The sequence below is a fragment of the Vulpes vulpes genome, chromosome 15, assembly GCF_048418805.1.
Source record: "Vulpes vulpes isolate BD-2025 chromosome 15, VulVul3, whole genome shotgun sequence".
NCBI classification, from domain to species: Eukaryota; Metazoa; Chordata; class Mammalia; order Carnivora; family Canidae; genus Vulpes; species Vulpes vulpes.
In genome coordinates, this window is record NC_132794.1 from 69,011,713 (window position 1) to 69,294,763 (window position 283,051).

The following is a 283,051-nucleotide window of genomic DNA, read 5'->3' on the forward strand; positions in this document are numbered from 1 at the left end:
TGAACAGACGTAGATTCAAGCCCCAGATTACTAACCATGTGGCTTAGAGCCTGCTACTGTTCACCTGTATAATTATCATAGTGGCAGCCAATTCTTCCTGGACTTTGTGAGCTATACAGTTACATCCGTGTTGCAAATCTGCCCTTGTAGCCATAGTGGGAAAGCAACCATAGATAATACAAAACCAAAGGTGTCACTGTGTTCCAAAAAAACTTTATTTGCGAAACCAGACTGTGAGCCAACCCATACTTTAAAGAGTGCTTAAAATGTACCAGGTACAGCTGTAAGACCCTTACATATATTAACACCTGTATGAGGAGCTCAAGAGTCACAGTAAGTTGTTCTGTATCTCATTTGGGTCTTGGACACCAGTGAGATTCAGGTGGTGTCTCTGGATGTTCACTGCGGAAATCCTTTTTTTTTTTTTTAAGATTTTTTTTTAATTTTTTTTTTTTTTAATGATAGTCACACAGAGAGAAGAGAGAGAGGCAGAGACACAGGCAGAGGGAGAAGCAGGCTCCATGCACCGGGAGCCTGACACGGGACTCGATCCCGGGTCTCCAGGATCATGCCCTGGGCCAAAGTCAGGCACCAAACCGCTGCGCCACCCAGGGATCCTACTGCGGAAATCTACACACACACACACACACACAGTTGTGCACACAGCTCAGAGGCTAAGGACCTTCTGAGGCTTTTGTGGGTGCCCTAGATGCGTAATCCTGAAGGCCCTTTCTGCCTCTGACAGTATCAGGCGGTAGTGCTAGGAGTTGTGGAATGGCAGTGGGAGGGCTCTGAGAGAGTGGGAACCAACCTTCCAGAGCGGATGGCATGTCTGGGACAGTGCTGGAGTTCCTAGCTGAGAAGTCTGAACTCTGGAGGGTTGTCTTCCCAGGGAACCATGGCCCCTGGAGGGCTTCCTTCCCAAAGTGAATGGCAGAAAAATCCTAGCCTGGGAAGGAGCCCTGCAGGAGCCCCACCTTAGTCCTTTCTCCTGGTAGCAGAATGAAGGAATTGGGTTAGACTCATTCTTCCCAGCTACAGATGTTTATGGGCACCTACTGTGTACCAAAGACCACCTTGGGCCCCACCAGTGATGAAGCAGCCTCAAGAATGAAGAACTATGCCCAAACAGAATGAGAAGCCACTTGTGGCCTCCAGCCAGATGGGGAGCGGAGGTGCCTAGGAGATCATGGCCCTAGAGCCAGTCCCTGAAGATGGGTAGTTGGGGGCATTCCAGGCAGAGGAAAGGACATGCATGTAGGAAGACTCAGAGTGTGGAGGGCCTGGTTTGGCTGACGTGTTAGGTGAACAGAGAAGAATTCTCAGGAGGAAGACAAGAATGACAATTGGGTCCACGGTGGTTAGGCCCCAATGGGAACTAGACCAAGGTTCATCAAGAGGTAACAACTGGGGACCCTGGGTGGCTCAGCAGTTGAGCATCTGCCTTGGGCTCAGGGTGTGATCCCAGAGTCCTGGGATCAAGTCCCGCATAATACTCCCCGCAGGGAGCCTGCTTCTCCCTCTGCCTGTGTCTCTGCCTCTCTCTGTGTGTCTCTCATGAATAAATAAATAAAATCTTAAAAAAAAAAAAAAAAGAGGTGACAACTGTTGGGGCACCTGGGTCAGTAAAATATCTGCCTTCAGCTCATATCATGATCTCGGGGTCCTGGGATTGAGCCCCACTTCAGGCTCCCTGCTCAGCAGGAGTCTGCTTCTTCCTCTCCCTCTGCCTCTGTACTCTCCCTCTCTCTCTCAAATAAATAAATAAATAAATAAATAAATAAATAAATAAATAAATAAAATCTTTTTTTTCCCAAGATTTTATTTATTTATTCGTGAGAGACACAGAGCGAGAGAGGCAGAGGGAGAAGCAGGCTCCATGCGGGGAGCCCGACTTGGCACTCGATCCCAGGTCTCCAGGATCACGCTCTAAGCTGAAGGCACACGTTTTAACCACTGAGCCACCCAGGTGTCCCAAAATCTTCAAAAAAGTAAATACTTGGGTGGCTCAGCCGTTTGGTGCCTGCCTTTGGCCCAGGGCACAATCCTGGAGTCCCGGGATCAAGTCCCACGTCAGGATCCCGGCATGGAGCCTGCCTCTCCCTCTGCCCCTCTCTCTCTCTCTCTCTCTCTCTCTCTCTCTATCATGAATAAATAAATAAATAAATCTTTAAAAAAAAAGTAAATAAAGAGGTAACAACTGTAGGGCCTTAGGGGAAGAGAGAGACAAGCACTGGGCCTCACAGAGCATTGCAGGAGGGAAGTAGGAGAGAGTAGGAGGCCTGGATGGAGGCACCAGGGCAAGGGAGGACAGAGAAGAAAGCCAGGTTTGATAGGACATATTTGTCTCTCCACTGGAAATGGGAGGCTGGAGCTGGGGACAGATTAAGGGAAAGCCTACCGAGTGTGAATGGTAGGCGGTGGCTGCCTTCTCAGAGAGAAGATGTTGGTAGATGCAGGAAGCAAGTTTGGGGGTTTCCATTGCTCTCCTTCCACCCCTTAATCCTCCTGGGGGGGCCCACAAGGTACGTTAGCATGTGAAAAGCTCACAGGGGGGACATGAGACCCTGGTTTAGCTGTTTCTACAGGCTGTTCTCTGGGCCTGGGGGCTCATTGAAGCTCCCATGTGGACTTACTGGAAGAACATTTCAGGCAAAGTAAATAAACCTAAGCAGGCATCAAAAAGATTTAACCGTCAGGGCGCCTGGCTGGCTTAGTTGGTGGAGTGTTCAACTCTTGACCTCAGGATCGAGAGTTAGAGCCCAAAGTCGGGTGTAGAGATTGCTGGAAAAGATTGAACTGTCTGACAAAGTTGAGGATATTTTTTAAATGTTGTGAAGTAGGGGGATCCCTGGGTGGCTCAGCGGTTTAGCGCCCGCCTTCGGCCCAGGGCGTGATCCTGGAGTCCCAGGATCGAGTCCCACATCAGGCTCCTCTGCCTGTGTCTCTCTGCCTCTCTCTCTCTCTCTCTCTCTCTCTCTCTCTCTCTCTTTGTGTCTCATGAATACATAAATAAAATCTTTTAAAAAAATAAAATAAATGTTGTGAAGTAGCTTCAGTTGGAGAGGTGGATGGAGTCCGTGTTGTGTTGCTCAGAGAAACCTGAGCCATGTCCATCTCTAGTGGAACCCATCTCCCCTCCACATCCAAACCCAAGAGGTTGGGGGGGTGTTATCCCTGTTCCAGATGAGGGAGCTGTGGCTCAGAGAGGTTTAGAAGCTGCCCCAAGATCACACAGCAGGAGAGTAGGGAAGCCAGAACAGGACCAGAACCCTCTAATTTCTTTCTCTTAAACTCTAGGACATACAACCTGGCAAATAATTTAACTCTTAAAAAGTTGGGATTATGGGCAGCCCAGGTGGCTTAACGGTTAAGCACCTGCCTTCAGCCCAGGGCGTGATCCTGGAGACCCAGGATCGAGTCCCACATTGGGTTCCCGGCATGGAGCCTGCTTCTCTCCCTGCCTGTGTCTCTGCCTCTCTCTGTGTCTCTCATGATTAAATATCTCATGATATTTTATCTCATGATAAAATAAAAATATTTTATTTATTTATCCATGAGAGACACACACACAGAGAGAGGCAGAGACACAGGCAGGGAGAGAAGCAGGCTCCATGCCGGGAACCCAATGTGGGACTCGATCCTGGGTCTCCAGGATCACGCCCTGGGCTGAAGGCAGGTGCTTAACCGTTAAGCCACCCAGGCATCCCAAATAAAATCTTATAAAAAAAAAAGTTGGGATTAGGGGCGCCTGGGTGGCTCAGTCCGTTAAGCATCTGCCTCTGGCTCAGGTCATGATCCCAGGATCCTGGGATCAAGCCCCACTTTGGGCTCCCTGCTCAGCAGGAACCCTGCTTCTCCCTCTCCCTCTGCCTGTTGTTCTGCCCACTTGTGCACTCTTTCTCTCTCTCTGTGAAATAAATAAATAAAATCTTTAAAAAATAAAATCTTAAAGTAGTAAATTGAATTAAATCCAAGGTTGGCAGAAAAAGCAGTCAGGTCTCCCCTGGTCTCCCACCATACCAGTGCAGATGGCTTATTGGCCACCTATCCTCAGCTCCCAGCTCCTTCAGAGTGGCTGGCTGTCCTCAGACACTGAAGCCAGGAGAAATGGCAGGGTTTCAGGCTTGGTGCCGCTGGTAGAAACAGGCAAACTGAGAAGAGGAAATCATTTAGCAGGACGATTTTAGTTCACTTGCCATCAGACAGACTTGGATCTATCCCTTATCAGGTGTGTGACCTGGGACAATGAATAAACCATTGTGTAAGTAAGCCTCAGTTTCCCACAATGGTAAAATGGGGAGAGTAGGGTACCTACCCCACAACATACATGAAAATGAAATCAGGACCCTGTGTGTATGGCAGCAGCTTTTGATTGTTCACGTTGATTATCCTCAGGTGGTTGGGATGGGTCCTGGGGTTTCTTTGGTATTCTGCAGGACTCTAATGAGTTCACAGTTTGAGCCTAAACTCCCCCAAGCTGTTGGAGCTGCAGGATGAGAGATCAGGAGAGTGGGGTGGAAACTGGCCTGAGTCTGCAACACAGCTCAAAGGTGGTCTCTGGGTCTCTGGAGCCAGGGCAGGGGGCGGGGCATCTTCTGCAGAGGAGCTCAGAGATGCTACCTGAGTTTTTTTCCCTTTTCAATCCCTGCTAGGCACTCACCGACCAAGCCCCTCTCCCCACACTCTGTTTGAAGTCACACTTGGAGAGGGAGGAAGCCAGGCTCTGGAGTCAAAACTCTAGAGATCACACCTTGTTGTGTCAAGCTATGTGAACTCGGGCAGGTCAGTCAATGGCTCTCATTGGCTGTTTCCCTCATTGGCTGTTTCCTATCTGTGCAGTGGGATATGTAATAATGCTAATCCCGGGAGAGAGGTTGAGAAGGTAGGTCTACATTGTTGTTGTTGTTGTTTTTTAAGATTTTATTTATGTATTCATGAGAGACACACAGAGAGAGACAGAGACACAGGCAGAGGGAGAAGCAGGCTCCTCACAGGGAGCCCGATGTGGGACTCCATCCCAGAACTCCGGGATTACACCCTGAGCTGAAGGCAGATGCTCAACCGCTGAGCCACCCAGGTGTCCCAGGTAGGTCTTCATTGTAAAGAAAAGATATGAAAGCGCCTATTAAACTTTAAAGTTTACACAAATGCCGAGCATAAATTTTCTTACAGAGCTGAAATCATTGGCACCCCTTCCATGAAGTCTTCCTAGACTGCCCAGTTGGAAGTGATTTCTTCCTCCACTGATTTCCCATTGCTGCTCACCTGAACACTACATATACAGATGCTGCCCCCATCAAGAGGCACAAATCTGAGTACAGAACAGGCCAGGTCTCCTGAGTTCCATCTAGTATCTTGGTAGTTTCTTCTGGCAGTCCTCTCGTGGCCTGTCCGCCAAGCACTTTCCTAACTCTGTCTTATTCTCCTTCTGCAGGATGTAAGACCAGTCAAGTTCATCCTATGTGGCTCTGCCCCCGACCACATACCTTTACCTTGGGGCACGGTGGAGTCCTTAACCCAAGTGGGCCAATAGGGTCCTTCCCTGAGAATTTACATTTGGCCCTGCGATTGACAGGGAGTCAATTCAGCATCTGAGTAACTAGACCTTCCACACACAAAACTCAGAAGCTGGTAACTTTCCTTTTCCACCACGTAGATGGGGAAACAGGGAAGGCTGTGATCAGACAAGCAAAGACAAGGGATAGGAAGAGGTCTTCCTGGGACTCCGTGGGGCTCCGTCACTTTTTGAGGCTTCCTTCCAATAAATTCCCCTTTTTGGCTTAAACCAGCACTTACTGGTAGGTTCTATTACTTCTTGACCTTTACATAAAAGGAAACTGAGTCTCAGAAAGGCTTATCAGCATGGCTGGGGCCACATAGCAAATTAGCTGCAGAGACACCACATCACAAAATCGTATTTTAAAATTAATTGAGAAAAATAAAATAAAATTAAATTAATTGAGGTGTAATTGACCTACAATAAACTGCACATAGGTAAAGCATACAATTTGATAAGCTTTGCCATAGGTATACATTTATGAAACCATCATCACATTCAAGATGATGAACATATCCATCCCCCACAAAAGTTTCCACCTGCACCTCCTTAACTTCTGCTAGACCGTTTTCCAAAGTGGTTTATATACTGTTTTACATTCCCACCTGCAGTGTATGGAAATTCTATTTGCTTCAGATCGTCACCAAACCCTTAGTTTCTGTCATTTTAATTTTATAAATTCTAATAATTGCCTGTAGTTTTAAGTTTAGATCTGTCATCTATTTTGAGTTATTTTTGGCATATATATGAAGTCAAATTTCTTTATTTTCATGTGGGTATGAATGTCCAATTGTCCCAGCATCATTTGTTGAAAAGATTATCCTTTTTTTTTTTTTTTCTCAATGAATTGACTTTTTAAAATAGATATAGGGCAGCCGGGTGGCTCAGCGGTTTAGCGCAGCCTTCGGCCCAGGGCGTGGTCCTGGAGTCCCAGGATCAAGTCCCACGAGTCCCACGTTGGGCTCCCTGCATGGAGCCTGCGTCTCTCTGCCTATGTCTCTGCCTCTCTCTCTCTCTCTCTCTCTCTCTCTCTCATGAATAAATAAATAAATCTTAAAAAAAAATAAAATAAAATAGATATAGGGCTATTTCAATTATTTATTTCTTCTTGAGTTAGCTTTCATGCTCTGTGTCTTTTATTAAAGAACTTGTCCACGGGTACCTGGGTGGCTCAGTGTTTGAGCATCTGCCTTCGGCTTAGGTCCTGATTCCAGGGTCCCAGGATTGAATTCTGCATCGGGTTCCCCGAAGGGGCCTGCTTCTCCCTCTGCTGTGTCTCTGCCTCTCTCTTTCTCTGTTTCTCTCATAAATAAATAAATAAAATCTTAAAAAAAAAAAAAAGGAATTTGTCCATTTCATCAAAGTTATCAAATTTACTGGCCTAAAGTTTTTATGAATGATGTCAAGCATCTTTTCATGTGCTTATTAGCCATTTGTGTATCTTCCCTGGAGGAATGTCTATTCAGATCCATTGCTCAATTTGTAATTGGTTTGACCTTTTATTATTGCATTGTAGGAATTCTTTATTTATTCTCTCTATAAGTCCCTTATCAGATACATAATTTGCAAACATTTTCTCCCATTCTGTGGACTTTTTCTCTTCACAAAAGTTTACATTTTGATAAAATCCATTTTATCTCATTTTTCTTTTGCTACTTGTGCTTTTGCCATCATATTCAGGAATCCAAAGCCGAATTTGGGATTTACTCCTATGTTTTTTTCTATGAGTTTTATCATTTTAGCTCTTTTTTTTTTTTTTAAGGAATTGTGTTTTGTTTTTTTTTTAATTTATTTATGACAGGCACAGAGAGAGAGAGAGAGAGAGAAGCAGAGGCACAGGCAGAGGGAGAAGCAGGCTCCATGCACCGGGAGCCCGATGTGGGATTCGATCCTGGGTCTCCAGGATCGCGCCCTGGGCCAAAGGCAGGCGCTAAACCGCTGCGCCACCCAGGGATCCCCATTTTAGCTCTTAATTTAGGTATTTGATCTGTTTTGAGTTACTTTTTGTACGTGTATGAGATAAGCGTTCCAATTTCTTCTTCTTCTTCTTCTTCTTCTTCTTCTTCTTCTTCTTCTTCTTCTTTCTTCTTCTTCTTCCTTCTCCTCCTCCTCCTCCTCCTTCTTCTTTTTGCACATGAGTATCCAGTTGTCCCGGCACTATTTCCTGCAAAAACTATTCTTTCACAATTAAATGGTCTTTGCACCCCTGTTGAAAATCAATTGACCGTAGACACATGGCTTTGTTTCTGGACTCTCAATTCTAGTCCATTAATTGATATGTCTATCATTATGCCAGTACCACACTGTCTTAAATTTTTGTTGGCTGCTTTGTAGTAAGTTTTAAAACAAGGAAGTATAGATTCCCCCAACTTTGCTCTTTATTTTCAAGATTATTTTGGCTATTCTGGGTCCCTTGTAATTCAAATATGAATTTTAGCACCAGCTTGTCAATTTCTACAAAGATGCAGCTGGAATTCTAATAGGGGTTGTGTTAATTTGTAGATCAAATGGGGAGGATTGTTATCCTAACAATACTAAGTCTCCTGGTTCATGAACATAGAATGTTTTTCCATTTATTTTGATCTTTAATTGCTTTCAACAATGTTTTTTGAGTGTAAGTTTTTCATTTCCTTTTTAAAAAATTATTTATTTATTTGAGAGAGAGAGCACATGCACACAGAGGGAGGGGGGAAGCAGACTCCTCACTGAGCAGGGAGTCTGACTCGGAGCTTGATCCCAGAACCCTGAGATTATAACCTGAGCCAAAGGCAGATGCCTAACTGACTGAGCCACCCAGATGCCCCTTCATGAGCATATTTTATTAAATCTCTTCTGAAGCATTTTGGTGCTCACTTTGGCAACACATAAACTATTCCTAAATATTTTATTCTTTTTGATGCTATTAAGAATGGAATTGTTTTCTTAATTTTATTTTCAGATTCTTACATGTAGAAATACAATAGATTTGGGGGGCACTGGGTGTATCAGTGGTTGAGTGACTGCCTTTGGCTCAGGTCATGATCCTGGGGTCCTGGAATTAAGTCTTACATCAGGCTTCCTGAAAGGAGCATGACTTCCCTTCTGCCTATGTCTCTGCCTCTCTCTCTCTCTCTCTCTCATAAATAAATAAATAAATAAATAAATAAATAAATAAATAAATAAATTCTTAAAAAATAAAATCGATATTTATATACTAGTCTTTTATCTTACAACCTTGCTGAATTTTGATTATTAGTTCTAATAGTATTTTTGTGTGGCTTCCTTAGGACTTTCTCTACACAAAATTATGTCATCTACAAATATAGCTGTACTTCTTCCTTTTCAACCTTGATTTTTAAAATTTCTATTTCTTGCCTAATTGCCCTGACTAGAACCTCTAATACAATGTTGAATAAAAGTAGTGTCTTGTTTTGTTTCTGAACTTAGTGGGAAAGCATCAAGTCTTTTTTTTTATTTGAGATTTTTATTTATTTGAGACGGAGCGTGAGAGAGAGAGAGCACAAGTAGGGGGTAGGGGCAGAGGGAGAGGGAGAAGCAGACTCCTTACTGAGCAGGGAGCCAGATGTGGAGCTTGATCCCAGAACCCTGGGATTATGACCCGAGCCAAAGGCAGACTCTTAACTGACTGAGCCACCCAGGTGCCCCAAGTCTTTTACTATTAAGTATCATGTTAATTGTGAAGTTTTTGTAGATGCCCTTTACCACATGGAGGAAATTCCCTTCTATTTTTTTTCTTTCACCTTTTGAGACAATCATGTGCTTTTTGGTTTTTATTCTATTGATAAAGTGTATTACAGTAGTAGATCTTTTTTGAAGATTTATTTATTTGAGAGAGAGAGCATGAACAGGGAGAGGGAAAAGCAGACTCATAGCTGAGCAGGAAGCCCGACATGGAGCTGGATGCCAGGACCTTGAGATCATGACCCGAGCCAAAGGCAGATGCTTAACCATCTGAGCCACCCAGGCACCCCCAGTAATAGATTTTTGGAGGTTAAACTAATCTTGCATTCCCAGGATATATCCCACTTGGTCATGGTGTATTTCTTTTATATGTTGTAATTCTTTTTAGTTTGCTAGTATTTTGTCAAGGATTTTTGTCTCTATGTTGGTAAAAGAGATTGGTCTGTGGTTTTCTTGTGATCTCTGGTTTTGGTATCAGACATAATAAAATGAATTGAGAATTGTTTCCCTTTCTTCTATTTCCTGGAAGAGTTTGTGAAGAATTGATATTAATTATTCTTAAATATTTTGTAGAATTCATCAGTAAAACTATCTGAGGCTGTGGGTAATTTCTTAAATTAATATTTCAATCTCAGGGTATCTGGATGGCTCAGTCAGTGGGATATGCAACTCTTAATCTTGGGATTGTAAGTTTGAGCCCCACATTGAGTATAGGGATAACTTAAAAATAAAATCTTTTAAAAAAATACTTCAATCCCTTTACTTATTATAGGTCTATATAGATTACCTATTACTTCTTTTTTAAAAAAATATATATTTTATTTATTTATTCATGAGAGACACACACAGAGAGAGGCAGAGACACAGGCAGAGGGAGAAGCAGGCTCCATGTAGGAGCCCGACCTGGGATTCGATCCAGGGACCCCAAGATCAAGCCTCAGGCGGAAGGCAGGCACTAAACCACTGAGCCACCCAGGGATCCCCTAGATTACCTATTACTTCTTGAATCAGTTTTAGTAGTTTGTTTCTTCTAGGAACTTGTCCATTTCATCTAAGTTATTAAATTTGTTGGCATACAGTTGTTCATAGTATTCCTCATGTTTTTATAAATAATCCTGTCTGTTTCATAAGGTTGGCAGTAATGTTCCTTCTTTCATTTCTGATTCTAGTGATTTGAGCCTTCTTTTTTCTTGGTCATTCTAAGTAAAAGTTTGTCAATTTTGTTGACCTTTTCAAAAAACAGCTTTTGGCTTATTGGATTTTTTTTTCTATTTTTCTATTCTCTATTTCATTAATTTATACTCAAATTTTACTATTTCCTTACCTCTGCTTGCTTTAGATTTGGTTTGCTCTTTCTTTTTTTTTTTTTTTTTTTTAAGATTTTATTTATTTATTCATGAGAGGCAGAGAGAGAAGCAGGCTCCATGCAAGGAACCCAATGTGGGACTCGATCCTGGGACTCCGGGATCATGCCCTGAGCCAAAGGCAGATGCTCAACCACTGAGCCACCCATGTGTCCCTCCTTTTAAAGTATCTTAAGATGGAAAGTTATGTTATTGATTTCAGATTTAATAGCGTACGTATTGACAGCTATGTATTTCCATCTAACTACTTTAGCTGCATCCCATAGTCTTGGCATAGGATTTTAATTTATTTCAAAGTATTTTCAGGATGCCTGGGTGGCTCAGCGGTTGAGCACCTGTCTTTGGCTCAAGGCGTGATCATGGGTCTGGGGATCGAGTTCTGCATCAGGCTCCCTGCATGGAGCCTGCTTCTCTCTCTGCCTATGTCTCTGCCTCTCTCTGTGCATCTCTCATGAATAAATGAATAAAATATTTTTCAAAAAAAGTATTTTTTACTTCCCTTGAGATTTCTTTTTTGGACCATGGCTTATTTCAAACTCATTGCTTAATTTCCATGTCTGAATTTTCCAAATTTCCTTTTGTCATTAATTTCTAATTTCATCCCATGTGGTCTCACTTTCATTTTTGATTTTTTTTTTTTTTTTTTTGGCTAGGTAAACATCTTAGGTTGATGTTGTATTTTTTTCTTTCTGTATTTTTTTATTTATTCATTTATTTAAGTAAACTCTACACCCAACATGGGGCTTAAACTCAAGACCCTGGGACCAAGAGTCACATGCTCTTCTGACTGATCCTGCCAGGCACCTCTCTTCTTATATTTTAAAGATATGCCTCCACTGTCTTTTTGCCTGCATGCTTTCTGACAATAAATAAATAAATAAATAAATAAATAAATAATCTGTTAGCCTTATTTGTCTTTGTATGTAATATGTCTTTTTACTCTGGCTGCATTTATTTATTTATATTTTTATTTTTAAGTTAGTTCCTTGCCCAGCATAGAGCCCAACATGGGGCTTTATTATTATTTTTTTTAATGTTTAAGATTTATTTTTTTAATTTAATTTTTTTTTTTTTTTTATGACAGTCACACACAGAGAGAGAGAGAGAGAGAGAGAGAGGCAGAGACACAGGCAGAGGGAGAAGCAGGCTCCATGCACCGGGAGCCCGATGTGGGATTTGATCCCGGGTCTCCAGGATCGCGCCCTGGGCCAAAGGGAGGCACCAAACCGCTGCGCCACCCAGGGATCCCCAACAGGGGGCTTTAACTTGGGACCCTGAGATCGAGACCTGAGCTGAGATCAAGAGTCAGACGCTTAATTGACTGAGTCACGCATGTGACCCACTCTGGCCTCCTAAGTATTTCTCTTTATCACATTTTAAAAACAACTTATGATACACCTTGGTATAGGTTTTTTGGAGGAGAAGGAGCTGAGTCCAGTGTCCTTTATTGGTGGTACACCACAGGGAGGCCTCCCTAAGCCCGTCCCACTCTTTAGGGATTTGGGGATTGAAACTGTAGAGTCTGCGTATGTTGAGAGATTGAGTTGGGGTAAACACTCTCAAGCAGCTAAAGGCCTCTCTCTTCTTCTTGTGCTCTTGCTGGGGGTGTTGGCCTAGGAAACTCTTACTTCTTGGAGGCCATGTGGGCCATAAGGTCTACCACCCTATTACTGTAATCAAATTCATTGTCATACTAGGAAGTGACTTTGACAAAGTGGTCATTGAGGGCAACACAAGCCCCAGCATCAAAGGTGGAAGAGCGAATATCTCTATTAAAAATGCAGGACAAACCTGGCCCTCAGTGCAGCCCTGGATGCCCTTGAGGGGGCCCTCTGGTGTCTGTTTCACCACCTTCTTGATATCATCAAATATGACAGCTTTCTCCAGGCAGCAGGTCAGATCCTGCTGACACATTGAGAATAGAAACATGGAAGACCGCTCTTTGAGGAAGACGCAGTCACAGCGAGAGGGGAGCCCAGGACGCCCTGCTCCTGCTCCTGACTCCCCGCTGGTCACCAGGAACAAGTCGGTCAGGAAGCTGCACCACAACCATGGCACTTAAAGACACTGGGAAGACCCCCGTGGAACCAGAGGTGGTGAGTCACCGAATTAGAATTACTCTAACCAACCACAACGTAAAATCTTTGGAAAAGGTGTGTGCTGACTTGATCAGAGGTTCGAAGGAAAAGAATCTCAAAGTGAAAGGACCAGTGAGGATGCCTGCCAAGACTCTGAGAATCACTATGAAAAAGACTCCTTGTGGTGAAGGTTCTAAGACTTGGGATCGTTTTCAGATGAGGATCCACAAGCGACTCATTGATCTGCACAATCCTTCCGAGATTGTTAAGCAGATTACCTCCATCAGAATTGAGCCTGGAGTTGAGGTTGAAGTCACCATTGCAGATGGCTTAAATCAACCTTTTTAATAAATTGATTATCTGTTGTTAAAAAAAAAAAAAAAAGAAGAAACATGGAAGACCATGTTGGTGAGCTTCCCATATAGTTCAGAAATTACTTTGCCCTCAGCCTTGGCAGTGCCATTGGAAGCAGGGATGATGTTCTGGGCAGCCCATGGCCGTCATGCCACAGCTTACCAGAGAGGCCATCCAGTCTTCTGGGTGGCAGTGATGGCATGGACTGTGGTCATAAGTCCCTCCATGATGCTAAGGTGGTCACGGATGACATTAGCTGGGGGGGGGGGGGGGCAAGCAGTTGGTGGTGCAGGAAGCATTTGAGGGTCCTGAGGGAGTTGTCATACTTCCTATGGTTCATGTCCATCACATACATGGAGGCATCAACAGAAGGGGCAGAGGTGGTGACCTTTTTGACTCTACCTTCAAATGAGCCCTAGCCTTCTCCAAGGTAAAGACACTAGTAGACTCTACAACATATCCAGCACCAGGATCACCCCACTTGACATTGGTGGGGTCTTACCCCTCAAAGATGGAAATGAGCTTTCCATTGTTGACAAGCTGCCCATTCTTAGCCTTGACCGTGCCATTGAACTTGCCACATGTGGACTCTTACTAGAATATGTAGACCATGTGGTTTTGAGATCAATGAAGGTGTCATTGATGGCAACAGTATCCCCCTTGGGGCACCTGGCTGGCTTAGCTAGTACAGTATGCAACTCTTGATCTTGGGGTTGTAAATTTGAGTTCCACATGAGTATAGAGATTACTTAAAAATAAAATCTTAAAAAAAAAAAAAAAAGGCCTGGTAACCAGATCCAGATATCCAATATGGCCAAATCCATTTACTCCAACTTCTACCATTGTGTCTTAGGGACCCAGCTGGCATTACACAAGATGTAGCTGTCTGTTGAGTTGGGAGGAGCAGAGAGCCTGGTATAGTTTCTTTATGTGGATTGTGCTTGGTGTTCATTAAGTGTCTTAGATCTATGGATTTATCAAAAAATTTTAAAAGATTTTATTTATTCATGAGAGACACAGAGAGAGGCAGAGACACAGGCAGAGGGAGAAGCAGGCTCCCTGCGGGAAGCCCAATGCGGGACTCGATCCCAGGACCTCAGGATCACACCCTGAGCCAAAGGCAGACGCTCAACCACTGAGCCACCCAGGCATCCTGGATTTATCAAATCTTCATCAAAGTTTTCATCAAACTTAGAAGTTTTTCAGTTATTTTTTTTCTTTTCCTTCAAGTATTTCTTTTTTCTTATCCTCCTCCCTCTTTGGGAGACTCTAATTACACATATATACTTGGCACTGGAAGGCATGTCACAGGTTGCCAAGGCCACATTGTTATTATTTTGATATCTTTTTCCTTTGTGTATTTTATTTGGGATAGTTTCTGTCTCTGTATTCAAGTTTACTAGTCTGTGACATCTAAGGTTCCATTCATCCATCTAGTGTATTTTTTATCTCAGACATTATAGTTTACATTTTTAGAATTTCAATTTGGGTCTATTAAAAAGTTATATTTCTCTACTTAACATGGTCAGTCTTTGCTTTATCTTCTTACGCATATGGAACATAGTTATAACTGTTTTAATGTCTGTGTCTCCTAATGCTATCATCTGGGTAATTTCTGGGTAGGGGTTTTTTAATTGATCGTTTGTTTTTTTTTTTTTTCTTTGCATTCTGGGTCATACTTTCCAGGTTCTTTGTGTACGTGCTAATTTTTATCAGTTGCCAGACGTGGTGAATCTTATTTTCTTGGGTGCTCGATTTTTTGTATTCTCATCAATATTCTTGAATTTTGTTCTGGGGATGCAAAAGCACTTCACAACAGTATGGTCTTTTTTCAGGTCTTGCTTTTGTTAGATGGAGCCAGAGGAGTGTTCCCGTTTTCACCCACTTCGGAGTCAAAAAGTCTTGTGAGTGCTCTACTCAATACCCCCCTAATTGTGAGGTTTCCAGTTTGGTCTGTGGGAGCGAGCACTCCATATGTGTGAGTTCCAGGGATTACTCTAATCATATCAGTTGATTCTAACAGTGCTTCTAGTAGTTTTTTCACATGCAGGTACCAAGCTGAATGAGTGAAGAGGTTACCCTTTGCAGAACTCCAGAGTCGTCTCTTTCCGCAGCTCATTCCTTTTTGGTTCATGGTCTTGGTATCCAGTGTCTTGAGAACCATTCTTTCATATATTTTGTTGGGTATTTTAATCATCTTAGGTGGGGATGTAAATCCAGTCCTGGTTACCCCACCTCAGCTGGACCCAGAGATCCTCGTGATGGTTTGTTCATTTGTCCAGTGGGCACTTACTTTGGAGAGCTTGCTGGGGCCGCCTCGCAGTGGTCTGTGGCTCTCCAGACACCCCAGATTTTCCTATCTCAGGGCCTTTGTGCAGGCCCTCTCCTCTGTCTGGAATGCTCTTTCTAGCTGTACTTCCCTCTCTCAGCTCAGAGGCCTTCTCTGACTACTCTGTGTAAAGTGAATTGCTCTCTTTTTTTTTATTTCCCATCACACTTCTGCTTTCCTTTACAACTTCTTTTACTAGAATGTAGGCAGGAATTTCTGTCAGATTCCCTGGAACCAGCTCAGGACTAGGCACACTATAGGTGTTCAATAAATATTTATTGAATGACTGAGGTCTCTATATTTCATGGTACCTGTTCATATAACAGAGCTCCGTTAAACTGGGGGTGCTTGGCTGATGGGAGCACAGCTCCCTGCCCTAGGTCCCCAACAGGGAAGGGATGCAGAACCCCTGGTCGGAGGCCACACTCTCCTTAGTGATAACTGAAGGCCCCCGGGTGCTGGCCAGGGGAGGGCTGACAGGTGGGGCTGATGAGTTCCAGACCCAGGCCTCTGGGCCCCGGCACAGCCCGACAGAACCGGACGCTGGGCAGGAGCCAGAGCCAAGCTTCCATGACGTCGCTGCCTTCAAGGGCCATGGTCCCCCCTAGCCCCTTGGTGGGGCTTCGGGTCTCAAAGCTGTGTGCCTGGTTTGAGTCCCAGATCTGGTTGTGTGACCAGTGACAACTATCAGAACACTCACAGAGTAGGCTTTATAAAGTAAAAAGTTACTTTAAAAACCTCTGTAGGGATCCCTGGGTGGTGCAGCGGTTTAGCACCTGCCTTTGGCCCAGGGCGCGATCCTGGAGACCCGGGATCGAATCCCACATCGGGCTCCCAGTGCATGGAGCCTGCTTCTCCCTCTGCCTGTGTCTCTGCCTCTCTCTGTCTCTGTGTGACTATCATAAATAAATTTAAAAAAAATTAAAAAAAAAAAAAAGAAAACCTCTGTAAACCAAAGACAGGTGCTCCCTGAACTGGCAAGGCCTTAGGGAGCTTCTGTCCTGAACCCCTGCTTTTGACGAAGGGAGAGCCTCAGGTTTAACTGAAATAATGTATGTAGACTGCTTAGCACGAGGCTTGGGACTTTGTGTTTTTATTCTATCTACTAACCACCTGCCTACCGCTGGCTAAGCAACCTGTGCCTCAGTGCCTCCTGGCTTCCCAGCCCTTCCTGCCTCAGCTGGAGACCTTGGTCCATCTCTCTCTCTCTCTTTTTTTTTTTTTTTTTTTTTTTTTTTTGAGAGAGAGAACACGGCCTGAGCTGGCGGGAGGAGCAAATGGAGAGAGAGCAATAAATTCCCTGCTGAGCAGGGAGCCCAATTCAGAGCTTGATCTTGGGACCCTGGGATTATGACCTGAGCTGAAGACAGATGCTTAACCGACTGAGCCATCCAGGTGCTCCCATCTGTCTTCAATAGGATTATAGTTACTATTTTTTTGAGCGTTTATGAGGTACCAGGCCATGAGCTAAGCACTCTGTATACATTGCTTAATTCTTTTGTCGTGGGATGAGATAGTATTATTGTCCTCATTTTACTGATGAGGAAGCTGAGGCTCAGAGACATTAGGTAATCTCCCCAAGGCCCTACAATTAGCAAGGGGCTGAAAGTGTTTAGACCCCAAAATAGGAAGTCTCCAAGCATATTGGTTCTGGCTTCTTTTCCTTTAGATATCTCTTCTAATAACTTATATTTGCTGCCAGCTACTCCTTCCTGGGGCTTTGGGAAGTTTTCTGAGAATCCACTTGGTCAGCCACCAGAAGAGGGCAAGACAGGGTCTTAAACCTCCATCTGAAAGCCTCCCCTATGGCCCAGTGAGGAGCTTTTTTGGAGTTGGCAGTGACGAGGTCTCTGAGGGTCAAAAACACAGCCCTGGGGAAAGAGATAGGGTGTGGGCAGGAGCCCACAGACCCAGTCATGGCCTCAGCGAGCATCCTGCCAGCTTTTTCTCTACGAGTCCAGTTATATATACATTGCCCACGGGATGGCGGGAGCTGCAGATGGAGGCAGGCAGATAGAATCCAGCCCTGTAGGAGCTCCATATGGGCGAGGTCACCTCTGATGGGGACCCTGGAGGGCCAGCCTCTCTAGGAGGGGCTGGGACTAGAACCAGCTTTGAAGACCTTGCCAGCTTGGTTAAAGGAGAGTGGTGGTGGGATGGGCAGCCTTTCCAGCCCAGAGACACCAGTGTTCGTCAGGCTATCCAGCACATGTTCCAGTGTGTCCATACCACAGCCCTACCAGTGGGAGGTTATTATGCCACTTGGCAAATGAGGAAACTGAGTCCAGGATTCAAGACTCCAGGCAAGATGTGCTGAATGCCAGGTGATGAGGTGTATGATTTTTTAAATAAAATATTTATTTATTCATGAGACACACACAGAGAGAGGCAGGGACACAGGCAGAGGGAGAAGCAGGCTCCCCACAGGGAGCCCAATGCAGGACTCAATCCCAGATCCCTGGATCATGCACTGAGCCGAAGGCAGATGCTCAACCGCTGAGCCAGCCAGGTGTCCCAAGGTGGATCATTCTAAGGGAGGCCAAGGGGGACCACAGGAGGTTCCTCAGGATGTTACCTGGGCAATGTGTGGGGTGGAGGAAAAGAATAGAGGCCAGAGACATGCAGAGATTGTTGGAACAATCTCAGTAGGTGATGAAGGAGATCTAGACCAGTGCAAGAGCCAGGAAGAAGACGCCTGGTGATGGGGCTGGGCTGATGGAAGGTGCAGGAGGTCCGAGTGGGAAGGGATCTACCCAACCCACCTGTTTTACTCAAGGAAACAGAGGCCCAAGGAGGGAAAGGAGTTTACCTAAGGGCACACAAGAGGTTAACAGTAGAGCCACACTGGGGTGCCCAGCTGGCTCAGACAGTAGAGCATGCCACTCTGGATCTTAGGGTCACGAGTTTGAGCACCACATCGGGTGTGGAGTTTATTTAAAACTTTTTTGGGGGGCACCTGGGTGGCTCAGTGGTTGAACATCTGCCTTCGGCTCAGGTCGTGATCCCGGGGTCCTGGGGTTGAATCCTGCATCAGCCTCTCTGCCGGGAGCCTGCTTCTCCCTCTGCCCGTGTCTCTGCCTCTTTCTCTGTATCTCTCATGAATAAATAAATAAAATCTTTAAAAACATAAATATAGGGGCAGCCTGGGTGGCTCAGCGGTTTAGCGCCACCTTCAGCCCAGGGCGTGATCCTGGGGATCCAGGATCGAGTTCTGCATCGGGCTCCCTGCGTGGAGCCTGCTTCTCCCTCTGCCTCTCTCTCTCTCTGTGTCTCTCATGAATAAATAAATAAAATCTTAAAAAAAAAATTATAGAGCCTCACTAAAAAATCCCTAGAAGTTCAAGAACATTCCTATTAAATATGGGGTCAAGTTTCCTCCTATAATAGACCCCCCGCCCCCAGGGATCAAGTCTTTATCTGGGGTGATCAGGTGTCCCAGTATGATCCAACTCAGCTTCTGTCTCACTGTGGGACCCCAGAGCCTTCCCTCTCATTCCCTGGGCAACAGTTGGCTCATCTGTGACGTGAGCCATTGGACCAGCCGACAACTAAGACCACTTTCTGCTCTAAGTACCTAGAGGTACTAGAGCTTCTTCCTTGTTCTGGCCCCCCAGACCCCAGTCCAGTCGGACACTGACACGGGTTAGGACTGGTCCTGCTGGGGCTCACATGCCTAAGGAGTGAGTGCCTGGTCCCAAGGAGGTAACATGATCTGTAAAGGATCCCTAACCCTCTCCTTTTGAACCCTGAAGAGGGCATCTCAGTCATGTGAGGACCATAGGGACATTAGCCCTGCCAAGATGGGAGATCAGGGTGCCGGCTACCTGGAAAGACGGGAGAGAAGAAAGCAGGACAGAGTGGCCTGAGATCTCAAGGGGAAGAACTGAGCTATGGAAAGGGCCCTGTAGGGGGTTTGCAGTGGGAAAGGTGCCCACCCTGGCTCCTCTGGAGGGGGGTGGGACATGCCACCTTCTGCCTATAATTTTCTCAGTGTATGAACCAAGTTAAGGTGAGCTTTTGCGGGCCAGGCCAGAGGAGGGCCTGGGCCAGGAACCCAGGAGAAGGGGAAGGAGAGGAGTGGTGGGCCTGGAGGAAAGGAGGCAGAAGGAAAGGAGGAATCAGGGCTCCTGACCTGGGAGCTATGCAGACAGAAGGAGGGTGTGTGCAGGGGGCTTTCTATGATGCCTTGCTCCTGATAAGAGTCACTGTCAGGTGTCACATACAGCCCCAGGCACAAGGACACCTGGCATGAAGTGGGGGGAAAGCATTAAATTTGAGCCAGGTCAGGCTTGTATTTCAGACCCTTCCACTCACTAGCTGTGTGGCCCTGGGAAGGTCTCTTGGCCTCTCTGAGCCACAGATTCTAGAGCCAAAGAACAGTTGTGTTTCATCCTTCACAGTGGGCAAGCTGTGGAGATCAGATGTCAGTCCTACCCTAGACCCTCCCACTTCCCTTACTGGTCACCCTGCTTGTGCTACTTCTTCACCCGAGCATGCTCCCGTCACAGGCCCTGGGACTGGCACTATTCCTCATCTCCCCCACCCCCCAGTGCCACGAAGCATTCTGGGAGTGCCCCAGCCCCTCTAAAGGGGTTTGAGCCAATTGAAGGCCCCTTACTAGGGGACCAAAAGAGAGGCTGGGAGTGGGGGTGAGAGTAGGGCAAGAACCTTCCTGTACCTGCTTCACCCCCATATCCCCTTCCCCCCACTCTCTGATGGGCTGTCTGGGTCTCCCCTCCCCTTTCCCTAAGCTCAGGCCTTGCTTGTCTTCTCCACAACAAGAAGCGAAAGTTATTTAAAAGGAGATCAGGAGATTTGCCTTAAATAGGCATGGAGTGCTGTGCCAGGGCCCAGGGTGAGGGGCGGGGGAGGAGGCCACCCTGGGTGGAGAGGGAAAAAAAGAAAGAGAACTTCCTCAGGGGTGTGCAGAGCCCTTCTAGTTTACCGAGCACAATCCCAAGCTTCAGGGCATCAGTCAGACAGGGCTTATTCTCACCCTAACCCCATTCTGACGATAAGGAAACGGAGACCCAGCTCAGGGGACTGAGGCACACTAGCTACCAGATGCCAGATGCTGTGGTCTTTCCATAATAGTCCCAGAGCTCGGAGGACTTCAGGAAGGCATTGAGTCCAGAAGATAGGGTCCCTGTGGCAAGAATTTTGAGGTTCCCCTGATACCTGCTCCAACTGTCAGTTCCCAGACCTTTGGCTCCTGCCCCCAGGTGGCTCCTGCGTGCCCTCCCAGCCCCAGAATGTAACTGGACGCCCTCCTCATTCCACACCTTAACAGGTGAGCTGGGGCTCTGCTTACTGAACCCAACACCGGCAGGGGAGGAAGTGAGGGGGCATTCCTGGCAAGGAGGGAGCCAAGCCAGAGGCAAGGAAGTAAGAGGAGTGGGAGGTGGGCTAGCAGTCAGCCCCCTCCCTGCAGGGCTCCTCTGGCACCTGGAGTTCTCTTCCCCATTCCGGGTCACCAGTCAAGCCCTTCCTCTTCCATCTTGGTCCCTCCCAGCCGTTTCTGTCTCAGCAGGTGATGCTCTTGGAATCTTAAAGAAATGGAGTCTGGAATGTGAGGTTACTGGGACAAAGCTAGGGGCTCAGAAGCACCCGTGCTAGCTCTTTTTTCAAAGGCTCTGAATACCAAGGTGAGGTCTTATGCCCATCCTAGCTCTGCCATTCACAGCTGTGACCGAGCTGCCTGCCTTCTGTGAGCCTGTCTCCTCCCTGATAATCTCAGTCTAAAGATCCCACTCAGGGGTGCCTGGGTGGCTCAGCCGGTTAAGGTTAAGCGTCTGCATTCAGCTCAGGTCATGATCCTAGGGTCCTGGGATCCAGAGTCCTGGGATCGAGCCCTGCCATCAGGCTTCCTGCTTGGTGGAGAGTCTGCCCCCTTCTCCTTCTGTTCACCCCACCCCCTCCCCCATGTTCTCTCTTTCTCTCTCTCCCTTTCACATAAACAAAATCTTAAAAAAAAAATCCCACTCAAAGAGTTGTCAAAGCTGTGTTAAGAGGAGGGATGGAGGGGGTGCTTGGCTGGTTCAGTTGGTAAAGCATGTGACTCTTGATCTCAGGGTTGTGAGTTCAAGCTCATGTTGGGCATGGAGCCTACTTTAAAAAAAATAAAATAAAAAGAAGAGGGACAAAGGAAAGAAGAGGACCAGTTCTGACAAATGCACTCATAGACTAGGGCTGGGACCTCATGTTTGCTGGGGGAAGAGAGGAGGGCCTTCATTCTCCCCTTCCTTGTAGTGGGTGGGCACAGCCTGGGTCCTCTAGGAGGGAAGACTGAAAGGGGACTTTTCATTTATTCTGGATCCTGTAAATTTTCTTTGTGGGGCCACTCTAGACGCAGGGAGGGGAAGAGGGGCACGGTGCAGGGTGGCAGCTTTAAGTGTAACCAAGACCAGAGGAGCTAACCAGGAGGGCTCACCCACGCCTGCCTCCACCCCAACTCCTTACTTGTCCCAACCCCATTGATCGCTCTTAGACTCACTTCACTGATGAAACAAGGGCTGAGGATTTAGGCAGCTTGCTCAAGGTCACATGGGCAGTGGCAGAGCCACTTGGAGCCTCGGGGGCCCTCTGCTGACTTTGCAAAAACCCCAGGACCCTGTAAGCTGGGACGTTCTAGACCCAGATTGCAGCTTAAGTCATCTAACCTCTCAAGAAATTAGTTCTCCCTCTATAAGGTAGGGATAAGGTCTTACTGTCCTCTCAGAGTTATCGTGAAAAATGAACAAGAGGGCTCCTGGACACAAAGCATGAGGTCCTCCACACACAGTGCAAGCTTCTCAACAAGGAACCTCCCTTCCCTACACCTACTGGGCAGCCCAGCTCCCAAGGAGCCCAGGACCCCGGCCCAGGCACAGCAAGGAGACAAAGGACCTGCCAGGTGTCAGGAAAGGGACTAAATGACCCCTTAGTGCCACCTAGTGGTCTTCAGTGTGCGTGTTGCTTGGGGAGCGGGAGTTACTCAGGGATTGGGGATTCTGAGCATCACCACTGGCACAGGGGGTAGAGTGGAGGTAGGCACGGGTTGGGGGGGGGGGGTTAAGGTGCTGGTGGGCCTTCCCTCTCAGCCCCACATTTTACTTCCTCTGGACAGCTCCAGGCAGACGGTGGGGTGGGGGCGGAGGGTTCTAGTTCCAGCTCTGCCACTGCCGGGCCTGGCCTGCCTGGCCTCAGCTACCTCCTCTGTGAAATCAAGAGTAAACATCCCCATTTATCAAACATGTTATGAATTATCTCCCTTCTGAAGTCACCGTGCTGAGTGCTGTGGGGACACAAAGACATGTGAGCCAGGTCTCTCGCTCCCAAGGGCTCCAGCTCATTCCAGGAGACAGACTTGTAAACTGCTAATTACCATCGGAGGCAGGCCACAGCTGGCCTGAGGACAGAGCACTCGGACACAGGAGGCAAGTGGGGGCTAGCAGGAAGTGGGAGCCCCTCTCGCCCAAGAGGGATTCTCACCCCTATGTTGAGCCCCCTTGGCTATATGCCTGACTCCCCCATCTTGCTTTCAAGTCTAATAAAGCAGAATGTTGAGCTCTACCTCTGCACTTTGGCACTGCATTTCCCTCAACGCCTTTCTCCACCCTGTCCACCTGCTAACTTCTCCCTAGCCTTCCTCTGGAGGAATGGGAAGTCCCTGTGACGAGGCAACCAGAGAGGAGACAGAAGGCCAGGGGTCTCTGAGCAGCGGCATAGACCCACCCCATCACCGAGGCTGCATGCTTAGGCAGGTGGGAAAGTGGGAAGCCCTGTGGCCCCCTAACTGCAGGCTCCCTGCGTTCTTTCATTGGGTTATTCATTCCATGCTGTCAGCCTGCCCCAGTCCAGGTGCGGGGCAGGGCGCATGGGTTGCAAGAAGCAGGGACCTCAATCCTGCTCTGAAGAGCTTTCTGGTGGTGTAGGAGGAAAACCCACAGGCAAGGACCCCATGCTGCATATTCTCAGAGACTGGAACCATTCTTCTAGAAAGGGGTAGGTCTAGATCCTGGGCACAGAGATGATGTTTGAGGTTAATTGGGGTACTTCAGGCTAGAAGCATGTAGCCCAAGTCAGGGAGGTGTGCAGGGGAAGGCACCCCCTTCACAGCCCCTTTCTCCCCCTATCCTCTAAGCAAGCTCTCCTCGCCCTATTATTTCATTGTTTAGCTTGTTATTTGCTTGCTTGTTTATAATCCATCTCCCTCTATTCACTTGAAGTATCCCAGGGCCATGTCACTCTGGTTTACTACAAGGTCTCCAGTATCTAATCCAGCATCCTGGAATATTAGAGGCTCTCAATAAATATTTATGGAATGAACCCATTAATGCACACACAGGATGAGCAGGAAGTGTCTTTTATCCCAGAATAATAATGATTACTGGATATCTCTTTTGTCCTGCCCATCCTTAACTGTCCACCCCTGTCCTCATTATTCTAAACAGGGTCACGAGGCCTTTGTGCTTCTTTGCCTCAAATCCAGGGGCTGAGATCACACTCTTCTGGCTTTTGCTTCCAGTTCTTTTAGGGGACTGTGCTAGGGGGTAAGGAGAGGCAAAGAAAGGAGGGTCCCCAAGACTAGGGAGGGTTGAGTGATCAGAGGGTATCCCGGGAGCACCACAAGGAGGTGGTGGGGCTCCAGAGGGCAGAGAGGGAGGCCCCTGCAGAAGCTTGACCTCTCCCCAACCCTTACCTTTCCCTGGACCCTGGGTAGAGTTAAGGCCTATGGATGCTTGTCACTGTAGGTATCTGCAGCCACCATGAGGCCATTGACATGAGAGGCCTACTCTTATCAGCCCTACTCCCTGCCTGTGTGACTTTAGGGGTAGGTGAGGAACCCTTGAATCTGACTGAGATGGTGTTTCCCTACATCCCCAGGGATCAGGTTTGAAGTTAGATTACATTACATGCACAAACCCTGGTCCCTCATGCACCTTAATGGCATATTCAGTCTCTTGCTAGGTAGCTGCAGGACCTGCATGGGAGACCAAGCTCAACCAGTCACATCTCTGCACCTTTAGGTGTGGGCTAAGTGAAGCAGGGAGGCAGAAGAGTACAGGACTCTCCCTGATGGCCGTGCTTGTGTCGTCCAGGGGTGGTGACAGGGCTCCTCCCGGGCAGCTGTTCCCAACTCCACTCCTGTCATTAGTTCTAGCCTCCTTGGTTTCCACTTGGATCCTAGCCTGGGTTTCTGGGCTTCACATCTGTTCTTTGAGCTAGCCTTCCATTCCCTTCCTTTCCTGCTTGTTATCTTGAGTCAGGTTCTTCTGTTTTCATCCAAGAACCCCAAATGGGGCAGAGCTGCTAGAAAGCACAAGACAATGCCACCTGTGCTGAACTGGGTAGTCACCAAAATGTGTTAACAGGAAGGAGTGAAAAAAAGCAAGGTGCAACCAGATTGTAAGGCTCTTGAGGTCAGGTCCCTGGTGAGGTCTGCTCACAGCTGGATCTGCAAGGAGGGCTATGTCATACGGGCGGATGGGAAACACTGACTTTCAAATGGCAAACCATTTAAAGGCCTCCATGATTGCCCACTGTTGGGGCGGGGGGGTCACCCTGAATGACTTGGTTTCTCTTAGGAGGTATCTTCTATTTGGGGCAGAGAAAAGGGTTCAAGCTACAGAAAAATAGCTCCTCAAGATCAAGAAGAGTGGTGACAGGAGCGAGACAGGCAGGGGTTGTCCAGGGGTGAGCCTCCAAGCACCCCTCTGAGCCTCCACATCTTGTCTGCCAAAGGAGTGCAGGAACCAGACAATACTGTGCTCTGCAGACATCATGATGATAATCATTAGTGATCATACATGTTAATGACAGCTCCTGAGTTCCTGCCACGTGGCTGGCCTTTCTCCCAACAACCCTACATGAAAGTCAGTTACAACCTGCACTTTATAGATGAGGACACCCCCAGACATGCCTAGAGTCACACAGCCTGTGCTCCACAGGCTGTAGCCCTGCCTCCTCCACGAAGCCCACAGGGAACATCTGAGGCCGCCTAGCCCTTCTAGCACTGAGCTGTCCTATCCATGGTCTCCCCCACTTAACCAGACACCCCTTGAGGACCTGCTCTGTGCTTGGGCCTCAGCTGGCTTTTGGAAGACAAGGATAAGTGCCTTCAAGTACCCAGATTTCATGTCGTCATGCAACTGGCATGGTTTCACTCCTCCTACCATGGTCGATTTTACATTTAAAATATATTTTACTCATAACTAAGGAACCTTAGTTTTAGAGCCCCTAAACAATTTCCACCAGACTTTTTGATCAACAAGCTAGTTTGTTGATCCTGTTCAAGCTGGAGCCCCACCTAGCCAGGCACAAAGTGAGAAAGTTGCAACAGGCCCATTTCCTGCCATGTGGATTCTCTCCTGTGTCCTTGTCTGACCGCTGGGCAACAGTGATTCACCTTGTCATTTCATTGTGAATCATCAATTTTGGGTAACTCAGCTTTCCAAATAACCAGTGATCCTAACAAAAGCTCACATGAGGGCGCCATGAGCTCAGTCATCATGATGTAAGCAAACACCTCTGTGTGCCCTCCTGGGGAGAGGGCCTCAGCAACAGGTGTAGCCAATGCCTAGAGCAGTGATGCCTTCTTAAAGAGAGCAGAAGACTCAACCTGCAGTTGAGTCACAAGTTTATTTGTCTTAAATAAATATAATCTGAGAACATCCACCTCAATACCCCTAAATACTATTTCTTCTCCAAAAAAGCAGCTTAAGATAGAGGCACATGGTTTGCATTGTATTCTCAGGTTAGGCGCAGGAGGGTGTTCGTCCTGGCTTGTGCTAGCCTGGGTCTAGCTGTGACAGTAACCCCAGGTTCCCTTTTCTGTTTGGGGCCTGTACTTGGCCTGAGTCTCCCAGTCCAGGGCTCCTATAGCCTGTTCCTGCTCCTGGAGTACCTGTTTGCACTGCCTCTCGCTTCTGCAGCCCAAAGAGAACAGCATTCACAACTCTGTGGCCCTGGGCCAGCCCTCACAGAGAGCTTTGTTCTAGAATACCAGGTGCTACCACAGGCCCTGTCCCACTGGCCTGGAAAGGCTTACTTCTTTCTCAGGGCAAGGGGAGAAACAGAGGCTCAGCTGGCAAATGGGTAGGAAGTGCTCACCCTTGTACCCTGGCAGAAGGCTGAGAGCCTTAGTGGAGGGAAAAAGAGACACTGGCTATCCTCCCCCAGTTATCCCCCAGGACCCTGGTCCACTAGGGAGGAGGAAGAAGGGGAGACCACTCTTTGTCTTCTTTTTGAGGCTCAAAGATTTGGGTCCTCATTCTCCTGGTCTGAGGCTGCCTCATCATCATCTGGAGACTTCTGGATCAGAGAGGGAGAAACCCAGTCATGGACTCATGCATTTCCCCCAGGGCCACAGCCAGCATCTTCTTCCCTCTTGACCCTGCTCCCAGCAGAGCCAGAGAGGCTCTACACCACAGGCCCTTGGCCTTCCCTCTGTCTAGCTCCCAGGCTTCCCGCACCATCGAGTGACTCCTTCTTACCAGGCTGGGGCCCCTGCCCCTCTGCAGAGTGGCATAGAAGCTCAGTACACGAGGGTCACAGCGAACCACCATGGGATCAAAGTCCAGCACACGCAGGCCCTCCAGGCTGCGGGCCCGGGAGAGGGCCACATAGGCCTGGCCACTGGCAAACACACGCCCCAGAGAGATCTCCACGCAATCCAGGGACATGCCCTGCGGGAATGGAAGGACAGAGCCAAATCCTGAAATCCCTTGCGCACAAGAGCCTGACCCCAGCTATACTGGCCCAGCTACTGCCCCCAGATCTCTTCATCCAGTCCAGAGAGCCTAAAGGCAGAGAGGCAACAACTGGGTGTCTGAGTAGGAGAAGCACCAAGAGACATAGATTGAGGATTAGAGCAGAAGGATGGGGGGTGAAAGCAAAGAGCTCAGGCCTGGGTCAGACAGGCACGGAAATGCGTCCTGGCTCTGCTTCTCTCTCTCTCTGTGACCCTGGACAACTTACCCAACACTCTGAGCTTCAGTTTCCCCTTATGTTCTGACAGGAATGATGATCACATCTATACCTCATACGGTCATTATAAGGGTTAAATGTAACATCCGGTAGTGGCTCAGAAAACAGCAGGAAAGGAGATGACAGAGGAATGCGTACGGGAAGAGATGAGGAAGCAGGATGGGAAATGCACACGAGAAAGATTACTTCTACCGCTAGTCTGGAACTTTCCATCCAGGGCAAGCTCAGCCTCCATAAAGGCCTTAAGAACCCCCTCAAACATGCCCCAGCCCTATCCTGCCCCCTGCCCTGCCTGCTCACCTGGCTCTTGTGGATGGATATTGCCCAGGCCAGCTGAAGGGGCAGCTGCCGCCGGCTGAGGAGCTGGCCTCCAGTGGCCTGCACCGTCCAGCGGTCAGCCTGGATAACTTTGGTGACTCCGCACAGGAACCGCACCTGGGGCAGCCCTGAGGGAGGTGTAGAAAAGCCCACCTTTTGGCCCAGAAGTGAGGAGCAGGCCTCACCCTTCCACCCTAGCCTCGTCCTCACACACACCCTGGGGCCCTGCTCCCTCATCACTTACCTCTCCCCTCCGTCTCAAACCCCACGACCACCCCTCGGGCGCCATTCACCAGGCCCTGGGACACTGCTAGGTTCTTCACCAGCATCACCTGTGAGGGAAAGAGAACATGAGGTGTGGAGAGAGCAGCCTATTCCCATGCTTGGCCTCAGCCCAGCAGTCATTGCAGCAAGTCCAGGAAGTTGGGGGCACTCATGGAGAGGCACTGAGTCCTGACCCGTAACTCTGTCACCGGCTCATGGTGACTCCTGTGACAAGCTGCCTTGTTTTCTCTGCTCTTGGTTCCCCCTAGCATCAAAGGGGAATGACATTGGCTATGTGCCTCAGGAGGGGGTAAGGAGCAATAAGATAACACGCATCACAGGCTCTGACAATGCTCATGTCTGTCATGGGGTATGTGTTTGGGCCAAAATCGTGAGGGACAGCCCCAGGTCCTGTCACCCCTCTTCCAGCCTTGAAGTGCCCCTCAGAACCTGCAGAAAGTCTCCCACGTGGCCCACCCCACATCATAGAAAGAAGCAGGATGCTCTCACACTACACAGAAGCGGACACGGAGCTCCAGCAAGAGGAAGGGGCTTGATCAAAGCACTGTTGCTGGTGCCCCAGACCGAACACGATGAGGGCAACAGGAGGCTGCAGGCAGGAAGATGAGTGGGAGCAGGATGGAGGGAGTTCACTGGGGTCACAGCCGGGCCCTCTGGCTATGGAGCTGCCTGGGCAGAGGTGCAAGGACCAGGGAGGCTCTGCTTCTCACGCACCTGGGCCCCTAGCTTAAGTTGAAGGATCTGGCTAACAGGACACTGGGCATCCAGGGTCCGGGCTTGCTTGGGGTCACTGTCCATGGCCTTAAAGCTGTGTACCTCACCTAGGAAAAAAGAGTTGGGCCAACAGATTACAAGTCTCTGATTTGTGGCTCAGTTAACAAAAACATATATTATACCAAGTGTAGAGGACAGTAGTGGGGACAGCTCAGGCAAGCTGGCACTTTGGAATCAGGGGCCTGGGTTCAAGTTTTACTTCCAGCATTTACTGGCTCAGTGATCTTGATGCATTCAAGGTCATGCCTTTCAAGGTCACAGTTACATCTGCAAATGCAAGGGCCTTTATAGCCAGAGGTTGGGGGCCTAAGTATGCAAATAACCCCCAGGTGGGGGGTGGGGGACCCACACCAGCCTGAGGGCCCCTCCCAGCTGGTCTTGCCCAGCCCTGGCTCCCTGCTCACCTGGCAGTTCCTGCAGTCGCCTCTCATTGGTGAGGGCCACGTCATCCTGGTGAGTGCAGAGCCTTGTGGCCACAATCCCATCTCGCCCCACCTTGTGGGAGGCTGTGGCCTGGAGCTGGCGGGTCACTTCATCTGAGCACCTGTAGGGGCTGGGCTGTCAGGGCAGGGCCCACCTGAACACCAGGGAAGGTGGGGCACAAGGCTGATATGGCTCAAGCAGTAGGCCATGGGTCAGACTTGAGGATTAGAAAGGGGCACCAGGGCAAAGTGTGCTGGCCCCCCAAGCAGGCCAACTTGCCTTTCCCTACTTGGACCCCAGACATGGGGAGCGATCATGGGCAGGCACCCTTCCCTATAAATAGCCCCAAGTAAGAGCTAGCCACTCTCCCACCCTGGTGCTCCTGAGGAAGTTGGATATGATGAGTGAGCACAGGTCAGAGGTTTAGAGGACCTAAACAAGGCACTGATGTTGACACCCTGTCATACTGGTAGCCTATAATCAGGTCGGCCTCCAGGCTGCAATCTTCTAGCCTCTTGCTTGCTGCCTTGGAGGCAAAAAATCTAGCCTGTGTTTCTTTTCTTTCTTCCTTTCTTTCTTTTTAAAGTATACGTCTTTATTTATTTATTTAATTATATAACTTTTATTAATTTATAATTATAAAATTATATAATTATAATTGTAAGTTATATGTTGTATAAATATATTTGTTTATTATACATGAATGTAGATATAAATATAGAAATACAATAAATATAAAATTTTAATATTTTAGAATTATTTTTAAATTTTAAATTAAAATTATTTTTAAATATTTTACCCACATTCCCAGTGAAGAAAATTAAAATTATTTTTAAATATTTTAAATTAAAACTTTAAATTTTAAATATAAAATTTATAAAAATAAATTTTATTTATTTTATTTAATTAATTATTTAAGTAATCTCTATACCCAACAATGGGGCTCAAACTCTCTACTCCAAGATCAAGACTGGCAAGTTCCCCCAACTGAGCCAGCCAGGTGCCCATAGCTTGTGTCTCTATCCCAAGCCTTCTTCCACTTGGGAGAAGCCTGGGTACCCCAGCAAATCACTGGGGAGGAGGGGGAGCAACTTAGGAACTCCATCTCACTGCTCTGCCACTTGGTGTCCCTCTTGTTCCCCACATTGGCTGGTGTGTGCTGTGCACCTTCCTACCTGCCTCATATGTCGGTGAGAGGGGTCCCTAAGCAGAAAAAGCCCCTCACTACCACCATCTCCTCCCCTCATTCTGTCTCTATCTGGTTTTCATTTTTTTTCTTTCTTTTTTTTTTTTTTTTTTTTTTATTTATGATAGTCACACAGAGAAAGAGAGAGAGGCAGAGACACAGGCAGAGGGAGAAGCAGGCTCCATGCACTGGGAGCCCGACGTGGGATTCGATCCCGGGTCTCCAGGATCGTGCCCTGGGCCAAAGGCAGGCGCTTAACTGCTGCGTCACCCAGGGATCCCCTCTATCTGGTTTTCAAGGCCCCCGCCCTGGCTCATGGCTTCTGCCTTCCTGGCTTCCTGCCTCCTCCCACATTAGAGTTAGTCCTGGCATTTCCACCTTTCCTCTTAGCTGGGACGTAATAGGATCATGTCTGTGACCTCTCTTCTTCACCAGGTGACCCCACAGGATCTACTAATGGAAGGGACTTGGGCTTTTAAGTCAGGCCAGGTTCAAGTCCCGGCCCAGTCCACTTACTGGCTGGAACTTTGGGCAAATCACTTCACCTCTTTGAAGCCACCCCATTTCTGCATCTGTGAAATAGGAGGATTAACATCTCTCATTTCTTCTTCTGTACCCAGGTGCCCATGCTTCCCTAACACCTACTCTGTGCCAGGGCCTGTGCTGGGTGCTAGGGACCCAATCTTGGAGGAGGCAGGATCCCAGTACTCAGAGAGTGACCATATTCTATGGGGCCATGAAGCACTTTTCCCCTTCTCCGGGTCCTTGCGCTCCTTTGTGACCCATGCTTGACTCCTCATCCCATGGTCCCTTCTCTGTTCACCACAGCCCACCTTCCCAGTCTGACAGCCTGTAGCAGAGAGATGAAGGTCTGGTCTGCCTGCCTCCACACCTCAGTCAGCTCCAGGGTCACTGGGACACACCTTTTCCAGCTCTTGGCCTGGTGGGGACAAGGTAGGAGTTTCAGGGAGAAGAGCAGACACTTATGGGGGGCAGGGCCAGGGGGTCAGTGATACCTGAAAGCAGAACTTTGGGGGCTGGGAGCCCTTGGTTACAGGTGGTAGCTGCAGGAAGTCCCCACAGATGATGAGCTGGATCCCTCCAAATGGCTTGTTCTGCTGCCGGACAGTTCTAGAGAGGAGCATGGGGTACTTTAGGAGCTGGGGTAGGCAGGTTCCATATGAAGAACCACCAGAACACAGTCCTTACTGCATATACTGACCTGGCCACAGCTTCCAGCTTGTCAAACAGGTCCGCCTCCACCATGGAGATCTCATCAATGACTAGCCGCTGGCAGTTTAGCCAGCCCTGCTTCACAGCTGGCCGCTGGGCCAGGGCCACACACTGCGCCAGGGGAGCCTGGCCTGAGCCAATGCCTGTAAGTGACACTTCAGCCTGAGACCTTCGCCCTGTCCCAACCCTGACCCTCCCCTTCCTTCTCAAAGGCCGGGTTTGCTTTCAGCTCAAGCTCCAGAAGTCCCCACTTACCTGCAAAGGCGTGGAGGGTGGTACCCCCAATGTGGCAGGCTGCCACCCCAGTGCTGGCAGTAGCCACAGTACCTGTGGGAGGCAGTGAGCCCAGGATACGCTTCAGCAGATAAGATTTCCCTGTCCCTGGGCAGAGGGTAAAGTCAGGGCCACCTGCTCCTCCATCCTACCCCATCAGCGTTCCCCAACCCCTGCCCCTGCCCCCAATTACCCGCACTCCCAGTGAAGAAGACGCTCTGGCCTTTCAGGGCAACCCTCAGCACAGCAGCCTGTTCCTCAGAAAGCTGTGGTTTGGTGGGGGGCAAGCTCAGCCTCTTCACAGGCAAGGGCCACCTTGGGGCTTCCTGTGGGGGCACAGGACTGTCTTAGGGCTTCCTACCACCCCTTAGGCATTTCCTCTCCCTTCTTAGCCTGGGTGCCATGCTAGGCCTACTCTGTGCCTCTGTGGTTTCACTCCTTGAAGCCCTTGCACAGCTTTGGCTCCCCTGGAGATCTTACCAGTTACTCGGGGTCAGGTCTCTCCTTGAGGAATAGATCATAGCCAGGTCTCCACTGATCCCTGGTACCCACACTATGTGGGTCTGGATCCTCCATCAGCTCCCTCTCCTGGTCCCCCTAGATCTCCTGGCTCTCTCACAGGTCCTTCCTCCTCACTTCTCTTTCTGTCACAAACCCGTGTCTCTCACAGCAAAAACCTGCCTGGTCAGGGTCCTTTCTTGCTCCATTTCCATCTTCTCCCCAGCTTAGTCTCAACCCCCTGTGGTCTGTGATCCACCTGCCCCAGTTCACAAACACCGTCAAACCTACCAGACTCTGTCCCCAACTGCTCAGACCTGTTGGCTGCCCCTGACACTGCAGATCACTTCTTTCCAAAAGCTCCTCTCCTTCTCCAGACCAACAGTCTCCTACTTTTACTTCTAAAATCACCTTTCTGGCCTCCTTCTCTACTTTCTCTTTTCATACGACCCGAGCCCTCGTTTCCTATTCTAGCTTGCACTCATGAGAAGCCCATCCCTGTCATACTCAGGTGTCCGATGGGCATCTCCCCAGACAACCTGCAACCCCTCCCATACTGCCACCCCACCCCCTACCCCCGCCCCACACTTGGGCCTCCTTGGTCTCTTCCATCTCAGCGTCCCCCCCACCCCACCCCCCGCCGCGTCCCCGGTTTCCCATCCTCACGGTGCTGGGCTGGGCTCCCGCGCAGGGTTGCAAGGGCCGCTTCACGGGCGTGGCGTGCGGGTCCCGGGTGGCCACCGCGCGCCGCAGCTCCTCGGGCCGCACGGGGCTGATGGTGACGAAGTCGCGGGGCCGCGGGCCAAGCAGCTGTGAACGGGCGGAGGGCGGCGCGGGCCCCGGGGCCGCGGCCAGCTTGAGGCGCAGCGTGCGCAGGAAGCGTCGCAGGCGGTCGGGCGGGCAGTCGGAGAGCAGCAGCTGCACGGCGCCCGCCCCGGGAGCGCCGGCGCCCGGGAGCCGCAGCGTGCTGCGTCCGGCCGCCGCGAAGCGCGTGAAGAGGCGCGCGGCCCGCAGAGGGAAGCAGCGCGGCGGGCCCGGGGGCCCGGGCGCCCGCAGCCGCAGCAGCAGCTCGCGGCGCTCGTTCCGCCCCAGGCTCAGCTCGGCCGTGCGCAGGGCCTGGCGCCTTCGCGGCTGCCCGCCCGGGCTCAGCTCCTCCACCGCCACGCGGCACCGCAGCTCCGCGTCCTCGAACTCCGCCGGCGCCGCCGGGGTGCCCGACGGCATGGCCACAGCCTCCGCAGATCCGCACAAGGCCCGGGGCGCAGGGGTCACGACTCGGTGCGCACGACGGGGAGCCCAGCCGGGGCCGCAGAGGCGGTCACCGGTAACACAGAGGTCACGGCGACGGTAAGGGGGACCTGCGCACAACCGAAATTCCTGCCCTACACCGGAATTACCAGAGCGGTGGATGAGCTGCGCCAAAGCACCCAGGAACGGGGAGCCTCGGCTGCCCCCCTACGCCGCGGAAGCGGGGTCCTGAACAAAAGGGAAGCCTGCTTCCAAGAAGCAGGGCGGGCGAGGGGGTGCTCAGAGTCCGAGGAAGCAGGGGAAGGTCAAGCGGAGAGACGCGAAGGGGACCTTGTCTTCCGGATACCTTCAGTGGGTTAAAAAAAAATTTTTTTTTAATCTTAAAGATTGTATTGATTTACTTGACAGCGCACAAGCAGGGGGATCAGCAAGGAGCGGCAGGGGGAGCCTGATGCGGGGCTCAATCCCAGGACCCGGGGATCATGACCGGAGGTGAAGGCGGACGCTCAACCAGCTGCGCCACCCAGGCGCCCCCCTTCCGTGGTTTATATGCAGCCAGGGCAATCTCCCCATTCCCCCCGTACAAGTGAGAACAGACTAGGAGAAGCTCCAAAGGCTGGTAGGAGGCAGGGTTGGTGTGATTCCCAAGCCCTGACTCTTCCCATCTCCAAGGCGGGCACTGGGTGGAGAAATCGCGGGGGACCCTGGCGCTCGGGAATCCCTGTTTCCTCCGTCTGACCCACTCGTCTGCACCCTCCCGGCAGGGACCCTTTGGAAAATCAGACTGTCGCCCACCTCTGGGATCGCGCGGCCACTCAACTTGCACCGGCCCTCGGGCGAACACGCAGGACACAGCCGGCCAGCCGGTGCAGCTCCAGCACTGGGAACTTTCAAATACTAGTGGTAGAAAATCACCCTATTACCGGCCGGATCTTTAAACACCCAGCCAATCCGAGACAGGGGCGTGACGACGGGCGTGTCTTTCGACGAGTTCAAACTCCTAGAGCTTGGGCTGTACCAATGGCACCCGGGTGGAAGGAGGCTTGTGGTGGGCGAGGGTACCGAATCTCGTGCACCAGTGGGAGAGGGGGGAAGGGGCGGGGTGCCATGTCACCCAGTGACACGGGGTGTCGTGTCACCCAGTGCGGCTCGAAAGTTTGCTTTTAGAGCCGTGCCTCCAACACACTTTTTCTCCTCTCTAGCTCTCACACTGCGGCCGAACTTGGCCTTTGGGAAGAGCTGCTTCTGATCCCTCCCACTGGTGTTTACTTTCACTTAGCGGTTGCCCACTCCTGGACCCACCACCCCGAGGCCTGCCGCTTCCGTTGCCTAGCCCCCCCCCACCCCCCACCCCATCTCCGCTACTCTTTCCGCCCTTCTGTGCCTCTGTGATGGTCATTTTATTTTAGCCTTGTGTCTCCCACTCAGCTGAGACCCATGGGTGAGGAATTCCAAGACCTGGGCCAGGTGCTCAGGGAGTACAAAGGAAGCCCAGAGAATTCATATTGCGCTGGATGCCTGGGTAATTTATTTTTAATTATCTTTCCTCTCCCCCACCCCCCTTGAAGCTTGGAATTACATAGGTGGAAGGGCTCTTACAGGTGAATCACCCTCCTCATTTACTGGATTGCCCTCATTTTTCAAATGAGGAAACCAAGGCTCCAACGGATTTTACCAAAGTCACATAGCTTGCAGACAGCAAAACAAAGCCTTGAACCCAAGTCCAACCTGGTGTGAACATCTGCTGTTTTACTGCCCCACACTGCTCCCAGGTGACTAGTCTAACTTCATGAAGGGAATCCAGGCCGGCAGTGGAACCTCAGCGCCTGACTGCCTCTGCAGTGCCCCAGCCCTGCCAGTTAGATGTTACTTACTCTAAGCGAGTTTCCTTAATGTCTCAAGCCTTTGTTTCCTCATATATATACAATGGTGAGAGATGAAAATATGATTGCATAATTGTGACCATACTAAAAACCACTGAATCATGTGCTTTAAATGGGTAAAACTGTATGGTACATAAATTATATCTCGGGGGGCTTCTGAGTGGCTCCATCCTTTAAGGGTCTGCCTTCAGCTGAAGTTATAATTCCAGGATCCTGGGATCAAGCCATGCATTGGGCTCCCTGCTCAGTGGGGAGCCTGCTTCTCCCTCTTCCTGCTGCTCCCCCTGCTTGTGCGCTCTCTTTCTCTGTCAAATGAATAAAAAAAAAATTTTTTTAAATGTATCTCAATAAAACTTATGAAAAAAATCAGGAGAAATACTGTTCCTCTTCGGTGCTGTCTTGGCATATGAATACCCAGTAGCATAGGGAAATTTTCAACATCACTGTGGCAGGCAGAATAATGATGTCCCTAACCCTCATAATCCCCAGAATTTACGAATATGTTACCTTGCGTGGCAAAAGTGATTTTGCAGATGTGATAAATTAAGGATCTTGAGGTGGAAAGATTATCCTGGATTGTTTGGGTGGGCCCAGTAGAATCACAAGGGTTCTTATAAAGGAAAGGGAGGCAGGAGAGCCAGCAAAGGAGATGTCATAAAGAAGCAGAGGTATGGGATGCCGGTGGCTCAGTGGTTGAGCATCTGCCTTTGCCTCAGGGCGTGATCCTGCAGCTCTGGGATGGAGTCCTGCATCGGCCTTCCTGCAGGGAGCCTGCTTCTCCCTCTGCCCGTATCTCTGCCTCTCTCTGTGTGTTTTTCTCATGAATAAAGAAATAAAATCTTAAAAAAAAAAAAAAACCCCACACACACAAAAAAAAGCAGAGGTGTGTGTGAGAAACAGAAAGATTTGAAGATGTTACTACTGGCTTTGATGATTGAAAGAAAAGAGCCATGACTCAAGCCATAGAATTTGTGGTAATTTCTTAGAGCAGCAATAGCACCAAGAAACTAGTACAGTCACACAGCCAGAAAGTGAAGAACTGGGATTATGAACCCAGGCCTGTTTCCAAAGCCCCTCTGTTCTCTCTTCCCACTACCCTTTGCTTATAATGGGCCCAGCACCATGACAAACAGCCTGCTGCCTTCCCCTTTCCCTCTGTGGAGTACCCCAGACTGCCCCTGGAGAAGGCACCGACACTTCCACATGGATTTTTTCACCAACATTTTTTTTCTTTTGACTTTCAAACTTAAAAAAAATTCAATATATGTAACATAATTTACCATTTTAACTATTTTTAAGTGTATAACTCATTGCCATCAAGTACTTTCAAATGTTGCATAACAATCATCACTATTTCCAGAAAATGTTCATCATCCCAAACTGTATTTGTCCCCATTAGACAATATCTTCCCATTCTTTCTCCTCGCAGCCCTTGGTAACCCCAACATTTTATTCTGAAAATATTCCAACATATACAGAAAGGTTGAAAGAATTTTGCGGTGAACACCCATATGCCCAACACCAAGATTCTACAATTAGTATTTTGTTGTATTCATCACATGTCTAGTCATCTGTCCATCTCAACATTCATGAATCCATCTGCTAATGCATTCTAAAGTTGCAGACAACAGGACACTTCACATCTAAACATTTCAACATTGTTAACTAACATTAGTTTATGCTTTTTTCCCCCTTAAATAGGCTCCATGCCCAAACATGGGGCCTGAACTCATGACCCTGAGGTCAAGAATTTCATGCTCTACCGACTGAGCCAGCCAGGCACCCCTATGCTTATCTATTTATTTATTTTTAAACTTTTTTTTTTTATTAGAGAGAGAGGATGAGAGTGGGGGGAGGGGCAAAGAGAGAGGGACAAGGAGACTCCCACTCTGGGGAACCTGATGTGGGGCTCAATCCCAGACCCTGAGATCATGACCTGAGCCAAAGTCAGATGCTTAAACCAACTGAGCCAGTCAGTTGAAAAAAAAGCCCCTATGCTTTTCTTTTTTATGCTTATCTTAAAAAAAAAAAAAACAAAAAAAACATTTATTTATTCATGAGACAGGGGGGCGGGGGGCGCAGAGACACAGGCAGAGGGAGAAGCAGGCTCCATGCAGGGAACTTTATGTGGGACTCGATCCCGGGTCTCCAGGATCATGCTCTGGGCTGTAGGCAGCACTAAACCGCTGAGCCACCCAGGCTACCCTTTAATTTTAAAAAAGAATTATTTAGGAGAGCAAGCACACGAGCAGAGGGAGTAGCGGTGAGAGGGGGGGCAAGCTCCCAGCTGAGCAGGGACCTGGACATAGGACTCGATCTCAGGACCCTGGGATCATGACCTGACCTGAAGGCAGAGGCTTAACCAACTGAGCCACCCAAATGCCCCTATGCTTTAATTTTGTTTTTTAAATAAATACCTCAGTGAGAAATTACTGGGTCATCGAGGGGTGGCACAGTCAAGGCTCGGACTCTCGGTTCCCGCTCAGGTCGTGATCTCAGGGTGGTGGGATGGAGCCCCAAGCCTGGCCCCATGCTCAGCACGAATCTGCTTAAGTTTCTCTCTTCCTCTCCCTCTGCCCCTCACCCCTGCGCGCTCTCTCTCTAAAATAAAAAAAATCTTTAAAAGAATGCTGGGTCATCGAATAGGTGTACATTTAGTTATGAAACTGCCAGAGGTTTTTCCCAAGTGGTGAGTTTGTAGGAGTAGCAACGACGAGTCCTTGTAGGGAAACGAATCGAACGAGTAACCGGGAGGCAGCTTAGCAGCTGGTGAACGGTGCTCAGGCCCCGCCCCCTCCCCTTCCCGGCGCCGCGGGCCGGACAGTCGGATCCTGATTGGTCCGTGGGGAGGGGGGCGGAGCCAGGGGATTTCGCGTCGAGGGCCGGACTTCCTCCCCCCCCCCGCCCCCCGCCTTTGGCAGCCCGGGCGTCGGCGTCCTCCGCGCTGGGCTCCCTGCAGCGGGAGCCGGAGCGATTCGAGAAGCAGCGCAGCGCTGCTCCCGGGTCTCTCGCCTAACCCCAACCCTGGTTCTAATTTAACGCAAACTCTCCGGAAGAACGAGTTTTCGTCTTTATGAAATTTCCTCAAGAACTCTTTGCATACGTCTCATGCGCTCTCTTTCACAGGCGGCCTCAGTTTTGGTCGCCTCATTAATAAAAATCAACAGTGACATTGATAGCACAGGACTGGGCGGTTTACAGACTGTGTTCTCCTCTGTCATCTCCTCTGATATTTAAAAGAGCCTTTACAGCCCTAAGCTTACAGGGACAGTGTTGTAGAGAGGCTGAAAGGGTGTCACCTGGGATGGCTTCATCACCCGGTAGCTGACATTTCATTGGACCTCTGGTGCAGGTGACCCTCCCTCCTTGAAATCTTCCTTTCTCTTTCCACAACACACTCCCCTTGTTTATTGGCTATTTATATTTATTGGCTGCTTCATCTAGGTCTCCTTGGCTAACTCATTTTCCCCACCCAGACCTCTCAAGGTGGGAGGACTTTTTTTTTTCCTCCTATCTTTTCCAATCCCATGGCTTGATTATCAGCTGCATGCTGATTCCCAATATTATATCTCTAGCCAGCTGTTCTCCCCTGAACTCCAGACTCTGTCTCCATATGTCCTCCTGCTATCACCACACAGATGCATAGCTGGCATGTCAAACTCATTTTCTCAAGAACAGCTTTTAATCTCCTTCTCCAGCACCATATAAACCTGTTTTTCTCCTGTCTTCATCTCAGTAAATGCACCACCTTTTTTCGCTCAAGTTAAAAACCCACATCATATCCTTGGTTCCTTCTTTACTTACCACATCTAATCCACCATTGAAATTTGTTGTTTCTGCCTCTAAAATGTATCGGGGTCCTTTTTGTTGTTGTTGTTTTTAAAGATTTTATTTATTTATTCACGAGAAACAGAGAGGCAGAGACAAAGACAGAGGGAGAAGTAGGCTCCATGCAGGGAGCCGGATGTGGGATTTGATCCCTGGTCTCCAGGATCATGCCCTGGGCGGAAGGCAGGCACTAAACCCACTGAGCCACCCAGGCTGCCCTCTAAAATGTATTTTGGATCTATTCCCTCCATCCCCACTCCACACCCTAGAGCTAGCAGCCTGTCTTCTCATCCTGGATTCCAGCAGTAAGTCTCCTAATGTCACTGGCTTCCTAGCTTCCACTCTAATCCCCCACAATTCAATCCTTTCTCCAAATAGCAGCAGATGGGATCTCCTCAAACATATAAACACATTTTGCTACTTTTAAGCCCTGGATGCCTCTCTAGGCAATTCCTCTTGGAATAAAATCTGTGGTCCTTATCACAGCCTGAGACCTCCCTTCCTTCCACTGTGAATTTAAGTCTACCACTTTCTTTCTTACTCACCGTGTCTGGCACACTAGCCTCCTTGGTGCTCCTTGAACACTCATAAGCCCATTTCTATGCCCAGGTCTTTGCACTAGTATTTTCCTCTGCATGAAATACCTTCCCCCAGGATGCCTGGTTGGCTCAGTCTGGAGAGCATGCGTCTCTTGATCTAGGGGTGGTGAGTTTGAGCCTGAAGTTGGGGGTAGAGTTTACTTTAAAATAGGTAAATAAGAATAGCTGTTTTAAAGGGGGAGAAAAAAAAAGAAATGCCTTCCACCTCACTCTTTTTGTGGCTCTGTCTCGTCTTTCAGGTCTCAGCTGAAATATCCATGTATTTACATATATTGTGAAATGATTACCACCGTAGGTTTAATTAACACCCACCATCTCATATAGACCCAATAAAAACAAAAGAAAACAAATTTCTCCCTGTGATGAGAACTCTTAGGATCTACTCTCTTAATATCTTCTCTATATACCATAAAAGCGGTACTAACTATAGTTATCATTGTTGTACATTATATGCTAGTACTTATTTACCGTATAGCTGGAAGTTTGTACCTTTTAACTACTTTCCCCAACCTCCCTTCTCCCATCCCACCATTACTGTCTCTTGAATCTATATCTGCCCCTACAATCCTCATAACCACTGGCCTGGTTCAGGCTCCATCACCTCCAACCTAGATTTTCTGTAACAACTTCCCACCCAGGGGGCTGCCCCGTCTCTAGTGCTCTTGTCACCATTCTTCACACAGCAGTCATGAAAATGAGGTTTTAAAATAAAAATCGTGTCCACCCTGCTTTGATGCTTCAATGGCCCCCTGCTACTTGCAGGAAGAATTTTACATACCTGAGGTCAGCATTCAAGGTCCATAGTGCTCTAGCTTCTGCGGGCTCCTGGGTAGTACCTTTCTGAGCCTCTCCTGCCTCCCCACCCACCCCCGCTACACACGACTGCACAAATGTGCCTACAGTTCCCCTAGCAAGTCACGCTGTTCTATCAGTTCTGCTTTTGTGAGATGTCCATCCTAATGGAATACAACTCAGTCACTCCAGCCCTTCTTGTGAGGAGCTCTCACCACACGCTGTACACTCATCAGAGCCCTTCTAAAGACTTGTCCGCCTTCCTACTGGCTCTGCAGCCCTCCAAGGCAGGGCCTGGATCCTATGTGCCTGCTCATATAATGCTGCCAAAACATTTAGTAGAGACCACAGCATCTGGAGTCAGGTGAGGTTTGATTCCCTGCACTACCTCTCACCAATCAAGGGACCTGAAACAGGTCTAAGCCTTGGATTCAAGATCTGTTCAATGAAGATAACAATAGTATCTATCTCATGGGTCATTTATCCACTTTTGTGAAGTATTTTATTTTATTTTATTTTATTTTATTTTATTTTATTTTATTTATTCATGAGAGACACAGATTGAGAGGAGAGACAGAGACATAGGCAGAGGGAGAAGCAGGCTCCTCGCAGGGAGCCCGATGCAGGACTCGATCCTGGATCCGGGGACCACGACCTGAGCCAAAGGCAGGCGCCCAACCGCTGAGCCACCCAGGCGTCCCACTTTTGTGAAGTTTAAATGAGATACATGTGAGGAGTTTAGTACAGTGAACAGATGACAGAGGCTCCCTAAATTCTTTTGAGTGAATAGATAAATGCCAGGATAAAGTATTGGAAGGCACCCAACTTCAAAGGCCCTCAATAAGTTTTGTTGATTAAGTGATGTACATGCAAGACAGACTCCATCACCTCCACAACAAATGTTCAATGACTTCCCATTGCTCCAAGGTTAAAATATAGTCCTCTCAACAAAGCCCTCAAGGCCCTGTCTACACTGAACTCTACTTCTCCAGCCTGGCTGCCCTACACTCACACTACTGTTTCATGCCTCTTTGTCATGGCTCATACTCTCCCCTCTGCCTACAATGCCTGTCTTGCCCCTTTGTCCTGGTTTTGGTGCTTTTCCTATGTACATTTACTTCACATTTAATATATGGTTTTCTCATCTGTTTACATGCCTTTCTCTTCTGATAGAGGACAGGGACTCTGGGCCTTGCCATTATCTTTCAGCCATTAGTGTAAAGCCTGACAAACAATTAAGGCGAATAAAATATTTGTGTTGGATGAATGCATGTAGTGTGGAGGCAACAACTAGAGGGCTGGCATGGGCTGGATGGGGAAACTGATGCCAAAGTGGCTATCAGTGGCTTATTCTCAAAAGTGGTGGAACTTGCTGGATATGAAAACTGACCTTACCCCACCCCAACCATGAGCTGCTTCTGTGCCACAACATGAATTCCTCAGGATCTTTGGTCTCCTGTAGATGGAATCTGACTTTCCAGATAAAGGATCTTCTGAGTCCTCAGGCATGAGGTGCCCAGCTCTGGACAGGGAGTAAACCACCAGGGATAAACCACATTGAAGGAATAAAACCTTGTGGTAGCTGCAAGAGGTTGCCACATACATTGACTTTCTCAGATCCCTAGGCTGGATTTTCCTCATCCTTTAAGATGAAGGAACCCAGGCCCAGGCATAAAGAAAAAGTATGCTCCTATCTTCCTCCCCCTTGGGCCAAGGCTACCCTTTTCCATGTAGGGCTGTAAGTGGCTTGGGGACCTGAGGGCTAGTAGAAGGCAATGAAAGGGGAACTTGGTCAACTGTGCAGCTGCTGCTATAGCAGCCAGAGCCAAAGGAGGTCACCATTGATCCCACTTACACTTCTTTCTGCTGAAGCAAGCTTGGGTAGAGTTGGCTAGGCGCGCAGAGGGAAGGGTTGGGGTGGGCAGGAATGGTGCTGGAGGCTGGGATGTAGCCACTTCCTCTCTCTGGGCCTCTGTTTCTCCAAGTGTAAAATGAAGGCGCACGGTGTAACACTCACCCCCAGCAAGACTGTTGAGGCTGGAGGATCACCGCTGGATGGGGATGGGAGGTGAAGGGTGACCCTCCGATATAGGAACCAGGGAGAACAGCTCTGAACAATGTCCAACGAGAGCAAGACAACACTGCATTTTGGGACCCCCGGAGAAGCAGCGGTAGACCGCCCCGCCCCCCCCCAAGGGACCTCGGAAGTCCAGACTCCCAGCCCCAAGTCTTCCCGTTACCCAACTCTCGGGACCAGACGCGAGGTCCAGGCCCGGCCCTTCGAGGAGGTTCCTGGAAGAGGAGGACCAGGTCGTCGCCACTGCCCCGACGTCGGGGAAGAAAGAGGAGGAGCCTCTTGGTGCCCCCATCTCTGGGCCGCCCAGGACTGCGCGGGCTAGTCGGGCAACCTCAGCCCTCCAGGGTCTGCAAACCTCAAAGGCGCAAGCTGCCGGCGCCTCCGGCGCTCGCCGGTCCTGCCGCACCCGGGCCCGCCCCCGGGCCCCGCCCGCGTCCCTCTCGTCCGCCTCTGGCCGGAAGCCCCCTCCCCCTCCCTCCGCCCTGTCCCCGCACCCTCTGTCTCCTCCCAGTCCCTCTCCCCCGGCGGGTCGGGGAAACCTCTCTCCGCCCCGTCCCTCCCCCTTCCTCCGTGCGGGCTCCTGGGTCCAGTCCCCAAACCCACGCCCGGCCCCGCCCCGCCCCCGCAGGCCCCGCCCCTCGTTTCCCGCCCGGGCCCCGCCCAGACTCGCCCCGCCCAGGCCCCGCCCCCACAGGCCCCGCCCCCTCGTTTCCCGCCCCGGCCCCGGGCCTCCGAGCGCCGCTACTCCCCTCCCCGGGCCCCGCCCCTTGGCCCCCGGAAGCCTCTCCCCGCCCCCAACCCCGCCCCCCCGAAGTTTCTTGGGCCCCCGGCGGCCCGCGGGACAGAGCGCAGAGAGCCGCCGCCCGGGCTGCTGTGGATGGAGGTGGCGGATCCCGCGCGGCGCGGGGAGTGAGCGGCGGAGCGGCGGGGCTTGAGCGGACTCGCGATGGAGGAGGAGGTGAGGGCCGGGCCGGGGGGGGGTCCGGGGCTGGGGTCTTCGGGCCCCTCACTTTTGTTGAGGTCGCAGGCTCAGGCCCTTGTTCCAACCAGCCTCCCTCTCTCCGGACTCCGGACACCCACCCCCACCCCCACCCCTCCCCGGGCAGAGCCTAGGCAGGAGGAGCAGGGGCCGGGGTAGGGTTCCGCGGCCCGCACTTCGCAGACCCAGCCTCCTTCGTTCTGTCTTTGGCTTCTCTCACCCATTGTGGGCATCGCGGTGGTTATTGTTCCCATTGGATTGACGGAGACACTGAGGCGCTGGTCAGTTAACGACTTGCTGGAAGTGGCTTGGGTTACTGGGCTCGAACCCGGTTATGGTTCACACCCCGTGCTGGCCAGGTCTGATCCTGGGGGGTAGTCTGTTGGTTTTGGAGTCCCTGTCTCAAGATTCCTTGACCGTATTCAGAAGTTGCCTTTTTCTCCCCTCTGTAAGTACCTGTGACCCTCTTTCCCCTGCTCTTTCCCTTGCCTCGGAGTCAGGCCCACATAGGGGCTGATCCAGGCCCGTGCCTTCCCCACGTCCTTGGGAGCGCCAACTCCCTGGAGCAGCTGGGAGACTGGAGCAGCAGTGAGGCCTCTTGATCTGTTGTCTTCCCCCTCAGGACCCTCTTAGTCTGGAGTAGGGTCAGGCACTCATGACCCCCTTACCCCTTCACTTGGAAACTCAGTTCTCCCAGCAGCCCCATCATGGAAGCACACAATGTGAGCACTTAATGTATACCTGTGGAATGAATAAATTAGAGCCAGGACCTGCGGAGTCTCAAGGACTGCTTCTTGTCCCCTGAGGGGCTCTCAGTTTTTGCCCCTCCCAGCTCTAGGGAAGGGGATATGTAGGCCGGGAAGGGTGGAGAGGAAAGATGAAGCTCTCACTCTTGGGGCAACCCTGGCCGGCTGGGGAGCCCTTGGTGGACCACATTGAATCTCCATCAGTTATACCTCCCCATTCCCCTGGGGCCACTGTTTGTCAGGGTTCCCTCTAGGCCAGGCCCTGCATTTCTGTGGGATGGTAGATAAGTCACTTCCCCTCTCAGCCTGCATTTCCTCTTCTATGAAATATAGGGCTTGGCCTCCTCTCCAGGTCTTGTGTGATTGTGTCCCCTTCTCTCAGAGTGGGTGGAAGTAGGGGGCAAAGTTAGGCCATGATTTGCTGTGGTTTCTTGCTGACAGGGGTGGGGCTGCCCTCCCCCATTCCAGGCCCCTGCTGAGGGTTGGACTGTCTGGTTGTGGCCCCTCCCCTTCTCCCAGAGGATGTGGGACAGGATTACTCCATCTCCTGATCTGTTCTGGCCCCCAATTAAGGGAAGTTCTCCTGGGGCCTCCTGGGCCGATGGTTTGTCTCGTGGTCAGCCCAGCCCAGCCCTGTACTCGCTCTGGTTCTGAGTTTCTAACATTGCCATTTACTGACTCCCAGATGCCAAGAGCTCCCCACATACCTGAGCCATCTAAGGTCTTGCTCACCAACTCCCCTCATAGTCAGGGGCTCCCTATCTCCTACCTCCCCTTAGGCATTCCTAATTCTCTTCCTCCCATTTCTTCTAATCACTTCTTTTTTCTGTAAGTCTCAGTGCCCATCTTTGTTTCTCTAAACCACCTCTTAGATCATAGTCACCTGCTCTGCCCCATGACCTCAGGCTGGCCTCATCACCCTATTCCCATATAGCTGTTTTTACTCTCCCCCTAGCTTAGAGCTTCCTCCTGGTGCCCCAGCTACCCTGGTGCCAAGCCTCTTCAGCGTCAGTTGCCTCCTCTATGCAATAGCTTGGTAGTCCTCGTCAGTCTGAGGTTTACTGAAGAATTGTGGGTCTGGGCACTGGGCATTTGTGCCTTTGAGTTCTCAGGGCCTCAGTTTCCTCATCCATAAAATAAGAGAGGTGGGCAATCCACAAACGTGATGATACACATGCAAAAGTTTTTAAAACTGCAGATATCGTGGGATATTGTTGTTGCCACTGGAGTAAGGTTGAAAAGCCCAAACCAAGGCTTTCTTTCCTGTCTCTGCCCTGGGGTTCTCTCCTTGCCCCCCTTTCCCTCTCACAGTCATGACTTTCCTTGGCTCAGCCTCTAGTGGCTCCGGGCTGCCCATTTGCCCATATCCCTCTAGAGAGAGGCAGGGCAGTGTCCTGTCCCAGCCCTGGTTTTGTGACCTTGAGCTAATCTCTTACCCTTTCTGGGCTATAGTTTCTCATTCGATAGTGAAGGGGTTGAGTATAAGGTCTTTGATAACTTTTGTGGCCTTCCTTTTCCTCTGGGTCACCCCAAGCCCTTACCCCACCAGGGAGCTAGGGCTGAGGTTTCCCTTTGGGTAGGTCCTGTGTTTTCCCCCCAAAAGGCTGGAGCCTGCACAGGCAAGGGATGCCCTCCTCACCTCCAGACTGAGGACTTTTCTTGTGCAGGATCTATCCTGCCCCCCATCAGACTGGAAGTTGCTTCTGGGTAGAGAGTGTATGCTTCCTCTTTGTTTGCCCCATCCCAGCCTTTGACACAGTGGGTTCTTTTTTTTTTTTTTTTTTTTTTTAATTTTTATTTATTTATGATAGTCACACAGAGAGAGAGAGAGAGAGGCAGGCAGAGACATAGGCAGAGGGAGAAGCAGGCTCCATGCACCGGGAGCCCAACGTGGGATTCGATCCCGGTCTCCAGGATCACGCCCTGGGCCAAAGGCAGGCGCTAAACCTCTGCGCCACCCAGGGATCCCGACACAGTGGGTTCTTAGCAGGGTCTGGTCAGTACATCATTGGGTTTAGTTAAAGGGCAAAGGTCCTAAGCTACCTGTGATGTGAGGAGCCAGCAAGGTCTCTTCTACTTGTCTCTACCTCTGTCATGGCCTGTCTTGTGGCTTTCCACCTGTTCCCTTCTGTGCAGAGGATTAGGGTGACTGGCATCTTTTTCTTAAAGGAATGACCCAGAGATCCCCCCCACCTCAGACAAAGTGGAGCCTGGCTGGTATTCAGGGGTGCCTCAGAAGCTGCTCACAGTGGTCAGGGGAAGGTCTGAGTGAGGATGGGTAGGAAGAGAGAGGGTGAAACAGGAAGAGCAGTGGTCAGCTGGTCAATAAGAAGAGAGGAGGCTGAGAAACTGGGCTGAGCAAGACAAAACCTTCCCTGTGAGCCCTGCCAGGGGGAGGGACCACTTATTAAAACTTACTGGGGCATAGCCAGGCCCCCTGGTGCGAGTGTCTGAGGGGCAGAGAGAGGGCCAGGGTAGAGGGTGGCAGGCAAGTGGGATTCTGGCCTTCAGCCAGGCCTCCCTTTTGGGAGGCTGATTCCTGACAAGGAGACCTTGCCCTGGGCTTTGGTTCATGCTACCTCCAGCCCCTCGGTTATCACTCCCCTCTATCCCCCAAGTAACTTCTTGTCTCAGTGCCGTCCTGTTGCCACCCATCCCTAAAGGCCTTGGACTTGCTTCTTTTGCTGACTCAGTCATAGTATTCACTGGGCGCCGCTCTGCTACACCCCATGAGAAGACAGTGGTTAAGGCACAAGCTTCCAGTCTTGCCCCTTGGGAACTTCCAGCTAACAGGAAGTTTTCACAGGTCAGACAGTGGGTGAAGCAGGCAGGGGAGGTCACAAAGGGAGGGAGTTCAGAAAGGGGTGTAAGATCCCATGGGGTGGTGGGTGGGCCTCTGCAAAGCAGGAGGCAGGTTTGGAGCTCAGCAGTGGGAAACCAGGCAGGAGCTTCATGTTCTGCAGTCTCTACTGCTTTGTTCCAGAGAGACTGAGAATCAGCAGACCTAGGAAGTGGCCAACAGCATTGTAGTTGCTGATGGAGGGGTGTGAAGTGTGGCATGGGGTTATACATCTCCCACTTCTTCCTCCTAGCACTGGGCGTGGGCCAGCCTGCAGGGTTCACTGAGGGGGATGAGGCCCTTGCTGGTCATGTAGCTAATGGGGGCTGAACACAGGGTCTCTGGTATTGTGAGTGGTACATGATAGGACGTGAGAGGGTTGAAGCATGCTGAAGTCCCCTCTTTCTCTGGTCAGGGTGGCTCATAACTGGCCTGTAGACAAGTCTCCCACTTCTTCATTCTTCCATCCAGGAAGACCCTTTGAATTTTTTTTTTTTTTTATTTATTTATGATAGTCACACACAGAGAGAGAGAGAGAGAGAGAGAGAGGCAGAGGGAGAAGCAGGCTCCATGCACTGGGAGCCCGACGTGGGATTCGATCCAGGGTCTCCAGGATCGCGCCCTGGGCCAAAGGCAGGCGCCAAACCGCTGCGCCACCCAGGGATCCCCAAGGAAGACCCTTTGGGACCATCTCACTTTGCCATTCCATCTGCCTTCTACAAGTTTCAGAGAGATGATGAGAGGCATGCCACATTCCTGGAGCTCCTGGGGTGATGAAGCCCAGCAGCTAAGCCCAGAAAGGATTTCTCCTGAATTCTGAACCAGGCCCAGGGAAAGGGTCCCTGATTGCCAGAGAGGATGCCAATGACAACAACAGTGATAATGATAGCTACCATTTCCTAAGTTTAGGGTATTCTAGGCACTGCTTTATATGCCATATTTTTATTCAACAAACATTTATTGAGCACCTACTGTATGCCAGATGCTATCAAGGCACTGGGGATAGTGCAATAAACAAAAATCCTTGCCCTCGTGGAGTTAAAATCCTTGCAACTTCTGTTATATCTTCATTTCACAGATGAAGAAACTAAGGCTTAGAGAGGTTAAGTGGCTTGTCTCTGGTCTGTGTGACTGGGGCTTCAAAGCTGACTCAACCACCAGAGTGTGCAGTTCAGAGGGGTGGGGCCATAGTGAGAACCAGGCTGGGGCTCCCCTGCCATGATAGAGAGCAAGGAGGCAGTGCCCTGCCCAGCCCCCAACAGCTCACCACACTTCTGCCCGGGCTTGTCCTTCCAAGGGCAACTGTGGCCACAGGGTATCCCTGGGGAGAGGTGTGCTCCTTTTAACTGGGGCCCCTTTTTTGAACTTTATGTAAATTATAAAGTAGTCAAAATTAGTCAGTGCTAATTTCCTTCTAGCATCCTCTAGATTTGACAGGCTCTTGACCTTCTCTCTTCTACCCTCCCCTTCACACTCACGGCTGTGGGCCCCAGTCACTGAAGCAAAGTGGTTAGCAAATTGGTGTATTTTTATTTTCCTTTCACAGATGTTTCTTGAACATCCATTATGTGTAAAGGAACAGTGCTAGGGGCTGGGGACCAGAGATAAATATGATCCCATCTGATAGGCATGTACCTGACTCCCAGCAGATAAATTGAGGGCCACAAGATGTCAGTGGCTGGCCTGGAGGCTCCAGGGTGGCTGCCCATGTCCAAAAAGAGGGTTCAAATTTATCTCCTATACCAGCCTGAGGTTGAAGGCAGAGTCCTTGGAGCCCTTACTGGATGGATGGCCACCCCCCGAAACCCTGGCCTATAGTGGTGCTAAGAACATAGGGCCTCCTGCTTTGGGCCAGGAAACAGGCTGCAGACAGGGTTCTCTTGAAGGGCAGGGGTGGAGAGACAGATTGCCACCACGTGCCTGCTTCCTCCCATCCTTCTGCTCCTGCCTGAATGTCCTCTCCCCTGGGATGCCTTCCTGGGCCACTCAGACCTGAGCCAGGTCCCCACTGTCCTCTCTCACTCCTTCACGCCCCCTTCATTGTTCCCTTCATAGCATTTCATGCTTGTTAATGTATTTATGCCTGGTGTTTGTTTGGCTCCTTCTTCCCTGCATTGCCAGCTCTATGAGGACAGAGACGCGTTAATTTGATTCTTCTCTGCTTACTCCAGCACCTGTGACGCTGTAGGTGCTCAGTATAGCCTTTCCTTGACTAATTAAATGAATCCATGAGAGACAGAGTGGAGCTGAAAGAACACGGGATTAGAGACCTGGCTTGAGTTTTGGATTTGTCCCTCTCACTGTGTGACTCTGGCAAGTCATCTCCTCTTTGAGCTTCAGCTTGCTGTACCTTGTGGATAACGATGCTACTGCCTCAGAGAGTAGTTATACGGGTTAGGTGGGATGATGTGTGTGCAACGTAATCTGGTAGCTCAGTACTGACGTGCCTGTTGCTGTTATTCTTGTTGCTACCGTTACAACTGTTCTTTCTGATACTGGATTAAGGATCCCTGTTGTGGGGGTTTTGGGGAAACTCATGTGGGAAGATATGAAGAGGTACCCAGCAGAAGGACACATCCCTTGTGTGGCCATTAGACTGTGGGGCCCCATGGCAGCAGCCCTCATGGCATGTCCTGATACTATCTTACAGGGTGTGAAGGAAGGGGGCGAGAAGCCTCGGGGAGCGCGGATGGCAGACAAGGCTGGCTGGATCAAGAAGAGCAGCGGTGGCCTCTTGGGGCTTTGGAAAGACCGGTATCTGCTCCTCTGTCAGGCCCAGCTGCTGGTCTATGAGAATGAGGTAAAGACCCACCCGGCCATGTGGTTGGAGGTGCTGGGGCAGGGGGCAAAGGAATGGCGGCCAGGAGGATCCCAGAACTGGCCCTGGAAGACCTGCTCCACTTTTGACATACTGTGTAACTGGATTTGGTTCCAGACCTGACTCCCTGGGCGATTCCCTGATCTTCTCTGGGTCTCTGTGGTAGGAGGACAATACCTGTAGGTGCAAGTCTAGGGCTCTGGAAGGAGGGGTTCTTTGAAGTGTATGTGTACAGGGATGTGCTTGTCTCCTCAGTGTATGTCTGTTCTGTAACTCCTTGTCACGGGGCTAGATGCCATATAAATGAATGTTTCGGAAAACTAAAGCTTGTCCCATTCAGCAATGAGAGTAGAAATAAAACTGCACTCATGCTTGTCTGGGGCTCTTACATATCTCTCGTATAAGGCTCAGAGTAGTCCCATGAGAGTGTCATCATGTCCCAGAGGAAGATACTGAGGCCCAAGGGGGCTAAATGACTGCATCTCAGTGAATGAAGAAGTTGGGACCAAAACCAAATCCAGTGCTCTTTTCACCCATAGATTCTGGCAAGTAAATTCTAAACCTTATTTTCGGTGGAAATCCTCTAAAACATGTTGAATATTCTCTGCCTTCTTCAAGAGAAGGTGTTGGACTAAAAGTGCATCTTTACCTGGTAGCTCAGAGTCACCTATCATCAGACTATTCCAGACTGCAGACTGTACTTTTCAGCTTTTCTTTATGCTTTCATGTCAAGTGCCAGTTGCCACTTTGGCTGTCCTTGTGCCTGTCCTGGTCCTCACAGCTTCCCACTTCAGTCTTGTGCCCCTTCTCATTTCAGTAGGCTCCGAGCTTGGACAACCAAGGATGTTAAAATTGTGTGTTAAGACTTGAAAGAGCTCTGGGTGAAGATCTGAGGAGGAGAGGTGGCTTTTGCATGTAGATGCTGTTTGTGTTCTGGGATTGAGGCCATCAGAAGGCCCATCTGTGGAAAATGGGCTGTCACTGTGTGCCTTTGACAGATGGAAGAACTGGCCTGGAGGCAGAAGAAGAGGGATCCTTCCTCCTCCCCACCATCCTTTCTCAGCATCCCTCAGGTTATCTTGGCAAACTCCTAACTGTCCCAGGCCAAGAAAGGTGGGGCAACCTGTTCTGACTGTTTAGAGGAACTGCCTTTGAGAAGCACCTTGCCTTTCCTGCCCAAGTCTCCAGGCTCATGGAGTTGGGGGTGTCAGAGAAGCAGCTGGAGTAGGATGAGGCAATGAAATGTGCAAACAGCACCCCCCTCCCCCCGATGTTCTATACTGCTGCTGTCACCAAATTAGGACGTGCTGTAACGGCAGGAGGGGGATTTTTTTTTTTTTTTATAAATAAAGGTAGTTGTCACAGCTTCCTTCGGTCCCAGCTGCTTTAAGAGTTGAGTGACAAGCCCCCAAGCTGTCAGCCTGTCAGGCACTGCCAGACTTGTCCTGGTCCCTCTCTCCACATCTGGCCACAAACTGGGAAGCAGGAAGGATTTCACATCCCATAAACACGAAACATCTAAATCATGCTTTTAAAAAAAAGTCACTATTAAAAACCTCAGTGCAATTTCAAGAACTTCACACTTGGGGGTAGGGAAGGTTGGCCCAGGAGCAGGAATTGAGAAATGCTTATTAGTTCAATTCCTCTTTCTGATGTAAGGAACTAGGCGAGTGCAAATGGCTCTTGGCTGTTTCTTCGCTGTCAGTGAGGCTGACATTCCACAAATGCTGCCCCCGCCCAGTACTGCTGGTTTATCCGTTTTTGTGAGCTGCAGAAGGGCCAGATGATTCAGCCTCTCCGGTGGAGAGGAAACCCAGGTCAGGCAACCCTAGGGAGCCGGGTGGTGGGGGATAGACTGACTTTTCGTTCCCAGACAGAGGAGGGTATGTTTGGGCCAGTAGTTGTCCAGTTGAGGGAGGCCTGTGTGCTTGGCGCAGGTGAACTGCTCTCTCTGGGACCGGGCATCCTTCCCCAGGCAGCTTCCTTTCTCTGGATGCAGGTAGGAGGGGACATCTTGGAGCTTCACACTGGGGTCAGGCCTTCATTCCAGCAAACAAGTCCTATGTGTGCCCCTCTCGAGGGCTACCTTTCCTAGGGCGCTGTAGGGGGACAGAAGGGAGAGCAGACAACATGCAGCACAGGGCAGGGAGAGATGCCTGGTAGGGAGGTAAGACTGTTCTTCCCATGGCAGGATGGCCCCAGTACCTCATATAGTGCCTGTGCCTGGCAGGTGCTTTGTGGATGGGGAACCTCAGAGGAGACCGAGCACCAAGGCTCAGGCTTGGGGGTGTGGCAGGGGAGCTTCTGGGAGCAGGTGATCTTACTAGCCCTTGTGTGGAATGAAGGAACTTGGAAAGGATTGGAGACTAGGGGTTGGAAAAAGATGCTTGGAAGCAAAAGTGGGCACAGACATTTAACTGAACCTGGATGGGAAGGATCAGGCCATCCTGGCCATCCATCTGTTCCCTTCCCCTGAGGGCCCAAACAGAGAGCAGGTTAACGATTATTGCCCTTGGCTATACAGTCATCTCTTTTGAAAAATACTGATGCCTGGGCTCCATCCCACAGAGGTCCTGATGAAACTGGTCTGAGATGTTGCCTGGGCATTGGGGTTTTTAAAGTTCCCAGGTGCTATCAAGGTTGAGAACCTCTGTTCTACAGAACATACATCAGAATAACCTGAAGTGCTTGTTCATTGTCAGATTGTTAGGCCCATTCTCCCTATAGTTATGATTCAGGAGAGATGAGGCCTGAGAATTTGCATTTCTAACAAGTTCTCAGGTGGTGCTACTGCTGGCCCAAGTACCACACTTGGAGGGAGGTCACACTTGGAGGACTGATACAGAGCTACCTGTTGGCTAAGACATTGATCACCAAGCCCCTAACTGTGGCTGGGAGGAGTGTTGTGCGCTAGAAAGAGCTCTGGCCTGGGAGGCAGGAAGTAGGTTTGCATTTGGCCCTGCCCCTTATATTTGTGTCTGTGCCCCTTGGGCAAATCAGTCCACCACCAGGCCTCATTCTCTTCCTGTATACAGTGAAGCGAATACAGAGGCTCTAGGCTTTCAGAGTGATTGAGAGGCTCAGGAGAATCGGAGATGCAAAAGTGCCTGCTAAGTGTCAGGAGATGCAAAAGTGCCTGCTAAGTGTCAGGAGTTCTTAACATATGCAGATTATCATGGAGGGAAATCACGGCATTTCCTCTGCAAACAACTGAGTCACTGCCTCTCAGATATTCCACCAAAAACTGCAGAGCACCAACGTAGTCCCTGGTGGGTGCTCTTGCTGGCTCTTTGAGTGATGTGCAATAGCAAGCATGTCCTTAATTTGTTGGCCAGCCTCTGGGGCAGCTCTCTCCTCCAACCCCCACCTCCAAGGCTTGCTTTTTCTTCCCTGGACACTCAAGAGTGAGAATGTAGCACACTGAGAAGTCGTCCCAGTTGGGTCTCCCCTGGAAGAGGAAGGAATTGACCCAGGCAGCTTGCTAGAAAGGCACCTGGTAGGAAGAGCCCACATGGAGAAGATACTCCAGTGCCAGGGCTGGCGGGCAGGAGAGCAGTTCAGCCAGGGTCCAGGGGTGGCCCAGAAGAGGCTGGCCACTGGTTTTCTTAATGATGGGGCCTCAGGATAGCAGGCTACTCTGCTATCCTGAGGGGATTGCTTTTGAAGGAACCCTTGCCCTCTCCATTTTGCAGGCCAAGGAAAGTGGCTTCTCCACCTAGCCAGGGGTTGGTGGAGGAAGATGCCAAGTCAGTTCAGGATCATTGTGGTAAACGCAGGGCAGGCAGCCCAAGTGTGCCTGGTTCACACTTCCCTCTGTGGCCCTGCCTAGAAAGTCTTTTCTTTGTTTTTCTCATTTTGTGACATCCTGCTCCCTCTTCCAGGCTACCTCTTCCACAAATCTCTGCCTGGCCTCTTGGCCTGCATGGACTCCCAGGTACCCTTTTCCTAAGTCTCTCCAGCTTCCCCTGTGTCCTCCTTTGGCCTTAGGCATTTGAGTCAACCCTGCTACCCACCTCCTGGCTGGGTGCCCCATTTCTCATGTGGATTCTGAGCCTTAAGGGCATCCCTCCAATCAGCATGGACAACACCATCTACTTGCTGGGGGGTCCAAATACCACATCTTTTGGTGATTGATTGGCAGCCCAAGGTTGCCTTCCGACCGAGTGATGCCTTCACTAACTGATATTGGAGTCTGAGGTGGGGCCTGGGTGTTTGAGGGTCTGGGTGTGTCTGGCTCTCACCAATCCATGTCCCCTCTATCTCCCTCCCCAGGACGAGCAGAAGTGTGTGGAGACAGTGGAGTTGGGCAGCTATGAGAAGTGCCAGGACCTTCGTGCCCTCCTCAAGCGGAAACACCGTTTTATCCTGCAGCGATCCCCAGGGAACAAGGTAGGGCTATGCCCACTGTTGTCTGACCTCTCTCCAGGCCTTGGTTGGTTTGGGAAGATCACCCCTTTCTCTAAGGCAGGTCAGGCCCCTGGATATAGCCTCTGGAGGGTCTCTGGAGTGTGGCTGAGGTTCAGACCCAGGGGCTGTCTCAGGTTGGACCTTTTGCTCATTTTGGCCTGGAGTCTCCCCAGCCCCTAGTTGATAGAAGATGCATTTAGGGCTCTGCTGAGAAATCTGGTCCCCTCTTCCCGTCCAGGCTCTGGGGCCTCCTTCCCAGGCTGTAGTTGGGGGTGGGGCCCTTTGCCTGCCCCCACACCCTGGACACATGAGGTGCAGGCCTAAGACAGCAAAGTGGGAGAATGAGCCCTTCTGCCCACCAGGCCTGCAGTAAGTACCCTGATATTATCTGGGGCAGAGGGGAGGCTGTGACCTCCGCTTCATCTCAGGCCTTTGTGGGTGGGCCACCCTTTCTGCCTACATTCTGGACTCAGTGCTCAGACCTGCAGCCCCCACCTTTCCTCCCTTTGTACACTCCCTTCGTGGCTGAAGCTGGAGAAGGTCTCTTGCCTGGGAGGTTCTTCCCCTGGGACATGCTGTGTGTGTGCAGATGATGTTTGCTGTTTGCACCACATTTCTCTGGCAGGGATTCTGGGTGGGTGTTGATGCATGGTATAGTTTCACAGATGTCAGGAAGGAGTTCAGATTTGGGGCTGGCGGGTGCAGCACCTCTTCAGCTCGCTCCCATCTGCAGCTGGGCCCTGCCTCACCCCAACCCCTGCATGTCACACAGAGCCTCACAGAGTGAGTCTGAGTCACAGAGGCTGGGGGTTGGGGAGCATCTGGTCTGGGCCTGCTGGAGACCATTCTGTTCTCCCCCAGCTTTAAGGGCCAGGAGCCTAAGTCTTCTGATCCCCAGGGCTCTGGGCCCCAGAGGAGGCTGTGATGTGTAACTCACTAACCCTTTGTCCAGCTGCACAGCGGGTGGGGCACAGAGGCAACTGGAGCTCTGAGAGTTGGGGGATGAGTCCAGGTTTGTGGTGTTGAGACAGTTCATGGGGCTGGACCCAGGTTCCACTTGACCTCTGCGGCTCAGGGCTCTCCAGAAGAGGAGAGCCATATTTTGTCTTTCAGTCCCGTTAGCCCTCTCCCTGCTCTGGAGACCTACTTTCCTCCCCGAGCAGGCACTGTCCGTTGGGTGTATGTGTGTGTGACATGCAGAGCACGTTATGTGTGGTCTGGCACGGGTGTGAACCTCTTTATATGCAGTTGAGTGTTCACCTGACCGTGGATCTGTCGGGGTCTCTGTGTCTCTGAGTGAGCTTCTGTGATGTGGGGGGATAGGGCTGTGCTGCTCTGTCCTCTGCCAGTGCTGTTCTGTGGGCTGCCCCCTTCCCCAGCTCTGCCGATCAGCTGATGGTGGGCTTGGGTGAGTTGGGCCCAGCTCAGGGTGGGCTCTCACCTTCAGAGAGGTCTGTTTGTGCAGCTGCATTCTTAGCTGCTTTGGCCTACACCCTCCCTCCTTCCACCCTCCTATCTTGCCAAGAGTTGAAGTCCGCTCCCGGTGACTCTGGGAGCAGGATGATAAGTCGGGGAGATGGGGCTATGGAGCAAATAGTGGGGGCTGAGGATGGTGGGGGGACAGCACATCCCGTTCCACTCCCCCTGACTCTCACCACCTGAGGAACTGCTATGGGGAGCACGGCTCTCCAGAAGTCAGATAGCAGACCGCCCAGAGCACCATGGCCCCGCATCCTCTCACCCTCCTTTCCTATCGCCCTGGGTGTTCCCCACCCTCAGGGAGGCCGCCTGCCGGCCAGGAGGTCACATGACCCTGGCTGTCTGGTCCTGAGGCCTTTTTTTTTTCCCCCCTCTAATCAAATAAACAAAGACTCCAGTGTCTTGCATGGCCCTCTCCCCCTGCCTCCCATCCCCACGCCCTTGCCATGAGGTCACAGGCGGACGCTGCCAGGAAGCAGGGTGGCCTAGCTGGGCCTTGCTGCCCTGCTGGTCTCGGCCAGTTTGGCCCGTTCCTCTTTCCTGCCCCCTCTCTCCCCCTCCCACTTTTTTCCTCCCTGCCATCCTGTCCTCCCTCCTTTCCCAGGCCATGTGGGCCTATTCTGTGGCCAGTCCCGTTAGCTGTGAGACTCCTAGCAGCTCCTGTGCCCCTTGGGCTTCTTGGAAGGGCTGGAGAGGGATGTGTGCGGCCTGTGGCTCTTCGGGACACAGGGCTGGGGGAGGAGCAAAAGGAACAACTTCTTGGGGTTCCACTTGAACCCTTCTGGTCCCCCTTGCAGAATGCCTGGCTCATTCAGCCAGGACAACAAGGTTCCTTAGAGTGGGACTGGGTCCCATTTAACTATGTATTCCCTCTCCTGGGGGATCCCTTTGGCTAGTATGTAGGTCTTCCTGAGGCCTTCTCCCTCACAGGGAGCAGAAGAGAACAGAGCCCCAGAGCCTGCCTCAGGAGGGCTGGCCAGTGAGGAAGGACTGCAGCTTGGGTTGGGCTGGGCATTGGGGTTTTTAAAGTTCCCAGGTGCTATCAGAACAGGGGTTCTGATCTTGTCCTGTTGAGGCCCTGGGGAGTGAATAGGCCTGTATGTTGTGGGTTGGTGGGACTAGAACTCTTAGCTTGACTCCCACCCAGGCCAGTGCTCCTTCTCTGCCCTATGCGTGTTTCATCTGTGGCTGAGTTCAAGTGTGTGGCTCTGCAGCTCTCTGGCATGCTAAATCCTGCATTAAGCAGGGGCCCCACCATCTTGAGGCCTGAGAAGGAGCAGCAGCTGGGCTCCAAGGGGCTGGGCCGGGGCCGCCTTTCTGGCAGCCCCATCACAGGGTTGGGTGGGCCCTTGCAGAGCCTGGATGTAGCCACTGGCCCTCCCTGAGCCCCCGATAGCCCTGGTGGCTGGACTAAGAGGCAGTTGCCAAGGTGCCCTGGGGCTTCTGACTTAACTGCAGATCTACTGCCAGGATCGAATTTATCCTAGTCATGCAAATGAGCATTTGGCTGTGCCTGGCATGGGGAGGTGGGTGGGACCCAGGGCCCTGTATGAGGAGGAGGAGGCGGCAGCCAGGAGGAAGTTATATAACGAGGATGCTGCGGGGGCCAGGCGGACTGTGGTGTTACATAACGTTGAGGGTGGCGGGAGGGAAGGCGCTATCTAACACCACAGCAGGGGGATGGGCAGGCTGGCAATCCGCCCAACAAAGAACTAGGGCATCTTGAGGTCAGAGTGGGCAGTGGCCCAAAAACGGGGCAAGGGAGGGAACTGTGGGCCAGTTCATTCATTTTTTTGGCTCATTGATACAGCAACTATTTGCTGAATACCTACTATGTGGCCCTGGCTTTAGTCATGTTTAATTCCCTTGGCATTGCTTTGGGAAGGCATGAGCCCTTTATCCAGATGAGGAAACTGGGACTGTTTTGTCAGAAGGAAGGCAATGGTGATAATTCTTGTTACTGAGCACTTACTCTGTTCCCAGCTCCAGATTCAACACTTTATTTTTATTTATTTTTTTTAAGATTTTATTCATTTGAGACTGAGAGATACAGAGAGAGAGAAAGAAAGAGAGAGAGAGACTATGAGCAGGGGGACATGTAGAGAGAGGGAAAAGCTGAGCTAGGAGCCTGACATGGGGCTCAGTCCCAGGACCCAGAGATCACGACCTGAGCTGATGGCAGATGCTCAACCATCTGAGCCATCCAGGCACCCCGATTCAGTACTTTAGATACACATTTTATCTTCACAGCTCCATGGGGCAGGTTGTAGTGGTCTTGGCCTTTTACAGATGAGGGAACTGAAGCCCAAGGTCAGCCAGCTGTAAGCGACATTCTGCTATTATGTCCACCAAGCAGAGTGGCCCTTCAGTTTATGTGGCCTTGCTACTTCTACCATTTCCTTCCTGACTTGGGGCCTGGCAGGGAGAGGGCTCTCTGAATAGCCTTCTGAACAGCCTTCTGCCCTAGATGCCTTCTGATTCTTTTTTTTTTTTTTAAGATTTAAATTTTTTTTTTTTTTTAATTTTTAAGTAATCTCTATAGCCAATGTGGGCCTCAAACCCACAACCCTGAGATCAAGAGAAAAATGCTCCACCGACTGAGCCAGCCAGATGTCCCTCTCTGATTCTAATGTAGATGCTGGGAGCTCCTGCCTGAGATGAGAACCCTGGTGTGGGGTGGGGTGTAGAGTCAGGTGTCATGGGATTACTTTAGGTCACCTTGGCCAAGTCTCATCCCATCTGTGAGCCTCTGTTTCCTCATCTCTATGATGAGGGAATTGGAATTGACCCCCAGTGCCCTTTCTCTTGTATAGTCTATGATTCAAGGCCAGAAAGGAGACCCTAGGACTTTTTCACTTGGGCAAGGCTGAGTGGGGGACCCCAGGGAAGCTGCATTTGGCCCTGGTTCCATGGGGTCTTCACCGATGAACACCCTCCCTACCTTTCACCTCTGTCATGGTACTAAGCCTGGTGTGCATGTAGACTGGGACAACTCCTATTTTATGGAGAAAACAGGCAGCTCATCTAGGGAAATCACATGGAGTAGACCAGATAGTGGCTTTTTGTACAGGGCAAAGCAGATTCGAATCCAAATCTCTGGTAACATCATGTTGACACCCAACCCCTTCTCTGCTGGATCCATCCCCTCCCCTTCCCTGAAGCCCCATGTCTGTCTGTTGTGGAGGTCATTTCAGTTTGCTCCTGGCCAGATGTGCCAGGGCAGACTTTGGGATCTGGGATAGGAAGCTTCCTTAAGACCCCACATGTGAATTTTGTTAAACATCTGCCATCCATCCCATCCATGCCCCCTGTAGGTCAGCGACATCAAATTTCAAGCAACCAGTGGGGAGGAGAAGGAATCCTGGATCAAAGCCCTCAATGAAGGGATCAACCGAGGCAAGAACAAGGCTTTCGATGAGGTGCGATGCAGTCCTGTGGATGGTTCCATGTCCTTTTTCCCACTATGTGTGATCTCAGAGAGGATCCTGCCCAGCCCACTTCAGATAACTCCTTGATTATGTCACTGCTACAAATACTATTGTTACCTCACCTAATACTTACAACACACCCCTCAGAGCAGATGAGAGTGTACCCATTTTAAGGATGAAGAAACTGAGGTGTCAGGAAATTAAAGAATTTCTTTTAAATTAAAAAATGAGTAAGTAGAATTTAGTGGTAGCCATGCATCCTTTCTAACCCAGCCTCAGCTGAAAACAGCAGGCAGGCCGAGGCTAGAGGTGTCTGGGGGACTGAGCTGAGACCTTTCAGTTTGGCTGTCAAGTTCAGGCCAGGCTGACTCTGGCCCTGGGCCTCCCCGACCAGCAGCTGCCTGTACTGTGGTGTGACCTGTGGCAACAGTGGCTGTGATCAGGCTTGAGGTAGGCAGGGTGTTCCATGGGGCCAGATCTCCTAGGGAGGATTTGTCTTTGACATTATGGATTCGTAGCTATTTGGGCTAAAGTGGACCTAGGGGCCACCTAAGCTGACCCCTTGGATTGCAGAAGACTGAGACCTGAGGGAAAGAATCTTCCCAAGCAAGTCTCTCTTAACACCCAGGTCTCCTGACTCACAGCCATGGTTCCTATAACATGTTTTATGAGACTGTGTTATGCTCAGCTCTTCACTAGCTGGAGAAGATGTCCCCGTTTCGGTGGTGAGGGGTGATGGGACATAGCATGGGTATTAGAGGCCAGTCTTGGTGGAGCAGTCAGGAAGGAAGACTGTTGAACCTCGCCCCTGTCCCCACCCGGGTGGGCCTGACCCTGAGCCTCACCTAAGGGTTAAAGAGTCTTAGCCATACTCTCCATCAAGGACAGGCTGCTCCAGGCTTCAGAGTCTGGATTTCCCATGAGAATCCTACTTACTCTGGCTTCCCAGCTACTCCTACCTGTCTTTCCTTATATCAGAGAGGATATGCTGTCTTCTAGATACCCTAGCCCAGAGGGTTATCTTTCCTGGGCTATCCCAAAGGGACCTGGGAAAGTGATTGGGGCTGTTTTCTGGAAGCCAGGCACCAGGGGATCATGGGCTGCTTCTCCCTGCTCCCCCAGCTAAGCATAACAGCAGCCTTGGGCTGCTTGTGTATATTTGCAGTAGCCTGAAGGGCAAGGGCTCGTAGCCCGTATCCAGGCAGAAAGACTGAGGCAGAGAGGATGGCTCCAGAGAGGGAGAGCCTCAGACTGCAGAGAGATGACAGGCAATGTAGGGACAGGAAGAAAAGCAGAAAAGGTGCCTCCAGGAGAAGACCAGTGGTGGGGCCCTGACCCTCTAATGAAAAGATGTAGGTGTAGACCCAGCCTCTGAGTCGGGTTAATGCCTGGGCATTTCTTCCTCTCCCTGGTGGGCACTGACCTCATTCCTTCTGCCTAGGTAAAAGTGGACAAGAGCTGTGCCCTGGAGCATGTGACACGGGACCGGGTGCGTGGGGGTCAGCGGCGCCGGCCACCTACAAGAGTCCACCTGAAGGAGGTAAGAATTTGCCCCAAGACGTCAGTTGAGCCAGGGATCCCAGCTCCTCAGGGTGGCAGCCAAACTTGGGGCCACCTTTTCCCAAGGACTCAGAGTTGGGCCTTCCTGGGTGGTATACAGGGTGTTTGTGTGTTATATGTGTCTGGGGTGTAGATAGGCCTGCTTTGCTTGTTGAGTCTGCACACTGGCCTTATCCAGAGTTGGCACCTGAAGAAAATGAGACCCTGAGGCTAGCCCCCCTGCCTCTCAGAGCTCAGCTTCCACCTGGAGAAAAGACCTGTCCACAGACTGCTCCAAGCAGAGTGGTGTGTAACTTCTGTACAGGGAGGGGGTCTGAGAGGCCAGGCAGGAGAGACCACAGAAGGGCCATTGGCCCTTGAGCTGGCCCTTGAAGGATGTGGAGGGTTTCCATTGGCAGACTTGATGTGAGGGAGCTCCCTGGTGGAGGGAATGACCTGAGCTGAGGCAGGAGAATTTAGGGTGTATCGAGTCCCTTTGTCCAGGACATGGGTCTGGGAAGGTGGGTTGAGGGGAGGAGACTGGGCAGGCCTTAAATGCTGGAGCTGAGGACAGAATGGATGGGAGGGTGCGACCCAGAGGTCAGTTTGAGCCCCGGGGTATGGTGGGCTGGGTTGAAGGAGGGAAAGGCAGAGAGCCATGAAGAAGAGGGAGGAGGTAGATCCTCCAGACTCTAGGAGGGGACAGTGGGAGAGACACTGGGCTTGTCACAGAATATAGGGCTAGAGGAGATGGACCAGATGGTGGGAGAGGGTTGTCCACAGGTGCCTCCAAGCCTGTTGATTGGGTGAATGGAGTGCCTGGGCACAGGGAATTTGGAAGAAGTTATGGGCAGGGTAGGGGTAAAGGAGGAGCCCTTTTGCAGACCAGTGTTACTGACGGGAGTGGGGGAAAGATTTTGGAGGCCAGGAAAGAAACTCCACAAATGCTACATTTCGGGGAGTGGGGGCCAGGCAGCAGAGAGCCAAAGACGAGGAAGCCACAGAGGCGAGCGGCACATCCAGAGGGAGAGAAGTGCACAGGACATGGGGTTATCAGCCAGGTTGGCAGCCACAAGATACAAAGCCGGAGTGGGGAAAGGGGCAGGTGGTGACATTTACTGCATCAGTTTTCTCAGAGAAGGTTGGCTTAGATTTGTCAAGGGCTGCAGAGCTGGGGGTGCCAGAGGAAAGGGACCAAGGTCACTGGAGAGTTTGTTTTTGAAATGAGACAGCCTGTTTGCGCCTGTCCGCTAAGGGAATAAAGCCTGTAGAAGGAAAGACTGACGTAGCCGGAGAGAAAGGGAATGCCTGAGGGGAGGGCTAGGTGTTGGGGGAGGGCCAGCCTTGGAGGGAGAGACCCTCAGAAGAATTTGGGGAGGGACTCATGTCCCAGTGACTAAGTGAGGATATGTGTTGGTCAGATCACCTGTGTGCATGGTGAAAGGGGGTGGGAGTCCTAGCCAAGACTCCCATCCAGAGGGACCTTGGCAGAGGCCTCCTGCCCAGTCCTGCTCCAGGGCCTCTGAGGCTCACTGGGAGGGTCTCCATGACCATGGGGCTGCTGGGTGTCCCCGTGAGTCCCTGGGAGGGGTGGGGCAGCTGCCTACTTGGTACAGCTGTCCGCCCTTGGCAGTCAGCTGTGGTCTGGGGCCACCTCTGACGGCATGAGGAGAGTAGGAACTGGCCGCGGAGCAGCTGGGCAGCCAAAGACTGCAGAGATCTGGGCAGGAGGGCTGGTGGTGAGGCTGGCAGATCAGACTGCAGTCTCCAGGGGTGTGGGGGGAGGGTTGAGAAGCAGACGTGAGTGGGCTCCAGACAACTCAGGAGACTGTGTTCAAGTCCTGGTCCCACTGGTCCCCTGTGTGGATGGTTGCACAGATGGGATCCTCCCAAGGCCAGACAGCCAGAAAGAGGTCAGAAATGGAGCTGGAGGGCAGCCTGGGTGCCTCAGCAGTTTAGCACCGCCTTCAGCCCAGGGTCTGATCCTAGAGACCCAGGATCGAGTCCCACGTCAGGCTCCCTGCATGGAACCTGCTTCTCCCTCTGCCTATGTTTCTGCCCCCCCCCCTCTCTCTCTCATGAATAAATAAAATATTTTTAAAAAGAAAAAAGAAAAAGAAATGGAGCTGGAACCGTGTCCCCTGCTGCCCAGGCCAATATCATTGCCATTAAAAAGCAGTCTCTTTCACAGGCTGGGACACCAAGAGGACTAGGCTCTGACTTCCAGGCTTGTGACCTCTAAAACAGGGAGTTCTACAGTGAGGGAGAGGAGAGGATTCATCAGAGAACCCCTTTATCTTCTGATCACATGGCCCTGGAAGCCAGGGCCGAGAGTAGGGGGCTGGGGGTGTGGGCAGCCTGGATGGGACGGCTTGAGTACCCTGGTGGGTGGGCACTGACTCAAATGCCAGTCATCCAAGATGACGCCCATATGCTGTCCCCCACCAGGTAGCCAATGCAGCTTCTGATGGGCTTTTGCGCCTGGACCTCGAAGTTCCAGACAGTGGGCCTCCGGTGTTTGTCCCCAGCAATGATGTCAGTGCAGCCCAGCCCCGGGAGACCCTCAGGCCCCCTGTGCCTCCTACCAAGCCTTCCTCAGCACCCGAGACGACCAGCCTTGGTGACAGCATGGAGACCCCTGCTGGGGAGAGAGCCCCATCTCCTGCCTCAGCAAGCTCGGAGTCCTGCTCTGCGAGCCGAGAGGACTCAGAGACTCCAGTGCAGGAGGACAGTGGCTCTGAGCAGCCCCCCAGCAGGGTCCTGCCTGACAAACTGAAAGTTAGCTGGGAGAATGCCAGCCCCAAGGAGCCCCCCAACTTTGAGAGTACAGAACTCCAGGTGCCCCGCTCTGAAACTCCTGAGGCTGTGCCCAAGGAGGGTGGGAAGCCCCCTACACCACCACCCAAGATCTTATCAGAGAAACTGAGAGCTTCCATGAGTGGGATGGGGACTTCTGGGCCAGCCCAGATTCCTGAGGCCTCTGAGACCTCTGCCCCAGCCCCAGCACAGATCTCAGTGAATGGCATGGATGACAGTCCTGAGCCAGTCAAGCCACCTCAGGCCTCGAGCGTCCCAGAAACTCCCTCAAAGGATGTAACAACACCCACAACACTGCCCCACTGGAACCTGCCATCTCATTTCCATCCCCGCTGCTCCTCCCTGGGGGACCTGCTTGGGGAAGGCCCCCGGCGCCCACAGCAGCCTGGAGAACGGCTGTATCGGGCCCAGCTGGAGGTGAAGGTGGCCTCAGAACAGACGGAGAAACTGTTGAACAAGGTGTTGGACAGTGAGCCGGCCTCCGGAGGCACTGAGGCATTGCTCAGCCAGGCTGTGGAGCAGCTGAGGCAGGCCAACCAAGTCCTACAGGAAATGAGAGATCTAGGAGAGCTGAGCCAGGAAGCACCTGGGCTACAGGAGAAGCGGAAGGAGCTGGTGACCCTCTACAGGAGAAGTGCACCCTAGGACCTGCTGGGCCAGGGCACGGTCCCTCCTAGCTGGCCCCGTCCATCATAGCCCAGCCCTGCCAAGAAACATGCTTCTGCTCAGGCTGCAGAAGGGCCATCAGGCATGTTGGGGGTATGGCCAGGGCCTGCAGAGATTCCTGGTATCCTTCCCGCCCCGCCCTGGCCAGTGGTGCCAGGTGCCATCCAAGGCCACTCTCTGGCTGTCTGGCCCAGCCTCTGGGCTTGGACTGGGAGCACAGACTTGGTTGCTTGCATGGTTGTTCTGAACTGCCCCAGGGCTTTAGCACGGCACTTGGGGTTTCTGGGGGTGACATCTCTGCTTTCCACTCCCAGTAGTTTACATTCCTGACTTCTGAATAGAGCACAGCTGAGCCCCCACCCTGCAGCTCCCACGTCCAGATGTTCCCGGGCAGAGAGCCTTATGGCAGAGGCAGCTTCGAGCCATAACAAACCCTCTCCACCCACCTACTACAAGTAGCTGCCAGGGCCTTAGGTCCAAGCTGTAGGTTCTTCCCTCAGCTGAGTGAGACCTGGAATCCAGCTAGGGCCTGTGAAGGCAGGTGGGAGGCAGCTGGGTGAGAAAGCCATTTGATGTGTGGTTCTTCTCTGGGCCTGTTCCCTATTCATCAGGCCTTCCCCCCTGGCGAGCTATGACTGGAGGACCCCAGGGTGAACGAGGAACTCGAATAGTCTCCTAGTAGTCTCTACCCCTGGACAAGCCTATGTCCAGCCTTGCACATTTCCTGTAGAGGTGAACCTGAGAATGGCTCCGATGTCAACATCAGAAAATCCTGTATATACTTCATTATAAATCAACCTTCAGAAGAGAAACCACCTCAAAACTTCTGTGCCTCCCCAGATGGGATTTATATCTGGGCCTCTGGTTCCTCCTCAACCCAAATAGGTCCAATACCCTAATCATTTCTTTGAATGGTGATGGAGGGTATGAAATAACTACCCTTTCCTCTCTTCTCACACCCCTCTGGCTCAGGCCCCAGATGGACTGCTCCTCCTGAACTTCCTAAGGGCATTTTCTTCTGTCCCTTTCCTGGTCCATGCCTGCAGCCTGAGCCTCTCCCTATCCGTCCCGCCCCCCTACAATTGTCCCTGGCTCTCTCCGTCTAGGTGCAGAGGCCCTGAGGGCCACAGCCACCCTCCCTGGGGCCTGTGGGAGTAGGAGCAGCTTCTGACAGGTCTGCTCAGGGGGTTTCTGCATGCGCACTTTTATTTACTGAGAGAGGAGAAGGGAGGTCACAGCTGCATCCCCCGGCCTTTCTGTCCACTGCCCCATCACCAGTCGTGCCCATTGAGACCTGCCAGTGTGGGTCATTGCCTTCTTTACTGTACTTCTACTTTGTTCTTGAGGGTAGTGGCCAGAGGTCAAGAGGGGCAAATATCCATTCTGCAGCCTGTCCTGGGCAGGGTGGAGGTAAACAGTAATGTTCTGACTCATGAGCCCCCACTGACCTCCTCAAACTACACTCTGCAGACAAACTAGGTTCCCATGCCACAGTCTGCCTGTCCGTCTGCCTTCAGTATAAGAGCAAGAATGTCATCAGGTGCTCATGTCACATGGCCCCCTGCAGTGTTTTCTTGGGGAACAGCTTTCCCCCACCAGCAGCCTGGGCTGGCTAGGGCTTTAGCCATGTCACCTGTTTCCAGGGACTAGAGTCTCAGTTTCCTCCTCTGATAAGTGGCCAAAATGAGCAAGTAGCTCTGGGGCCACCTCAGTGATCTAATGCCATTGGTTCCTATGGGGTCCCCATGCCTTGGTGGCCTGTGGCCCACGGGGAAGGATAGAAAGATTGGGAATATGCAGGGGCTGCCTTGCCTGCCTCCTTGAGGAGGTTGGCCTTCCATGTCTTCTGTTATGAAGCGCCTTTCTTGAAGTTTGGCAATAAATCCCTTTTTATGGAACTTTTCTGCTGCAAGCCTGTTTGTTGGTGTGGGGATGGGCTCCCTGGCCTCAAGGAAGCAGAAGGTAGGTGGTGGTTGGTGAGTGGCATCACCAGTCCTTCAAGCTTCATTCTAGGGCTCACCTCCTATAGGCTGGGCCCCATCTTTGCTAAACTCAGCCAGGCTCTCTAATTTTACTCCCTCTCCACCCCCGCATACATTATTTCTACAGGCTGGGAGCTAAGTGTCATAAGAAACAATGCTTTTCAATTTTTAGAGACGATTTGGAAATGATTTAAAACAGAACAATTGCAAGAATAAGAACAGTATGGAAGAACACCCATGCTCTTTCAGACTGACCCACTGGTTTATCTTTTGAGTGCTTTCGGTCTTTAACATGTATAATTTTTTCCCAAATCACTGGGGAGTTCATTTTCATGACCCCTTATCCCTAAATACTTCAAGGAGCATTTCCTAAGAGTAAGTATATTCTTTCATGTAACCATAAAACAGTGATTAACTTGAGAAAATGTAACACTGGTATACTTATTATTGCTCTTATTCCAGTTTTGTCATTTGACCCAATAATCCTATATTTTTCTTCAGGGTAGGCTTCAATATTACATACACATCTCTCTAGTTTCCTTTAATCTGTAATGTTTCCACAGCCTTTATCTTTCATGATGTGGATACATTTGAATACAACCCTTCCTCCCCCCTCCCCTGTTTTTTTTTTAAAGATTTCTATTTTAGAGAAAGAGGGAAAGAGAGAGAGAGAATCTCAAGCAGACTCCTCCCCTGATGTGGGGCTTAATCCGCCCCCCCCCCCCCCCCCCCCCCCCCCCCCCCCGACCCTGAGATCATGACCAGAGTTGAAAGCAAGAGTCAGGCACTCAACTGACTGATTCACCCAGGTGCAACCCCCCCCACCCCCACTTTTTAAAGATCTTATTTATTTATTCATGAGAGACACAGAGAGAGAGGCAGAGACACAGGCAGAGGGAGAGGCAGGCTCCATGCATGGAGCCCAATGCGGGACTCGATGCTGGGACTCCAGGATCAGGCCCTGGGCTGAAGGCGGTGCTAAACCACCGAGCCATAGGGGCTGCCTCCCCTCCCCCCCTTTTTTATGAAGCTAGGAAGCTGCATAGGTAATACTGGGTCCTTAGGGCATCACATCTGGAGACATGACCTTCATCCATCCCTCATTGGTGATATCAATTTTGATCTGGTCAAGGTGTCTGATTTTTCTGTTGTATACTTACGATTTTTTCTCTTAGAACTAATAAACAATCCGGGAGATATTTTAAGACATCACAAATATGTTTCATCTCATCAAAATTTCCCTATTGATTTAGTATTCATTGAGGATTCTTGCCTGAACTGGTGATAGTTCAAAATGATTCCCTGTTATTTTAACTTCAGAGCCTGTCCTGATTAGGGGTGAGCCTGGGCCATGTTCACAGCACCCCAATACATCTCAGCAGGATCCCAGGGCTTCACTGAGTGCTCTTTGGAACCCCCTAGGGCCAGTGTATAGAGCTCTAATTCAAACTGCCAAGGTTCCAGTCCCACCCAGAGACCTTGGTGAATCTTAGCCTTGAGGGCCTCAGTTTACTCACCTATCTAAAGGAGATATACAATGGCCCTACTCCCTGATGTGAAAAAGCACTGATGTGCTCCCCAACACCTGACTCCCTTCCTCCTGTGAGGGCTGCTGGACAGGCCTGGTGGCCAACATAACAGGAAGCACCTGACCCAGGGCCTGTTGACTGGAAATGACCCTTGAGTCCTGCCTGAATTCCCCTGCCACTGGCCTCTATGTCACAGCCATACTGAGTGAGTGCCCTATAGAGCTGGGGGACTGTAGGTGAATCATTTCACCTTCACTGGTCCTGTATCTCTTGAGAGGGAACCAAGGTAAGGGAGACGGACCCCTTTATTGGTAGGGTGTCCCCCAGCCCTGGCCCGAGAATGAAGGCCCCTATGGAAGGGCAGCTGTGAGGAAGGTTTTAGTGGCCAGCCACAGGGCTGAAGGATACAGTGAGAACTTTCTCTCTGGACCCAGGGGCTGGGGGCCTGTGTAGAGAAGGCCTTTTTATTTTTAAATACTGGTCGCAGTATCTCGGTGGTCTGAAGTGCTGTGGGTAGTTACAGTGCAGAGTTTTGCAAACCACAAGGTACCCACATTCTGACAAGACCCAGGTCAGAGGGGGAGGGACTGTTGGGGGTGGGGGTAGTATCTGGATTGCCCCTCCGTCTTCCCCCACCTGAGTCTGGGCCTGGGGAAGCTCTCTGTGTCTTTCTGGAGCCACTGTGTTTTGTCCCACCTCCAAGTCCTATCTTCTTGCCTTCCAACATTTACTCACGTCCCTGACACAAGACATGTTGGAGATATGAGACTTGGCTGTCAGAAAAGGCCACATACACTCAAGTGGAGGTTTCTGTGCTGTTATGAGGAGTCTGTGGAGGAACATGGTAAGGGCAGGGAGAGAGATGATGGTGAATATTCCTCCCTGTTGTCATAGTTTTATTAAAAGAACAAAAATAAAAAAAATAAATAAAAGAACAAAAATCCTAGAGGAAGTAGCAGGGTACAAGTAGAAAAAAACATGACTTTAGATTTAGAGGCAGACACATCTAGATTCAAACTCCAGCCATGAATGAGTGACCTTAGGCAAACTGCCTCAGTTTTTCCTGTCTATAAAATGGACAAATCCTCCCTTCTTCACAGGGTTTCTGTGGAACACTTAGCCCATGGCCTGCCTCATCGACAATGTTTAATAAACCCAGTGGCCTGGCTTCACAGGGCACATCCTATATCCACTGTAGGACAGGCCTACATTGACCACCCATTGTCACCACAGGGGCCTCATGAGGAAGATGTATTTATGTTCACTCCATTACAGATTAGTAAACTGAAGCTTAAAACAACTTGCTCAGGAGACCACAAGTTAGTGCCAGACCTGGGATTTGATCCTCACCATGGCCTTCTTTGGGGCTTTTTCTCTGGAGAATCCGACTTCAGCTGGATGCTGAGCCTAGGGAACCTCTGGCTGACTTGGGACTTGGGACATCCCCACCTTTTCTGGCTCCTGGAAGATACTCCTGGCTGGCCAGGCTCTTCACCAGCCAGCCATGGCCCAAGAGAGAGGCTCAGGAGGCCCTTCCCTTATAAGGACAACAACTCGGCTATGATGAAACTTTTCTTCAGCCTCCCAGTTGGGTGGGCGGAGGAAGGGAAATGACAGGCTCCAACAGCTACAGCTGAGCTTGAGCCTCCTCAGGAACTTGCCCACAGTCTCCCCCTCCCCCTTCCTGTGTTGCTCTGAGGGGCTTTCCAGAGGGTCCCGCTGGCTGGAGTGGGGAGGAAGAGCCAGGGCCTGGGAGGCCTAGCCAGTGACCCAGGGAAGGGAAGATATGCAAACAGGGGCGGGGAGAGAGGACAGGACCCCTGAAAGACCCAACAGGAAGCAAGCACACAGTCTTCAGACTGATTGAGGCCATCTTAGGGCCTGGGAGAGGAGGATGGAGGAGGCTCTTGGCCAAATGCCTCCCTCCCTTTGGGCCCCTCAGATCAAGGGGAGGGGGCTGGTCTGCTTGCAGCACAGCATAACCCTATTCCCCTCCTCCCATTGCTATGTCCTTAGGGTACTACCCTCCCCAACAAAATCACCAGCCAACTCTCCACCTGAGAAGCTAAGTATGGAATCACAGAATATCAGGACTGACAAGGATCTTTGAGACCATCTAGTTCCTGCCACTGATTTTAGAGAGGAGGAAGTAATAGCTCAGAGGAAGGACTTGAGCTTGCCCATGAGTTGTGTTAAAATATATGTGTGTCTATACAGATATATACAGATATATGTATATTGTGTATATCATATATATGTGTGTGTGTGTATATATATATATATTTAAATTGAGAGGAGGGGCTTTCCCTTGGTTTCCTATTAAAAGTTCCTTTTTAAGAAATCCCAAAATGGGACGTCTGGGTGGCTCAGTGGTTGAGTGTCTGCCTTTGGTTCAGGGTGTGATCCTGGATTCCCAGGATGGAGTCCCACATCGGGCTCCTTGAATGGAGCCTGCTTCTCCTCCCTCTGCCTGTGTCTCTGCCTCTCTTTCTGTGTCTCTCATGAATAAATAAAATCTTAAAAAAAAAAAAAAAAAGAAGAAGAAGAAGGGGACGCTTGGGTGGCTCAGCGGTTGAGCGTCTGCCTTGGGCCCAGCGTGTGATCCTGGAGACCAGGGATCGAGTCCCACATCAGGCTCCCTGCATGGAGCCTGCTTCTCCCTCTGCCTGTGTCTCTGCCTCTCTCTCTCTCATAAATAAATAAATAAAATATTTTAAAAAATTAAAAACAAACAAAAGAAGAAATCCCAAAATGTTAGCTGAATTAAAGGACAAAGGACTTGTTCTACAGATCTGGTTAGCTGTGGGGATTGGTGCTTCTCTAGGGACCACATCTGTGGTTGGCAGTAGGGTGAAGCCCTAGGCCAATGGAGAACCAAGGATGGCAGCTGGTGAATCAGTCTCTGACACCACTGCGCACGATTTGTATGACCTGAAGCAGCTGCTCAGCCTCTCTAAATCTCAGTGTCATCTTTCCCAGCAGGGTGATTTTGAGGATAAAATTAGAAAACTTACATAAAGCATCGAGCTCAGGGGTTGGCACATAGTAGGGGCTTAGTAAATGGGTAACAATATTGTCTGCAGGGCACCTACTTTATATTAGGTGCTGTGGATCCAAAAAAAAATGGGATCCCTCCCCAGGTTGCTTACTGCCACCCAGGAGAGGCAGACAGACAGACTGACACCACACGCTTCAGTGAGCACGGTGGGATTAGCTGTGTTAGATGGGCAAGTTCTCAGCAGCACAGAGCAGAGCTCAACAGGCTTCTCTGGCTGAGGGAAATCAGACAAGGCCTCATGGAAGAGGCCTAAAAGGAAGTGTAATACCAAACAGAGGAATTGGGGAGGGCATTTGAGACAGAGGGAATAGGCTACTGGAGCTAAAACAAATTCTCTGTGTAGTATCCTATGGGAGGACATGCTGAGGGAAGGGTGGAGGCCCGGGAGATGGGGTGGCAGAAAGCAGAAGGTTGTGATGTTCACCCAGAAAGCTTGGACTTTGTTTGTCCTAGAGACGAAGGAGAGTCACGGGTGGGTTTTAAAGAGGGGAGACACAGGCTGTAGGGTGGAGATTGGAGGCAGGGAGACCAATTAGGAAGTGGCAATGGACAAGGTGTAGAGGGGGGAGGGCCTGAGCTGGGACAGTGACACTGAGGGTAGAGTGTTGGGGTAGAATTTTTTTAGGATGTAGAATGAGGGGCTTGGGATCTCATGGGTATGGGAGGGCTGGAGAGAGAGAGAGGGAAACTGATGACTCAGAGGATGCTTGGGGTATGGAGATGGGGAGCACTAGGGAAGAGGCAGCTTGGGGAGAGGATGTCAACCATATGAGGAGTCCAGTGAACTACCAGAACTGCGCTGGAGCAAATCTGAAGATCATGAGCATACAGACGGTGGGTGATGGAAGCCACAAGTATGGCGCAGTTACATCTTAGATGTTGTAGGATTAGATTTGAGTGTGACTGACAAGAGGCCATGGAGAGGCCATGGTGTCAGGAGGGTTCATCAAGGCCAAAATCTGGGCCCTGGGGGAGTAAGGCCAAGATAATAGTGATACTGGTTTTCTCTCATGTGAGTCAAGTCCAGCAGTAGAGTCCATCCCCACTACAGCAGCTCCAGAGTCACCTACGACCTCTTCCTCTCTCACTCCTCTGCCATCTTATCACCTGACTCCTACTCATGACCTATAAGCAACTCGGCTACAGCCTCATCACTTGTATTCTAACTGCCAGGAAGGGAGAAGGGGTCACAAGGACACACACCTTCCCTTCAAAGACACTTCCAGGAAGTTGCACTTCTGCCAACCTCTCATTGGCCAGATTTTAGTGAAACGGCCACACCTAGCTGCAAGGGGGATCTTTCCATTTCTTGGTCTTTTTTTCCTGGTGACTGTGTGCCAACTGGAAATTGAAAGTCTTATTACTAAAGAAAAAGGAAAGAATGGCTCTTTAGAGCAGTGGTTCTCAATGGGGGGCCAGGTTGCCCTTCAGGAGACATTTGGCAATATTGGGATGTATTTTTGTCATAACTGGGAGGCGCGTTCCTGGCATCCAGTGGGTGGAGGCCAGGGATCCTGCTAAATGTCCCATAATGCACAGAACAACTTCCACAACATTTGGCCCAAGATATTAGTGGTGCTGAGCTTGAGGAACCCTGACCTACATGGACAATTTCTATTCTCACTGCTGTAATCAGGAGAGCATGCAGAGTGAGTGGACAAGTCACTTGTGGCCATGCAAGACACATGTCCCTGGCAGGCCACAAAATCAGGAGAGTTCAGCAGCTCAGACCTAGGCTTGTTATATCTGCCCCAGCTTGGAGGGGCTCCTGCCTTCACAGAAAAGCAAAGAAGCTTTGCTTTCTTTATTTGTGCCTCTTTGTTTCATTCATTTCTTTCTATTGGGCCCAGAAGTGCAGCGTCCCAAGCTGGACTCTGAGGGAAGGGGCTTATGTAACATATGGGCATTTCTTTGCCCACCAGCCACCAACTTGGCTGCTAGTGGGGGAGAAAGCTCCATAGCCTGGGCCACCACAGCCAGACTCTGGTTCAGTCCCTTATAGACAGTGTGACACAATCAGGACTCTTCCCACAGCCTCTTACCCACAAGCCAGGGCTGGGAGGTCAAGGAGAGGCCCCTGGCCCTGAATCCACAGAGATGCCAGGGCAGCTTTTCTGGCTTTGCCCATAGCACTGGGCTGGGCCTTTCTGTGCTTCTTCCCTCCCAGGCAGCCTTCCAACCAAGTCAGTGTTTCTGGTCCCCTCCCACCTTCATTTCCTTCCCAGCCTGTGGCCTTGGGTCTAAAGGGAAAGCAGACCTGCCTCAGCTGCAGCCAGTGCCAGACCATGCTGAGGCTGAGGCCTGTGGGTCCCCAGAGTCCCCGGGACATGGGATAGCCTAGAGAGTGCCAATCAGTGGGATGGGGATGTGTGTGAATAGCTCTGTCTCTGGGGAGGCCTATGGGAAAGAATAGCCCCCAAGCCATTCTAAACTGTTTGTGGAGTCCTTACCACAGGTGAGCAAAGGTCTCCCCAGGCCAAACAGCCCCCCACCTTTGTCTAACTAGAAAAGGCTTCTTGAGAGGAACTGGTCTGAGAATGGCCCATTGGGCCCGGACGAGGGTCAATCCCCAAGGTGGGTCCTTGGAGGCAGGGTTTCCATGAACTCAGGAAGGTTTAAGCTCCCACCTTCCAACCTGTTTCTGGAAGCCCAGATGGGACTCTGGATTTTCAAATATCTGAGTTCTTCAACAGGACTGGTTATGGATTTGATTGGTGGCACAGACCCTCTGCCCTGTGACCTCTGACAAGTTGCCTGACCTCTCTGCTCCTCAGTCTCCTCATCCGTTCAATGAGGAGAGTAACACCGACCTGAGAGTTGTGTGGATTAATCTGGAGAGAGCCTGGCCCACGGGAGACACTCAGGCAACTGCAGCTGCTCTTCTCATCATTGTATTATCACACTGCTCTCAGGAGAGCTTCGCTACTCCTCATCAGAAAGTCCTCCCCTGGGGGCAGCCCGGGTGGCTCAGCAGTTTAGCGCCACATTTTAGCGACCACATTCGGTCCCCCCCCGCCCCATCCTGGGGCCCCGGGATCGAGTCCCACATCGGGCTCCCTGCATGGAGCCTGCTTCTCCCTCTGCCTGTGTCTCTGCCTCTCTCTCTCTCTCTCTCTCTCTCTCTCTCTCTGTCTCTCAAGAATAAATAAAATCTTAAAAAAAAAAAAAGAAAAAAAGAAAGAAAGAAAGTCCCCCCCTGAACTGTCACTAATTCTTAGCATGCAGAGTCTGCAGTGGGAGCGACCTTAGTGACCTGCATTTTACATATGGAGGAACCAGGGAAGAGACTTGCCCAAGGTCACACAGGAGCCTGTGGCATCAACCAAGCAGAATCCTTGAGCAACATTCTTCTCCCGCTCTCCCAGGGCTCTCTCTCAACTCAGTAAACAGGCCCAGTCCTTTCACGTGCACTCTTTTTGGCAAGAGCCCCAGACACCAAAAGGCTGTTTTCCTTCTGTCCAGTTCAGTGTTGATGGCTGCAATCAGGAAATGGGGTGATGGGATGTCCTTTCCAACATCCTCCTGGTGGGTGGCAACCTCATAGGGCTGGGCTTCCTGAAATATAGCTGTGGCAGCAACTGCAGGAGTTGGCATCACATTAAGCAATCATTTTTAAAAAGTCTGATACTGAGAATGAGGTGAGAAGGGAGGAGAGGTGGGGCAGATGTAAGGAAACGAACTCTTCCAGCAGACAATGAACAGAATTACTCTAGGGTGTATACATCAAGAAACAGAGGCATTGGGGATCCCTGGGTGGCTCAGCAGTTTAGCACCTACCTTGGGCCCAGGGCATGATCCTGGAGACCCAGGATCAAGTCCCACATCGGGATCCCGGTGTGGAGCCTGCTTCTCCCTCTGCCTGTGTCTCTGCCTCTCTCTCTCTCTCTCTGTGTCTCTCATGAATTAATAAATAAAATCTTTAAAAAAGAAAAGAAAGAAACAGAGGCATTAAACATACTGTTGACAGGGAGAGAATTTTTTACCTTTTTACAAAAGGTAAAAATCACTGCTACAGTGGCACCTCTGGGCAGTGGTTCTGGAGTTGGGAGAATTTAACTCTCATTTGATACTTTTCAGTACTATTTGAATTGTTATAATTTGTTTTATTATTTGCCGTATGTGTATGTCATGCCTATCAATAAAATAGTTAATACTGAGCTCAGAAGCAGACAGGTGCTACTTGGGCAAAGATGCAGTGTGGCTTTTTTTGTCTCTAGACTCCTTAGGTGTGACTCCCTCTGGAAGTCCTTGGTCAGGCCTAGAGGGAATTCTGTGTCAGTCAGATTTCAGCTGGGCCCTCCCTCCCTGCACCCCTCAAAATAAGTTAAGATTGGCTCTAGGAAAAGAAAAAGACTGGTTCTAGGACCGTCCAACCTAGAAAATCCAGTTATCCATATGGAAAAGAAAAAACTCCTACTTCACACCTCATACCACATTGGAGCAATGGGATCAGGAACTCCAAAGTTGAACATGAAAACCTTTAGAAAAAAATATGGTATCTTTCCAATATCTCATTGGTTACAGTGAAGAGCTTCTCATCAAAAGACACCTTGAATAAAGTGAAAAGACAAAGCTACAAACTGGGAGAAGAGACATTATTTTGTATAACCAAAGGATCAGTATTAAGAATATATAGGAAGGGGCACCTGGGTAGCTCAGTCATTTAAGCCTCTCGCTCTTGATTTCCGCTCAGGTCATGATATCAAGGTTGTGGGGTTGAGCCTTGTGTCGGGCTCTCTTCTCAGCAAGGAGTCTGCTTGGGATTCTCTCGCTCCCTCTCCCTCTGTCCCTCCTCCCATTTACACATATATACTTTCTCTCTCTCTAAATAAATAAATCTTAAATATATATATATGTATATACACATATACATATATATATATGTGAAAAAACAGAGTGAGAATTCCTACAAATTAGTTAAACAAAAAGGTAAATAATACAAGAGAAAAATGAACAGAAGATGTGAAGAGGCCTTTGACTGAAGGGAAAATATATATGGCTAATAAATATATGAAGGAATACCCAACTTCATTAGCATTCAGAGAGATGCAAATAAGCACCATAATAAAGACAATTTTACATCCATTTGGCTGGCAAATGTTTAAAGTCTGGCAATACAGAGGTAGAAGGGGATATGGACCATGCGATATCTTAGGTAGTTATTGGGGATATAAATTGGCAGGACCCCCTTACAAAACAAATTCGACGTTTCTTATCAAGCTGAATATACATCACCCAGCAGTAGATTGAATTATTATTCCCATTTTACAGAAGAGGAAACTCAGGCACAGAATGGTTAAGTGAGTTGCCCCAGGTTATAGCTAGTAAGTAGAAGAGCTGGGGTTTGAATCAGCCTGGCCCCAAAGAAGGAGAAAGGGCTTTTTTAAAAAAAAAGATTTATTTATTTATTTATTTATGATATATATATAGAGAGAGAGAGAGAGAGAGAAGCAGACTCCACGCAGGGAGCCCAATGTGGGACTCGATTCCGGGACTCCAGGATCGCGCCCTGGGCCAAAGGCAGGCGCCAAACCACTGAGCCACCCCGGGATCTCCCGAGAAAGGTCATTGATAGAGCACTCCCAGACACTGGGGCAGCTGCTGGCAGGGCCTGAGGTTCTCTGTGACCCCAGAAGGGAATGCTAAATGAAACCTCTGAAAATGACACAAATGTAGACATGTGATTTCAGCCTCACAGGGTGGAAGAGGCCTTCCTGGGCATCTGACTCTGCTGCCATGTGAGTTCTGGAATAGTAATCACAGGTGCACTGCCCTCCCTGCCTCCATTCTGCCTGTGTGCACAGTGAAGGTGAGTGTAAGATAAAAAGGTACTGCTCTCTCTCTCTCTCTCTCTCTCTATCTTGCAGGAATCAGCCCAATGAGGAGATAGACATGTAGGAGGCCCAGAAAAGTGCTGTGCTGGCTGGCCGCATTGAGGCTGCAAACACTGAGGCAGGGTGGGTGGGCACCTTTCCCTGCAACCCAACTGTCTTGTGAACCCATGAATACTCAGATAATTCTGTTGATTTGGGGAATATCACAGACCTTGTGCAGACAGGAAATGTAGGCCCAGAGATGACCATAGGCACACAGTTTAGGTGTGGCTTAGCAGGGTCTGGGATCCAGGCTTTCTGAGGCTAACCCCTGCAAGATCCCCTAGCAGGTCACACTCCAGGTCCCCAAGCCAACACACAGGTTTGAAAATGCCTTCCTGTGAGCCACACAGGCTCTTGTACCTCCCCGGCTTTCCTCCTCAGAAACAGATGTTTCATCCTTCCATTGTCTCTCCCTTCAACAATGGTTGAGGCAAACTGGGTGAATCACATCTAAAGCAGAAGCAAGTCTGTATCAACCCTAACACCTACTCACTCAATTTGCTGTCTTGGGTCACTTCTTAGGAGTTTTCAAGCTCCAGCTCGTGTTCCGGACCAGGCTCTGCCTACAAGGGCCTGTGTTGAGATGTGATTTCGGGGCAGGGGTAGGAAGATGTGGCGGGGTCCTCTGGTTAGATGGATCTCCCTACTAACCACCACCACCTGCAACACCAGCACTAAAGCCATTCCTTTGTGTCATTTCTCCAGAAAGACTCTGCTAATTGAACTTGTCAGCCATGCATCCTGTACGATAGCAATGAAAGTGCTTTACAGTTTATAAAGTGATTTCACATCTAAGTGGTTTTCTTAAAGATTTTATTATTTATTCATGACAGACACACACAGAGAGAGGAAAGACATAGGCAGAGGGCGAAGCAGGATCCCTGCAGGGAGCCGATGCAGGACTCGATCCCAAGTCCTCAGGATCATGACCTGGGCCAAAGACAGACACTCAACCACTGAGCCACCCATGTGCTCCACATCTAAAAATGTTTCTGATTCTCATGACATCTATGAACTTAAACATGGGCAACAATTTAAACTTGTCCATCCAATAGAGGAAGACACTGAATGAGGCTCAGGGAGGCAGCAGACTTTGTAGCTAATCAGTACCAATACTTGGATATGGATCTTTAATTCCAAATTCTATGTACCTCATATAACTAGGAGTTGTCCTGCAGAGCAGATGCTGAAGGGACACAAAACAACTGTTTTTTGTTTTGTTTTGTTTTGTTTGTTGTTTGAACAGGTGGGTTTGGACTAGAAAACAGAAAAGAAAGGATGAGGGGAAAATGTTCTGTAGTGGGGGAAGATGGTGGCAGACCTGGACTACAGGGTGGACACAGGTCCCCAGGCACTGACAGTTTGGGCAGGAGGCAAGGTGGCCTGGCAGTGGGCAGGAGGCTGGAAAGGAGAAGTTGGGGCTCAAGCTCTGGCGGGGAGTCAGAGCCTGAGTTCTGGCTGGGCCCCTTCCTGAGGGCTGAGGCACTGAAGTGGACCTCTCCTCTGGGCTGCCCTTTGCCCCCTGGGCTCTGCGGGTCTCCCAGCTCACTGCCAATGTCTGTGGCCTGATTCCCAGCCAAGTGTCTTGTGAGCCTGTCAGCACTGACCTAGTCATGCTGGCTCGTGACTGTGCTCCTCCTGCACACACATGAGTCAATTGGGGAAATAGGCGCCTAAGGGCTTCCGGGGGATTCCCACGATGCAGGCAGCTCTGGGCCCCGGGTGCAGAAGGCAAGACCTTCAGGGGCCCCAGGGTGCCTGGGAGGCTGGAGCTTCCTCAGTGTTGAAGGCCAGTCAAAATAACTCTAGAGCCAACTTGGTTCCTCTCTTGATGGCATGTGTGTGTGAGCAGGTCCACAAAAGCCATTCTGGTGGAGGAAGGCCTAGCTCAGGGCTGAGCAGTCTGCAAGCATCTGGGGCATGGTACTCCAGTGTAGGCCTGGGAGCTCCACTTTCTGGGTGAGCAAACAGAGGCCCCATTTTCCCCAGAAGAATGCTGAATGGAGTAACCACAGCAGAAGCCCCAGGAGACCCTCCTTTACCAAGACCTACTACCTGCCAGCCACTTTGTAAATCTGATCAGATCTTGAAAACTCTGTTAGATACAATTATGTAGACATGATATAAAATAATCAGATAGGGCAGCCCCAGGTGGCTCAGTGGTTTAACGCCTGCCTTCGGCCCAGGGTGTGATCCTGGAGACTGAGGATCAAGTCCCACGTCGGGCTCCCTGCATGGAGCCTGCTTCTCCCTCTACCTGTGTCTCTGCCTCTTTCTCTCTCTCTCTGTGTCTCTCATGAATAAATAAAATCTAAAAAAATAAAATAAAATAATCAGATAAAACTAGACCAGGAGTTCCTAATCTGGGGTCTGTGGGATCCCCAAAGATCTAAGAAGAGAAGTCAAGGAATTTAAAAATTTGGAAGAGAAAAAAAATCCATCTTTATCTTCTCTGACCTCTGAATTTTTTCTCTTTGGTGATGTGGCAACAAACCACAGCAGCGTAGGCAGGACCTGTGATGGTGTTACTGATAGAATTACAGATATTTTCAAATCACCATTACAGCCTTTTCAGATATTTCAAAATATGGTTTACGTTCATCACGATTTCAAAATCATGGTAGTTATTAGACCTATTGCTAGATCTTGATATTATAGGCCTCAATTAGGAAGCACTCTTACTACATCAAAAATTTTTTTTAATTTTTGATAAACACATTTTAACATAATTGGTTTCCTTTATCAGCCTATGCTATTTTATTTTGTGCATTTAACGTTATTATGAGATGGGGTTTATAGGCTTCACCAGATGACAAAGGGGAGATGGCACATTCTCACATAAAGGTTAAGAGACCCTGACTAACGCTTGCCCTGCAATTTTTGGGAGATACTCCCTTTTAAAAAGTGGATCCTGATTTTTTTTTAAGGATTTTATTTGTTTATTTGACAGAGAGAGAAAGAGTACAAATGGGGTAGCAGCAAGCAGAGGGAGAGGGAGAAGCAGGCTCCCTGCTGAGCAGGGAGCTAGGTGTGGGGTTCAACCCCAGGACCCTGGGATTATGACCTGAGGCAAAGGCAGACACTTAACCAATGGAGCCACACAGGTGCCCTAGATCCTGAATTTTTTTTTAAAGATTTTATTTATTTATTCATGAGCGACACAGAGAGAAGCAGAGACATAGGCAGAGGGAGAAGCAAGCTCCATGCAGGGAGCTTGATGTGGGACTCGATCCTGGGACTCCAGGATCATGCTCTGGGCCAAAGGCAGGTACCAAACTGCTGAGGCAGCCAGGCACCCCCTGATTTTTTTTAAAGACTATTTTCCAATTACATTGGAAAGTTGAATGCCAATCTGGTTATTTTACTTAATCAAGTGAAAATGAACTCCCCGTCATCACTGGGTAGTGAGCAAGGCACAGCTCTCCAGTTGAAGGCTTCTAACAGTCTGTTAGCAGAAACATCTTTCCCTCCAAACAGGCATTTACACTGCTTAACCTAAAACTGAAACAGCCCTGAGTCTTCTGCATGTTCTTCTTCCTCTACATGTACACTCACCAATTAGACAATGTCCTGAGAGGAATGGTTAAGGAAGTGGAGGTCTTTTGGCTAGACAATAGGCTGCCAGTGGGAGGAGAGCTGTTGGGGAGAGAACACAGGACGGATATCTTGCTTTCACAAAAGTGGCCCTTACATTCCTACAGGCAGCTCTGGGAGTCTAGCAAGGGCAAGAGGTTTGCAATCAGATTAACCCAAATGTCCAGAGAGTCTCTACTCTCTCCTTACAACCCACTGATCCCCTTCATCACTGTCCCTCTCCAGGCCCTGGTTCCTTCTGCTAGTTCCTCTCCCTACTATCAAAATGTGCTCTGGGAGAAAGGTCCTGAGAGAGAGGGGCTGGTAGTGTGGATGCAGTGGCACACCCAACAGATGGGAGGGTTGTAGTGCTGGCCAGGGCACTGTAGGACCCATCACCAGCCTTCTCTCTGTCTTGGTTTCCTCGGCTATAAAATGGGCATCATATCTGCACTCAATGGCACAGACTAAGTGAGATGGTCAGTGAGAGAACATTTATAGTGGTAAGGTCACAATGGTCATCAACTCACACTCAGGTAGAGGACAGTGATAAAGCTTCAAGGGTGGCTTTTCCCAGTGGGTGGACTTTGTATTTAAATTGGAGATCAAGGGCATCCCAGGTGGCTCAGTGGTTTAGCGCTGCCTTCAGCCCAGGGTGTGAACCTGGAGACCTGGGATCGAGTCCCATGTCAGGCTCCCTGCATGAAGCCTGCTTCTCCCTCTGCCTGTTTCTGTGCCTCTCTCTCTCTCTCTGTGTCTCTCATAAATAAATAAATAAAATCTTTAAAAATAAATAAATAAATCGGAGATCAAGTCTAAGTTGAAGGACTGACTTCTTTTCCAATGCTGAGCTCTCCCTTCACAGGGATGGGATGAGGGAAACCGCACAGGTTCAGAATCAGATTGAATCCTGTCTCTTTCCTGCCCTTTATTAAGCCCTGGGCAAGATAGCTCACTTCTCTGAAACTCAGTTTTCATCTGGGAATAATAACATCATCGCGAAGATTCAGTAAAATCCTTTGTGAAGAACACTTGGCCCAGAGCTTTGCGGAAGAAATACCCTAGAAATGTTTATTGATGAATATGATCATTCCATATTCCAATCCTGAGTGAGTGAATAGGACATTAAGGCAGGCTGGGCAGACCCAAGAGTGAGAATGGTAATAGGCTAAGGGAAAATGGAGCTCCTCCCCGGCACCCCCTAATAGGGCTTCTTCCTGACACAGAAGATGCCGCCCTGTTGCCCCAGAGGGTTCTTCTGTGTCAGCCTTGGAGTGAGAATACTCGACCTCCTTGATGACCTGCCCCTGTGGGACTGACCCCAGACTGCAGGGTCAGCCAGCAGGCTCTCTCTGGGATCTGTATCCTCTCTCAGTCCCCTGGGTCCAGGAGGCTGGCCAGCTGTCAGGCCTGATGTTCAGCTGCATGGAACTGGCTCCCTTGGCCAGGCCCAGGAGGGAGCACCCAGGAATGGAGTCACTTCCTTAGGGAGGCCCAGAATCTCCTTCTTGCCTGGACGGCTCCTCAGACAATGAGCAAGGCTGAAACTGATAGAGACAGAGGAGAGTAGGAACTGGGACCCAAAATGAGGACCTAAAATTGAGGGAGGAAGGGGAACCCACACAGGGCAGGCCAAGTGGAGAGCTTCAGCCTCTCCTCAGAGTTGACTGCAGGTGCCCAATGGCTACTCTCATCTTTTTTCCTGCCTGTCTCCTTCCCCAGAAGCCCAGACCATCCCCTCCTCCATCTTACATCTCCCTGGGACTGGTTTTACCCAGGATGAACTGCCTCCTCCACATACATCTGAGCTGAAGGCTGCACGGCCCAAAGGACTGGACAGGGGGACCACTCAGGAATTTGCCAACCATGGTAGCCAGGCAAAGACCCATATTCACTGCCTCTGACCAGGTGGTTTCAAGCATTGTTTCTAAAGCACCAACTGTTCACTCATTATTTTCCAGATTTTTGGTACTTAAACTATTTTCCATTTAATATTTTTCTTTAAATCTTTAATTCCTTTCAAAATTTAGTGTAGAGAAAGAAGAACAGAGCTGCAGGCAACACACTGATTTTTAAACTCTATTACAAGGCTATGATAATTAAAACAGTATTGGCATACAAACAGACACATAGACAATGGAACAGAATAGAAAGCCCAGAAATAATCCTATACATATATGGTCAATTAATTTTCAACAAAGGAGGCAAGAATATAGAGTGGGGGAAAAGACAGTGTCTTCAACAAATGGTGTCAGGAAAACTGGACAACAGAATACAAAAAAATGAAACTGGACCACTATCTTATCATATAAACAAAAATCAACTCAAGATAGATTAAACACTGGAACCATAAAATTCCTATTAGAAAACATAGGCTGCAAGCCACTTGACATAGGTCTTGGTGTGGTTTTTTTAATCTGACACCAAGAGTAACAAAATGAAAAATAAACAAGTGGGACTATATCAAACTAAAAAGCTTTTTGCACAGCAAAGGAAACTGTCGACAAAATAAAAAAGCAACCTCCTGAAAAGGAGAAAATATTTGCCCCCAATCATTTATCTGGTAAGGGATTAACATCTATATAAAGAACTCAAACAAAGTAGAAAAAAAAAAAAAACTTCAAACAATCTGATGGGAAAACGGGCAGAAGATCTGAATATATATTTTTCCAAAGAAGGCATTTAGATGGGCAACAGGTACATGGAAAGATGCTTAATATCACTAACCATCAGGGAGAGGCAAATCAGAACCACACTGAGATACCACCTCACACTTGTTAGAATGGCTAGTATCATAAAGATAAGAGTAACAAGTGTTGATGAGGATTAGGAGAAAAGGGAAACTTTTTTTTTTGTAAAGATTTTATTTATTTATTCATGAAAGATAGAGAGGCAGAGACACAGGCAGAGGGAGAAGAAGGCTCCTCGCAGGGAGATGGGATGCGGGGCTCAATCCCAGGACTCCAGGATCATGCCCCGGGCCAAAGGCAGACGTTCAACCATTGAGCCAACCAGGCGTCCTGAGAAAAGGGAATCTTTGTGCACTATTGATGGTAATGTAAATTGGCATAATCACTATGGAAAACAGTAGGGTAGTTCCTAAAAAATAAAAAATAGAATTACCATATGATCCAGCAGTTACACTTCTGGGTATTTATCTCAAGAAAATGAAAACACTATTCAGATAGTGCACTCCCATGGGAGTGCACTCCCATGTTCACTGCAGCAATTATTTACAATAGCCAAGATGAAAACAACCTAAGTGTCTATTAATGGATGATGGATAAAGAAATTGTAGTATATATATAGTAGAATATTATTCAGCCACAAAAGGAATTGAAATCGGCAAAGATATACTCATCTTGGGCAGCCCGGTGCCTCAGTGGTTGGGTGCTGCCTTCGCCCAGGGCCTGATCTTGGAGACCCGGGATCGAGTCCCACTTCAGGCTCCCTGCATGGAGCCTACTTCTCCCTCTGCCTGTGTCTCCACCTCTCTCTGTGTGTCTCTCATGAATAAATAAATAAAATCTTAAAAAAAAAAAAAAAAGATATACTCATCTTGCTGCCATCTATGACCCACTTCTCTAAGTCTTCTTGATAAACTACTGCTTGTCAAGCTGGGGGGAAAAAAAAAAGAAAGGAATGAAATCTTGCCATTTGCAACAACATGGATGGACCTCAAGGACATTATGCTAAGTGAAGTAAGTCAGACAGAGAAAGATGAATACCATATGACTTCTCCTACATGTGGAATCGAAAAAACAAAAACAAAAATAAAAAACTCCAAGCTCCCAGAAACAGAGAATAGATTGATGGTTGCCAGAATAGGGGGTGGGTGGTATGGGGAAATGGGTGAAGGACATCAAGAGGTAAGCAAAAAACTTCTTTTCAGTCTATTTCAAAGCAATAATAGCTGTGAAATCCTGAGTTTGATGCGCTTATTTTTTCTGATTTACATTTTGATCAATATATTATTAAAAGAAAAAAAGAGTTCACACACATATCACCTAAATGCATCTAAGGAACCATATTTTTAAGTTCTTCTTGTGGTCCATGTTTTGGGAAATCATTTAGTGGAAAGGACAAAGATTTTGGGGTCATATCACATAGGTCCTACTATAGCAGACCCTTGAACAACATGGGTTTGAATCGTGCGGGTCCACTTATACGCAGATTTTTTATATATATATCAGTACAGTACTGTAAATGCATTTTCTCTTATTATTTTCTTTTTTCTTTTTTTAGATTGTATTTATTTGAGAGAGAGAGAGAGAGCAGAGGAAGAGAGAGCACATGAATAAGGAGGAGGGGCAAAGGGAGAGGGAGAAGCAGGCTCTTTGCTTGAGTAGGGAGCCCAACGCAGGGCTAGATCCTGGGACCCCAAGGATTGTAACTTGGGCCAAAGGCAGATGCTTAACGGACTGAGCCACCCAGGCGCCCCTCCGTATGATTTTCTTAAGAACATTCTAGCTTACTTTATTGTAAGAATACAGTACATAATATATACAACATACAAAATACATGTTAACCAACTGTTAATGGTATCAGCAAGGATTCATTCAGGTCAACAGTACACTGTCAGTAGTTAAGTTTCAGGAGAATCAAAAGTTACACTTAGATTTTCAACTATGCAGGGGTAGTCAGTACCCCTAACCCTTGCATTGTTCAAGGATCAACTGTACTTTCTAATTCTATGACCTTGAGAAAGTCATTGAACTTCTCTGAGCTTCAGTTTCCTGATCTATAAAATAGGGATCCTCTCTCTTACAGCTGTCATGGGCATAGGGGTGAGTACTGAACATGGGGCCTGGCCAGAGTAACTTTCTTTCTCCTTCTGAAATCTTGCCCCTCTTTCCTGCAATATATAACTTAGGTAGGAAACCTGGTCTCTCCAGCCATTTTCCTAACCACAGGGAGCTACTGCATTCCAGGGTATCTTACTCCAAAGGCATGCCTGGGAGGAGGTGTGACTTTGGCACCCATCCAGGTCTACCAATTCTAGGTAGAGAAGTGTTTCCTGGCATCAACTCTAAGTCCCTATGCTGCAATGCCAGCTCCTGTTCTTGTGCTCTAACTCAGGGGAAATGATTATTAGTTAGGGAGCCTCCTTCATGGAGGAGCAGCCTGGTGGTATGGAAAGGCTTGTGGCAAGTTGGGTTCAATTCTGGCACTGCCATCATCTCACCTGTGTGCCCCATGCCAGTCACTGACCCTCTCTGTGTATGGGTTCTCTCATCTGTAAAATGAGGGGGCCAGCTTTGACTGTGAAACCTGACTCTTCCCCATGTATTCTCACCCACTGTAGATGGGGTGGGTGGAAGGGGCAGGGACTCCTGCCTTTTCCTACTGAGGAACTAATTTGTTTCTCTTCTGGTTGAGAATGTGAGAACTAGGAGGGAGCAGGGTAGGGTGGGGATGGGGGCGGAGAGGAAATCACTAATGAGGACGTAAGACTGGCTGCCACTAAGCCCTTCCCACTGGAAACTTCCTGTTTCCTCCCCTATACAACCACAAGGAAGAGTCTAGGTGTTTCCAAGGATAGCCTGGGGAGGTTTAGATCAACAGACTAAGTCTGAGTCCCAACAGACTAAGGGATATTCTCCGTGGGATATCTGGATTGTGAGTGGTATCTCCCTCTGAAGAGTACTCTGGATGCTAATCTAGGTCTCCAAAACTGGGGGAGTAGGAGGGTTCAGAGATCACCTAGTCTAATCCCTCATCCTTTCACAGAAAGGGAAACTGAGGCCCAGAGAGGTACAGTGACTTGTTTATGGTCATGCAATGACTTGGCAGCAGAATGGGACAAGAACCTAGGAGCCCTGCCCCCTGCTCCCATCTTCCTGCCCTGCTTTCCCATCTCTCTTCCTGTAACTCTGATGACACTTCCGGGTAGAAGTGGGGCTTCTCTAAAAAAAAATGCTCTAATTGATTCTTAACAGGAAGCGTGGGCTTATTAACAACCACAGCAGCTAAATACACACAGACAAGCACACGTGTTCCCACATATACACACTCACACACACACCCAAATTTGTACACAGCTGTGTGTACACAGAGCCACCTGCTTGTACTTGTCAGCATTTAGGCATAGAGATGGGGCACACTTATGCACTTCTCGCTAGGTGCCATGGGATGCCCAATTGAAGACTCCCATTTTGTCCCCCTCTGATCTGTTTCATGCTTCCAAAGTGGAAAGAGGATTTGAAAGTGGGGGAGCTGAGACGTGGAGACCAGAGAGGGCTTCAGTGGGTAGCAAAGGCCTCGGTGCCCCAGACAATCTTGGGCGTGAGGGGGCTGCTCATAGTCCACAGGTAGACCAACATGGAAACCCCTAATTTGTCATGGGGGCCCAATGAGCTGAAGAAATGGGGGCACTGGAGAGCTTAATTGACTTGCCCACAATGGCCCAGCATGTAAATGCCAAAGCCCAGATTTGAACCTGGAGAACCAAGAACCCAGGTTCTTGGTTCCACAGACATAGTTTTCTTCACATCAAAGGACCTAATCCAGGCAGTAGTGACTCGTGTACCTACAAAATGCTGCAGAATTTCTCCTCGACAAAATAAAGGAATCAATACTTGTACGGATGAGTTGGCATTTGAAGAGGCTTTAAGAATGAATGAGATTTTCCTGCAAAGAAGAGTAAGAGGGGATGGGGAAGGGCATTGCTAGTGGAAGGAACAGCACAAGCAAAAGCAGTGCAAGAAAGTACAAGGGGCAGCGCAGAGCACAGCGGGAGGAGGGATGACTGGACAGAGAGGTATGGGGCCAGACTTCTGGGATGCGGCTGGAGGACTGACGTGTGTAGTTGGGGGGTTAGGGGCCTTGAGTGCCAGGCATGGTATTTGTGGCAGGTGTGGCATCCTGGCAGGTGCTTAAGGAAAGGTGTGACTCCATCAGTCCGTCTTGTGTCCCAGAGGCTCACCCTGACTCCAGAATGAAGGATGGTGATGAGTAGATGCAAGGACACAAAGCTGAGGCAGGGGTACCAAGGAAGAGTGGTCACAGGGGTCCATGCAGAGGTCAAGGGTCTAGAACCAGGCCTGGATCAGTGGGATGGCGAGAAGGGTGGGTGGGGGAAAAGAGACAGCCCGAGAACAGACAGAGACTCTCCAGGGATTCAGGCAAGGATGATTATGCAGCCATAAGGTGGAGGCTTCTGAGACCACTCAGTGCCCACCTCTACCCCAGCCCAGGCCCCTGGACTCAGGCTGGAAGGCCTCAGAGCAAGTCTCACCCCCACCCTAGACTCCCTGCCATTTCTAGGTTTATCCACCCTATCCACTTGCTCTGGGGGGAAGCACCTGCAAGCAGGGCAGGATTTTCTCCTTTCTCCACTCACTCCAACATTCAATCTTTCCACACGGCTGGAGGGATGACACTACCTGCTACTTCTGGGCATAGACCCTGGCTCCACCAGCAGTGAATGAGGGACTCTGCCACTGTGAATGACTGTTGTTGCCTCTGGAAACCAGATGGGGCTCCTGTTGTCCTTAACTGACTGCCATGACGGATCCGTACAGTTACTGCCTTAACACAGAGTCTGGGGGTGGGGGTTGTGCTAACTGGCCGGGTTTGGTCACATACCTAGCCTCAAGCTGCCTGGGAGGCTGGAAAACAGAGCATCTGTCACACTTAATCTCAGTGGTGGAAGCTAGATTCTTCCTCTTAAGAGTGAAGAATACCTCACACATAGGAAGGAATTTCAGATGCTGAGTGGCCAACACAAATGACAAATGTCCAATATGCTATCTAATGGTAGGGACGCTGCTGAGAATTAAATTATATGTTCCATGTAAAAGTGCTTTGTGGGCAGCCCGGGTCGCCCAGCAGTTTAGCACCGCCTTCAGCCCAGGGCGTGATCCTGGAGACCCGGGATTGAGTCCCACATCGGGCTCCCTGCATGGGGCCTGCTTCTCCCTCTGCCTGTGTCTCTGCCCACACCCCCCCACACACACATAGTAGGAGCTGGACAAATGTTTGCTGCATGTATGTCTTGCTCCTCAAACCTGTGCTCTGTCCAACCTCGCTCTCCTCTCCTTTCTCTTTCTGCCTTGGTTGTGACCACAGCATTTTCCGAGGAGGAGACATGTGCGGGAGCAGAAATAACACTGTAGGAAGAGTCAGGTGCCCACACCTCAGCTCCACAACCAACTCACTACGTGATCTTGGGCAACTCATGTCCCCTCCCTTGGTCTGGGGTTCTGCATCTGCAAAATGGGTACAAGAACCTCTGCTACTCTGCCCCATATCTCTGACATAAAGGACAAATGAGAGCATGCAAGAAGCTGATTGCAAAGCAGCAAAAAGCCTCCTGCATCAAAGCTGGGGGGAGGATGCAGCTGCTGAAGCCATACACAAAGTATTAGGACTCCACCCCCCAAAGGATCTGCTTTTGGAGAGGGGCTGAGGGGGAATGCACGGGGGAAACAGCCTTCCTCTCCCCTGAGTGAAAAGGCCTGCTCTTCATGTAGTATCTGAACTGAAGCTATTTTTAGGTAGCACAACTGCTATTATGACAGGGCCTCTTCCTGAAGGGGAAGGGTGGGGAGTAGACCTGAGTCATCAGTGGGGTGGTCAGGCTGCACAGGCTGACCCAAGGCTACTCAGGGAAGTCAGACCTATCCCCCTCAAATAACTCTTGGCTTCTGCCTTCCTCAGATAGAGGCCCCAAAGAGGGCAATGGGGCGGGCCACCTGCCCCAGGAGGGATTAGGTCAATCATTGGGTTTGGAGCCTGTCAATCATTCTTGGTCTCCAATGAGCGGTGGGCTAGCAGGTCCCTGGGCGGGAACTGAGGACCTATTGAAAAGAGCTGGAATAAATAGATGGAAAGGATGCCTGACCCACCCTTCCTGCTCCCTGCAGGGTTGGCTGACTGAAATTGAGGGTTCAGCTAGGGTTTACTGGGCATGGACTGCATGCGCACTGTGCTTAGGGGCTTCATGTGTCCCCTTTTATTGAAGTCCTCCAATACTGTCCCCCTTGGGAATAGGGGATTTGCCTCCATTTCAGAGCCAAGGGCATCGAGGCTACGAGGCTCTGTAGGGACGTGACTGACCCAGCCCCTCGGCATTCCTGACTGAGTCCTGAGCTGATGGACCCAACAGGAAGGGTGATTATTTTCTTTACTGGAAGACAGGGAAAGGCTTCCCAATGAAGGTGACATTTGAGCTGGCCTCTAAACAATGAGTGGGATTTAGCTCTCTTGTGAGGCAGGGAGAGGGGAGAAGGCAGGCATGTGACACAGAAGGGAGAGAGCATGGGCAAAGGCATGGGGATGTGACAATGCATGGCTTGTTTGGAGGTATCAGGTCATGCAGCAGGAGTGGTAGTGCAGAGGGTGGGGCTTGCAGGCCAGGCTAAGAGGTTTGGGCTTTTTGGGGTTCCTGCAGAGTTATGCAGTCCCTAAGCATACAGCCGGAAGTGTGGTCATGCAAGGGGCGGGTGGGGTAGCCCACAGCAGAGGAAGGATAGGGGGTGGCCTATCAGGCCCAAAGGAAACCAGGTAGGTTTCCTGCCCTGGAGCATGAGCTCAGACAGTGGCCAGGCCTGGTGGTCCTGCTGTCCCCCACCGGCCCAGCCTCAGTCAGGGCTCCGGGGCCTGGCTCCTTGATCCTGCAGGGTCCCTCTCCTCTGCCCTCTGAGCGCTTTCTCTGTGCCAGCACTGCTGCCTACATTATTCCCTTAATTCCTAACAGCTACTTGCAAGGTGATTGGCCTGCCTCTCTTGAACCAGTCTCTTTCTGGAGCTCTAGCCCAGCCAAGAAGCCGAGCAGCGAGGGACAAGTGGGGGTGCAAAGACTTGGGGGTGGGGGATGCTTATGGGACAGGTGATAGCTTGGGGCTTCTGGGGCAATCAGAGCCAAAATACATTCAGCCCTTTCATCTCACTTGAAACACTTCAGACAATTCAGGGCGAAGAAATATGCCTCTTCTCAGGACACTTTATGTGATCTTTCTGAAAAATGTACTGATTATGCAAACTTTGGTGGCATTGAGGTGACTGGCGCCCCCTTGAGTTGTACAGTGCACAACTTGCACAACTGTGAGCAGCCCTGAAAATAGAGCGAGTTCTCTGGTAATTCTCTTCACTTCTCTGTCCCCTCCCCTCTTTTCCTTATCGTTTTTCACAGAGCCAGGGACCAGTGGGCCATTTCTCACCAGGCAGAGAAAGGGAAGGAAGGGCAGAGACAGAGGAGGAGGAGAGTGTGAGGGGCAGCAGAGGGAAAGGGCAGGACTTGTTTCGGCTCTTACAAACTGAAACCAAAAGTCCTGGCAGGTCTGCAGCAAAACGCTAAGGTTGCAAAGCTGTGCTGAGGGAGCAAAGTCACTGTATCTGGGCAGCAGCCCTGGTCAGAGACACTCTGGCCAAAACCTTTTGTTGCTATACCAGGCCTTGCCCCTCATCCTGACAAGAAGTACAACACAAGGCAGGAGTCTGTTTTCTCTGAGAATTCAATCAGCCCCGCCAGACATTACAGCGCCCAGCACTGTGGTTAGGATCATTGCCGCAGCAGGGAGTGGGTGCCTACTCAAGCCAGTGAGTCACTTAATGGCCCGAGAGTGGGTGACCCTTAGCTTTGGCTGGAGTTTGTATTTTTGTGGACGTACACACACTCATGACGCTGGGGCAGGTGGCATCTTATATGTCTGGCCCTATTTCCCCAAGTTATGCCTTTAAAAAAAAAAAGATTTATGTATTTATTCATGACAGACACAGGGGGGGTGCAGAGGGAGAAGCAGGCCCCACGCAGGGAACCTGATGCAGGACTCGATCCAGGGTCTCCAGGATCACACCCTGGGCCAAAGGCGGTGCTAAACCGCTGGGCCACTGGGGCTGCCCCCAAGTTATACTTAAGACATATGAAGTAACATGGATTTTTGTGTCCCACCTGATTGTGAGAGTTCATTGAGGTACCATCATATTGAATTCTTTGGGGCGCTTGATGCTTTATCCAACAATAAGATAGAATGGTTAAAATTTGGACTGTCTTTAAAAATTCAGTTTCTCGAACTAGGGGTGGTGGAAGGGGAGGAGGGCAGGGGGTGGGGGTGACTGGGTGGCTGGCACTGAGGGGAGCACTTGACGGGATGAGCACTGGGTGTTATTCTGTATGTTGGCAAATTGAACACCAATAAAAAATAAATTTATTATTAAAAAAATAATAATAAAATAAAAATAAAAATTCAGTTTTTATTTTCTAGGGGGATCCCTGGGTGGCTCAGAGGTTTAACGCCTGCCTTTGGCCCAGGGTGTGATCCTGGAGACCCGGGATCAAGTCCCACATCGGGCTCCCTGCATGGAGCCTGCTTCTCCCTCTGCCTGTGTCTCTGCCTCTCTCTCTCTGTATTTCTCATGAATAAACAAAATCTTTAAAAAAAAAATTCAGTTTCTGTGGTTACCATTTCTTGTGGCCTGTATGACTCAACAAGCCAGCTGGATCTCTAAAACTCAGGTGTCACCCCTCCCTGGAGGTTTCCTGGATCCTCTATGTAGGGAAGGATGCTGCTCCCGGAGCATGGTGGCTCCCACCTCCAGACTGGGCAGCCCTTGTGTGCTGAGACTGTTTACTTATCTTTGTACTTCTCATGAAGACAGGTGCCTCCCCTCCTCAAGATTGTCAGAGTATAAGCTCCTGACTTCTCCATTTGCTTCCTCAAGGGCTGACATCCACCCCATGCTGGCCTCACAGCAGCAGGGAGGAAGGGGCAAGTGCAGGGGTAGGAGTAGATGGATGAGTCAGAGTACAGGGGAAACTGGCTCCACCATTTCCTAGCTTGGTGGCCTTGGACAACTTCCATTCCTCTCTGAGCCTCAGTTTCTTCATCTGGAGATAGGGATGATCTATATAGCTGACTTTGACTGAGTACGTACTGCGGATCAGGTATTGTGTTAAGCATATTGCATTCAGTGACTTGTTCAGAAAGTACTTATGAGGGTCTCCAATGTAGGAGGGACACCAGGAAGTCAGCTGAGGGATTGGAGGTTTGGAGAGTTAGGTGACTGCCAAGGTCAGATGCAGATGAGTGCAAGTATGTGTACCCCAGAACCCACTCTTTTAACCAGCCATCTGTGCTAAATGGACCCCAGGGGACTTGGGTAGATAGGCCCAAGGAGAGCTCAGCATGGAGCTGGCCCAGGGGAAGTCTACATGGTGGTGCTGTTATCAACAGAGGCCAGGCCTAGCTGGTCCAGAAGGCACTTAGCTGGTATCCAGTGGTTGGGGCAGTAAGAGCCTCGCCAAGTGACCCAACAGGATGCCATGGGAGGAGGCCCTCCAAACCAGAATTCTGAAAAATCATGTCAGCAGGAGGGGTCAAGGCTGACAAAGTCCCTGAGGAAGGGCAGGCTCTTCACTTGTGGCCTCAGATGGCCCCACAAGGTCTGGAACCTGAGAGGAAGCCAGTCGAGAGAGTGATGGAAGAAGGAGGAGGTCATATTCAGGTCTGGCTGACCCATGGGGCCCAAGCTGAAGAGCGTGGATCTGGGAGTGCCCCAGAAAGCAGGTCACTAAAGTGGCCAACAGTCAACTCACTGGGGCTACCGCTTGGGATCTGGCTTCACCTCGGTTCCCAGTGCCTCAGGGGAAGAATCTGGTTCTAACCTCGGACCAAGGACTGGCAGAGAGATGGTTCCAAGTAGAGGGGGCTGAGACTTGCTCAAGGACCCCTCCTGGAAGTGGCTGGGAGACCACTCAGCGTGCCAGAGAAGAGATGGGTCTGCGGCACCCAGAGGGAGAGTGTGTGAAGGCCAGGCTGGATGGATGCAGGGAACCCACAAGAACCCCAGCAGCCCTGCTAAATCCAAAGCCCAGAAACCCTGAAGCATCCTTGCCTCCTTTTTCTTGCACCACACATCTAATCTGTTAGCAAATCCTGTGGGCTCATGTCTTCCCTACTGCCATCTCAGCCACCTGGGATACTCCAGTAGTCCCCTCACTGGCCTCCCTGTTTTCCCCCCTGTCCCCCCAAAACTGGTTCCACACAGCAGGCAGAGCAATAATGTTAAAGATCAGTCTCTCCTCAGGTGGGGCCTCCAGTGGCCCTGCCTCTCAATCCATACCTCTTTGATACCATGTGCTATTCCTCTTCCCTTCCCTCTGCTCCAGCCACTCCAGCTTCTTGCTTCTCCTCAAAATGTTCAGACAGACCAGGATACCAGCTAAGTGCCTTCTGGACCAGCCAGGCCTGGCCCCCTTTGATAACAGCACCACCATATAGACTTCCCTGAGTCCCTGTATTTCTGTGTTCCAGCAGAATACAGTGCTCACATTAGGATTATTTGAGGACTATTCACAAAGGCGTGAATGGGATGTAAGGAAACCCCAAGGGAGAGTACAATGCCCAGGCCCAGAAGCTTGGGGCACCTTTACTACTCCCAGGCTTTCAGGCTGCTAAAAACAGGAAGGAGAGCATTGTGGGAGTGGACCATCGACAAGAGCTATGGCCCTGCAGGGAGGGATCCAGGGGAATGAGCACCTTCCTTTCCTTCCTGGCTTTCCTGCATGGGATCCCCACTGGTGATTCAGGCTGGAGGGCAAATGGACATGCCCCAGCAACACTGCCTTCTCTGCTGCTTCCACCCCCAGCCCCCAAGTCCTTTTACCTTGCTCTCTTGTCTTCCATGGCATTTATCTCCTAACATTTTACATTTTCGCCACAGTTATTTTATGTCTACAAGCTCTCGAAGGTCAGGAATTTTGGTCTGGGGCATGCCAAGAACACAGACTGGCACATAGCAGGCGCTCAACAAACAATCCCGGAACAGATGAGTGCCCACTCAGTCTCCCTGGGTGCCTCTGGGCAAGCCTTTGGGCCCCTGCCTGGGTAAGGAGTGGCTGGATGCTGCTGGCTGAGGCTTTGGGATTGGAGAAAAAGCTCTGTGGAGCCAAGCAGGGTTGGGAAGGCAAAGCTGAAGGCCTGTGCTCAGAGCTGCCACTGTACCTGTGGTTCCCAGAGCAGATTCCTGCCTCTCCCCATGGCTGTGATATTGAGACCAGTAGGACTGTCCTTGGCAAAGGCCTTACTATTTGGTTTCTTGAACAAGGTACCGCTCTGTGAAATCTCCTACCTCATGAATCAGCTCTTTGAGGGAACATCTGGCCCCTCTCCTGGGCCTCTGAGGAATGTTTCCTTTAGAGAAGCCTGAATTCACCCTGCATGGAGCTCCAGAATTGTAGCTTTGGGTTGTGTTCTAGGCGTCCCTTGGCCAAGCCTTGTGTTCCCAGGGATTGGCCTGTGCAGGGCCCACTTGACCCCAGGGTGCCCCTTGCTAGGCTCTGGGGCTCCCTCTCCCACAGGTGCCTGGGGTACTGGGTCTCCCTGAGATAGCACAGCCACCCCCTCAATAATCCTCAATGTCCTACAGAAGAGAAGACTCAAAACAAGGTAATGATCAGCCCTGCCCTCCAAGTATAAAGTTGCACATTTTCTCTAAGGGGTTTGTCAACTGAAAGCTATTTCAATCCAAATACCAACAAGATTGGGGGGAGGGAGCCTCAGAAAATGATATTAATCTTCCTCTGGAAAAATAAACACTTGAAACTAGCAGGAACATTCTGAAAAGGGAAGGAACACACCACACAAAATCCAAAAATCTTAAAGTAAAAGACTGGTCATTTGAACACGTAAAAAAAATTTTTTTTAACCCAAATGGAGAAAATTATCAAAAAGCAAAGCCAAAAGGCCACACGCTGGAAAAATAACGTGTAACAGAATGTCAGACAGAGAGCTAATTTCTTTAATATGCACATTTTAGAAGTCAATATGAAAAAGAGGTAACCAAATTTAAAAATGGGCAATTCACAAGGAAAGAAAAATTCTAGATAAACAATAAATAAATGAACAGTTCTAGATGAACAGTAAATGCCCTCCAGCATTTTGGAGGGCAATTTGGAAACAGTTACTATGGTAACAGTGGGCACAAATTCTTTGACACTTCTCCCATAAAGACAGGGGGTTGGTGATCCCTTCCTTTGAATTTGGGCCTGTCTTTAAATTCTCTGACCAATAAAATCTAGCAAAAGTGATACTATTTTAGTTCCCAGCACATCCCTTAACTTGACCAGCAGATTCAGCTTCCTGCCCCTTACCTGAACCTCCGTGACCTGCCATCACCATGCCATGAGAAGCCCAAACCACATGGGAAAGCCCTGGAGGATATGACATCACTCAGAGAAAGAGGTCAAGAAGTGCTGAGGCCTTGTCATGTGAGTGATGAAGCCAGGTCGGCAGAGAAGCAAAGATAAACCATACAGCTGAGCCCTTCTGAATTCCTCACCTACAAAATTGTGAATAAAATAAAACAGTGGTTTTAAACATTGAGTTTGGGGGTGATTTATTGTACAGCAACAGATATCTAGAACAGCCATCCAGATTTAAAGTTACCTTTTGACCCAGCAATTTCACTTCAATATGAATCTAACCTACCAAAATGTTTGCACGATGTACAAAAACATCTGACCAAAGAAGTTCACTGCAGCAATGTTTGTAATAGATGGCACAAAACTGGAAAGAATCAGTCTGTGCATCATTAGGGGAAAAGCTAATATACCTAGTTCATGATATATATGGTACCTACTGAAAGCCTGAACCAAGAAAAAAGTGCCTTTTGCCGTCCTATAAGCCTAGAGTGACATAGAGCGGTTAAGAGCATGAATTCCACCATCTGTGATCTGTGTGACTTTGGGAAAATTGTTTAACCTCTCTATCCTATCATTTCCTTATCAGTGAATTGAGGATGATAATCCTAGTACTTATTTCAGAGTGCTGTAGTGGGAAATAAATATGTTAATATTATAAACCTGGCATGGATCTATGCAATATATACTTTGAAGATGCAAAGAGCCTGAATTTAAATTGAGTTGGACCAGACTTTTAATATCCTTAAGGGACTGCAAAGCCAAGGCTCTGACAGATTGCCATCCTGAGACAGGCAGGGGAGATTTGACAAAGAGTTGATGGCAGTGGTAGGAGAATGATTTTAGAGAAATGGACACATGCTATGCTTCCTGTTCTGTTTCTTGCTATCTCTTAGACATACTTCCTACCTCAGCACTTACAGATCCATTCATTTATTTTTTTTTAAGATTCTATTTATTTATTCATGAGAGACACACACACAGAGAGAGAGAGAGAGAGAGAGAGAGGCAGAGACACAGGCAGAGGGAGAAGCAGGCTCCATGCAGGGAGCCTGATGTGGGACTTGATCCTGGGTCTCCAGGATCATGCCCTGGACCAAAGGCAGGCACTAAACCGCTGAGCCACCCAGGGATCCCCCCATTCATTTCTTTTTTAACAACTGTTCAGTATTGCCTTGTATGGTTTCATCTCAATTTATTTCACCATCCTCTAATTTTTTTCCAGATTTATTGAGAAATAACTAACGTACATTACTTTTTCAGTTTAAGGCATACAGCATGATGGTTTGATTTACATATATTACAAAATGATTACCAACCCCCTACTGGTGGACTCTTGAGTTGTTTCCTACATTTACAAATAATTTTGCAGCAATTGTCCTTGCACATTTACTTTTGCCCTAGTATGGCTATTATTTCTGTGGTGTAGATTCTTCCAAATGGAGTTCAGGGTAAAGTATATGTATAATTAAAACAAAAGATTCTGATAGTCAAATCGTTTCACTATCTGGTCCCATCCCCACTGCGTTTGTTTTCACAATTCTACTGTCTCTTCGTATTTATTATTTTTTTTTAGATGGACTTTAGTATCATTTTGCAAAGGATTATCTGGCCTTGTTTTTGAATTGATACAGAGATGAATCAGCCACCATGTCTGTCTTGAAAAATTCAGTCTGGTAGAGATGAGGGGTGCAAAGTGGTATAGCGTTTGGGGCAGTAGCTGTAAAATAGTCGCTCCATCAAGGCTAGAGCGCTGGCACAGAAGGCTGGACCCTGGGCTCTGGGAGCCCCCAGGAATGAGCAGCACTGGGGTCTGAGACAATCAGGGAGGTCTCCATAGAATCTTCCTGCCTAGCCTTTGCACTGGCTACAGATCATTTTCTAGAACACTGACTCATTGAATTCTCACAGTAGCCCTTAGCATGAGGGAGTATTATTATCTCCACCTTCCAGATGAGGAAACTGAGGCCTGGAGAACAAAAGTCTTGCCCAGCTCCAGCCTCAAAGCTCTTAACTTCCCTTTTCCTCCCTTCGCTGGGCTTCTGCTCTCACGCCCCCAGCCCCAGCCCCTCCTGCCCCAACCCTGGGCAGCCAGAGCCCCGGGCTGTGGGCCCTGCTTCTGGACAGAGGCTGGGAGGCAGACCCCAAGGGTCCAGGTGGCACCCCGCCCCCTCCGCCCTGCTCTGCACCCGCGCTGCCTCACCTCCCAGCCCACAGCTCCGGGTCAGCCCCGCCCTCCTCCAGCAAACACCTCCGGGAGATCAGGCCCTTGGAAGTTGGGAGTTTAGCATTTGCCCCGTGCTGCTGTGCATTAAATGCACGCTCCCCTGACGGGCACGCAGAGCCAACTGCCAACTGTTCGGGGTGAATAGCGTTATTGTATCTGCGCTCGGGTGGGCAAGGCCTGAGGCTCTCCGGGGGGCCTTCGACGAAGGGGAAAGTCAGGGGAGTGGGAACTCGGCCCGCAGTTCACACCCCCACCCCGGTCCTTACACCCCTGCAACTCTGCCCCCTTGCACCCCTTGCCCCCCGGGGGCCAAGTCCTTGCCTGCGGTCAGCGATCTGCGCCGCCGTTCTGGGCAAAACCTCAGAAAACAGAGCAGCAGGAAGCCGGCGTGGGGGGCCAGCTCCGAGAGACTCGGAGCCCGCGGGAGGGACCCCGCTGCTCCGCGCGGAGCCGCCTCCGAGGCGGGCGGGGCGGGCCTAGCCCAGGTCAGGCCGCCGCGGCCCGGCCGCTCGCTCCGCGGGGTGCTCGTGCGCACACCGGAGGAAATTACGGTACTGGCCGCCCGCAGCTCTGGGCCGGCTCTGGCGCCCCCGCGAGCCGGCCTCGAGAACTGCAGCTGGGCCGAGCGGAGCAGCTACGCGCGCAGCTGCTGCGTGCCTCCGTCGCGTCTGGCTGCTTGCACTGTTTCCTGAGATTTTCCCCCCAAAACGCTTTCTTTCTGGGCGACAGAGAGAGAGCACCCTAGAGTCAGGGTGCCCCAGGGGACGCAGACCGAAGAGACATATTTGGCCTCACCTGGGGGCTGCAGCGCCAGGTGGACCACCCGACGTCGCCTTGGTCTTCGGAAAAGGCACACTTGGATTCTACTCTCAACTCTCCTGTTCGCAGTGTCCCTGGGCGAGTCATTAACCTCTGCGCTTCACTTGCCTTCTCTGTAAAACGGAGCTCAGATTTACTAGTCCTTGCCCCCACAGGGTTATCAAGATGATTCAGTAGGGATAGGTGGCAGGTAATAATTACCACCATAATGAGTCACTCATTGTGCGCCGCTGACTGCTCTAGGTATTTTGAAATGACCCTATAAAAAAGGATCATCCATAGGTGAAGACATTGAGATTTAGTGATTTGCCCAGAGTCACACAGCTAGAGAGTGGCAGAGCTGGGACTAGACTCAGGAAGACATGAGTACGTAAGTGTTGGGATGTGTAGATGGGGTCCAAGGTTTGTACGTTTGGGGGGCGGGCTGAAAAATAAAACAGCCCTGCCTTCCTTTGTGTAGTTTTTTTTTTTTTTTTTTTTAGGATAGTCACAGAGAGAGAGAGAGAGAGAGAGAGAGACAGAGGCAGAGAGAGAAGCAGGCTCCATGCACCGGGAGCCCAACGTGGGACTCGATTCCGGGTCTCCAGGATCGCGCCCTGAGCCAAAGGCAGGCGCCAAACCGCTGCGCCACCCAGGGATCCCCTTTGTGTAGTTAATCAATGTTTTCTTCTTCTTCTTTTAATAATCAATGAATTAATAATCCTGCTTTAGTATAATACTTTCCTGGGCAGGGAGTAAAGGACCATCCAGGCCTACTTCCTTGTGAACAGATGGGGAGAGACTTCTCCAGGGTCACAGAGTTGGGCACTGCAGAACAAATAAGATTGGAACTCACTCTTAGCCCTGTGCTAGGGCTGCTTCCCTCTACCTTTCCCTTCTGGGTAAGCAACACTAAAACTACCCATTCCAGTAGTGGCACCTCTCCAGGGGCTGTCCACTGGCTACTCCTGACCCTACTTGGTCAGAACCCTCTGCCATTCCCATCTCCAGGCATTCCAGGCCTCTACCCCCCCTGAAGGGCTGATGCTCCAAGGAGAGAGACCAGTTCAGCCTCTGGCTTCCAAGAGCTAGCACCTGACCAGTAAATATTTTGCCATTGTGTGTGTGTGTGTGTGTCTTTTTTTCTTTTGTTAGAATGGAGCTAACTGGGACATCTGGGTGGCTCAGTTGGTTTAATCGTCTGCCTTGGGTTCAGGTCCTGATCCCAGGGGTGGGGTGTGAGGTTGGGGGTCCTGGAATAGAACCCCATGTTGGGCTCCCTGCTGAGCAGGGAGTCTGTTTCTCCCTCTTCCACTGCCCCCTCCCCTGCTCATGTTCTCTCTCTCTCTCTTTCTATAAAATAAAATAAAATAAAATAAAATAAAATAAAATAAAATAAAATAAAATAAAATAAAGAATGGGGCTAGTTAGCTGTGGTAGATACACTTGTGGTGAGCATAGCATAACTTTATAAACTGTCTAAACTTGTCCAATCATGATAATGTTCATCTGAAACTAATGTAACATTGTGTGTCAGCTATATTCAACTATACTCAAAAAAAAAAAAAAAGAAAGAAAGAAAGAAAGAAAGGAGAAAGAAAGAAAGAAGGAAAGAAAGAAAAAGGAACTAACATATAATGAGTGATTCCCAGTGTCATCTTTGAGTATATAAATCATGGCTATATTTTTCTTTGTATTTTAACCTTTTTTTTTTTTTTTTTGGTAATGAACAAACATTACTTCATGAATAAGACAAGAAATAAAAGTTGTCTTAAAAAAAATTGTCCTTCTCTCTCTCTCTCTCTGTGACTATCATAAATAAATAAAAATTAAAAAAAAAAAAAAAAAAAAAAATAGGGATCCCTGGGTGGCGCAGCGGTTTGGCGCCTGCCTTTGGCCCAGGGCGCGATCCTGGAGACCCGGGATCGAATCCCACGTCAGGCTCCCGGTGCATGGAGCCTGCTTCTCCCTCTGCCTGTATCTCTGCCTCTCTCTCTCTCTCTCTGTGACTATCATAAATAAATAAAAATTAAAAAAAAAAAAATTGTCTTAAGGCAAATGCCAATAATCATAAAGAAAATGAGCTAGAAATAAGAACAGATTGTTCTCAGGACAATAAAAAAGGAAAATGCTTTTAAACATAGACAAGAGAACCAGCTTTGCTTGTAATGACAGAAACAAAAATTAAAACTACACTGAGTTACCATTTTTTACCTATCAGATTGGCAAAAATCCAAGTGTGACAGCATGTTCTGTTGGGAAAGCTATGAGGAAACAGGCACTCTCATACATTGCTGATGAAGTGCAAAATAGTACAGATTCTGTGGAAGGGATTTGGCAATTACTAGCAAAATCACATGTGCATTTACCCTTTAACACAGCAACCCCACTTCTTAGATCCCATAGATGCACTGGTTAAAAAAAAAAAAAAGCCAAATGATGCATGCACAAGGCTATTCATTGTAACTCTATTGTAATAGCTGAAGATTGGAAATAGGACATGTGTCCATCAGCAGGCACTGGTCAACTAAGCCACACAATGAAGGACACGAAACTGCAAAAGGGACAAGGAGGATTGTAACATACCACAGCAGAGAGATTGCCCGGGTGGGTTCTGTGAGTAAAGCAATGTGGGTGTCCACACTAGGCACATCTGCAGAGACAAGATAGAGTAGTGGTTGCTGGGGGCTGTGGTGGTGGCAAAAGTGGGGTGAGAGCTAAAAGGTATGGGGTTTCTTTTTTTAGGTGATGAAAATGTCCTAACATTTAATGGTGATAATAATACAACTCTGAACAATACTAAAAACCACTGAATTGTACACTTAAATGTGTGATTTGTATGGTGTCTTATATCTCAATAAAGCTGTTATCAAAAAAAAAGGTGAGATGAGACAGTTGTGTATAATATGTTATTATAGGAAAGGAAAAAATACACCTATGTCATGTTACATATACATACGTGTGATTGATTTAAAGAATATAAGGGAAAAATAAATAAAGAAAGAATATAAGGGGGGGCGGCCCGGGTGACTCAGCGGTTTAGCGCCACCTTCAGCCCAGGGTGTGATCCCGGAGACCCCAGATCGAGTCCCACGTCGGGCTCCCTGCATGGAGCCTGCTTCTCCCTCTGCCTTGTGTCTCTGCCTCTCTCTGTCTTTCATGAATAAATAAATAAAATCTTTAAAAAAATACAAAAAATAAAGATTATAAGGGTAAGCAACAAGAAAAGGTTATTATGTCAGCCAGGATTCAACTGAAGAGCAGAATCACTCTGAGATTACAGGATGGGGGTTTTATTATAGTAATTTGCTTTGTACAATTGTGGAAGGAGCTGGTGAAGACAGTGACTGCAGGGGAATTGGGGGATCAGAGGAGTCACTAGCTAGTCAATCTTAGAAACTAAGTGTGTCCAGCTGCCTAGATGGAACCACAGGGGTAGTTGCAGGAAGGTGTATAGGAAGCTGTTTTCTCTACATAGAAGATGCCTCAGGGCCTGCCTCTGAGCATCTGTGGTCGCCTGGGGCTGCTGTTGGCTAGTAGGGTCATCAGATGGGGAGAAAGGCTAGCTATGAATTAAGAAGAGCAACATCCAGCTGGAAGCTGCTGGTCTATGACAACTGACTGTGACAACCTTCAGAGACTGACCTGACTTTGAAACTATAAATATTTTATATAATTACTAAACAAAATTAACACTTAAAAAAGCAAAAATGAAACAAACCTATGTATTTTTTTCCCCAAACCTATGTATGTTGAGTTGGTAGCAAAACTACAGAGAGGATATATATATTCCAAGTGACTTCAAAACAGTAATGTGATTATATGCCTCTAGTGGAGTATATCCAAATGACAAGAAAAACTTTTTTTTTTTTTTTTTTTTAAAGTAGGCTTCAGGCCTAGCACAGAGCCCAGTGTGGAGCTTGAACTCAAGACCCTCAGGTCAAGGGCAGCCTGGGTGGCTCAGCGGTTTAGCGCTGCCTTTGGCCCAGGTTGGGATCCTGGGGACCCAGGACATAGTTCCACGTCAGGCTCCCTGCATGGAGCCTGCTTCTCCCTCTGCCTGTGTCTCTGCCTCTCTCTCTCTCTCTCTCTCATGAATAAATAAATAAAATAAATAAAAAAAAGACCCTTAGATCAAGACCTGAGCTGAGATTAAGAGTTGGACCAACTGAGCTATCTGGGAGCTGCCCTCCCCCCTTTTTAAGTAAACTCTACACTCAACATGGGGTTCAAACTCACAACCCTGAAATCAAGAGTCACACACTCTAGGAACTGAGCCAGCCAGGCGCTCCAACAAGACAAACTTTTAAAAATACTTAAGCAGTGTTCAAGAATCACATTGTTGGTTTTTATGTTGGAATTGTTATTCTGAGACTGTTGTGAGTATATTATGGGTAAAGTGAATGAGGAATTATGTTGGAGTTACTGAGAAGTGGGACTTCCAAAGTGGAAGAAAGAAAATACAGATGTAATTTTGATAACGTTAGGTAAAAACCCTGTTGTCTTGAATTTAAGTTTATATTCATTCAGTCAGGAATATGAACTCATGAGGCATTTTATCGGGAAACAAACAAATGAAACATGTCCTAGCTCTATCCACGCGACAGTCCTTGAAATAAGACCAATCCAGTATCAATGATCATCCCTAGAACCCAGACTCTCAACATCTTTCCCACTAAAAGGACCCAAGACTCCCTGGAGAAATGGGTGATTCTAGGTCTGGTGCTGGGAATGTGCTGGCTCAGTCTGGAGTATCTTGTCACAACAGAAGCAGGGAAGCTGTAAAGACTACTGTGGTTGAGGTAAAAGCCTTTAGGCTCCAGTTTGACCAAAGAGGACATAATTTGAGCCTTGAAAAATAATGCGAATCATTATCTTTAAAGTGGCAGGGAATTCAGGAAAGTTCAGACTGTTAAAAAAGAAAACCACAGGCCCAAGATGGTGTGAGGCCAAGTCACCAAACAGGAGTTTAATATCTAACCTAAGTGCACTTTTAACCTCTATTGGGTCATCAGACACATGGGCTCTCTCCTTGCCTGGAACAATCCTTTCTTTTCTTTCGCTAATAACTTCCTTGTCCCACCCCTATTCTATAAAAACCTTCCCTTGTACATTCCTTAGGAGCTCCCCTCTACTTGCTAAAGGAGATGCTGATTCTTTTTTTTTTTTTTTAAGATTTTATTTATTTATTCATGAGAGACACACACAGAGAGGCAGAGGCATAGGGAGAAGCAGGCTCCACATTGGGAGCCCGATGTAGGACCAGATCCCAGGACCCTGGGATCATGCTGTGAGCCAAAGGCAGGCCTCAACCACTGAGCTACCCAGGTGCCCTGAGATGCTGATTCTTGAATTGCTTCATAAAGCCAATTAAGTCTTCAGATTTATTCAGGTTTTTTTTTTTTTTTTAACAAAACACAGCACAACTTCCTAAAAGCTGTATTTCAGTATCTCTTTCCCCTAAAGATCCACTCATTCTAGTGGGGCCTCCACTTCTCCCAAATCTCTGCTTCTCTTCTAATCAGACTCCTTTTGTATTGCCCAGATGTTCACTGCCCAGCCTGGTTTAACATATAGAATAGTTTTGTCTGTCTACCCTTCCTGCCACTGAGAACTTCCCTATCACCGCAACAGCCCTATTGGGTGCCCACAAGCACCAGTCATTGCCTTCAGAGGCTGTAAAGACTCCTAGTTTAATGATTTTGAGCATGCAAGTGAATATTTATTTGTCTGTTTGCTTGTGATTTACCTTCTTTTTTTTTTTAAGATGTTATTTATTTATTCATGAGAGACACAGATAGAGAGAGGCAGAGACACAGACAGAGGAGAAGCAGGCTCCATGCAGGAAGCCTGACGTGGGACTCAATCCCGGGATCCCGGGATCACACCCTGGGCCAAAGGCAGGTGCCAAACCACTGAGCCACCCAGGGATCCCCCAAGATGAAGATTTAAAAGCCAGTGTTTCCTTTCTTCATGTTACCTGTAGAGAGAACCATTGTTCCAAATTGGGCTGCTCTGAATCCCACCGGGAAAAATTCATGGAACTGGGATGGGGGCGAGGATTGTTCTCCCTTGGCAGATGTATAGCAATAAACCATGGTCCTGGGATTCCAGGACCATGCCCTGGGCCGAAGGTAGGCGCCAAACTGCTGAGCCACCCAGGGATCCCCTTTTATTTATTTATTTTTTTAATATTTATTTATTTATTATTTATGATAGACAGAGAGAGAGAGAGAGAGAGGCAGAGACACAGGAGGAGGGAGAAGCAGGCTCCATGCAGGGAGCCCGATGTGGGACTCAATCCCGGGACTCCAGGATCGCGCCCTGGGCCAAAGGCAGGCGCTAAACCAATGAGCCACCCAGGGATCCCCCCCCCTTTTATTTTTTTTAAGTAATCTCTACACATGATGTGGGGCTCGAACTCAGGGCCCCAAGATCAAAAGTCCCAGGCTCCACGGACTGAGCCAGCCAGGTGCCCCTTCCCCCACTCCTTTAAGCACTTCTATTCACCGTTAAATCACAAAGAGAGGGGAAAGAATGACTGAATCAGTAGAAAATAAGTCTTATTTATTTGAGAGAAAGAGCCCCAGAGCGAGTACCTGAGGTGTGGCCAGGAGAGGCAGAGGGAGAGAGGAAGCAGACACCCCACTGAGCAGGGAGCCTGACTTGGGGCTTGATCCCAGGCCCCTGAGATCGTGACCTGAGCTGAAGGTAGACACCTAATCAACTGAGCCACCCCAGTAGAAGGCAAGTCTTAATGGCACATGACTCCCTAGTTGATAGAAGCCCTGAACTTGTAGGTTTGAAGTCCCAAGTGCCCCAAGCAACATTTGCAAGGTGTCCAGATACTCCTAGATTTTACTCCCAGCTCTGACCTTGCTGGGTTTGGGGGCTGCTCTATTCGGTGGTCTGGGACCATAACACTTCTCTCAGTTGCAAAGAGCTACTCAGAATGGTGCCTAGGGGTCTGAAGTCTGAGCTAAGAAGCCAGTTCACTGAAGCAAAAGGATCAGGACAAAGAGATGATTTTTTTTTCTCTTAATGTTTTACTCAGAAAAATTTCAAACCTACAGAAAAGTTGAAAGAATAGTACCACATATTAATATTTCTCCATATTTGCCTTATCCAAGGGATAGGAATTCTGTTAAAAAATTATAGAAAATTTCAAATATACACAAAAGTAGAGCAAATAATATACTAGTCTTATACTAGTCTAGTGTTCCCCTTGAGTATAAAATGACAGGGCAATGACTCCTGAGTAGGAACAGACAGACTCAGTGTTATTTGTGTGTTCCAGAATTACAAATTGTGACTGTGCTCTGGAGGCAAAGGCTGCTGTGAGAGGGACAGTGAGGGGTGGCACAACTAACATGAAGCAATGGACACTTAAGCCAGTCAAAAATGACAAAGAGCAGGACGCCTGGTTGGCTCAGTGGTTGAACATCTGCCTTTGGCTCAGGGCGTGATCCCAGAGTCCTGGGATCGAGCCCCTCATCAGGCTCCTTGCATGGAGCCTGCTTCTCCTATCGCTACCTCTCTCTCCATGTCTCTCGTGAATAAATAAATAAAATATTTTTAAAAAAATGACAAAGAGGTAATTGTGGAAATGGAAATGGCAAGTGCAAAGGCCCTGAGGCAGGCCAGAGGAAACTTCATTTTACTGAAGGAACTGTAGCAAGTTTAATTTTGTATTGTTTTTTCCTCCCCCAGTGAGATGACTTCAGCTGCCTTCCTTTGACTCGATCTGTTCTTGATTGATTGATTTGTTGATTAGGTTCTTCTTTCCAGCTTATCTCTTAAAAGACCCTGCCTGCCAAGCATCCAGTGACAGGAGCTGAAACTACCACCCCCTCAAGCAATAAGGACTGCACTGATGCCGGCAAGCTCCAGTGACTAACCCCACGACAATGACTGACCTGACCTTTACTGCCTACCTGCACGTACCCAGTACCCACTGACCTTTGCCCCACATTTTCCTTATATAAACCGGCAAGCATTCTCAGCACTTTGGAGATGGGCTTTGAGATGCTGGTCTGAGGTCTTTTGGGTGTTGGCCTCACTGAAATAAATTCCTTTCTGATTTTATCACCGCTCATTTCTCTGCCTCTGGATTTTGTCAGTGGCCAGTGGCCAAATCTTGGTCTGCTTGGGATCTCTGAAGCCAGGTGCCCTTGCACCCTTGCACCCCAGCTACATGAAGATTGGAAAAGGAAAAAGACATTTGAAATGATGTGCATCATTACTAAGCTACAAAGTTAATAGGCTAACACGATATGTAGAGCTCATAAATGACTATAATTGACATTTTTTCCACACACAAAAAAGTTTTCCATCCATTTTTCTTCACTTCGATATTTTTCTCATTATTTCTAGGAAGTTTTTTTTTTCTTTTTTAAAATATTTTATGTATTTGTTCATGAGAAACACAGAGAGAAAGAGAGAGAGAGGCAGAGACACAGGCAGGCTCTATGCAGGGAGCCCGATGTGGGATTCGATCCCAGGTCTCCAGGATCACACCCTGGGCTGAAGGCGCTAAACCGCTGAGCCACCTGGGCTGCCCTAGTTATTTCTAGTAAGTTTTAAAGTCAATCACATCCCTCTGTCACACACACTCATACAGGTCCTGGAGCCACCCCCACATGGTCTACCCCAAGCCCCAGCACTGTGCTTTCAGGTTCTCTCTCCATCCCTGTCAACTGTGATGGTCTCTGATTTACCTCTTCTTTTCCTGACCCCACTGTCCTTAATGCTAAGGGGATGGAGGCAGCATGTTACTGTCTTCTTTGAGAATGACGTAGGGATCATCAGATTGAGCAAGTGAGTGATTGAGTGTGTATGGGGGTTGGGGGATGATGTTGAGTGCTGGAGCTGGAGACGCAAAGTGAAAATGGACTCTGCATCCCATCAGCGACAGGAAGAAGGCAGAGCCAGGGTTTGTTTACCCCAAATATCTCCCTCCAAATATCCCCAAAGAGAGAGCCATCTTACTCTCTTTGTGCATATAACCATGGTTGTTTTAATAAAAATGCAACTTTTCTAACCCCTCCCAGTTGTCATGTGAAATTGAAGCCCTTACTGTGGTTTCCTGTGCCCCTCATTCACCACAGTGAATCCCAACATATGAACATGCTAGTTTGAGATGCAAAAAGCAGCAGCCGCTTCATTCTGCTGGCTCAGGCCAATGGATCTCATGGATGGCAGGTGGGCAGTTATGCCAGCCAACTGCTCCCTGGCACCTCTGCATCCATCTGGGAGGCCAAGGCCTAGAGACACTGCCTGCTGTCTGTGGCTTTGACTCCATCGGCATCCTCTCCAGCTGCCAGATGCTCATGCTCTGGCTCTTGAATCAGACCACCTGGGTTAGAATCCTGGCTCTACCACTTACCCATGTGAGGTAGGGAGAGTTATTTACTGTCTCCTGCTTTAGTTCCTCCTCTGTAAAATGGTGCACGTAGGGTGGTTTGGGGGACAACGTGAGATAATCCACACAAAATGTTTAGCTTGAGGCTCTTTAAATGTTAGCTATTATCATTATGTTATTTTTCGAAGGCCATCCCAAATACCTCCTCCTCCAGGAAGCCTTGAACTACATTAATGACTGAAAAATATTTTTCCTTCTTTGATCCCAGAGAAGTAGTAATAGCTCTTTATCTGGGGGTAGAGATGCCTGGGACTCCACTATCCCTAAATCTAAAGGAGCTGTGAATGCCTTAAAGCCAAAAAAAGCAAAGAAGAGAAGACATGGACAGTCTCCAGGGGTCTGAAGTGAAACCCATTCTGATGTTTAATGTGTATCTTTTTGTTTGTGCCTTTGTAATCTGTGTTGTCCTGTGTGTGTGCATTTATTGATATTGTGTTACAGGTCTCACTGGGTTGTTTTACCTTTTCAGCTTAGCACTGGGCATTTGAATCCCTCTTGTGAATACACCTGGGTGTAGAGGCTGCTTTTAAATAACAGGATTGAGCAATGGAAACCTGAGCAAGGTAAAAGGGCCCACAGCGACCACCGACAGAGCTGAATGCAAGCAGGCTCATTATGTGACCTACCTCCCTAACGCACCAATGGAGTACTTACAGTCACCAAAAAAGGGAAAATTCACTCTGTCCCCGTACTTCCTCACTCTGCCCTATAAGTATAGCCCCTTTGCCACTGCCTTGTGGCAGTCCCCCCTTTGTCGTCCTGCCTGAAGCCCCCTTGCAGTGTATCCAACAAACTTCTGACTTTTTTGTTCTGCCTTGGGTGAATTCTTTCACAGCCTGCGTCCCCAGCTGCCATCCAGTCCCCAAGCCACACATTGTTTCCTCGCTTCTCTGGTTGCATAATCCCACATTTTACCCATCCGCTCCCCCAGCACAGATGCTCCTCACCTCCGACTCCATCAGCAACCACAGATCAACAAGGCAGCAAGGAACAACCTTTTACATGTCCTTTTCTCAGACTGGAAGAGAAAGAGCTGCATTCCAGGGTCAAAGTTCACTGTGGTTAGCTTCCCTCATCACTGCTTTCCAGAAAGGATGCTCCAAGCTCCTCCCATCAGCAGTCCACCTGGCTGTGACAGCCCCTCATTCCCCCACCAACAGTTGGCATTATCTAGGTTTCTAACTTTGCCAGTCTAATTGGTGTGCTATCTCATTGTCATCTTAACATGTGTTTTTCTTTCTTTCCTTCCTTCCTTCTTTCCTTCCTCTTTCTTTTCTTTCTTTCTTTCTTTCTTTCTTTCTTTCTTTCTTCCTTCCTTCCTTCCTTTTCTCTCTCTCTTTTCTTCCTTCCCTCCTTCCTTCCTTCCTTCCTCTCTCTTTTCTTTTTCTTTCTTTATTTCTTTCTTTCTTTTCTTTCTTTTCTTTCTTTCTTTCTTTCTTTCTTTCTTTCTTTCTTTCTTTCTTTCTTTCTTTCTTTCTTTCGTTTTATTTATTCCTGAGAGACACACAGAGGCAGAGACACAGGCAGAGGTAGACGCAGGCTCCCTGCAGGCGAGCCTCTTGCCGGACTTGATCCCAGGAGCCTGGGATCACGCCCTGAGCTAAAGGCAGCCGCTCAACCACTGAGCCACCCTTAGCTTGTATTTTTCTGATCATGAAAAAATCTGAGCATGTCTTCATATGCTTACAGGCTTGCTGGGGAGTCTGTTCCTTGAATGCCTGTCCAGATCCTTGGAGTCTGACTCCCAGCGTCCGGGGGCAGCTGGGCAGGCTCCAGAGTCCCGAGGGTGGGGCCTGCAGGAGGCCTAACGCGAAGGGCCAGGGCCGGGGACGCCGGGACAGCCCCTGGGGGAGATACACCCCCGGGAACCCCGACCCGCCGGCCTCGGTGTGAAAGGCGCGGAGCCGCGGGCAGGCGGGGTCCGCCCAGGAGGCACCTGCAGCCGCGTCCCGCGGGCGGGGGCCGCGGCGGCTGCGCGCACGTCATGCTCCAGGGCTCGCTCCCCCTCCCGGGGGCGCCCGGGCCCCGACCTCGGCAGGAGCGCGCGCCCGGGCGGCGGAGCGGCGGCCTGGAGGAGCCCGCGGCGTGGGAGACCGACGGCCGTGAGTCCGCCGCGGGCCCGGGGGCGGGCGCGGGCGAGCCCCGAGGAGCCCCGCACTCCCGCGGGGGCGACCGAGCCGCGGCCGCCGGCTTCTCTGTGGCGTCCGGGGGTGGCGCCACCAGTCCCGGGAGCAGCGCGATGCGGCCGCGGAGGCGTTAGCCGGAGACACGATGCTTACGCGATCCTGTGTGCAGGCTCAGTTGGTGCGCGGGGCTCGCTGTGTGACCTCCGCGGAGGACCCGGGGCGCGATCTGTTGCTATCGCCGGTTCGCAGAAGAGAAAGCTGAGGCTCGGGATGGTTAAATAAGCCACCCAAGGTCACATGGCCTTTAAGTGGTGGAATCCCGAAGGCCCCAGCTCTCCCGGAATGTGGGGGTTGGACGGGGAGTGAAGACCATACCAGGTGGGGAAACTGGAACCCAGAGGAGGGAAGCTGCGGCTGCAGCGGGTGGCTGAGCGCACCACAGAGCATCCCTCCAGGGCTGTGCTCGGTACCAGGGCCTCTAGGCTGGGAGCAGCATCCCTGGGGGGCATGAGCCGGCCTGAGGGGCTCCGGCTGCGCTCCCTGGGAGAGGGGAGAGAAGGGTTGTGCCAGGGTTCTCGCTGGGATGGGGGTGTGGGGTGAGGAGCTCTATGGAGGTGCTGTTTCAAAGGGCGCGGGTTCGGCCTGGGGCAGAGGATCATTTGAGTGGCCCTTAAAAGCCAGAGGATCACTTGAGCTGGCTCTTACGAGCTGGCCCTTCTGCACATTCTTTAAGAGAATGTGCAGGAAAAAAAAAAAAAAGAGAATGTGCAGCAATTGAATATTGGGGTGTGTGGGAGGGAATTCTGGGCAGAGGAGGAGGCACTGGGGAAGGTCTCCAAGGCCAGGGTTCAGTGTGTATTTGATATGGGCCGGCAAGAGGGTGCATGAGTGGAGGTGGATGGAGGAGATGAAATTGGGCTTCACTGGTGCCTTGCAGGGTCTGCTGGCTCCCGCTCAGACTCATGGCTGTTTGCCAGCACAAACCAAGCCACTTGTAGGTTTCCGCTAAGAAAAAGGGAGTCCCAGCTGGAAAGGATCTCTCTCTCTCTTTTTTTTTTTTTTTTTTTAAGATTTTATTTATTTACTCATGAGAGAGAGAGAGAGAGAGAGAGGTAGAGACACAGACAGAGGGAGAAGCAGGCTCCATGCAAGGAGCCTGATGTGGGATTCGATCCAGGGACTCCAGGATCATGCCCCAGGCCAAAGGCAAGTACTAAACCTCTGAGCCACCCAAGGATCCCAAGGATCTCTACATAGAACTTTCTTCACCGCCCTGCAGTTTTATTTATTTTTATTTTTAAAATATTTTATTTATTTATTTGTGAGAGACACAGAGAGGCAGAGACCCAAGCAGAGGGAGAAGCAGGCTCCCTGTGGGGATCCCAATGCAGGACTCGTTCCCAGGACTACTGGGAATCCCAGGATCACTACCTAAGCAGATGCTCAACCACTGAGCCATCCAGGCATCCCACCCTCCTGCGGTTTTAGAACTGAAGAAAGGGAGGCCTCCAAGGGGTACATGGCTAGCCCAGGATCCTGCTGCTAGAAAGTGGCAGAGTGGGTACTAGAACCCCAGCTTCTCTAAGCTCACACCTGAAGCGCCAGCTCTTTTCCTGAACCTGGCTCATGGTGTTCAGCCAAGAGGTTAAGGAAACAAAAGCTTGGGACTCCGCGCTTCCTGGAGATGTTTGAGATCTGAGAGGGGTTCTTCCAGAAGAGCCTTCTCCTCACCTACAGGAAGGGCACCCCCCTTTGTGGATGGGGAAGGGAAGAGCTAGCAATGGAGACCACACTTAGAAGGTGGTGTTTCCCCCTCCCCTGAAATATTGATCTGAAGCTGCTTCCCCCTCAAAGCCTCTTTCCTGCCATTTATCTGAGCTTGTGGTTTGATTTTCCGGGGGACTAATGAGTCTTAATTGGGACAGTATCTTAGAGTTCGAAGGCCCCTGAAGAGATTAAATGATTTATATGTGACTCATTCATTCAACACATGTGTGCCAGGGCCTGAATTTGGGGATACAGCAATTAACATGTCAGACTAAGATCTCCTCTGTCCTCCCCGGCTTATAATAGGGGAAGCAGGTAATAAACTTAATAAATATGTAAGTATATCATACATCTGTGGTGAGGGGTGCCATGGAGAAAAATAATGCATGGAGGTGGATAGAGAGGGTGCTTTCTTGGGTTGGGATTTCATGGGCTTAGAGGACCCTAAGTGAAGGAGGCCCCACCACCTCCAGGTCTTTGGCCACCAGACTTTACTTTGCCTTAAGGAATAATGGTGAGGATGATGATGGCACTATTTGCTAGATAGATACCATGCTTGGGGCTTTTCTTATCTTATATCTAATCATTACAATAACCCTACAGGGTGGCTAATGTTCCCTTATTTTGCAGATAAAGGAACTGAGGCACAAAATAATTAAGTCACATGGCCTGGAGGCCTGGAAGTGACTCGCCAGAGTTGAAACCTAGGGCCGTGTGATTGCCCTGGGGCAGCAGCTCTAAACTCCCTAAATTGTGTCTACAAGGCTCTTGAAAGCCCAAGACCCTGTCCCATACATATCTGGAAAGTAGACTGATGGCCAGCCTGTCTGTCACCTCAGTGCATCCTAGTTTTCCCTGCCAAAACACTGGCCACCTGTCCCTGGATATACACAGGGGCTGGATCTGGACATTCGCATTGGACCAAACATGCAGGATGTGGGTTTGGCAGCAAGTAGACCACAGATTATCTGCCCTCTAATGACCATGCAAAGGACCAGCAAATATTTGTGCCTGCGCTAGCGTGTCTAAACCTTTCTGGGGGAGGGACAGGTATCTATTAGTCTGAGGATTTATGTGTCACTCATGGAAACAGAGTTTTGTTTTTGTTTTAAGATTTTATTTTTTTTGTTCATGAGAGACATGGAGAGAGGCAGCGACATAGGCAGAGGGGGAAGCAGGCTCCCCAGCATGATACAGGACTCGATCCCAGGACCCTGAGATCACGACCTGAGCCAAAGGCAGATGCTCAATCACTGAGCCACACAGGCACCCCTGGAAGCAGTTTTGTGAAGCCCTCCCTATGTCCAGCTTTGGGCCTGCTGTGAGCTGTAGGTGGACTGGCAAAGGTCAGATGTGGCCAGGGCCCCCCAAGGACCCTGTGGTCCAGCTAAGGACACCAGACATCCTCACAAGCCAAGAGCAGTCAGGATGATGGCAGCGTGGGTGTCTGGTGAGATGAGACCTGGACCATGTCACCAGGCCTGGATCTTCCTGGCTTGGCTACCACCCTCTGAGCCCACCCCTGGCAGGAGGCCAGCAGGGGGAGCTCTGAGGCTCCCTCTAGTCTGAGATAATGGTGCAGTGTTGAGGCAAGAGGAGCCCAGAGAGAAGGCAAATCTGGGTGGGCCCCACAGCTGGGAGGTGACAGCTGGTTGGGATTGGGGATGAAGGGAGAAGAGGTGGAGGGACAAGGACAAAGAAGGAAGGTGAACATGCCTCTGGCCTTGCCCAAGCTTAATGAAATACGTGGCTCAGTAAATCCTGGCTGCCTGCCCAACATGGGGCTCAATCCCAAGACCCCAAGGTCATGACCAGAGTCGAAGGCAGATGCTTAACTGACTGAGCCACCCAAACACCCCTCCATGGGATTTTTAAAAATAGAGGCTGAAAATTACTGCAAACTTTTGTTTTTTATTTTTCTTTTTTTTTTTTAATTTTTATTTATTTATGATAGCCACAGAGAGAGAGAGAGGCAGAGACACAGGCAGAGGGAAAAGCAGGCTCCATGCACCGGGAGCCCAACGTGGGATTCGATCCTGGGTCTCCAGGATCGCACCCTGGGCCAAAGGCAGGCGCTAAACGGCTGCGCCACCCAGGGTTCCCACTTTTGTTTTTTCTAAATAAAATTTAAAAATAGGGGCACAGGGACACCTGGGTGGCTCAGTGGTTAAGCATCTGCTTTCGGCTCAGGGTGTGATCCCGGGGTCCTGGAATCGAGTCCCGTATCGGGCTCCCTGCATGGAGCCTGCTTCTCCCTCTGCCTGTGTCTCTGCCTCTCTCTGTGTCTCTCATGAATAAATAAATAAAATCTTAAAAAAAAAAAAAATCCTGTCTGCCTTCTTCACTGGACAAAGCCATGGAAAAGGCAGTTATCAACTCCAGTGGGAATGAATTCCATTCCCTTCCTCAAGAGCTGCTGTTGGGGTCATGAAAACTGGATGAAGACCATAAATGGGCACATACCTGGCTCCTGTGGACAGTCTCGCCCATGCTGTCCTGTCTTTGGGGTTTTATTGAGTCCTGGTCGTGGGACTTGTGGTGAGTTAGTGAAGAAAAGTGGCTTGTCTGGGGAAGTCCCCAACATCCAAAGGGAGGAGAGGCATCCCCACCACCAGTCCTAGCTAGAAGACTCCTGCCTGGGAAATATTCAGGGCAGGGAGGAGCTGTTCATCTCTCCTCTAGGCAGTGTGGGCACCCTCCCCTCATCCCACATCCCCTTTTCTGCCCTTAGTGCTTCCTCTGGAGAGGCAGCTCCATGAGACCGCCCGACGGAACAACATCGGGAGGATGAAGGAACTGATTGAAAGGAGAGTCAACGTCAGAGCCAGGAACCACGTTCGTACAGGGGCTCTTCCAAATTGGGATGCTTGGATAGGGACAGTGCCTGCCATGGTAACACCTCCACACCGAGGGAACAGTTCATGGAGCCCTTGATGGCAGAGCATTGCATGTGTTCACTTGGGGGAGGCTCAGATTGTTCATGTTGTCTCCAGGTCTCTGAGGCCTGGTCCCAGGTCAGGGTAGGGATTCCCAGCCAGGCTTGGACAAGTGGGGATCGCATACTCTTCGTTCCCGTCACGCATCTGAAAGGCACACCCAAGGAACAAAGGTTAGAGTCAGGAGGGCCAGGGAAGCAGGATTCCCCCAATCTTGCTCAGATGTGCTGAGGCCAAAGACCATGATGAACTTCTGGGGTGGTCTGACAATGTGGTAGGGGATTGGGCCCCTTTGGCCTGTTCTGAAGAAAGGGGGGGGGGCACAGAACGCAGGCAGTCAGGGGCCCTCAAAGACTAGGACGGGACTCCTCTGACAGGTGGCTATCCAGCAGGAACAAAGACAGGGCAGGGGGGAATAGTTTGGCATTTCTGAGTAGTGGGCAGGGCCCAGGATTAGGAGTTTGCCCCAAGAGCAGTGGGAAGCTGGGAAGCCTTAGGTGGGGGGTAGGGGGATAGCTGGATCTAGTCATTGCGTTTTTACTACGTTTGTTTCAGCCGCTGTCATGTGAAGGAGGAGGAGAGGGCCTGAGTGAGATTGGGGTCCTGCCCCCTTGTCACCAGAGCCTGCACAATCTCTTCCACCCTGCAGACCAGCTGTCCTGCAACTGGAGACACCGGGGGCTGGTGTGGGTGGTGGTGGTGGTGGTGGTGGGCCAGGCAGGCAGCTGGCACCTCACACTTTGCTCTCCCCCTGGCAGGTGGGCAGGGTGGCCCTGCACTGGGCCGCGGGCGCCGGGCACGAGCAGGCCGTGCAGCTGCTCCTGCAGCACGAGGTTGCTGTGGACGATGAGGACGCGGTAGGGGACCCCTCGCATAGGCGCGTCTGCGCACGTGTGCACAGCTGTGTGCCTGCCTGTCCCGGGGTGGGGAGGGGACACCCGCTGTGGCTGTCCCCGCAGAGGCACGGGGCGGACGAGACGCTGTTTAGGGCCGGTGACACTATGCTGATCCCAGGTTTCCCTTGTGCAGCCATCAAGATCTCTCCATTTTCAAGAGCTTTTTTTTTTTTTTTAAATTTTATTTATTAAAAAAATAAATAAATAAATAAATTTTATTTATTTATTCCTGAGAGACACAGAGAGAGAGAGGCAGAGACACAGGCAGAGGGAGAAGCAGGCCCCATGCAGGGAGCCCAACGAGAGACTCGATCCCAGGTCTCCAGGATCACATCCTGAGCTGAAGGCAGCGCTAAACCACTGAGCCACCTGGGCTGCCCATCAAGAGCTTTTTAGTTCTTAGTCCCTCATGATACCATGTGAACAGGGAGAGATAGGGGCTGTAGAACAGAAAATTGGGTGGATTGATGAATGACTTATTGGTAAAATCCTCAGGAGGTGGGTCTCCCATGATATGCGATGAGGCTTTGCCCTGGCTGACGCTTTATTTTTTTATTTTTTTAAGGCTTATTTTTTTTTTTAATTTTTATTTATTTATGATAGTCACAGAGAGAGAGAGAGAGGCAGAGATACAGGCAGAGGGAGAAGCAGGCTCCATGCACCGGGAGCCTGACGTGGGATTCGATCCCGGGTCTCCAGGATCGCGCCCTGGGCCAAAGGCAGGCGCCAAACTGCTGTGCCACCCAGGGATCCCCCTGGCTGACGCTTTAACTAGAGACTTGAATGAAGACTAACAGTCTGGGGCTCCTGGATGGCGCAATCGGTTAAGCAACCGGCTCTTGGTTTCCGCTCAGGTCTCATCTCAGGGTGGTGAGGTCACCCGAGTCTGGCCCCTGCGTCCGGCTGTGCTCAGCACAGAGTCTGCTTAAGACTCTTTCTCCCTTTGCTCTTCCCGCCAGCACACGCACACTCTCTCTCTCTTTTTAATATTTGTTACTAAAAAAAAAAAAAAAAAAAAAAAAAAATTAAAAAATATTTAAGTTACTTTCCACTTTTTTTTTTTTTTTAAGACTTTATTTATTCATGAGAGACACGCACAGAGAGGCAGAGACATAGGTAGAGGGAGAAGCAGGCTCCCTCTGGGGAGCCTCATGCAGAACTCAATCCCAGGACCTGGGATCATGACCTGAGCCAAAGGTAGACACTCAACCATGAGCCACCCAGGTGCCCCAATAAATCAATCTTTAAGAAAAAAAAAAAAGACCAATAGTCTTACTTAACAAGTTGGCAGGCAACACATTGCTGAAAGAGAACACTAAAGAATAACAGGATCTATGAAATCATCTCTAGAGAGTTGGGGAGAGGACTGAATCTGACGATGGCACTTGACAGGGATACATTTAAGAGTCTGAATTAAACAACTTTTAAAGAATTACAAATTTCCCTGCAGAGAGACACCTTTCACAGAAAACTGTTCTTTGCCCTGGCCTCTCTCTGCTCCCAGACTCCAGCATGAGGGGGAGCTTGATGACAAGCTGGAGTGGGGGGCGGGGGCAGGAAGCAACATCTACCCCTCCCCCCACTCCTGCCCCATCTCTGCATTTCCTTAGGCCTCATTTAGAGGTGACTCTGGAAGGAGGATGCCTGAGATCCTTTAGTCTGAGTTTCCTGACAAAATATTGGGACCTCATACGATGGGCCCATGCCCACAACCCACCCCCCAACAATCGCCTCTGTGCTCTGTTATTTCTTCCTTGAGGGAATCAGTGAGAAAAGAAGATATGAGGAAGAATAGTAAGATATGGTGCTTTTATAGATGTGTTTTCTTTGCAAATAGTAATAAATATATTTTGAAAAATAAGGGCAGTCTGTTTAGTCAGCAGTTTAGTGCCAGTTTAGTCAGCAGTTTAGTGCCGCCTTCGGCCCAGGGCATGATCCTGGAGACAGGGGTCGAGTCCCACGTCGTGCTCCCTTCAGGTAGCCTGCTTCTCCCTCGGCCTGTGTCTCTATCTCTCTGTCTCTCTGTTTCTCATGAATAAATAAGTAAAATCTTAAAAAAAAAAAAAAAAAAAAAAAGGAAAGTAAGAAAGCTGATGGGCATGTTATTATTATTTTTTTAATAATAAATTTATTTTTTATTGGTGTTCAATTTGATGGGCATGTTAACTTTAGTTAACAGAAGGGTTGGGGAGACAAAGAAGGCGATTCTGCTGTTGAGGGAGAAGGTCTTGACGATATGCCATAGAGCGCTGTCCTGGACGGTTCTTGGTACTAGGACACAGAAGTATCCCTGGGGTTCCCACTGGCAGGAGGCTCTGGCTCCCATGACTCTCCTCCCCCAGCCCTGAGCCTTAACCCTTTTCATTCCCAGATGCCTGTGGGCTTCTCCCCCTGGACTCTGCCCTGGGAGTATGTATCCTCTCCCTTAGCCAACAGTGATTTGAGAGCCTACCCAGTGCTGGCTTATATGCAGGACCACATGAGGGCAGAGGTCGGTGAGGGGGTTCAGATGGTCCCAGAGCGCTTCACAGATGTTGAGGAAGAGCATTCTGCAAACAGGTGCTGGGCCACCATCAGAAAAGGGCCCAGACATATTCTTAGTTGCTCCAAAGGGCCAATGGGGTGGAAGGCACAGGCATGCAGATTTCAGTACAGTGGAAGGAGATGCTTTCCAAAGTGAGCAGTGTTTGTCAGTGCAGTGCATGTTTTGTGAGGCATGAAGTGTCTGCAGGCTTAAGCCATGTGTTTGGAGGCCATCCTTTAGGAGATTCAAACAGTTGGTTCCCAAACACCAGTCCAGGGTGAGGTCTTCACCGGCCCTAGCAAATAAAAAAATAAGAACAATGGAGTGTGTTTTTCATGAAGCTGTCTTTGGAAAGAGCATATTCTGAGATTAGTTTCTCCTAAAATTTTTTTTTAAATTTATTTATTTATTTTTTATTTATGATAGACATAGACAGAGAGAGAGAGAGAGAGAGAGAGAGAGAGGCAGAGACACAGGCAGAGGGAGAAGCAGGCTCCATGCTGGGAGCCTGACATGGGGCTTGATCCCGGGATTCCAGGATCACACCCTGGGCTGCAGGCGGCGCTAAACCGCTGTACCACCCAGGGATCCCCTCTCCTAAATTTTTTGTATTAAAAGGTTTCATATTTATTAAATGATGGGGAGAAGAGATGGTAGTTGTTTTATTTATTTATTTATTTATTTATTTATTTATTTATTTATTGACGGCACAAATGGGCTGGGGGTGGGGGCAATGGGAGAGGGAGAGAGAGAATCCCAAGCAGGCCCAGACCCAGCACAGAGCCTGATGTGGGGCTGCTCTCATTACCCTTAGGTCATGACCTGAGCTGAAATCAAGAGTCAGGCATGTAACCAGCTGAGCCACCCAGATGCCCCTATTTTATTCTTATTTAAAGATTTTTTTTTTTTTTAAGATTCCATTTATTTATTCATGAGCGACACATAGAGAGAGAGAGAGAGGCAGAGATACAGGCAGAGGGAGAAGCAGGCTCCACACAGGGAGCCCAACGCGGGACTTGATCTGGGGACTCTGGGATCCTGCCCTGGGCTGAAGGCAGGCACTAAACTGCTGAGCCACCCAGGCATCCCAAGATTTTTATTTATTTATTCATGAGAGACACACAGGAGAAGCAGAGACATAGGCAGAGGGAGAAGCAGGCTCCAGGCAGGGAGCCTGATGCAGGACTGGATCCCAGGACCTGGGGATCACAACCTGAGCCAAAGGCAGACGCTCAACTGAGCCACCCAGGTGTCCCTGTGTCTCTATTTTATTTATTTATTTTTCCCTGTGCCTCTATTTTAAAATTTTATTTAGCAAAAACAAAAGGTTGTGATAGTGTTTCAGCCTCTATTTTAAAAAATGCCATGGAGGGGTGCTTGGGTGGCTCAGTTGGTTAAGCATCTGCCTTTGACTCAGGTCATGACCTCGGGGTCTTGGGATGGAGCCCCATGTTGGCCACTCTGCTCAGCGAGGAGTCAGCTTCTCCCTCTCCTTCTGCCCCTTACCCCCCACTTGTGCTCTCTCAAATAAATAAAATCTTAAAAAAATATAAAAATAAAAAAACGCCATGGTTTTCACATTCCTAGAGTGCCCCTGGCCTGAGTGGCATGCATGGTCCCTTATGTTTGTATGATTTTTATCAGAGACCTGGGCTCATGTGGCACAGTGACACCTGCTTACGTTCACTTACCTCCTCCCCGTGTCCTCTCCCCCAGTTTGGTATGAACGCGCTCCTCCTGTCTGCCTGGTTTGGCCACTTGCGGATCCTCCAGATCCTGGTCAACTCTGGGGCCAAGATCCACTGTGAGAACAAGGTAAGGCCTCAGCTGGCAGCCCCCTTGCTCCCCGAGTCCCTGCCCTCCTTTGCTCCCCTGCCCCTGCTGCACTGGTCTGCCCCCCGCACCCCTTCCCAACATGGCTCTGCTGTCCTGGCTTGCCCCTGCCTTCTGAGAACCCTCCGGAAGCCCCAGCTGAGCTCAGCCCTGTGAGGGTGGGATGCTTGTAATTTCCACTGGGCCTGGGAGAAGTACTGGGGTGGCTCTCTTTAACAGCATTAAAAGCCTCTTTCTTCTAGTGCCCCGACCCTTTACCCCTTTACCACTATGCCTGCATAGAGACAGTCCCTAGGCCTCAGGTCAGCCTCCTTAATCACACAGGAGGAATCAAAGTAACACCTTTAGAAGGTGGTTAGGAAGATTTAATGAGAGGCTGGGCCCTGCCTCCCTTGTGGTGTGGTGGGGTGGAAGGAGCAAAGTTCTGGTTACCAACCCTGGGAACTTGGGCAAATTACTTAAGCATCTTGAGCCTCAGTTTTCACCTTGGAAAGTGGGGATGCTAGTACCTCTGAGCCGAGGGAGAAGCTCAGTGCTGTGTGTAAAGTACCTGGCTCAGCACCTGGCACAGTAGGGAGCCTGGCTGCTCATTGGTATGCTCTGTGGTCTGAGGGAGGAGGCCCCAGGGAGTCAGAGTGCCAGGGATCTCGACACTGGTGTCTTACCATTTAGGGGGTCAGTGGTCCTAATGAAAGTGCAGACATTTCTGGACCAGATGCTGTCAGCCAGGGATTCTCAATGTGGGTCCTTAGAGAGAATTTAGGGTGAGGAATAAAAAGAACATTTCTGTTTTCATTAACTTCTAACTTCTCACTTTCATCAACTTAAAAAATTGAACATTTTTTTTCAATGATGAATGAACGCAAGAGTGGAAATGGCATGGTCTCTGGAGGCTACAGCTGGGAAGTCACATGATACCACTTCTGCCATATTCTGTTGCTGGCTTCAGGAGATGGAGAATATTGGATTCTCCCCCTTGAAGAGAAAAGAGGACAATCCTATTGCTTTGGCTGTTTCCAGGGGTGGGAGGAGTGGTTGTGGCCATCTTTGAAAGGAGACCATCCAACTACCTTTCTATCCCTTGTTCAGGATCCTTCCTAGAAGTCTCCATCTCCCTTGCAGAGGAGCCTTGAGCCAAGCCATGGCTAGGCCACAGTTGGTTTAGCCCTGGAGCTTTCTTTTTCTCTGCTATTCACTTGGCTCTACTTTGCCAGGCACTGGTGATATCTAGAGTTTTGTTTTTTTTTTTTAAGATTTTATTTATTAATGAGAGATACAGAGAGAATGAGAGAGAGAGAGAGACAGAGACACAGGCAGAGGGAGAAGCAGGCCCCACACAGGGAGCCCGATGTGGGACTGGATCCCGGGTCTCCAGGATCAGGCCCTGGGCTAAAAGCGGCGCTAAACCGCTGAGCCACCCGGGCTGCCCGATATCTAGAGTTTTACTAAACTATAGGCTGTATTAGAATTTCAGCAATTTTCCCATTAATATCCCCCAAAGTAGTTGGTCACCTTGTCTCTCATTAGTCTCCTCTGATCTTATGACAGTTTCTCAGTCTTGACTTGTTTTTCACAACCTTGACACTTTTGAGGAGTACTGTTGGGCATTTTGTAGAATGTCCTTCAATTTGGGCTCCTTTGATATTTTTCTCATGATTAAATTGGGGTTATGGAATTTGGGAAAGAAAACCAGAGATTCACTGCCTCCTCTCAGGGGTCATAGGACACTGTCCAATGACAGTGAAAACTAAGTGCAGGCTGAGGTGGGTTTATTTTTATTAATTAATTAATTTGTTTGAGAGAGAGAGATTGAGGGCATGAGCTGGGGTGGGGGAGCTGGGAGCAGAGGGAGAGGGAGGAACAGATTCCCTGCTGAGCAGGGAGCCTGACTCAGGGCTGAATACCAGAACTCTGAGATCATGACTTGAGCCAAAGACAGACCTTTGGGGGGTTTGTTGTTGTTGTTGTTGTTGTTGTGTTAAACATTTTAATTAATTAATTTTATTTAAATTCAATTTGCCAACAAATAGTATAACACCCAGTGCTCATCTCATCAAGTGCCCTCCTTAGTGCCCATCACCCAGTTACCCCATTCCCCCAACCACCTCCCCTTCCTCAGCTCTTTGTTTCCCAGAGTTAGGAGTCTGTCATGGTTTGCTCCCTCTCTAATTTTTCTCACTTAGTTTCCCTCCTTTCCCTTATAATCCCTTTCACTATTTCTTTACTCCACACATGAATGAAACTATATGAAGATTGTCCTTCTCTGATTGACTTATTTCACTCAGCACAATACCCTCCAGTTCTATCCACATGGAAGCAAATGGTGGGTATTTGTCTTTTCTGATGGCTGAGTAATATTCTATTCTTTATCCATTCATCTGTGGAAGGACATAGTGGCTCCTTCCACAGTTTGGCTATTGTGGACTTTGCTGCTATAAATGTTGGGGTGCAGGTGTCCTGGCGTTTCACTACATCAGTATCTTTGGGTAAATACACAGTATTGCAATTGCTGGGTCATAGGATAGCTCTATTTTTAACTTCTTGAGGAACCTCCACACTGTTTTCCAGAGTGGCCGCACCAGTTTTCATTCCCACCAACAATGCACCAAAGATAAACGTTTAACTGACTGAGTCACCCAGGTGCCCCTGAGGTAGATTTAGTTTCATGCCCTGGGCCAGGTCACTGGGGCAGCCTCTATTTTGTAGATCTTGATATAAGAATTAACTTTATCAATACCAATATGGCCTGTCACTGGTGGCGTTACCTTGATCCAATTCTTTTTTTTTCTTTTTAAGATTTTATTTATTTATTCATGAGACACACAGAGAGAGAGAGAGAGAGAGAGAGAGAGAGAGAGGCAGAGACACAGGCAGAGAGAGAAGCAGGCTCCCTGCAGGAAACCTGATGTGGGACTCAATCCCAGGACCTTGGGATCATGTCCTGAGCTGAAGTCAGCTGCTCAACCACTGAGCCACCCAGGCGTTCCTACCTTGATCCAATACTGATACCAGTTCTGATGTGTGTGTTTTTTCCTTATCACCAAGCAATTAGTTAAATTTTCCATGGACACTAACTGGGTATTCCACACATTTAACTCAATTCTAACACTGTCTGCCTGGAGAGAGCACCAGATACCACTGGTTAAGGGCTCAGTCTCACAAGGCCTCCCCACTTCAGAAGCCAGTCCCAAATCCAGGCTGTTACCTAGACTTTTCACCAACTGGCTATGAATAAGAGGTTCCCACAACCTCCTCCTTGGGTTTGGTTAATTTGCTAGAGCGGCTCACAGAACTTACTAGATCACAAATTTATTACAAAAGATATTAAAGGACACAAATCAAATAGCCAGATGAAGAGACACATAGGATGAGGCCCCAAACAAAGGAACTTTTGAGCTTGTGGAGTGTGGGACCTGGCACGTGGACACGTTCTTGTTCACCAACCTGAAAGTTCTTCCGACCCTGTCCATTTGCATTCTTATGATGCTTCATTTCATAGACAGGATAGATTAAATCCTCGATCTTTGGGGATTGACTCAACCTCCAGCCTCTCTCCCCTCCCTGGAGGTCAGGGGGTGGGACGGAAAATTCTAATCCTCTAATCAAGTTGGTTTCCCAGGCAACCAACCCCCATCTCTAGGTTACCTTAGGCTACCCTTGTCACCAAATTAACATAACAATAGACATTTTAATCACTCTATACACTTAGAAAATTCCAAGCATTTCAGGAGCTCTGTGCCCAAAACGGGACGAAGACCAAATACACATTTCTTTTACTTTTTTTTCTTTTTAAAGATTTCATTTATTTATTCATGAGAGACACGGAGAGAGGCAGAGGGAGAAGTAGGTTCCCTGCGAGGAGCCTGATATAGGACTGGATCCCAGGACCCCGGGATCATGACCTGAGCTAAAGGCAGGTGCTCAACCACTGAGCCATCCAGGTGCCCCTCAAATACATATTTCTTATAATAAACCATAAGCTCACTCTCGATCACATGGTTAAAGCGGGTGTCGGCCAGGTTTCTCCACCATAATGGTAGCATTTTTTGCTTTCCCTATGCTATTGTTAGAAGCTCTCTGTGGTTTTAATTTGCATTTCAATACTAATGGGGCGGCCCCGGTGGCGCCGCGGTTTAGCACCGCCTGCAGCCCGGGGTGTGATCCTGGAGACCTGGGATCGAGTCCCACATCGGGCTCCCTGCATGGAGCCTGCTTCTCCCTCTGCCTGTGTCTCTGCCTCTCTCTCTGTGTGTGTCTCTATGAATAAATAAATAAAAATATTTTGAAAAGTACTGACTAATGATGTTAGATAATCTTTTCATGTGCTTATTTGCCATCCATGTATCTTCTTTGCATCAAAATGATTTTTTAATTGGGTTGTTTAATATCTCATTGATGAGCTTTGAGAGTTCTTTGTAAATTTTGGAAGCATTTCAAAATAAATTACAGACATCACTATACTTCCTTCTAAATACTTCAGCATGCATAACATTAACTAGAATTTCTTTACTCACGATGAAATACACAAATCTTAAGTTTATATTCGCTGAGACTTGACAAATTTTACTCTAGTGTAATCCAAACCACTGTCCAGATGTACAACATCTTGATTTTTATGACCATCAATGGTTGCAACCTAGTTGAAAAACAGTGCTCCAAACAATCTAGCTATAATGCAAGGCCTTGGTAGAAGCTCTAGGCTACAAACATAGGATTTGTAAACCTCCCTCACTTAAATATTGCTTGTGGGGCCAAGAGACCTTCTTCCTGCCTACCCTTCTCCCGACTCTGGCCACTCCCCTCTGTTAAAGAACAAAATTCAAGTGAGTAAATTTAAAGATCCAATTGGCTTTATTCAATGATTCATGAATTGGGCAGCATCCCATGTAGCAAATAGGAGCTCTGGGGAGCTGTACAAGATGAAAGACTTTTATAGGCAAAAGGAAGTGGGGTAAGGAAGTTATTCTAGCAAAAAGTGGATTATTTTAGGCAAAATCATGGGATCCCTGGGTGGCGCAGCGGTTTGGCGCCTGCCTTTGGCCCAGGGCGCGATCCTGGAGACCCGGGATCGAATCCCACATCAGGCTCCCGGTGCATGGAGCCTGCTTCTCCCTCCGCCTGTGTCTCTGCCTCTCTCTCTCTCTCTGTGACTATCATAAATAAAAAAAAAAAAAAAAAAAAAAAAAAAAAAAAAAATTTTAGGCAAAATCACTTTCCTTTGGGGACCAGCGGGGGGTGGTGGTGGCGTCTGTCAGGTGGACCTCTTCCCTAGTGTTTACCAGGAAATTCCAGACTCACTGGTTAAGAGTACTTATTTGAGAGAGGCTGCAGCTGCAATTTGTCTGGTATTAAGTCTCTGTTTTGGGGATGCCTGGGTGGTTCAGTGGTTGAGCATTTACCTCCGGCTCAGGTCATGATCTGGGGGTCCTGGGATTGAGTCCCACATCAGGATCCCCTCAGGGAGCCTGCTTCTCCCTCTGCCTATGTCTCTGCCTCTCTCTGTGTCTCTAATGAATAAATAAATAAAATCTTAAAAAAAAAAAAAAAGAGTTTCAGTTTGGTGATGTGGGTGGACCTTAGCACAAGTGAATCCATTGTGGATCTATTTGCTTTTTAACACATCCTAGTTCCTGCAGACCCCATCAGTTCTCAGTCCTCCCCAGAAGGTTAGGAGGTGACCTCCTAGAGACAGATACTGGGCCCTTAGTCACCTTGTTTCTCATTTGGGGCTGTATCAAGGCAAGCAGTGGTTACAACCTTATAACAGTGTATTGATGGGGGGGGGGGTATATTCTGGGGACTGTTACTGCTATACAGCCTCACCTTACATCCTGAGTTGTTTTTCAGCGCATAAAAAAACTTCCTGTAAGTGATGCTGTACAACCCCCCTCAGTCACCCACTGAGGTAGTCACAGGTTACTTTGACTTGGAGAAAAATAGAGGCTCATGGAGGTACAGATAACTGGTCAAGACCACACTGAATTGCTCATAAATGCTGGAGCTGGGATTTGAACTCTGGCATCCTTACTCCCACCAGTCCCTGTGAAGCTGAGTAGGCACCTCCCCAGGGGGCCCATCTCCATTTATGTGCTGTGTTGTTTCCATGGCAAAGCTGTGTTCTGGGTTGCAAACACTCACCATTTGGGGGACAGTCAGTGTGTGAGAAACAACCTCCCTTCATAGAGATAGGGACCACCCTGGTCTTGTTTCCAGGACGGCTTCACCTTACTTCACTGTGCGGCTCAAAAAGGCCACGTGCCGGTGCTGGCATTCATAATGGAGGATCTGGAGGATGTGCCCCTGGATCGTGCTGACAAGGTGAGAGTGGCCTCAAGGCTGTTTGTCCTTCCCGTTGGGTTTGGGGTTCCTAGGGCTACTCCTGCCCATTCCTTGAATGCATCCTTTGAGCTAGTACTGACTGGACCCCACCTTAGGGAACTGCTGGTCTAGAAGGGGTAATAGGGCACAAATGAGCAGGACACAGGAAGGAAATGGTCTGTTCCCCCAGAGAGGTGCTGATAAGGACTAACCAGACAGAGCCACTCCTTTCTGCCTCCTAAAGGAGGTGGTAGTTAGTGAATGAACTGAATTTTGTTGGTAAGATTACAAAGCAGGGAGGTTTTGTAAATAGAAAGGAGAACATTGTTAGAGCTTTAGAGGTGGAAAGGGGCCCTTTGCATGTGAGTTCAGAAGGACTGGAATTTTGGGAGTGAGAGCCAGAGGGTTGGTGGGAGCCCCTCATGGGAATCTCCACCGACTTCAAGTCTCAGAAATCTGTCCTTTATTCAGTAGGCAGCAAGGAGCCACAGAAGGATTTCAGTGGGGTAGGGACCCCACATAGTAGGTCTTGCTGGAAAGTTGGGTCTGGGCTTTCTAGGTAAGGTGTGTAGAATGAGGGGGCCAGGGAGGGTTCTGGGGCAGGAGAGGCCCCTGCAAGCCCTGAGTGGTTGGCTAGGTGGGCAGGGTGGGCATGCCTGCTACAGGGTGCAGAAGGGTCACTTTCTTCCACTCCCCGGGCAGCTGGGAAGGACAGCGTTTCACCGGGCTGCTGAGCATGGGCAGCTGGATGCTCTGGACTTCCTTGTGGGCTCTGGCTGTGACCACAGTGTGAAAGACAAGGTACTGTCACTGGGTCCCAGGGGAGGTCCAAGCTCTGGGCTCCTGACCAGGGTGGGTGCTGGCAGCTTACCTGTGCCTACTTTTGACTCCAGCATGCTGGAGGGCCAGTGGCTCAAGAACCAGAGTGTCCTATGTTCACCCAGCAGCGATTTTTCGAGCACACGCTATGGGCCCAGTCCATGGTGCCCATGAGGAGCACAACAATATCTAAGACACAGTTTTTCACTCAAGGAATCCGAGCTGCAACCCTAGTAGAAGGCTGTGATCAGATATGGGGAGCCAGGATGGCAAATCTATCAGCTGGTGGTGCGGCCTGGGATGGGTTTGAGCAGGAGTGTCATGCCCCTGGGGCTGTCTATTGTTGGGGGTGAGGGGAAGAGTCAGGGGGTGGTGGTAGCAAGCCTGATGGTTATTTACTTTCTTTGTCATTTAGTCATCTACTATGGTTACGGTAAAAATAGGAGGTAAAAATAGGATGAGAGCCCAGAGGAGGGAGCAGTTCATTCAGGGTGGAGAGTTTACAAGCAGGATATCACTAATCTGAGGAAGAGGAGGGCTGGGCCTAAGGGGATTGCCCTGTAAATGATTCATGTCCCTGAGCCTTGTGAATGTGAGCCAAGTATGTTGCAGCAAATTCTAAACAGTGCTTCCAATAAAGGGACAAACTGCATTATTAATCTTCTGATTAATACACTAGGTCAGGATAGAGTTCTACTTATAAGCTAGGGACAGGGTCACAGACAAATGTACCACAGAGTCTTAGAATTGGAAGTGTCCTGCCTTGAGCACCTGTTCAACATTTCTCATTTTATAGTTGCGGAAACTGAGGTCCAAAGAGGGGGATGCTTTAGCCAAGGTCACAACAGCAAGATAAAAGTTGAGCCTGGTTGGAACCAGCAGCCCGATGCCCAGCCCTGGGTTGCTCCCTCTCTTTAAGTTGCCTCCTGGACACTAAGCTCTGGGGGTTTGCACCGAATCCAGTTGTGCACATTCATCCTTTTGGTCCTGCGGATCAGATCAGGTTGATTGCCTTCATTCTGGAAACATGGGCCAAGCAGGTCATGCTCTGAGCTAGGCTGTGAGCCAGGAACTGGGAGTACAGAGAGGAGTAAAGGACAGCCCCTGCCAGGACGCATCTACCCAGAAGTTAAAAACATGATCATGTTCAGGGGGCCAGGATGGTAGGAGCACCAAAACTGGAAAACAAGCAAAGCCCAATTTTGATGAGCTTACCCAGAATCTTGTAGTCAGAAATTCTAGAAAGAAGCTTTTAAAATTGCATGCCCCTCTTGACACCTACATGGCTTGGTCGGTTAAGTGTCTGCCTTTGGCTTAGGTCATAATCGCAAGGTCCTGGGATCAAGCCCTGCATTGGGCTCCCTGCTCAGCAGGGAGTCTGCTTCTGCCTCTTCCCTCCACTCATGATGTCTCTCTCTCTCTCTTTCTTAAATGGATTTTTAAAAATCTTTTTAAAAAATTGCATGCCCCTTTAAGTTTTGTATTTGCAGCTGAAAAGTGTTTTCACTTTGAATTTCATTGGGTGGGAGGCGTAGTAATATGCTTTTCAAGGCTCTGGGCCACTGAAGGTCTGACTCCTGCTAGGACCCCACAGCCTGCTAAGATGGACCTGTGAGAATACATGACAACACAGGGCATGCCACAGGTGTTATGATGTCAGGGAGGCTTTGAGAGCCCAGAGGGAGTGATTAAGTCCATTGGGAACATTGAGGAGCTGCTGACAAGGCATCCCAGAAGTGGAGAGGCTGGACATCCTCACAGGAGGAGAGGAGAGGACACTGTGCCCAATGCTATGGCCTCCTTTTGCCCGGTTCTCCTGCCTCCGAAATCCCTGCCCTGCTCAGATAGAGTGAGAATGCTCTGTTAGGGGGTCTGTGTCATCTGCACCTTCAAAGAGCAAGATGTGGATATTTATTTACTTAAAGATTTTATGTATTTATTTGAGAGAGAGAGAGAGAGAACCAGCATGAAGGGCAGAGGGAGGGCAGCCCTGGTGGCGCAGCGGTTTAGCGCCGCCTGCAGCCCAGGGAGTGATCCTGGAGGCCTGGGATCGAGTCCCATGTCAGGCTCTCTGCATGGTGCCTGCTTCTCCCTCTGCCTGTGTCTCTGCCTCTCTCTCCGTGTCTCTATGAATAAATAAATAAAATCTTTTTAAAAAGGGCGGGGGGAGCAGAGGGAGCTGGACAAGCTGACTCCCCACTGAGCAGGGAGTTCTATGCAGGCAGGGCTCAATCCCAGGACCCTGGGAACATGACCTGAGCCCAAGGCAGATGCTTAACTCACTGAGCCACCTGGGGCCCTTCCCAGAAGAAAAACAAAACCTGCCCGCCTCCCCCATCTCCGCAGCCCTGCTACCTCGGGGTAGGTATTGGGCCCTCATGGTTTACCACTTCCTTTGTTTCCTTGAATGCAGACTTCACACCATGGCTACCTCCCCACAGCCTGGTCCTTGCTTGCAGTTGTTAGGCAGCTGTGCACACATCTGCAGAGAGAGTGGGAAAGGAGCTAGCAAAGCTGTTGAGGGTACATTTTGTTGTTGTCATTGAGGGGATCATTTTATTTTATTTTATTTTTTAAACATAACCTCAAGATTTTATTGTCTTCATAACAAAATATGAAGCTTAGAACTGGATCATTTGGCCCTTTCTCTTCTTATCTCCTCTTAGTTCAAAATGCTTGCATCTCTTAATGGTCAGCATTCTCTTAGATCTGCAGTTGGGCTCAACACATTCAAGCCTCAGCACAATCTTCTTTGTAGTTTTAGGCTTTTTTCAGAAAATTGGCTTTGTCTGCCCACCTTAGCCACTCTGCTTCCTGTCATAATGCTGCTTTCCCTGGACAGAAAGAGAATCTTTGCTTTTCTTGTACTGTGTCACTTTGTGGGGTTGGTGCTTGCCACACTTCTTGCAGAAAGTCCAGCAGGTTTTAGGAATGTTGGTGAGATTGCTATCGGGACAGAAAGAAGGGGTTTGTTTTAAACTTAACTTTTATTTATTAACACAAGATGGTAGTGATCATAGAAGAAATATAAATGTTTCCTCTTTTATCCCATAGGATATAGTTGTTTTATGTATGGATGGATTATCATGAGGTATGTCTATAACTGCTTTAAGTACTGCTTTGGTATCAGAATATGTTCACCCCCTCATGGGGCCCTGAAGACTTCTGGCCTAATGTGAATGTCTTGATTCCTTCCTTAAGAAGGTACTGAGACAGGCCAGGGCAGAGGAAAAGACCTTGAGCTAGAAGCCCCCGCAACTGGTGTAGCTAAATCTGTCCTAGAGCCCTTCTGGGTATGATGATCGCTAAAGCTGGCCTTCTGATGATTTTGCAGGTTCCCTCAGGAGCCCCTGCTCTGGTTCTCCACGTGTGGTTCTTCCTTAGGGACATACTTCTCTGGCTGGCCCCTTCCAGCTCTCTTCCTCTTGTCCTCATCATCCACTTGTCCTTTGCAGAAAGTCCCTCCCTTTTTTTTAAGATTTATTTTTAGAGGGGAGAGGGAAGGAGAGAGGGAGAGGGAAGGAAACAGACTCCCTGCCAAGCTCAGAGCCAGACATGGACCCTGGGATCATGACCTGAGCTGAAATCAAGAGTTGGACGCTTAACCCACTGAGCCACCCAGGCACCCCTGCAGAAATATCCCTTTAAGGACAACCCCACCAGGCTGCCCTCTGGCAAGAGCCTCTTCTGATACAAAGAACAGTGTGCCCTTTTGCCACACCCAATGGAGCCACCTCTCTTGGCTCTGTCACTGTCACTTTTAGACTTCTCAAGTGTGAGATAACTACCAGCGCTATGGCTCTCAAGTTCCAGGAGACACACGTCAGTCTCTCCATCAAGTATTCACTCATTGAACAAATATTTTATTGAATGTCTGCCATGTGCCGCAGGCCCTATTCTAGGCACTTGGGGAAACATCTGAGAACCAAATAGACAGAAATCCCTGCCCTTTGGGTGTTTGTGTTCTAGCAGGAAGAGTCAGACAATAAACAATAAGCCTGGTGTACAAGCAAATTATAGTGTTAGGTTATCAATGCTTCAGGAGAAGAGGGAAAGAAAAATGGAGCAGGATCAGGGGGTCAGGAGAACAAGGGTGGGAGTTGCAGTTTTATTTTATTTTATTTTTTTAAAAAGATTTTATGTATTTATTTGAGAGAGAGTGAGAGCAGTAGTCCAAGTCAGGGGAGGGGCAGAAGGAGAGGGAGAAGCAGACTTCCCGCTGAGCAGGGCTTGATCCCAGGACCCTGAGATCATGACCTAAGGTGAAGGCAGATGCTTAATTGACTGAGCCACCCAGGCACCCTGGAGTTGCAGTTTTTGAATAGTGTGGTCAGCGTGGCCACACTATTCAGTGTGAAGCTACCATCTTGAACGGGGCCACACGGCTGGCTGCCTGCGCATAATCTGAGTGCAGAGAGTCCTTGGAGCTGTGGCCTTGAGCAGGGGGAGGGATGGATCTAGGATGGCTCAAGGAGGGACTGGCTTTAGACAGGGGCATTGAAAGTAGGGATTTTTCCCCCCAAGTATTGTGTCTGTCTTCAAGTATAAGGAGAGACTAGGACTTGGCACTTCGAAGTGCCCCTGGTTGTATAGTTTGGGGCCCACTTCTCAGTTGCAGGGAGACATTGGCCCAGTGTTCAGGGCTGTAGATTTTCAGACCTGCTTCGTGACTCTAGATGTGTCACTTTCCCCTCTCTGGACCTCAGCTTCCATGTCTGTAAAATAAGGGGCATTGCCAGCAGGTCCCCAGGGACCTCAAGGGTCTATGATTCTACTAGTCCCTTGGGAGCCCTTCTACCCACAGGAGGGGAATACAGCCCTTCACCTGGCTGCCAGCCGGGGCCATCTGGCTGTGCTGCAGCGACTCGTGGACATCAGGCTGGACCTGGAGGAGCAGAACACGGTGAGTCACTGCCCAGAGGATGCAGAGATGGGTGATGCTCGCTAGCTCCCTGCTTTTGAGGAACCCACAGACTGAGGTGCAGCCTGATTTCCCCCTGCTGGAAGCTTCGAAGTAAGAAGGGATAGACAGAGAGTAGGGGTGAGGCAGCTTGGAGGGTGAGAACATGGGCAGGAATGCAGAGGTGGGAGCAGATGTCCCACATGCTCCTCAACATGAGAAAATCAGGTACCGGGCTCAGGGAACCACAAATAGTAACCCAGGGTATTGTCCTTAGTTGCATGGCAGTGGGGAGCTCAAGAACCCTGCAGCCATGGACCAAGGGGTCCCTCTCGTCCCAGGGGTTGGCCTCGGCCTCCCTGCCATCCTCATTGCTCTGTGTGTTTCAGGAGGGTCTGACTGCCCTGCACGCAGCAGCTGAAGGTGTCCACGCGGACTGTGTGCAGCTGCTCCTTGAGGCTGGGAGCAGTGTGAACGCCCTCACCCAGGTAATCAGTCCTCCCCGGGACGGATGTCTGCCCTTGGCTTCTGACCCCTAACCCTAACCATGTCAACGGTAGCAGCCACAGTGGTTCCTGCACATGTGTGAATAGGGGCCCTGGGGCAGCAGGCCTGGGATCTGGTCTTAGCTTCTCCACTGCTGAGCTCTGTGATCAAAGGCAAGTCACTCAAATTTTCTGGCCTCATTACCCAACTATAAAATGGGGGTGCTATGGAGTCACTTTTTCTTGTTTTTTTTTTTTTTTTTTTTTTTTTTTAAGATTTTATATATTTATTCACGAGAGAAACACAGAGGAAGAGGCAGGGACACAGGCAGAGGGAGAAGCAGGCTCCGTGCAGGGAGCCTGACGTGGGACTCGATCCCAGGTCCCCAGGATCACGCCCTGGGCCAAAGGCAGGCACTTACCCACTGAGCCACCCAGGCTCAGAGTCACTTTTTGACATTGCTGCGAGGAATAAATACCCCTGTTTTACTGATGAAGAAACGGAAGCTTAGAGAGATTCAGTGACTTTCGCGGATCACAAGCTGGCAAGAAGCAAAGCTGAGTCTGAAAAGCCTATTCCCTGGAGTCCAGAGTTCATGGCCTGGAAGCTTTGCCCTGACTGTGCAAAGGCCACACCAGCCCTCAGAGCTGGGGCCTGGGACAGGCCTCTTTTCTCTCTCACTACTGTACTCCCTAAATCAGCTATCGGAAATTCTCTCTGTGTCCTGCAAAGGGCGTTGTGGCCTTCTTTAGGTAGGGCATTAGTATTTTTGTTTTGTTCTGCTTTTTACTTTTAGATAATGACAAATAATCTTTCCTGGCTGATTTGAATGGCTTCAGGGTCTGGAATTCTCTGTTCTAAATTTCAGTAAGAAAGCAATAATGATAATAAATCAAGTATAATAGCAAAAATAGTTTAAAAGCCCAGGAATTAAAATAGTATGCTAAAAATATTTAACACAAAAATAGGCAGTCAAGGGACGCCTGGGTGCCTCAGTGGTTGAGCGTCTGCCTTTGACTCAGGGCACAATCCCAGGGCCTGGGATGAGTCCCACATCGAGCTCCTGAAGAGAGCCTACTTCTCCCTCTGCCTATGTCTCTGCCTCTCTCTCTGTCTCTCATGAATAAATAAATAAAATCTTAAAAAAGAAGAAGAAGAAGAAGAAGAAGAAGAAGAAGAAGAAGAAGAAGAAGAGGAAGGCAGTCAAGGAGAAAGAGAACAAAAAAGACAGGAGACATGTAGAAAATAAGTAGCAAAATGGCAAATGTCAATTCAATAATAATTTCAATGTTAAACTCTCCTAAATGTGAGTAATACTTTATAAATCACAAAATGCTTAATTTGCAGAACTTCCCTAACTGCCCCAGAGTGTCAGAATGACACCGAGGCCCACCCAGAGGGAGAAAGTACCTGCCCCAGGGCACCCAACTGTGTCCTTCCAACTGCTCTATGTTGCTCTTTGGTCGGCAGCCCTTCCTGTGTGTCCAGCACAGGGTTCAGGACTGGGAGGGATAAAAGAAGTGAAATGTCAAGGCCATCTCCCCAGCAGTAACAGCATAGGGATTTAGAGACTGGGGAGATCATATCCAGCTGGTGGTCATTGGCAGGGCTGGAACTGCCCACTGCACTGGGCCTTGTGCTCTAGCCTTGGCTTGAGGTTTCTGGCAGAGGGCATGTTCTATCTGGACACCCTCACCCCTTGCAGGGTCTCTGAAGGTGGGGCTAACCCAAAGTGATTACATTTCCCATTGGGAGATGGACTAGTTCACACTCACCCTGGGCACTCAGCTCAGATAGGACTTTGGGAAGGTGACCAGCTCATCCCAGTTTGCCCCATACTGTCTTGGTTTTAAAACTGGAAGTCCTGAGGACCAGTCTGGGCAGCCTGGGACAGTTGGTCGCCTGGAGAGATCTGCCTGGTAGAGTGGGATATCTCACGTGAGATCCTTGTTTGGCCAGGGATGGGCTCTGACTGAGAGCACTTAGAAGGCCCATGGGGATGAAGCCCTTGCTCTGGTGCTGCTAAGCTCCTGCCCAGACATGCCGAGACCAGCTCCAGCGGGGCAGTGTATGCCAGGTGGGGTTTGCTCTGTACTGGCAAATCTTATGTGTTCCCCTCTTTGAAAACCTCAGAATATACTCTGCGTGTCTTCACCAGCCTAGGAATTGTGCCGGCTTTCATGTATGTTCTCGAGTTTGTGACAGGAGGTGAGGAAAAGCCGAGACCACAGTGAGCTCATTTTACTAGTCACCCAGGCCTGGGCAAGGCATTGATTTCTCCAGCCTCAGGGCTCAATGGGGGTAATAGTCCTGGGGGTCATGAGACACAAATGGAATAATGCATCCCAAAGCCGCACTGTGAGGAGCATTTAGGACCTTGTACTGTTGCCTGTTTCCTCTAGAAAAAACAGAGCTGCCTCCACTACGCGGCCCTTGGTGGCTCCGAGGACGTGGCCCGAGCCCTCATCCATGCAGGAGGCCAGACCAATGTAGCTGATCATGTAAGTGTGGGATCTTGGGCTGAAGGGGGTCCCCACTGCAAAGTCTTCATGACCTCGCTGGTGAAGCACAGCAGGGAGAGATGAGTGCTTTGGGCCCCTGGGGTTGGGATGGGGGCCAGGACTGGGGGACTTGGTAGCATGAGGGAGAGTTAGATAAGCTTCTAGCTACAACAGTGTTCACAAACAAGCTGCATTTCCTCCCATGTGAATTATTTGCTCGTGTTCTCCATTTTTTTAATCCATTGAGACTTAGTGATGGTCTTTTATATCACAGATCTAGCCTCTTGGTTGTTCATTTTTTGTTATGTTCTATGGTACATTCACAGGCAATAGTATATCCTTATGGTTAAGACATGGACTTTTTCAGACAACCTGGCTTTGAGGCCTGGCACTACCATTCACAAACTGAATGACCTTGGGCAAGTTGCTTTGGCCTCGCTGGGGACATATCTCAACATAATAAAGGCTTCATATGAAAAACTCACAGCCAACATTATACTCAATGGAGAAAAACTGAGAGCTTTTTCCACTATGGTCAGGAATAAGACAAGGATGTCCACTCTCACCACTTTTATTCAACACAGTACTGGAAGTCTAGCCACAGCAGTTAGACAACATAAAGAAATAAAAGGCATTCAAACTGGTAAGGAAGAAGTAAAACTCTCAGTATTTGCAGATGGCATAATATTATATAGAGAAAATCCTAAAGACTCTACCAAAAAACTACAAGAGCTGGTAAATGAATTCAGTAAAGTTGCAGGATATAAAACCAATGTACAGAAATCTGTTGCATTCCTATACACTAATAATGAAACAGCAGAAAGTGAAATTAAGAAAACAATTCCATCTACAATTGCACCAAAACAATAAAATATCTAGGAACAAACTTAACCAAAGAGGTGAAAGACCTGTACTCTGAACACTGTAAAATGCTGATGAAAGAAATTCAAGATGATACAAAGAAATGGAAAGACATTCCATGCTCATGGGTTGGAAGAACAAATATTAAAATGTCCATACTACCCAAATCAATCTACAGATTTCACACAATACCCATCAAAACAGCAACAGGATTTTTCCCGTAGCTAGAACAGACATTCCTAAAATTTGTATGGAACCACAGAAGACCCTGAGCAATCTTGAAAAAGGAAAACAAAACTGGAGGTACCATAATTCCAGACTTCAAGTTATATTACAAAGCTGTAGTAATTTTTTTTTTTTTAATTTATGATAGTCACAGAGAGAGAGAGAGAGAGGCAGAGACACAGGCGGAGGAAGAAGCAGGCTCCATGCACCGGGAGCCCAATGTGGGATTCGATCCCGGGTCTCCAGGATCGCGCCCTGGGCCAAAGGCAGGCGCCAAACCGCTGCGCCACCCAGGGATCCCACAAAGCTGTAGTAATTAAAACAATATGGTATTGACATAAAAAGAGACATATAGATCAATGGAATAGAACAGAAAATGAACCCACAATTACATGGTCAATTAATCTTCGATAAGTGAGGATTGAACATATGATAGGAGAAAGTCTGCTCAAAAAATGGTGTTGAGAAAACTGGACAGTTACATGCAATATAATGAAACTGGACCCCTTTCTTACATCATACACAAAAATAAGCTGAAAATGAATTACAGACCTAAATGAGAGACCTGAAACCATAAAAATCATTGAAGAGAGGACAGAGAGTAATTTCTCTGATATCAGCCATAGCTCGCTCTCTCTGTCTCTCATGAATAAATAAATAAAATCCTAAAAAAAAAAAGACACAGACCTAAAGAGTGAAGATCTTAACAAGTCAATATGATTTTTTTCCTTTTTAAAAAAAATTTTTTTTAAGATTTTATTTATTTATACATGAGAGACACACAGAGAGAGAGGCAGAGACACAGGCCGAGGGAGAAGCAGGCTCCATGCAGGGAGCCTGACATGGGACTCCATCCCGGGTCTCCAGGATCACGCCCTGGGCTGAAGGCGGCGCTAAACTGCCGAGCCACCAGGGCTGCCCCATCCTCTGCTTTTTCTTATATTGTTCCTATGCCTGGAAAGTGAATCTCCTTACCCATAACTTCAAAATAATTTGTTCTCTTTAATTTTTGCATAAATTGTTTTTTAAAGGTTTAATTTTTAAAAGATTTTTTTCCAAATTTAGTGCCAGTAAAAACTTGTTTTTATTGAAAATGACAACAAAAAATGTGATCTGTTTCTATCAAATAATGCAAGTAACATTATGATTTTCCTTTACTTTTGCCATTTTGATCTAAATGTAATACTTTTTTATTGGAGTTCAATTTGCCAACACATAGCTTAACACCCAGTGCTCATCCCGTCAAGTGCCCCCCTCAGTGCCCATCACCCAGTCACCCCACCCCACCCCCGTGCACCAAAAGATTTTATTTATTCATTCATGAGAGAGAGAGAGAGAGAGAGAGAGAGAGAGAGAGGCAGAGACATAGGCAGAGGGAGAAGCAGGCTCCTCGAGGGGAGCCCGATGTGGGACTCAATCCCAGGACCCCGGGATCACAACTTGAGCTGATGGCAGATGCTCAACCACTGAGCCACCCAGGCATCCCTATTTATATGTTTTTAAGTAATCTCTACATGCAACATGGGGCTCGAACTCACAACCCCAAGATCAAGAGTTGTACACTCTTCTGACTGAGCCAGCCAGGTGCCCCTCAATAAGTTGAGTTTTAAAAGTCAAAATTGGATTTTAAATATCTATGGTATCAAATAGGGATCAATGTGTATTTTTCCCTCCAAAATTACTAACTAGGGATGCTTGGGTGGCTCAGTGGTTGAGCATCTGTCCATTGCTGGATCCTCAGAGCCTAGAACAGTGCTTTGCACACAGTGGACACTGAACGCATAAGCACTGAATGAATGAATACAAGCTAAACATTAACCAGCTTCATCAACCAGCTTCAACTACCTCTCTCTGCTGTCCAGGAGATACCAGAGCTCTGCTAGCTGGTTATCTTTGGCTTCCTCCAGCATGGATGTCCCCTCCCACCGATGCGAGTTCCTAGAGCCAATACTCTGAGCCAATTACCTGCCTGCAGCATAGGGTGTATCCTGGTCTCTTTTAGGGATGCCCTGTCCTCCTTTGTCCTATCAGATTGCTGCAAGGTGTGGCTCATACATGTAATTGAAACAGGTTTTTTGTTTTATCTATTTATTTTTTTAAGATTTTATTTATTTATTCATGAGAGACACAGAGAGAGAGGCAGAGACACAGAGGGAGAAGCAGACTCCTCGCAGGCAGCCCGATGTGGGACTCAGTCCCGGGACTCCAGGATCACACCCACCCTGAGCTGAAAGCAGATGCTCAAACCCTGAGCCACCCAGGTGTCCCTCTATCTTTTTAAAAGTAAGCTCTATGCCCAGCATGGGGCTCAAACTCATGACTCCAAGATCAAGAGTTGCATGCTCTACCAACTGAGCCAGCCAGGTGCCCCGATTTATCTTTTTTTTTTTTTTTTCTTAAACAATTGAAGTTCAAAAAAAAAAAAATTTGAAGTTCAAAATAGCTAAGAGCACTCTGAAAGAGAAAAGTGGGGTACGGGAGTTGTCCTATATCCACATACAATAAAAGATTGTTTTTAATTTTTATATAATCAAGTTTATCATTTTGCCTGGCAAAAGAGACTATAAGCCACGTCAAAGGTAAATGACAAACTAGATTCAAAGATAAAGGTCTGAGTCTTTCTAGTATATAAGAGTTTGTGCAAAGTATTACAACATAAAAAAATAACCCAAGAGGGCAGCCCAGGTGGCTCAGCGGTTTAGTGCTGCCTTCAGCCCAGGGCGTGATCCTGGAGACCCAGGATCAAGTCCCATGTCAGGCTCCCTTCATGGAGCCTGCTTCTCTATCTGCCTGAGTCTCTGCCTCTCTCTCTCTCTCTCTCTCTGTGTGTGTGTGTGTCTCTAATGAATAAATAAAAATCTTAAAAAAATAAAACCCAAGAGAAAAATGTCCAAAGGATATGAACAGACATTTGACAGAAAAGAAATACAGATGATTCTTAAGAGAAATACAAATTAATACTACCTAGACATACGATTCTTCACTCATCAGATTGGTACAAATCCCATAAATTTTGCCAAATGTGTTGACAAAGCTGTGGGGAAGAAGGCATTGTCATATATTACTGGAGGCAGTATAAATCGGTACAATCCACAACAGAGCAATTTTCACAATATATATAGCAAAGTGCAAATGCATGGGCCCTCTGACCAAGCAAATCTACTTCTAGGGATTGTATGATCTATGTCTTTCTCTGACTTATTTCACTTAATACTCTCTAGCTCCATTCATGTCATTGCAGAGGCAAGATTTCATTCTTTCTTATGGCTGGATGATATTTCATTATATATATATATCATCATATATATATGAGAGGAGCCCAATGTGGGACTTGATTCTGATCCCGGGATCACACCCTGAGCTGAAGGCATACGCTCAACCGCTGAGCCACCCAGGCGTTCCAAATTGGGGAAGTTTTTGAATAAATATACTTCTATGAATAGATCTTAATACTGTAGTTATATGAAAAAAATAAGATGAGCATTCTCCACCAAGAGGTACCAGGGCTCTTGGAGCAATGACTACTAGGACTGGGGCAAGAAATTTATAGGATGCATCTGGAGTCTCTTGCAGTGACAGAAAGAAGTGCTTCATAAAAACACAGTGATGTTGGGCAGCCTGGGTGGCTCAGCGGTTTAAGTGACTGCCTTCCACCCAGGGCGTGATCCTGGAGTCCCAGGATCAAGCCCCATGTCAGACTCCCTGCATGGAGCCTGCTCCTCCTTCTGCCTGTGTCTCTGCCTCTCTCTCTCTCTCTGTGATGTGTCTATCATGAATAAATAAATAAAAATCTTAAAAAATAAATTATAAGGAAAAAACAAAAAACACAGTGATGTACACACCTACTAGAATGTGTCCAAAAGCTGAAACATTGGCAACACCAGATATTGATGAGGATGTGGAGCAGCAGAAACTGTCATTCTTTGCTGCTGGGAATGCAAAATGGTACAGCCACTTTGGAAAACAGTTTTCACAGTTTCTTACAAACTAAATCTACTCTTCCCATATTATCCAGCAATCACGCTCCTATGTATTTACCCAAAGGAGTTGAAAATGTATGTCCACAGAAAAACCTGCACAAGGATCTTTATAGCAGTTTTGTTTACAATTACCAAAATTTGGAAGCAACCAAGAAGGCCTCCAGTAGGTGATTGGTTAAATAAACCGTGGTATATCCAGACGAGCAATATGCCAGTTAGCAGGAGGGATGAACAGACGAAGAGGATTTTTAGGATGGTAAAAACACACTGTATGATACTGTAATGGTAGATACATGTCATTATGCATTTATTTTTTAAAGATTTTATTTATTTGAGAGAGAGAGAAAGAGCAAGCATGAACAGGGGGAATGGCAGAGGCAGAGGGAAAAACCCACTCTCCGCTGAGCAGGGAACCCGACGTGGGTTCATGACTTGAGTTGAAGGCAGATGCGTAACCAACTGAGCTACTTAGGTGTCCCTCATACATTCACCTAAACCCACACAGAATGCATGGGACTGAGAGTGAACATGCAGTGGATTCATGAACATGCACGTGTGATAAAATGGTGTAGACTGAACACACGTGTACAAATGACTACAAGTGAAGCTGAGGGGAGCTAAATAAGATGGGGGATGTTGTCAGAGTCATTATCCTGCTTGAGATATTGTACCAAGGCTGTTTTTGTGTTTTTGTTTCGCATTTATTTATTTTATAGAAAGAGCGCAAAAGTGTGCTGGTAGGTAGGAGCAGAGGGAGAAGGAGAGAGAGAAGGGAGGGGCGGGGAGAGAGAGAGAGAGAGAGAAAGCAGACTCCGTGCTGAACTGAGCAGGAACCTGATGCAGGGCCCGATTCCAGAACCCTGAAATCATGACCTGAGCCGAAACCAGGAGTTGGCCACTTAACTGACTGTACCACCCCGGCACCCCTGTACCAGGGTTTTGTAAAATGTTACCATTGGGGGAAAATGGGTATAGGATACACCAGAGCTCTCTGTATTTTTTGGCTGCATGTGAATCCATAATTATTTTTTTTCCATAATTATTTAAAAATAAAATTTTAATTTAAGGTTCTGCTTCTTTAAAAAAAGTTTAAGCATCTCTGGAAGGATGCACATAAAAGCAATGATCAAGGTTGCCAATGAGGTTTAGGGGAGTATGAGCAGATGGGTGATGGGGGTGGAAGAAGTCTTTCACTAGACACCTTGTATACTTTTTGGTTTTTATAAATAAAATGTAAACCAACTAAAAGCCGTATTTGCTCTCTTTCCACTTCCCTTTCTAATCACATTCCCCCAGACATGAGGTTACATTCAGCTTATTTTCTTGTTTTATCTCTATACCCTGCTGCTTCCTTGGAAGCCGGTCCTTGTAGTTCTTTTTTTTTTTTTTAAGATTTATTTATTTATTTATTTATGATAGACATAGAGAGGAGAGCGAGGGAGGCAGAGACACAGGAGGAGGGAGAAGCAGGCTCCATGCTGGGAGCCCAACCTGGGACTCGATCCCAGGACTCCAGGATCGAGTGTGGGCCGAAGGCAGGCGCTAAACCGCTGAGCCACCCATGGATCCCCCAGTCCTTGTAGTTCTGACAAGTTTCCAGGCTCACCGGACTTGTGCATTTGAGTCCATTTCAGTCTCTGCCCATTACTGGCACTGCAGACCTTTTTCTGGCCAGATTTTGATTTCATAGTCATCCGGCAACGATCTGAGGACACTGTTGAAAGTCTTACAGTAGTTTTACCTGAGTTAAAATTTTTTTTTCTAGATGTGTTTCAGAATACTTTTTGTCATTTATTGAAATTTGGATTAAAAAAATTAAAAACAAAGAAATTTGGGTTTAGGATTACATTAAACTTGTAAATAATATAAGAGAAAATGGTCATCTTTATAATATTTTTTCCCTAGAAGCATAAAGTCTTGCTATTTCTTTGTCTTCTTTTATATCCCTCAGTGATGTTATATAGCTTTTAGTTTGCCTTTGGTGTGTCCATTAACAATTATACTCTTCATAGATACTTTGTATTTTTGGCTGTCGTGAATAGGATATTTTATTTTTTAAAGATTTTATTTATTCATTCATGAGACATACACACACACACACACACACACACACACAGAGATAGAGAGAGAGAGAGAGAGAGAGAGAGAGAGAGAGAGGCAGAGGGAGAAGCAGGCTCCATGCAGGGACCCTGATGTGGGACTTGATCCCCGGCCTCCAGGATCAGGCCCTGGGCTGAAGGTGGCGCTAAACCACTGAGCCACCCGGGCTGCCCAAATAGGATATTTTTTAAAAAAAATATGTCATTTCTTATAGGCATGCAAAACAGGAATGCTATTGACTAGGGTTTTATATGACTTTTAATTAATTTTATTAGTTTTTTTTTGGGGGGGTAATAACTTTTTTAACCTGTCTAGGTATACAATCACATTGCCTACAAATAATTGTATAGTTTAAATCTTTCCCAGGGTGGCTCAGATGATTAAGTGTCTGCCTTCAGCTTAGGTCATGATCCCAGGGTCCTGGGATCAAGCCCTGCATCTGGCTCCCTGCTCAGCGGGGAGCCTGCTTTTCTCTCTCCCTCTGCCTCCCCCCCCCAAATCCCACCCCCCATTCATACTCGTTCTTTCTCAAATAAAAATCTTTTTTCAAAAAGTGTTTAGAGGGATACCTGGGTGGCTCAGTGGTTGAGCATCTGCCTTCGACTCAGGGTGTGATCCTGGGATCCGGGATCAGATCTTCCTCTGCCTGGGTCTCTGCCTCTCTCTCTCTCTCTCTCTTATGAATAAATAAATAAATCTTTTCTTTTTTTAAAAAAATTTTTAAAAGTGTTTATGAGCACTTGTGTAGCTCAGTTGGTTAAGCATCTGACTTTTGGTTTCAGCTCAGGTCATGATCTCCCGGTTGTGGGATCATAGACATTGGTAGTGGACATTTGTGTCGTGTGTGCGCATGCGCACGTGCCCAGTTCTGTAATCTTTCTATATTCAATATATGAATGTTTTTCCAACATTGATTTTATTGGCTTTGTACTATTTAACTATTTATGTGTCACTATATCCAGTGAGAAGGATGCTGTGGCAGTAGCTCCACTTTGTCATGTGGTCAGGGGTCACAGGGGACCATTGATGAAGGAGTCTTCCAGCCTTGAGCAAGGCCTTGGAGGTGTGTTGGACTTGTGAGGTCTCTGGTCTTGTCCCAGCGGGCTCTTTCATTCATTCCTTTCATGGATAAAGAGTCATCAGGCACCTATCTGGGAGCTGAGGGGAGAAACTCCCAATAACACAAGGTTCCTATTAGCTATCAGGCAAGTCACTTAGGTCTTCTGAACCTCAGTCTCAGTGTTTCCTGTTTTTAAGATGAAAATACTAATAACACCATTCCTATATACACTTCCTAGGTTCATGTGTGGATTCACTGAGAGAATTTTAAAGTGTTGCTAGAAGGGACCTTAGCAAACATCCGGTAGATGAAGAGTAGCAGAAAAGGGAAATGACTTGTCTGCAGTCACATAGGAGTTCCTGGTATAACAAGGTCTCAAACTTGGTCTTCAGGCTCCCACCCACCTTGAGAATAGAGAAACTACAGGGTTTTAGCTGTTGGGGTTATAGATTCCTCAAGCCACCCATGCCCCTGGAGGAGCAAGAAGGGTCAAACCTAGAAGCATTATATCTATCTACCCCTCCCCACTTCCAACCTACCAAGCTGTGCTGGGCAGTCCTGGGAGGGACCCACTGATGGATCCATGTGTCTCCTTCCCCAGCAGGGCGCCTCTCCTATGCACCTGGCTGTGAAGCACAACTTCCCTGCCTTGGTCCAGCTCCTCATTGATGCTGGCAGTGACCTGGATGCCACCGACAATGTAAGTGGCTGCAGAAACCATCTGGGCCCCAGGGAGCCCCTGGGGCATCCTCCCAGGCTGGCAGGGCTTGGCTGCCATCTCCTAGCATGGCTCATAGTTGAGAAACTACTTTTTGAGCTTGTAAAAAGCTCTTTGAATATTTGTTGAAGGTAACGTCATTTCATCAACCATTCCTCTATTTTGAACATTTTGGTGGTTTCCAAGTTGTTGCCATGGTCTGTGTAACACTGCAGTAAACATCTTCCCACGTTCAGCCATTTCCAACAAACCAAAAGCATTCTGCATTAAAGACTAGAAGAAATATATTAGGATCATTACAGAGATTGACTTAGTGAGCTAGCCAGTGGTGTTTTTTCCTGTGTTCTTCATGTTTTTTTTTTTGTTTTGTTTTGTTTTCTCTGGTATTAGACTTATGACTAAATCCAGCTTACTCTCTCCCATAACTTCTTAGAGACTTTTTAAAGCCTAGTTAGGAGTGTACCCATCTTGGACTTGTTCTGACTTTGAGCCTTGGGCCACTGGTACGTGCTGTTCTACTCCTCTGTCCCCTTGGCTTCTTCCCCAGAGGCAGCAGACACCCCTCCACCTTGCTGCTGAGCACGCCAGGCAGGACATAGCGGAGATGCTCCTCATCGCACGGGTTAACTTAAACCTGAGAGATAAGGTACCTCTGCTCCCAACCAGAACTGGGATGTGGTTGTCTTTGGTCTCATGGCCCCTCAGACTTTGAGCTCCTTGAGTCATCTGGTGGGGAGAGGAAGGAATAGAGGAGCTGCACATCACCACCCCACAGCCCCCTACATGTGGCACAGGGATCGGGAAGCTTCCTGGCTCTTTGTGCCTCTGGGGTGGCTGCTCCTTCAGGTGGCCAGAAGTTCCAGACCAGCTGAGGACTTGGTATAAGGCCAAGGAGATCACAGGCTCATGAGGGGAAGGGGCTGGCACACGTGGCGCGTCCTGAGGATGGTGTGGGAAGAGTTGGGGGCAGGAATCGGCCCTGAGGCTAGACCTAGAGGGTCTGCTCTGAGGGGGCAGCCAGCCAGGTGTGCAGAGGAGCCCCCCATCTCCCTGCACCATGCCAGGGACTGAGGCCAGCCCTGTGCCCGAGGCCTGGAGCCAGGGGCCTGGTGGGGCGGGCAGACGTGACCTGAGGAGCTCAGTCCTTCTCCCGGCTCTGATTTCATCTGAGAGGCAGAGCAGGTGACCCCTATTTCACAGGTGATGTTGAGGAGTTAAGCAGGCTGTTATGCTCTAAGACTTCCTAAATTCTAAAGAAAAACAAGAGGCAGTTGCTGGAATTATCATTGCCTCATTTTTTTTTTTTTAAGATTTTATTTATTTATTCATGAGAGACACACACAGAGAGAGGCAGAGACACAGGCAGAGGGAGAAGCAGGCTCCACACAGGGAGCCCGACGTGGGACTTGATCCTGGGTCTCCAGGATCAGGCCCTGGGCTGAAGGCAGCACTAAACCCCTGGGCCACCCGGGCTGCCCCTCATGGCCTCACTCTACCTGTGCCTTCTACGCCCCTTGTCATGCCCAGGAAACTTTTCTGCTCTTCAGTGTAGACTGCCAGAAACCGCTTTCTTTGGGCAGGAACGTTTGCAGCCGATGCTAGAGGCCACCCTACACCTGTCCGGTGGCAACCCTGGCCTCCCCTCTTACTTGCAGCAAGGGAAAACTGCCCTGGCCGTGGCCGCTCGCAGCAACCACACCAGCCTGGTGGACATGATCATAAAAGCTGATCGCCTCTACAAGCAGGAGAAGGTACTGAGACCTTGCACGTGGTCCCTCCATGTTGCAGAGGGAGTGGCCTTGAACCCCGGCCCTGACCAATTCAGGGACCCCCTCAGTGTCCGAGGAGGTGATAATCCCTGCCTCACCTGCCACTAGGGTTGTCTGTGAGCATCTGGAGACAAGTGAGCACTGAGACCAGGTAGAGCGAGGTCCTGTCTGTGTGGAGACAGTTCTGGATGCTCTTGTAGCTCCTGCTTGATGGAGGCATGGGCCCACGCCTGCGTGCATGAATAAAGAGGTGGCAAGTTGGTTTCAGCTCACTGCCATCTCCAGGTGACTGGAATTGCTGCTTGGGATGCTGTATACGGGCAACTTTCAGAGGCCAGAAGGAAAGTGTGCTGGGATTGATTAGTGATTTTTGCCGAGGAATTGGGGAAGAAGAGTAGCAGATGTGAGGCCATGCTGTTCCAGTGGTCAGCAAATGGGGGTCGGGTGGGGAGTTTTTTTATGTCTTTGAGGTTGTTTTTATACATACAAAATAATTTTTGCATTTCCTTCAGTTTTAAAAATTAATTTATTATAAATGTTAAAACCTAGTTTTCTGGGGCACCTGGGTGGCTCAGTAGGTTAAGTATCTGCTTCAGCTTAGGTCATGATTCCAGGATCCTGGGTTCGAGCCCTGCATTGGGCTCCCTCCCTCCTCAGCAGAGGGTCTGCTTTTCCCTCTGTCCCTGCTGATGCTCTCTCTCAAATAAATAAAATCTTAAAACCCCACAAAACCCAGTTTTCCTTAAACTTTTAAATTCATTTTATTTTATTTTTTTAAAGATTTTATTTACTTATTCATGAGAGACACAGAGAGAGAAGCAGAGACACAGGCAAAGGGAGAAGCAGGCTCCATGCAGGGACCCCAACATGAGACTCAATCCCGGGTCTCCAGGATCAGGCCCTGGGCTGAAGGCGGCGCTAAACCACTGAGCCACCAGGGCTGCCCTGGACTTGGATTTTTTATTTTTTTTATTTTTATTTTATTTTTTATTTATTTTATTTTATTTTTTTTTTACGGATGAGACACCCAGGGATCTCCCGCCCTAAGTGACTCTTTTTTTTTTTTTTAAATTTTTATTTATTTATGATAGGCACACAGTGAGAGAGAGAGAGGCAGAGACACAGGCAGAGGGAGAAGCAGGCTCCATGCACCGGGAGCCCGACGTGGGATTCGATCCCGGATCTCCAGGATCGCGCCCTGGGCCAAAGGCAGGCGCCAAACCGCTGCGCCACCCAGGGATCCCATGGACTTGGATTTTTTAAATCAAGACTCAATTTTATTTTTGCTTAAAGATTTTATTTAAGCAAAAATAAACTGGCTCTAAACTGCTGAGCCATCCAGGGATCCCTTTAAAATCTTAAACATTTTATTTTATTTATTAATCTTAAACATTTTAAACTAATGATTAAATTTAATAGATTTTTTAAAAGCACTTTGAATGCTTCCTATGTTCTTTTTTTCTTTTTTTTAAGAGAGGGAGGTGGGGGCAGAAGGAGATGAAGAGAATTCCAGGCAGTCCATGGGGCTCAGTGCCACAACCCTAAGATCATCACCTGAGCCCAAAGCAAGAGTTGGATGCTTAACCAACTGAGCCACCCAGGCACCCCCGTAAATTCTTAAATTATCCTTGTAAATCCAGTAAATTAAACCTATAAATTCAATCTTAAATATCTTAAACATTCCAATATTGCTTACAAGTTTAGTAAACCTCTCAAAAAAATCACTATTTCAAAATCAATTAACAAATTTCAATAGGAATTATAAGATATTCTTTTTAACGGATATGCTGGGTTCTCAGAAACATTACAGCCCCTTTGCATACAACAGATAGCTCCTAAATGTAACCCCAAGATATTAATACCAAGGGTTTTATGAACGGTTTCATCTCTGTGCTTAATTCTAACACTTTAGACTTTAAAAATTCTCAACGCTTAGACAGTGGGGCAGTTAGAATGACCGATCTCCCTCCCACCCCCAGGCTAATTTAATCAGAATCTCTGGTGTAGGGACCAAAGCTTTGGTAGCTTGTTTTGTTTTAAAGATCGTACTTTTGGGGCTCCTGGGTGGCTTTGTCAGCTAAGCTTCTGCCTTCAGCTCAGGTCATGATCTCAGGGTCCTGGGATGGAGCCCTGCATGGAGCTCCCTGTTCAGTGGGGAGCCTGCTTCTCCTCTTGCTTCTGCAGCTCACCCTGCTTGTGCTTTCTATGTCAAATAAATAATATAAAAAAATTTTTTTTATTCTAAATTAATCTCTATACCTAGCTTGGGGCTTAAACTCACACACCTCAAGAGTTGCATGTGCTACCTACTGACTGAGCCAACCAGACACCCCAAACATCTGAGAAGTTTTTTTTTTTTTTTTTTTCTTTTTTGCACCTGAAGTTCTTAAAGCTCCCAGATGATCCCACTGTACAGCTGCAGCTGGGAACCTCCCCAGGTGAGAGCCAGTCTCCTTGGTCATTACGTCCCAGGTGCCTGGCCAGACACTGTTGACCAGGAGGTTAAGATTTGCAGCTGCAGACGCCAGGACTCACCTGGGCTTTTTTAACAACCAGAACTTTGTATTCACATCCTGAAAAGGAGCTTACTTAGGCTTTTGTGGGTTTAACTTATGCTACCACAGAATTCCTTTGTAACTTCCCATTATATTACCTGCTTTGCAGAGAAAGAATCCTGTAACCTCGCCCTTCTCCTCGTTGGGATTCAGCAAATCTAGTTAATGCCTGATCCTGGCCTTGACTGGTGTTAGCCAAAGCCTCTGAGTCCTTCTGCTGGCTCTTGTGCCCCAAGAAGAGGAATTGGGAAGGCTTCTTGGAAGAGGTGGCATGTGGGTGATCTTTTGACTGTGGCAATGCGGTTAAGGGACAGGCAGGTGAGAGAAGGAATTCTGGATGGAGGAACAGTATGAGCAGCTGGGGTTCCAGAATTCAAAGCAAGGCACAGAGTGAGAAATCAAAGTAACAGACCCCAAACCCCAGGCCTGTGGTGCCGCTGGAGCCTGGCAGGGATGTCCCCCAGGTGGCAGCCGGGCTTCTGGGATCTGCTCCACAGGATCACCCCTTGCACAGGGAGCCCTCTGGGAAGAACTTGACATTTAAGCAGGATCATCGGCAGGAAAGGCAGCATTTCCACTCTGTTCTGTGGCGACTGGCCTCCAGGGACCTGCGGCCTCATGAATGGAAGAAGCTCGCGTATTGCTGGGAGTTCACCGACGCCCATGTCCACGCCATCGAGCAGCAGTGGACAGGTACTGGCCTGCTCCCCCCCCGCCACAACCTCAGAGCAACCAGTGGGTGGAGGGGTGGGGGCACCTGTGTATTGGGTTTTCTGTGTATCTAGGAGAGAAGCCAGTGCAACCCACAGCCCAGCCACAGCCAGCCACATGCCACCCCCAACATCCTGTGCGCCTGTCTTTCCAGGCCTTTGCTCAGGCTGTGCTCTCTGCCTCTCCCTCCCCATTGACCTGTGACCTTCATGTTCTTCATGAATTAGCCCAAGCTGATACCCATCATTCATACACCAAACTAAAGGTACTCCCTATAAAAAGGAGGAGACCAGCAGTTGCCACCATTATTTAATATCTGCTTGGAAATGTTGGCCTAGGGCAGCTGGGTGGCTCAGTGGGTTAAGCAGTTAAGCGTCTGCCTTGGGCTTGGGTAGTGATCTCAGGTCTTGGGATGGAGCCCCATGTCTGCATCCAGCTTCCTGCTCAGTGGGGAGTCTGCTTCTCCCTCTCCCCCTGTCTCATGCTCACTCTTTCTCCTCTCAGATAAAATAAAAAAGAAATGTTGGCCCTGTTACTAAGGCAGAAAACAAACAGAAATAAGGACTGTAAATATTGAAAAGGAAGAGAGATTTATTAGCTTCAGATGCTATAATCCTCTACCTAGGAAGTCCAGAAGAATCAACTGAAAAACTTAGAATAGGGACACCTGCATGGCACAGCAGTTGAGCGTCTGCCTTCGGCTCAGGTTGTGATCCCAGAATCCCAGGTTCGAGTCCCACATCAGGCTCCCCTCGAGGAGTCTGCTTATCCCTCTATGTTTCTGCCTCTCTCTGTGTCTCTCATGAATAAATACATAAAATCTTTAAAAGAAATAGAAATAATTCAGTGAAAAGGCTAAATATGATAAAATATACAGACACCATGGTATTCCTATGTACCATCAATAAGTGGGGAAAATATACAGAGGTATTTTTGAAAAGATATTCCATTTGGAATAGTGTTTCTAAAAACATATTCATGTTTTTATGAATGTTTTAGAAAGTGTTTCTTAGAATAGTGTTTTTAAAAACATGAAAAATATGAATGGCATCTGAGTAAAACAATAAAAATTAGTTCAACTATAAAAAAAGACTTATGTGGGTGGAAAGATATTCTATATTCCTGGCTAGAAAAAGTATCAGGTAGACATTGATTTTTTTCCCAAACTAGATTGAAATTTTGATTTTTAAAAAGCTTTTGAGAAACAGAGCATAAGCAGGAGGAGGGGCTGAGGGAAAGAAGCAGACTCCCCACTTAGGGAGCCCAACGTGGTGCTCCATCCTGGGACTCGAGGGTCATGACCCAAGTGAAGACTGATGCTCAACCCACTGAGCCACCCAGGTGCTCCAAATTTGATTTTTTTTTTTTTTAAGGATTAACTTATTTTAGAGCAAATGGCAAGGAGAGGGAGAGAGAATCCCAAGCAGACTCCGCACTGAGCTCAGAGCCCTACGTGGTGCTTGATCCTACAACCCTAAGATCATGGCCCTGAGATCATGACCTGAACTGACACCAAGAGTTAGATGCTTAACTGACTGAGCCACCCAGGTGTCCCTGATTTGGGTTTAATCAAAAATAGGTTTTTGAAACTTGACTAAAGGATTCTAGAGTTCACTTGAAAGAATGTTTAATTTTTTAAAAATTTTATATATTCACTTGAGAGTGAGCATGTATGTGAGAGAGCACAAGACAGCATGAGTTGAGGGTGGGGGGTAAAGGGAGAGGGGGAAGCAGACTCTCCACTGAACAGGGAGTCTGACAGGGTCTTGATCTCAAGACCCCAGGACCATGACCCAAGCTGAAGGCAGATGCTTAACCAACCAACCCAGGCGCCCCAAAAAGGGAATACTTAAATGAATATTCTGGGGGGAAAAATGAAGAGGATCCAATCCAACCAGACTCAACCCTTTACAAAGCTCAGATAATTGGCAAAGAGAGACACCTGACAAAAATCTGCATACCAGGGATCCCTGGGTGGCGCAGCGGTTTAGTGCCTGCCTTTGGCCCAGGGCACGATCCTGGAGACCTGGGATCGAATCCCACGTCGGGCTTCCGGTGCATGGAGCCTGCTTCTCCCTCTGCCTATGTCTCTGCCTCTCTCTCTCTATCTCTGACTATCATAAAAAAAAAAAAAAATCTGCATACCAATTAGTGCGATAGAGCAGGATATCCAAATGCAACCTTTGTGACAGGTAAGAACTTTCAGAAATGTAAAAGAGCACGGGGACATTATGGGCTGGGGGCAAGGGATAGTGAATAAATGGCCCAAATGAAAGCTCTATGCCAAGGGCAGCATCATGAGAAAGTGTGTGCTGAGGGCCCAGAGGAGGCCAGAAAGTCCCAGGACCCAGTGCGCGGGCTGACCTGGCCCTGCTGGCTGTGCCGGCAGGGAGAGCAGATCTGGTCACAGGGTGTGGGACCAAGTTAACCCTTCTCCTCAGACACAGTTATTTTCAAACGTGGCTGTATATTGGAATCACCTGGGAAGCCTTAACACCACTCAGTGCCCAGGCTGTACCCAGACCCAAGGAGGTCTGAGGGGAATGGGACCCAGGTGTCTGTGCTTTCCCTAAGGTGTCCCAGGGGGTTCCAGTGAGCACTTTCCCACCTGGGCATGTGCAGGAGGTGGTGCAGGACAGCACAGATACTTGCTTAGAGCTGGCTCTGCCAGGGTGGGCCCAGCAGGCTCCTTCTCTTTCTCCCCTCGTGGTCCTCAGGCACCAAGAGCTACCAGGAGCACGGCCACCGGATGCTGCTCATCTGGCTGCATGGCGTGGCCGCAGCCAGTGAGAACCCCAGCAAAGCGCTGTTTGAGGGCCTCGTGGCCATTGACAGGAGGGACCTGGCTGGTAAGTGTCCTCTGTTTGGAGCTGTATGGCCCCCCTACAATGCGACAGAGCCCCCCGGAGGTCTGCTGAGAGCACAGGGCTGTGGTGCTGGCTCCGAGCCTTCCACACTCCTGGGCCTAGCCTTGTCTACTGGAATTCAGGGAGAGCCCTGGACAAACCAGTGCCTCCTGGCCCCATTTCCCCATCTGTGCCACGAGGGGGTTGGCGCAGTTGACGCCTGCAACTTTCACAGCCGCAAAGCCACTGATGCTATCACCTCTTCCTCTCAGGTCCTCTGTACTTTGATTTTTTTTTTTTTTCTAGTTTGGAATAAGGCTGGAACAGCCTGCAGGCTTCTTTTCCACAAACAGTAAGACGTATGGTCCAGAACTGGCTTGATAGGGGTTGAACCAGGTCGATCTGGTCAAATATTTCTGAGGCCATCACCATCTTTTGAGTCTGTCAATCCCAAAAGCCTGGTTTGAGATTCTGAGCACCCTGTGGAATCATCAGGCAAGTGAGATAAAAGGTTCACGACTGATCCCTCATTAAACATAAAATCAGCTCATAATGAAAGAACCTTAAATACTGTAGTAATGTGCCTTGGCCTGGTGCATTCTGGGGGCAACCACAGGACAGGATGTTAAGCCGTCAGCAGTAGTAACGACGACTGTGTCGGGCACCAACAGTGAAAACATGGGTAGCATGGTATAGAGGGGAGAAGGGAAAGCTGCCTGTGTGGTGGGTAAAGTCACCGCTGCTGCAGGCAAGGTGGGAAAACAGTCATTTCAGGATGGAGGAATTAGGGACGACCGTCTTCTTCTGAAATGTTCTGAAATATTATTGCTCTTTTTTTTTTTTTTTTTTTTCAAAAATCAGTAAAACTTTATTCGCTTCCATTCTTTGGCCTTTAACAGAAAACTGGAGAAATTATTGCTCTATCTTAACACAAACAGAGGCAGGCAATTAAAACATAAAACCAGCCCTGCGAGGAAGAGCTTAGGCAACATGAAGCAATAGGATTCTTCTCTTTTGCAGAAAGCGTCAGGAAGAAAGCAAATGCTGACCCAAGTGCCCCCAGCAGATGCATGGCCATGTAACTGGAGAGGCCAGACCTCCAGAGGCATGGGGCCTCAGAATGGGCGCCACTGAGCAGAAGAGGACCACCATTTAAGGGCTTAAAAAAAAAAATCACTGTTAACAGACCTCCAGCTGCTTGTATTAAAGCAGGCAGTCGTGCCAGAGTAGCAGGCACTGCTTGTAATCTCATTTCCAGGGTTGGTCCAGGGGCCGGTTCGGGTTCTGCAGGTAACCTCTTCCCACAGGAAGGGTCCTTTACAGCTCTTGGAGCCTCACAGCAGTCCCCTGAGATGCAAGTGGCACCTTTTTAGAGAGGACACTGAGGCTCAGGACGGAGAAGCAGCTAATCAGCTATTGAGGTCAGGTGCCAAACCCTGCCTTCCTGTCTCCCCAACCTGGCAAAAGGGCTCCAACTGTCCCTTACAAAGTGGGTCGCCCTTCCCTCATTCACTGGCTTTTAATGAATGCTGTGCTTACTCCATAGCTGTTCTGTTCCCAAGCATATTTGTACACCGTGATGGTTCTGGGAGGCACACACTCTTTTTTTTTCCTCTTGTTTTAGAATTTTTTTATTTTTATTTATTTTTAGAATTTTTTAATTTTAAAATTTTATTTTGAAATCGTTTCAGACTTCCAAAAAACACTGCAGAACCAGTACAGAGAATTTCTGAATATGCTTCACGATACAGCTTCCCCAAGTACTAATGTCTTACATAATACAGCAAAATTTTCAAAACCAGGAAGTTAACACTGATACCAACCATACTACTAACTCCTCTTCAGACCTTATTCCGATTTTGCCAGTTGAGCCATTCAAGTCCTTTTTCTGGACCAGGATCCAGTCCAGGATCACACCTTGCATTTAGTTGTCATTCTTAGTTTTAAATAGCCTCACACAAAGGGTCACCTGTCCAGAGCTGCACCATCTGACAGAACTTTCTGTGGTGACCCAGATCTGTGCTGTCCTTGTTTACCTCTAGCCACCTGTGGCTACTGGGTACTTGAGATGTGGCTACTGGGATGGAGGAACTGAATTTTTAGTTTAATTTTAATTTTTGGAAGTTTAAATAGGCGTCTGTAGCAAGTGGCAGTCATATTGGGTGGCACAGCTGGTCTGGAGCTTTGCTTTTAGGTGCCAGTGAAGCACAGGTGGCTTGGCTGCCCCAGGAAGAGTGTGGAAAATGTGACTCTGGATGCCTCACCATGGTGTCACAGATGTGGAGAATATCTATGCAGGATAGCCTGCAAGTTCTGCCTGAAATCTTTTTTTTTTTTTTTTAAGTGTTTTAAATTTATTTTTATTTTTATTCACGAGAGATCCAGAGAGAGAGAGGCAGAGACACAGGCAGAGGGAGAAGCAGGCCCCATGCAGGGAGCCCGATGTGGGACTCGATCCTGGGTCTCCCGGGTCAGGCCCTGGGCGGAAGGCTGAACCACCCAGGCTGCCCTGGGAGCTCTTTCTAATTTGAGCTCTCGCGCGTGTGGCACAGCTTGCTGTGGCCACTCTAGGAGCCCACGTCTTAGGAAAAACTCCCCACAGAGTTACTCGCTGGGCCTGAGTCCTGGGAGGGAGGGAGACCATAAAAGACATTAGAGCTGAGAGGGGCTGCAGCCATCACCTATGCATGGTGGGAGCTCACACACAGTGGTACTGTCCTCTGAAAGGCGGCTGGCATTCTATCTGCCAAAAGTACAAATGCACTTCCCCTTTGACCCAGCAATCCCACCAGGAGGTATTTATTCTACAGATAAACCTGCAAATGCTACTATACTAACACTAGTGCAAAGAAATAGAGCAGAAACTATGTTGTGCAGAGGGGTGCATGGGAACCTGCTCAGGGTTTTTTTTTTTTAAACTGTTCCTATTAATAATCTTTAAAAAAAAAACACCACTTAAAGCTTATGAAAAGAAAGAAAAAGAGGCTTTGGAACCAACCTATTTTACAGGCAGTAACCTGTAGGCCTGAGGCCTCAGAGTTCACAGCCAGATTCAGACCCCCAGGGGTGGCACACGAACCTCCATGTCCTTCCTCTGCATGTGCTATGGTTTTGGGTTTTTGTTGTTGTTTTCTTAAGTAGGCTCCACACCCAGTGTGGGGCTTGAACTCACGGCCCTGAGATTAAGACCTGTGCTGAGATCAAGAGTCACTCAACTGACTGAACCACCCAGGCGCCCCAGCATGTGCTTTGTTGAGGGGGGAAGAGTCTTCTCTTGCATTTATTCCATTTAGGAAATGTATTTTGTATCTCACAGGACTTAGACCATTTATTTGGATGAATTCTGTGGAATGAATTTTGTATTTTTTGAGACAAAAACAAGTTCTTAAATAAAATTGAAATGTTGAAATACAGCTTTCACATTCCGTATTCCTTTTGTTTGGGAGACGTATGGCAAAATTTCAAGCCAGACAAGCTGTTGTGGATTGTGTAACCACGCCACTTGGCTCACCACTGCCAGTCAATATTTACTGTCTTCCGTGCCAGGCAGTCTGCTGGGAGCTGAGGTATAGTGTGGAGTGGCCACAGTTCCTGCCCTCTGGAAGTTTGTGATGTTGGCGGGTGGAGGAGCTGGGACCCCAGTGAGGCACTGTCATGTGGTTGGTGCTATGTGTGTGTAGGGAGAACTGTGGGATTTGTTCTTCCTTGGGGAAGGGAAGGAGGAAGGGGAGGAAGGTCTGAGAAGCTCTCAGAGAAGACAGAAGTGGGCAAAGCACATTGCAAGCAAAAAGCAGTCTCTGCAATGGCACAGCGGTGCGGAGCTGTATCTCCTTGCGCAATGGTATGGTTGGAACACAGGAAGCATGGGAGGAAGAGGAGAGATGAGCTGGAGGGGCAGGAGGGCCTGGCTATTTCAGCCCCTGATGAGACGATTCCAACGGACACTCGTAGCTCCAGAGCCTCCTACGTGGTCCACCAGTGCTTGGTCAGCCTGTCACAGCTCAGCTTCTCCCCTGCCCAACCCTGCTTACTTCCACACCTCTTTCCTGTGATCCTCAGTAACCACCTGGCTCATCTCGAAGTTTCATCTTGGCATCTAGCTCCAGCCTGAGACCTGGAGATGGGGGTGGCTGGGTTTCTAGCTGGGGAATCTGGAGGCACAGTGGTGCTGGGAATGGGGAGGACGGGTCTAAGAGAGAAGGAGCAGGTTTGGGCAGTGGGGACATGGGTGTGCCTGTAGAAGGCTGGCCTGATGGGCCCATTAGGCATTCAAGGCCATCTCAGAATCAGTTGGGTTTGGCAATGGCAGTCATCAGGTCCTAGAGCCAGGGAGTGGTTGAAGCTGTCGGAGGAAGTGGCTCACTCAGGGAGAATTTGAAAAGAAAGCAGAGGGTAGTCCCACAGTTCACTGCTGTACCAGGTAAGGAAGGGGCTGCTGACCATGTGCAGCCTGGCCCTGCCCACAGGAGTTTCCTATTGGTTGGGAAGGAACCTCAGATGCGAACAGTTAAAAACATTAAAGCTCTACCTTCATGGCTTACCAGGTATTTCCATAACTCCAGACTGTTCTAAAGTCACAAGGTAGAGCACACACTAACCTACATGGAAAGATCACTGGTTTTAGGGATGGTCAGGCCCAAGTTGCCATGCCAGCTCCACCCCTCCCTGTGTGATGCTGAACAAATCTCTTGTCCCTGTTTCCATGACCTCACCTGTAATATCAGCCTAACCAGGGTTGTGGTGGGCATGAAACTGTAAATAGTATGGTTAACTCAAAGTTCTGAAAACTTAAAGGGAAAGAAGCATCGATGCTGATTTTTCTGGTCTAAATTGTACCCCAGTGAAACCAAATAGCTGATGAGGGGAAGATTCTTAAATCCGAGAACTCTAGTTAATAGAGTTATTCTTATTATATTTAAGAATAGATTCTTAAATCCAAGAACTCTAGTTAATAAAAATTAGAGTTATTGTTACTGCTCTGCATCCTCTAATGACATAGTGCATCTGTGCAGTGATGAGCAGTGGCAGGCAAACCATCAGTGGAATTCCCCAATGACTGACTGGATCTGGCTGACAACGTCTGAATCTACTGAGCAATCTTCACAACTTAGGGACAAGATGTTCTGGGCCTCCCCCAGTGACATAATGGGAAGCACACAGCTTCGCCTATGAAGTATTCCTGCCCAAAAGGCTGAATGTGAAACTGACCCTCTAGATGTAACCACCAGTTCATGGGAAATACCAGGGACATAGAAACAAGTTAAAGGACACTGTGAGGCTGCAATCAGCCAAATCGAGACTGTGGGGGAATTCTACAGGGCAGATGAGCCTGTTTCTTCAACAAATTCATGGCAAGAAAAAAATAGGAATTTACAGTTTAAAAGAGATTTAAGAGACATTCCCACTAGGGGAAGACAAGAAGGTATGAAAAGTACTTGGCACATACTAACAGCTCAATAAATGAGAGCTATTGTTACTTTACAATGAGCAAACTGCACTTTAGTGAGAGTAAGTCACTTACCTGATGTCACCAAGAATTAGCCAATGACCCCATGGCCTGCTTTGCAGAAAGTCCTATGTCTATGCAGTCCAGTTGGGCAGCTACAATAATCACCAAAACCACCCACTGAAATTGAATTTTTATTCCAAATGACTGTAATGGCTAGAAAGACAACAGATAAAATGATCTGCTTAACTGGAAATTAGAAGTAGCTGATTTTGTAGGAGAGCAAACGGTGGGGTGACAGCAGCGTTGGCACTTGATAACGGTTATAACCAAGAAAGCATAAAAATAACCAATGTCCTTCTGATACACAATCTGGATGTGCAGCATTTACAGCAAATATCGTAAAAAGAAAGAAAAGAGGAAAGGAAAGAAAAAAACTCCACAAAATCCCAAACCTCAAAAATCAACATTCTCTTAAGAACACAGTGGTGAGAAGACTTTTGGTAGCAAAATTTTCACAATTCTGAAAGTGAGAGTCTTCAAAAGTACTTCCTCAAATTCAAAAGCTAAAAAAAAAAAAAAAAAAAAAAATGCAGAGGGAACAGTCACACTGGCTTAGAAGAGCTGCCGCCTGTCACAAAGATGACAATCAGTCCTGCTTCCAAACACAGTGATGACTGGCGAGCCTGACAACTGAACAGAGCCTGCCTGGCGGGTGCTGACGCAGCTGATTGTACAAGAACTCTCTGGATCACTCATCATCAACAGGCGGCAACAGAGCTACTGCTCCTCCTGACTGATGCTCAGGCTGCCTTTCTGCACCTCTAGTTCCTCAGCACTGACCATCGACGGGTCGATGGCCGCATATTTGGTTCCATGGAATTGTAGCAAATGGATCTGTAGAAACACAGAATCATTATTTTAAATGCCACAGTAACACATAAATGCTTTTTTAAAAAGGTTTTATTTATTTATTTGAGAGAGCGAGAGAGCGCAGAGATGAGAGGGAGAGGGGGAAGCAGACACCCCCTGAGCAGGGAGCTCCAACATGGGGCTTGATCCCAGGATCCCGAGATCACAACCAGAGCCAAAGGCAGACACCCAACCGACTGAGCCACCCAGGTGCCCTAGCATATAAATGTTTATAGTTCTAAAATTATAATGTAATTAGAGAAAAACTGGAAAACATAGAAAAGTATTTTGAAAAACCACAATGTGGGATCTTTGTTCCTTATTTATTTATTTATTTATTTATTTATTTATTTATTTATTTATAAATTTATTTATGATAGTCACACAGAGAGAGAGAGAGAGAGGCAGAGACATAGGCAGAGGGAGAAGCAGGCTCCACGCACCGGAAGCCCGACATGGGATTCGATCCTGGGTCTCCAGGATCGTGCCCTGGGCCAAAGGCAGGCACCCAACTGCTGTGCCACCCAGGGATCCCCCTTTGTTCCCTATTTAATATATAACAAGTCTCTCCAAGTTCCTACAAACTCTTCATCAACATCTTAGAAGGTGGCACACCACTCTGTGAGTGGGTGTTTACCCTCCTGCTTTGCTGCTGTGACTCAGGTCCTCCCCCGATCCTCTGCTGTTCTGTGTGAGATCATGATCAATGTCTCCTGGCATCAGGTTTTTTTGAATTTAGGGTCTTCTCCTTAGGATCCATGCCACAAATAGATGGCAGGACCTAAGGATGTGACTGGTTTTTGAAGCTCTTGATACTTCCTACCGAACTGCCAAAGCAATAATTTCTCACTGCTATTTTATTTTTTCTTAAAGATTTTATTTATTTATTCATGAGAGACACAGAGAGAGACAGAGGCAGAGACATAGGCAGAGGGAGGAGTAGGCTCCATGCAGGGACCCTGAACGTGGGATTTGATCCTGGGTCTCCGGGATCACGCCCTGGACCAAAGGCGGCACTAAACCACTGAGCCACCAGGGCTGCCCTCTCACTGCTATTTTAATATCCATTTGGGTAGAAGATGAAGTGGCAGCTTTTGCTAGTTTTTGTACATGCACGTGTGTGTATATGTTAAGTTATATTTAAGTAATCTCTACACCCCATGTGGGACTTGAACTCACAACTCCCTGAGATCAAGAGTTTCATGCTCTTCCGACTGAGCAAGCCAGGCACTCCTGCGTGTGTTTCTTTTTAACGTGTTAAAAATGGATCAGGAAGTTGCTTCAATGAAGGTTCCTGTTCTGATTGAATTCACTGTATCCAGGAGGCAAGGTCACATCATGTGGCATGGCCACTTCAGTATGTGTGGATGCAGGCCTGCTGTTCTTAGAAAAGAGATGGTAGGCAGAGTCACTCAGCTGTTTCTAATATACCCGCTTGGCTTCTGCTATAAATTATTAATGTAAACCACCTTTATCAAGTGAATGACTCACTGCTACAGAGAATTCTGTAGTCCTCTTATTCCACCATCAAAAAAAAAAAAAAAAAACAACTTTATGTTTCAAACCATACACTTTGGGTTCAAAGTGTTCTGGCTCCCAAGCTGGGACTTACCTGCACATAAAGATTCACCTCCGCACTTCTGCACAGGTATGGGAAGTTGCCCCCTGTTTTAAGATGAGCCCTCCGGGCATTAGGATACAGTTTGTACATTTCTTCTTTAGCTTCAGTTGAAAGTGCACTCTGGTCAAATACCTTTAAAAAAAACACAAAGCTGTAACCTACCAGTGTTTTAGGAGGTTTTTTGTACATTGTGGAAAGTGCCTTCCAAAGCATTTCTTTCTGGCTTTCTAGTGAAGAGATACCGCTGAACCCCTGGCCAGCCTGGGTAACTTGCTCATGTCTGGTAACTTCTAACTCCAACATAAGCTACAGATTTTGTTGTCAAACACCTCTTGCATTCATTGGGGGGAAAATTCTTATCATGAATTTTTTCCCCTTAAACATAGCTAACTAACTAAATTAAAAGAATAGTGAATGCCAATTCATTTCAAAAAGATCACTGAAATCCCCAAAACTTATTTTATTTAAAGATTTTATTTATTTATTCATGAGAGACAGAGAGAGAGAGAGAGAGAGGCAGAGACACAGGCAGTGAGAGAAGCAGGTTCCATGCAGGGAGCCCGATGTGGGACTCGATCCTGGGTTTCCAGGATTACACCCTGGGCTGAAGGCAGGTGCTAAACCGCTGAGCCACCCAGGGACCCCCCCCCCCCAAAACCTTTTAAATTTTATTATTACTTAAAAACAGTTACATAAGTACTATATGATCAGAAAAAAAATAAAAAAAAAATTTTTTTTGAAGAGTATAAGAAAAAGTCCAGATCCTTTCCTGGGGGAGCCATTGTTAGCTGTTTGGAGTACATGATTCTAGACATCTTTTAATGCCCACATAAACTTACCTGTTTTTTGTTTGTTTGTTCTTAAAGATTTTATTTATTTGAGAGACACAGAGAGAGATAGCATGAGCAGGGGGAGAGGGGGATCAGGATCCCAGGACCCTGAGATCATGACCTGAGCCAAAGGCACACTCAACCGACTGAGCCACCCAGTGCCCCTAAACTTATGTTTAAACACACGCAAACAAGTTTTCAAAAAATAATATTTAAAATGAAGCACACACACTCAAAAAGTATCTCCAACTTGCTAAAGCTTACATATAGTTTTCAGTGACCACATACCCAAGTGGTGAGCTCAGCTTTGAAAGATGGGCAAGCAGAGCAAATGTACCATGAGGACCAAGTATTTTACCAAGAGTACCGAAAAGCTCGTTCTGTGTCATAGTAAATGTTGGAACGTAGAGATTACAGTGGAGAATTAGAAGTTATAATTTACATGCTTGTAATTTCCTGAAAAATCCCTTTTTTTTTTTAAGATTTTATTTATTTATTCATAAGAGAAAGAGAGAGGGAGAGAGAGAGAATGAGAGAGAGAGGTAGAGACATAGGCAGAGACACAGGCAGAGGGAGAAGCAGGCTCCATGCAGGGAGCCCGACGTGGGACTCGATCCTGGGTCTCCAGGATCCTGCCCTGGGCCGCTAAACTGCTGACCCACCGGGGCTGCCCCTGAAAAATCAATTCTTAAAAATGTTATTTGATTTTAGTAATACATCCACTTATGAGGCAAAATAATTATATGATTAAAAAAAATAAGCCAAAACCACAATGAAATACCACTTTGCATCCATTAGAATGGCCATTATAAAACAAAACAAAACAAAACAAAACAGGAAATAACAAGTGTTGGGGAGGATATGGGATGACTTGAAACCTTGTACACTGCTGTGGGAATATAAAATGGTAGTCTCTGTAGAAGATGATATGACGGTTTCTCAAGTTAAACGCAGAATCACCAATATGGCTCAGCAATTTCACCTCTAGGTATAGACCCAAAAGAAGTGAGAGTAGGTACTCTAACAGGTATGTGTATACCAACATTCAGAGTAGCATGATTCACAAGAGCCAAAAGGTAGAAAAGCCCAAATGCTCATCAACAGGTGAACGGATAGGGGCAGCCCAGGTGGTTCAGTGGTTTAGCGCCACCTTTGGCCCAGGGCCTGATCCTGGGGACCCAGGATCGAGTCCCACGTCGGGCTCCCTGCATGGGGCCTGCTTCTCCTTCTGCCTGTGTCTCTGCCTCTCTCTCTCTCTGTGTGTCTCTCATGAATAAATAAATAAAATCTTAAAAAAAAAAAAAAACAGGTGAATGGATAAATGTGGTATATACACACAACAGAATGTTATTCAGCCTTTAATACATGCTATAACATGAATAAACTTTGAAGATATTCTGCTAAGTGAAATAAGCCAGACACAGAAGTACAAATATTATGTGATTCCACTTCTATGAGATACACAGAATAGTCAGTACATAGAGCAGAAAGTACAATGTGGGTTACCAGGGTCTGGGAGAAGGAGGGACTGGCAAGCTAGTGTTTAATGGGTACAGACTTTCAGTTTGGGATGAGGCAAAGTTCTGGAAATGGATGGTGGTGACAGTTTCACAACACCATAAATGTACTTAACTCCACTGAACTGTACACTTGAATATGGTTAAAATGGTTAAGTTTTGTTACAAGAAGCAAACTTTCATGCTAATTAGACTTTATGGAATTTTTGATTCTCTGCCTCTGTGAGGCAACTTTTCTTTGCTGCACAGATGTGTAGTAGCTAAAGTGCAGTATTTGGTGATGACAATAGAAAAATCCATCAAAATGGGTAAGGATTACCATGTTTGTTTATGTTTATTCTGATTTCAATGGTGTTATTCCTGCCAGGGAAAATATGGGATAAGCAATAAACTGATTGTTTTAGAACTGTGGTGGTGGTGGTTGTTAAAAAAAAAAAAAATACAAACGCAAGGCAGCATTTAAAGAGGCACACTGAAAAATTATAAAACAATTATGAGGAAGCTCTTGATATATACATTTATAAAGCTAAAGCATCTATTTTTTTAAAAGGAAGCTTACATCCATAATGGTCACAGGGATGTCTCGAATCTTATGAGGTTCCACATAAGAATTTTGACAATTCAGGGTAAGTCTTGAAGCCAGTTCACTCTGACCCAAACTTTCCAGCTGCAGGAAGAAACACAGGCAAAGTTTTTGAATTAATTTTGTTCCTCATGTTATATTAAATCCACAGATAATACCTGCACTTATAAAGGTGCCATCATGTGTGGTGGGCCGGGTCACCAGTGAGGAAATACAATGTATCTGAGAGACCATGCACTGGGCCTCCCAGCTGGTGGTGTTCTATTCTGGGAACCTAGCATTACATACCCCTCACCCTGAACTGCCTCTGCAACCGGGTAACCGTGGGTAGCAGGCCACTTCCCAAAGCCCCAAAGTGACAGATAAACACTTTTACAAGATTTTGGAGCTGGAAGAGATCTCAGAAAAATCATCTAGCCCCATAGCCCCTAAATGCAAGTCTGTAGACCTGCTACTTTGGGCTCCCCTTGTGGGGGAGAAGGAGAGGGAGAAGAGAGTAAAAATGCAAATTTCCAGACCCTATGCCCATGGATTCCAGTTCAGTGGGCTGGCGAGGCCTTGGAATCTGTATTTTTTTTTTTTTTTTTTTTGAAGTAGGTTCCATGCCCAACATGGGGCTTGAACTCACGATCCTGAGATCAAGAGTCACACGTTCCACGAACTGAGCCAGCCAGGTGCCCATGGAATCTGTATTTTTAAAAGCTCCTCCCAAGTGATTCTGATGAATTACTTCCCAGCAGTAACATCTGTTGGGTATATTAAAGTAAATATGGAAGACTGCTTAACAAACATCTCTAACATACTCAACGAGACAGATCTATCATCAAGAACTAGGGAGACATGGAGATTCCGAGTACAAAGTGTCCCCATTCTAATGCCAAAATCCTTACCCTGTCCACCATAAAATCAATAGCATCAGCCATCATAGGGTCCACTGGGCCAGATGAAAAGTTTCCGAGAACGATTTTTTTGAGCATAAATGATGGCATCAGCCAAAAGCTGTAAAACAAAGACCTGATCATCAAATCTGCAAGACCACACAAAAATGGCAAATATTCATTTGATATTGAAGCTTTGTATTAACTACTTAGGATCTAAAGATAAAATGATCTAGTCTCTTCTTTCAAAGAGCTGGTTTTGAAGCATCATATTTTTTTTTTAATTTTTTTTTTTTAATTTTTTTATTTATTTATGATAGTCACAGAGAGAGAGAGAGAGGCAGAGACACAGGCGGAGGGAGAAGCAGGCTCCATGCACCGGGAGCCCGATGTGGGATTCGATCCCGGGTCTCCAGGATCGCGCCCTGGGCCAAAGGCAGGCGCCAAACCGCTGCGCCACCCAGGGATCCCGAAGCATCATATTTTTATGTAAATTTTCCCGGGCTCCTAAAAGAGTTATGGTTTAATATAGTCAAGTTTTATTTGAGGATTTGGAATAATTATAAGCAGTATTTCAAACATCTTTACCAAGGTAGACATTTTGATAATTCTGAGTTTTTGTTTTAGTTTTACTAATTGGCCTTATTTCCAATGGCTAAAACTATTCTCCTTAGAAAATGGAAAATGTGGGCCACCTGTGTGGCTCAGTCGGTTAAGTGGCCGACTCTGGATTTTGGCTCAGGTCATGATCTCAGGGTTGAGGGGTCGAGCTCCACAGTGGGCTCCGTGCTCAGGAGGGAGCTGCTGGAGAGTCTCCCTCTCCCTCTGTCCCTCACATTCTCCTCTCCCTCTGTAAAATAAATAAATCTTTAAAAAAAAAAAAAAAAAAAGGGATCCCTGGGTGGTGCAGCGGTTCGGCGCCTGCCTTTGGCCCAGGGCGCGATCCTGGAGACCCGGGATCGAATCCCACATCAGGCTCTCGGCACATGGAGCCTGCTTCTCCCTCTGCCTGTGTCTCTGCCTCTCTCTCTCTCTCTCTCTCTCTCTCTCTCTGTGACTATCATAAATAAGTAATAATAAAAAAAAAAAAAAAAAAAAAAGGGATCCCTGGGTGGCGCAGCGGTTTGGTGCCTGCCTTTGGCCCAGGGCGCGATCCTGGAGACCCGGGATCGAATCCCACATCGGGCTCCCGGTGCATGGAGCCTGCTTCTCCCTCTGCCTGTGTCTCTGCCTCTCTCTCTCTCTCTCTGTGTGACTATCATAAATAAATAAAAATTTAAAAAAAAAAAAAAAAAAAAAAAAAACCTGAAAACTTAAGATTTCAACCTTCAGGTTTCTATCACCTTTTGATTGCTTGATATTTCAAAAAAGCAAAATGAAAGAGTGATTGTACCTTCCAAAGTTTGCTACTAGTAGATTCAACTGCACTAATTCAAGGCAATTCAATTTATGAATTTCTATGTGATTTTTAGTTGGTATTTATGCCATTAATTATAAATGTTCAGAGCCATTATATAGGGTGAACACTACTTTCTCCAAACCTATGCTGAAAATGACTTATAAAAGGAAGAGACCACCTTCTGATGTGTCCTCTCCATGGAATGGCTTTTTGGAAGGTGAGCATCCCTCACAAGGACAGCTGGCCATCCTTCATTACCTTTCTCCAACCCAACCCCTATGGCTTCCTTAGCTTCTCAAGGTGAACCTGCCTAGGCACCTCTGTGAGGGGCAGACCCTCCAGGCTTTGCTTGCCCCTGTGGCCTCAATGGGTGGTATACAGCAAGCACTCAGATAGTTGATAAAATGTAGCTCACGTGCTGGAACACAAAGTGGGGGCTCTCTTGGTTCTGACAATTAAAACATTAAAATCATCAAAAATCGTCAAAAATGGGCAGCCCGGGTGGCTCAGCGGTTTAGCGCTGTCTTTAGCCTAGGGCCTGATCCTGGAGACTCGGGATCGAGTCCCACATCAGGCTCCCTACATGGAGCCTGTTTCTCCCTCTGCCTGTCTCTGCCTCTCTCTCTCTCTCTCGCTCTTTCTCTCTCTCTCTCTGTGTCCCTCATAAATAAATAAATAAATAAACAAACAAACAAACAAATAAATCTTTTTAAAAATCGTCAAAAATAATCAGTGAGCTTTAGTGCATTGTGTGGACATGAACTATTTGTAGTAAATGTATGTAAGAAATTGTTGCACAAATGCTGAACCGACTACTGAGATAATATCAAGCAAAGCTTTTAGAAAGAACAGAGTAGGGATCCCTGGGTGGCGCAGTGGTTTAGCGCCTGCCTTTGGCCCAGGATCGAATCCCACGTCGGGCTCCCAGTGCATGGAGCCTGCTCCTCCCTCTGCCTGTGTCTCTGCCTCTCTCTCTCTCTCTGTGTGACTATCATAAATAAATAAAAATTAAAAAAAAAAAGAGATGAACGTTGACTCAGTCATTAAAAAAAAAAAAAAAACAAAACAAAACAAAAAGAAAGAACAGAGTACAATCTTTTTTTTAAGTAAGCTATATGCCCAACATGGGGCTCAAACTCATGACCCAGAGATCAAAAGTCTCATGCTCTACCAACTGAGCCAGCCAGCCGTCCCTACAATTTTAAAGAGATGTGAAAATCATGAAAACAATGTTTATCTATAGTATTCTGTGAAAATCAACCTGATCTTACAGGAATGTTTACTCACTGGGCTTTTTTTTGGGGGGGGGGAGCGGGGGGGGGCGAGTTGAGCCTAACCTTGCTAGCAATGAAAGAAACCACATTAGGTCAGCTTTAAGGTACTATTAGATACTTTCAAACTACTAAAAATGGTATCTTCAATGAAAGGATGGCTCAAAAGTAACAAGCACCCCACTGGTTGCCCCAAAAGCATTCCACCATTTCCATCTTTCTGAAAGCAGACTAATATTAAAGTGTCATGATGTGCAAAACATCCACAGACAGACTAAATGTTCTATTCTATTTTTGGAAACACATCTCAAGGAAATAACCCAGAAAGGGAAGGAAAAAAAAGTAATTTGTACAAAGATTTACAGTAGAACATGATGGAAAACTGGGGGATGCCAAATGGCTAAAGAAACTGTGTTGCTCAATAGATGGCATTGTTTACAGAAATAAGTGGAACAAGTAGAACACTATAGTTATATAGGCACTGAAGAGAAACTGTAAGAGCATATAAAGGTACATTAAACAAAACTAAACAATAATTTAGAGTAATAAAAATAGCTGAATCCAGAGTTTATTTCATTTTGTAAAGGTGATTGTAATTTTATTAAAAAATATTTTTAAAAAAGATTTGTCTATTTATCTGAGAGAGAGAGAGAGAGAACAAGTGGGAGAGGGAGAGGGAGAAAGAATCTCAAGCAGGCATCACACTGAGTGCGGAGCCCAACTCAACTTGCAATCTCAAGATTAGGACCTCAGGTGAAACCAAGAGCCAAGAGGCTCAACCAACTGTGCCATCCTGGTGCTCCTAATTGTTTCAATTTTAAAAGCCAGGGTAGTTTCAAAAGACAGGAGTAGACATAACCCCTTCCTCCTGCTCTTCGATGCAATGAAAAAACCCCAAAAGCCAACATATTAAAAATTCCACTGAACAAAAATCATAAGAATTTTGACCAAGTGTTTACGTTCTTACCTGTTTGCAGTCCAAGTTTGGTTGAAGATAGAAGTGTCACTGAAGGAATTGCAGAGGATGAGGGAATGGACTCTGGGAGATTTGTGTGTATATTCAGCAAATTTCTGGGCCAAAAAGCCTCCCAAGGAAGCCCCAAAAAGATGAACCTAATTGCAAACAAACATAAGGATACTAAAACAATAATCAATCCTAACATAAATACCAAAAAAAGCTGTTTTAGTTATCACCAACCACAGAATATAATGTCACTATATTGTTTCATCACTAGTCATTAGATGAAAATATCTATAGTGGGGATCCCTGGGTGGCTCAGCGATTTGGTGCCTGCCTTTGGCCCAGGACGTTATCCTGGAATCCCGGGATCGAGTCCCACATCGGGTTCCCTGCACGGAGCCTGCTTCTCCCTCTGCCGGTGTCTCTGCCTCTCTCTCTCTATCTGTGTCTCTCATGACTAAATAAATAAAATCTTAAAAAAAAGAAAAGAAAAGAAAATATCTATAGTACTTTGACACCTAGGAAATATTGTATTTTTTAAGGTTTTATTTATTTATTCATGAGAGACACAGAGGGAGGCAGAGACACAGGCAGAGGAATAAGCAGGCTCTATGCAGGGAGCCTGATGTGGGACTCGATCCCAGACTGCGGGATCATGACCTGAGCCCAAGGCAGACGCTCAACCACTGAGCCACCCAAGCGCCCCAGGAAATATTGTATTTAAATACAATTTATACATCCTGTCAAGAAAACAAGTTGTGCATACAAGTTAAAAAATATTATCCATAGATTGCGTTAGAGAATAAAAAATAACCCAAATTACAAGTGGTTTCCAGATTTTATTTATATTTGAGAGAGAGAGAGAGAGAGAGAGAGAGAGAGAGAGAGAGAACATGAGTGGAGGGCGGGGCAGAGGGAGAAGGAGACTCCTGCTGAGCAGGGAGCTCCAGGAGAGCTGGATCCCAGGACCCTGAGATCATGACCTGAGCCGAAGGTGGAATTAAGCGACTGAGCCACCCTGGCACCCCACTTAGTAATTTATGTTTAAGAAAACAATGACTTAGGGATTCTACTCCTAGGTACATACTCAAGAGAACCAAAACATATGTCCATACAAAAACTTGTGCACAGATGTTCATAGTGTTCTTTCTAAGAGCCAACAATGGCAACAATCCAAATGTGCATCAACTGACAAATGGGTAAATAAATGTGGTACACATGTACAATGGGATATTATTTGACCATAAAAAGGAATACGAAGTACTGATACATGCTACTATGTGGATGATCCGTGCAAACATTATGTGAAGGTAAAGAAGTTGGTTAGAAAAGGTGAATATCACATGATTTCATTTATATAAAATACCTAGAAAGTACATATTCACACAGGCAGAAAGTAGATTAAGTTGCCAGGGCCACAGGGAGGAAGGTGAGGAGTGACTGCTAATGATTATGTGGTTTCCTCTGGGTGAAAAAAATGTCCTAAAATTGACTGTGCTGTTGGTTGCACCTATCTGTGAATATATTAAAAACCATACTCACACACCTTAAAAGTGTAAATTTTCTTTTGGGAACTGTCATTTTAAAAACAAAAGAAAAAATTAAAAAATAAAAGAAACAAAAGAAAGACAACGCCAGCCTTTATAATGTAAATGTTGCATTTATGGGACGCCTGGGTGGCTGAGCAGTTCAGTGTCTGCCTTCGGCTTAGGGCATGATTCTGGAGTCCAGGGCGTGTTTCTGCAGTCCCGAGATCATCCCATACCGGGCTCCCTGCATGGAGCCGCCTTCTCCCTCTGCCCCATCTCTGCCTCTCTCTCTCTGTGTCTCTCATGAATGAATAAATAAAATCTTAAAAAAAAAAAATCACATTTAAATAATTAGTTTTAGGGTACTCACTTTATCCAGTTGTAAATGGTCTAAAAGTTTTCTGAATCCATCACAGAATTCAAGATGGTCCCAATAAACTGGATACTGCAACTGAAATAACAGCAATTATTAATTAATAACAATATATAAATATATGAAAAATTCAGGACTCCCATAAAGCTTTTCTCATTTGCTCAAGCTCTGCTCCTTATTCAGTCCATGTGAAAATAAGCTCTCATCTTCTTCTAAACTTTAAAATTCAGTTTACCTAAGAGATCAATTTAAAACAGAATAGCAGGGATCCCTGGGTGGCGCAGCGGTGTGGCACCTGCCTTTGACCCAGGGCGCGATCCTGGAGACCCAGGATCGAATCCCACGTAGGGCTCCCGGTGCATGGAGCCTGCTCCTCCCTCTGCCTCTCTCTCTCTCTCTGTGTGACTATCATAAATAAATAAAAATTAAAAAAAAAATAAAATAAAACAGAATAGCATACCAGTGATATTATATGAGTAACAATTTCAATTCACATCTGTTTCCTTTCCCAATAGCTGAGAAACTCTGGGGCTCATAGGATGAATACGCCAGAACCCTTCAAAGTAAAGAAATACTGTTTTCCCTTAAATTCAACTTTATTCTAATTATGGTTCAGGAGAACTTGAAATAAAATTCTATGGAGAATTCCCGCTCTTTTTGGCAGCAAGGCCCAAAGGGAGTATTCAATAAAATTGTTCCTCTTTTATAACTGACTTAGTCATTCTATTATCTGATTTCTTATACTTTTGTTTTTTTTTTAAAGATTTATTTATTCACGAGAGAGAGAGAGAGAGACAGAGGCAGAGACACAGGCAGAGGGAGAAGCAGGCTCCATGCAAGGAACCCAACGTGGGACTCGATCCCGGGACTCCAGGATCAAGCCCTGGGCTGAAGGCAGGCACTAAACTGCTGAGCCACCCGGGGATCCCTTATACTTTTATTTGTGACCAAAAAAGTATGGTGCCTGTCCCTCAGTAGCCTATGGATACTGAGGAGGAGGAGGAAAAGAAATATAAGCCACTAACTCCTTTTGAGGGGACTCAAGCTTGTCACCTAAGAATTCCCCTCTATAAGAATAAGTAAAAGTCACCTGACAGGTTAGTTGTTTTAAGCACTTAGATTAATTTTTTGTCATTAACAAATCGCTGGAATAGATACCGCCGTGTATATTATAGCATAATTTTAGATTTGATGTAATTATGTTACTTTTATTATTAAACATTTTATTTGTGCGTAAGATTCCACTATTCTGATAGGATGGAGAACTGCTGCTCCCTAGCAGAAAATTTGAGAATTTGAGTCAGATGATAGAAAACAAGATTTTTTTTTAAAAAGGATTTTATTTGAGAAAGAGAAAGAGAATACACATTTGTGCGTGCACAAGAGCAGGGGGACTGGCAGAGGGAGAGGCAGAAGAAGACTCCCCGCTGAATGTGGGGCTCGACCCCATGACACAGAGATCATGACCTGAACTAAAGTCAGAGGCTTAATGACGGAGCCATTCAGGCTCCCCAAGAAGATATTTTTATGAAGACTTTAAAGATATCTATGTTCTAGACAGGTGATAAAATTGTATACAACTTAACACACACACACACACAATTGAGTACAAGTAAAACTGGAATCTGAATAAGATCAGTGGATTGTATTAATATCAATACTCTGGTTATGACACCCTACTATAGTTTTGTAAAATGTTACTGTTGGGAGAAACTGGGCAAAGTATACAAGGGATATATCTCTGTCTTATTTCTGACAACTGCATGTGAACAAATTAAAATGTATTTAAAATCAATAAAAATCAATAAATCAGTAAAAATTTAAATGAGAAAAGTGCCTGTGCCTTTTAACTGTGAGATACTAACAATTATTTAATAAATTTTAAAATCTCATGGAGGTAGGTGTATAAGGACAAAGTAACTTTGAAGACACCATTGGCCTTTTTTTCTATTTTATTTTTAAGATTTTTAAAAAACTTTTTAAATTTATTTTTATTTTTATTTATTCATTTATGATAGAGAGAGAGACAGAGAGAGAGAGAGAGAGAGGCAGAGACACAGGCAGAGGGAGAAGCAGGCTCCATGCACCGGGAGCCCGACGTGGAATTCGATCCCGGGTCTCTAGGATCGCGCCCGGGGCCAAAGGCAGGCACCAAACCGCTGCGCCACCCACGGATCCCTTAAACTTTTTTTTTTTTTTTTTTAAGATTTTGTTTATTTATTCATGAGAGCACAGAGAGAGGCAGAGACATAGGCAGAGGAGAAGCAGGCTCCTGATGTGGGACTCGATCCCAGGACCCTGGGATCACGACCCAAGCCAAAGGCAGATGCTCAATCACTGAGGCACCCAGGTGCACCCTTTTTAAAGATTTTATTTTTAAGTAATCTCTACCCAACGTGGGGCTCAAATCCACAACCCCAAGATCAAGAGTCACATGCTCCACTAATTAAGCCAGCCAGGAGCCCCTGGCCTTTTCTTTATTCATTATCCAGCTTATGAAATAAGGAAATCCCACATCAAGAAGCTTGAGGGCAAGAAGAAATATCCATCCAGAAGGAAAAGCGATCATGACCTGTCAGTTTGGAGCAATAAACACACGGTCAACTTCAGACAGTCTCTAAAGTGGGAGAGATGCCTGTGGCCCCTCAGTTTCCCCGTCACTGGCTGATTAAGAGTGGCCACCAGGAAAGGTACTGTGGTAGGGTGACATCTTGCTCTCCTGCAATGCTGTCCATCAAGAGGAATTTACAAAAACCCAGAACAAGGGAGGATTATTTTGCAGAGACTCAAAACACATCATATGAGGAATGATTAAAGAATGTGGAGAATTTTGCCAGAGAAGAAAAGACCTTGGGGGAAGGCAGCAGGCGGTGCTGATAATAACTAGTTTTCTCCAGAAGGGCTGTCAGGAGGAAGAACTAGGATTTGTTTTGTGCGGCCCTAGTTGGTGGTAAACCCAGCAGAATTTTCAGTTACATTCCAAGAGAGGAGATCTGGCCAGCATTTTCTCTCCTTCAGACAGTAAATAAAATGTATATTAACATTTTTAAATCCCATAGGGAGCCCGTTTCTGTGTTACTATTCCAGCTCCCAGAAACAACCGCCAGCTCAAAGCCAGAGTCTCTCCTTCCTGGGGAGTTAGGAGACCAGCCTCCACTGTTACACAGTCGAGGCATTGCCACAAAACTAGTCACAAAAAACAGTGCCTTCTCTCACCTCCACTGTTTGCCCAGAAGAGATTCAAGAATGATCAACGGGAAACTAGATTTAGAACAAAGGCAGTAAAAAGGTAACAACTGGAAATAAACTTAACCAAATGCTGAGAGTCTGAGCTAATTCATCAACCTCATCTCAACTTACACTGAAGCAAGCTTTCACTCACCTGAACGTGGGCAGACCCCTTTGCTGTGCCATAGTGCATGGTCCGCTCCCCTGGAGACAGGGGTGTAATGAAGTCGGAGTGGAAATGGACTCAGAAGACTCAGGCCGGTTCTCCCTCCACTACCTCCCAGCCATGAGCCCCCATTATCACCAAAACGGCCTGGACCTCCATCTCCTCATCTATAAACAAGGACAATGCTTCCTACTGTTCAGACTTAAGAGAATGTACACAACAGCTGGGCGTCGAGGTTTCCACAGGGGTCTGTCCCCGCTGCATCTCTGTATGTCTGAGTACTGTACCATCTTTCTTCTATAGGCTTCAGTTCACATTTTTAAAAAAGGAAAACAGGGGTGCCTGGGTGGTTCAGTGTGTTGCAATTCTGCCTTTGGCTCAGGTCATGATCTTGGGGTCCTGGGATTGAGACCGACATCCAACATCTGGCTCTCTGCTCAGCAGGGAGTCTGCTTCTCCCTCTGCCCCTTCCCCCAGCTCATAGGCTCTCTAATAAATAAAATCGTTTTTTTTTTTTTTAAGATTTTATTTACTTATTCATGAGAGAGAGACAGAGAGAGAGACAGAGAGGCAGAGATACAGGCAGAGGGAGAAGCAGGCTTCATGCAGGGAGCCTGATGTGGGACTCAATCCCAGGTCTCCAGGATCACACCCTGGCTGAAGGCAGCACTAAACCGCTGAGCCACTGGGGCTGCCCTAATAAATAAAATCTTAAAAAAATAAAATAAAATAAAAACAGGAAAAAAGTAGCTTCCTTCAATTAAAAAAAAACCATATGCATTATAATTAATCAGAAACACGAGCACACACATAAAAAAGAAAAAACCCCACCCCCACGAAATGTGGACTTGAACTGTAATACTGAATCCACAATACTTACAGCTATAACCCGGTAACCCCATCCAGTCAAAGCCAAAATCTGCCGGAAAAATACATCTGCAGTTCCACTGACAGGGGGAAGAAATATCAGAGGACACCTGATATTTCTGGGGCCGGCATCGTACAGTGACCATATTTTACTATCATCATCATCCACGATAATCTAGAGGGAAAGTTATAAGAAAAATATATGGAAAACTTTATGGATTTGGTTTTATATTGTTACTGTCTACTATAATTTCTCTGACAACTTTAATGCCTTGGTTGTTACAAGGTATCCTGGGATCACACCAGACTAGCACATATAATAAACTGCATTCGGTCTCTTTTTGCCCTCCTCAGTGCTAACATATTATACACAGAATTGCTCCATACTCTTCCAAAGAGCTGTTTTTTTTAAATCAGTTTTCAATTTTCCTTCCCATCCATGATTATATGAAGCCTATTTTATTTATCATTAAACAGTAAACTCTGTTCATGGCATCTTATTTCTTTCCCATACTTCTGGCTGTGTGTGTGTGTGTGAGTGTGTGTGTGTGTGTCTAGGAGGCAATTTGCGGAGTCATTCTCCAGCGCTGTCCAGAAGGGAGAAAAGACTCCAAGCTCTCAGGAAACACTAGGGAGAGACGGTACCACTAAGGAGATGCTTCTGGAACCTGATCTAGGCAACACCTCTGAGGGAGAGATTTTTGCTAAGATAGGAAGGATGCTGCCGCTGTAGGTGTCCCTGTCCTGGAAGAATGTTTCAAACCAATCAGTCAGGAGTGGGGAGTGGGCACAGGGAAAAAACTGGCTTTCTTGGGAAAAGAGGGTAGGGAGCAGGAAGGTCATCACAAACCTTCCTGAATTAGTGGTCCTTACACAACAAGGAAAAAGGATGAGCTTTAAATGAGCTGAGACAAGTCAAGTGCTCAGTGCTGAGTTTGGCAGATATTTTGTGTTCAGTGAGTGTTAGTATTATTCGCTGTGTGATTACTTTTTGTTTTCTTTGACTTTTTGGTGGTATTGGGAAAAGTACATTAACTGCCTGAACTTTTGCCAATGTGAATCAGTATTTATCCTACTTTTACATTAAAAAATTCAAGGCCTCCAGATTCTGTTTTCTGAGAGCTCCTAGGTGGCAATACTGCGGGTCCAAGGTGTCATTGCAGACAGCAGCACACTAACTGGGATCACAGGTGTCACTGGGAGCAGTCAAATAGGGCAAGGTAAATTCCAGAGGATCCTAACAATTCCCTTTTGGACTTCCCTGGGTCAGAGATGATGACAATAATAGCTCATACTCATGTTTTTGCACTTTGTATTTTGCTGCTCACAATCTGGCTTTTCATTGTTTTTCGGTTTTTCTGGGTTTTGTTTTTTTTGCTGTTGTTTGTTTTGCTATAATTGTGGTAAAAATCTCTTAACAGCCTTTGACAGTGCACACAGTAAATCCCAATCTTGTAGTAATAAAATTCCTAGAGATAAGATATTCAGATCCCTAAAATTTTGTAGGAAATGATTTTAATAATTCATTTGGAATAAGTTTATCACTTCAATGTTCTCAGAGCTCTTTCAATGGCAATTTTGTCAGAATTCTATTTGATAATTTTAGAAGACACAGTATCTCTTTGATAATTTAAAATCTAGCACCATGAAATTTCAAGCAAACATCACAATCACAGACGGACTGAACGGACAGCTAGAGGAAAGTACATCAATGAAGCTACTTGCTATAACTATTTCTAAGAATATTTCAAGAAGTTTGGGTTGCTTTGGGTCTGGTGATCAGCTTGCTGAGAAAGTGAGTCCATCAAGAGGAGCTCACATGAGTTACTTGAGGGAATGGGACAAGGTAGAGGACCCCAGGAGCTAATCATCTTTTGGCATGGGCAGTAGCTTCCCAGGGAGCAAGAAGGAAGGGAGGCTCCCTTTGGTTACCAGTCAAGTACTTCTGGCTTTGATGCCAGACTGATTATGATCCAGACTCTACCAAGCTATGTGACCTTTAACAAGTTAACCTCTCTGAACTTCAGTTTTCTCATCTGTGAAATGGGCACATAGCTACCCATGCTTTGTTAAAACTGTTAAAAGAATTAAATAGTGCTATTACTATAGTGCCAGTTATACGGCAGATATCCTGTTTATATTTAAAAAACTGTATCTCAAATTTCTAGATGGAGAGCACCTGTTATTAATTCAAACCTGCATTGTACTTCCACAGATGTCTACCCTGACAAAATGATTTTAACAGAGATATAGATGATTTTCAGATCATAGTGCTCTGACTTAACTAGCTTTTGTTAATGTGATCCCCAAACATTTGGGATTAATTAGGAACTCAGAGTCAACAGTCAAACTTCAAGATAAATGCTTAGGGTTTTTGGACATCCCAGGCAAATAAGGTTTCCTGAAGATGACTATCATTGCAAATATAGGATCTCTAATGTTACCCAATGTAACTCTTAAATCTGAAGAATAGGAAAAGGCTTTATAATAGAATCTGACTGTACCTACTATATAGTTGTTGTTACTGCAAGCTTTCCACCAGAGTACACATATTTCTGCTTGCTTGAATACATAAAAGCAATTATAAAATGATGAGTATAGTTACACACCCACTTTTACTCTTGAATGAGTCTCAAAAGCTGATGGCGCTTGACAAAGAGGTGAACTTTACGCTCTGCAACCCAGAGTCAGGATACTTGGCAACAACCTTTACTCTCAAACACTACTAAGGCATAACATCTAAGTCACAAGAACAATACATGATTTTGCAAATAAGAGGTGTAGTAAAATCATACATACCTTTTTAAGGGGAACTGTACTTCTAAACCAGTTATAATCAGGAGAGACTTTAATCTCTCCCATGATTAGCTGAAATGGAGGTTAACCCTGAAATAAAAGCATGTGATGTTTCATGTCAAGAATTCATGTTTACATCAGAACTAAATGTAGAGTCTGGTATAGCTATACCAACAGTACTTTAAATGGTAAAACCAAGGAAATGGGCTATTTTACCTTGTCAGAAAACAATTTTGTGAAATCCTATAGTCATAAAGCAGGAAGGGGCCCTGAGAGATAATGATTTTAACTCCCTTAGTTCCTCCAGATGAGGAATCCAGTCTAGAAAATTTAAATGACTTACCAGAGATCCTATGGCTATTGCAGAGCTAGGCCCAAAAAGGCAGGGGAGTCTTTTCTGACACCGACTGCCTGTCCTAGTTCAACGACTGCAAACTGCAGTGCCCTCACCTATGTGTTGACAGTACCTTAAAAATCCATTTTAACAAAGAGGTCTGATAAAATTATAAGGAACAGTCCATGCTAGAGAAAGGAGGTGATATAAGTCTGCCTCCTGATCACTCCACAAAATGCTATAAATCTAATTCTGGTTGAACATAACTTCAGAACTTCATATGTAGTTCTTAATGTAAGATACAGGAAAATTTGCTGTTCACCTTGTTGGTGTGAATAAAAATGATATAACCTCCTCTGAAAGATCTATGATAAAATACCAGGAAAGGCTTGAAGGCACTATAATTAGGAATAAAACATACGTCTTTAGAAAAAATATGTGGTCTTTTGTTGTAAGATTAGTGATTTCTAGCTTTTATATAGCTCTGTGACCTTGGAAAAGTCACCTACCCTCTTTGGACGTGTTTTCTCATCTCTGACTGTTTCACCACTCTATCTCCAGAGCCTACAACAGTGTTTGGCACAGAACACGCATTATTCATTGGCTAAATGGATGACTATGTCCTAAGAAGACTGCATCGGGAAATCCTAGAGTCCCTTTTGACCCAGGCCTCAGAGCTTTGGACTGGCTAGGCATCTTCAATTGAAAGGCTGCCCCTCTTTGCTCAGGCATCTGTGTTATGCCCTAATAGGAACCTGAAATTACAGTTCCCGTTGCAGATTCTTATTGCCAAATAAGGAACTTCCACCCACTGGTTTAGGAAGATTCAAATTCTTGCTGTGTGTCCTGTCCTGTACGCCCAGGGCAAGTCTGGATTTCCTAACCAGATGTAGGATGTGTTCAAGACCATAGGACTTAACTCCTGGGCTGACTCCACGGGAGCAGGGGGCTTCTCTGGACTGGCCAAGAGCTGGGGACTCTAAAACCAATGAAACTCTTCCTTTTTTGGCCCCTCACATCTGCTATCTCAGGAGTATAGGGAACTCAGCAGTCTTAACAGTTACCTCTAACCTTACGGGGTTACTACACTAAACCCCAAGGAGATGGTAAATGTAGACATCCATTATTAAACTTGATTTACAACCTTGACATTGTAATAATGGTCTGTTCTCTCAAGGCTGGGATGGTAATTTTAGAAAAGTTCGTTAAAATCATAAGTTGTTCTAAAAAGTACCAACGATATCATTTAGCCAGTCTTATGCTGAAATCAGTGTGCACAGATGTAGTTATAGTTCATACTGGAATCAAGAAAATCATTCTTTGCATATCCCCCTTCTCTTAACAAATAATAACATGTTAAAAAAAAAATCTAAGCCATTTGAATCTACTCAGCAGGTTCATAAAACACCTAAGCTACTTATAGACAGATAGCTTCTAGATTTGCCAAACTTGGAATAAATTATTCAGTTTTGGAATCGGCTGCAATGTACAAACCAATTATCATACATATACCAATCATACGCAGGCACTCACATGCACTGTCATCCACTTCTTCCCACAGCAATAAGTAGAAAGATGTTCCTTACCACAGTCCTCGGTATTATTCACCACCAACCCAGTACTATAACATTTTATAACTAATCTCACTTGATGGAGAGATTCCACCCAACTGTGACTAAATTTTTGTAGGGGCAAGTGATTTTAACACTTGTGCTGGTTTGGCAGCATATCAAAGGTAAGATAGATACCAAATGTTGCATCTGACCAACTGACGTCTAAGTTAAAAAAAAAAAAAAAAGAGCTCATTCCTGCAAAGGAAAAACAGCTGTGAGTGGTATGAAAAGGAAGTTTGTTCTCCTAGCTCTCATTCACTAAAGGGGTATACTTTTCCAAGTCACAAGAAGAACATTTCTGTATACAGCAAAAAAAGGTTAACTGAGATTGTGACCAAACTGGTCAGTATTAAATAAGAAAGAATGTGGATCATGAGCTCAAGGCTGATTTGATCTCTCACGATTCAATTCTTCACAAAAAACAAAAGCACCTGTTCATGCTGGTGGGAAAAGGGCTGCAGAAATTAGCCTTAATCTTGCCTAAAGAAACCCCTCCTCAGGGAGTGCTCTGGACACCCAGTCCTCTCTCTGGCCCTTGAGGTACTGGACGATAAAATTGCCAATTATGAGTGTGCACCTAGAATTACATGCACTTATCCCTCAGGGTTTCAACAGAACCTGCCAGTTTACAATCAATGGAATTGTCTCTAAAAATGTTTAAGTCACATAACCAGCTTAACTAGTCAGAGGTTTTTGGAACCTTTATCTCAACCTATAGTTGATCTGCATATGGACAATCTGTGATTATTAATACCAGCCGGAAGTAAATATTAGACCCTGAGAGTCTCCAGGAGATGCAATTGGCTTTTTAAATGCAAGTCCCCGTAACTCACCACACCAGTAGACAGCTATCCTTTTTTCAGCTCTCTTCGGGGGAAGATTTATCCCTCTCTTCTTCAGGAACTTATTCCATTATCGTCTAAATCTCATGGGAGGAAAAGCTGCCTACTTGACATTTCTTCTGTGACACCTCATCTTGTGCTGTCTTGGGATAAAAGCTCTTGGAAATTTGCACACAGCTATTAAGTTACTCCTCAGTCTCTGGAGTCTTTCTGCTAACAGGAGCTGCAACATCGTATGAGGAGACAAAGAAGCAGCATAAATGCAGAATTTAGAACTCCCCAGGAAAGCCAGAAGAGGAAAAGCAAAACACTCTAGCCCTGCTATTTTCCTCATTCCACCCCCACCCCGCCCCCCCTTCAACAAGGCTCACACCTGGCGATGACAAAGACATTTGACACTTTGAGGCTGAGGTGCACTCTCTAACATAACTAGCTTCTTTCTGCTCAGAGTTCTTAAAAGTTGGAAAAACATACTCCTGGACTGCAGCAGTGTATCCCCAGGACCGGATTACAGCAGTATGCTCTGGTCAAGCGCCCTCCCCCCCCCCCCCCCAATGATCCAAACCAGACCCCACCCTCTCCCAGTCCCACCAAAAGGCAGGGTCACAGGTACACCGACCACCCCGTGAACTCCACCTCGACCTCAGACAGACAGACTGACACACGCGCGATCACGTGCACAGTCACATGGACCAGCCCACTAAGGGCCACACGAACAAAGTCACACCCACGGAGGCAGCCGCGCACACTACACACACACCCACCTGCAAGCCTCAACACATCGCGCACCCACACCCCGCTTCCCAGGGCCTCGCCCACCTCTCACCCGCCGTGGCCTCCTCCACATACGTCCCTGTCCCTCCTCCCCAAGGCGGCTCTCCCCTCCCGCAGGGGCGCGGGCCCCGGTCGCCGCCCGCAGCCGGAGCGCTCGGTCCTCGCAGGCGCCGCGGTCGGCGGGGGCGAGCCGGAGGGCGGGCCTCCGAGGGGCGGGGCGCGCGGCGGGCGAGCCTGGGTCCCGAACGGTCGGCGCAGTGGGCGCGAGCCTCGCGCTTCCGGGTTCGGGGGAGGCGGGGCCACGTCCTGAGGAAGGGGCGGGGCTGCGTGGCTCCGGCGGTCACCATGACGACGGGGCGGGATGGAGCGGGGAGGGAGACTCTCGGCGCTCTCTGCGCATCCTGCCGCTTGGGAACTGGCGGCCGCCCCCGGGGTGGCGGTGGGCGCCGGGAGGAGGTCCGAATTGCCTCTGGGTCAGCTCTAGGTCACCCATTCGCTGCGGGCACCGAGGGAGAGATTGTGCGAGCGGCAGAAGGGGGCGCCTGACACCTGGGACCTGCCTCTGCCTTCAGTTCGCGCCCTCGTGGAGGAAGCAGGTGCGGACCGTTTTCTCTCCGCCACGTGAAGCTTTGGGGGACCACCCCCCTGGGTTACAAGTTTTGGTGAACAGCACTTTGTATACTGTCTTTGCTTGGCAAGATTTTTTTTTTTTTTCCTATCTTGGCACAACGCCCTCCGTGGTCTTACCCTGTAAGGCTCTCACTGCTCTTTGCATACTTGTGCCGACTTTCTGGAGGATTTTTGAGAACAGCTCCCACCAGGCCTCCGGCTCCTGCATCACTTTCCCCTTAAAGGAATAGGGAATGTTAATATATTTATAAGCATTCTTCTTTATTTATTCATTCATCCATGAGAGACAGAGAGAGGCAGAGACACAGGCAGAGGGAGAAGCAGGCTCCATGCAGGGATCCCGACGCGGGACTCGATCCCAGGACCCCAGGGTCCCTCCCTGGGCTGAAGGCGGCGCGAAACCGCTGAGCCCCCCGGGCTGCCCTATAAGCATTCCTCCTAAGCAAAATTTGGTAGAGGTTACAGTAAAACATTGGCAGCTTGCTGAAAGAATGTATAATGAGGTTGGATAACATGTAAATCTTATTTGAAGTCTTTCTGTGATCCTGCAACAAGGTCCTGTTGAAAGTGGCTCTCCCTAATCTGTTTTAGGGAAAGCTTATACCCTGCTAAAGCTTTTGGCATAAACAGCAACTGTTTATGGGATTAAGGTCAGGGGAGAATCTCAGTAAATTGGAATCCTTAGTCATGATCTCTGCCTTACTGCTTGTGAATGTTGGGTCCCAGTCTAGAACTCCAACAAATTGCAGATGCGTTCCCCAAGAACACAATCACACGTTAGCCTCCTATTCCCCACCTCATCACTTCTTTCAGAATTCTCATAGGAAGTGGTCATTTATAATGAGCACCAGGTAGGTGTATAGGGCATGTTTCTACAGAAGATTTTTAACCTGTGGCTTTCCCCTCAAAACTTTGGAATAGTTTAATGACTGGAATAATTGCCAAAGCACTGGTTGTGTGTAAAGACTGTTATGGATACTCATTATTTTTGTCTCCTGAGGTGGTCTGTGAGCTTTAATTTAGGGCAAAAGGAACAGAGTAACCAACCAGTGTGTTAGCACATGATTTGGCTCATAGTAGGTACTAAATGTACCTTCAATGAATTAATGAGAGAATAAATATATCTATCCACACATATTCCTAACACTGGATTCCTTACTCCTCACACTCCTAGACCTCGCTTTAGTAACAGCCCTAGTGAGATTTAAGCTATGGATATGCCTAAATATATTAAAAGTCCTTATTTTGTTAGTTTGATGATAATTTTTAATTTGACTGTTGATAAGGAAAAGCCATCTCATTATGTAGATTTTTTTTTGTTACATGTGAACTTTTATTACAATGTAAAAGATTAAACCCAAAATAATGGATGTTTTCTTTCCCTGAGAAAAGTACCCCTTGGTCATGTTTGGATCTTCAGTTGTCCTATAACACATGGCAGGCACATTATCCATTCCCTAATCCGAACAAGGAACATTTAATCTCTGTGAATTCCAGCTGTCCTGTAATTGCACAACTGCAGGGAGCAAACTTTTGACCCAGGACAGGCCCTGGTGCAGGCAGACCTGGGGGATATGGCTGTGAGGGTTTGCAGCTGTCATGGTTGGGGTCTTCCAGATGGTTCCCACAGCACCAATCCCTGTGTGAGAACCTCAGTTAAAAACTAGAATGTTCACAAAATACTCTCTGAACTCCAGGCAAAGTAAACAGATGGCCATCTGGTTCTCAGAATTGCCCAAACCGAAGATCTATCCTTCAAATTGATCTTTTGATAGGATAATATTTGCTTTAAAGCACACGTGCAAAATAATCCTAGATATATCTCTAATGCACAGTTACCTCTGAGGAGAAACTGGAGGATGGAAGGGGGGTGAAGAACTTTGGCTTTAGATTTAGCATTTAAATTTATACAAGAATGTGTTCATATATTATTGTATGATTTAAAAATAATTAAAATCAATTTTATTCATTCTCTAAGTCCTGCTTCTCCTTTAGTAGCACCCTACTCTATTCAAGCTAAAGTCCAGGTCCACAGGCAAGAGCAGGTCTGGCTCTCTCAAAGGGCCCCAAATACGCTATGAGGTCTCAAACCTCTAGGTGTTTATATATACTCTTTCCTCCTCTTAGAATGCCTCTTCCACTTGACCCACCAGAGTGAATTGCCTCTATTTTACCCCCCCCCCCCAAACCACAGATGTGTGAAAAACTGAAAGAGAAACTAAACACTTAGTTTTTCACAGTAATACCAGTTCTCGGAATACTATCCTTTAAAGCTGCCCAGGATACATTTGACTACAGTGTTATATATCAAATTATGCTGAGACCCAAGACTGAAAATAAAGGCTGTTTCCTTACTGCCAGACTCAGTCTGTGTCGGATACATGCCGCACTGGATTATAGGGATCAGACACAGAGTAGGGATTCTGGAACTGCCCGAGAAAGATGCTGGTGTGTCTATTCTATAGTTTCCTACCTATTGAACTAAGGTCCTATCAAACAAGTTATATATAGTTATTTATTTATTTGAACTTGTTCTAAGATTTGTATTTATTTATTTGAGAGAGAGAGAGCACATGTGTGTGCAGGATGGGGGAAAGGAGAGGAGAGAGAGAAGCAGACTACTCGCTGAGCAGGGAGTCTGACCAGGGCTTGATCCCAGGATCTGGAGATCATGATCTGAGACGAATCAAGGCAGATGCTCAACTGAATGAGCCTCCCAAGTACCCCTACTGTGATTTATAATTAATAATTCATTATTATCCAGGAGTTAAGAAACTGGAGTTTTATTCTTGGGCAAGACATTTCTTCTCTCTAGTGTGGTTTCCTTCTCTGTGAAATGAGTCCAAGGTTAAACTAAATGATCTCTAAGTTCTTTTTTTAAAAAAAATATTTTATTTATTTATTTATGAGAGACACACAGAGAGAAGCAGAGACACAGGCAGAGGGAGAAGCAGGCTCCATGCAGGGAGCCTTATGTGGGACTTGATCCCCGGACTGAGATCATGCCCTGAGCCGAAGGCAGGTGCTCAACCACTGAGCGACCCAGGCGTCCCTATCTCTAAATTCTTAACAAGTCTAAGATTTTAGATTCTATATGTTTATGACAGGTATATCACAGAATCTTTACAATAGCCTTGTTTCAAAGCTGTTCTTTTCTGGTACCCCCCCCCCCCCCACACACACACACACATTGCCTCTCCCTTCCAATCAAATTTTTAAAAAGCAGCCTGTGGAGGATCCCTGGGTGGCTCAGCAGTTTAGTGCCTGCCTTCGGCCCAGGGCATGATCCTAGAGTCCCAGATCAAGTCCCACATCAAGTCCCCCTGTGTCTCTGCCTCTCCGTGTGTGTGTGTCTCTGATGAATAAATACATAAAATCTTTAAAAAGAAAAAAAAAAGCAGCCTGCATACAAAAATGCCTTTCTATAGGAATAATATTTTACCTTCTTAGATAAGCTAATATTTGTCCATTGTTAACTTTTTAAATATTAAAGTGCCTAAGCAAAGGTAACACATTTCTAAAAATCATCTGACAAGCATTTCATTAATGTTTCTTCTGTAAATAACAATGTGACAATCTATCTTCTGCAAGAAAAGCTGCAGTAAAGAATACTGGAAAACAAGAACAGCACTATTATACTACAAAAGAAAGCAGCTTCTATCTGTAGGATTCTAGAAAACTTTATGAATTCTTAGAGGTAATAAGGACAGTGATTAAATAGTAACTGAATGAGAAAATCTTTTTTTTTAAAGATTTTATTTATTTATTCATGAGAGACACACAGATAGAGGCAGAGAGATAGGCAGAGGGAGAAGCAGGCTCCCTGTGGGGGGTGCCCAGTGTGAGGCTTGGTCCCAGGATTCTGGGATCATGACCTGAGCCAAAGGTAGATGCTCAACCCCTGAGCCACCCAGGTGTCCCAACAAGGTTATTTGTAACGATAAAATGAGATACTTCAGGTCAAGTCCTTTGAAGTCTGGCTAGCACTCAGTAAATGTTAGCTAAAAATAATGCTTTTGAGAACCTACTATGTTCCAGGCACTGTGCTGGGTGCATTACGTATATATATTCCTCATGACATCCCTTGCAAAGTAGGTACAATTTTCATTTCATAGATAAGGAAACATATTTAGAGAGGGTGATTAACCAGCCTAGACTTAGGGTCAGTAGCGGGGCCAGGGCTCATGCCATGTTTGTTGAATCTAAGTCTCTGCCTTTCAAAATCTTATATCTTCATTTTGAAATTGTTTGATGAATATTAAGAAAAGTGGTGAAAAGACACTGTGCTGTCTTAAATACGAAGTATAAAATAATAAACATCTCTTGGCAGCCATTATCAAGAACTTGATTTTATGCTCAGATAAACTACTCTTGTCACCCAAACCAAACGAGTAAAATTCTTAACAGAATTTACTGTGGTCTTGAGGTTCTAATCCTAGTATTGTCACTAGCTAGTTGTTACTAAGTCCCTGTTTCATCATCTCTTAAATGAATGAGTTACTAAATCATAGGACCTTTCCTATTCTAAAATTCTTTTCTTCCTGTTGGTCTAAAGGCATCTCAGCAAGCTGTTGCTGCCATCCAGAGGGGAAAATATTGTTGCAAGGCTCAAAGAAGGCATTGCAGCAGTATTATTAGACTCTGCTGACAATAATATCTAGCACTTACTGAGTATCTACTATGCCAGGAAGTTTCTCGGGCATATTCTATGTGTGTTTCTATTCTGCAAGATGGGTATTATTACCCTTGTTTTTTTTAAGATTTTATTTATTCATGAAAGACACACACAGAGAGAGAGAGAGAGAGACAGAGACAGAGACAGAGACAGGGACAGGCAGAGGGAGAAGCAGGCTCCATGCAGGGAGTCCGCTGTGGGATTCGATCCCAGAATTCCAGGATAATGCTCTGAGCCAAAGGCAGACGCTGAACCTCTGAGCCACGCAGGCATCCCTACCCTTGTTGTAAATTGAGAAATCATTAAAGAATTTAAGTAACTTGTCCTAGGTCACCCAACTTTTAATAAGTAACTAAATTCTGTTTTCAGTCTGATTTTTTTTTCCTGCAATGACAAGAACCAATATAGAAGCATCTTGCATAAGGAGGCAATGTTTTTGTGATTCATCCTGTAAGCCAGAGCACAGAACAGGCTGTGTTCCTGGGAGGATCCTAGACCTAGGGGTCAGGACATAGTTCCATGTGCACCTCTTAAACTAGTTAAAGCTGTTACTACTCTAGCATAAAAATTACTTGTTGAGTGTGATTAAATGCAGAGTCCCATCCTGAGAGACTGATTGAAGGTCTGCAGTTGGGCTCAGGAATCTAAAATTTTGGTGCACCTGGGTGACTCAGTCTGTTAAGCATCTGACTCTTTATCTCAGCTCAGGTCATGATCTCAGGTTCATGAGTTCAAGCCCCATGTTGGGCTCTGTGCTGGGATGGAGCCTACTTAAGGAAAAAAAAGAAAAGGAACCTACATATTATGTATGCATGTATGTAATCTATGTTTTAAACAAGTACTCCAGGTGACTCTGGCTTAGCTGAGAAACATTGCTCAGTCATACTGGACTGTGGTTTTTTGTCTTTTGTTTTTAAGATTTTACTTATTTATTCATGAGAGATAGAGATAGAGATATAGATAGAAAGAGAGAGAGAGAGAGAGAGAGAGAGAGGCAGAGACGCAGGCACAAGGAGAAGCAAGCTCCATGCAGGGAGCCTGACATGGGACTCAATCCCAGGTCTCCAGGATCAGGCCCTGGGCTTAAGGTGGCACTAAACCACTGAGCCACCTGGGTTGCCCTTGACTGTGGCTTCTATAGGGGGCCTGAAACTATAAATATAGCTTCCTGAGGCTTAGCTGGGATGTGTACCATTTACCTTTTCAAAATGAGTTGCCAACTGCAAATGGCATTTCTAAACCTGGTGTTTGCCCTTTAGGCCCAGGATGGCCTCGAGGATCTCTGCATGGGAAACTGCCCTCTCTGAGATAGGTCTTGCCCTCTTGCGTCAAGATTTCATAGGTATGAAAGGTATTTCATGGTATACCAACCATGCCAATCATGGTAGCCCGCTTCCCTTTCCAGCTCACACAGCCTCACCCATTAGGCAATGTTTTTTGTGCAGGTAAAATCATTGGGACTGGACTAGGTCTTGACTCACAGTCTGGCCAAGGGCTAGCGGCAGTCTGACACCAAAGATTCTACCCAGGAAGGCCAATGGTAATTAGCAAAACAAGAGAGGCTCTGCCCAGAACGTGGGGTGGCAGCCCTGAGACCATTCACCACTAGACTGTAAGAGATCAGAGAAAGCTGTGCCCTCAGTGGGGTTCTCCACTCCCTGTGGCAGTGTCTGAGTGGGCATTTCCTTACCTCTAGTCACCACTACTGCACTGCTGCAAGCTCCGAGGTGGTACTGATTCTCGTTCTCTCTGAATTCCGTACCATGACGGCAGCCCCTACAGAGGAAAGTAAGTGCTCCATGCATATTACCTGGAAAACAACAGCAAAAAAGCACTTTAACACAGGCACTAATTCTCAGTGACTTTTCGGATCGGTTTTTCTCTTCAGCCCCATTTCACATATGAGGATACTAAAGTTCAGTGAGGTTAGTGACTTACTGGAGATCAAAAAGCTAATCAGTGGTGGAGCCAAAACTCTCCATCAGAATCCAACACCTGAACAATAATAACCCACATTCTCACTTCTATAGCAAAAATCTGGTAAATTCTTTTCCTCCCTTCCCCATAACTGCAGCTGTAGTTCAGATTTTCACATTTCTAACTTCCCACCAAATCTTCCTGCCACACATTTTACCTCCACTCCACCTTCTGCCCCACTACCAAAGTCACCTTTTTGAAATACAAATCGGGTTGTCACTTCCCTATTGCATGCCAGACATAGGTCCAAAGTCTCATGGTCAAAGCCCTCCGTGAAGTGGCCCTCCTGTCTTGCTCTCCCAGTCTCATCTCCATCCATCCTATTCCATTCCTGCCAGTTTTTCCAGTTTCTTCAAAACACTGTGCTCTTTCCCCCTTGTTTAACTTGCCATTCATTTTTCTGTGATCCAGTTAGCTTTTTCCCAGCCAGGTGCATATATGTCTGTAAGTGTATAACTAGCTCATACATTGAAGACAATGCATAGCAAACTAATGGTTTAAAGAATCATAATAGGGACGCCTGGATGGCTCAGTGGCTGAGCATCTGCCTTCAGCTCAGGGCGTGGTCCCAGGGTCCTGGGATGAGTCCCACATCGGCTCCCCATAGGGAGCCTGCTTCTCCCTCTGCCTATGTCTCTTACGAATAAATAAAACCTTTAAAAAATAATTTAAAAAAGATTGATAATAAAAAGCTTGTTCATGTTCCCATCATCCAGTTAAGAACCACACTTCCATACCCCACCCCCATGAGATAGTGTTTTTTTATGCCATTGTGCCTCTCTGTACACGCTAGAATGCCTTAAGTCTGCATGGTGAACTCATGATTTAGAACCAGATTCAGCTTTACCTTCTTTAGAAAGCCTCCCCCGAATCCCTTGAGGGAGATTTAATGCTTCCATTATGCCTCCATTATGGCATTCATAACAGTATTATATTTGCTTACGTTTGCCTCACCAGTAGATTGAAGATATCAAATATTATTTAATCTCTGAATCTTCAGCAAGCAGCACAAAGGCTGGTAGCACAGCAAATGTTCAGTAAATAGGACAGATGTCCGTACATCTGGTTTGCCTGGGAGAGTCCTGGTTTTTGCCTGTTGTCCAGGAATTATTGTAAGTGCTTCCTTTACTCATGAACGTGTCTAATTTAGATGGCCAATTATATGATCACCCTATCAATAAATGTGGAATGGATGAATTAATGAATGAGAAAAGATTTTTACTGATAGAATCTAGGCAGGAAGAGCTGGTATGTAATGATTTTCAAAAATTCAACAGCTGGCCACTATACCTCCCCTTCCTGCTCCAGAAGTGCTTGAATCTCTTGGAGACATAGATGAGTTTGCACAGACCAGATGCTCAATAACCTTTATTGCATAATTAAATTGAAAAGTGTTAGCATATTCCTACTTCAAGAAAACCTAGATGTGAAATATGAATTTATAGTACAGATTCATGTGACAGAGATGACTATATATTATGTATGTTTACTATTTTATGAAAACTAGATGGTAGATAAATTTAAAGAGCTGATTTTATTGCTTGTTGAAAATCAGAAATGTAGAATTAAACACTGCTGAAATTGATAGCATAATCAATGGGGACATATGATCTAAAAAATTTAAATAGATGCACTTTTTTTATTTTTTAATTTATTTATTTTAAGATTTTATTTATTTATTCATGAGAGACAGAGAGAGAGGCAGAGACACAGGCAGAGGGAGAAGCAGGCCCATGCAGGGAGCTTGATGTGGGATTCAATCCCGGGACTCCAGGATCACGCCCTGGGCCAAAGGCAGGCGCTGAACCTCTGAGCCACCCAGGCATCCCACTTTTTAATTTCATTTTTAAAATATTTTATTAGTATTTTATTTATTTATTCATCACACACACACACACAGAGGCAGAGACACAGGCAGAGGGAGAGAAGCAGGCTCCATGCAGGAAGCCCAATGTGGGACCCGATTCCGGGACTCCAGGATCACGCCCTGGGCCAAAGGCAGGCGCCAAACCACTGAGCCACCTAGGGATCCCCTAGATGCACTTTTTTTAAAAGAACCTCAGTGTGATCCCAGAATCCCGGGTTTGAGTCCTGCATTGGGCTCCTTTCATGGGGCCTGCTTCTCCTTCCCCTCCCTCTGCCTGTGTCTCTGCCTCTCTGTGTCTCTCATGAAGAAATAAATAAAATCTTAAAAAAAAAAAAAAAAGAAGCTCTATTCAGTATGTATACAGACACACACACTAGTTATTAATTAGTTGCATTTACTTTTAGGGAAAGATAAAACCTCCTTGAGTTTCACATTATAAATACAAATTTTATTTAAAGCTTTTTTGGTTATTCAAATAGAAAAAACAGTTTTTAACTACTGTTAAACAAAAAATGGGAAGTGAGGTAATTCATCTTTTTGACAATAATCTTCTTTCCCTCCAACAGTGTCATCTTCTTTGATAGTCAAGGTAATTCCTTGTAAATAAGGCTTTTAATAAATTACAAATATGTAGTAGGTTCTTGCCATCTACTTAACTACTTAATGCACTGTTGCATAGCAACAATTTTTTTCCCCTGCTTCTTCTTTGTTGGAAGTCTGAGAGTCTGAAATCTGCATTGGCTTGGTTGAGCTTGGGAATCTTTCTGGTACCAGGAGTGCAGATATCCATTGTAGAAATCAGTAGCTGTTAGTGTTTTCTTGAGCATCACTGATCGAACACCAATCCAGCCATCCTAACGGGCAAACAACAGTGAACAGGCAGTGATGGCAAAACTGGCAATTTTAGCTTATACAACCTTTATCATGAAAACAAACAAACCTACAAATCTTTACCAAATGCCTAGCTGCAGACAGCACTGTACCAAGTAACATATATGATTCTTTGGCTCTAAGTTTACTACCAAGTGATAACAAATATACAGATCTGTATAAATAAAACAAATTTAAACACAAAGGGGACAGAATAAAGACGAGTGCCATATTGGATGGTACTTTACAGTGTTCAGAATATGCCCACATATCTTATTAGGATTGGTCATCAGAAATATAACCACTCTAAAAGTAGGCAGATCCAATATCATCCCCGGTGGGAACTAATGTTAGAAGAGAAAACTGATGCCCAGAGAGGTGAGTGATTTGTCTGAGGTGACATAACTGGTGGAACTTAAACTCACATGTTCAGACAACCTCAACCTCCGCTGCTTCTATGAGAGCAAACTGCAGATTTGCAATATAGATATTGCAAGGACAGACCCAGACAAGGACAGCAGACATGTTCACCCTCCACTATTTGGGAATAAACTGAAGAAAGATGAAGAGAGGCTGATGTGGGGGCTCTGCATCCACAGTCTGTGTAAGTCAGATCACCCTATCACATACTTTAAACATGGCCTCTGGAGCACAAAACATTGCACATAACCATGGTAGGACAGAAAACACCAGGAGACGAAGAAACATGGACATTTTTTAGGCCATTGTCATAAAATAATAATGGTTCTAAAGTCATTTTAAATAGGTCAAGAAATCTCTTTAACCACTATCAAACGGTAAAAGCAAGTAGGATACCCGTACTATAGTGGTTCAGGTAGGTACTCTGATATGGCTGTCTTCTGTGATCATTGTATTAGCAGGATGAGTTGCTAGTTGGACAAGACTTGTTAGTTATTAACAAGAACCTGTTAATTAAATTGAGCTACTGAGAATATACAAGTTTCTTTTAAGAAAGCACTAAAGTTACTGAATCTTTCAGTAATCATGCCTGGGTAAAATTGCATCACTTTCAAAAATTATCCTAGAGATTCTACTATTTCTTTTTTTTTTTTTTTAAAGATTTTATTTATTTATTCATAGACACAGAGAGAGAGGCAGAGACACAGGCAGAGGGAGAAGCAGGCTCCATGCAGGGAGCCCGATGTGGGACTCCATCCCGGGTCTCCAGGATCACACGCAGGCTGCAGGCGGCGCCAAACTGCTGCGCCACCGGGGCTGCCGGAGATTCTACTATTTCTCAAGAAAAAATTAAACTGTCCATTGGTTCAATCTGATGAATAAACAGGTGAGTGAAGTCTTAACTAAAGATGATGAACCATAAATTTAGTAAAACAAATATAATTTAAAATTAAAGGAAAATGTACCTTGCAACGAACCAGCAGTATTTGTGACTGTTTGTGGTATATGACTGATCCTGGAATAACAGGTTGTCCTGTTAATTTTGGATCTAAAGAATTGGTGGGGTAGGGGAGGATAGGAGAGAGAATAAATAATTATGCAACTTCACATGCTGTTTACAAATAAAAAACATCCCGGGAGGTAGTACTAATACTGGAGGGTGTAACTGCTGATGTCCTGACCCTGACATCCAAATTTATGATGGAGCCATGGCGCTCTGTATCTCAAACCCAAAAGTAAGCTTTCTATATACATATAGGAACTTGCCAGTCCTTTACCCAGTCTCCCAAAGATCAACATAAAAATATCGAATTTAGAAGTTTTGACCATGTGGGGGAAATAGCTAGCTACCAGTGGTGAGGTATATAGGAAGCTTAGGATCTAAGCTGACCCTTCCATCCATGACCCAACAAATCCCAATTCTTAGATCCCTGGGGCACTCCGACTCCCTCTGAGCTGCACCAGCTCCCTTTGTGGCTCCCACTCCTTTAGTCCACCATATTGGGAGGGCACTGATGGGCCCTTAGAATGGACTGTCATAAAATGCTACACCCAGGCCTAGGAGTCTCACTGAGCTGCCCAGGGATTTTCATTATGATATTCAGCAGAATGAAATTGACCAAGTCATTCTGCATTTCTTGAAAATCTTAGTGTACAAAATCACAGAGCTTAACATGGGATAGTAACACTGCTTTGCCTACTTCCACATTCTTAGGATGACTGAAAAAATACATGTGAATGGACAACATAAAAAGTAAGACAATGAATAATGAATGTAAAGTATCATCATTACTGAACTGACACAAACTAAATCCTTATTTTTACTAAACGTGACCTATGATAAACAGACACATTTTCAAATGGCGAACAGTGAAGATATTTTCCACATCAGCTATTCAAGAGTTAGTACCAGTGAGGATTGAACTATTAACTTCAACCAAATCCAGAAGTTTAATGGTATTATCCATCCAGAGAGTCTGCAATGGAATCTGTAAATAAAATTAAAGAAGGTATGATAATGCAATACACTCAACCTCCAAACCCTTTTTAACTACTATCTTGCATTAATTTGGTCTAACTTCTCTCCCAATTACAGAAGAATTAGGAACCCAGTCTCTAAATCTTATGAAACAGAACACATATGTGACCCTCTACATCAGTCTCCAAAATTTATAATATCTTAAACACTATTTTAAAAATTAAGGTTTATATCTTTATTAATATTTCTAATTTAATTTTATGCTCATTTTAAAAAATACAAGCATTTACAACAATTATGCTAAAAAAATTTAGGGGTGCTGGGCTGGCTCAGTTGGAGGAGCTTGTGACTCTTGAACTTGAAGTCCTATGTTGAGTGTAGAGATACTTTAAAAAGCTTTTAAAAATTTAGAAAAATTCTGTACTCCCATCCCCAGAAGTAACCACTGTTAACAATTTGATGTGTAGGGATCCCTGGGTGGCGCAGCGGTTTGGCGCCTGCCTTTGGCCCAGGGCGCGATCCTGGAGACCCGGGATCGAATCCCACATCGGGCTCCCGGTGCATGGAGCCTGCTTCTCCCTCCGCCTGTGTCTCTGCCTCTCTCTCTCTCTCTGTGACTATCATAAATAAATAAAAAAAAAACCAGAAAAACAAAAACAATTTGATGTGTATATCCTTGTATTTTTTTCTGCAAATATTATAAAAACCTAGAACATACTGTCTTAAAAGGAACTTTTTTGCCTAAAGATGAAGCATGGGCAACTTTCATAGTGCATGCATATCTATTTCCCTCTTTATCTAGTGGCACAGTACTCTCACTTTGACTATATCCTAATTTATGCAACCAATACCTTTATAATGGATGTTTCAATTATTTTCAATTTCTTGCTACTATTAATGGCAATTTTTCTCAGTGTATGGCTCTTTAATCTTGGGTACGGCAATTTTTTTCTGTGCATAATATTTAAATTTTTTTAAATTTTTAAATTAAAAAAAAAATTAATGGAGTAATATTAACCAGTTTTCTCTTTCATGACTCCAGTAGTTCATGTCAAGCTTAAAAAAGGCTATCCCACACTTTAAGATTGCTAAATATTATAAAATCATTCAACTGTGCTTTTCCCTTAGTTCTTTGTGGTTTCACTCTTTTACATTTAAATGCTTGATCCATCTAGAATTTGACTTTGAATGGCAGGATTTGAGGGCTTCCCCCTCTAATGGTTAACCAGTTCCAGTTGTCTCAACCCTATTTACTGGACAATCCACTTCACCCTTCCCCACAATGTGAAATGCCATTTCCATCACATTTTGATTTCAGATTAATAAAAATTAACATGTACCAGGAAATAAGTTCTCTCAAATTTCTGAAGTAAATAAATTTATTTTCAGATTATAGCTCAAACCTTTATTTCACAGATAAGGAAAGTGAGGCCCAGAGAAATCCAGCTATTTTTCCAAGTTTAGACACAGGTAGTTAGTTAATGGTAGAGCCTAGGACCAGAATCTAGGTTTCCTCATTCTCAGTTCAATGCTCTTTATGGCCTCCCCTAAAGAGGACATTTAATTTTCAGAAGAGTTAGGTCAAAGATTTGAACATGACATCAAAGACTTAAATACATTTGAAGAAAAGTTCATAGATGTTCATCATCTTACATATGACATATTTTAGGACAATATCCTCTTCTATAATTTGCTGGCTTATTTTTCTTTCACCTGCTTCCAGTAGAAGTTATGAAACAATTTTTACATGTATAACTTCTTTCTTTCAAAGAACTCAAAATACTTTTGGAATGTGCTGACTAAAGAAGGGTTTATATTTACTGAGAGTTATAAATATACTCGGTATATGGTTCTTTTTTTTTTTAACTTTTTTTTTTTTTCTTAAGATTTTAGTTATTTACTCATGATAGACACAGAGAGAGAGACAGAGACACAGGCAGAGGGAGAAGCAGGCTCCATGCAGGGAGCCCGATGTGGGACTCGATCCCGGGACTTAAGGATCACGCCTTGGGCCAAAGGCAGGCGCTGAACCGCTGAGCCACCCAGGGATCCCCCTCGGTATATGGTTCTTGTTCAGAATATATACTTCTTATTCTTGAGGAGGGTAAAGCTCACCTTCACCTTATCATCACAGCGTTGCAGAAAGGGAAGGGATGGTAAAATATAGTCATTTCAGTATTACCATCATTACTGTCAAAATCATTTATTTGCACAGACTTAACTCAAAAAGGTTTATCTCCTTTGATCTTGGCAGTTGTGGACATGGTCATTAATCCACTTTTAGAGGTATAAAAGCAGAAACCCAGAGAAGATACAGGTTTTGCTCTTGGTTAGTAAATGGCAGCTCTAGGAATCAAATTTCACCTTCTGGCTCCTAAATTCTCATTCTGTTATAGCACAAACTTTTTCTTAGTGGAGAGGAAAGGTGAATTAGAGAAGATAAGGATCATTATATGGTAATGTAACTGTGTTTAACTTTTTAAAGATTTAAGTAATCTCTACACCCAACATGGGGCTTGAACTCACAACCTCAAGATCTAGAGTTGTATTATACTCTACCAACTGAACCAGCCAGGTACCCCTGTGTTTAACTTTCTGAGGAATTGTCAAACTATTTTCCATAGCAGCTGTACTAGTTTGCATTCCTGCCAACATGAGGGTTCCAAATTTTTCCACATCCTTGTCATCACTTGTGATTGTCTGTTTTTTAAATTTTAGCAATCCTAATGGGTGTGAAGTGGTAACTACAGTTTTGATTTGCATTTCCCTAATGATTAATGAAAATGATTGTCTTTTCATGTGTTTAGTGGCCATTTATAGATCTTCCTGGAAGAAATATCTATTTAGATGCTTTGCCCATTTTCTAATCACGTTTGCCTTTTTGTTGTAGAGTTGTAAGAGGTCTTATATATTCTGGATACAAGACTGTTATCAGATATATGATTTGCAAATATTTTCTTCTACTCCATAAGCTGTCTCTTCATATTCTTTTTTTTTTTTTTTTAAGATTTTATTTATTTATTCATGAGAGACACACAGAGAGAGGCAGAGACATAGGCAGAGGGAAAAGCAGGCTCCTCATAGGGAGCCTGACGTGGGACTTGATTCCCAGACCTGGATCATGCCCTGAGCCAAAGGCAAATGTTCAACTGCTGAGCCACTCAGGCATCCTCATCTCTTCATATTCTTGATGGTTTTCTTTGAAGCGCCAACAGTTTTTAATTTTTAAGTCTCACTTCTCTATATTTAGTTTGGTTGCTTAGGCTGTAGGCAACATATCTAAAAACTATTGCCTAATTCAAGGTCACAAAGACTTATCCCTATGTTTTCCTCCAAGAGTCTTATCATTTTAGCTTTTCTATTTAGGTCTCTATCTAGAGTTCATTTTTGTACATGGTGTGAGGTAGGAATCCAAATTCATTTCTTTTGATTGTGGATATCCAGCTGTCTGAGCACAATGTGTTAAAAAGACGATTCTTGGGGATCCCTGGGTGGCGCAGCGGTTTGGCGCCTGCCTTTGGCCCAGGGCGCGATCCTGGAGACCCGGGATCGAATCCCACATCAGGCTCCCGGTGCATGGAGCCTGCTTCTCCCTCCGCCTGTGTCTCTGCCTCTCTCTCTCTCTCTGTGACTATCATAAAATAAATAAAAAATTAAAAAAAAAAAAAAAAAAAAAAGACGATTCTTTCCCCATCAAACTATGTTGGTACCCTTATCAAAAATCAATTGATCATAAACACGAAGGCTTATTTCTGGGCTTTCAATTCTATTCCATTGAGAACTAGGTCTATCCTTATGTCAGTATCCCACTGTCCTCATTATTGTAGCTTTGTAGCAACTTTTGAAATTAGGAAGGGTAAGTTCTTTAATTTTGTTCTTCTTTTTCAAGATTTTTTGGCTATTCTGGGTCTCTTGGGATTCCATATGAATTTTAGGATCCTGTTGTCAATTTCTGCAAAGACATCAACTGGGGTTTTTATAGGAATTGTGTTGAATCTGTGGATCAATTTGGGGAACAGTGCCATTCTACCAATATTAAGTCTTCCAACCCATGAACAATGAAATCTTTCTATTTACTTAGGTCTTCTTTACTGCTTATTAGCTCTAAAAGTTTCTTTTGGGGGCAGCCCTGGTGGCCCAGAGGTTTAGCGTGCCACCTTCAGCCCGGGGTGTGATCCTGGAGACCCAGTATCGAGTCCCACATCAGGCTCCCTGCATGGAGCCTGTCTCTCTCTCTCTCTCTCTCTGTCATGAATAAAAAATAAATAAAATAAAATAAAATAAAATAAAATAAAATAAAATATTTCTTTTGGATTCTTTATGGTTTTCTATATGTAAGATCATGTCATCTGCACATAGAGTTTTATTTATTCCTTTGCAGTCTGATTCCATATTATTTCTTTTTTCTTGCCTAATACCCCTAGCTAGAACTTCCAGTACAATGCTGAATACAAGTGGTGAGAATGGACATTTTTGTCTTGCTTCGACCTTGGGGGGGCGGGGCAGGAAGCTTTCAAAGTTTTCACCATTTTTTTTTTTTTAGGAAAGTTTTCACCATTAAATATGATGTTAGCTGTGGGTTTTTGTCAGGTTGATGAAATTCCCTTCTAGTCTTAGTTTGTTGAACATTTTTTATCATGAGACGGTGTTGGATTTTGTTAAGTGCTTTTTCTGCAGCTATTGAGTAAACTGTGGATTTGCCCTTTATTCTGTTAATATGGTATATTACATGGGTTGATTTTTCTATGTTGATGCAACCTTACATTCCTCAGATAAACCTACTTGGTCATGGTATTGGTCATGGTATATAATCCTTTTTTATTTTTATTTTTATTTTTTTTATAACCCTTTTTTTTTTTATAACCCTTTTTTAATACGTGGTTTGTTTTAGTTTGCTAATTCTGCTGAGGATTTTGCTGCTATATTCTTAAGGGATATTGATTTGTGATTTTCTTTTCTTGGGCAGTCTTTTATCTTGTGTTGCCTACTTTAGGTTCTGTACTAGCTGCTCCCTCTGCCTAGGGATGCTATTTTCCTCATCTTGGCAAGACTAGCTCCTTATTGTCTTTCAGATCTAAACTTAAATGTCAGTTCAGAGATGCCTTTCCCACCTACCTAATCTAAAATAACCTCTAGTTAGTCTATCACATTTTCCTATTTTAATTTTTATCAAAGCACTTAACACACTGTTTTTATTTGCTTGCTTCTGTCTTCTCATATGTTTATCTTTAGTACCTAGTACAATTCCTGACACATCATAGGCTTTCATTTTTTTATTTATTTAAAAAATTTTTTCATCATAGGCTTTCAAAAAATATTTTGTTTAATGAATGCTTGAATATATGAATAATAGATAACATTTAATGAGTACCTACTCTTTGTCAGATCCTATACTAGATGTTTTTTTTTTTTTTTACTAGATGCTTTATATACATATATATACATTATATTAGCCCTAATTTTCAGATGAACAAACTAAAGCTCAGAGGCTAAGTAATTTTCCCAAGTCTACCAAATTAGGAAGTGACAGAGACAAGATGGAACCCAGACCTGCCTGGTTCTAAAGTCTATGTTCCTTTTCCTATGCCATTCTGCTGCAGTGGGAAAAGTACAGGGTATGAAGTCAGACAGATCTGATTCCAAACCTGCCTGTGATTAACAAGCAATGTGACCTTGAGCAACACTTAGTAGCCACCCATTCTCTACTTTAAGCCTCAATTTCATCAACTTAAAATCAGGTAATACCCACACATGAGGTTGTGATCCTCAGTGAAGAACTTGGCATCCTAGAGATATTTAGTGGCAGGTCTCCATCTTACTCAATATTAATAACAAGTGGTCTATTAAAAACCCCACACTTGGTAGTTCCCGAGTTCAAACAACACAAGAAGCTATCAAAATGAAGGGGAAAAAAACCCAATACATTTGTCAAAGAACTGATAATTTAACTTAGGTTTTTTAATAAGGTTTTTTGTTTGTTTGTTTGTTTACTTTTTAAAAAAGATTTTAAGTAATCTCTACATCTCAACGTGGGGCTTGAACTTACAATCCTAAAATCAAGAGTCACAAGCTCCACCAACTGAACCAGCCAGGTGCCCTAAGGGTTTTAATAAGTATTTAATAAAAACTATAAGTATACATAAAGAACTATTTAATAAATAAGTTACAGTTACAACTCCATTTTGTGTACCATCTGTAGAAATTGAGGATTTAAGAAGTTAGTTGTAGGGATGCCTGGGTGGCTCAGTCAGTTGGGTGTTTGCCTTTGGCTTGGGTCATGATCCTGGAGTCCTAGGACTGAGCTCCATATCAGGCTCTCTACTCAGCGGGGGTTCTGCTTCTCCCTCTGCCCCTCCCCTGTTCATGTTCTCTCAGTCTCTCTCTCAAATTTTTAAAAAGACTTAAAAAAAAGAATTTAGTTGTAAAAAAATTGGCTATGGGTAGAAAGATATACTAGAAAAAGCACTGGATTAGGAGTTAGAAGATTCAGATTCATTACTTAGTGATGGAGCACTCTGAAGTTCATCACTTCACTTTTATTCCTCTCATCTATGAAAAGGGTAATAAAATTTGGTTATGGGAAACTGCAAAAAAAATATATGTATATATTCAAAAGTGCTTTGTGAATTCTAAGGCCCATATAAAAACTTGAAGTCTGAAGAATATTTTAAAAATGAATTTCAGGGGGATCCCTGGGTGGCTCAGTGGTTTAGTGCCTGCCTTTGGCCTAGGGCATGATCCTGGAGTCCCAGGATTGAGTCCCACATCAGGCTCCCTGCATGGAGCCTGCTTCTCCCTCTGCCTGTATCTCTGCCTCTCTCTCTCTCTGTGTGTGCCTCTCATGAATAAATAAATGATATCTTTAAAAAATAAATAAATAAAATAAAAATTTCATATACACAAAAGAATTTCTGAAAGCAGGGACTCGGACATATTTGTACACCAATGTTCATAGCAGCATTATTCACAATACCCAAAAGGTGGAAGCAATCCAAACCTCCATTGATAGATGAATGAATAAACAAAATGTGGTATATACATACAATGGAATATTTTTCAGACTTAAAAAGGAATGACATTCTGATACATGGTACAGAATAGATAGATGTACCTTAAGGACATTAGCTAAGTGAAATTAGCCAGACACAGAAGAACAAATATTGTATGATTCCTATTAGATGAGGTACCTAGAATAAACAAATTATAAGAGACAAAGTAGGATAGTGGTTACCAGGGACTGTGCGAAGGAGGAGTGGGGACATTGGTGTTCAGTGGGTAGAGTTTCAGTTTGGAATGATGAAAAAGTTCTGGAGATGGATAATGGTAATGGTTGCACAATGGTATGAATGTACATAATGCTATTGATATATACACTTAAAAATTGTAAAAATAGTAAATTTATGTACGTTTTACCAAGTTATTATTATTATTTTCATTTGACAGAAAGAGCAAGTGAGCATAAGCAGGAAGAGAAGCATCAGGCAGAGGGAGAAACAGGCTCCCTGCTGAGCAGACAGTCTGACCCAGGGCTCGATCCCAGGACCCCAGGATCATGACCTGAGCCAAAGGCAGATGCTTAACTGACTGAGCACCCAAGTGCCCGTATTTTACCAAATTAAAAAAAAAAAGTTTAAAAAATAGAATGAGGGCAGTCTGGGTGGCTCAGCAGTTTAGCGCTGCCTTTGGACCCTTTGGCCCTTTGCCTGGAGACCCAGGATCGAGTCCCATGTCGGGCTCCCTGCGTGAAGCCTGCTTCTCCCTCCGCCTATCTCTCTCTCTGTGTCTCTCATGAATAAATAAATAAAATCTTTTTTAAAAAATAGGATGAATTTCAGGATTCTTTGGTTTAGTTTGAGATTCATTCCTAAATAAAAACATTTTGAAAGTAATTTCACATACATACACAAGTAGGTAAAACTGCAATCTGATTTCCAACTTACTATATTTCCAATGGCACGATAAAGTCTGAATATTTGCTCTGAAGTTTGTTCCTCCCATTTTATACAGCTGGTACCAGCAGAAATCTTAGGAGCTACAAGATAAAACCAAGAGCAAGAAAAAATATCAGATTCAATGTCCATGAATTAATAACTATTGATTGATGTGGAATAATAGATGCAAGAGAACTTGTATTATTTTCTCAACTTTTGAATATGTTTGAAATTTTCTTTAATATGAAGTAAAAATAAATCAGTTATACTAATACTAAGAGAAAAAAATGAATGCATTTCTTTATAATCTGGGAGTAGAAAAAGCCCTTATAACAATGACTCAAAATCCAGAAACAAAGAATGATAAATATGACTACATAAAAATAAGATTTAATAAAAATAAACTTTTTTTAAGACAAAAAGAAAGGTCATAAATCAAGTTGAAAAACAAATGACAGGGGTACCTGGCTGGCTCAGTTGGTGGAGGATGTGACTTTTTTTTTAGGACTTTATTTATTCATGAGAGACACAGAGAGAGAGGCAGAGACATAGGCAGAGGGAGAAGCAGGCTCCCTGTGGGGAGCTCAATGCAGGACTGTTCCAGGACCACAGGATCATGACCTGAGCCAAAGGCAGATGCTCAACCACTGAGCCACCCAGGTGCCCTGAGCATGTGATTCTCAATCACAGGGTCATAAGTTTGAGCCCCACAGTGAGTGTAGAGATTAGTTAAAAAACAACAATAACAAAAACAAAACCTGAAGGTATTTGTAATTTTTAACATAATAGTTTAGATTTATAAAAAATAAAAAATTTATAATTACATGTTCATCTAAAATATCTATGTAATATAATATTAATATATCTAAGGGCATTTATATTTATTATGCAGACTTATTTATATCTATTATATAAAGTACTCCAAAAAAACTGAGAAGAAAAAGACCAAAAATATGATAGAAAAATGGCAAAAGATACAATGTCCCTTCCTGGAAAAAAGAAATGCAAATAGTCTTTAAACACATAAAAAGATCCTCAATGTCACTTACAGAAGTAATGTAAATTAAAACTACTCCAGGATGTAATTGCTTGTCTATTTGATTCAGAACTAAATATGCTTCAAGTTATTTATAATGGCATTATTTGAAATAGCAGAAGTTTGGAAACGACCAAAATGTCCATCATCCATCAATTGGGGATTTGTTGAATAAATTATGATACATCCACACAAGTGAGAACTATGCTGCCCTAAAAAGGAATGAGGAAAATCTCCTCTATGGAGAGGAAAGGATTTCCAGGGAACACTGTTAAGTAAAACAAAAACAAAACAAAAAGCAACAAAAAACACAAAGGTACAAAAGAGTATTTTATGCCACCTTTTGTGGAAGAAAAAAGAAAATATGAATTTAAAAGTATGTGGTATTTGCTTGTTTTGATAAAAGTAAACAACTGGAAGGCTAAAATCAGATACTCTAAAATTACAGAGGGAGGGGAAACAGGGAGGAGGAGCTACAGATGGAAGTGAGACTTCTCTGAGTATAATTTTTCAAATAGGTTAAAAATTTTAATCATATAGATGTTTTATGTGATTCAAAAAATAAAATTTGGGCAGCCCGGTGGCTCAGAGGTTTAGCGCCACCTTCAGTCCAGGGCCTGATCCTGGAGACCCGGAATTGAGTCCCACATGGGGCTGCCTGCATGGAGCCTGTTTCTCCCTCTGCCCGTGTCTCTGCCTCTCTCTCCCTCTGTGTCTCTCATGAATAAATAAATAAAATCTTAAAAAAATAAATAAATAATCATAAAGAGAAAAAAAAAGCAACTCTGAAAGCTTGAAAGCTGAAAACAAACTGAAACAAATAAACCTAATTATATATCAAACTAGGTAGCAAAAAAAAAAAAAAAAGAAAAAATTAATTATCTCCAGTAAGTCTTTTTTTTTTTTTAAAGATTGTATTTATTTATTCATGAGAGATACAGAGAGGAGGAGGCAGACACATAAGCAGAGGGAAAAGCAGGCTCCTTGCAGGGAGTCCGATGTGGGACTTGATCCAGGAATTCCAGGATCATGTCCTGAGGCAAGGGAAGACCTCAGCCACTGAGCCACCCAGGCATCCCTCCAGTAAGTCTTTTTTTTTTTTTTTTAATTGGAGTTCAATTTGCCAACATATAGCATAACACCCAGTGCTCATCCTGCCAAGTGTCCCCCTCAGTGCCCATCACCCAGTCACCCCAACCCCCCACCTACCTCCCCTTCCACTACTTCTTGTTCATTTCCCATGGTTAGGTGTCTCATTATCACCCTCACTGATATTTTCACTCATTTTCTCTCCTTTCCCTTTATTCCCTTTCACTAATTTTTATATTCCTCAAAGGAATGAGACCATATAACATTTGTCCTTTTTTGATTGACTTATTTCACTCAGCATCATACCCTCCAGGTCCATCCACGTCGAAGCAAATGGTGGGTATTTGTCATTTCTGATGGCTGAGGAATATTCCATTGTATACATAGACCACATCTTCTTTATCCATTCATCTTTCGATGGACACCGAGGCTCCTTCCACAGTTTGGCTATTGTGGACATTGCTGCTATAAACATCAGGGTGCAGGTGTCCCAGTGTTTCACTGCATCTGTATCTTTGGGGTAAATCCCCAGCAATGCAATTGCTGGGTCGTAGGGCAGATCTATTTTTAACTCTTTGAGGAAACTCCACACAGTTTTCCAGAGTGGCTGCACTAGTTCACATTCCCACCAGCAGTGCAAGAGGGTTCCCCTTTCTCCACATCCTCTCCAACATTTGTTGTTTCCTGTCTTAATTTTCACCATTCTCACTGGTGTGAGGTAGTATCTCATTGTGGTTTTGATTTGTATTCCCCAGTGATGCGGAGCATTTTCTCATGTGCTTGTTGGACATGTCTATGTCTTCCTCTGTGAAATTTCTGTTCATGATCTTTTTCCCATTTCACGATTGGATTGTTTGTTTCTTTGCTGTTGAGTTGATTAAGTTCTTTATAGATCTTGGATACTAGCCCTTTATCTAGTCAGGGTCAAATAAGTCATTTGCAAATATCCTCTCCCATTCTGTAGGTTGTCTTTTAGTTTTATTGACAGTTTCTTTGGCTGTGCAGAAGCTTTTTATCTTGATGAAGTCCCAATAATTCATTTTTGCTTTTGTTTCTATTGCCTTCATGGATGTATCTTGCAAGAAGTTGCTGTGGCCAAGTTCAAAAAGGGTGTTGCCTGTGTTCTCCTCTAGGATTTTGTTGGAATCTTGTCTCACATTTAGATCTTTCATCCATTTTGAGTTTATCTTTGTGTATGGTGTAAGAGAATGGCCCAGTTTCATTCTTCTGCATGTGGATGTCCAATTTTCCCAGCACCATTTATTGAAGAGACTGTCTTTTTTCCAGTGGATAGTCTTTCCTGCTTTGTTGAATATTAGTTGATCATGAAGTTGAGGGTCCGCTTCTGGATTCTCTATTCTGTTCCATTGATCTATGTGTCTGTTTTTGTGCCAGTACCACACTGTCTTGATGACCACAGACAGCTTTGTAGTACAACCTGAAATCTGGCATTGTGATGCCCCCAGCTATGGTTTTCTTTTTTAAAATTCCCCTGGCTATTCGGGGTCCAGTAAGTCTTGAACACAGTACTCTAACTGCACACTCTTAGCAGGATATATATATATAAAAAAAAAAAGAAAACCTGCAGAGAAATCTGAAATATTACTCAGTAGTTTTACTGTTTGTAGTAATACTGGTAGTGTAATTTTGAAACTATTTTACGTCTAGTAATTAAATAAATAGGTCAGTTTAACTTTTGAAAAGATAATTCAGTTTATTTATTTATTTTAAATTTATTTATTTATTCATGATAGACAGAGAGAGAGAGGCAGAAACATAGGCAGAGGGAAAAGCAGGCTCCATGCCAGGAGCCTGACTTGGGACTCGATCCCGGGGCTCCAGGATCACGCCCTGGGCCAAAGGCAGGCGCCAAACCGCTGAGCCACCCAGGGATCCCCGATAATTCAGTTTAAAAGAAAAACGCTAGGATCCCTGGGTGGCTCAGCGGTTTATCACCGCCTTTGGCCCAGGGAGTGATCCTGGAGACCCAGGGTCGAGTCCCACATTGGGCTCCCTGCATGGAGCCTGCTTCTCCCTCTGCCTCTCTCTCTCTCTGTGTGTCTCTCATGAATAAATAAATAAAATCTTTAAAAAATAAATAAATAAAAATAAAAGAAAACCCCTGAAATTCAAAATCTGAATCAGGGGTGCCTGGGCGGCTTTATCAGTTGAGCGTCTGCCATTTTGGCTCAGGTCATGATCTAAGTCGTCGGATGGAGCCCAGACTCAGGCTCCATGCTCAGCAGAGTCTGCTTGTCCATTTACCTCTGCCCCTCCCTGCTCTCTCAAATAAATAAATAAATAAATAAATAAATAAATAAATAAATAAATATAGCCTTAAATAAATATATAAAAAATTGAATCAGTAACTGTATGAACTCAAATATTATTTAAAAAATTTAATGCCTCACCTTGTCCACTGACACCTTATTTTGAAACACACTTAAAAAAAAAAAAAAAAAGAAAGAAACACACTTGTACCAGGTGGTTTTCTACATACCACTCCCCCAACTAAAATGATCAAGGGAGAGATGGCTGATTCCAACATGGGACAGAGAATTCATGAGGTGAGCCTGGGACATCTTATAAAAGAAAGCAAGGAAGCACTGAAAAACTAGTTGAGGCTGTCAAAAGGATGCAGGACCCAGCTTTAAGGGGCTCCCACTGGCCAAATTTAGGATGACTTGAAGAGCACAAAGCATTATAAATGTAATTAACTGGGGGTGACTAGGTGGCTCAGTAGCTGAGTGTTTGCCTTCAGCTCAGAGCCTGATCCTGGTCCTGGGATCAAGTCCCACATGAGGCTCCCTGCAGGGAGCCTGCTTCTCCCTCTGTCTGTGTCTCTGCCTCTTTCTGTGTATCTCTCATGAATAAATAAATAAAATTTAAAAAAAAAATCCACTAGTCAAATCATAATTTTAAGAACTCATTTGCCACCATACTGAAGATGATTATGGTACCAACTTCTTCCTCTAAAAATTAGTAGAGAAGGAATTAAGCATTGATCTTGCCATTTAGGATGAACTAAGATTCATGGTCAATTAATGAGGAAAAGCTCTTCTTTACAGAATAAAGTCAGATATTAAAAGCAAAAGGAATTGGAAAATGACCATTTTGTAATCCCAAGTGAAATAATCCATTCAGGGAAGAAGCATCAACCCATGCCAAAATCATTACGTGAAAGGTTGTTAGAGAACAGGCTATTTGCATGGTGCCAAAGTATTATCCCACAGATTACCTGCCAACTGCAAAGGGAAAAGCGAATCTTTACACTGGACTCAACCAAGTGACCTATCTGAACTTCACCAGCTTTGCTACAACCTGATATTTGGCTCACTGATGTGACATCCAAAGACTAGAGCAGAGAGGTGACACTTCTCTGAGTTTATCCTTGTAGACAGTTTTGACTTTTGAATCACGTAAATGGTTTTACATGTTTGAGAAATAAATCATAAATAAAAATAAAAAAGCAATCCTTAAAATTAAAAACAAACTGAAACAAATACCACTGGAACACAATACCATCTATGAAATACTATTTCCAGAAACTTCAAGCCTGAGTCTAATCAAACTCTTAGAACTTCCAGTTCACAAAAAAATATGAAGGCTAAAAATAAATAAATAAATAAAAACCCAAGTTAAGTAACACTGGAAGGAAACAGACAACTGGCCTGGTCTCTTCAAAAAGTCAATGACAAAAAAAAAAGTCAATGACAGGGATGCCTGGGTGGCTCAGCAGTTGAGTGTCTGTCTGCCTTCGGCTCAGGGCGTGATCCCACAGTCCTGGGATCGAGTCCCACATCAGGCTCCCTGCATGGAGGCTGCTTCTCCCTCTGCCTATGTCTCTGCCTGCCTCTCTCTTTGTGTCTCTCATGAATGAATAAATAAAATATTTACAGAAAAGTCCATGACATGGAGCGGGGGAAAAATAATGGAGGAATTACTTTAGCTTAAAGAGGCATACCAACTGATTACAATTAGATACTAGTTTGAAAAAACTATACAGCTAAAGAATAAGTTTTTAGACAATTGGAAACTTTTATGTACTGGATATTAAATGCTATTGGGGAACTATTCATTTCTCTTAAGACATGCACGCTTTAATATTTAGGAGGTAAAGGTTATGATACATACCTCTGAAGGATTAAGCAGAAATTTAAAAATATATAATAAGTAAACATCCATATGCAGAGAAAGAAAATATGACCAAATACTAATAATTGTCGAGTCTAGGTTAAATAGGTATACACCATTTAAAGATTTATTGGGGTGCCTGGGTGGCTCAGACAGTTGAGTGTCTGCTTTCAGCTCAGGTCATGATCCCCAGGTCCTGGGATCGAGCCCCACAATGTGGCAGGAGGGAGGATGGTCTCTGCTAAGCAGGGAGTCTGCTTCTCCCTCTCTCTCTCTGCCTCTATCACTCTCTGTCTCAAACGAATAAATAAAATCTTTAAAATAAAAATAAAGAAGAGAACTTATTTTTAAAGAAATTAAAGATTTACTTATTTTAGAGAATAGGAGGGGCAAAGGGAGAGGAAGAGAGAGTCTCAAGCAGACTCCCCACTGAGCACAGAGCCCAATGTGGGGTTTGATCTCACGACCCTGAGATCATGACCTAAGCCAAATACAAGAGTTGGATGCCTAACCCACTGAGCCACCCCAACACCCTGGTATTCATTATCTTTTAACTTATCTCTTTGTTTGGTACTTTTCAATATAAAGATAGGGAAAACATTTCCTTTTTTTTAAAGTTAAGATTCTTTATTTATTTACTTATTCCTGAGACAGAGAGGCAGAGACACAGGTAGAAGGAGGAGAAGCAGGTTCCATGCAGGGAGCCTGATGCGGGATTTAATTCTAGAACCCCAGGATCGCACCCCAAGCCGAAGGCAGATGCCCAACCACTGAGCCACCCAGGCATCCCAGGAAAAACATTTCCAATCCTTCAAGAGACTACATGCTAAGAGAGAATGGGAGACCATACCAGCCATTCTTTGGAAAAGGACATATAAGTGGGCAATCTTGAGTCAAAATTAAGGGTGATGTGCCAGTGAAGTCAGAGCACTCAGGTGCTATCATGACAGACAAAACCTGGTGAAGGAGGTAGGGATCTCTGCAGTCTTCACTTACCATGTGTCACTCCCTCAGTTGGCTGTTGCCTTCCTTTGCTCAAACTCTCAGGCAAATTTTTCAAAACTGAAATTAGCTTTAAAAAAAAAGGAGAGCAACATATTCAAGATGAAAAGAACAAAAGTAGAAATACGTTATGATTCAGTACCATGACATTACAGAAAGTTTGGAAGGAGCTGTGTGGCAGGGTAGGGTGGTAAACTGGCTTGAGCTGTGACGATACAGGTCTACTCAATGGAGTTTCAATGTTGCTGTCTGCAGAGGACAGAGCGATGATGTGCTTCCAGAGAATGCTGAGTTTTGTTGGCTATGTAAGCTATTGGTGTCAGGACAGCATGGGCTCAGGAATCCACACTCTAACCCCATAGGAGGTGAAGGCAGTGGAGCCCCAAAGAAGGAGAATGAATTCTGGAGACACACTGTTTTGGGTTCAAATCTCAATTCCACTACCTACTCATGTGTCATTGTGGAGAAGTTATTTGACTTGTGTGGCCTTCACAGTCATCATCTGTAAAACAGGTGGCAGTAACAGCTACCTCAAAGGTTAGTTGGGAAGGTAAAAAAAAAAAAAAAAAAAAAATCTACAGAGGACCCAGAATAGCCCTGGCACACGAGCCAGTGTTCAAAAAACAAGAGCCACTATTACAATACCATTTCTGAGGTGAGTGCCTAGATTAGGAAGCACCATCTAGATAGTTAGGGAAAAACTATCCTCTACAGAATATTAACCAGTTCATATGAAAATCACTGATTTGGTTGTTTAGCATTCACTCAGATCTACTGCATGCAGATCTGAGCTATACAAAGCCAGAGTTCATTCACAGCGAAGGGGTCAGCAGAACTCCAGTGCGTATGGAGATGATGACCGCCAATGCAGGCACAGACGTGGGAGGAGTGCTGGGTCTCTGAAGGAATGACAGTTGGTGAGTATCACAGGGGCACCAGGTGAGTCTAGGAGTTGGAGGGTGAACCCTGAAAGAAGTGTCTAAAGGCCTCATTGGAACATGGTGGGGCCACAGAAGCTCATGTGCTTCAGGAGAGTCTTTATGAAGTACCCACTCTGTGCTTTTCCCAAAGACTCACATGAGAAATACCAACCTCAATTGTAGGAAGCAAGGATAAAAATCACTTAAGAAAAAAAAAGATGAAAATTATGTATCATGAAGCATTCTTTGCATCATAAAAAGGAGACCTAGCGAATGAGTACAAACCAGTGAGATATTAGAGGACCCTACCATGTCGGCACCCAGTCTTGACAGCATTGCCTCCAGTTCCTTAGCGGTGCTCTTAGGTGGCACAGGAACCGTTTCCTGTTTGATAATTGGGCCGACGTCAAACCTAACCAAAATCAAAAGCAAATAGCATTATTCTTTCTTTCTTTTTTTTTTTAAGATTTGTTTATTTATTTATTTATGATAGACATAGAGAGAGAGAGAGAGAGAGAGAGGCAGAGACACAGGAGGAGGGAGAAGCTGGCTCCATGCTAGGAGTCTGACGTGGGACTCAATCCCGGGACTCCAGGATCGCGCCCTGGGCCAAAGGCAGGCGCTAAACCGCTGAGCCACCTAGGGATCCCCAACATTATTATTTCTTAAGATCAATGTTTGTCTACATGAGTGTTTACATACCACAAGGATGGTTTAACTCTGGCTATTATCTACAAGCAAAAGAGAAATGTCAGTTTGAAAGAAGAGAAAGCACAATCTGGCCTGTACTCAGATTTTAAATCTATCTTTTCCCAAAAGAAAAAAGTATGAAGTTGTATAGCAGAAATTTAATTGCAGTTGTAAATAGCTCCTTTAGTAATAAATAGTATTTTAAAAGTTTCTATTTATACAATAAAGGCATAGAGCAAAAAATTTCTTTTCCTAGGAAGTACTATTAAGAAATGCATAACGATTTCTTTCTAGATTTCCTTTCTCAAAGGACAAAAGTTATGCCTGGTTATGAGTAGGTACAAGTTTGTTTTCCCAGTCTTACATTTTGCATCAAGCTCCGTAAATACTGCTATGAGCTTTTATTAGAAATATGCCTTATATTAAATATTCAACTTTGCAGTTGTCAATTCTATTTTCAACCTCTGAGCTTTAATAAAATGCTTACTATGAAAAATTGCAAACATCCACAAAAAACAGGAATGAATAGTCTTCTTGGATCCCCAGAGTTTAGAATTATCAAAGTTTTGCAACTCATTTCATCTCGCCCTCTCGTTTTCTGAATTAAGTTAAAGCAAATCCCAGGTATACAGTTGTTCTTGTGAACCAGTGAATTATTTTCTGTGGGGACATTAGGTGATAACAGATAGGGGCTTAATATAATTCTGTTTTAGACTTTAGTAGGATAAAAAAAAAATGAAATGCTTAAGACAGTTATATTACACATTGGCATACAATGTAGTCCTAATTCAGGTTGCAAAAATTTTTTGACCAAAGAAACCAAGACTAGAAAAACCAAGATTCATTACAACTCATATACAAAAATCCATCTTTCATTTACACAATGCTTTTTTATGGAAATCCAGTTGTTAATAATATAATTTACTTCAATTAACAAGTTAAACATTTCACAAGGGCTGGGATAACTGCAATAATACAAAACCACATACAGTGTATGTCAGAAAATAGGAAAAGACACAAAGGGAAGGCACTCTGGAGTTAGAGGAATTAGTGAGCACTATCCATTCACCCACTTCCACGTCCCCTCCAAACAGACTGAAATCAACATTCAAAACCATAAAGTCTAAAGAAAAGAAAATGTCTTCTACCTTTTAGGTCTAATTTGCATAATCGTCACTCCAGTAACTGTGTCTCCATGAAGCACGGTATGGATTATAGGGGCTGGACCACGCCACCTCGGGAGGCAACTGGGATGGACATTCAACATGCCACTGAGTCAGAGAAGGCAGAAATTAGTGGGGCAAGTGGGCTTTACCACTTAGTTCCTGCTACCTAAACAAATATGCAACTTTTTAATCATTACACTTCCCCAGAAAGTTTGAAAATCAAAGTTGAATCTAGTTTTATGCCACCTGTGAAGGGAGTCAGAGATGAAGTTTACTCTCTTACCATAAGAGACCAATGAAACTCAGTTAAAAACAGAACAACTATTCATTATCCCAAAGATATTCCACTGCAGTCTGTGATATCTGGGAGTTTTTAAAGATTTTATTTTTTATTTTATTCATTATTATTTTTAAAGATTTATTCATGAAAGACACAGAGAGAGAGGCAGAGACACAGGCAGAGGGAGAAGCAGGCTCCATGCAGGGAGCCCGACGTGGGACTTGATCCCAGGACTCCAGGATCATGCCCTGAGCCAAAGGCAGACGCTCAACCGCTGAGCCACCCAAGCATCCCAAAGATTTTATTTTTTAAATAAACTCTATACCCAACATGGGGCTCGTGAATCTACAACCCCAAGATCAAGAGTCACACGCTCCACCAACTTAGCCAGCCAGGTATCCCTGGGATTTTTTTTTAAATAAAAGCAAAAAATACCTTTTATACTGTAGGAGAAAAAGCACTCAAACCCTACTGTGCATCTATGGACAATGTGAATATTTATAGTTTCTTCTAATTACCCTGTTTCATTTTGTTTGCATATAGAATCCTTAAAACAAGTTTCTTGAATCTTCCTATCTAGTCACCTTTGCTGTTTATCCCAACACATCTATTGCCCATAGACGAGCAATTTAAATCATTTACTAGGTAAGCTGATTAGTTTGATGTCTCCACTATAGGAATATGCAAGTGGGAGTTTGTTTTTTAATTTTTTTTAAAGATTTTATTTATTTATTCATGAGATACACACACACACAGAGGCAGAGACATAGGCAGAGGGAGAAGCAGGCTCCATGCAGGGAGCCCAATGTGGGACTTTATCTCGGGACTCCAGGATCATGTCCTAAGCCGGAGGCAGACGCTCAACTGCTGAGCCACCCAGGCATCTCGAAGTGTGAGAATCTTATATTCAAAGTTCCATTGCTCAGATCAGTCTCATTCATCAACAAATATTTACTGAGCACAGTCCATGTGCTGGCACTGTTCTAAGTGATGGCGTTACAAGCAACACTGAACCAAAAGAGAAAAAAATTATGCCCACAGGGAGCTTACATGCCGAGAGCGGGAGATAAGCCAATACAAAAATGTGTAAAAAGTTTGGCAGATGGTTCTAAGGGCTGTGGAGAAAAATAAACCAGAGCAGGGGTAGGAGTACTGGGTGGGAGGCTACAAGTTTCATAGGGGTCACAGAAAGTTTACCAGTAAGAAGACAACACTTGAACAAAGATGTTAGGAGGTACTGGACTAAGCCATGCAGACATATTCCAGGCAGAGGGAACAATAAATATCTTGAAGAAGGCAAATGTTCAGCAAGTTCAAGGAAGAGCAGAGAGGCCAGTGTGGCTGGAGTGGAGTGAATCTGAGGAATAACACTAGAAGATGAGGCCACAGTTAAGAGGGAACCAAACCTACCCAGTAGGAAGGCAGGTCCCTACAGGCCCATATAAGGACTTTGAGGTCTTCTGAGTGAGATGGAGAAACATCAGAGAATTTTGAGCAGAGTGATGTGATCCAACTTCTGTTTTAAAAGGATCATTTTGGCTGCTGGGTTGGTAGAAGACCAAGAAGGCCAAGGACAGCAGACAACAGGTGGAGCTTACTGGAGTACAACAGGTGAGAGTGGTAGCAGTGAATGTGTTGAAAGAGCTAGTCAGATTCTAGATAGAATTCAAAGGCAGAGCCAATGGGATTTCCTGATGGATGGGATGTGTGGTGAGGGAAGGACTTACGAGCGACTGAAAGGTTTTTGTTTTTGTTTTTGTTTTTAAAGATTTATTTATTTATTCATTCAGAGAGAGCGAGAGAGAGGCAGAGACACAGGCAGAGGGAGAAGCAGGCTCCATGCAGGAAGCCCGATGTGGGACTTGATCCTGGGTCTCCAGGATCACACCCCGGGCTGCAGGCGGCGCTAAACTGCTGCACCACTGGGGCTGCCTGACTGAAAGGTTTTGAGTCTGAACAACTAGAAGGGTAGAGTTGGCATTTACTGAGATGAAGATTTGGAGAGGAGCAGGTTTTGGGCAAAAGTTCAGGAATGTAATTTAGGACACCTTAAGTGTAAGGTGCCTCTCAGACACCCAAGGAGAACTGTGGAGGAGGCAGTGGGTATTGGTGGCCTGGAGTTCAGGGAGAGATCTGGGAATTGTCAGCATATATATGGAATTTAAATGAGGGTGGGTGAGAGCCCACAGATCAAGAGCATCACACATTTCAACAATTAATGCACTAACAAGATGTTTTAAGAGAAAACAGTAAAGAAAGCAAAATTAGAATTCAAGTCATTGTACTTTAGACACCAGGCCCATATACAAAGACCAAGGCTTCTATACTGTATTCCCTTTAAAAAAAAAAAAAACACTTACTAGGGAAATTTAAGAATAAGAGCCTCACTCAAAAGTCGGCCAAATGAAGCTACCACTCCAACGTCGTACTCTCCAGATCCCACATCTGGCCACTCATACACTGGAAGCTGAGACTGGACAGCATATTGCTTCACTGGCAGTCCTTTTGGTGATGGAGAGGGCACTGTGACCACCTCCAAATTTTCAATTAACTCTTCCTCTTTATTTTCCCTAAATTGGAAAGATTGGAATAAAATGTGAATTTTAAGACAATGACTCAAAGTTAAACTACTTCACATACTACCACGGTACTTTTATGGTTAAATTCATGAAACAATTAAGGGTAAGTGATTAAAACTACACAACTGAGAGACTGAGTTTTTATTTTGTTCTTAATTTTAGTTATTTGTAATTTAAAGAGCCACATGTGGCTAGTGGCTACTGTTTGGATAGCATGGTTCTAGAAATTTCCTGTGCATACAGAAACATATACGGTGTAGATACTTTACACAATTAGAATTTTATATATTCAGCTCTGCATTTTGTTTTTGTTGTTTTTTTTTTTTTTTTTGGAACACTATTACTATTATGTGGTGAGTCTTTTTATAAAGTGGGTTAAGGTGATCCCTGGGTGGCTCAGCGGTTTAGCGCCTGCCTTTGGCTCAGGGCATGATCCTGGGGTCCCAGGATTGAGTCCCACAATGGGCTCCCTGCATGGAGCCTGTTTCTTCCTCTATCTGTGTCTCTGCCTCTCTCTTGTCTCTCATGAATAAATAAATAAAATCTTTTTAAAAAAGCGGGGGGGGGGGTGTTAAGAATACATTTGCTTGTATATCCAGCAAACATTTCTAGAATAAGAGAACAGTGGCTGTCTCTGAAGAGAAGAACTGGATATAGAAGATAGAGGTGGAAAGAACTGACTTTTCACTATAATATCCTTTGAACCTTTTGAATTTTCTTTTTTAAAGATTTCATTTATTTACCTGACAGAGAGAGAGCACAAGCAGGGGGAATAGCAGAGAGAGAAGCAGATTCCCCACTGAGCAGGGAGTCAGAGGTGGGGCTCCATCCCAGGACCTGAGCTGAAGGCAGACACTTAACTGAATTAGCCACCCAGGTGCTCCTGAACCTTTTGAATTTTGTACCACAACCATGTGTTAGCCAAATAATAAATACTTTTATTTTTTAATTTATTTTTAAAGATTTTTAGAGAGAGAGAGAGAGAGAGAAGGCACAGGCATGCAAAAAAGCAGGAGGGAGGGGCAGAGGGAGAGGAAGAAGCAGGCTATCCACTGAGCAGGGAGCCCAAGGTGGGGCTGAACCAATAAACACTTTAAAATGTGTCCGTGTGTGTGTGTGTGTGTGTGTGTGCGCGCGCGCGCGCATGTCCCATGGGCATCATTACATAGTAATACATGTGTACTCTTTCTTTTTATCTGCTGTGTTGTCCTCCAGTGCTCAGAGGGTGTTAGTTTATTTATTTATTTTTAAAAATATTTTATTTGGGGCAGCCCTGGTGGCGCAGCGGTTTAGCGCCGCTTGCGGCCCAGGGTGTGATCCTGGTGACCCGGGAGTCCCACGTCGGGCTCCCTGCGCGGAGCCTGCTTCTCCCTCTGCCTGTGTCTCTGCCTCTGTTTCTGTGTGCGTCTCTCATGATACATAAATTATATATATATATATATATATATATATATATATATATATATATATATATATTAAGATTTTATTTATGTGTTCATGAGAGACGCACAGAGAGACAGAGAGACGCATAGACACAGGCAGAGGGAGAAGCAGGCTCCGCGCAGGGAGCCCGACGTGGGACTCGGTCCCGGGTCACCAGGATCACACCCTGGGCCGCAAGCGGCGCTAAGCTGTTGAGCCACCCGGGCTGCACGGTGTTAGTTTATTTACCAGGTATTGCATCTAGTGTTGAGGAGTTATGAGAAACGGAGTATATAGGAGGGCCCTAAAGACAAAGCACAGGGGTAATGGAGCTGCCAAGCAAAGCATCAACAGAAAGGTCAACACATGCAGTGAGATTCGGGGGGCAATCTGGGGAAAGCAGCTCGTGGAGAGGTACATCACAGAGGGTGTGCAAAAGGAACATGTGTGAAGGGAGTGTTTCAGGGTGTGTGCGGAGAACAGAGTGATGGAGGGAGGAATATGTTATGGGGGGAATGATGGGGCTGTCCACAGGAGGGGCTGCTGTGAAGAATCTGTAGGAAAGATTTGATGGAGATGACAGAAATGAGTGTTGGGGGCGCGTCAGGAAAAAAGAGCGCAGAAATAATAGATGGAGGTTGGGGGGAAAGAAGGCAGAGCTGTACAGTGGGGTAGAGCCATCACATAGCACGGACTTTCACAACAGGTTGGATCTCAACCCCCCTGCACCCCCGTAAACCAACATGTGTTAAATTTTAGAAATACCAAATGTATACTTAAGAGTTCTGACATACATTTATTCAATAGCTGAAAACAGTTGTTTTTGGACTGTGTCCTTATTTCAGCCCCAGAAAACTGGGTCCCACGGTCTACAGGGAGGAGATAGGAAGCGGTGAAGGGAGACGTGGGTGTGCAAGTGCCCAAAGAAGCCCGAAGGGCTGGAGGGTACAAATTAGATGAACGGAGGCCTGTGATGACCCCGGGCAATCACTCAACCTCTCTGAGCTCGAGTTTCCTGACACACGACGCGGCAAGGAGGTGGTGGCAGAGGACAGAGGCGGTGTCTGCGAAGCGGGGGGACAATGGAGAGCGCGGAGCAGGAGTGCAGACCGGAGCCACCAGGCAGGCGCGGGCACCTTCCGGGAGCCGCAGAGACACGGGCCCAGACCCTTCCGGCGCCGCCGCGCTCCCGGGCTAGCAGCGCAAACCCTCGCGGCCGGCCGCGGGGCTCGGCTGCGGCACTCCGCAGCCGGGACCCCCACGCCCCGGCCCCCGTACCTGGCGGCGTGCAGCGCCCGCAGCGCCTCGCGGGCGAACCGGTCCGTGCCGAAGAAGAGCACCCGCCAGGGAGGCTTCTCTCGGACGCGGACGCCCCGGCCGTCCTCCCCGCCGGGGGACGCGCCGAGCCCGGCCAGCGCTCGCCACTGGGGGCTCGGCCTTCCGCCTGGACCGCCCCCCACCGGCCGGGGTCCCCAGCCGCGCCGCACCAGCACCCTCATCGCCTCCGCGGGCGCCCCGTCCTGCGCAGGCGCATCGAGGTGGGAGGGGGTGCGCGTGCTCGGCCGGAGGGGCGGGGCCGAGGAGAGTGGTGGGCGGGGCCTGCTCGCGATTGGAGGCGTGGCCTGTGTGGTTGGAGGCGGGACCCGCCTGTGTTGGAGCTCCTCCAGGAATCTGCAGGCTCGAGCCTCCCCATGATTTTTTTTTTAATGATTTTTTTTAAAAAGATTTTATTTATTTATTCATGAGAGACACAGGGAGAGGCAGAGACAGAGGGAGAAGCAGGCTCCATGCAGGGAGCCCGATGTGGGACTCGATCCTGGGAGTACAGGATCACGCCCTGGGCTGAAGGCAGGCGCTAAACCGCTGAGCCACCCAGGGATCCCCCTCCGCATGATTTTTATTACATTTGTTTGCACGATTTAGCCAGTCTCCAAAAGAACTCTTTTGGTAGCAAATCATGTGTTTTCAGACAATGAATTAAAGTAAATTAATAAAGTATATATTTACTGTAGACCATGCTTTGGCTAAGCATTTTATATCCATTATTTCAGTTACTCCTCATATCAAGCATACAAGATAGATATTATCACAACCATTTTATTGAAAAGAATCAGAGGCTCAGTGAAGTGAAGGGAATTACCTACTTAAGGTCCTAACAGCTAGTCCATGTTGCCCCGAAGTCTGTGATCCTTACCATTTGGTCTTCATGGCGATTCTATGTACTAGGTAAGTCAAAGCCTCCATCTTGCACCTGAGGAAACTGAGGCTCAGTTACTTGCTCACAGTCATTCTGATGAATCTAAGGCCCCACTCTTGCCTCTATCCTGTGGGTTCCCTCCCGCACAGAGGGATACCATAGGGGAGGTTTTCAGGGGGAAAAAAGCAGGGGAAGCATTCCCCAGAAGACCTGTAAGGAACTTTAGTGCTTAGGTTCTATATTCCAGAGGCCTACACAGTGACCTTCTCACATATGGTTACACATCTTGTGTATGGCTATTGAGTGGAGGCTAGATCTCCTTTCTAGTCTTACTCTTACTGCATTTCCCCATCACACAGTGTTAGACCCAGTGACTCTGGGTTAGTCCTTTTTCCCAAATTATGAGTTCTGCACATCCCTGCTTCTGTGTCTTTGCTTGCTGTTCTTTTTTCCCCCTAAGATTTATTTTTATTTTAGAGAGAGAGCAAGAGAGCACACAAGCATGGAGAGGGGGAGGGGCAGCGAAGAGGGAGAGAAAGAGAGAATCTCAAGCAGACTCTATGCTAAGCATGGAGACTGATGCAGGGCTTAATTCCACCACCCAGAGATCATGACCTGAGCTGAAACCAGAATCTATTGTCCCTCAGGTGCTCCTGCCTGCTGCTCTTTCTAGGCTACCTTCCTCATATCATTTCTCTAAATGATATCCACTCTTTTTTTTTTCAGATTTTTATTTTTATTTATTCATAGAGTCACACACAGAGAGAGAGAGAGAGAGAGAGAGAGAGAGAGGCAGAGACACAGACAGAGGGAGAAGCAGGCCCCAGGCAGAGACCCCGACGTGGGACCCGATCCTGGGTCTCCAGGACCATCCCCTGGGCCGAAGGCAGCGCTAAAACCGCTGAGCCACCCGGACTGCCCTGGTATCCATTCTTCAATGCCAAGTTCAGATATCCTCCCAGAAGCCTGTGCTCTGTGGGAACCGCTGCTTCCACACAGTTTGGAATTACAGAAGGAAGTTGTCTGATTTTGCATACACATTGACAAATTCACCTGTGTGTTAAATAGACTACTACTCATGGTAGTAAGTTAGGAATATATGGGGAAGTATACTTCCAAGCCCAGGAAAATCCATTGCTGGAACTACTATAAAGCACACAGAGAAGATGAAGATTCCAGCCCCTTATGGCAAGCAGTTTTAAGTAATAAGTTAAGATGTCCAGAAAGTACATCCAAGGGACTGGGCTGTAATATTACCCTGGTACTCTGGTTTCCAGAAATTTCTCTCTACTGATGAATGAAGTATATATGTATGATGAATCAATGAAATTGCTCCAGGTTCTGAGTCCAGGTGACAAGGCAAGAGTAGGATCACTGACAGAGAGGAAGCCTGCTTGGTGCTGTGACGATGTTTCAGCTTTGAATGCTTAAAGATTGAAATGTTGAGAATCAAGTGGCAATCTTGAATGTAAAATTGACCTTAATATCTGGAGGGTGAGAAAGCTGATCTGGCATGAGAGGAAAAAGGAAACATCTCCTCTTCCTGTTCTCCATCATCTCACCTTAATCCTGAATATGTGTGTATAATTTCTTTTTTTTTTTTTTTGTAAGAATTTATTTATTTGTTTGAGAGCGAGAGCAAGAGTGAGCAGGAGCAGACAGAAGGGAGAAGCAGATTCCCCACTGAGCAGGGACCAGATGTAGGACTGGATTCCAGGATCCCAGGATCCTGATTTGATCTGAAGGCAGAAGCTTAATCTATTGAGCCACCCAGGCACCCTGTGTGTACGATTTCTGAGGAGTGCAGAGACCTGCCAGAGAGTCAACTTCTGTGTGTGTGATCAGCCCTTTTGGGCTGAGAGTCAAAAAGGAGGAGCAGCAAGAGCCCTGGGAAAGATGGAGCAGGAGCACAGGGAGAGTGGTCAGAGCTCTAATTGGTAAAATGGCCAATGCCTGAATCCACAAGAATTTCCGAACATAATCTGGGAGACAATGCCACATGTCTCAGGAGAGGGTCTACCATAGGCCGGTGCCAGCGTCAGGAACCGAACCACGGGGCGGCCTCGAGCAGCACTGTGAAACGTCTTTTGGGAAGCAGTTTCATGTATTACGATCTCCTGCCTGTAGTTGCATCAGAAGTCCGCCAGGAGGTGCTGCTCTCCAATATTTCCTGTCGTTGAATGTGATGGCCCATTCCCAAGCTCCAGCACTTTTCACTTGGATTCGCTGTCAGTGTTGTTTCTACCCTATGTGGTCTCAGTAAATGTCCCTCCGTAAGCTGTCCAGCTGCTCGGTAAAGCAGGACCGGGCTACAAGTCCACTCACTGGGGACAGACCGGGACAGGATGCCTCCCCATCTAACCCATCCTGTACCGGGTACAGGTGATGACACAAATAGTAAGAAGGCTGTTCTATGTAGTAGGCTGTCTCTCAGTAGGAACCCAGGTGTCTTACCATCCTAAGTGAGAGCTTAAGAGGCAGGTTGTGCCCACAGGACTGGGTGACCTTGATGAGAGATTCTGGAGAGGTCAAACGTCATCTAATGGACGTTAGAGTCCCAGGAAGGGAAGGAAGCTGGATGTGGTAGTAGGAGAATGAGAAGCAGCCTTAAGATAAGGAAGATTTCCCTTGCTGCTGATAAATAGTAAAACCAAGTGAAATATCAAAACAGATGTAAAGAGATGAAATCTTAAAATCTTTAGTTCCCCCCCGGGAAAAAAGCTGTACAATGTTAACAAAGGAGTATTTCTTTTTATAAAGTACATTTTCCTAGCTCTGCAAGGAAGTTGACAAGATAATAATGTGGGGGCTCAATCTCATGACCCTGAGATCACAACCCCAGCTGAAACCAAGAGAGGGATACTCAACGACTAAGCCATTCAGGTGCCGTGTATACTCCAATTTTTAAAAAGACTGTCTGATTTTATTACAAAGTAAGTAAAATGCCAACATAACATTTTAGCTCATGTAAGGCTTGGATTTATATTCTGATAAGCCCAATTAATTGAAATTTCTGAATTCTTTATACTTGTCTTACAGGCCATTGAAATCATTACTTACACAAAAAATATAAGATTATGTAGATATAAGCATGAGGCCTCAACCAAATTTAATTATAATAACTAGTGTAGTATGTAAACTTCATGCAATGTTGTAAACCATATGGAACCACAGAATTACATTGCTTGCATTACCTGAGTAAAATTTAGCCTGTGTATTTAATACCAACAGTGATTAATTTAATATTGAATGTCAATTTGAGTAATAATTCTAAGATAACTAACTTTAAGTGTTTAGACATATTAATTTAATTAATAAATGATATTTGGTTGTCTGATAAAAAATTAAGAAATTAAAAGGAGTAGCATGGAAACAGTACGAGTACTTGGAGATTGCACAATACTTTTTATAACCAGTCACTAAAAGATCAAATAAATGTACAATTCCCCCTATATGAAATGTCCAGAATAGGCAAATCTATAAAGGCAGAAAATAGGGCAAGGGTGGATGTTGGTAGAAATGAGGGATTCTTGGGGTGCTTGAGTGAGTCAGTTAAGTGACCAGTGATTTCGGCTCAGGTCATGACCCCAGGGTCCTGGGATTGAGCCCCGCATTGTGCTTTATGCTCACTGGGGAGTTTGCTTGAGATTCTCCCCCTCACCTTCCCCCCTCCCTCCCTCATTTGCTCGCTCTCTCTCTCAAATAAATAAATAAATCTTTACAAAAAAAAAAAAAAAGAAATGAGGGGTGCCTGCCAATTAGCACAAAGTTCCTTTTGGGATTGATGCACTCTGAAACTGATTGTGATGATGGTTGCACAACTCTAAGAACATACTAAAAGCTACTGACGTACACTTTAAATGAGTGAATTGTGTGCTATGTAAATTATATCCCAATAAACTTGTTTAAAGGTTATATTTTTATTTACTCTTATCCATACAAAATGTACTTCTTTTTTTTTTAAGATTTTTTAATTTATTTACTCATGAGAGACACAGAGGAGAGGCAGAGACACAGGCAGAGGCACAGGCAGAGGGAGAAGCAGGCTCCATGCAGGGAGCCCGATGTGGGACTCAATCCTGGGACTTCAGGATCATGCCCTGGGCCGAAGGCAGGCGCTAAACCACTGAGCCGCCCAGGGACCCCCCAAAATGTACTTCTTTCCTCACAGTCAAGTTACAAGAATAAAATTATTGTAGTAAAAAAAAAATTTAAAAATTATTGTAGTAAAAAGTATCTTGAGAGACTTCACAAGTCTAATTTTATTTTTTAAACCAAAATTTAGGGGCATCTGGGTGGCTCAGTTGGTTAAGCATCTGCGTTTAGCTCAGGTCATGATCCCAGAGTCCTTAGATCGAGCCCCACATCAGGCTCCCTTCTCAGCGGGATGTCTGCTTCTTCCTCTCTTTCGTCTCCTCCCCCTCTGCTCAAGCTTTGTCTCCCTGTCTCTCAAATAAATAAATAAAATCTTTTTAAAAATGTTAAAGCTTTGGGCAGCCCCGGTGGCTCAGCGGTTTAGCGCCGCCTACAGCCCAGGGCGTGATTCTGGAGACCTGGGATCCAGTCCCATGTCAGGCTCCCTGCATGGAGTCGGCTTCTCCCTCTGCCTGTGTCTCTGCTTCTCTCTCTCTCTCTCCTCTCTGTGTATTCTCATGAATAAATAAATAAAATCTTAAAAAAGATTTTTTAAAGCTTTGAATAATGTTGTACCTAACATTATTTAGTACATTTATTTAAAAAATATATAATGAGATATTAAAATTAGTTAAATAATTGGGAAGCATATATATAATAGGATATTAATATAACTCCACTTTATACACTGATCACATGTCTGATCGTGTGTGTACAGTCTATAAGTCATCTGAGGTAGTGAAATACAATTTTATTTTTCTTCTGCATAAATGACAGAAGCTTTTTGCTGTAATTTCCAAAATGTAGACTATCAAAAGAACCCATTAACTTCCAGGGAACTTTTGGAAATATGTAATCTGCAAACAGCTATAAGCAAATAAACAAAATGACAAGAGATTCCTTATTTCTTTTATGGAAATGATACGATAGGGGATCCCTGGGTGGCACAGCGGTTTGGCGCCTGCCTTTGGCCCAGGGCGCGATCCTGGAGACCCGGGATCGAATCCCACATCGGGCTCCCGGTGCATGGAGCCTGCTTCTCCCTCTGCCTGTGTCTCTGCCTCTCTCTCTCTGTGACTATCATAAATAAATTTAAAAAAAAATTTAAAAAAAAAAAAAAAAAAGGAAATGATACGATAAAGCCCTCCAAGGAAATGGCTTACAGATCATAATCTTCCAGGTAGAAAAGGCTGCCACTTCCAGGCAGGCTAGAAACATTGACAACCTTCAGGGAGATTGACCAAATCTGGTGAGGTGGTTTCTGGCCTCAGAGCAAACGTGCTGATAAGGTCAGTAGAAAGCATATCTGGCACCATGGAAAGAATGGAAATTTACAAAAAAAAAAAAAAGAATGGAAATTTACCCCCGGGGCTTTATACAATTTACAGGGAAAAGTTAACTTTCTGCCTCTAATTTTGTGGCTCTAATTTTGCTTACTGTTCAGCAAGGTCTTTGTACATTTATAGATGCCTCTTTTTAGAACTCTGAATTAAAACATGACACATAGAATAACACTTACATGATTCAGATTCATAAGCTGCATGAAATTGTTACCACCAGACTGAATCACCATACAATATTCCTTTGGAAACTCTTCCCAAATATAGGAAGCTTGTTAAAAGGAATAATATTAATGTGGATATGAATACTTCTGACAATGATGATTATGTATGTTTTGTATGTCTACTTGCCTCCATTTTTAAAAAAGATTTTTATTTTATTTATTCATGAGAGACACAGAGAGAGAGGCAGAGACATAGGCAGAGGGAGGAGCAAGCTTCCTGCGGAGAGCTCCATGTGGGACTTGATCCCAGGACCCCTGGATCATGCCCTGAGACAAAGGTAGATGCTCAACCACTGAGCCACCTAGGCATCCCTACTTGCCTCCATTTTTAAAAAAAAAAAATGTAAAAAGTGATCAACCAGGCATGACATTTAATTAACATAAAGAGACAGCCAATTTTTTTTGACAGATCTTTAAAAATAATCTGAGCCAAAAGGAGAGGTTTCAAAAGAAAAATTGTCCCAAACCTAATTAATCAAGGACAGAACTTTTCTTCTTTTTAAATAATTTCACAACTTCCTTCTGGAAAGAAATTATGATTCCTCATCAAAATGTGTAGACAATTTTCTGCTAAATTTAAGGCAAGATTTGTTCTAGAAAACTAGTCACCCACCCACCCAACTGACACCAGTCAAGAGTCTTAGTGACCCTTTAATCAACAGTCTTCTTTTTAAAAAAAATCTAGTCCGACAATTATTATCTAACCATTCACCAAAAGTGAATTTTTTAAAAAGATTTTATTTTATTTATTCATGAGAGGCAGAGAGAGAGAGAGAGAGAGAGGCAGAGACACAGGCAGAGGGAGAAGCAGGCTCCATGTAGGGAGCCCAACGTGGGACTCAATCCCCAGGATCACACCCTGGGCTGAAGGCAGTGCTAAACCGCTGAGCCAACCGGGCCTGCCCCAAAAGTGAATTTTTAAACTAGGACTACCAGAGGCATTTTCCCTTATAGCAAGATTGTAATAAAACTAAATAGTCCTAACTAAATTATCAGAAATGTTTTTTTTTTTTTTTTTTTTTTTTAGAAATGTTTTCTTTAATGCTGGTCAGCTGTACGCTGCGGAGTTCCCCCCCAAAGAATGCTTACTGGCTTGCCAAAGGTGATAACAACAGAATTCAGACAGATGAATACACAGTGCTTCCTTTCCAAGTGGTCAGGGACACACCCCTCACGTTATTTAGCAATTCATTTTCAAATGAAGCTATTCAGATTGCTGTGTATGGGAATGATTAAACTTCCCATGTCTCATAAAATGAAAGGCCGAGAGACTGATTTGATTTTACTCTTGGACTTTGATTTAGTCAGAAGATAATCGGTTATACTGTAACCAGGAGCAAAGGGTCAAAGACATAGAAATGAGGATTATAAAGAGGGTCAACGATATAGAAAGTATCAAATGCTGTAGCTAAGTTGAAAGTGGTGACTGCCTAATGTCCTTGCTTGGAGAAAGTACATACTTCGTTCCATTGCTACACACCAGTCTCTTCCTCAAACTTCCAATACTTTGCAAAGTTCCTAAAATGCTTCTGGCAAGATATAGGTCTGTTGAAAAAGGATTTGCTCCCTGAGATCATTTTAGTTCAGGATAAAGATTGCTTCCCTTCGGATACCTGTCTCTTTTTTCAACCATTCTCTTACAGATGGAGGCATCAAGTCAGTGCTTAAGCATCATTAATTTTGGACTTAATTGCCCTACCTTTTCCAAAAATGCCCACACTAATTCTACTCTACATTTCTTTCCTCTGGGCTTTTTTTTTTTTTTTTTAAGATTTTATTTATTTATTCATGAGAGACAGAGAGAGGCAGAGGGAGAAGCAGGCTCCATGCAGGGAGCCGGATGTGGGACTCGATCCTGGGACTCCAGGATCATGCCCTGGGCCAAAGGCAGGTGCTAAACTGCTGAGCCACCCGGGAATCCCCTCCTCTGGGTTTAATATAAAAATTGGCCCATAGAAAAAAAAATACCTGGTTCCATTGGTACCATAATTTAACCCCTACCCGGTTCTTAGCCAGTTAGATTTTTCTAAATCATCTTAAACAGTGTTGCAGTAAATATCTTTGTCCGTCTGTCTCTGCTCCCCTGTGTTGTCATTTCTTTACATCATCACCTTTAGATTTCTTTTTGGTGTTTAGGAAGTTTTCTCTACTGAGAAGAGAATGTGCTACTATCAGGAAATTGCCAGAATTATTTTTGAAACGGAATCATTAGGTTGGCTTCTGACTGTAAGTGATGTTTGTGAAAATGAAGGTGAGAACAGATGGCTAGCCAAGGGCTTGTCCGCCCCTCCTGGCATCAGCTGATGATTGATGGCCCACCCTAAGGAGCAGAACAGCCTGAGCTGGACGTACACATGCAGCAGTCTCTACCACCTTGAAGCCTCTGCTGGCTGTCAGCCCAGCAGGCATTGCAGAGGCAGGCGGCTGAGAAGCAGAAAGATGCTTCTCTTTAGACCCTGGAGCTCTGGCCAGACCTCCACCCAGCACCTTACTCCTGGGCTGAGATTAAAGTGCCCTGAGCTGAGAAGTCAAGACCCTGGACAGCCCAGGGGGTATTTCCCTAACTTCACCACCCCTTGTTCTTAGGAAAAGAGATCTCCTTCATGTTGGGTTTTTAACCTTTTTTTTTTTAATTTTTATTTATTTATGATAGTCACAGAGAGAGAGAGAGAGGCAAAGACGTAGGCAGAGGGAGAAGCAGGCTCCATGCACCGGGAGCCCGATGTGGGATTCGATCCTGGGTCTCCAGGATCGCGCCCTGGGCCAAAGGCAGGTGCCAAACCGCTGCGCCACCCAGGGATCCCCCTTTTCTTTTTTTTAAACAGAAAAACTAACTAGTTGGACCCAGGGGAAAATCTCCTGAGTTTAAAAGACCTGGGTTTTGTCAACACATGATTGGCCTCTTCTGATAATAGTTTCTAAAATACCTTTCCTTTTTACTTCTCTTTGAAGCTTGTGTATAATTAGATAAGAAAAAGAGGTGCAGGTGACTAGCTTAAGGGCACATGGCTGATTGCAGCGAGGATGAACAGGACTAGAACTTAGTTCTTCTGATGCTATGGTATTCCCCAACTCAACAGTTTGGGGGCACAAATAATGTATGTATCAATTACAGTACTGGCTAAATTTTTGTAACAAAGAGATCCCAATCATATCAAAGTTTACTTCTCTCACATATAGCCCTCCAGAGGTAGACATGTAGTCAAGGGCAGGTAGGCTGCTCTCCTCCATAAGGTCATTCAGGGACCCAGATTCTTTTATCTTGTTGTCTGGGTCACGAGCTCTCTCTGAAAAGGGCCAAATGGTAAACATTTAGGCTTTGTAGGCCATACAATCATTGTCCCAACAGCTTGATTCTGCTAATGTAGTATGAAAGCAGCCATAGACATTACACAAGCAAATAGCATGGCCATGTTCCAATAAAACTTGACTTACAAAATAGGCTGCAGGTCAGATTTGGCTCATGGGTTGTAATGTAATGACTTCTAGCCTCAGATGTCCTTTTCACCATTGGATTTGTGTTCCAGACAGAGGAAAGAAGTGGATGGGTTGAAATTTTTCTTCTAAAAACAATAACCAGGGGCGAAAGAAGTAGATGGGTTGAACTTTGTCTTCTAAAAACAAGAACCAAGGGCAGCCTGGGTGGCTCAGTGCTTTAGCGATGCCTTCAGCCCAGGGTGTAATCCTGGAGACCTGGGATCGAGTCCCAGGTTGGGCTCCCTGCATGGAGCCTGCTTCTCCCTCTGCCTGTGTCTCTGCCTCTGTGTGTGTGTGTGTGTGTGTGTGTGTGTGTGTGTATGTATGTGTGTGTCCCTTATGGATAAATAAATAAAATCTTAAAAAAAAAAAAAAAAAGTCAGGATAGTGGTTGCCTTTGTGGGGGGATAGTGCCCAGAGATGGACTTAAGTCTACCTCTGAGTTCTGGCAATGTTCTATTTCTTGATCTGGATGGTGAGGGTTTCACACATGGGTGTATTCATGTGAAAATTCTCTAAGCCATAGCTTAATATTCATGTACTTTTCTATATGTATGTTCTTTTTTTTCTGTATGTATGTTCAACTTCAGTAAAAAAAAGTTTACAAAATTTGCAAAAAAAAGAAAAATGATTCAGAAGTATCATACTACTTCTCTCATTACTTGGGCTAACGCAGGCTCCTCTGAAAGGGGACACAGGGCCCTCTGAGGGCCTCATGACATTCCTCAAAGGCAGACAGAGAAGATCTGGGAGGATTGGGGTCAAGGAGTCACTTCAGGCACCCACACTGAAGTGGCTATCCAGCTCACAGTTATGGTTCTCCCATGGGCATGAGATTTGAGCCATCCATGGTACCTCACTTTCTGGCCATGATAACTGATCCCAAAACATGGGTACGTGATCCAGGCCAAGACAAATGGAGTCCTTTCTCAGGAATTGCCAAACTGAGGAAAGGGACTCCTTTCCTTTCAGCTATAAAGATGTGAGCCTGGATTTCCTGCAGCCTGGTCCAGGTTCCTGGAGATGGCTAGACTTCGGGAATGATCCTGATATCCAGAAAGAAGCAAGGAGAGAGCAGGAGAGAGAAAGAGCTAAGGATCTTCAGGTTCTTGGTTCCAGCTATCCCAAAGGTCAGCTCCACCCTGCTCTTCCCAGTTATAGGAGCCAATAAATTCCTTTTGAATTCCTTTGATGTTTAAGAGAATTAGTGTTGAGCTCCTCTCTCATGAAAACTCTCAGCTGCTTTTCTCCCCAAAATGCACCCTGGATCAGACCACTTCTTATCATCCCCACAATCCTTTTTAAAGATTTTATTTATTTATTCATGAGAGACACAGAAAGAGAGGCAAAGACACAGGCAGAGGTAGGAGAAGCAGACTCCGTGAAAGGAGCCCAATGTGGGACTCGATCCTAGGAATCTGGGATCACGCCCTGAGCCAAAGGCAGACGCTCAACCACTGAGCCACCCAGGCATCCCTCATCCCCACAATTCTGACCCAAACTACCACTGTCTCTTGGATGGATGAATGCAAGTCTCCCAGCTCCTTTCTTGCTCTTTTACAATCCGTTCTTCACCCCAGCAGGCCAAGTGATCTTAGATAAATATCAGTCAGACCACATCACTTCCTGCTTAGTGATTTCTCATTACATCCTAACTCATCCTGTTTTATAAGGCCTTGCACAATCTGCTTCTGTCTTTCCTCCAACTTTATTTCCTGGCACTTTCCTTAATCACTAGCTCCTTTGCTCCCTCCCCCTTTTTTCTCAAACTCATTAAGATCATTAAATCTTCGGTGCCTTTGCACCCCCTATCCCAGATCTTTCGGGTTTTGGTATAGTAATATAGTAGTCATATTTCCCCTGCCCCATCTCTCTGTATATCATTTTGTTTAAATTATTCACAGGAATTGTCACTAGCCGCAATTATCTTATGTTTTTGCTGACTCTTTTGTTGCTTGTATCCCCCTCCTAGAGTGTGAGCTCCAAGAGAGCAGTATCCTTGCCTGCATGTTTGCCAGGCATCCATCCAGTAGGTGCTCGGGTACTATTTATTGAGTGAATGAATGAGTTACAAAATGACGTTGGGCTGGAGAACCTCAGACCGAGGTTCACTGTGGGGTCTCCTTTCCTCTGCACCATGCTGCCATCCACACTGTTAATCAGTATTAACTCGTAAAGGAACTTGGACCTCTTACTTGACTTCACTTGACCTGTTTGCTCATTTGCGAAATGGGAACTCCTTGCTGACCCAACTCCAAAGGTTGCTGGAGATGCAAGGAGCCAGTGGGTGGAAAAGCCCAGAAGAGCCCACCGACAATCAGAATTGCACGGATCTGGGCACCTGGGTGGCTCAGTGGTTGAGCATTTGCCTTTGGCTCAGGGTGTGATCCTGGGGTCCTGGGATTGGGTCCCGCATCAGGCTCCTCGCAGGGAGCCTGCTTCTCCCTCTGCTTATGTCTCTGCCTCTTTCTATATGTCTCTCATAAATAAATAAAATCGTATTTAAAAAATGAAAGAATTGAACAGATCTGAAATCTGACCTTGCTCTGCTTCTCCACGAAGTCCTTTCCCCACATGATCCTGTTCAACCTAGCCTGTGGAACTCCTCCTCTCCGGGTCACTCACAGCCTCCCTTGCTTTGCCTTCCCCCACCCTTGGCCCTCAAAAGGTCTTATTTTACAGCTCCTTGTAGAGAATTTACACAAGGCCATGAACTTCACTGTGAGAAAGCACAGGCTATAAAAGGCCAGGCTTGGCTCCTTGTGCCATGGTTAAATATTGATCATAGCAGGAAACAGAGGCCTGGGGTGGACAGACCACATATTCCCCCACAACAATGGACCTCCCAGAGCGGGGTTCCTCCCCAGCCCACTCCCTAGGCTGGTGAGAGGATCTAGATGTTTTTTCTTTACTTGAGGCCAACATATAAGGAAAGCATGGAGCTCCTGGTTCTTTCAGATCCTGAAAGTCACATGGAGCCAGTTTGTCATCTGAGGCCACTCACTCAAGAGGTCATTCACCCTGGAGTGACGGAGGAGGTTCCAGGCCTGGGCGTGTGCCAAGGGTGTGTGCCAGAGCTACCAGATGGGCTCCACTGACACAGGCTCTGGAGCAGGGCCCCACAGGGGACAGCTGTGTGGGGTGCTCCGGTACAGAGACCCCTTGGCACTCCTGTGAGAGAAGGACCCAGAAACTAGTGTTGCTCCTAACAGCAGATCAAGGCAGGACCCAGAAGCGGGATCCAGGGTGAGTGTCTTCAACCTCCCATGGGGATGGGTGGCTCAGGATCTTTGGCAGGAATGCCAGCCTAGCAGCAGATGGATGGTGAAGCCCTGTATAAAACGCAGGACTCTCTCAAAGTGGCCTAAGGAGACATGACAGCTAAATGCAATGTGATATCCTGGATGGGACCCTGGAATAGGAAAAGGACAATAATGGAAAAATCAAAGCCAAATGAATCGTGAAGTTTGGTTAATAATTTTTCAAAAGCAGATATATTAATATGATGCTCACTGTAGAAGGAAACTGATTAAGTGCTCTGAAGGAAATGTGTCCTTTGTTCCTGTGGCATCTAACACAACCAGGGAGGGCTGACGCTCAGTTCAAGTCATGCTATCATTTTGTCTTTTTGTTTGTTGGTGTATGTTGATTATAACAATATTATACAATTTAAAACACACCTTCTTCTTTGGACATCAGCAACATGCAAATTTGTACACTTTTCTGATTAGTTCCAGTACCACTCTGTCCTGCTCACTGTAGCTTTATTTTTTTTTAGAGATTTTATTTATTTATTCATGATAGAGAGAGAGAGAAAGAGGGGCAGAGACACAGGCAGAGGGAGAAGCAGGCTCCATGCCAGGAGCCCGACGCGGGACTCGATCCAGGGACTCCAGGATTGCGCCCTGGGCCAAAGGCAGGCGCCAAACCTCTGAGCCACCCAGGGATCCCCTCACTGTAGCTTTAGAGTAGGTCTTGTAGTTGGGTAGCATTGGTCCTCTGACTTTGCTCCTCTTCTTCAGTATTGTTGACTATTCTGGGTCTTTTGCCCCTGTCCATCTGTATAAACTCTAGAGCCAGTTTGTCCATATGCATAAAATAACTTGCTGGGATTTTTGATTGGTATTATCCTGGATCTATAGATCAAGCTGGGAAGAATTGACATCTTATTAGTTCTATTCATTAAACAACCCCTATTGGAACTGTTGTCTCAAAAGGTAAATATAATATATACGAGCATTAAAAATACACACAAATACATCAAATATATATTTAAAATATACATACATTAAAATATAATTACATGTATTGTTTTCATGAAGATAATGTATACTCATGAGAAATGTATGTAATACAGAAATGTTCAAAGTGAACGTCTCACATGTTTAGACCCCATCCTACTTCCCCGGGGGGAGTGAGTGTTGAGTATCTTGACCTTCACACTCTTTTCTCTATGGATCTGGGGGGGTCTGCATATGTGACATAAGTCTATGGCCAATGTTACTAATTAATCCAGACACTCCTGCGTCTGAGACTGAGCAGAAAATCACAACCCCTTTTAGCAAGTGCTCTGGACAGACAGTTGGAGCTGGAATAGCAAATCACATAGATTAGCCATTCCTGTAACTTTGTCCTTCCATTAGTCGACATATATTCAGTAAGTAATGAGTAAGTAGGTAGTATGCATCCAAGTCCCAGAAAGCATAAAAAAGATCTTTCTTTTTCCCTGAACTTCCATCTCTATCTTGACACACAAATGATCATTCATATACAAAAAACTTAGCTCAGTGTTATATTTGTGTCAAAATATTTTCCCTCAAAGTCTGACGCTTCTTCAGTTTTCTCAGAGTATTTAGAGTTGGAAAAAAACTCTGATGTCAATCCTTTTATTAGTACTTTGCTTTTCTGTTTGGCTGTTTGCCATCCAGCTGTTTTGGGATGTTCCTGGCTGAGCATCCAGAGGATACTACAGAAGACAATGTCAGAGTAGGGGCACTTGAGATTGCCTTGGGGACCCTCCTGTTCTCTCTGCGTTTGTCATTGTTAGTAGTGCCACCATGTTTTCACGATTGGTCTGTTCATGGGCAGCCTGGGTGGCTCAGTGGTTTAGTGCCTGCCTTCAGCCCAGGGCATGATCCTGGAGTCCTGGGATCGAGTTCCACGTTGGGCTCCCTGCATGGAGCCTGCTTCTCCCTCTGCCTGTGTCTCTGCCTCTCTCTCTCTGTGTCTCTCATGAATGATTGGTCTGTTCAAAACCTCTCTCCTGTTTTATTTCTTTAGTTACTCTCATTTTCATTCTTGCTCCCTTTTCCCTCTTCCCCCAGAGATAAGTATCCTAATGTGCATAATGTGTATCTTTCTTTAAAATATATTTTGTAAAATATGTATTATGTGCATATTTTGAATTTTCATAAATGCTATGGCATGCCCCCTTATGATCCTCGAGGATAATTTTTTGGGATATATATATATATACACACACACACTCAAGAGCGGGATTGCTGTGTCGTGGGGTGTGTATACTTACTTTGGCTGATTTGCTCTTAGGATGGCTGCCTGTCTACACTCCCTCTGTTAATGCCTGGGGCTATAGCCCCAGAGCCCCACCAACTCCCAGCCTTAGCTACCTTCCAAACCAAGTCCATCTAACAGATGCCAAGTACTATTTCATTTTTGTTTTAATTTTCATTCTTTTGATTACCAAAGAAATTGATCATTTCATCCTTTACCTTTTTTTTAGGGTTCCTGTCCTTTTTTTCTTGTTAATTTGCAAGAATTCTTTGTATACTCTAGATATCAGTCTTTTCTTGATTTTGAGCATTTTAAGTATCTTATCCCAACCAGAAATGTGTTTGTTACTTGATTGATGGTATTCTTCATTGAATGGATAATCTTGTTTTTTATATAATCAAATTCATCAGTTTTTTAATTGAATGATTTGAGTTTTTATGGTTTTGTTTAAGAAGTCCTACTCCACTTCTATTAACTTTATGTATTTTTCCTCTTATATTTAGGTCTTTAATTTTGGAGTCTGTTTTGGTTTGCTATTTGTTAGATGTGCATCATCCAGTCTTCCTTTTCTTCATACAGTGAGCTAGTTTCCCTGACACAGTCTACTAAACAATTCCTCCTTTCCTTACTGGTTATTAGAGCTACCTTTATTGTATATCCAGTTTCCACGTGAACATGGGTCTCTATGAAATCTCTGTTCTGATTCCTTGGTATAGTGATTTGGTCTTGTGTCAAGACCACCTTTTTTATCACTGTCTCTCAACCTCTACTGGGACCAGTCCTCCTCTTAGTCTTTTTTTTTAAGATTTACTAGCTACTTTTGTGTGTTTACTTTTTCTATATAAACATTAGAATAAGCTCATCAAGGTCCTCAAAAAATCTAATAGAATTTTGATTGTGACTGTATAGGATTATTAGATTAATTTGGAGATAATTGACATGTTCATAATATATATCCTATCCAAAAACATAGATGTCTTTCCATTTATTCAGACCACCTATTTTTTTTTTTCTCTGTAGAGGTCTTTCGTATGCTTGGATAAGTTTATCTAGATGACTCATGGCTTTGATGCAATCTTGAATGATATCCTATTTTTATTTAATTTTCCAGTTTCACTACTAATGTGAGAAATGCTATTGACCTTGTATACAGCAACAAATGTATAAATGTAGAAGCAATAAATGCTTCTGTTAGTTCTAATTGTATATCTTTCTAGGTAGATGATCTTGTCATCTGAGAATTACAAGTCTCAACTCTTTCTATCAAATCTCACACTTCATTTAATTGAATATATATTACATAAAATATTGTGTAAATTTAAGGTGTACAATATGTTACTTTGATACATTTCTATATTGGAATATTATTGTCTTGTAGCTATGGTTATCACATTACATAATTACAGTACGATATTGTCTATATTCATTATATTATGCATTAGATGACTGTGGCTTATTTACTATTAGTTGCAAATTTGTACCTTTAAACAATATAAAGCTTATCTTCCCAACTCCCATTCCCTGACAACCACCATTCACTCCATTGTTCTTACAAATCTGACTTTTTTTTTAAGATCCCACATAAAAGTGAAATCATACAATTGTCTTTCTTTGTCTGATTTATCTCACTTAGTATAATGTACTCCAGGTCCATCCATCTGGTCATAAATGCCAGGATATCCTCCTTTCTCATGGCTGAATAATATTCTACTGTGTATGTACAACACATCTTTTTCATCCATTGGTCTGTCAGTGGGCACCCAGGCTGCCCCCATATCCTGCCTATTGTGAACCATGCTGGAAAAACATGGGAGTACATATAGTTCTTCAATATATGTTTTCTTTTCCTTTGCATATATTTACCCAGTGGTCAAATTGCTGGATCATATGGTAGATCTAGATTTAATTTTTTAAGGAAACTCCATGTTGCTTCCCATATTGCTTGAACCAATATACATTTCCACCAACAGTATATGCCAGTTTCCTTTTCACCACATCCTCCCAGCACCTGTTGTCTCTTATCTTCTTGATGATAGCCATTCCAATTGGTATAAGGTGGTATCTCACTGTGCTTCTGATTCACATTTCCCTTCTGATGAGTGATACTGAGCATCCTTTCATGTGCCTGTTGGCCATTTTGATGTCCTCTTTGGAAAAATGTCTATTTTGTTCTGCCAATTTTTAAATCAGATTGTTTTGTTGTTGTTATTATGTTGTATGAGTTCTTTATATATTTTGGATATTAACCCCTTATACAGTTTGCAAAAATTTTCACCATTCTATAGGCTTATTTTGTTGATTTTTTTCTTTCATTGTATGGAAGCTTTTGAGTTTTATATAATCCCATTTGGTAATTTACACTTACTTCTTCTTCTTTCCTTACTGGGACCTCTAGGACTTATTATAATGGTCAAATTCAGCCAGCAAATTGTTGCCTTGCCATTTATCTTAAACGGAATGCATTTAAAGCTTCTCCATTAACTATAAGGTTTTCTGTAGGATTTTTATGTTGCCTAGATGAAACTGAAGAGGTTTTCCTTCTACTTCAAGTTTGCTATGAGTTTTTTATTTTAAGATTTTATTTATTCATGAGAGACACAGAGAGAGAGAGAGAGACAGAGACACAGGCAGAGGGAGAAGCAGGCCCCATGCAGGGAGCCCGGGTCTCCAGGATCAGGCCCTTGGCTGAAGGCAGCACTAAACCACTGAGCCACCCAGGGCTGCCCTATGAGTTTTTATCATACGTATCAATCATATGGTTTTTTTCCCCCTTAGCCTATTAATGTAGTAAGTTATACTGATATCGTTTCTGAAGTCAAACTGTCCTTCCATTCCTGGTGTTTAAGTTCCCTGATAATGCTTTTTTAAATACATTGTTGAATTTGAGTAACTATTTTATTTAGGATTTTTGTGTCTACTTTCATAAGTGAATGGGCCTATTATCTTCTCTTCTTGCATGGCCCTCATCTAGTTTTGAAACCAGTGTTAGAAGAGCAATCCAGTTAGTGCTGTCTATTTTGGGGGACTTCTGTAAAATAAGAATCAATTGCTTATTAAAAGTTTATTAAAACTCACGATTAAAGCCATGTAGGCCTAGGCTTTATTTTTTGGAGAGGAGGCTTGGCTTATCATTTTAATTTCTTTTTTCTTAATAAGATTTTTTCCCTAAAGATTCTATTTATTTACCTGACATAAGGAGAGAGAGCACAAGTAGGGGGAGTGGCAGAGGAAGGGGGAGAGGCAGGCTCCTCGTTGAGCAGAGAGTCCTATGTAGGGCCCAGAGAGTCCTATGTAGGACCCCAAGATCATGACCTGAGCTGAAGGCAGATACTTATTAGACTGAGCCACCCAGATGCCCCTCAATTTCTTTATTATTTAGAAGTTTTCAAGTATCTTCCTTGAATAATTTTAATATTTTCTGTTTTTCTAGAAATTCATCCATTTCATATAGTTTGTCAAGTCTCTTAGCATATAGTTCAAAATACATTTTTATATTTCAAAATCTCTGGTCTTTTTTTTTTTTTTGGTCCTATATTTTGTTTGCATCATCTTTTTCTGGGTCAATCTTGCCAGAGATTTATTTACTAATATATTTTTTAAACCAGCTTTTGGTTTTGTTCATCATGTCCATTTCTCCCCTTGATTTCTGCCTCTATTTCTTTTTTATTATTTCCTTTTTTGTTCTTCGGAGGACCCAGAGATTTGCCTAGACAAATTAACCAGAGGCAGAGCCAGATAAGGGGCCAGCTCCTTGGCTCATAGCCCAAAGTTCACTTCTGATGGCTTGCTGTTATGAAGCCGGGAGCCCAGAGCAATTGGGAGAATCAGCGCCATGGCCTGGTCCGGCCTGGGAACAGACCTGGCTGTGTCGTAAAGTAGCCTCATGAGGCCACTGAGCACTTGAAATGTGCCTAGTCAGAATTGAGATATGCAATAAGTGTAAAATTTACACACCAATTTCAAACAGTACCAAAAAGGGAAAATATCTCAACCATTTTTATATTCATTACATTAAAATGATAATATCTGGTATATGTGGGGTTAAAGAAAATATGTTGTCAAAGTTAATTGTACCTATTTCTTTTCCTTTGAACGTGGACTGTGAACATTTTTGTATTAGATAGTAATAGTACAGGCAGTACAAGAATACGTCGAGATTTGTGACAGTTTGGGGATGGACGGAGCTTTGGTAAACACAGTTAGCTGAACCTGCTTTGTTCTGGAGGAAAGAAAACAGGCTCAAATTAAGGAAGAATTTATCCAGGGAGCAGGAGTTCAGGCTCTTCCGCTGCGCCTCACTTGGTAGCAGGTGCTGGCAGCTACCTCCCTCTGGCATTTTTCTATTGTCAGCTCCAGCTCACAGGTATGCCAGTCTCCAGGAGAGACACTGATGGGCTGGCCTAGGTGGGGACACGGGGGCCTATGATTCACTATCACATGAAAATCAATGGAGGAAAGTGGGACAATTCGCTAAGGAACCAGGGTGATGGAGCACATTGGGCTGCAGAAGCTGGATGGGGATGCTGGGCAGGCAAGAACAGATGTTCCCTGCAAGGGTCCCAGAGTTCTCCCTCCAGGTCAATGTCCTTCTCCATGTGTAATGAGTCTTACTAAAGATTTGAGTGACTCCTACTTCTCTGGTGTCTGCCTCTCCAGACTCCACCTGGCCTGACACCCAGTTGTGCACCAGAGGAGAGAAGGATTTGGGCAGTAAGAGGGTCAAACTGGAGTGGGCTATCCCGTCATGCTCTCTGCTTTGTTTCCAGGCGTCTTCAGGGCTTCTTGCTCAAGGGCCAGGAAGGCAGCTGGAGAGCCAAGAGACCTAAGGATTTCCTTTTCCAAAACATAACCCAACTAGGAGCAGGGGCATGGACCACAGTGAGGGAGTCACCCAAGCCCCAGCTGGTACCGTGGTGCCTCAGGAACTGCTGGAAGAAATGCTTTGGGTTTTTCGGGTAGAAGATGGTAAGTTGTGGAGGGCTGGTGGTGGGGGTGGTGGGGTCTGTTCCTCGACACAAGGAGTGGAATCTGGGTCTCCTTTATGGCAGGCTGCACATTTCCCCCAAGGCAGGTACTGAGGCTGAGGGATCTTCATTCCCAGAAGGGTCTGGCCTAACTGTACCCTCCACTTCTCGGGGCATGGTCATTCGTAGTCTCATTTACTGGATCATTCACAAATATTTAATAAGTTCCTTCTGTGTACCAGGCACTGTTCTCAGCATTGGGAATGAAGCACAGAAGTGTCTGCCCTCATGGAGCACACATTCTAACACAAGAGAAAATAAACAAGATAAGCAACTAAAATGCATAGCACATTGGTGATGAGCTGTAAGGAGGAAAATTAAGCATAGAAAGGGAGTAGAAGGGAAGATACTACGGTCAAGGAAGGCCTCACTAGGAAGCTGACATTTGAGTAAGGGCCTGCAAGAGGTGAAATGATGAGCCACAGATTATGTGGGGGAAGAGCATTCCTGGCAGGGGGAACAGGAAATGCAATAGCTCTGGAGCTGGATCCTGCCTCATTTTGGTTCAGGGCAGACAGAGCTTCTTACCTAAATTCAAAATAGTCACTTGGTATACTCTCCGTTGGCAGTTGTTGGACACGGTTTCACTGCCATCCCTTCCTCCCGCTCTCTCCCCATGGCCACACTATTATCCAACTGTAGTGCTGTCCCTCATTAGACAAGGGCTTCTGCAGAGCAGAAATTGTCCCTCCCTCCACCTCTCCCCAACACCAGAGCTCCTGCAGGGCAGGGGCTCATCTTCATTAGTCTCTACCACACTTGGCTCACAGAAGGGGATGACTGATGCCATGAGCTGAGTCTGAGCCCAAGCCCCAACTGTGCATGAACCTGAGGGGGACCTAGCCTTTCCTCAAGTCTCTGTTCCTTGTGTCCTTCCCCAGCATCTCCTTGGAATTACTCCATGCTTGCCCTGGTGGGCGTAGTGGGCATGATCAGCTTCATTCTCCTGGGAAGGAGCATTCGGGCAAACAGGTGAGCTGGTTTGGTTTGGGGGTGATCCCTGGGGGGTTGGGGACCTGCCCTCCCAAGGGAAATCTAGGGAGTGGTCACCTAGATGTGCTGGCTAGCCATCTTTTGGGACAGCAAAATGCAGCCTTATAGAATTTACAGTTTGGTGGGGAGACAAGTATAGTTCAGAGTGACAGATGCTCTGTGTAGGACATAGTGTGGGAGCACACTGGTGGGATCTGGGGCCTTCAGGGCAAGAGGGAGAGGGAGAGTGGACCAGGGAAGGCTTCTAGACTGAGGGACAACAGGCACCAAGCTTGAGATGCTGGAAAAGGAGGGCCGGGCCATATGGCTGTGGAGTGTGTCATGGGGTGGGGGCAGAGGGAGGACAAGAGGCAGGCAGGACCCAGAATTCCATCCCAAGGAATTCAGGTTCTAGCTCTGGGGCGTTGGGGAGCCAGAGAATGGCTTTGCACAGGGACATGAAGATTTGTTTTAACAAGGTTAGTCTGTATGTAGGACATAAAAGGAGCCACAGGGGTGTAGATTCTAAAAAGGTGACCTTGCCTTTCTGACCCTGTCAGGAAGCATGGCCCTTAGAAGGTAAACTCAGGGACGAAGTGGCTGTCCATGGGAGCAGCAGACACTGAGCAGCTCCCTCTACGGCCCCAGCAGAGTCTCTGGGCAGTCCCCTGGTCCCACAGCTGGGTCCCTCCACTATGGCCACGAAGCCTAGGAGTACCTTGCATAAAACCACCTTTGAAGGGAGGACATTTGGAGGAGTTACTGGAAGGAAGGCTAGGTCTTGAATGCCAGGTTAAGGACATGGGCAGTGGGGAGCTACTAAAGGTGCTTGAGTTGAGGTGTGATATGTGTGCACCAGAGTTTTAAAAACATGACCGGTGGGGATCTGTGGGTGGCTCAGTGGTTTAGCACCTGCCTTCGGCCCAGGGCATGATCCTGGAGTCCCAGGACCGAGTCCCACATCAGGCTCCCTGCATGGAGCCTGTTTCTCCCTCTGCCTATGTCTCTGCCTCTCTCTCTCTGTGTGTCTCTCATAAATAAATAAAAAAAATATTTTTTTTTTAAAAAAAAGATTTTATTTATTCATAAGAGACACACAGAGAGAGAGACACAGGCAGAGGGAGAAGCAGGCTCCATGCAGGGAGCCTGACGTGGGACTCGATCCAGGGACCCCCGGATCACGCCCTGGGCCAAAGGCAGTGCTAAACCGCTGAGCCACCAGAGCTGCCCAAATAAATAAAATCTTAAAAAAAAAAAAAGACTGGTGTGGATATGGGGGCTGGTTTGGAAAAGCAAGTACCTAGAAGCAGGAAGACTAGTTAGGAACTTCCTGGAGTCCTCTGTCAGGGATGAGGTGGATGAAGGTGGGGAGGGGGTAGCAAGAACCTGCACTAAGCAGGAGGACAGGCCTGGGATAGAGAAAATGTCAGGAGACTTAAATGCATGTCCAAGATATGTGCTTCTTTGAACCCCATTTTACCTGTAAGGGGAGCGTATGGTGATAATAGTTGAGCTCATGTTGGCGATGAGGATTTGATGAGATGATGCCTGGGTGAGTATAAGCTGTTTCTCTGCCGAAAGCACACCAAACTATCTCCGCTTTCTCCCCTAACAGTTCCCAAAACTGCCTCCTGGATTTTCCCCTCCAATCCGCTAATCCACTTGGGAGACCCAGTATTGCCCCAACCACTCATTACTCCAGCTCAGGGAACCCAGCTTCAACTGTGTTTTTCTCTCCTTCCAGAAATCAAAAGATCCGGGGGAGAAACAAACCAGAAAAACAAACTCCAGAAGACCAAGACTTGGCTGAGGCTGAAACCAGAGATGACAATAACCTGAACATCCTAAGACAGACTTTGCTCTCAGAAAAGGAAAATTTAGTTCAGGTGGAAATTAAATTAAAAGAGAAAGATGTGTCACTAGTTTTCCCAGAGCTACAAGAATCAGAGACCTAGTAAGAGTTCAGAGCACTGCCCCATGCTGTCAGATAAGATAAATGAACTGCAATCAAACTAATAATCTGTTATGGGAGGGGGGGAACAACTTTTTATTAAAATGCTTCTGGAAGCGGGCATTTGGAATGGCATAGTTTGTTCAAATGGCAGTGGTCCAACACAAGCGGCTTGGAGCAAAAGCATGAAATCCAGAGCCGGCCTGTGGATCAGGAAGCCCGACTAGGACTCCTCATGCGGTCTTGAGGGGTTCACAGCTTTGCTCTGACTTCAGCTTCTCCATCTACAGAATGTGGCTGAAGGCTGGGGTAGAGCTGTTGTTCTTAACTCCACGTCCTGGGATTGCCAAGAGCAGGGTTCTGGGCTCAGAATCCCCTTCCACCCCTTCCTCCTACCGGAGCCCTCTCCTTTACCTGCTTATCTGCTGAGGATCCTAAGAGACTTCCTTTGGGCCAGGGCCCCCCCCCAAAGTAAACAGCGTTAGAAGACTATGAAACTCCCTGTGCTAACAATGGAATCCCATTGGTGGGGGTGGCCCCAAATAATTTATGTAAAAAATTGCTTTATGAACTAAAAATGCCTTAGGTTCTATTTTTCGAAAGTGGACTTAGAACACTCAGAGCCATTGTTGAAGGTACAGGGTCCTGCTAGACCAGGCTCCGGCTGGCATACTGTGTTTCTTCCTACGAGCCTGGGGCAGGCTAACTGCCCACTGGGTGCTTAATACTGCCAGTTGCAGGTTCCCTGGAGTCCTGGGTGATGGCCACTAGAGAGAATGATTTTGTTCTGAGTTTTGATCATTAAACTTCAGGAGGCTGGATCTGAGGCTCTGTAGAGAGCGTCTATAGTTTAAGATGGGAAAATAAGGGGGCCCTGTCTCCTGGTGAAACAAAACATTGGAGGCTCCCTACTCTGGACGACCCAGAGCGCCCATCCTCATTGAAAGCCAAAGCACATGAAATGGCCCTTCTGGGAATTTTACTTCTCACAGCCTGTCCCATAGGATTATTTAAGCCAGATCTGACTTGGGTAAACTGTGGGATTTATTGCCTGGGGCTTCTGGGAAGTCAGAGCACAACAGGAGGGCCAGACTCAAGCCCCCACCTCAAGACCCGTAGCCGCTCTGCCCTTCCTGTCCACCAGGTGGTGCTAGGACCTCAGGGTGCGCCTCCTGCAGACCGCTCGCCGCCTACCCTTTCTAGAGCTGGACCATGCAGAGCTGTCCACTAGAGGCCACATCTGGCCTGGCTGTCGCTAGAGCAGGGAGGGGTGATGGCACCACGACGGACACCACAATTTCCTTCCACTTCAGGCTGACCCAAGGTCTCTGGGTTGTCTCAGTAGCTATTTCCCTTCAGGGTCAGGGAATGCGGTGGTTACCATGGAAACCAAGGCCTGGAGTGAGCAAGAGCAGCATTCCTGCCTGTCCTTCTGGCTCACACTGTGAACTGGGTTTGGTGCCAGAAAGGGGTCAGCTGCTCACCAGAGGGCAAGGGCTATCGTTCTGTTCGAGGGAAGGCCACTGGGAGAGGCCAGCCCCTGTCCTGCAGCCCCACCCAGCTGCTGAGTCTGGGATCCTCAGACTTAGGGGGAGCCCTCAGAAGATCTTGAAGCCCTTCAACAGAGTCAGGGTGGGTGCCTTGCGCTTGCTCTGGGCCCGGGATGACTTCACCGTGACCAGCTTGGCCTGGGCCACGGCAGGCATTTCCTTCAGACTGACGGTGGAAAGTGTGTTGAAGGTACAGCTGGCCAGACCATGCCGGGCGGTGAGTGGAGCCTGGTGGGGCAGGGCTCTCTCCTCGCAGATGAAGAGGGGCCGGGGCAGAGAACTCTTCTCCAGCTCCCGCCGTGCCTCCCGCACCGCCTCGTGGAAGACATGCTGCACGTGCTCAAAGTCCAGGCAGGCGGAGACCTCGAAAAACAGGCACCCGAACTTGCCCGCCAAGGCCGCGCCCTCGGCCTTGGTGACCTGCCTGGTGGGAAAGTAGGGAGAGGCAGGGTCAGGAGCCTGTGTCCAAGTTGGGTGGGCCAGGGCCTACGCTCATCTCCCCACTCACTGGCTTGGTGACCTGGAGTCATCTCATCAGTACAATGGGATGAACATCTGCCTCTCAGGGTTGTTAAAAAGAATTAAGAAAGACCATTTGTACTGTGTGCCTAGTATAGTACCCGGCGCAGGGCTTACTCAATAAACAGTGGCTGATGTCTCCAAAGCCAGAATTCAGGAACAAAGCGTGGGCAAGGGAGAAGCTTACTGACTAGACCCTGCTTGTGGCCAGAAGAAGGTGGTCATCTCCAGCCCTGCCTCTCTCTAGGTTAGGCCAGCATGGATTCTTGTTCAGGAAGTGAGCCACCCTCAGCCCTGGCCTGTTGGATCAGCTCTAGAGAAAGGCCTGGACTGAAAGATGTGAGGCCACAGAGGCCTCAGGATGCCTGTGGTTGGCAGAGGTCTCAGGGCTCAGGCAGAGTTTTGCCAGTTTGTCCAGGGGAGGGGCAAGGGACAGTAAGGGTGAAAAGGGGAGAGGGAACGGCACCCATTGTCAGCTTCATCTTACGCCCTCTTTCATGACAGTGGGATCAAATATTTAACTGGAGGGATCCTAGCAGCTTCTGACCTGAACATCAAGGTGAAAGGAAAAAAGACTGGCTCTTGGGTAGGTCAGATGTCCAGAAGAAGGAAGGGGTGGGCCCTGCCGATTGCCCCACCCGCCATTCAGTGGCATAACCCATGAGACAGTTGGTGTTGGTGGGAAGAGGTTAATTTGGCGAGAGTAGGGGGGACTGCGAGTGGGCTAGCTGCCCAGGGGGAATATTAGACAGAGTGATTGTGACAAAAAAGGCCAAGGGCAAAGCATCTAGACTCCCCACCCAGGGCTGGTGTCCTGTCTATAAGCTCACTGCTTCCTGAGGAACCCTCTTTGAAGGAATACTTGGTATTATTTGCTTTTATGATGAACTTGAGTTTAAAGACTTCTCATCTGGGGGCTTGAATCTTGAATTTTCAGAAACCAGCACCCCATGCATGCAGACATGTATGTAGATGGGTGACACAGGCATGTAGCATTACCCTCTCTTATTTTGTTGCAGCCTGGTGACAATTTTATCAATGGTTCAGGAACCACTGTTCTAACCCACCTTCTCCCGTTTAGTGCCAAGACTGTCAGGGGAGACGACACGCTGATGCTCAGCTACAAGACTGACTGCCCATCAAATCCTGACCCACTACCAGGCTGGATCAGAAAAGGAAATGAACGTAAATGCCATGACTTTCCTTAGGGAATTGAAGCTGCTCCGTCTGAGCCCCATAATCTTTGTTACTTGTTCCCAAACCATTTTTACACAATCTTTTTGGCAAAGATTGGGATCAAAAGAATGGTCTGGTTTTTTCCCCTCACACTGAGGATAGATTTACCACAATCCAGTCTTCTGACCCCTTTTCAGGCATTGTGGGCTCTGATTCCTCTAAACCCACCTTCTGGGGGCACCTGGGTGGCTCAATGGTTAAGCTTCTGCCTTTGGCTTGGGCTGTGACCCTGGAGTCCTGGGATCAAGTCCCACATCGGGCTCCCCACAGGGAGCCTGCCTCTCCCTCTGCCTATGTCTCTGCCTCTCTGTGTCTCTCGTGAATAAATGAAATCTTTTTTTAAAAAACCAACAAAAACAAAAACCTCCTTTTGGTTTCAATATGATACAACTTCCTTCATTCCCTTATTCTCTGAGATGGAATTTGTCTTCGTCTGAGGGCTTGGTGGCCTTTGAAGGCTCCTACAGTGGCCCCTCTTCATGAGATGCTCCTCCCTTTCCCAATGCCCATCTGATTTGTTCTGCACCAAAGGTCCCCTCCTGGCTGATACTAGTCAATGGGCCATTGGGGTCTGGGGAAGCAGGAGTGATTGCCATGAACAGGGAGGGATAGATGGAAGATGGGTGGAAGGTGCTGTATTTTGAAGGTGGACTGGCCACACAGGATAAATGCCAGTGCTGGAGAAGGGCAGTGGGATTACTCATCAAGTGGAAGCATCGTGCTTTCAGGGGCCAAGCAAGCAACTCGAATGTATGCAGAGTGGAGGAAAGCCAGCAGGAGTGGTAAGGCCTGTGGTCAGCTGGAGAGAGCATGCCCCTCCTCAAAGCATTCCAATTCTGGGTCTTTTAAAACACTGTGCTCGCCAAGCAAAATGCTGCAGTGTCTGCTGATAATCTGTCCTCTGGCCTAGTCTGTGACCTCTGATTCAAGTCCAACCCATTCTAAGAGAAGCTGCCCTCAGCACAGCCAACTGGGAATGAGCGAGAGGCCATGCTTAGGTGAGGCGAAAGCTGGTTGGTCCTGAACAGACACCTGCTAAAGTTGCCAATCACAGCCTTCCTTCTCAGAACCAGAATTGGGCACCAAATAATAACCAGCCAGCTATGGGGAGTGAGGATGGAAGGTCCTAGCAACGCAAGGAAGGGTGAGGCCAAGAGAGACCACAAAGCCCCATGAGGATGGATGGAGTGGTTTCTCTTCTGACTTTTAGGCTCCAACCCCTGTGTGGGCCAGAAGCTCCTCCCTTTCTGCCCTTGCCTGTCTGGAAGCACGAGCACCCTGTACCCTTTAACCTAAATTTGAGGGGATTACCTTCCTTATCAGCCCAATAATCCCCAATGATGACACGCAGCCTTTCCAAATGAGGAAATTGAGCTCCAGGGATGAGGACAAACTGCACTCACCTGTACTGGGCCATGTCCAGCTTGTTGCCCAGCAGCAGGGCAGGGGAGCTACGCTGTGTCTCCTTGGCATGCAAAGCAAGCAGCTCCAGGTAGCTGCTGCTGTCCTCGAAACTCTGGCGGCTGTCCATGCTGTACACCACCAGGAAGGCGTGGGCCCAGTTCAGGTAGCGCTCACAGTTCCTGGGGGTGTCCTGGGGCAAAGGAGAGAAGCCTTGGTGCAGGGAAAGGTTGTCCTCTGAGCTGCTCCATCCCACCACCCCACTCCCTGGGTCTTTGTATATTGTTCCCTAGCAGAGCCCTTTGCAAAGGGGCACTTGAGTGTGGATTTGGCTTGGTGTGAAAGGAGACATTGTCTCAGGAGCCTCACTTCCAGCACCCAGCCAGAGGCTTGGAGACCTTGGCCTCTGGGGCACAGAGCCAAGACTCTGGTATGGCTGCTACAGAGACCTGGCTGTCCCTGGGCACTGCTGGTTTGGGGTCAGGTTGATGGTGCCCTTTGGCTTCTGAGAATAATTGGTATCCAGTCCTCGTAGGGGGTGGTGAGAACATCAGGGGAATGTGTATACTGGGGAGAGCTGGGCTGAGGAGGGGCCTCCGCATAAACGTGTGTGCCCTGTCTCCATGTGTGCATGAGCATCAAGCCCCAGAGCACAGGATCTCAGAGCTGACACCAGCAACCATCAGGTCTCCCCAGGCCCCATCCCATCCCTTCTCACTTGGCAAAAGTAAAGGTTCAGGCCCAGAGAGGTCAGTGCCTCATTCAGGGGCACATCATAAACTAGAGCTTAAAAAGTTTACAAATTCCCATCTGAGGCCTCCAGCCTGGGATCAGGACTTCTCGGGAGGCTGCACTGACTCTCAGCTCTCCAAGGGTAATGGGGTAATGTTACCGGGTCTGCAGTGTCCATGACCCTCAGGTGGACAGGCTGGTGGTCCACTGTCTCCTCGGAGCTGTAGGTGTCCTCTGCAACAGATGGGCAGCCAGGTCAGAGGCCGGGCAGGCCACTCAGTGGTAGGTTGGGTCTGAGATACCCTGGGGGTATCTATTCTGGGGCTGGCTGAGTAGGACAACTGGAAAGGCCTTAGCTCTCACCCAAATGGAGGACACGGACAGAACCTCCCACCAAGGAGATGCTGCTCTGTCAGGGCTCAGAGCATAAGAGGTCATTCACAGAACATGCCACAGGGGATGGGACTCTATTCCAGGTCCACCCACCAACTCTACAGGATAGAGTGTGTGGCCCACAGGCTTGGTTAGCAGCAGAGGCCTCTGCAGTTGCAATGCCAGCGCATCCCTCCCAAACTTCTCCACCTTCTTCCCTCTGACCATAGTACCTGGCCCACGGGAAGCCCCCAAGGATAAAACTCCCGCTCCCAGTGTGAGAAAGGATGGGAAAAGAAAAACGCACAGCATATGGCATGGTGTGTGTGTATGTGTGTGGGACTCCATTCAGAACTCCCAAGAAAGTTTAGAAATAATCCTTATCAAAATAATAGCAAAGGAGTCTAGGGTAGTCGAGTATGTTAGGTTGGACATGTGGAATCACACCCAACTTCAGCTACCTGTTAGCTCTGTGACTTGGCCAAGTCACTGCAGCTTTTCGAGGTTGTTTCCTAACTTTACAATGGGGACAACATGGGCGCCTGCGTGGCTCAGTTGGTCGAACCTCTGACTCATGATTTCGGCTCAGGTCATGATCTTGGGGTCCTGGGATCGAGTCCCACGTCGGGCTCCACTCTCAGCTTGGAGTCTGCTTCTCCCTCCCCCTCTGCTCCTCCCCCTGCTTGCTCTCTTTCAAATAAAATCTTTTTTAAAAAAGTAAAGTGGGGATAACATGATAACATTAGCTAAAAGTTTTCTAGATTTTACCCTGTACCAGGCACTGTGCTAAATGCTTGTCCCCGCACCCTCACAGGACTGGATGAGCCTCTAGGTATGGGGCCTGGCCCACCCTAAGTGTGTGGTAAAGGACAGTGGGGATTGTGGTCCTCCAAAGCTTACAGGGCAGGTTCACATTCCTAGGTGGTTTTTTTCTTTTTCTTTTCTTTTTCTTTTGAAATAATTTTAGACTCATGTAGAAATTGCAAAATAGTACAGAGAGTTCCTGTGTGCCCGCCCTTCCCTCTGCTCCCCACAATGTTAACACCTTACATAACCATAGTACAGTGATCAAAAGCAGGAAATTGACTTTAGTACCACACTATGAACTAAACTACTGACCTTATTTGGATTTCATGAGTTTCTACCTTTTTTTGTTGTTCTCATGACTTCAAACCTGAGAAAGCAGCATGAGGCCAGGCATGCAAAGAGGACCTCATTGTCATATTGGTAATCATTCTCCCTACCTCCAACCTTCCCCTATGCCACTGGCCCATGTGTATGAATATACTTGGCCATCATCCTTCCCTGGGTGCCTCTGTGCCCCAAGTAACCCCTAAGAAGACCTCTCTGGGCAGAACTAGGGCCCTCTCTGTCTTCCTCCACCCCCCAACCCTGGCTGAATTCACAACCACTTCTCTCTGAGAGCCACTGGCAGTCAAGCCAGGCCTGGACACATGCCAGGTCTACTAGCAGCCAGCAGGAATCACAGACAGCTCCCATCCCCAGCCTGTTTGGGGACTTGGATAAATAACTGCTCTTATTCAAAGACAAAAAAAAAAAATCTAATGGAAAATATGCCCCAAATGTTTAACTATATTTGGTGCAAGAAGAGCTGCCCCTAGATGCCTACATCTTGTTCAGATTTTTACTTTCCTGCCAAAGTTGTCTAGTGCACCCCTCTTAGTTGCTCCATACCCCCCATCCCTACCCCCAAACAGGCATTGTGTCCTTCCCAGTCCAAGGAAAAATATTAGTCCAACATTGGCCTCCTGTGGTTCCTCATAGCAAACAGCCTTTCAAGGTTACTGTTCTCTGCACTGTAGGGAGATGAAGCCCAGAGGAGGGAACTTGCCCACTGCCACACAGCACCCCATCAGTGGAAGGAATCTGGCCTTGGGTCTTCTAGGCTGGGCTCCTCCTGAGGGGACCAGCTGATCCTCGAGCTCTGTCTGGGCAGAGTACAGGGGAAGAGCAGAAGCTCCCAGTCCAGATGTGGCACATGCCTGGGCAAGCTGGGAGAAGCCTTGGAGATCATCTTATCCTGCTTCCTCTCCCTTGGCAAGTGATGTGACTGGAGGTGGGGGGGGGGGGGGTCCTTTCCAAGTCACAGTCATGTCCTATCTTCTCATCTCCAAGTCCTGCTCTCTAGGGCATTCTGGGGTACTTAAGCACATGGGTTTAATAACTCCTAGTTCTCCCTAATATTCTGAGGACTTTTTTTAAAGATTTTATTTATTCATGAAAGAGAGATACACACAGAGGCAGAGACATAGGCTGAGGAGGAAGCAAGAAGCAGGCTTCCTGTGGGGAGCCTGATGCGGGACTTGATCTCAGGACTCTGGGATCACAACCTGAGCCAAAGGTAGATGCTCAACCACTGAGCCACCCAACTGCCCTTATTCTGAGGACTTTTATGCCGAGAGAAGATTCCTCTTTCTCAAACTATTTTCCCCTTGTTTATGCAACAATAATTTTCTAAAGGTGCTAAAGGTACTCTGATCAGAGTGTGTGTAGGATGATGCATCAGAAACGGTGCCCATGTTCTTTCCAGAGCAGGATGAGGGAAAAAGAGGTGAGAAGCTGTCATTCTGCCCTGGGAAAGCCAGGCAAGGAGCCCCCAGCTCCTCTGTGAGAGGATGCTCTCCTGGGGACCCCTACATCTTCCCGGAGCATTCAGCACAGGCACAGCCTTTCCATAGGCACTCCCTCAGCTCCTACCAGCTTTTCTGGCCACAACCCTTATTCAGAGCACAGGCTATGGGCCCCATCTTCCAGACAGGGAAACTGAGGCTCAGAGAGCCCAGTGCCACACAGATCTCTGATTCAGGCCCTCTAGAGCATAGGCTGCCTTTAGGGGAAAGCTGCTGGAGTGGTACCCATCTTCCTATGTGCCTGAGGTTCCCCAAGGCAATTCACTGAGCCCTCTCTGCCTCAATGTCTTTACCTGTAAAATGGGGATATTAGTTGGAACTCTTCTTTAAAGGCTAATCCCAAAACCCAAATTCAATCTCATGTTGAAGAGCATCTATGTTGTGCCTAGTACCATACTCCATGCTGGAAATGGGAATGAGTAACACAGGTCTCCGCGCTCAAGAAGCTCACTTTGGGTTCAAGGAAGACCTCTGAAAAGGAGTGGTTTCACATGTCCCAGTGGCTAACCTTCCCCCTTGGATGCTCATACCACTCTCCACAGAAAGAAAGGCTCTGGTCCCAGAGTCCCCACTATAGCTGTGGCCAGCCACTGGACAGTGGCTGGAATTTTTAGATGGTGGAGCAGAACTCCCAAGGAGTGCCACTGGCCTCCCAGAAGGCTGAAGGAGAGCGTCTGGTCATCTCTCCAGCTTCAGGTTCTTAGGCTGGGGTGACGGACCACTGTGGAGCTGCTGCCGGCGCCCCCCTGTCCCCCATTGGACAGTGTGATCTTACGTTCCACTCTCAGGTCAGAACTCCAAAATGACTCAATCAGGAAGCCCAAACCACTATACTAGGCTCTTCTGGCAAGACCCTTCAAGAAGGGTAAGGATTGGAGACAGGGAGGAGGACACTTGGAAGTAGGCTGCCAGAGCAAATACAGGATGACCAGTTAAATTTGAATTTCAGATAAACAGCTAATATTTTTTAGTATCAGTATTCCCCATCCAGGCTAGGCAGCATCTGGCTTTTGAGGAACCATCCTTGGAAATAATCATTTTCCCTTTCCAGACAGCCCTGCTTGTATGCCTTGACTTCCTACTTCCTCCCTGTCTTCACTGCCCCACTCCACCTGATTTCATGTTCTGGCCTCGCCCCTCTCAATGGGAGCCTGGCCAGCACAATTACATCCTGTGTCCCACTCCTATGGGCAATGGGCTCTGCTAGTCAAATGGGGTCCCCTCAGATCTGCTGTGTGACCCTGGCCTGGAAGCCTCAGCTCCTTGGGCCTCTTCCTTCTTCTGAGGCACCAAGGGGTTGGGTCTGAGTGCAGGTGGTCCAACCAGGCTTTGAGAAACAAACCCCTTAGGGACTGGCAGTGAGCTGGCTGCCCTGTACTCTTGACTTAACCAGGGGACCTCCACCTCTTTCTCTGTTTGACACCCTGGGATTCTATTTAAGATCACCTGGAAAGAAGGGCTTCTGGTACTTAGGGAAAAAAATTCTAGAAATCAATAGACTAAATAGCCCTGAGGTCCCTTCCTGTTCCGACACTGGGATTCAATATTCCAACCTGAACTTAGGGCACCAATGGGCTCAGGGGCCCTTTCTTCCAGGTGTCACAGTACGTTCCATCTGAGACCTGTGGCAGAGGTTTCCAGTCCGTGCCCCATTGCCCTGGGTTTCTGGGAGGGCCCTCAGGGGTCCCACAAATGCTTTAAGTCTTATGAATGAGAAAAACAGTCCAGGACTGCACCCCTCATTTTCATAAGGCTAAGTGTATACAGACAACACTATTTTTCTCAGTAAACAGTTTACAATAAACAAATGTTACAGATATAAACTTTAAGGAAAGAAGAAGGAGGGGCGCCTGGATGGCTCAGTTGTTGGGCCTCTGACTCTTGATTTTGGCTCTGGTCATGGTTTTGGAGTCCTGGGATCGAGACCCAAGTCAGGCTCTGCGCTCAGCGGGGAATCTGTTTCTCCCTCTGCTCTTCCCCCTTCCCATTCTGTTTCTCTCTAATAAATAAATAATCTTAAAAAGAAAAAAAAAGAAAGAAAGAAATAGGAAGGAAAAGTGAATATGCATTGAGTGTCTACTGTGGATCAGACACTAGGATAAATCTTTTACGTGTGTTATTTCTTTAATCCTCTCAGTAATTTTCTGAGATAGGTATCTTTATGCCCATGTAACAGATGAGGAAACGGAAGCTCAGAGAAGTTAGGTTATTGTTTGAAGGTTGCACAGCCAGAAAGTCGCAGAGCTAGGGTTCAAACTGAGCTCTAATAACAGAGCATCCTTTCTTCCAATATGTCATGATATGGCTATAAAACAAGATGAGTTTTCTCATGTGATTCAGAATGGGCCAGAAGCCAGTACCACTAGAGAACTTCTCAAATGTTTTGTCCAGCTTTTCTGGAAAAGTACACTGAGTGATCATTTTGAAGAATAACATTTAATGGTTGTAGACATTCTGCTGTGTTTGATTTTTTTTTTTTTAAGTCTCACCATACCTCATATTCTAGGGCAAATCAGCCTGTCTCGGTTCTCTTAATTAACCCAACCCCCAAGTTGTCAGGGGTAGGCTGTGGAAGGATATATTTCTGGCACTTAAACCATTTTGTCCCATGGGCTGACTCATCCTAGTGGCTCCTCCCCTCTGCCCTCAGATAATGGATCCTGGCCAGGCCTGGTGACCCCACCACAGTGTAGGCGTGTGCTCCGGGGTATTCAAGGGGGACACAGTAGGAGGAATGAGGAGGAGTGGTTCCTTACCCAAGTTGGGGTCATATTCGCTGATAAACCTCCTGGTCAGAAACTTCACGGTGAGAGCTGCAGGAAGCAGAAAGAAGTGGCTGAGTCTTCCGCTGCTGTGTCTGGCTGCTGGCCCCTGGAGGTTGCCTCTCTCAGCCTCTCTCATTTTAGGGAGGCCCCATCTAGCCTCTGTGACTCCTGGCTGACACTAAGCTCAGCCCTCTGGGGGGATGAGTCTGGGAGCTGAGAAGTTGGTTTGAGAAGCTCAGCAGAAACCAGAAATATGGGGAACCATATTTCCTCCAGTTGCATCCTGGATTTTTTTTTTTTTTTTTTTTTTTAATGGCAAGAAAAGCTGTGAGAGGCAAGCCTAGGCGGGGTGTTTATAAAGACTCAAACTAAGGGGTCCAGGACCTACACAACCAGTTACCTTAGGGACAGTCTGGTGAAGCTCAAACTGGAAGGGAGGCATCCCCCTGGTCAAGTTGTGAAAATTCTGAAATGTGGGGCACATCTAGTCTGGTTTTGGCTATAAGCTAAAGAGTAAGAGCTGAGTTGACTAGTCTGTGATCCCCGGGAGGAGCATGAACACTCACATCCCAAGTAAACACACTCCAGTCCTTCATCCCCTTCATCTCAAGTCTTGGCTCCAGGCTTGGGCCTCCACACTCATCATGGGTGTCCCAAAGAATGTAAAACCTAAAATGAAGTTCTCCCCGGTGGAATTCATTAATAGGATTCTGATTCTGTTCAGAATTTCGCCACATAAAGCCTAGGGCCAACCAACTGTCATGCTGGACTCTTTAAAAGTAATGTGATATTTTAAAGAAAACCCTTAAAATTCTTTCCCAGGATTCCTAACAGTGTCATTCTGCAAACTAATACCCAGGGAATACATACTTTAAAATTTAAATTCCTTCATTCATGTAGTCACTGGCTAAACTGTACCAGTGACAGAGCTACAGACACAATTTGACTTTCAAAGGGAAGAGGGCAAATCTTTTCTGTAGCAAAATCTTTTCGGGATCCCTGGGTGGCACAGCGGTTTGGCGCCTGCCTTTGGCCCAGGGCGCGATCATGGAGACCCGGGATCGAATCCCACATCGGGCTCCCGGTGCATGGAGCCTGCTTGTGTCTCTGCCTCTCTCTCTCTCTCTCTCTCTCTCTGTGACTATCATAAATAAGTAAAAAATAAAATAAAAATAAAAAAAAAGGGTCAATATGGTCCCTTCCTTTAAAAAAAAAAAAATCTTTTCTGTAGGAAAACATGATTCAGAGTCCCCTCTCTGAGTCAGGGGGCTGGTCTCACAAGTGGAGAGCAGGATCCCATCAAGTCTCAAAGAATACTGCTAACAGCCCATGTTGGCCAGTCCACTAATGACTGTGACTGTAAAAGAGCTGGTGAGGAGCCCCCTCTGCCCTCTCCTACCTTCAGCTGCCTGGGACTGTGAGTGGCGGTGGGAGCGGGGGTATAGACCCTTTTTCTGGGTCTCTGCCTACGGTGACACCTTCTCCCCTACCCACCTGGGCTCCACCTGGATAAGAGCTGCTAGGAATGGTTAAGGCAGTTTGTTGTTGGCAGGAATGATGTCAGTGGCAACCCAAGATGTTGATTCACCAAGAATAAGTCCCAGGCACCTGGGACCATAGTCCAATGTGTTTCGAGAAAGTCAAGAGAGGGGTCTGACTTGAAACAAATACATATGATAGGAATGTACACTTTGTTCCATTCCAGGGAATTGGAGTGAGCCCCTTCCTGGAAAATCCCAATAGCCAGTGACCTCTACCACATCCCTTCATCCCCAGCCTACAAGCTCATAGGGGCCTGGGCTTCCGATCAGCGCCTAACAGGTCCCTTTGGTGCCAGGCACCAGTGCTGACTGGGGCTCCAAGGAGAGGAGATGCAAGGCGGTCAACAGCAAGGGAGAGACCAGTAGGGGACCGGGAGACACAGAGAGACACAGGGGGAGGGGAGAGACCAGCAGAGGACGGGGAGACACAGAGAGACATAAGGGGTGGGGAGAGACCAGCAGGGGACTGGGAGACACAGAGAGACACAGGGGGAGGGGAGAGACCAGCAGAGGACGGGGAGACACAGAGAGACACAGGGGGAGGGGAGAGACCAGCAGAGGACGGGGAGACACAGAGAGACACAGGGGGAGGGGAGAGACAGAGAGACACAGGGGGAGGGGAGAGACCAGCAGGGGACGGGGAGACACAGAGAGAGACACAGAGGGAGGGGAGAGACCAGCAGGGGACCGGGAGACACAGAGAGAGACACAGGGGGAGGGGAGAGACCAGCAGAGGACGGGGAGACACAGAGACACAGAGGGAGGGGAGAGACCAGCAGAGGACGGGGAGACACAGAGAGACACAGGGGGAGGGGAGAGACCAGCAGAGGACGGGGAGACACAGAGAGACACAGGGGGAGGGGAGAGACAGAGAGACACAGGGGGAGGGGAGAGACCAGCAGGGGACGGGGAGACACAGAGAGAGACACAGAGGGAGGGGAGAGACCAGCAGGGGACCGGGAGACACAGAGAGACATAAGGGGTGGGGAGAGACCAGCAGGGGACGGGGAGACACAGAGAGAGACACAGAGGGAGGGGAGAGACCAGCAGGGGACCGGGAGACACAGAGAGACATAAGGGGTGGGGAGAGACCAGCAGGGGACGGGGAGACACAGAGAGAGACACAGAGGGAGGGGAGAGACCAGCAGGGGACCGGGACACAGAGACAGGCAGAGGGGGAGGTAGCTGGAGTCACAGACACAGGGAAAGACGGGCCAGGAACCCAAGATGGACGAGAGAGCGGGGAGGTGAGGGCAAAGCAGAGAGACCAAGCAAGAGAGAAACCGAGGCAAGGAGCCCCGGGCGTCGAGCCGGCCCACGGGCGCAGGAAGCCCGCAGCCACGCGGGGGTCTGCCTCCCGCCGGTGCGGCGCCCCCGCGCGTCTCGGCCCCGCCACTCACCGGACTTGCCGGCCCCGCGGCGCCCCAGGATGGCCAGGTTGACCTCGAGCGGCGCGCTCTGCCCGCTGCCCGCGCGCGGCTTCCCGAACACCGAGGACATGGCGACGCTGCTGGGGACACGGGTCCCCGGTCGGAGGGCCCCGCGCAGCGCGCCCGCCGTCGGGGCCGGAGCGCGAGAGGCGGCTCGGCCGTCGGAGTCCCGCCCGGGCGGGCGTCGAGCGCCAGGCGGGCTGCGTCCCGGGCGGCGGAGCCCGGCGGGAGGAGGGGCCGGGGGGCGGGGCCGCCCGAGCAGCCGCGCTCCTTGTAAGGGCTGCGGGAGCCCCCGCGGGACGCCTCGGCCGCTCCCCACGCGGGGAGGCAGCTCCGCGCCGGCCCCGCCCCGGGCGCCCGGACCCCGCAGGGAAGGACGGGGGTGGGGGGCGGGAGAGAGGCAGCCCCGGGGTAGAGGCTGCAGCGGAAGGAGGTCTCTTCCCACCTGCACGAAAATCCACTCCTTCCTTTGTTCTACCCCGCAGCCCCCGCCTCCTCCTCCGGGAAGCCTGCCGGGTTCAACTCCCGGCCTTTCTCTAGGTCACAGCCGCAGCCAGCTCAGCGTGGCACACAACTGGGCCCTTCACTAAGGGAACTCGCAGGCATCCCTGCAGTGCCCGAGCAGAGCCCTGCGCAGGGGAGGGGGAGACCTCCTTACCAGCATTTCATGGTCAGTATGGGTTCGGCTTTAAGAAACCACCCACCCCGGATTACTGTTTTCTCCCTAACGGGAGCTAATGACTTGCAGGTGTTTGTGGTCTAGTGTATAAATGGAGCGTTTTCTTTATTCTAAAACCTGGCACTCTCTTGCCTGCAATGATTCTAGGATTGGTGGATGAACCCGGTAGGGGTCACCTGTCATTTCTTTTGAGACCCAGGGTAAATCTGGTCATGATGGATACAGAGCAGAGGGCCCACATGGGAAATCCGGACGCTTAGGATCTAGTGCCAGCTCTTTCACAAAGTGACCTTGGGCAAGTAACCTGACTTCTTTGAGCATTGGTGCCCCCATCTATAGAACTAGAGGAAGGAGAAAATAAATCCCAAATCCCATGATGTGATTCAGGTCTAACAGAGAGTGACAGCATAAGGTTTAGTACTTTCTAGAACCCGTGGAGCCTCTCTTTTGAAATACTCCAGGCTAGAGTGGAGAAGGGCATGGGAGTCTCAGAAACCCCTCGCTGCAGCCCTTCTCCCTCCAACCTCCATAACTCCCCTCCTTGCCCCAGTTAATCTACCCACCCACATGAAAAAGAAACCAAGGAAAGCCAGATCAGTAGGCAGAGTCTGGGGTCAGAGCCTGATAGTAATAACTTCTCAACCAGAAAGGAAAATTATTTTCCAGGGTAGGACATGAATACTGACTCAGCCTAATTGTATTTGTAGGAGATAATGGTAAACCAGCTGTGTTATTAGGACTAATGCCCAAGGGTTTTCCTTTGAGTTGTAGGTGGAGAAAATTGGGAGCCAAGTTTTTAGCCACCTCCCTGGACTGGCCCCAGTCTTGTGAAGACAGGCTGGTTCTGAACGGGGCTTATGGGGAGAGAACCAATTTCATCAGAGAACTGCTGGAGAGAGGGGTAAGCTGTGGACCCCTGTAGGCCCAACTAGGTGTAAACTTGGGCTCTGTTATGGCCCTGCTTGTGTGAGCCTTAAAACTTTAAGACTGACCAGTAGGTAGGCATTGCAAGGAGGCGGGTTCTACCTTCATGTGAACCATCTGAGCTGTCCCTAGTTAGAAGGGATTGTCTTTAGAGGAAGTGAGCCTCCCAACCCTCAAGGCAATCAAGGGGGTGACCACTTCAAGGAGGTGTTGTAAGGAGACTCCCTCATGACCTGCAAGATGAGATGGGATGACCCTTAACTCTCCTCTAGGTTAGAGATTATTTGAACTAGTTGCCAGCTGGTTACTCAGGTCCTCAGCCTTGATTGCTAATTGCCCAAAGCCTACCTGTCCTATGAGGCCTGGGAGGCTTGGGAGGAAAATAGTGCCAACCTCACAACTGCACCCAGTCCCTTTCCCCATCCTCAGTCTCCTTGTCTGGGCTGCTTGTCCACCCAGAAGCACCCACTGTGGAACAGGCCTTTGGAATCAGCCACTTTCTCTCAAACCACAAAGAATAAGCTACTTTGCTCTTCTGGGCCTCAGTTCCTCATCTTTAAAACAGGGATAGTATTAAGGGTTAGATGAGATGACATGAAAGTGTCCCACCCAGAGGTTGGAACAAAAGATCGTTTGTTTGCCCACTCCCCCTGGGCACGAATAGCACACATTTCTCACCTGTCTACCAAGAAGCCACAATTGTTTAGCAGCCAGAAGTTTGGACACTCAGGGTCAAGGGAGAGGTTTTTCTGTAAGGGCAAGTAGCACAATTCTTATTCCCTATCCCCAATCTTCAAGGCTCTTATATGGGGCCCTCAAAATGAAGAGGATGTGGCACCTGGTCCGTCCAGCAGTGAACTTGCAGTAGGTGTTCAATAGATGTCTCTGAAGTGACATAAGTGGTGCATGTATAGGTCTAAACAGGTAGGTCCTCTGAAGATTTCCAGATGCCAGGGCCTACTCTTGCCACCAACACCCCAGGACCCACTCCACACAAAGCTAAGCTATTGGGACCCCTTTGTGATGATGTCTGCATTCCCTGGAGGCACAATATGACAAATATTTCTGTGGCTGTTCAATGATAAATTCAGGTGTCAAAGCTAAACAGAACCTTAGAAGTCAGATGAAAGTTCTACTCTACAGATGAAGAACCAAGGCCTGGAGAGGTTGGGTAGCTTTTGCGAGTTAGTGGTAGTACCAGCATTAGAGCCCAGAGGGAATCTTGACTCCTAGTCCAGTGCTCTTCCTCAGGTCCAGGCAAGCTCCTCACTACCCTGTGTAGTGCCATGGGTGGCAAGGCCAGGGGTCCGCCATCAGGCTCGGGGCATCTCAGGGCTATGTGTCCTTTATTAGACTGCAGGCTCTTTTGGGACACAAGGGTTGTGTCTCTTCCATCACATTAGGGACTCTCACTTAGGTTAGGGCCCAGGAGTCCACTTAACAGACCCCTTACTGTATGCCAATCACTGTGGATGGAAAGATGAACAAAGCTCGGTGTGAGCTCTAGAAAGGCTCAGATTCTGACACAGACACAGCTCCCCTTTCCTTGCCCCCACCCTGAACCTCACACAGTATGGGGGTGCAAAGTGGAGGGAGGTTGGTGTGAGGTCGGACAGAGCCTGGGAACTCCGTGGGCTGCCACAGCCAGGATAGTCCCTCGTCCTCTCCAAGTCCCAGAGGGAACACTCACTGTCTGGGTAGAGGAAACTCTCACCAGCTGCAGACGACACCCCACTGGGGCCTTGGGAGCAAGGCCAAAGGGCTTGTCCTCAGCCCAGCCTTAGAACCATGAACCTCAACCTTGGGTGACCCCTGCCCCAATGCCTAGCTACTGAGGGTTGGAGCTGAGTGTGTGCACAGCATCTCAACCCACTGAAGCCAGGGCTGGACTTGTGAAAAACTGACTCTGGGAGCCAGCTTCAGCCAGAATTGCTCTCCTTCCACTCCTCTCAGGAGAGGGCTGGGCAGAGGTTCAGTCTGTTGTGTCTGCCTGTCACCAGGTGCTTGGGACAGACCATCTGAGAGGCAATTGTGTCCCCTTGAGGGTCAGCCCTTCGCCCTTCCCCAACCCTGTTCCTTAGCCGGGGCCTGGCAGGAGGCAGCTTTTTCCCTGCCCTAAGAAAAAGGCTAGTACTGGGCTGAGGCCTGGGCAGCAGACGGGGTTCCATCTAGTTCCACATCTTTGTGCATAACAAGGAAAAGCCCATGCCCTCTGTGGGCCTCCCTTTCATCATCTATGAAATGGGAACGGTCAGACACCTTCTCTCCTACCCCTGGGGCCACCAGCAAGGACAGAATCAGGACTGGGCACCACAGGGTCCACTTTCCTCCAAGAGGGGGACAGTCATGCTTTCAGCCAGTATCTGGCCTCAGGAAAGGAGAGGCTGGCAGAGGGCCTGGGAGAGTATTTGTGAGGACTCCTGCCCACTCTCCCTATCCCCTCCTACTCTTCCTGTCTAGTCCCTGGGGCAGAGTGTCCCGGATATTTCTGGCTGCCTCCTCCAGGCCTTTGGCTTCCCAGGCTCACACAAGTGGTCCCCATATCCCAGACCTGCTTTGATGGAGTGAACTGGGTGGGAGTTCCTGGCAGAAGAGGCACATTTGTGTTGGGTCTGCAGATTCATACGTGAGAATCTGTGCATATGTGTGTGTCCTAGGAGTGATAGAAGTTCCCCTGCCCCCTCCCAACTGTGGCTGTGTCATCGTAAGCCACTCCACCCTCTTGGAGAAAGCCTGTAGTTGAACATGTCCTGAATGGCAGATACCATCCTATCCAGGTCTGGGCCTCAGTTTCCCCGCCTGTAGCACAAGGTCCCCGGAGAAAATAATCACTAAGCTCTCCTCCACCTGATATTTTCAACCCCATAGTCTTAGCCGGTCACCCAGGAAAGTTCTTTGCAGTGGGGAAAATGCCCTGGGATGGGCAGCAGGAGGCCTGGGGTTGTCTGCCCCAAGCTACATGACACTGGGCAATTCCCCTTTTGGTCCTTCACTGTCAATGAAGGTGTCAAACCCTATGAGCCTAAAATTCCTTCCAACTGTGAACTCCTGGCAAGAGGTGAATACCCAGGATTTGTAGCACAGGCAGGCAGCAGGGCACAATGGTTAGGGGCACATGCTCTATAGTCAGACTGGCTGCAAGCCAGTCCTAGCTCTGCCACTCTCTGGCCATGTGACCTTGGGCATATGACCAAACTCTTGGTGCCTTCCGTAGTCTCTTCAACCATGAAATAGAAACTCATACTATTTTTTAAAGCAATACATGGGTAACTATTAAATGAAGGAAAATGACAGTGTCTACTCATAGGATTATTGCAAGGATTACAGGAGTCAAAGTGTCTACAAAAGTGCCTGACACACAGTGCACGTTGTTAACTATTATTTCAGGAGGCCCTTCCCCTTCCCATTTATAGATACACGATCCCCTCAGCAGCCCTACTTACTTTTCCCCAAAGCCCAGAGCTACACAGCAATGGATGGACGGGTGAAGAGTAGACATCAGCTTTCCATTCCAAAAACCAACTGAAGGAGTACTTCCACATTCAGAGGTTTATTGGATGCTCACCTGCTATGCTCCCATTTTTAGAGAAGGAAACCAAGGCTGAAAGGGAGATTGAATTAGCTCAGCGTCAGGGGCAGAGGTTCAGGTAAATTAGAACCTGCTCCATGGGGCGCCCAGGCTGGTTCGGTTGGTTAGGTGCAGACTCTTGATTTCAGCTCCTACAGGTCTTGATCTCAGGGTTATGAGATTGTCCCCCACTGGGCTCCAACCTCAGCACCAGTCTGCTTGAGCTGCCACCCTCCCCTGCGCTCGCTCGCTAACTCGTGCTCTCTCTCTTCGAAGTAAATTAAATCTTTAGAACCTGTTCCAGTCCCCAGCCTGGTCCATTCCATCTTGCTCTACCTCTGCTTCTCCCTCCAGTGCCTAAGAACCACCCCCTCAGCCCCCAACCAACGAGGTGGACTACGTATGAATATTGTCCTTGCTTCTTCCCAGCTGAATGACCTTGGACAAGTCATGTAAATTCCCGGGAGCCTCATTTCAAACACTTTATGGCCATCGGCCCAATAACATGAGATAGGTGCCTATCGCCGGTCACATTCTGAGAGCCCAGGTCACCAGGTCAGAGTTAGAGTACTCGGACAAGAGCACACAGCTGCTTTAGTGCAGGCTAAACGGGGTGGGGTGGGAGGTCTTTGTAGGCAGCCCTCACAGTGCCCGCGCACGCGGCAGGGTCGCTGCTGTCACTCTTGCCCATACGGAAGCGAGTGCCCCTGCAGGTCTCCCGATGCCCACGGGCTCAGGGCCATGCAGCCTGCCGGCCTCCGCGTCACATGAGCCGCACTATCTTTAGACAGGGAGATATTTATAGCCGTCGGGAAGTTTCTTCCGCCCCGGGGGAGCCCCAGAGTCGGCGGCCGCGGAATCCAGGCCTGCCGGCGCCCCACCTCCGGCTCGCCATGCCACGGGCCGCGGAGGCCCCGCCGGTGCAGGTGTGGGTGGGCGGCCAGCTGTTCCAGGCCGACCGGGCGCTGCTGGTGGAGCACTGCGGCTTCTTCCGCGGCCTCTTCCGCTCGGGCATGCGGGAGACGCGCGCCGCCGAGCTGCGCCTGGGCGCGCTGAGCGCCGGCGGCTTCCGCACCACGCTGCAGGTGCTGCGCGGCGAGCGGCCCGCGCTGGCGGCCGCCGACGAGCTGCTGCAGGCCGTGGAGTGCGCCGCCTTCCTGCAGGCGCCGGCGCTGGCGCGCTTCCTGGAGCACAGCCTCACGTCGGACAACTGCGCGCTGCTGTGCGACGCGGCCGCCGCCTTCGGCCTGCACGACGTGTTCCGCAGCGCCGCGCTCTTCATCCGCGACGGCGCGCGCGAGCTGGCGGCCGAGCTGGCGCTGCCCGAGGCCCGCGCCTACGTGGCGGCGCTGCGGCCCAGCAGCTACGTGGCGGTGAGCACGCACACGCCGGCGCCCGGCTTCCTGGAGGACGCGTCGCGCACGCTGTGCTACCTGGACGAGGAGGCGGACGCCTGGCGCACGCTGGCCGCGCTGCCCCTGGAGGCGAGCACGCTGCTGGCGGGCGTGGCCACGCTGGGCAACAAGCTGTACATCGTGGGCGGCGTGCGCGGCGCCAGCAAGGAGGTGGTGGAGCGGGGCTTCTGCTACGACCCCGACGGCGGCACGTGGCGCCGCTTCCCCAGCCCGCACCAGCCGCGCTACGACACGGCGCTGGCCGGCTTCGACGGCCGCCTCTATGCCATCGGCGGCGAGTTCCAGAGGACGCCCGTGAGCTCTGTGGAGCGCTACGACCCGGCCGCCGGCCGCTGGAGCTTCGCGGCGGACCTGCCGCAGCCCGCGGCGGGCGTCCCGTGCGCCCAGGCGCGCGGCCGCCTCTTCGTGTGCCTGTGGCGGCCGGCGGACACCACGGCCGTGCTGGAGTACGCGGCGCGGGCCGACGCCTGGCTGCCGGTGGCCGAGCTGCGGCGCCCGCAGAGCTACGGCCACTGCATGGTGGCCCACCGCGACAGCCTCTACGTGGTGCGCAACGGACCTTCCGACGACTTCCTGCACTGCGCCATCGACTGCCTCAACCTGGCCACCGGCCAGTGGACGGCGCTGCCCGGCCAGTTCGTTAACAGCAAGGGAGCGCTCTTCACGGCAGTGGTGCGCGGCGACACCGTCTACACGGTCAACCGCATGTTTACACTGCTCTACACCATTGAGGGCGGCACCTGGAGGCTGCTCAGGGAGAAGGCCGGCTTCCCGCGGCCGGGCTCCTTGCAGACCTGCCTCCTTAGGCTGCCTCCTGGCGCCGCGGGGCCTGTGGCCTCAACGACACCAGAACTGTGACCCCGGCTGCCCTTTAGGAGGGGATAACCCGGAGTCTTCCATGAGCCACGGCTGAGTCCATAAGGCAGGCCCTTCGGAGCTGCTCGGAGCTTCTGTCCCCCTGGTTGAGACCTGCAGGTCTTGGGCCTTGCGCTAGGAAGGTGATGGGACACGTGATAGGAACGTGTGTCGAGAAATTCAGAGAGTAACGAGGACACCGGGGTCTGCACCCTCGAATTACGTGGGCTCTGCTGAGAGGTGGTGGGTCACAATGCCGGCCGAATGGGCCACGGGAGTGGGATTTCACTAACCCAGGCTTGTGTGTGAGTGGGCCAATAATTGAGCATGGCTAGGAGTGAGATAAGCGAGGTTAATCAAGCTGCCAGTCAGCTGACAAGAATTAGGCACCTACTGTGTGCCAGGTACAGTGCAAGGCCTAATGTAGGTGTAGGTGCTAGAGAGGTCCACGAAGCCTAGAGTCTGGCCCAAGACCGGCAAAGGTTGATACACACTTAGTCTTGATCCGCTGAGGGCTAAGGGCAACACACAAAACGAAAAACTCACAGTGGAATAAAAGTATGGAAGAAATCAGGGCAAAGGGAACATAGGGAAGAGGAAAAATATTTAAGTCCAGGAAGGAAGAGAGTATGCCAAGTGCGTGAAGAAGGCAGGTGGGGTAATTAGCTGCTACAGGAAGGTTCAGAGGAAAGAGGAGGGGGGAAGGCTGGAACAGATGGGAAGAGGCTCGGTGAGCCCAGCCTTTGAGGCAGAACAGCTGTGGACAGAGGCATTTGGGGAGCGGGCGAAGCTGGCAGGGCTTGCAGGGACCGTAACAGCTGAACCTGTGAGAGAGAGAGGGCTCCCCACACCCCCTCACAGGATGCTGGCGGGGGGGAAAGAACTCAGTTGCAAGCCCCTCGCCCACTCCCGTTTTTGCCGTCACCCTGTGGGCAGTGGATTATTAACTTCCGTGACTTTAGGTCACTTGCGTGGGAGCCCACTCCTGGCCAGGTCTCACTGCTTCCTCTTCCGCAGTGGCGTCCCTCTTCCAAGCCTCTGCTCCTGCCATTCTAGGGGCCTGGAATGCCTTTCCTCCCTGCCACCCCCCACTCTGTTGTCTCTGTACCCACCTCCTCTGTGCAGGGTTGGCTCTTGCTGACCTTGGCTGCCTGCGTTGCTCGTTGGACCCCTGACTGGCAGTATTCTGTGCGTGAAACCACACAAATGTGCAGATAGCAGGGGCTGAGATCCTGTTGTGCTGTCAACTGACCTGGGTGCTTCCCCACCTAGAGAATCAAATCTTGAGGTCCTGATAGAACCCAGGCTGTAAGGGCTAGACCGCTTAGGAACCTGGTGTTGGATGAGGACTCTCGTCCCTCCTTTAGTATGTTCCTGGCCTGATTTCTGGTCACCTGCATACCCTAGTCCTTCAACTTCTCCATGACCTGTGTGTCCCCAATTGTTTCCATCCTCCAAGACCTGAGGCCCATGGGAAGTCCTAGCCTCATTAGAAGTATAGTATGCAGCATCAGCATGGAGCATAGTGTCGGGTCTGCCCCTCGTTGCCTTTTGCCCTGACCTATGTCCCAAGCCTTGGGGACTGCTGCCCCCAGAAGCCCATGACCTGGTAGCACTGGAGAAGCCTAAATCACAACAATAAATCCTGACTTTTGCATCCTGTGAATAATGTGCATAGTACTTTCACATCCGTCTTCCCGCTCCAGCCCTCAGTCCTGGGAGTTAGGTACCTTCGCTTCATGGCAGACAGATGAGGTATGTGAGGCCCAGAGGCTGAGCAATTTGCCCAAAGCCTCTGTCCCCGTGCCAGGGCATAACAGAGCTCCTCGGTTTTTGATTCTGTCAAAGTATAATTTTTATCACATATTAAAGGTTTATTTAATTCGTCAATAAAGGAAACAATGGTAAAGCTGGTTCAGAGGAATATTTGAGAGACGAGATTTATGTCTTTGGTTGGAAAAGACCTACTGAAATGAGTTTGCTAAGATAAGAGGTAAAGCTTACAGGACCTTACAGGACCTTACAAACCATAACTTGGGTTTCTGTACCGGAGTAAAATCCTTTGGATCTTCACATACACGCACCAGCCTATATATACATGCAGCGACAAGTTAGCAGGTAGCTTCACAAAGTCGGGACTCTAGTCAATAGTGAATTCTAAAACAGAGGCGTTTCGTTTTTCCCGAGAGAATTAAATAACTCTTGGCTGGTCAACCCTGCCCCACAGCAACATTGAAATGACAAGCAGTCCTTTCACCTATTTCCAAGTTATGAATAATTTTTTCTGAACAGTTCAGAGCACTGTCTTCCTTGTTCACTCCTAATGGTGAACCCTGAGATTTGCAATCTTGAGATCCATCTGCTCATCTGTTCTCTCAACCTACAGAGCTTGTGGATGTCACCTTTTGCAGCTGGCTGTGTGGACCTGCCCAGACAGGGCCTACTGGCTCCTGCGGTGGTGGTTTTATTCCTTGGTCCGGAGCAGCCTTTTCTGAGATGTCTTTTGTGCATAACAATGACATTGTTCACAGTGAGCTTTCCCACAGTTGACTTATTTAAGCTAAGAATTTTAAGTGGTTTTGCAGCTTGGCAAAACCTCTGCTCTTAAAGATTAAAAAACCCAAACACCCAAAGGTCACGTGATTGGAAGAGGCATGACAAGGAAGTAGCAGAACCCCAGCCTTGAACCCAGGGCCACATGCTTGTTTTCCGTGGCTGCCTCCCTGCCTCGCTGACATTCTGAGATGGACCAGGTGTTTCTGCCAGTCTCCTTAACACTCCCCTCCCTGTCACCCTTCCTCCTGCACCACCTTTTCTTAGTGTTTACCTGTTCCCCTAAACCCAGTCCTTTCCACTCCCCCTGTGATAGGAAAATTAACTGTCCTGGGTTCCCTTGCCTGAGGATCTAGCTGAGATTCTAATGGCCTGCTCCCTGAGGGTGCTAATGACTTGTTAAGGCCCTGAGGGAGTTTGCACTGTCACAGAGATCATCTCCCTCTCACAAAGTGTGGGGGGAGGTTTTCATAATCCAGCCCACCTTCTCTGGCCTCACCCACCAGTCAGGCTCCGTGCTGTTCCTTCCAGTCCACCACCCTCCACAAGGGTGGTCACCATGTCTGTTTGCAGGTAAGGAAACCAGCAGAAAGCTGAAATGAGTCACCCAAAGTCACATAGCCAGTCAAGTGGAAGAGCAAGGACCCGGAACAAGGACTTGGGATTCTCAGGCTCTCATACCCTGGCACATAGACTTGACCTCTGGGTGAAGGTGTGGTTTGGGAGGCCAAACCAGGTGGGGTGCAGCGGGGACAAATATACAGAGACACAGGGGTTACTAAACCCAGAAGACAGGGTTTAAAAATCTCTCCATCCCAGCTCAGAGGCCCCCTCTGAGAAGTCTATACTTCCAGAAAGATCTACACACACAGCTTAATGCAGGAAGGAGCATCTTCCTGAGTCTCCTTGGCAGCCCTGCAGCCCAACTCTCTGGAGCTGTCTCCAGTTCTCCATACACTTTCTCCTTGACCCTGACCCTGGTAGCCTTGCACCCCAAGCTTTCCTCTTCATGGAAACTATCCTGTTTGGGTTCTATAGCCTGCCTGACAGAGGCAGAAGGAGAAGCCAGAACTTCCTACGCTCGACCCAGGGCCTGCTTGCTTGCTTGCTTGCTTCCCTTCAGTCTGCTCATGTGGCAGCCAGAGCCATCCTAATGAAATGCCAGGCTGACCTTGCTGCTTCTCCATTCAGACCCTTGGGTGGTTCCTCATTTCACTCAAGTGAGAGCCCAAGTCCTTTCAGGATCCCCTGCCCCATTTCCTCCCTTGTGTTGTCTCCTACCACTCTCCCCCTGGTCTCATTGCTGTACTTTAAACATGCCAAACACACTCCAGCTGCAGGGCCTTTGCACAGGTACCCATGCCAGGCATACTTCCCTCAGTCCCCCCCCTCCTTTTTTTTTTTTTTTTTTTTTTGGTGATAACAGATCAATTTTAATTCTAGCACCTGAAGCTATACAAGGGTATGCTTTATCAATTTCATGGGACTGTTGTACACATTCAATAAAGTGACAACTGTGCAATACCACTTAGTATCTCACAATCAGGAACATACTTTGGAATTTAAACACAATCCACAGAATTAAAACCAAAATCAGAAGCCACCCACAGTTACACTAATTGTCAGTTAAAAGGTTTACACTTAATACTTGATACAACAGTCAATACCTAGTACAGGATTCCAAAAGTGACTTCAGATTCTCATCCTGTTGTAATCTCCGGAGGTTTCTCAAGCAGGTGTGTGACTGGCCAGAGGTGGCGCCACCAGGACTGGGACCAGGTGACTGCCCACCTCCTACAGGCCTTTGCTCAGATGTCACTTTCATTCTGAGGACTTTCCTGACCCTGCTCCCCTTAAAATCTATCTTCCCCTTCTCTGCAGTTCCTACTCCCTTTGCCTGCTTTATTTTTCTCTATAGCATCTAGCATCGTCTACCATGCTATATTTTTACTTCTTTAGCATCTATTTCCTCCTACTAAAACTTGAGTTCCATGAAGGCAGAGACTTTTTGTCTGTTCACTGCTGTATCGCTGGGATCCCGGAACAGTGACTAGACCATAGTAGGGGCTTAATTATTTAATGAATGAATGGTGCTCAACAGATGTCAGAAAAATGAATGAATAAATTGATCAATCGGAGGAAAACTCATAGAAGATTTCAGAGCAGAGGGCTATCATTTCCTGCAGGTGGTGGGGCTGGGCAGGTGACCAGGGGAAACTTTGATGAGGAGGTGATGAACTGTGAGGTCCATATACTTCCAGGGGAGAGTGGGATCTGAGAACAACAGCAGCTCACAGGTCACTTCTCTGCCTTCAGCAGAGGGGAGGAGACTGCAGTTGGAAGTGCTAATCATCCTGTGAAGAATCGCTCCTCTTGGCGGTGGAATACGCACAGAGCCTTCTGTTTATTTTCCTTTGGCCTCAAGCAGCTGGGCCTCTTTTTCACCCTAATTGCTTTGCTTCAGGTTGCTGTCATTTGCCAGGAATAGTAGCAAGTTAATTGTGCTAGTAGGAGAGGCAGATGTCAGCAGACGGGCCTCCTCTGAGCACCTGATCGTGGGCTGGGAATGTGGGGACCCCCAGGAAGGGCCTCACGGGGCTCATCCCTGCAGTGTCCTCTGCAACCCTCATGATTCTCAGCCCCAGCTGGAGTGGGAAGCATGAAAAGGAGGAGCCCCTCTCTCTGGTGACTCAGCAATTAGAAGGTAAAGGGGGCCTTTATGGGGCTGCAGAGTCTTGGACTAGGGTATAATAAACATTTCGTGCAACCCCTCCTTTTACAGGGAGGAAGGGAAGTTCTGGGGGAGAGGGCGGGCAAGTAACTTGCCTGGAGACAGACAGCCATGCAGCACACCACTCTGAGCTAAAATTCACATCTCTCGAATCCTCTTCCCATCACACCATGCTGCATCTCTCTGCTGCCCACCAGGACACCTGTGAGGGAGCTTCCCCAAAATGACCCAGCAGGCCTGCTCTCCCTGGTTCCAGACCTCCATCCTTATTTTTCCCACTAAGCCTCCCTGCTCTGGCATCCCATGCTTTCAGCACCCTGCTGACAGACAAGGGGATTGAGCTCTAACGGTGGCATCTGGGCCCCAGCCCGCTCTTTCTCACACACCATTTGATAACACTGAGAGTGGCCTGATGCCATTCGCCTAGTACGCTTCTCTCTCCAGTAACGTATTTTCATCTGACAGCGGCCTTCCGTAGATGTGCGTAAGCCCGCAGGCCTGATGAGCAGAGGCAACTGCAGGTGCCCAGAGACGGAGCTCGCTAGCAGGTCAGCCGGAAGGATGGGACCGAGGATCCTGCAGGCGCCGCTCGCAGAGGGCCAGCTCTGTCTGCCGGGCAGCCAGCTTATCTTGGGGTCCGGCCTTGGCTCTGACAGGAACTGCCCTGTGACCACAACTCAGTTCCTTGACCTTGCTGAAGTGGAAGTGTCTCAAGCCCAAACAAGGAGAACAATCCCTGCCCTGGAGGGTTGTTATGAGAGTGAAGTGAGAACCTAGAGGCCAGCATACATTATCCTCACCTTCCATATTCCTTACCCCATCCCCTCCCTTTATCCAGACCCTTTCTGTGAGGTGGGCAGGGTTTGGATGAGCCGAGGACTGTCCACCAGTCTGTGCACTGAGGAGTCAGTGAGGATACAGGATGATAGAACACGTAAGCTTCGGCTTCAGGGGACCTGGGTTCATACTCCAGCCCCATCACTTGCCAGCCGTGTCATCTGGGCAAGCTTGGTTTGTTTATAAAATGTTCATCATGCTAAGACTTAAATGTTCATCAAGATACAGAGTTGCTGTGCAGATAGATCATGTGAGTCGCCAATAGCCTTCCCATTAGGGAGATAGGTTGGAATCTGAGTGGAAAGCGCCTTGAATGCCGGGCTAATTTGGGTCTTATTCTGTAGGAAGTGCGGATCCACAGCAGGTGTTTGAGTGGTGAGTATGGAAGCCAGATACCTGTTTCTTGAATGCCAGTACCAGGCCCCTGTGCTTCATGGCTCCTGTCTGCCCTGATAGGTCCACTCTCCTTTTCGAGGCTGCCCTTGGGGTTGTATCACTGGGCTCCCTTGACCCCAGGTCACATCGGGGACACCAGCAGGTGAGGGGTTGGGAGGAATGGGAGGTCAGGGGATTTTGTTCCCGGCTTCCTCCCTGCAGGGCTACCCCACACTGACCTTTTCCCTTCCTGCCAGCCAAAGTCACAGCTCCCCTGGGGTGACCACCTCCCCTCCCTCTCCGGTCTAGGCGCAGCAAGATCACCCCTCATTGGCCTTACACTATCCCTCTCATAGCCTTTCTGCCTTTGTAAATGCCCTCTGCTGACCCAATCTGAATGTGTCCTCTCTTTCCTGCTGAGATACATGCCCTGTCCCCACTGGCACTCATCTCTCTGGGCATCAGTCCCTGAGTGGCTGGGTTTGGACACAGCAAAGGATACTGAAAGATGCCCATCTCGGCGCCTTGGCCTGATTTCACAGTGATGGGAACCAGAAGAACATCTTACCAGAAGGGGTGGAGCCTCCAGTGTCCGGAAGCTAGGGCTTTGCCTCCCGAACCACTTGAATTTGAGGGGAAAAAAGTGACCTTTCGAAGCTCTCTGAGGAGTGGCTGGGAACGGAAACAAAACCAGATGCATGAGTGTCAGGGAGCAGGCTTCTGCTGTCCTTTCCCAAGGGAGGGACCAGGCAGGTCTGCGGCTCCAGCCTCTGGGCAGGGCCTTCTTCTCTGCAGCCCTGGCCACACCTGACCTTTGCCAGGTTTAACCGAGGGGTCCTGCAGGACACGTAAGGGGAGCCCTGGAGATCCTCACCCCAGGCCCACCCTGCCACCCATTTGCTGGGTGATACCGGCCTGGTGGTACTACCTCTCTGAGCCCCACTTCATATCTGTCATGGGAGACGATAGTCCCTCTGGTGCATATGCTTGCTGTGTGGTCAGGTGGGGGACTGGTGTGCCGGGCCCATGTGAGGGGAGCCGGGTACTCTGGCTTCTAGCTCAGACTTTCTGGGTTCTAACTCTAGCAGGTAGTACTTTCTGACCACATGACCTTGGGCGGCTGCTAACTCCTCTGAGCCTCAGGCAGCCTCTGTCAATGAGGGTGTTGAGAAGTGAGTGACATAGGACACGGAAGGAGCTTAGGACAGCGCAAGGCCAGTGTCATAAACCTGAAAGCCTTCTGCTCTCCGGCGAGGGCCGCAGATCATCTTGCCGGCAGCAGTCGATCTGACTTCTTGACTTCGAGGGGAAAAGGGGATTAATGACTATACGGTGAGGTTGGGATTCCCAAAGACAGGCTTTGGCCTTGAAAGCATCTGCCACCACTGTCTCCAGGATATAACCCCTTGACCCTGAACCGTCTTAGGGATGTAAGCCAGGAGAGGTGGAGGGGCAGACATGTGCATCCTCTCAGCACGTCCTGAAATGTCTCAGCCTTGTGATCCTTGGCCCCAGCACCTGTAACTCGAGGCCCTGAACCCCTGGGAACTCCAAACACTTAGCTTCAGAAACAGTGACCTAGCTTGAACCCAGAAAATAGTCCCGGACTGCTGCTAAGCCATCTCCTTGGTCATCTGTCCCCACCTAGCCTGGGGTGGGGATGGACAGAGACGAGGGGTGGTGGATTCCTTCACCTGCAGCACACACTCCACTCCTCAGAGCACCACCTGGTCCACCACAGAGAGTGTGGCCTGTGGGATGGTGGCCCGCGCTTGTCTCTGCTCAGCTCTGCCACCATCTCCAAGGGGCCATATTCTCCCCAAAAGAGCACATGCAAGGGTCATGAACCAACTGGACCCCTGTCCCTTCCTGGGGTACTAGGGGGCCTCGTACAGATACATACCAGGATCCTCCTGGCAGCCACCAGGCCCCGCATGTGGTCCCTCCAGGCTCTGAGAGGCAGGCGCTAAGGAGTGGGGACTGGCTGCCTTTGTCCCTTGAAATCACCACACTGATGGTGTTCTCCCAAGTACCCAGGGCTTCCCTTCATACTCAGGTGAGTACGTCACCTGGCAATTCGGTGAGCCCTCTGTGGCAGCCAGTTACCTTCCAGCAGGGAAGCCCTCGGTGGGCTAACTCTCCTGGGCTTCCCTCCTTTCCTTCCTTCCTCCCTCTTCATCCAGTAAACACTTGGAAGCACATTCTCTAGCCACCAGCCATGCCAGGCGTCAGGGGCAGAGAGACAAACCAGGTTCAGTCCCGGTGCCCAGTTCGTCACAGAGGAACGAGGGAGGCGGCCTCTGCGCAACTATAGGACCCCAAGGTGAGCCCCCTGATGGGGGGACACCTGGGTGGCTCAGTGATTGAGTGACTGCAGATCATGATCCCAGGTCCTGGGACAGAGTCCTGCATCGGGCTCCCCGCCCAGAGCCTGCTTCTCCCTCTGCCTGTGTCTCTGCCTCTTTCTGTGTGTTTCTCGTGAATAAAGAAATAAAATCTTAAAAAAAAAAAAAGACAAAACCCTGATGAAGCTAAGCCCCTCAGTGAGACCCATCATCCCACTTTCCAGTCAGACCTGTGTCTAGCTCCCAGGAGGGACAGGACACTCTGCCCCACGTGGCAACTGCCTTTACTCAGGTCCCCTCGTTGCATCCATCAGGATGGTGTGGCTGTCAGCAAGAGCCACCGCCTTCTTGGTCGAAGTTAAGGGGAACAGGATTCTTTTTTTTTATGAATTTATTTTTTATTGGTGTTCAATTTGCCAACATATAGAATAACACCCAGTGTTCATCCCGTCAAGTGCCCACCTCAGTGCCCGTCACCCAGTCACCCCCACCCCCCACCCTTTCCTCCACCCTTAGTTCATTTCCCAGAGTTAGGAGTCTCTCATGTTCTGTCTCCCTTTCTGATATTTCCCACTCATTTTTTCTCCTTTCCCCTTTATTCTCTTTCACTATTTTTTATATTCCCCAAATGAATGAGACCATATAATGTTTGTCCTTCTCCGATTGACTTACTGCACTCAGCATAATACCCTCCAGGTCCCTCCACGTCGAAGCAAATGGTGGGTATTTGTCGTTTCTAATGGCTGAGTAATATTCCATTGTATACGTAGATCACATCTTCTTTATCCATTCATCTTTTGATGGACACGGAGGCTCCTTCCACAGTTTGCCTATTGTGGACATTGCTGCTATAAACATTGGGGTGCAGGTGTCCCGGCGTTTCATTGCATCTGTATCTTTGGGGTAAATCCCCAGCAGTGCAATTGCTGGGTCTTAGGGCAAATCTATTTTTAACTCTTTGAGGAACCTCCACACAGTTTTCCAGAGTGGCTGCACCAGTTCATATTCCCACCAACAGTGCAGGAGGGTTCCCCTTTCTCCACATCCTCTCCAACATTTGTGGTTTCCTGCTTTGTTAATTGGGGAACAGGATTCTATGGGGAGGACTTGGGGCAGCTCCAGGCTCCCCGGGAAGGCCACGGCACCTGGCAGGAGGAGGACGGGAGCTGAGCAGCGAGGAGCCACAGCAGCAGGAACTGTGTACAGCCCTCTGAAGCTGCCCCCAAAGGCGGATACTCAAGATTCAGAGGTCACGTGGCAGAGTCAGCCTGGCCCTGGGTGGGTGACATGCCCACCCTCTGGTCAGGGGAGGACAGGACCTCTTGACTCACAACACACTAAGATGGCCCATAGCTGGGGAAGGAAATTCTTCCAAGTTCGTTGGTGTCACTTAAGAAAAATGGGGCGTGGCCTTAGAACAGAATAGAATAGAATAGAATAGAATAGAATAGAATAGAATAGAATAGGTGGAAGGGAATGGAGTAGGGGGTGTCCAGTAGGGACACTCTAGGGGCCATAGGGGCCACTGTGGTCTCTCCTCCATCATCCGTGTTGACTCCACTGTGTCAACTGTTGCTCCCTGGCCACAGCATCGAGTCCAAACTCCTCAAGGCCTAGCCACAGCCGTCCAGGCACAGAGTTCAGCGGTCCGCGCCAGCCCTAGGCTGTCCCATGCCTGGGTGACTGTTGCCCAGAACGTCCTTCCTTCATTTCTCCGCATGAAGAACTCCCGCCCACCCTGCCAGGCCCGGCTCTATTGTGCTCCCTCCCTCTCAGCCAGGCTCTGGCTCCTGCAGCATGGGGTGTCACTTCGACAGGAGGCTGCCCATGCCGCTCCAGCATCAACCCTTGTTGGGGAGCCCCCATCTAACCCCTCTTTCTTGCACACAGCTCAGGGCTTCTGAGGTTCATGGGATTCTTTGGCTGAGGGTATTCAGAATCTGTGATTAAGCCATGCCCTAGGGCTGGCCTGTCCCGGGTCCAGGGCCCCCTGGCTTCCATCCTACTGTCTTCACCCAACACCCAGTTAATGTCTGCAAAGCCTTAAAAGACTCGTTTAATGACCAGAAATACATAAATAAATAAATAAAATCATAGGTTAAAACTTTTGAGCAGTAAGACAGCAGATGACGCTGTGTGGGCAACTTCCCAGAGGACACAGAACACACACGTCTCCTGAGTGGGTGGCCTTATAAGGACAGGTTCAGGAAGAGAATGGGCAGGAGGCAGGGCCACTCGCCAGGAGAGGAAGAGGCTGGGCTGGGGGTGAGTGCCCCACTGCTGGTTTGGGAGCAGGGACTGCAGGGTACTGGCTGGGACCCAGTCCCACAGGGGGAGCCAGCAAAGTGCTACCTCCAGAGGCCCTCACTGGCCCAGAGCCTGCCTGTCCTTCTGCCTTCACTGCCATCGTCACCAGCACAGGCACTGACCTGCTCTTGGCCAGCTGCCATGCTGACTCTCCTGCCCCAGGACAGACCATTTCTCACTCTTCTTCCCATCTTCCCCGACTCCTGGGTCCAGCAGGGCCTGGCACCCAGCTGGTATGAATAAAGGTTTGTTGGGTGGAAGAATTAGTTAAGTGGATGGGTCTTTGGTGGTAGTTTTAGCTCATCAACTGGGTGCAGCACCTGGAAATAGTCTTAGACTAGCACAGGGCTAAATGCATGGGAGACACTTGTCCAAGGACTTGGTGGGTGAGTGGTTGGGTGGGCCCTCTCTCAAGTAGAACAGAGTGATCAGTTCTTGCCCTACTCAGGATCACCCTTGTCCCCAGCATGCAGACATACACATCCCACAAATCCTCCGCAGAAAGCCTATGGCAGGGGGTTCACTCTCCCGGAGGACGGTGGGTGTGCATATGTAAGAGAGTTTCTGGGAGAGTCCTGGTTGTTGAAGTTTTCCTCTGACCCCAGCACACCTGGCCACAAAGCCCTGGCCCTTACAATGGAGAGTGAGGAGACGTGTATACCAGGAGGTCTCATGCCGGGGGTGCAGGTGGGGGACTCTGGAAGGCTCCCTCATCCTTCATTAGCTCATTTTTCAGAGCTCCCTAAAGCCCCAATGCTCCTTGCAGTGAGTCTTAAAAATCACTTAAATTCAATTAACATGTAGCGTATTATTAGTTTCAGAGGTAGAGGTCAGTGCTTCTTACAAGGAGACAGAATTGATGGTCAAATGAAGAGCTGGGAGGGTCGCCCCTCCCATTTGCCAGCTTTTACTGGGCCTGTAAGTCCATCACTGAAGAGCCACTATTCAGGAGTTAGGCCTTGCCGTCTCCCTAAATCCTCTTTTAACAGGCAGAGTGTTCTCTGCAGGGACCAACAAAGGAATGCTCCAATCACCAGATAAGAGGGAGGACAGGGCAGCTGGAGGGCAGTCTGGGGAGAGGGCCTGGAAGGAAGAGTGGAGGGCAGGGGGCTGGGGTAGGAGGAGGCCAGGAACCGGGAGCTCCTGACTCCTCCACTTGATCCCTGGAGGCCAAGGGTCACCTGAGGGTGCAGCACCCAGAGAGGAAGGGTCAGGGCGGAGAGGAGACTCCGGCAGCCCCTCAGCTGGCGCTGTTCCTGGTGCCAGGAGAATGTTGTCAGCGGCAGGAGGTTGGCTCCAGTTAAAGCAAGAGCCCCAGGGTCCTCCCAGAGGCGGGAGAGGACAGGAGCCAGCTGTGTCAGCCTGAGCCTGGTGAGCCCCCGGCCGGCCTCAGCCCCTGACCTCTGGGTAAGGCCTGCTCCGTGGTCACTCTGTTCCAAAATAGAAATGTCCCTTGTATAGAGAGTAACGCAAAACACAACAAAACTTCTTTATGTGACTGCTTGAAATTCCACCATTAGTCACGTATTATTTTGGGTTAAGCATTGCCCCTCTGTGGTACATTGAATAATGGTCCCCTGAAGACATCCATGTCCTAATCCTTGGAATTATGTTACCTTACATGGTAAAAAGAACTTTGTGCGTGTGATTAAGTTAAGGATTTTAGATGGGTGATTATCCTGGATTATCCAGGTGGGGCCGATCTAATCACAAAAGGTCCTTATAAGAAGGAGGCAGAGGGTCAGCTAGCTAGAGGACAGTGTGCACTTCCTCCTGTAATGGGAGCAACACTCTTGAGATTCCAGCCTGAAAGACTTTATGAGACAGAACCCCCCACCCCCCACATACTCCCATCAGAGGCAGGAGGCTACCTTCAATATGTTGTCACTGAGCCTCTGGAGAAACGTGGTGGGGACACAGAAGAGGAGACAGAGTATAGAGGAAAGAAGTGACAGCAAGAACCAAGGCAGAACTTGCTCCATTCTGCATCCTTGGGCCAGGCCTTGGTTTGCCACCCGGTGCCCTGGCTCCGCCATCCTCTTGGCCTCCTCTCCAAGAGTCATCATCTTGTTGAGACCCTGCCTTTCGGGAGCTAAGTGTGTCATCTGCTGCGGTTTCAGGGGGCCACCAATACAGTCATCTGACCCTTGGTATTAGCTGTAAGGATTGTCCTTTTCTTAGGATACTCCCAGAATCCTCTGTTGTGGCTTCCTTAAACCCTGCTGACCTGAGCGGCTGAGTCGCACTGGCAGGAGAGTGGGGGGGAAGGGAGGAAGGGGGAAAAATCTCCCGGGTTTCCTGAATTCGATTATAAATGCTAGAGATTTGTTAACTTTAACAATGATGAGGAGGGGATGCCTGGGTGGCTCAGAGGTTGAGCGTCTGCCTTTGGCTCAGGGTGTGATCCTGGGATTGGGGATCAAGTCCCACATCAGGCTCCTTGTGGGGAGCCTGCTTCTTTCTCTGTGTGTCTCTCGTGAATAAATAAAATCTTAAAAAAAAAAAAACAAGGATGAGAGGATGATCAGAGAAAAGGTAGCAGTGATTATAGAACCAAGGCAGGGTATAAATCTATATACATAAATAAATAGCTACTAGATACTACACCATAAGCTTCCTATGTGCAATCTCGTTAAGTCATTCATTATCCACATGTTATAGATAAGGAACTGAAGCACAGAGAGGATATGTGACTCTCAAAAGGTCACACACACACACACACACACACAAAACGGTCACAAGGTCACACAGCCAGTTAATGATAAATCTAGAGTTTCAGCTCGGATCTAACTTCACAGCACATGCCTTCAGCTACCACACTGTTCTGCCTCCTAAAAATATCTTAAATTTCCAACGTGCCCATTGATGTCCCATATAGTTTCCCAGGAATGGGGAGTTGAACACAGGTGGGAGAAGAATGGGAGGAGTGGCATGGGGAAGGATGCAGGGAGAGTGAGGAGCCTGCCACTGGTCACTTCTGACCCAGGGGACTTAATAAAGTGGCAGACGGAAGGCAGATTACCTTAATCAAAACACAAAGAGCTTCGGACTTAACACTGCTTTTTAGAAATTTAACTTGAATTTTATTCTTTTTCAAGTGCAATTTTACTTTTGACCAACTTTATGCTGTCTTGCCAATGTTCTCAAATAGTTTTGCATTGCCTGCAAGTTATTCAAAGCAAGTTTTAAGGCCAAAGAATATCTTTAATGTGATTTCAAGTTGGCAGGCACGGAGGCTTAGTGGAAAGCACCCAGGGGCTGGACAGGCCTGAGGAGTGCTAGGTTCTGGTCCCAAACTTGCTCTTTAGGCCTGGATAGGCCTGCAGAAGTCCTCATTACACATCCAAATGAAGTGTCTGGTTTGAAGCCATGAGAAACATGGAAGATTTTGGTTTTTACAGGATTCAGCTCCAGATCCAGTCCTGCTCCCTGGGTGGAGAGGGTTGAGAGGTCTTGATATTGTGGTAATTGCTGCAGGTCTTTGCACAGGACCAACTGAGAAAGGCAGGGGCACTGGTGCTTGGCTTCCGGCCTCTGCTTGCCCGAGTCATGGGCAGCCCCAGCAGCTGGTCCCCTCAGTCTCTGGCCTGGGTGACTGGAGACGATTCTGGTCCAAACTGCCCCCTCCACAAATGAGGAAAGACTGACATGTTGTCAGAGCAGGAGGCCTAGATCTGCTGGCCCTGTGGTTCACACATACTGGCTGTGGGCCCATTATATTGAATAAGAATTCCCAGAGGTACTGGCATAAGAACAGAGAGCCCAGAAGTAGACCCATGCATATATGGTCAATTAAATAACAACTAGGGAGGCAAGACAGTGGAAAAAGGAGTTTCTTCAAGAAATGGTGTCAGGAAAATGGGACAGCCACATACAAAAGAATGAAACTCGACTGCAATCTTACAGCATACACAAACATGAGCTGAAAACGGATCAAAGCCTAGAATGGAAGGCCTGGAAACATAAACCTCCTAGAAGACAACATAAGTGATAGGCTCCTTGACATAGGTCGTGATGATGATTTTTTTAATCTGACACCAAAAGTAAAAAGTAACAAAAGCAAAACAAACAAACAACAATTAAAAAAAAAAAAAGTGGAAAATAAAAAGCTTCTGCAAAAGAAACTATCAACAAAATGAAAAGGCAACTACTGAATGGGAGAAATGTTTGTGAATCATATATATGATAAGGGGCTAATATCCAAAATACATAGGAACTCATGCAACAGCAAAAAATAAAAATTTTAAATGGGCAGATCTGAAAATATTCTTTTTCTTTTCTTTTCTTCTTTTCTTTTCTTTTCTTTTCTTTTATTTTTTTTCTTTTCTTTAGATTTTACTTAATGGGTGCCTGGGTGGTTTAGTCAGTTAAGCCTCTGCCTTTGGCTCAGATCACAATCTTGGGGTCCTAAGATCACCATGTTGGGCTCCCTGCTCTGCAGAGTTGGCTTCTCTCTCTCCCTCTGCCCCACCCCCACCCACTTGTGTGCATTTTCTCTCTCTTGCTCATTCTCTCTCTCAAATAAAGTCTTAAAAAACAAAGATTTATTTATTTGAGAGACAGTGTGCACAAACAGGGGAGAGAGGTAGAGGGGGAAGCAGACTCCCCCACTGAGCTGGGAGTACTTCATGGGGCTCAATCCCAGGATCCCAAGATCATGACCCAAGCCAAAGGCAAAGGCTTAACTGAACGAGCCACCCAGCTTCCCCTGAATAGACATTTTTTCAAAGAAGACATGCAGATGGTCGACAGGTACATGAAAATATGCTCAACAGCATTAATTATCAGGGAAATGCAAATCAAAACCCCAAGGAGCTATCACCTCACACCTGTCAGAATGGCTATCATCAAAAAGACAAGAGATAACCAGTGTTCATGAATCAAGGATGTGGAGAAAGGGAACCCTCATGCACTGTTGGTGGTAGGGTAAATTGGTGCAGCCACTATGGAAAACAGAGGGGAGGTTCTTCAAAAAATTAAAAATTGACCTACCATATGCTCTAGCAATCCTGGGTGTTTATTCAAAGAAACAAAAACACTAACTCAAAATGATAGATGCACCCCCATGTTCATTGCAGCAATATCTACAAGCCAAGACATGGAAACAACCTAACTGTCCATAAATGGATAAATGAATAAAGAAACTGGGGTATATATATATACACAATGGACTATTATCCAGCCATAAAAGGCAAGAAATCTTGACATTTGAGACAACATGGATGGACCTCAAGGGTATTATGCTAAGTGAGAGAAGTCAGACAGAGAGGGACGCCTGGGTGGCTCCATGGTTGAGCATCTGCCTTTGGCTCAGGTCATGATCCCGGGGTCCTGGGATTGAGTCCCACATTGGGGATGTGCATGGAGCCTGATTCTCCCTCTGCCTCTCTCTGTGTGTCTCTCATGAATAAATAAATAAAATCTTAAAAAAAAAAAAAGACAGGGAAAGACAAATACCATATGACTTCTCTTATATGTGGAATCTGAAAAACAAAAACAAAAAAACCCAAAAATCCAAGCCGACAGATACAAAGAACAGTTGGTGGCTGGGAGAAGTGGGTGAAAGAGGTCAACAACAACAAAAGAAAGTTTTAAAAAACAACAGATTTTTAAAAATCCCCAGAAAAATAAATAAATAAAAATAAAAGTCCCCAGAGAGGGGTGGCTTAGTCGGTTGAGTGTCTGCCTTCCGCTCGGGTCATGATCCCAGGGTCCCGGGATTGAGCCTGGGTTCCCTGCTAGGCGGGGAGTCTGCTTCTCTCTCCCTCTACTTCTGTGTTCTCTCCACCCCCAACCCCCCCCCCACCCCCTGCAGAAGATAGATAGATAGATAGATAGATAGATAGATAGATAGATAGATAGATAGATAAATCTTTTTTAAAATTCCCCCCAGAGAGCTTCTTATAAAAACAAAACAGGGGAAACCCTCTCTGGTCCCCTCCCTCCTTGGGAGCTTTGTACTATCACTTTGCTATCGCTCAATAAACCTTGCTTTGCTGCCCACCAAACACAAAACCAAAACCAAAAAAGCCTCTCTGAGGCTGCCAAGCTGGACTTTCTAAATCAGATCACCCAGGAGTAGGTCCTGGGACTCTTTAACAAAGTCTTCAAGGATTCCTACGGATAGCAGCCAGGTTCAGTCTCTCCACTTTTTCTGGGGAAAATGAGGCCCAAAGAGGCCTTGAGCCAGTCAGCGGCAGAAACAAAATAAGAAATTAGGCTTTCTGAACCACAGTTAGATGTTCTTTCCACACTAATTCCAGGAGCCCACAGGACTGAAAAGAACTGCCCACCATTTATTTGTTTTAATATTCTTAAAATCACAGTTACTACTGTGTATAGTTTAAAGACAGGTAGTTTTACAAGGCTTGTAGGAAAAAACACAGTTCCTTGTCCATGCTCTCCATCTGCTCTTCCCCAGAGGCAACCACTTTCAACTCTTTCAGCCGATTGTTTTAGTACTGAAAAAGACCGAATGTCACCCCAAAATATGTCTCTTTGACATAAAAATTATTTTAAGTAGAAGGTAATTAAGAAGCAACAAATGCAGAAAAAAAGCTCCCTCGACCCTAGCCCCACTTTTTGCTTACAGGTATAAATTCTCCCTTTCTGGAGACAGATTCTTATCAGCCCAGACAAGCTCCAGAGGAATCTGCAAACAAACCTACTCAGTTTGCTGCTTCCTCATATTTACACCACTCTGCTCACCCAACAGTGTGCCATCCCTGGAAGCCCGAAACTGGTTTCCTTTATTCTGTCATTTCTCTACAAATTCACTGCTCTTTGTTGAAGATGCTATATAAGCCAGAGTTCTAACTGCTGCTTTGAGTTGCTTTTCATTGAGGTTTCTCCCACACGATGTGTGCTACATGCATTAATCAGTTTTTCTCTTCTTAATCTGTCTTTTCCTTGAGGTGCCCCAGCTGAAAACCAAAAATGGGTAAAGTTTTGCCTCCCCTACAGTATTTACCTCTACCTTTGGGATTATTTACATTTTTACAAAGAGCATGCATCACTGTTACTCTTATATAATCTTTTTAAGTTTATTATTTTTTAAAGTAATCTCTACACCCAATGTGGGGCTCAAATTCACAACCCTGAGTTCAAGAGCCACATGCTCCTCCTCCAACTGAGCCAGCTGGGCACCCCTCTTATGTAGTCTTAATAATACAGTTAGAATGGATTTCCAGGTCTGGTGCGGGATGGGGATGCACAGGCATTGTGGAATGCACCAGCCATCACTGGGCACAGGCTACCAGCTCCTCCAGGGCTTGCTCACTGCGATTGCCATGGACCAGCAGCACTTCCTTGATCCGGTCCTGGTGGAAGCCCATGTCGCTGAACTGTTCCCAGAGGCGCAGGAACTCCCCTGCCTGAGGAAGGGGAAGCAGAGAATGCTGGGGACTCTGCCAGGATAGCCACCTCCCTGGGGAGCCACTTCTCTGGTACCCACTGTATCTATTCCCAGGAAGCTAGGGACTCCCCAGGCCAGGTAAGCCTGATCCTGATCCTGGGCAGCACCTGCATTTTTCCTACACCTCAGGGTGACATGGGCCTACACATCCCTTCCTGTGCCAAGGAGAGAGGCCTGGCCACTGGCTCCATTCTGGCTTTACTCCCTCACTCCAGCTCATTGCTGGCTGACTGCCTGTGCTTGGGCACTGGGGCAGAAAGAAGGAGGCTGCATCCTGGTGCCCAGAGGATGTACAGCCTGGGGTCTCTGCCCAAGCCCCAAACCCTGCCGAAGTTTCACACAGCACAGCCTCTGCCTTCCTTCCTCCTCTTGCCCCAGTGCTTGAAGAGTCCCTGCTTCTCCTCCCTTTCTCCTCCTTGGCACCTCTCCCAGCCCTCTGTCCTTGCCTCAGCCTCTGTGGAGAGGTGCTCGGCAGAGCCTGGGCCAGCAGCCCATTGGGGCCAGGCCATGCACACTGGGCACTCAGAACATTCCACTGGGCCCACATTTGCCTGCATTCTGGGTTTCCAGGCAGCAAACTCCCCGAGCTGAGTTTATGTCTTCGTGCTGTGCACAGCTCCCCTCTGTGTGTCTGACAGAGTAGGCATTTGATAATACTTGTTGTGTTGATTCAGCTAAATAACAAGAAAGCTCTGCCTCCCGTTTCCCTCCTCTCCCCCATGCTTCACCTCCCTGGGCTGTCTCCTTCTCCCCAGGGCTGAGCAAGCAGGCTATCTCCTGATGAGCTCCAGGCTCCGGCTCTGGCACTGGTGTGCCCCCGCACACTAGGCTTGTGTGTGCAATCCCATCCCTGCCGCCCCTTCCCCTAGGCCCAGGCAGGTGGCCCTGCTGACCTGGCTCTCAGAGAACTGGAACATTTCCATGGCCTCCTCCACCAACCCCTCCTCGTAGCCTTGCCGCAGCAGCCGGTCGCAGGCACTAAGGTAGCTGAGAAACTGGGCCAGAAGAAGGTACAAGGGGGTGATAAGAGCAGTGGCAGGGGCAACAGAGGGGGTAGAGGAGGCACCCTGGGGACCTTAGGGAGGCCTGAGCTCAGACCAGGCTGATAAGTCAACCTACCACACACAAAATGGCCTCAGGACCCTGTGAGCCAACTGAGGAGGGACAGAGGCCCCCTCCGTAGACCTGGGGATGGGTGGGCAGCAGGTTCTTACCAACAGTCCCCAATGGGGGGCTGTAATCCAGGAAAAGTGCTGTCAGTGTGAGCTAAGGTATTCCCAGAACCTAACTGGGGAGTGGGACTGACCGGAGGTACAGGTGCCTCACCCACCACCCATTGCACTATGTTCCCCCTTCCTAGTGAGCACCCACCTGTGCGAAGCATCCTCTTCAGCATCCATACCTGTGCCACCCACCCTGTCCCAGACACATACATCTCTACCATCCAGGACCACAGGAGCCCCAGTGCTGGCAAGGGGAGCAGGACAGATGAAGAGACCACAGGGCTGAGGACCTGTTCAAGTCACTCCCTGCTTAGTCACCAGGAGCTGCTTTTGCCCTCAGGATGAAGTATGGGCCCCTACCAGGGCCCAAAGTCCTGCCCCCCCCCCGGGGGGGGGCTTCTGCTCGCTCCTCCCTCGGCATCCCCAGGCCTCTGCATCCCTCCGCTTAGCCAAGGCCAGCCTTGCTCCTCTTCCCGGGGGGGGCCTCTGCCCTTAGTCTCCACTGAGTGCCTTGCTTGCTGCTCCCACAGGACCTGTGCTTCCCTCATCACAGCACATACAGCTCTAGTTGTTCTACTATCTTTCTCAGCATTCTCATTTAACTTTTTGCTCCACGAGGGAAGAGTTCTATCAGTTGTTCACTACTGTGGCAGCACCCAGTGTGGCAGGCAGAAGGAGTTCAATAAAGTTATGCTGTGTTTATAAAATGAATTAAGAACTACTTTCGAGCTCGAAACTTAGTGAGGGAGATGAACCAAATACGGGAAATCCTGAGCACCAGGCAAATCAAAGCAAGGTTTATAAAGAGTCAATGTCAAATGAAGGCTCCAGGCCATAAAAATTATGGGGATAAGTGGAGAAGAAACAGGTAGGGTTTCTGCAGACCTTCAGAGCTGGGCAGAAAGCATGGATCATACAGATAAATGATTTTCAAACTGTTTTGGCCTCTGAGCTGTCCAAGCATCAAGAGCCTACAACCATAATGGGAGAGTTGAGCTGCTCTGGGAGAACTGGGAGTAGGAGCAGGGGAGCCAGGAGTCCAGTGCTCCGACCTCAGGACACCTATACCTTGGCTCTGAGCATGTTTTGTAAACCACCGAGCCAAGCCCTCCCTGTGCAGTTGAAGAAACAGGTCCAAGCAGGGTGGGTAGCTTGCCCAGGGATCCAGGACTAGGGCCTAGATACCTGACCTCTCAGCTTTGTCCATCAGTGGCCCAGTGCTAGAGGAGGGGCTCTGGGCTGCCTGGAAAGTAGACAGGATTTCCAAAGGTTAAAAACATGAGCAAGTCAAGAGCAGATGCTGGATGCTCCCTTGGCCTCTTGGTTCATCCACAACAAAGGTTCTTGGCCTTGGTGCTAACTGCAGCTACCTGGGAGGAGCTTTAACACAACTACCCATAAACCACTGATGCTTGCCTCCAGAGGCTCTGATATAATTGGTCTTGGAGGCAGTCTGGGCACTGGGATTTTTCTAGCTCTCCAGATAATTCTAATGTGTAGTCAAGGCTGAGAACCACTGACTCAAGGGATAGCTGACCTCAAACCAGTACACCCCATGGCAGGCTGTGTATCAGAACCACCTTCAGATCCTTAACATGATAGGCCCTTGGGCACACTCCAGATCCACTGATTGGGATCCTCCAGAGTAGGTCCTGCAGATCTACAGATTCTGCTGCTTAGCCAACTTTTAGGCCTTTGAGACTGTAGAAGCCAACAGGTCTGTCTCAGGCCCCAGGGTGGGTAAGGATGACTTTCACTCCCCAATGGGGCCCTCAGCAATCATTGGTTATAAACACATATTCTCGCTCCATTCTGTAAAGAGGGAAAGTGAGGTTCAAGAGGGACCCCGAGGTGCCTGGAATCCCATACCAAGTCTGGACCTGGCCTGTGGATGCTCATACATGCCACCCATGCTGTCCTGTAGGCAGCCAGTGGGCACATCAATTCTTGTGGAAGGAAAGAAGGAATGATGGACAAAGCTTGTATTTTCTATCTCCTCCTTTCTCCCTGGCTCTTCTAAATGCTCTGTCTCTGTCACCTGATGCTCGCTTTCCTGGACCATCTGCCATTAATTCCTGGCCAGAAAGGTTTACTATAGCGTATATTCTTTTTTTTTTTAAGATTTTATTTTTATTTTATCCATTCATGAGAGAGAGAGAGAGAGAGAGAGGCAGAGGGAGAAGTAGG

At 47.3% G+C, this 283,051-nt stretch overlaps 10 protein-coding genes, 1 long non-coding RNA gene, 1 other non-coding gene and 1 pseudogene across 46 annotated transcripts in view; 5 read left to right on the forward strand and 8 right to left on the reverse strand.

Moving 5' to 3' along the window:
- The first annotated feature begins 12,549 nt into the window (after positions 1 to 12,549).
- Positions 12,550 to 13,074, forward strand: LOC112917352 (small ribosomal subunit protein uS10-like). The gene has a single exon (XM_072738820.1). The coding sequence runs from the start codon at positions 12,657 to 12,659 to the stop codon at positions 13,029 to 13,031; it is 375 nt and encodes a 124-aa protein (XP_072594921.1). The 5' UTR covers positions 12,550 to 12,656; the 3' UTR covers positions 13,032 to 13,074.
- A 12,893-nt stretch (positions 13,075 to 25,967) lies between these two features.
- On the reverse strand, positions 25,968 to 35,824 carry PIF1 (PIF1 5'-to-3' DNA helicase). Its single transcript, XM_072738790.1, has 12 exons — positions 32,990 to 35,824; positions 32,019 to 32,151; positions 31,808 to 31,933; positions 31,542 to 31,695; positions 31,336 to 31,450; positions 31,153 to 31,259; positions 29,115 to 29,254; positions 28,651 to 28,757; positions 27,896 to 27,983; positions 27,634 to 27,779; positions 26,841 to 27,032; positions 25,968 to 26,658 (listed from the first exon to the last, which is right to left on the reverse strand). Exons 1-12 carry the CDS (start codon positions 33,545 to 33,547, stop codon positions 26,599 to 26,601), a joined length of 1,926 nt encoding a protein of 641 aa, XP_072594891.1. The 5' UTR covers positions 33,548 to 35,824; the 3' UTR covers positions 25,968 to 26,598.
- A 7,625-nt stretch (positions 35,825 to 43,449) lies between these two features.
- Positions 43,450 to 66,366, forward strand: PLEKHO2 (pleckstrin homology domain containing O2). Of its 2 annotated transcripts, XM_072738815.1 has the most exons (6): positions 43,450 to 43,708; positions 49,965 to 50,114; positions 54,405 to 54,521; positions 59,333 to 59,437; positions 60,888 to 60,986; positions 63,434 to 66,366. In XM_072738815.1, exons 1-6 carry the CDS (start codon positions 43,697 to 43,699, stop codon positions 64,445 to 64,447), a joined length of 1,497 nt encoding a protein of 498 aa, XP_072594916.1. In that variant the 5' UTR covers positions 43,450 to 43,696; the 3' UTR covers positions 64,448 to 66,366. The 2 variants fall into 2 exon arrangements, with proteins under 2 accessions (XP_072594916.1, XP_072594917.1); XM_072738816.1 differs by lacking the exon at positions 49,965 to 50,114 and having other exon boundaries at positions 43,561 to 43,708.
- An 8,448-nt stretch (positions 66,367 to 74,814) lies between these two features.
- LOC140595653 (uncharacterized) lies at positions 74,815 to 98,310 on the reverse strand. The gene is made up of 3 exons (XR_011997426.1): positions 98,177 to 98,310; positions 95,581 to 95,768; positions 74,815 to 74,954 (listed from the first exon to the last, which is right to left on the reverse strand). It is a non-coding gene; the product is annotated as an uncharacterized lncRNA (long non-coding RNA).
- Positions 98,311 to 109,928: 11,618 nt separating this feature from the next.
- ANKDD1A (ankyrin repeat and death domain containing 1A) lies at positions 109,929 to 155,418 on the forward strand. Of its 26 annotated transcripts, none has more exons than XR_011997424.1 (16): positions 109,929 to 110,176; positions 114,699 to 114,802; positions 115,662 to 115,760; positions 120,040 to 120,138; positions 126,370 to 126,474; positions 127,177 to 127,275; positions 132,098 to 132,196; positions 132,583 to 132,681; positions 135,082 to 135,180; positions 144,008 to 144,106; positions 144,672 to 144,770; positions 145,780 to 145,875; positions 148,277 to 148,331; positions 148,946 to 149,141; positions 151,877 to 152,008; positions 153,026 to 155,418. XR_011997424.1 is itself a non-coding variant. In XM_072738791.1 (15 exons), the coding sequence occupies exons 1-15, from the start codon at positions 110,059 to 110,061 to the stop codon at positions 153,085 to 153,087; spliced, it is 1,680 nt and encodes a 559-aa protein (XP_072594892.1). In that variant the 5' UTR covers positions 109,929 to 110,058; the 3' UTR covers positions 153,088 to 155,418. The 26 variants fall into 26 exon arrangements, 24 of the variants coding, with proteins under 24 accessions (XP_072594892.1, XP_072594894.1, XP_072594896.1 ...); XR_011997425.1 differs by lacking the exon at positions 153,026 to 155,418 and adding an exon at positions 152,312 to 152,500; XM_072738791.1 differs by lacking the exon at positions 148,277 to 148,331 and having other exon boundaries at positions 145,705 to 145,875.
- On the reverse strand, positions 129,504 to 130,442 carry LOC112916970 (large ribosomal subunit protein eL42-like; annotated as a pseudogene).
- Positions 155,419 to 157,632: 2,214 nt separating the features above from the next.
- On the reverse strand, positions 157,633 to 187,060 carry SPG21 (SPG21 abhydrolase domain containing, maspardin). Of its 5 annotated transcripts, XM_072738819.1 has the most exons (11): positions 186,941 to 187,060; positions 180,693 to 180,792; positions 179,163 to 179,394; positions 176,386 to 176,472; positions 173,600 to 173,761; positions 169,323 to 169,403; positions 167,430 to 167,575; positions 163,805 to 163,913; positions 162,891 to 162,998; positions 159,976 to 160,116; positions 157,633 to 158,348 (listed from the first exon to the last, which is right to left on the reverse strand). In XM_072738819.1, the coding sequence occupies exons 4-11, from the start codon at positions 176,446 to 176,448 to the stop codon at positions 158,232 to 158,234; spliced, it is 927 nt and encodes a 308-aa protein (XP_072594920.1). In that variant the 5' UTR covers positions 176,449 to 176,472; positions 179,163 to 179,394; positions 180,693 to 180,792; positions 186,941 to 187,060; the 3' UTR covers positions 157,633 to 158,231. The 5 variants fall into 5 exon arrangements, with proteins under 5 accessions (XP_072594920.1, XP_025863248.1, XP_025863179.1 ...); XM_026007463.2 differs by lacking the exons at positions 180,693 to 180,792; positions 186,941 to 187,060 and adding an exon at positions 179,998 to 180,136; XM_026007394.2 differs by lacking the exons at positions 180,693 to 180,792; positions 186,941 to 187,060 and adding an exon at positions 179,991 to 180,126.
- Positions 166,308 to 166,380, reverse strand: TRNAK-UUU (transfer RNA lysine (anticodon UUU)). Its single transcript has one exon. It is a non-coding gene; the product is annotated as a tRNA-Lys (tRNA).
- MTFMT (mitochondrial methionyl-tRNA formyltransferase) lies at positions 186,953 to 216,144 on the reverse strand. Of its 5 annotated transcripts, none has more exons than XM_072738817.1 (9): positions 215,890 to 216,144; positions 212,971 to 213,180; positions 210,313 to 210,435; positions 208,784 to 208,886; positions 207,549 to 207,624; positions 200,303 to 200,394; positions 192,294 to 192,372; positions 191,350 to 191,432; positions 186,953 to 187,060 (listed from the first exon to the last, which is right to left on the reverse strand). In XM_072738817.1, the coding sequence occupies exons 1-9, from the start codon at positions 216,108 to 216,110 to the stop codon at positions 186,953 to 186,955; spliced, it is 1,095 nt and encodes a 364-aa protein (XP_072594918.1). In that variant the 5' UTR covers positions 216,111 to 216,144. The 5 variants fall into 5 exon arrangements, with proteins under 5 accessions (XP_072594918.1, XP_025863475.1, XP_025863665.1 ...); XM_026007690.1 differs by lacking the exon at positions 186,953 to 187,060 and adding an exon at positions 189,521 to 189,948; XM_026007799.2 differs by lacking the exon at positions 186,953 to 187,060 and adding an exon at positions 191,085 to 191,255.
- A 12,657-nt stretch (positions 216,145 to 228,801) lies between these two features.
- SLC51B (SLC51 subunit beta) lies at positions 228,802 to 239,562 on the forward strand. The gene is made up of 4 exons (XM_026008145.2): positions 228,802 to 229,229; positions 236,261 to 236,459; positions 237,400 to 237,490; positions 239,235 to 239,562. The coding sequence occupies exons 2-4, from the start codon at positions 236,363 to 236,365 to the stop codon at positions 239,443 to 239,445; spliced, it is 399 nt and encodes a 132-aa protein (XP_025863930.1). The 5' UTR covers positions 228,802 to 229,229; positions 236,261 to 236,362; the 3' UTR covers positions 239,446 to 239,562.
- Positions 239,512 to 253,859, reverse strand: RASL12 (RAS like family 12). The gene is made up of 5 exons (XM_026007990.2): positions 253,609 to 253,859; positions 250,659 to 250,715; positions 245,040 to 245,113; positions 244,150 to 244,340; positions 239,512 to 241,415 (listed from the first exon to the last, which is right to left on the reverse strand). The coding sequence occupies exons 1-5, from the start codon at positions 253,706 to 253,708 to the stop codon at positions 241,040 to 241,042; spliced, it is 798 nt and encodes a 265-aa protein (XP_025863775.1). The 5' UTR covers positions 253,709 to 253,859; the 3' UTR covers positions 239,512 to 241,039.
- Positions 253,860 to 259,615: 5,756 nt separating this feature from the next.
- Positions 259,616 to 262,988, forward strand: KBTBD13 (kelch repeat and BTB domain containing 13). The gene has a single exon (XM_072738822.1). The coding sequence runs from the start codon at positions 259,703 to 259,705 to the stop codon at positions 261,080 to 261,082; it is 1,380 nt and encodes a 459-aa protein (XP_072594923.1). The 5' UTR covers positions 259,616 to 259,702; the 3' UTR covers positions 261,083 to 262,988.
- Positions 262,989 to 278,503: 15,515 nt separating this feature from the next.
- Positions 278,504 to 283,051, reverse strand: part of UBAP1L (ubiquitin associated protein 1 like) — a 14,757-nt gene continuing 10,209 nt past the window's right edge. Inside the window, exons 4-5 of the mRNA XM_072738830.1 lie at positions 280,535 to 280,636; positions 278,504 to 279,600 (exon numbers count right to left, since the gene is read on the reverse strand). Coding sequence (XP_072594931.1) covers positions 279,466 to 279,600; positions 280,535 to 280,636 — 237 coding nt within the window. The 3' untranslated portion in view covers positions 278,504 to 279,465. The remainder of the gene's footprint in view (positions 279,601 to 280,534; positions 280,637 to 283,051) is intronic.

Coding starts and splice junctions, on each gene's coding strand:
- SPG21 (XM_072738819.1), bottom strand. CDS start 176,448: ATGGGAGAGATTAAAGTCTCTCCTGATTATAACTGGTTTAGAAGTACA. Junction 162,999..163,804: donor TTGATTTTATGGTGGACAGG/GTAAGGATTTTG, acceptor TTCTTCCTGCAG/CTGGAAAGTTTGGGTCAGAG. Junction 158,349..159,975: donor AGGTGAATCTTTATGTGCAG/GTAAGTCCCAGC, acceptor GTGTTTCTACAG/ATCCATTTGCTACAATTCCA.
- PLEKHO2 (XM_072738815.1), top strand. Junction 59,438..60,887: donor AGAACAAGGCTTTCGATGAG/GTGCGATGCAGT, acceptor CCTTCTGCCTAG/GTAAAAGTGGACAAGAGCTG. Junction 60,987..63,433: donor CAAGAGTCCACCTGAAGGAG/GTAAGAATTTGC, acceptor GTCCCCCACCAG/GTAGCCAATGCAGCTTCTGA.
- MTFMT (XM_026007690.1), bottom strand. CDS start 216,110: ATGAGGGTGCTGGTGCGGCGCGGCTGGGGACCCCGGCCGGTGGGGGGC. Junction 213,181..215,889: donor CGGGCGCTGCACGCCGCCAG/GTACGGGGGCCG, acceptor TTTCCAATTTAG/GGAAAATAAAGAGGAAGAGT. Junction 208,887..210,312: donor ATGCAAATTAGACCTAAAAG/GTAGAAGACATT, acceptor GATTTTGGTTAG/GTTTGACGTCGGCCCAATTA.
- SLC51B (XM_026008145.2), top strand. CDS start 236,363: ATGGACCACAGTGAGGGAGTCACCCAAGCCCCAGCTGGTACCGTGGTG. Junction 236,460..237,399: donor GGTTTTTCGGGTAGAAGATG/GTAAGTTGTGGA, acceptor GTCCTTCCCCAG/CATCTCCTTGGAATTACTCC. Junction 237,491..239,234: donor AGGAGCATTCGGGCAAACAG/GTGAGCTGGTTT, acceptor CTCTCCTTCCAG/AAATCAAAAGATCCGGGGGA.
- LOC112917352 (XM_072738820.1), top strand. CDS start 12,657: ATGGCACTTAAAGACACTGGGAAGACCCCCGTGGAACCAGAGGTGGTG.
- PIF1 (XM_072738790.1), bottom strand. CDS start 33,547: ATGCCGTCGGGCACCCCGGCGGCGCCGGCGGAGTTCGAGGACGCGGAG. Junction 31,934..32,018: donor CTTCTTCACTGGGAGTGCGG/GTAATTGGGGGC, acceptor CCCTCTGCCCAG/GGACAGGGAAATCTTATCTG. Junction 27,984..28,650: donor AACTTAAGCTAGGGGCCCAG/GTGCGTGAGAAG, acceptor TTTCCCTCACAG/GTGATGCTGGTGAAGAACCT.
- ANKDD1A (XM_072738791.1), top strand. CDS start 110,059: ATGCTCCAGGGCTCGCTCCCCCTCCCGGGGGCGCCCGGGCCCCGACCT. Junction 135,181..144,007: donor AGACCAATGTAGCTGATCAT/GTAAGTGTGGGA, acceptor CTCCTTCCCCAG/CAGGGCGCCTCTCCTATGCA. Junction 144,107..144,671: donor ACCTGGATGCCACCGACAAT/GTAAGTGGCTGC, acceptor CTTCTTCCCCAG/AGGCAGCAGACACCCCTCCA.
- RASL12 (XM_026007990.2), bottom strand. CDS start 253,708: ATGTCCTCGGTGTTCGGGAAGCCGCGCGCGGGCAGCGGGCAGAGCGCG. Junction 250,716..253,608: donor CCGCGGGGCCGGCAAGTCCG/GTGAGTGGCGGG, acceptor TGCTTCCTGCAG/CTCTCACCGTGAAGTTTCTG. Junction 241,416..244,149: donor CTGGACATGGCCCAGTACAG/GTGAGTGCAGTT, acceptor CTTTCCCACCAG/GCAGGTCACCAAGGCCGAGG.
- KBTBD13 (XM_072738822.1), top strand. CDS start 259,703: ATGCCACGGGCCGCGGAGGCCCCGCCGGTGCAGGTGTGGGTGGGCGGC.